The sequence below is a fragment of the Ranitomeya variabilis genome, chromosome 1, assembly GCF_051348905.1.
Source record: "Ranitomeya variabilis isolate aRanVar5 chromosome 1, aRanVar5.hap1, whole genome shotgun sequence".
Classification (NCBI taxonomy): domain Eukaryota; kingdom Metazoa; phylum Chordata; class Amphibia; order Anura; family Dendrobatidae; genus Ranitomeya; species Ranitomeya variabilis.
The window spans coordinates 994,720,682-995,009,039 of record NC_135232.1 but is presented as its reverse complement, the minus strand read 5'-3'; the positions used below and the strand labels follow the sequence as shown (position 1 = coordinate 995,009,039).

Sequence of the window (288,358 nt, the reverse complement as noted above, 5' to 3'; positions counted from 1 at the left end):
AAATTCACAATTGGCAAGTTAGACCCTACACTCGGATCAATATCAGACATGTCTCCACAAATTTGCAAGGACTACTTGATAGTTCTATCTGAGCCAAAAAAAAACCCCCAGACAGCACATAAACATGAAAATCTGACGTGTGAATGAGGCTTTACAGCGGAGACAAAGATGAGGGCAGATTTAGCTAATAAGTGAGCCAGGCAGCCCCCACGTCATGAGCCAGCAGACTGAGGTGGTCTGCTTTGTGTGTACATACCATATACTTTGGTGGATAGTGATAAAATATTATCATACAGAAGAAAGTCCATCTGTAGTAATAACGCTGGTGCAGATGGTTAATGGAGTAACATACCTTGCAATAAACGGTTTATTTGCAACAAATGATACAGATGTTCAATAGGAGACAGATACAGAGAAATTTGACAAATGACTGACCTGCAAAGCACCATCCACAACCTAAAGCTGAGGGAGACAGGGGGAGAGAGAGAGGGAGAGAGATATAAATCACAAAAGCAGACAGCACTCCATATTCTTTAGGATAATTTGCAGGTCTTTATTGAGCCCACATCTCATGCAACGTTTCAGCTCTCAACTGAGCCTTTCTCAAGCCATATAGATATATATATATATATATGTAGATATATATAGATAGATATAGATAGATAGATAGATAGATATATATATATATACATACACAGTTAGGTCCATATATATTTGGACAGACATTTTTCTCATTTTGGTTACAGACATTAACAAAATGAATTTTAAACAAAACAATTCAGATGAAGTTGAAGTTCAGACTTTCAGCTTTCATTTGAGGGTATCCACATTAAAATTGGATGAAAGGTTTAGCAGTTTCAGCTCCTTAACATGTGCCACCCTGTTTTTAAAGGGACCAAAAGTACCGTATTTTCCGGCATATAAGACGACTTTTTAACCCCTAAAAATTGTCCCAAAAGTCGGGGGTCGTCTTATACGCCGGGTACGGCGTGTGCAGGGAGCGATCCTGGATGTTCCCAGGGTCTGAAGGAGAGGAGACTCTCCTTCAGGCCCTGGGATCCATATTCATGTTAAAAATAAAGAATAAAAATAAAAAATATGGATATACTCACCCCTCCGAGAAGCCTGGCTGTCACTGCTGTAAGCGTCTGCCTCCGTTCCTAAGAATTGCAGCATGAAGGACCCTCGATGACGTCACGGTCAGGTGACTGGTCACATGAACGGTCACGGACCAATCACAGGCCAGTCACCTGACCGTGACATCATCGAGGGTCCTTCATGCTGCAATTCTTAGGAACGGAGGCAGACGCTTACACCGGTGAGAGCCAGGCTTCTCGGAGGGGTGAGTATATCCATATTTTTTATTTTTATTTTTAACATGAATATGGATCCCAGGGCCTGAAGGAGAGTCTCCTCTCCTTCAGACCCTGGGAACCACACGCTGTATAAGATGACTGGGCGTATAAGATGACCCCCGTCTTATACGGCGGGCATATCCCAAATTCCATATTTTATATGGAAAAGTTGGGGGTCGTCTTATACGCCCAGTCGTCTTATACACCAGAAAATACGGTAATTGGACAATTGACTCCAAGGCTTTCTTGGACAGGTGTGGGCAATCCCTTCGTTATGTCATTCTCAATTAAGCAGATAAATGGCCTGGAGTTGATTTGAGATGTGGTGATTGCATTTGGAAGGTTTTGCTGTGAAGTAAACATGCGGTCAAAGGAGCTCTCCATGCAGGTGAAACAAACCATCCTTAAGCTGCGAAACCAGAAAAATCCCATCCGAGAAATTGCTACAATATTAGGAGTGGCAAAATCTAGTTTGGTACATCCTGAGAAAGAAAGAAAGCACTGGTGAACTCATCAATGCAAAAAGACCTGGGCGCCCACGGAAGACAACAGTGGTTGATGATCGCAGAATAATCTCCATGGTGACGAGAAACCCCTTCACAACAGCCAACCAAGTGACCAACACTCTCCAGGAGGTCGGCGTATCAATATCCAAATCTACCATAAAGAGAAGACTACATGAAAGTAAATACAGAGGGTTCACTGCACGGTGCAAGCCACTCATAAGCATCAAGAAGAAAAAGGCTAGACTGGACTTTGCTAAAAAACATCTAAAAAAGCCAGCACAGTTCTGGAAGAACATTCTTTGGACAGATGAAATCAAGATCAACCACTACCAGAATGATGGAAAGAGAAAAGTATGGCGAAGGCGTGGTACAGCTCATGATCCAAAGCATACCACATCATCTGTAAAACACGGCGGAGGCAGTGTGATGGCTTGGGCATGCATGGCTGCCAGTGGCACTGGGTCACTAGTGTTTATTGATGATGTGACAGGACAGAAGCAGCCGAATGAATTCTAGGGTATTTAGAGACATACTGTGTGCTCAGATCCAGCCAAATGCAGCCAAACTGATTGGTCGTCAGTTCATACTACAGATGGACAATGACCCAAAACATAAAGCCAAAGCAACCCAGGAGTTTATTAAAGCAAAGAAGTGGAATATTCTTGAATGGCCAAGTCAGTCACCTGATCTCAACCCAATTGAGCATGCATTTCACTTGTTAAAGACTAAACCTCAGACAGAAAGGCCCACAAACAAACAGCAACTGAAAACCACCGCAGTGAAGGCCTGGCAGAGCATCAAAAAGGAGGAAACACAGTGTCTGGTGATGTCCATGAGTTCAAGACTTCAGGCAGTCATTGCCAACAAAGGGTTTTCAACTAAGTACTAGAAATTAACATTTTATTTAAAATTATTTAATCTGTCCAATTACTTTTGGTCCCTTTAAAAACAGGGTGGCACATGTTAAGGAGCTGAAACTCCTAAACCCTTCATCCAATTTTAATGTGGATACCCTCAAATGAAAGCTGAAAGTCTGAACTTCAACTGCATCTGAATTGTTTTGTTTAAAATTCATTGTGGTAATGTCTATAGCCAAAATTAGAAAAATGTTGTCTGTCCAAATATATATGGACTTAACTGTATATAGATCGAGATATATATAGAGATATATAGATATAGATATATATATATATATATATATATATATATATATATATATATATATACATACATACATACACACACACACACTTGGATAATGTATATAGTTTGGATTCACAGTTCAGATTAGTCCATGAAAAGTGGCATGGGCCTTTGGGGTGGGAGAGTTCAGTTTCATTAACAGTGGGTGTGTGAATCAATATTGTTTTGGTGATTAAGAAATATTACTAATGTAACTTTTGCATTGGTATGAAGTTTTTATTATCAGCTGCTTCAATAATAGTCTGCTTGATTAATAAGAGAAAAAAAATAAAAATATAGTGACAGTCTGGTATCGAACATTTCCTCCCTAGCAGACGCTGACAAGAAGACAGCCAATGCAACAATACTTTATTAAATAGGAGCTCCCAGGCTTTTTTTTTTTAGTTTCTCTTCTGTCACTAATTTTATCATGTATTCACCAAGTGCATTGAAATACCCGCCGCTCCCTCCCATCGCTGCTCCGACTCTCTCCTGCATCACGTGGCTGCAGTTGGGACCTGCCGGCTCACAGTTTATGAATGGACCAGAGATCACATTCTCAGTGTTAGGCTACTTTCACACTAGCGTTTTGTCCTCCGTCGCAATGCGTCATTTTGGTCAAAAAACGCATCCTGCAAAAGTGCTTGCAGGATGTTTTTTTGTCCATAGACTAACATTAACGATGCATTGCGACGAATTGACACGTCGCAACCGTCTTGCGACGGTTGCGCCGTGTTGTGGCGGACCGTCGGCTGCAAAAAACGTTACATGTAACGTTTTTTTTGCTGCCGACGGTCTGCTTTTTCCGACCGTGCATGCGCGGCCGGAACACCGCCCCCGCCTCCCCGCACTTCACAACGGGGCAGCGGATGCGCTGGAAAAATGCATCCGCTGCCCCCGTTGTGCGGCGTATACAACACTAGCATCGGTAACCTCGGCCCGACGCACTGCGACGGGCCGAGCCTGACGCTAGTGTGAAAGTAGCCTAAGGCTAAAGCGATGCCTACTGCGTCTTAGACCTACATTGAGAAAGTGATCTCTGGCCCATTCATAAATGCTGTGTGAGCCAGCAGGTCACAACTGCAACCACGTGATGCAGGAGAGAACCGGGGCAGTAAACAGCAGAAGGCAACAGGTAAGTATTTTAATGCACTTACAACATACAAGTTACGGATTGGTGACGACACAAAAAAAAACGACGTGATCCTTTTGACCTCAAACTACCCTCTGTGTTTGATGAGCGATTACATCAGAATTCAGCTCGTCCAGGAAAACAGAGGAAAAAAAAAAAAAAAGCCACCTGAGAATATGCAGCTTTGTAGAACTCTCAAAATAGTGGAAGGGCATGAACGGGCCAGCGCTGTGAGCCCACTCAAGTAAAGTCAACTTTAGTGTTTTAGTGGCCTCGATGCTTGAGGCCAGAGAGCACAGTGACAAGACAAACCATCCAGTGATGTATGGGAATTCCACCATACAGAGAAAAACCTTGTGATTACTAGATCATGTCATAACTCTCCAGACGTGCCGGCAGGAGAGGTTACAGTATCAGAGATGAAGCCTGTTTCTTTAGATGTGTTTATTACAAACTACATTTCTATAACAAGATCTTCAGATTTTACAGCTTTTGGAAACACGTATCTATGGCCTGTGTCCATCCACCCCAACAAGACTGCGATGTACCCTATTAGAAGGCTTGCACTTGATTGACCTTGGTCTTTTTTTAATTTACGTAACTATATTATAACATTAATGCCGACTCCTTTGTACAGATTACGATTCCTCAGCGCCTGCAGAGTTACGATTGCTGCTCTGTTCACAGGGCTCCGCCACATCTTGATCTATATTACAACTTGCATCGTAAAATTCGTCTGAAGAGGAAGAAATTACAGACATGCTCTCTAGAAAAGTGAAAAAAAAAAAAAAAAAAAAAAAAGATGAAAACATTATGACAAGGTAATCACAGAAATAAGATCTTAATTATTCTAATTAATCTTCGCTGACCAAACACTAATTTCTGCCCTAATACTAAAAAACCTAACAATCAAAAAAATAACGAGAATAAAAATCATCTAAGATTTTCCAATAATCGGCAATATCTAAACCCAAGTGAGCCAATTTGAATCTACGATCAGAATAATTCCGCATTAAAACTTTCCTACTGCAGCGAGATACTTCAGGAATTAGGTTTTAGTGAGGGGAATTTAGGTAGCGAGGAGCCGTACCTTCTGCATTACCCACACTGCTGACTGTATTGGCAGAGTTGTCAGCCATAGCAGACGTACTCGCAACTGATCCAACACTCGGAACCTTTGGAACACATGCCACGAACTTCAGCTTTTTACAAGCTTGCTCAATCCTGCCATGCTTCTTTATAGTTCCAATTTCTGATTTCCCCACACAAAACTTTGGAAATGAGGCTTTGCTGCTTAGATCACTGCCAAGATCAGGCGTTTCTTCCATTTTAATGTCAGAGGGCAATTTATTGTTCAGTCCTTCTAAGGAAGACCTGCAAAAACCTGGGAACATAAGTGACATCTCTTTTCTCAGTGCAGGAGCTGCACAGACGCTGTAATTTGTCTCCATTCTCCCATGGTCTGCCTTTGTAGATTTTTCTTTCAGTACATGTTTTTTATTGGAATCTGCATGGTTCCGATCAAATCCATCTTGTCTTATCAGTCTGGTGGTCTTTGCAGGATTTATTACAGGCATGGAAAATTTGTAAATACAGTCATTGGAAACAAATGGATTAGGCCTTTCAGAAGCGGATGCCTCTCTTTCTTGTACAACGACAACGGACGGCTCATAATGCTTCAATCGCAGTTCCTACCAATTAAACACAAAATAATTAGCACGTTTATAACCTTTAACGACAACTAACTGAACCGCGTCCGTTGTGCCATAGTCTATAGAAATGACAGATATTGTTTTAGTTTCATTTTTCAAAGGTCCAATATAAAGTTTTTTACATGCTACAGAGGATATAAAGTCTACACCATGTTTTTGTCATGCAAGAAAAAAAAAAAAAAAAAAATCATACTAAGGAATCATTTTAGAATTTATTTATTTTTTTCACCTTAACGTCATCCATAATCTGTACAATTCAATTGCTAAACAAATCTTTTCAGGAGGAAAAGGGAACTAAAATAACGCAGTTGCATAAATATGCACACCCTTAACCCTTTTCTGACCTCAGATGGTATAGTACGTCCGAGGTCAGAACCCCCGCTTTGATGCAGGCTCAGTGCCCGCAATAGTGGCGGGTGGAATCGCGATTCACCCGCCGCTATTAACTAGTTAAATGCCGCTGTCAAACGCTGACAGCAGCATTTAACTAGTTAATAGCAGCAGGTGAATCGGGGGTCAGCGATGCATCAGCATGACAACCAGAGGTCTCCTTGAGACCTCTATGGTTGTTGATGCCGGATTGCTGTGAGCGCCACCCTGTGGTCGGCGCTCATAGCAATGCTGTAATTCTGCTGCATAGAGGTGATCTGTGCATCACCTCTATGTAGCAGGGGCGATAGAGTTGTGCCAGCTTCCAGCATCCCATGGAGGCTATTGAAGCATGGCAAGAGTAAAAAAATAAAAAAAAAAAAATGAAAAAAAGAATATAAAAAGTTTAAAGTCACCCCCCTTTCGCCCCATAAAACAAAACAAAAAAACAACAATAAAAATAAATTCAAACATACTCATATTTGGTATTGCCGCGTTCAGAAATCGCCCTATCAAGGAAAAAAAGGATTAATCTGATCGCTAAACCGCATAGCAAGGAAAAAATTTAAAACTCCAGAATTAAGTTTTTTTGGTCGCCACGACATTGCATTAAAATGCAGTAATAGGTGATCAAAATAACGTATCTGCACCGAACTGGAATCATTAAAACCATCAGCTCAGCTCGCAAAAAATAAGCCCTCACCCGACCCCAGGTAATGAAAAATGGAGACGCTACAAGTATCGGAAAATGGCGCATTTTTTCTTTTTAACAAAGTTTGGAATTTTTTTTACCACTTAGATAAAAAAGAACCTAGACATGTTTGGTGTCTATGAACTTGTACTGACCTGGAGAATCATAATGGCAGCTCAGTTTTAGCATTTAGTGAACCTAGCAAAAAAGCCAAACCAAAAAAAAAGTCTAGAATTGCACTTTTTTTTGCAATTTCACCACACTTGGAATTTTTTTCTAGTACACAACATGCTAAAACCAATGATGTCATTCAAAAGTACGACTTGTCCCACAAAAAAATAAGCCCTCACATAAGCCCTGCGATGACGTCACTGCCATGTGATTAGGGCAATCACATGGCAGTGACGTCATCGCAGGTCCTACAGCTATTTGCTGTGCAGCAGATCCATCCTGGTGTTCTGTGGATGTCTTGTTCTCTGGTATCAGCCATTACACGGAATATACTGTATAGGTGGAACATTTGGAATCCCCGCCCGCACTGTGCATAATGCATAACACAGTGCGGGGCTGGGATTCCAAAGGTGCCTGGCCGCAATGCCCGCGCAGGCGCAGTGTGCAAGCCTGGCTGGGACATCAGACGGCCAGAGCTTACTGCGTCTGCGCAGGACACCAGTACACAGCGCAGGCGCCAGTTTTGAAACAATAACAGCGCTGAGGGGGCGGCGCCGAAAGCGCAGGAAGATGTGAGTGACGGCAGAGGAGCTGGCCAAGCTGGGGAGTGAGGACCCGCCTACCTGGCTAGAGACAGCAATTGTGGCCAAGTATAAAAACGCTTTATTTGGGGTATGCTTGAACCTAAAACTAAAAGAGCCACCTTGTTAGAATGCAGCATTACTGCTGCACAAGGTGGCTCTTTTAGTTTATAACGGCTGGAGGGGGATGACAGTGGCCCTTTAAGTTTGTGCTGAAACCAGAATTTCCTCTTCATCTTTCTAGCAGAAGCCTGAAGATTTGTTGCAAAGTTGACTGATGTGTAACTGTTGATAATTCCCTCCAAACTGACTAATGCCCCTGTTCCAGCTGCTGAAAACCAGCAAGCCCCAAAAAAGGTGAGGAAAATACTAGAAGGGAAGCTTTATATGGGGTTAGTCAGAATTGTTGTAAATGATGGCAGCTGTGTACTAGTTCTAAAAGCAACCACATCACTAATTATCTGTTTTGTTATTTTTATTTGCCCCCTCAAAATGATTTCAGCTTGTTTCTCAACTGATTTGTACACCTTAAAAGGTGGGAAATGTTCTGAAATTATTCTTTGCGATATGATTTTTTTTTTTCATAACATAAAAATGGCATTTTAACATGGGCGTGTAGACTTTTATATCCACTGTCTATCTCGTGCAACTTTAACCCCTTCCCAACATGTCGCAATACAGCGTAGGTCATGTCCACATGTACGAAGTAAGCTCAGGAGTAGTGATGAGAGAGTGTACTCGTTGCTCGGGTGACCTCAGAGTATTTTACTGCTCGGAGATTTAGTTTTCATAGCGGCAGCTGAAAGATTTAGAGCTACTAGCCAGCATAAGTACATGTGGGGATTCCCTAGCAACCCCCACATGTACTCAGCCTGGCTAGTAGCTGTAAATCATTCAGCTGCCGCGATGAAAATCTCCGAACAGTAAAATATTCTGAGGTCACACGAGCAACGAGTACACTCTCTCATCACTACTCAGGAGCTGAACCCATAGCATACCCAACGGATGCAATATAAAGCTGCCATTGGCCCATCAGAAGTTACCAGAGTTTGCTCCAATTGCTGCGGTCAATCACAGACAGTGATATTTAAATGGCATGATTATTGGTGCACATCTGGGTGGGGTGGCAATGTGATACCAAGGTAGGCAAAGGCCACCATCTTAACCCCCCTGCAATTCATAGATCAGTAGTCAATACAGCAGTGATTCAGTATATAGAGCAAGAGATCAAGATCAAGTCCATAAGGGGACTTTAAAAAAAAATAAATGGTGTGAATGTAGATTTATTTAGACCAAAGTACCTATAACAAGACCTTTCCTGCTCGCATACATTGGAGTACGGATTTAGTAGAAAATCTAGGACTTTCTATTGAATTTGTACTCCGAGTGTATGCTTTGGCCTCCTGAGCTGCGGGCTTGTAAAACGCCTTTTAAATAAATTGGTGGGAGTCTCAGGACCTGGACCACCAATCTGCACAGAATTAAGGGGCCTACAAAAAAATAAATATAATAAGTTTAGTAACTCTTGAAGTTAGAATGATCCTTAGCCTTCTATTACCTCGTAGCACAAGTGCTGATACTCTGGCATCTTTGTTATGCATACATAACGTATGGATAATTTTTGCAACTGGCCTTGAAGATAAATCAGTTCTTGATCCTGAACAGGCTGGAAAACAATAGACAATATATAGACAGTATTTATATAGTCGGCTTGGCAGGTAAGGAGGAGACTGAGCTTTTGGCCACTTACACAATACTTCTCTTTAGCTGCCATTCCTGGATTCCAAGTTCTGGATGTAGATTTAAATGAAAACTTTCCATTTTGTTTCTTCTCGTCTACAACAAAGACATAAGATTACTTTTCTAATTGTTCCTAATTCAATGATCAATACAGAGAGGTTAAGTTTTAGGCCACGTTCACAATTTGCGTGTGACCTCTGCAGGTTCTCCCGCAGCGGATTTGATAAATCTGCAGGGCAAACCCGCTGCGGTTATCCCTGCAGATTTATCGCGGTTTGTTCCGCGGTTTCTGCTGCGGGTTTCCGCCTATACTATTGATGCTGCATATGCAACAATATGCAGCATCAATAGTAATGTTAAAAATAATAAAAATTGGCTATACTCACCCTCTGACGTCCCGATCTCCTCGGCGCTGCACTCGGCGGTCTGGTTCAAAAGATGCTGTGCGAGAAGGACCTTCGTGACGTCATGGTCATTGTGACCGCGGCGTCATCACGGTCATGTGACCGCGACGTCACCGCAGGTCCTGTTCGCACAGCAACTGAGACCGGGCAGCCGCGTGCAGCGCTGAGAGGTGAGTATAACATGATTTTTTATTTTATAATTTTTTTTTTTACACTAATATGGTTCCCAGGGCCTGGAGGAGAGTCTCCTCTCCTCCACCCCGGGTACCACCCGCACATTATCCGCTTACTTCCCGCAACGTGGGCACAGCCCCATGCGGGAAGTAAGCGGTTTAATGCATTTCTATGGGTGCAGAATCGCTGCGATTCTGCACAAAGAAGTGACATGCTGCGGGTTGTAAACCGCTGCGATTCTGCGCGGTTTTTCCCGCAGCATGTGCACTGCGGTTTGCGGTTTCCATAGGGTTTACATGTTAATGTAAACGCAATGGAAACTGCTGCGGACCCGCAGCATCAAAATCGCCGCGGATCCGCGGTAAAAACCGCGAAGTGTGAACATGGCCTTAGGGTATGTGCACACGTTGCGGATTTGCTGCGGATCCGCAGCGTTTGAGGTGCAGAAACGCTGCAGATCCGCAAGTGATTTACAGTACAATGTAAATCAATGAGAAAAAAAAATGCTGTGCACACTTTGCGGAAAATCCGCTGCGGAAACGCTGCGGTTGAAAAGAAGTAGCATGTCACTTTTTTGTGAATCTGCAGCGTTTTTGTACCCACTCCATTATAGAAAACCGCAGGGGTAAAAACCGCAGCAAATCCGCAAGAAAACCGCAGCAAAAACGCACAAAAAAACGCTGCGGAACCGCACAAAAAAACGCAGGTGCGTTTTCTGCCAGGAGAGACAGAATCCGCACCAGAAATTCCTAAGCCTAATCCGCAATGTGTGCACATAGCCTTACAGTTAGAAATTCCGGCAAAAATGTAGTCTGAAAAAAAATCAAGACTTGTCAGGCTAAGGATAAGCTCGCCTCGTGCGTAGATGCCTGTATTTCCCTCTGTGCACTTCCATTTGGGAAAGAAAAAAAAAAAAAAGCATCGCGCATTACAGTTCCAACAGAATGCATTCTTCGATTTATCATGCCCACCATTTTTTTTTATACACATTGTATATACACTGCGTGCAGAATTATAAGGCAAGTTGTATTTTAGAGGATTATTTTTATTATTGATCAACACCTATGTTCTCAATCAACCCAAAAGACTCAAATATCAAAGCTTAATATTTTTGGAAGTTGGAGTGGGGTATTTTTTAGATTTCAGTCTAAAAAGTGGATATGCAATATCCGTATTCGCGCTAGTGAAAAACCCAAAAGAGGAAAGTATGAATAAGTGAATGAATAAATAAATAAAAATATATAAAAACCTGCACTAAGGTGCCGCCTGCAATAAATTTATGTCCATCTAGCACATATATCCATAAATGTGAGTCATGAATAACTTTTAAACGATAAACAAATTGTTCAAAGAAGTTCTTACCCAAAGACGTTCAGAGTAGTATATAAGGTGCTTGATTTTAGGCTGTCTTCTCCCGCAATGGGTGAAAATACTTGATTGCAGGCTGTATTCACCAGCAGAGGCTGGTAACGTTCCACCGAAGATGATAGTAACTTGTTCCGCTCACATGCAGTAGCTGCCTCGGCCGATGGCAGCCAGCCGTACTGTTGAACTCGTGCTTACGGCGGTGTATACTCGTACATACAGGTAGTTGTCCTTCTGAGTGCGCGAAGTGCAGTAAGCGCTGTGCAAGGACCTGCGTACCGGTGAGAGTAACGTGACCGCCCACGTGAGTGAAAGTGCGCTACGGATGGCAGTAGGGACCACAAGAGATCTACGCGTTTCCGAGACGTCTGTCTCCTTCCTCAGGAATGGGCCCTACCCCATGATAGATGTCCTTATAACCGCCATCCGCCCAGTCTAATCACTGGAATCCAAAAAGTTCCACCCCACTGTTTAGTCCCTTGGGAATGACAGTATTTTGGGTGAAAATCCATCTAGTCTCCGCTCTTGACATGGCTTTGATATAATTCCCACCCCTCCAATGTGGGGTTATTTTCTCAATACCTGTCACCTCCGTGTCGTGTATGGATCCATTGTGGTGTTCAGCAAAATGCTTTGAGACGGGATGACCCGTAAATTTCTTCTTTATATTTTGGATATGCTCATTAATCCTTGTTTTTAACGCTCTTTTTGTGCGTCCTATATACACCTTTTTGCAAGGGCATCTTATAGCGTATATAACCCCTTTGGTAGAACAAGTAATGAATTCCTTTATGTTAAATTCGTTCTCCTCCTTGCAAAACTTACTTTGTTTTCTCGTGTGTACCTGTTTGCACATAGTACATTTCTGGCATGGAAAAAAACCTTTTAGAAAATCCCGAGATAAAGTGGTTTGTTTGAAAGCACATTTATTCTGTGTAGTGGGGGCTATAAGATTGCCTAAATTTCTGCATTTTTTATATATGAAACGAGTCTGATTTGATATTGTATCCCCCAAAACCTTATCGTTTTTTAAAACGTGCCAGTGTTTCACTATTTTTCGTAAAATGTTTGAATTAGCATTATACTGAGTGATAATTGGAATAAAGCTTAATTCGTCCTTGTCTTTAATATTTGAGTTAAAAAACTCCTGGCGGGATTTAGAAAAGGCATCTTTCCTGGCTGCCCCCCAAAATTCCTCTTTATATCCTTTTTGTAGGAATTTCTCTGTAAGGATTTCAGCCTCCTTATCGAGGTCCAGGAGTTTTGAGCAATTTCTGTGGATTCTCATATATTGGCTTTTGGGAATGTTTAACAGCCATTGAGGGAGGTGACAGCTGTCCAGAGGGATAAAACTATTAGAGTCTGTTGGCTTATGAAAGGTGCGTGTGTGAATAGCACCTTCCTCTATAAAAATATTAAGATCTAGAAAGTTGATTTCACTGTCACTGATATTACTGCTAAAATTTAGATAAAAATCATTATTTAAATCGATTAAAAACTTATTCAATGTTTCCCTACCCCCAGACCATATAAAAACCACATCGTCAATAAAACGTTGCCAGAGGACCAGGTTCGCGCGCAAAACACCTTCAGGGTGAATAAAGGACTCTTCCCATTTTCCAACATATAAATTAGCATAACTTGGCGCGAACCTGGTCCCCATAGCAGTACCCCATTGCTGGGAGTAGTAGTCCTCCTTGTACATAAAATAATTATGTGTTAAAATGAATTTCATACATTCCTCTAAAAATACAATTTGTTCCGTAGGTGTATTAGAATATTTGTCTAAAAAATACTTGGCAGCATCACACCCTTTAGTATGGTCGATCATCGTGTTCAAGGAGGCAATGTCAAGAGTGCCCAAAATATAGTTTTCTTGCCATTTGATATTCTGCAGAATTTTTAAAATATGGGCACTATCTTTGAGGTAGGCTGGAAGATGTGTTACCAGTTTTTGGAGATGACAATCAACAAATTTAGACAAATTGGATGTAAGACACTGGATCCCTGAGATAATGGGCCTCCCAGGTGGATTTTGGATGTCTTTGTGAATCTTCAGTAAATAGTAAAAGACAGCCAACCTTGGGGGCCCATCATTAATAAATTTAAATTCATGTTCATTAATGAATCCTTTATCCAGCCCCCTTTTTGTTAGGGACTTCATTTCTCTGCTGAATTTGTTTGTGGGGTCTTTATTTAACTTCTTATACGTTTTGGAGTCACTCAGTAGACGCATGGCTTCCGAGTGGTATGCTACCTTGTCAAGGATAACCACCCCTCCCCCTTTATCTGCTGGACGTATAACAAGTTCATTTTGTTTTTGAAGAGAGAAGAGGGCTTGTTTTTCTTTCCATGTGAGGTTGAATTTAAATTTCCTACATCGTTTTTCATTAATTTTACGTATTTCTTGAATTACGTTATTTTGGAAGGTGTCCATTTGTACTGAATATTCGTTGGTCGGATGAAAATAAGATTTCTTTCTTAGGTCTGTATGGACATACATGTTATTAGGAGATTGATCAGAGTTATTACTAATGGGATTTTTGAGGAAATGTCTCCGAATAGCCAATTTTCTCATGAATAGTTTTATGCCTACGTAAGCTTCAAATTTATCAAATTTATTTGCAGGGGCGTACTTCAAGCCTTTTTGTAAGAGGGATATTTGGTCCATATTCAGAGGTCGATTACTTAGATTGAAAATGGTTGTTCCTGTATAGTTTTGAGAACTTATTGACCTTTTCTTTTTTTTGGCGCGTTTCCCACCCCTGCACCCTCTTTTGCGGATCTTTTTGGGTCTAGCTGAAAAAAAGGGTGTCTATTTGATTTATTAGGCATATTCTTATGATTGCTACGTTTCGGTTCACCTAGTGTACTTTTTGATTGTATTTTTAGAGGAATGTATGAAAAGGAGATTTTTGTGTACTCACCGTAAAATCTTTTTCTCCGAGTCATCATTGGGGGACACAGGACGAATGGGTGTTATGCTGCTGCCACCAGGAGGACACTAAGTTAAACACACACAAAAGATTAACTCCTCCCCTGCAGTATACACCCACAGGCTGGACAATCCAGAGCCAGTTCGGTAACAAAGCAGTAGGAGTAAGCCAGTTAACAAACAGAAAACATGTCATAGTCAAAACACAGACAGAAAAGAACAATTGAGCCAACTAGGCTAAAAGGGAGGGTGCTGTGTCCCCCAATGATGACTCGGAGAAAAAGATTTTACGGTGAGTACACAAAAATCTCCTTTTCTCCTACGTATCATTGGGGGACACAGGACGAATGGGACGTCCCAAAGCAGTCCCTGGGTGGGCAACAATAAGTTATAAATGCTGTGCGTGCCTACGAGCTACAGATGAGACACTGCCGCTTGTAGGATTCGCCTACCGACGGACGCGTCTGCCGAGGCCTGAGAGTGCACATGGTAGTGCTTCGTGAATGTATGCAGGCTGGACCATGTAGCAGCCTTGCAGACCTGCGCTGCCGATGCCTGGTGCCGGATGGCCCAGGACGCGCCGACTGACCGGGTAGAATGAGCCTTGATCCCCGGAGGTGCGGCGTGACCCTTGACATGGTAGGACTCTTGGATGGCGGAACGAATCCACTTGGCAATGGAGGCCTTGGAAGCAGGTAGTCCCTTCCGTGGCCCCATCGGAAGAACGAACAAGGCGTCTGACCTACGGAGAGACGCAGTTCTGGAGACGTAACGTCTAAGACCCCTCACTAAGTCCAGAGTGTGGAGCGCCCTTTCCGTGCGGTGGGAAGGAGCAGGGCACAGTGAGGGAAGGACAATCTCCTCATTAAGATGGAAGGAGGAAACGACCTTCGGAAGAAAAGTCGGACATGTCCGCAGAACCACCTTGTCCTGGTGGAACACGAGGAAAGGAGGTCGGCACGACAGAGCTGCCAGCTCAGAGACACGTCTAATAGACGTGACAGCCACGAGGAAGGCAATCTTCCACGACAAGAACAGCAAAGACACTTCATGCAAGGGCTCAAAGGGGGGCTCTTGAAGAGCACAGAGAACTAGGTTCAGGTCCCATGGTTCCAAGGGCATCTTGTAAGGCGGAGCCATATGAGAAACACCCTGGATGAAGGTCCTGACCTGCAATCTGTTTGCAATCTTTCTCTGAAAAAGAACCGAGAGAGCAGAAATTTGGCCCTTAAGAGAGCTGAGAGCAAGACCCAAGTCTACGCCTGATTGGAGGAATTCCAAAATGTGAGGGATAGAAAAACGGAGGGGGAAACGTCCCCGCTTCCTGCACCAGGCGAAGTATACTTTCCAGGCGCGGTGGTAGATGCGCATAGAAGAAGGCTTGCGTGCGCGGAGCATGGTAGATATCACCGTCTGGGGCAACCCCTTCTGCCTCAGTACCCAGGACTCAACGGCCACACCGTTAAACACAGGGCCTCTGAGTTCGGGTGGTAAATGGGCCCTTGAGACAGGAGGTCTGCGCGACTCGGCAGCCTCCAAGGTACGTCTGAGACCAGTTGAACCATCTCGGCATACCATGTCCTGCGCGGCCAGTCCGGAGCGATGAGAAGTACTGGGATCCGTTCTGCCTTGATCTTCCTGATCACCTTTGTCAGAAGAGGAATTGGGGGAAAGATGTATGGGAGTCTGAAACCCTGCCATGAGAGGACGAGAGCGTCGGCTCCGAAGGCTGAGGGGTCGTGAGACCTGGCCATGAAGACGGGAACCTGGCAATTGAGGCGAGATGCCATTAGGTCCACGTCCGGGGTCCCCCATCGAGAGCATATCTGGTGAAAGATTGCGGGATGGAGAGACCACTCTCCGGGATCGAGGCTGTGGCGACTGAGAAAGTCCGCTTCCCAGTTTTCCACGCCTGGGATAAAAACTGCTGAGAGTATGGAATGATGTGTCTCGGCCCAGCGGAGAATTAGCGTCACCTCGATCATGGCCGCCTTGCTGCGAGTGCCCCCTTGGCGGTTGATGTAGGCTACCGCAGTGGCGTTGTCGGACTGGACTCTGACCGCACGGCCGGAGAGGAACGGCTGAAAATGATGGAGAGCCAGTCTGATTGCCCGAATCTCTAGGATATTGATGGGCAGCTGGGACTCCTGCGGAGACCAGCGACCCTGAGTCGAGTGGCGCTGGAACACTGCACCCCAGCCGAAGAGACTGGCGTCCGTTGTGACAACCAGCCAGTGCACCGGAAGGAAAGACTTCCCCCGAGTCAGGGAGGACCTCTTGGTCCACCACCTGAGGGACTGTCTGATTGGGCGAGAGAGAAGGAGACGGCGGTCGAGCGAGGCGGGATTCCTGTCCCATACTGCCAGAATGGCGTGTTGTAAGGGACGGAGGTGAAAAACCGCAAAGGGCACTGCCTCCATTGCCGCCACCATCCTGCCGAGTACCCTCATGGAGAAGCGTAGGGAGTGAGAGCGAGGTTGAGTAAGCTTCCGGACTTCTCTCTGAAGAGTGGATACCTTTTCCGGAGGCAAAAGTACTAGACCCTGAGAGGAGTCTAAGATCATTCCCAGGTAGGATATGGTTTGGGCCGGGACTGGGGAAGATTTTTTGAAATTGATTTTCCAGCCCAGGCGCAAAAAGGTATTTATAGTGACGTCTACCGCTTCTGAACAGGACCGGAAAGAGGGGCCTTTTATGAGGATGTCGTCCAAGTAGGGCAACACCACTATGCCTCGAGCATGTAGAATGGCCACGGCAGCTGCCATGACCTTGGTGAACACCCGAGGAGCAGTGGCCAGCCCGAAAGGTAGGGCGACAAACTGAAAATGGTGCCCCTGGACCGCGAAGCGGAGGAAGCGCTGATGAGACGGTAGGATGGGAATGTGCAAGTAAGCGTCTTGAACATCTAGGGATGCAAGGAACTCGCCCTCTTCCAGAGAGGCAATTACCGAGCGGAGGGACTCCATACGGAATTGACGTACACGGACGTACTTGTTGAGGAGCTTGAGGTCCAATATTGGACGTACTGAGCCGTCCTTTTTTGGTACAATGAAAAGATTGGAATAGAAACCTTGGTACCTCTCGTTCTGAGGTACCGGGATGATGACCCCGTCTTCCCATAGCGATCTTATGGCCTGAAAATACTGACGGACCCTTGCTCTGGGAGAAGGGGACTGGAAGAAACGAGATGGGGGAAGAGAGACAAACTCTATCTTGTAACCGAAGGATACCAGTTCGCGGACCCATCGGTCGGGAACTACCGAGAGCCACGCGTCCCGAAAGAAGAGTAGGCGGCCGCCAACTCTGTCGGTGTCCTTTGGCGTCTGCCAAGAGTCATTGAGGTGGAGACCTGTTAGGTCTGGGCCCCCTGGACCCCTGTTGTCTGGGTCTGCCTCTCCAAGAGGGAGAAGGTTTGTAAGATGGCTGGGAGGTTCTGTCCTTGCGCTGACCTCTCCCGGCGCCGGGTGGCGCGGAGGGAGAATTGGACCAATTGGAGCCGAAACGGAAATAACGGCCTCGGCCCTGTTGGTTGCGAAAGGGGCGAAAGGTCCGTTGCTGGGGAAGGAATTTGCTCTTTCCCCCTGTGGAGTCTGCGATAATTTTATCTAGTTTGTCCCCAAAAAGGCGTTCGCCCTGGTATGGAAGGGACGTGAGAGATTTTTTGGATCCTGAGTCCGCTTTCCAGTCCCTGAGCCAAAGGGATCTGCGGATCGTGACAGCATTGGCCGCTGCCTGTGAGGCACAGTTGGCCGCGTCTAAGGATGCGGAAACTACAAAGTCCCCCGCTCTGGCAATCTGAGTGGCCAGGTGTGAAACCTCGGGGGGTAAGTCGGCGTGTAGAGCTGTAGAGGCTAAAGACTCGGCCCAATGGGTCATGGTTTTTGCAACCCATGTGGCGGCAAAAGAAGGGAAGAGAGAAGCCGAGGAAGCTTCAAAAGCCGAGCGAGCCATCTGGTCAATTTGTCTATCAGTGGGATGCTTGATGGACGCGCCCTCGGAGGAGGATAGAACCGCCTTGGTGGCTAGCCGCGACACTGGCGGGTCCACGGAGGGTGACTGAGACCACTCCTTAGCAAGGTCCTGAGCAAACGGATACTTCAATTGCATAGCCTTCTGACCTGAGAAGCGTTTATCCGGACGGACCCTGTGGAGATCGACAATGTCCTTAAATTGAGGATGCGTAGGAAAAAATCTATGAGCCTTTGTGGTTCGCCCGAATGACACGGGATGAACCGCCTTGGACGGGGTTTCCTCCTCTAACTGTAGCGTCTGACTTACCGAGTCTATGAGAGAATCTAGGGTCTCTTGGTCGTGACGATACTCTGGGGAACAGGACACGCTGGATGCGTCGTCCAGAAAGGATTCCCTGCTATGAGCTGGGGATGAGTGACGAGAGACTTCGCTCTCTGAGCCGGAGGGCTGATCACGGACCGGAGATATTACCCTGGACTTCTTTCTAGATGAGAGAGGGCTTCTGGAAACGGTACGGCCTCTAGGCCGAGAGGGGTTTTTAGGCCGTGTTACATCATCCGTGGAAGCGCCCTGGGTAAGGGACGGGTCACGGAGGGACTGTATCGTCCTTTCCAAGGATGCCACAGATCGAGCAAGGGAGGACGCCCATGCGGGGGTACTAGGCTCACTACATTCCGGGTCAGAGGCCGGAGTATCCTGTGCCGCAGACATTTCGCAGGCGGAGCACAGCGGGGTAGTGTGACCTCGGGGCAGAGATACCTTGCAGGAGGTGCACACAGCAAAAATAACAGAGTGGGTCTTTCCAGTCCGTTTTTGCCTAGACTGTGACATCTTTGCCATAAAGTGAGCGTACTGGCAGGGGAAGAGACAATCCTACTGAGTGCGTCTCACCAAGTTCTGCGGTGCTTGGCAGGGAGATTCTGAAGTCCTGTGCGCTGTGGTGCTGCAGAGCCGCCAGCGCACTTCCTGGTCCAAGATGGCCGCCGAGATGTGAGAAGAGCGCTTCTCGGGAACGAGAAGCGCCCAGAGAGAGAGAGAGAGAGAGAGAGAGGGAGGGGGGCGTGTCGTGGATTCTCCGCTATGCGCGTCGGAACGCTGCCATTGCCACCACCATCCTGCTGTATGATTGTCCGTGTTGGAATCCGGACCAGGGACGGTAAACTGTGTCACTGTCCTAACAGAGCGCCGGATTGCCCGTGCCCCACGGCTGCAGCGCCGCATTAGAAAGAAGATAATGGATCCCTGAACGGGCGGTCCCCTGTCAGCTGGTCGGCCCCCGCACTTACCTTGTGCGATGGGGCCGATGCTCCATCCACCTTCACCTTAGTAGGGAGAGGGTGGAGAGCTTCTGCCGCCGTGCAACATCCGCTATGTTCAGTGGTGATGCAGTGGGCGGCTGCACGGACGCCATGGCATTCTGTCCGGCTGTGCCCTGGCTCCAGGAAACTTAGGTGGATGATTAGTCCCCGTGGTCGCCTGACAGGGAGGGAGGGAGATCGGAACGCTAGGGAACCGTCGCCACACTGGAAAGTGAGCCAGGGCTGGCATCCATCGTCGCGGGAAAGGATACAGGAGGGACGCTCCATGTACTTGCCCGTTGTTGGTGCGGGAGAGATCAGAGCTGAAAATTTGCCTGTCGCTCCCTTCCGTTAAAAACAAAAATTGGTGGGGTCCTGAGGACCCAAGTGCCTCCTGAGACACTAAGTAAGAACTGGCTCTGGATTGTCCAGCCTGTGGGTGTATACTGCAGGGGAGGAGTTAATCTTTTGTGTGTGTTTAACTTAGTGTCCTCCTGGTGGCAGCAGCATAACACCCATTCGTCCTGTGTCCCCCAATGATACGTAGGAGAAATTCATTTTAACACAATTATTTTATGTACAAGGAGGACTACTACTCCCAGCAATGGGGTACTGCTATGGGGACCAGGTTCGCGCCAAGTTATGCTAATTCATATGTTGGAAAATGGGAAGAGTCCTTTATTCACCCTGAAGGTGTTTTGCGCGCGAACCTGGTCCTCTGGCAACGTTTTATTGACGATGTGGTTTTTATATGGTCTGGGGGTAGGGAAACATTGAATAAGTTTTTAATCGATTTAAATAATGATTTTTATCTAAATTTTAGCAGTAATATCAGTGACAGTGAAATCAACTTTCTAGATCTTAATATTTTTATAGAGGAAGGTGCTATTCACACACGCACCTTTCATAAGCCAACAGACTCTAATAGTTTTATCCCTCTGGACAGCTGTCACCTCCCTCAATGGCTGTTAAACATTCCCAAAAGCCAATATATGAGAATCCACAGAAATTGCTCAAAACTCCTGGACCTCGATAAGGAGGCTGAAATCCTTACAGAGAAATTCCTACAAAAAGGATATAAAGAGGAATTTTGGGGGGCAGCCAGGAAAGATGCCTTTTCTAAATCCCGCCAGGAGTTTAACTCAAATATTAAAGACAAGGACGAATTAAGCTTTATTCCAATTATCACTCAGTATAATGCTAATTCAAACATTTTACGAAAAATAGTGAAAAAACACTGGCACGTTTTAAAAAACGATAAGGTTTTGGGGGATACAATATCAAATCAGCCTCGTTTCATATATAAAAAAAATGCAGAAATTTAGGCAATCTTATAGCCCCCACCTACACAGAATAAATGTGCTTTCAAACAAACCACTTTATCTCGGGATTTTCTAAAAGGTTTTTTTTCATGCCAGAAATGTACTATGTGCAAACAGGTACACACGAGAAAAAGTAAGTTTTGCAAGGAGGAGACCGAATTTAACATAAAGGAATTCATTACTTGTTCTACCAAAGGGGTTATATACGCTATAAGATGCCCTTGCAAAAAGGTGTATATAGGATGCACAAAAAGAGCGTGAAAAACAAGGATTAATGAGCATATCCAAAATATAAAGAAGAAATTTACGGGTCATCCCCTCTCAAAGCATTTTGCTGACCACCACAATGGATCCATACACGACACGGAGGTGACAGGTATTGAGAAAATAACCCCACATTGGAGGGGTGGGAATTATATCAAAGCCATGTCAAGAGCGGAGACTAGATGGATTTTCACCCTAAATACTGTCATTCCCAAGGGACTAAACAGTGGGGTGGAACTTTTTGGATTCCAGTGATTAGACTGGGCGGATGGCGGTTATAAGGACATCTATCATGGGGTAGGGCCCATTCCTGAGGAAGGAGACAGACGTCTCCGAAATGCGTAGATCTCTTGTGGTCCCTACTGCCATCCGTAGCGCACTTTCACTCACGTGGGCGGTCACGTTACTCTCACCGGTACGCAGGTCCTTGCACAGCGCTTACTGCACTTCGCGCACTCAGAAGGACAACTACCTGTATGTACGAGTATACACCGCCGTAAGCACGAGTTCAACAGTACGGCTGGCTGCCATCGGCCGAGGCAGCTACTGCATGTGAGCGGAACAAGTTACTATCATCTTCGGTGGAACGTTACCAGCCTCTGCTGGTGAATACAGCCTGCAATCAAGTATTTTCACCCATTGCGGGAGAAGACAGCCTAAAATCAAGCACCTTATATACTACTCTGAACGTCTTTGGGTAAGAACTTCTTTGAACAATTTGTTTATCGTTTAAAAGTTATTCATGACTCACATTTATGGATATATGTGCTAGATGGACATAAATTTATTGCAGGCGGCACCTTACTGCAGGTTTTTATATATTTTTATTTATTTATTCATTCACTTATTCATACTTTCCTCTTTTGGGTTTTTCACTAGCGCGAATACGGATATTGCATATCCACATTTTAGACTGATTGCTTTTTTACACAACCAATGGTGGTGGTTGTTTTATTCGCAGCAGGAATATTAACCCCTTAATACTTGGCGCCACTCAGTTGGTTTATTCTTTATATATTTTTTAGATTTGGCTATCTTAGGAGGATATCTGCTTGTGCAGGTAACTATTACTGTGCAGAATTATTAGGCAACTTAATAAAAACCAAATATAATTCCATCTCACTTGTTTATTTTCACCAGGTAAGCCAATATAACTGCACAAAATTTAGAAATAAACATTTCTAACATGCAAAAACAAACCAAAAAAAAAAAAAATTACTGACCAATATAGCCACCTTTCTGTTTGATGACACTAACAGCCTTTCATCCATAGATTCTGTCAGTTGCTTGATCCGTTTACGATCAACGTTGCATGCAGCAGCCACCACAGCCTCCCAGACACTGTTCCGAGAGGTGTACTGTTTACCCTCCCTGTAGATCTCACATTTTATGAGGGACCACAGGTTCTCTATGGGGTTCAGATCAGGTGAACAAGGGGGCCATGTCATTATTTTTTCTTCTTTGAGACCTTTACTGGCCAGCCACGCTGTGGAGTAGTTGGAGACATGTGATGGAGCATTGTCCGGCATGAAAATCATGTTTCTTGAACAATACTGACTTCTTCCTGTACCACTGATTGAAAAAGTTGTCTTCCAGAAACTGGCAGTAGGTCTGGGAGTTGAGCTTCACTCCATCCTCAACCCGAAAAGGTCCCACAAGTTCATCTTTGATGATACCAGCCCATACCAGTACCCCACCTCCACCTTGCTGGCGTCTGAGTCGGAGCTCTCTGCCCGTTACTGATCCAGCCTCTGGCCCATCCAGTCACTCTCAGTTCATCAGTCCATAAAACCTTTAAAAAAGTCAGTCTTCAGATATTTCTTGGAGTCTCGACGTTTTATGTTTCTTATTCAAAGGTGGTCGTTTTTCAGCCTTCCTTACCTTGGCCATGTCCCTGAGTATCGCACACCTTGTGCTTTTTGATACTCCAGTAACGTTGCAGCTCTGAAATATGGCAAAACTGGCGGCAAATGGCATCTTGGCAGCTTCACACTTGATTTTCCTCAATTCATGGGCAGTTATTTTGTGCCTTTTTTGCCCAACACGCTTCTTGCGACCCCGTTGGCTATTTGCCATGAAACGCTTGATTGTTCGGTGATCACGCTTCAAACGTTTGGCAATTTCAAGACTGCTGCATCCCTCTACAAGACATCTCACAATTTTGGACTTTTCAGAGCCCGTCAAATCTCTGTTCTGACCCATTTTGCCAAAGGAAAGGGAGTTGCCTAATAATAAAGCACACCTTATATAGGGTGTTGATGTCATTACACAACATCCCTCCTCATTACAGAGATGCACATCACATGACTTACTTAATTGGTAGTTGGCTCTCAAGCCTGAACAGCTTGGAGTAGGACAACATGTATAAAAAGTATTATGTGATCCAAAAAACAACTTGCCTAATAATTCTGCAGGCAGTGTATAAATAAAACCCACAGCATGTAATTTTCCATTGCAGTAAATATGCCTTATTTGTGGATTTTAACCAGTAGACATGAATGAATTGCTGTAATCCTAGGAAAAAAATTACTAATCGCTTTTTTTTTTTTTTTTTTTTTTAAATGAGGACACAAAATACACAATATCTGAACATCCCTTTATCAATTGCGTTTGGTAAAATCCAAGTTACTGAGCAAAAGAAACTAGGATAGCTCATCAATGTCTGGCTAGAGTCCGACATCCCCGCTGATCAGTTCTGTGTCGGCGGGTGCAACTACTTCTTTGCGGAGCTGCTCTGTCTTCTTGTTGTGGTCGCGGCAGCGTACTGCACACCTGCCCCCCATTGATTTATATAGAAGGTGGATGTGTAGTACCGGTCAGATGGAGCAGATCCAATTGAGCAGTTCCCACCAGCGGCCACAAACAGTGCACAGCTGACCGGTGGAGGTGTGGAACTCGGACCTGACCAATCAGACACTGATGACCTATCCCAAGGATAGGAGAGATGGCTATCCAAAAAGTCAATAATTCTTTAATCTTGTATCCATTAAAAACACACAAGGATTTTAAATCCCTTGTGTGTCGTTTTAATAGATACAAGATTAAAGAATTATTGACTTTTACTTACCTTTTGGATGTGCCACCTCTTCAGTCTTCCCTTGGTTCGTTACTGCTGTGCTGCACCAGCCAGAGACATGGCACCCTTTGGTTCGATCCTCTTTCCCACATTGGAACAAGCTCCTTCACCTTTCCTTTTTATTCTAAGGATAGGTCATCAATGAAAAAGTAGTGGACCACCTCTTTAAAGCTAGATGTTAGCTGTGTAGTACAGCCAGCGGCTACAGGTATTGATGTAGGCTAGGCTACAGAGACCACGTCACACAAGTCCAAAGGGTAAATTAAGAACAGCCGCAGCCACTCAATATTCTACTTTATTTATATAACAAACTTAAAAAAATAAATGACTATAATATATTTCAACACCTCCAAGAACATTACAGCAATGTAAATCATTATTTAACCTTAAAAAAAATAAAGTTTAGCACCAACAACATAAGGACATTAATAAGGAAGGGAGCAATTAAATAAAGACTGCAATAGATTACACTAAAAAGCTATAAGAGCTGCTAACCCTTGGAGCCGCTTGTAATTTTCAGTGTCGTCACAGCATCTAGTACAGCCTGCACATCTACACACTGTGGCTCGAATCTCGACACATCTTCACTGTGATCAGCACAGAACTCCATAAGCTCAAGGTTAGATTTCATCCTGTAATAGGGATAAATCTGTAAAAATACAACAACTCACAGGGAAAAACCATAGAGCCAACTGGAAATTCTAAAGGGATATTGTGATTCAGCAGCAGAATTAAAGGGAGTCCAGTCACCAGATTTAGTAAGCGCTGCGGAATATGTTGGCGCTATATAAAGATTATTATATAGTGCTCTTTCATATGTCAGTGATCGGTCCGATGTCGGATCACAATGCACAGACTAGCCGCACAGCTCCTGACTTGAGCGCGACTGTTTCAAACATATATGAAGCTGTAATTATTGGTTCAGGAGATGTGAGGCCAATCTATACATTGTGATCCGACATCAGACAGATTATAACGGACAAATAAGAGCCCTTATGCTTCTGAATATAAAGACGACTTCTCTGCTGCAGCTCTGCTAGTCCTCTCTGTGATGCTCTAACGCTGCCTGCACCGCTGAGTGACAGCATTCAGTCTACACTGCACACAGGCAGAAAGCTGCCGATCTATGAATATGATCACGAATATGAGAGATTATATACACAAGATGCTCATCATGGAGAGGAATTGCAGAGCTGCAGAAGATTAGTGCTTTAGTAAAATGACAGCAAGTAGTCCAGTAAGAGACAGCACTGGAATCAGGGTCTCAGACCCTACTTTAGGCTGCCCTCAAGTGGAACAGCAAAAATCTGGTGACAGCTTGCACAAGACCATGTAAGCATGAATCAGTTTGGTTATTTTTAATAGTAGTCAGCTGCCTCTAAACTTTTATCACTGACTGCCTCCTTTGGCCTCACTCAATGGTCCTCTGAGGCCACTCACAAAGATGGCCACACGCTGGACCTCGTCTTCACCCGCCTCTGCTCCCTTACTAATCTCACTAACTCACCCCTCCCCTTGTCTGACCACAACCTACTGACATTCTCTTCCCTCTCCTAGTGTGCAACCCCCACTCCACGAACTCCCTCGCAGAAATCTCAAACATCTCAACTTACAATCACTCTGAGTCCCTTCTCCCTCTTACCGACATAGCCTCCCTTCATGACGCAGATGCTGCTGCTTTTTATAACGCCACAATAACAGCAACACTCAATTCGGCCGCCCCGCTCATGCACAGCAAAACTCGTACAGTCAACAGGCAGCCCTGGCTGACTAGCCTGACTAAAGAACTGAGACGGGCTTCCAGGATCGCTGAGCGGAGATGGAAGCGATCCCGCTCTGCTGACCACTTCACCGCATACAAGCAGTCCCTCGCCAGCTTCAAATCCGCGCTCACTGCCGCAAAATAAACTTACTTCTCATCTCTCATATCCTCCCTGTCTCACAACCCTAAACAGCTTTTCAACACTTTCAATTCTCTACTCCGTCCCCCTGCACCCCCTCCCTCCCCTCTCATTTCTGCTGAAGACTTTGCCTCTTTCTTTAAACAGAAGATCGATACGATCAGAGAAAAATTTGGCCCACAGCGCCCACTGCCCCTCTTAGCTGCTCACCCCTGCTCCTCCAAAACCAGCTTCTCCACCATGACAGAAGATCAGCTCTCCACCCTCCTGTCAAGATCACACCTCACCACCTGCCCGCTCGACCCGCTCCCGTCCCACCTCATCCCTAACCTTTCCACGGTCTTCATCCCAACCCTAACTCACCTCTTCAACCTCTCACTCACAACAGGTGTCTTCCCCTCATCCTTCAAACATGCCAAGATCACACCCATCCTCAAAAAGCCCTCCCTCGACCCATCCTCTGTGTCTAGCTATCACCCGATATCTCTTCTTCCTTATGCCTCCAAATTGCTGGAGCAGCACATCCATCTTGAACTGTCCTCTCACCTCTCCTCCTGCTCCCTCTTTGATCGATTACAATCTGGCTTCCGTTCCCATCACTCAACTGAAACTGCCCTAACTAAAGTCACCAATGACCTACTAACAGCCAGGAACAAGCGACACTACTCTGTCCTCCTTCTCTTGGACCTGTCTTCTGCCTTTGACACTGTGGACCACTCCCTTCTGTTACAAATCCTCTCATCTCTTGGCATCACAGACTTGGCCCTTTCCTGGATCTCATCATATCTGACAGATCGGACATTCAGTGTCTCCCTCCGCCACACCACCTCCTCACCTCGCCCCCTGTCAGTCGGTGTTCCTCAAGGCTCTGTTCTAGGACCCCCACTCTTCTCCATCTACACCTTCGGTCTGGGACAGCTCATAGAATCCCACGGTATGCAGTACCATCTCTATGCTGATGACACAGATCTACCTATCTGGACCTGACCTCACCTCCTTACTTACCAAAATCTCACACTGTCTGCTATTTCAGCCTTCTTTTCTGCTCGCTTTCTACAACTGAACATGGACAAAACAGAATTCATCATCTTTCCCCCATCTCACTCTACCCCTCCAACAGACCTATCCATCAATGTCAATGGCTGCTCACTTTCCCCAGTACCACACGCCCGGTGCCTCGGGGTGATCCTTGACTCTGCTCTCTCTTTCAAGCCACATATCCAAGCCCTTGCCTCCTCCTGCCGCCTCAAACTCAAAAACATTTCCCGGATCCGCGCATTCCTTGACCGCGACACCGCAAAAACACTAGTGCATGCCCTTATCTCCCGCCTCGACTACTGCAACCTCCTACTCTCTGGACTCCCCTCTAGCACTCTGGCACCACTCCAATCCATCCTACACTCTGCTGCTCGACTAATCTACCTGTCTCCCCGCTATTCCCCAGCCTCTCCCCTATGCCAAGCCCTTCACTGGCTTCCTATCGCCCAGCGACTCCAGTTCAAAACCCTCACAATGACCTACAAAGCCATCCACAACCTATCTCCTCCATACATCTGTGACATGATCTCCTGGTACCTACCAACACGCAACCTCCGATCCTCTCAAGACCTCCTTCTCTACTCCCCTCTCATGTCTTCTTCCCACAACCGCATCCAAGACTTCTCCCGTGCTTCCCCCATACTCTGGAACTCTCTACCCCAGCACATCAGACTCTCGACTACCATAGAAACTTTCAAAAAGAACCTGAAGACTCACCTCTTCCGAAAAGCCTACAGCCTGCAGTGATCCTGAACCTACTGAACCGCCGCACAACCAGCTCTACCCTCTCCTAGTGTATCATCACCCATCCCCTGCAGACTGAGCCCTCACGGGCAGGGTCCTCCCTCCTTATGTACCCGTGTGCCTTGTTTTTGCTCATGTTTAATGTATTTGTCTATATTTGCCCCGTATTTCACATGTAAAGCGCCATGGAATAAATGGCGCTATAAAAATTAATAATAATAATAATAATAATAATAATAATAATAATAATAATAATAGTGCAAGTAATAAATCAGGTAAGTAACGAGGTGAGTTAAGACCCACCCTCCTGCCTGCATCTCGCTATTAGGGCTCATTTCCACATGCGAGGCACACGTCCGTATCTCGCATGTGGAAACCAAGCTCTGGCGCCGGCACTTTGGAGCGGAGCTGTGCAGCTCCATGTGTTCCTATGCGGCCGCACGCTCCGCTCCTGAGTGCCGGCTCCACAGCTTGGTTTCCACATGCGAGATACGGACGTGTGCCTCGCATGTGGAAATGAGCCCTTAGAGGAATAAACGTATAAATAATAATAATAAAAATAATAATAAAAAATAATAAGTTGCAAAATAGAATGGGGCTAGGGATGGCTAGAACACATACCTTTTATTTAGGCCACAAGCCACCTGTAAATGGAAAGAAATAAGGTTAATTGAAATACATAAGCACAGCACCTGATAGTGTGACTAAAGCCGCATTCACACCTTCAGTATTTTACCTCAGTATCCAAGTCAAAACCAGGAGTGGGTGATAAATACAGCAGTGGTGACATGTTTCTATTATACTTTTCCTCTGATTGTTCCTCTCCAGGTTTTGGCTTACAAATACGGAGGTAAAATACTGACCAAATACTGAAAGTGTGAACATGGCCTAAAGGTCCCCATACACATTAGATACAAGTCAGCCACGTATGGAGGCGGAAGTGATGAGTAACAAAGCAGTTAGCCATTTATTGTGTATGGTCAGCTTAAAAGTTTTCCGGTTTCAGAAAACACCTGTCCCCCCATTTCTACACACACTTTACACACCTTCCTAGGTCCAGCACAGAGCCTCTGCTGCTCCAATTGTCCGATTGTCTGCAGCATGGACTTGACATTAACAGAGCTGCAGCCAGTGAGCTCAATGGCTCTGCCAGAATTGACAACACAAGCTGCTGAGCAGCAGTCACAGACAACAGGAGCAGCGGCTCAGCACTGGACCTGGGGAGGGCGAGTGAAGACGTTTTCTTTTTCTAAAGAAAATGGTAGCCAGGCGACCTGACACATGGCCACAACACAAATGTTTAGATCATAACACATGTATGTGGATTTGTTATATCCTCTAGGAGCATGTATGCGAGATGTGTCAATAGGTTTCTTTAGGAGGCAACATTATTAAAGTATTCGCAACATTTATGATATGCAGGGCATACATGACAAATCTTGTCGTGCGTCTCCTTATCTACCTGCATCACATAAGACTACGCAAAGTTAGTTTGGGTCAGGAGATCCGCGGTCAGGCTGAAAATTGCAACTATACTGTGGGTAAGTGAATACAGGTACCTTAGGGTTATGCAAGTTAGCTCTAAGGCTCCAGAGACACACATTTCTAAGTAGCAGGACATGTGTAATCCAAAATGTGACAAGAGGCATATGCAAGCTTCTTTTAGCAAACGGTTATAAATGAATACACCCTACACCCCGGCAACTACCAGAAGTAGTGACAGTGCTGCATTACCTTAAGGAAGCTGCTTGGATCATAGTTATCCACAATGCTTTCACAATCCTTTAGAAGGCTTTCAACAGTTGTTTTGTGATGAGCTTTTGTTACTTTCCGTACTTCATCGCGCTTTTTAGATGTGGCTTGCTGCTGTTTAATCAAGTCCAGAAGTTGTTTCTTCTTGAAATCCAGAGCTTTCTGCACTTCGGCAAAAGAGGCCATGACTGCGTCTTCATTTACTTTTAGAGTGGACTAAAATAAAATCAGATACAATTCAGGCATCAGGATACACATATTATACAAAACACTTCAAATAATGTCAGTGGGGCTTATTTATCAAAGCTGATTCTTAGACAGTGTAAACTTGATTTTAATATGCACTGGTCAGAGTTTACACCACTTAGGCTACTTTCACACATCAGGCGGATCAGTCAAAAAAATCTCTCTGGAACAGAAAGTCACTGTATTCGGGTGAAAACCAAAAAACGGATCCGTTGAATCAGTTTTTCACCATTTGCCACGGATCTGTTTTTTTTTTTTTTTTTTAATAAAATTAGCCGGATTGTGCCTGAAACAGAAAGGTTACACCCCCCCATGGTCATGAGAAGCATCTAACACGTAATAAAAATGGTGCAAGTCATCAAAGACCGTTTTATGCTGCAAATTATGCCGTAATTCTGGCACATTCATAAATATATCCCAATATCTCAGAATGTAGAACATAACATATGTCAGTCACCAGTAGTTTATTTCTGCACATATCTAAATGTACATTTTACTGCACAGAGAAATACTTAGATATCACTTACCGCAGAGCGGTCCAATCTAAAGGTTTCGCAGGTTAAAAATAAAAAAAGAACAATTAACTTAGAAATCAGAACATGAGACACAATTCCTGTTTTACACTAAAGGGAATCAGTCAACAGATTTTTGCTAATTAATTTGAGCGCAGGATAAGTGTAGGGACAGAGATCCCGATTCCAGGGATGTGTTTTATCAGATCATAGCTGGACTAGGTGTCACATGCAAGACAGTCCAGCTAATCTGTGCAACCCCTCCCCCAGCACTGATTGGCAGCTTGCAGACAGTGTACACAGAAGGCTGCCAATCAGAGGTGTGGGCGGGGTTATACAGGGCTCATTCTGACCATCTACAGCAGAGAAAGACCATAATTACTCGGGCTGCTACTCATGAGGAGGTTTTTGTGAGTTTTTGATGCCAAGTATTTTCACTGCATCTAAAACGCAGCATCTCACAATTGCACATCAGGAAAGTGGATGGGATTTATAAAGATCTTCTGCTCACTGTTTTTTTTCCCCAGTGTAAACTCTCCTGCGGTGCACCTTTCAAGTCTGCAACATGTTAATTTCCCTTGAGATTTATGTGCAGGTTTTCCCTATAGACTTGCAGTAGATGCAGAAATTCCACACATTAATTTTTAGTGCATTTCCGCAGCGGGAAGGCATCAAAACTGCATGTAATCCCACATGACTATCAAACTTGTGCTAAAACCTAATACAAGGATAAAAAAAACAAACAAAAAAACAAAGCAGCTTTGTATAGAACATGACATACCAATAAGAAAAAAAAGCAGTAAAAAAAACTAAAAATGAATGGAAAAAAAAACAACACATCTAATCTGATTTAGTTAATTTGTGCAGAAAATCTGCAGCATCAAAAACTCACAATGTCACTCATCATGGGAACGTACCCTTATGGTCCCAACTCCCACTGTCTAACATGGATGGATCACACACCAAAGTGTCTTCTTGAGAGGCGCATTTCCGCTTCACTGGCGAAGGTTGAAACCTTTTCTGCTTTTTCACTCATGTTTTATTAGAGTTAGAATCTTCTCGCTAACCGGTAAGGTCTGATGTTCACGATGTGCTAGGCCCCCAAGATCATGAATGGACCTAGGTGCTTTAGGCTCCTCGATATTCATGGTGGACTTAATGGCTTTAATCAATTTGTCCCCAAGTTCTTTACCAGAAAACAAGGCCAAGCTGCTTCACCCTCATCGGAGGAGACCTATTCCCGTTCATCCGAATCTGGGGCTACAAGCTGGAGAGCGCACCGTTAAGTGCACACCAGGTATTCTTCTCCAGTGCACACTGACAGGGTGCTCTCCTGCCATCTTAGAACTTCTGATAGGAGCTGGAGAACGAGCGCACCTTCACTGTGCATATTGCACAGGCAACAATCTTCCGAAATTCCGTCAGACTTGACAACCGAGACATATGCTCAGTAGAGAAGGGACTATCCAATCCCCTGAAATGGGCATCAGTGATGACACTTCATTTCAGAGAGACAAACAAAGGCTGCAGCAGTGACCGCAGCCTTAGCCCCCCCACCCCCGGACACGTCGCTTGAGTATCCTGGCATGCACGGAGATTTTCAAACAAAGTCATCAAAAAAGGAAGTTGTAAAAAAAATATAAAGAATTTGTCTAGTGAGTGAACAGTAGGGACTTTTTAACTAAAGTATATTACGACGTTAAATAGATAGGCTTTTAGGATGACAAATAATGTGTTTTGGACCACCCCTTTATTAACAGATGTAATTTCGAAGGTAAATGTAGGTGATTATTCACATTATTTTCTCTATACATGACTGACCATGTTTTATTCCATTCACCTGGCAATTTGGCTTCCCACAATGCACATTCCTTGTGCTTAGTTTTAGCGACACTTTCTAGATCTGTCTAGATTTGGAGGAAGAATTGGATCTTCAGAGTGATCCACCTTTGAGGCTGTGGGCTTGTCCATCCTGATGACCTAGGAATCACTAGAAGCTACCCTTCTGAAGTGCCCACACTGAGTCAAACTCCGCTGACCAGTACCACAGTGCCGGCAGATGGTGGAAAAGGTGAGGCCTTTAACACCAACATGCCCCATGCCACAACAGTCCAAACACTCTGCGCTATCTGGGGCGGCACGCCGTCTTCACTGAAGCACTTACACCGCCGCCCCATAGTCATGCACTCCTTACCAGCGTCCCACTTGTCTGACCCTAGGAAGAGAAGTGGACAAGGTCTCTTCTCCCCGGACAAACACCAAAGAACAGCAAACCACTGATGTGATTGGAGAGATTATTCCTTTTCATTCTATTGGTTTCCTGTCCTTGAAGGGCAGATCCCCTCTCTCTGAGGTACTGACAAGGTTAAAAGAAGAAAGATGGATGCTATCAAAACTGTACCAAGCAGTCCAGTAAATGACATCTCTGGAATCAGGCTCTCAGTCCTTAAATTCATACGCCTGGCCACATTGCTACTAGAAGTGAGCAGCTTTACTCAATACAAGTGACGAGCGAGGCTGCTTACGTCTAGTCGGAATGGGGTCGGAAGTATGCATCTCTCGTAGTTGTGGTCACGACTACCCAAGCCTCACCGCCGGCACTAGATAATTACGACACTACACAATGTAAGAATTCACAAGTTGCAGTCACATAAAGTGAGCGCAGACTTGCCTGCCAAACCTGGACATCCACTTTAAAGGGAACCTGTCACCCCGTTTTTTTGGTATGAGATAAAAATACTGTTAAATAGGGCCTGAGCTGAGCATTACAATAGTGTAGTTTGTGGACCCCGATTCCCCACCTATGCTGCCGAAATACGTTACCAAAGTAGTCGTTTTCGCCTGTCAATCAGGCTGGTCTGGTCAAAAGGGCATGTTGTCTTCCCCCAGATTTTGCGTAGTTTTCCGTTGGTGGCGTAGTGGTGTGCGCATGCCCAAGGTCCCGAATCCTCTGCCAGGAGAGTGAAAAGAGCGCGCTGTTCGTTATTTCATTGGTGATCGGTGGGCGCGGCCATCTTCCTTTGGCCACGCGTGCGCAGAAGCGGCGCTCTGCTGGCCGCGGCTTCAGGAAAATGGCCGCCGCGATATCCATCTGCGCACGCGCTGCATCCCGCAGCCATTTTCCTGAAGCCGCGGCCAGCAGAGCGCCGCTTCTGCGCACGCGCGGCCAAAGGAAGATGGCCGCGCCCACCGATCACCAATGAAATAACGAACAGCGCGCTCTTTTAAATCCCCTGGCAGAGGATTCGGGACCTTGGGCATGCGCACACCACTACGCCACCAACGGAAAACTACGCAAAATCTGGGGGAAGACAACACGCCCTTTTGACCAGACCAGCCTGATTGACAGGCGAAAACGGAGACTTTGCAAAGGTATTTCGGCAACTTAGGTGGGTAATAAACGCATAACAAACACACTAATGTAACGCCCACCTCTGCCCCTATTTAACGCTATTTTTATCCCATCTTCCAAAAACGTGGTGACAGGTTCCCTTTAAAGGGAATCTGTCACCCCAAAAATTGTATATAAGCTGCGGCCACCGGCATCAGGGGCTTATCTACAGCATTCTGTAATGCTGCAGAAGCCCCCGATGTAACCTGAAAGGTAATAAAAAAACCAGTTTATATTATACTCACCCAGGGGCGGTCCCGATGCAGTTCTGGTCCGATGGGCGTCGCAGTCCGGCGCCTCCCATCTTCATAGGATGACGTCCTCTTCTTGTATTCACGCCGCGGCTCCTGCGCAGGCGTACTTTGTCTGTCCTGTGGAGGGCAGAGTAAAGTACTGCAGTGCGCAGGCGCTGGGCCTCTGACCTTTTCCGGCGCCTGCGCACTGCAGTAGTTTGCGCTGCCCTTAACAGGACAAACAAAGTACGCCGGCGCAGGAGCCACAGCATGAAGACAAGAAGAGGACGACATCGTATGAAGATAGGAGGCGCTGGACCCGGACCAGCAGCGGGACCGCCCCTGGGTGAGTATAATCTAACCTCTTTTTCTCATCTTTCAGGATACATCGGGGGCTTATCTACAGCAATACAGAATGCTGTAGATAAGCCCGATGCTGGTGGGCTTAGCTCAAATATGATTTTTGGGGTGATATTCCCTTTAAGTACTGAAGATCTGAGACAACAAAATATTTCAGTGTATACAGGGTGCCATTTTTCTGTACACCAATTATCAGAGCATACAACGTACTTCAGTGTCATTCTCATCTTCAGATATTTCGGTTCCAAGTCTTTCATGTATTTCACGGAGCGACTTCAAACTGTTGAAAAACAGAAGCTAGAAAATAGAAAAAAAAATAAGAACATGAGCCACACAAGCCAGATATTTTATATATTAGCAAAACGGTCAGCAGATTTCACAACACAAACTGCGTACATACACATCTTACTATATTTGGTCAATCGTTTAATCAACTTGCCCCTAATGTGATGGCTGGAGCGGCTCCTTTTTGGTGCGGGAGAGGTTAGGTGACATTGATGATATTGCTACTTGTAACTGCTTTTCCAGATTTGCATCAGTCTGGAGCACAAATTACTTTTTGCACTGATGAGTTTTCTGAAAACTTCACCGCAGCTAGTTGTACCGAACACAAATGTATATTACACGGCATGTCATCACTGCTCACATAACATTTATAGAACTCAAGAAGTGGGAGGTCTGCAGAATATACATCACACAGGAGACACGGGGCCGCGGCCCAGACACCACGTAGGAGACACTGGGCGGTGGCATAAAGATCACAGGAGATGTCTCCACCGCGGTCCTCTTCTGTGGGACCGGAGCGCATTGTGAGCTAACTGCACACACAAAGAACACTGACTGGCACCATCAGAAGTGGGGAGGTCAGGGACAATGGCATCTCCACACTATTAAAGTTAAAGCATTTCTTATACAGGTTCAAAGATAAGCGGAAATAAGCGGCACATCCGTCTAATGATAATTTTTTCGTATTTCATGCTGTATTAAAGATTAATTAAAAACATGGAGTAAAAAAAAAATATATAAAACCTGGTGCGTTTCTGGCGTCTAACCTCCCATTGTCTCGGGATATGGCAGGATATACAGAGTGAACTAATTAACTAGCTCTGAGCCAATTACAACATGGATGGAAAATCATTGTGAAGCATGAATTTATATATCCTTGTATTACTTGAATTTCATATTTTTCATAATGTGATATAAAGCCAGCATAATTCAGCTTATCAACTGCAGCTTAGTTTCTGATCGCCGCAATCTCGGGAGTCTGTGTTGCAGCAGTTTACATTATGTAGTTACAGAATTGTTTATGATAAATGGTTGTATAAGGTTTTGTTTGTCTATCACACATTCTTCTTGTAAATTAGCCTCATTAGCATGATGGATCCACGTGACCAGAGGATTACACCTGTTCTTTATGCTTTACAATGATTTTCCATCATGGGGTCTAAGGGGTAACATCTCTCCTTGTTGATAGTGGCATGTCAGTGTAAGGAGACTTATAGGCCTGGCAATGCTCCTGTGGGAAATTAAATTTGTAAATGGTGTCTTCAGAAAGCAGGAAGACGACTTAACTCGCCACCTATTGGAAGCAGCAATCCTAGAAGTCAATATCGACCCTTTAATGAGCTTAAGGAAATCTTTCTTTATTGCGGGCGGTTTCCTTGCACTGCCAAAGTGAGAAATGCCCCTAAGGGTACCGTCACACAGTGCAATTTTGATCGCTACGACGGTACGATTCGTGACGTTCTAGCGATATCGTTACGATATCGCAGTGTCTGACACGCAGCAGCGATCAGGGACCCTGCTGAGAATCGTACGTCGTAGCAGATCGTATGGAACTTTCTTTCGTCGCTTGATCACCCGCTGACATCGCTGGATCGTTGTGTGTGACAGCGATCCAGCGATGTGTTCGCTTGTAACCAGGGTAAACATCGGGTAACTAAGCGCAGGGCCGCGCTTAGTAACCCGATGTTTACCGTGGTTACCAGCGTAAAAGTAAAAAAAAAAAAACCGTACACGCTCACCATCTGATGTCCGTCCGGTCCCTTGCCGTCCGCTTCCCGCTCTGACTGTCTGCCGGCCGGAAAGTGAGAGCAGATCACAGCGGTGACGTCACCGCTGCACTCTGCTCTCACTGTACGGCCGGATCTGTTAGAGCAGGAAGCAGACGGCAAGGGACCTGACGGACATCAGATGGTGAGCATGTACGGTTTGTTTTTTTTTACTTTTACGCTGGTAACCACGGTAAACATCGGGTTACTAAGCGCGGCCCTGCGCTTAGTTACCCGATGTTTACCCTGGTTACCCGGGGACTTCGGCATCGCTCCAGCGCCGTGATTGCAACGTGTGACCGCAGTCTACGACGCTGGAGCGATAATCATACGATCGCTGCGACGTCACGGATCGTGCCGTCGTAGCAATCAAAATTGCACTGTGACGGTACCCTTAGGCCGGTTTCACACGTCAGTGGCTCTGGTACGTGTAGTGACCGTTTTCTCACGTACCGGAGACACTGACACACGAAGACAAATTAAAAAGAATGTGTCTCTGCAGAGATCAGTGATTTTTCCCGGACCGTGTGTCCGTTTGCAAAACACGGAGACATGTCAGTGTTCGTGGGAGCGCACGGATCACACGGACCCATTAAAGTCAATGGGTCCGTGTAAACACGTACCGCACAGGGATGCTGTCCGTGTGACATCCGTGTGCGGTCAATGTGCGTTTTTCCTGTCATAAGGTTAAAATTGTAAAAATTGTTGCAATACACGGACAGCACATGGACCTTAAAAATGTACTCACGGACATCACACGGATCCCACACGGATGGCCTATGTGAGCACACGGACACAGATAACTGTTTTCTCCGGTACCGTAAGTATCTGGACGTGCGAGACTGGCCTTACTGGGTTGTCTTGTGTTGTCGAAGTGAACCACTCAGACTCCATCTTGACTGCCAGGGTGCGGTGGGCTCCTGAATGATTGACATTCAGAATAGAGGCATCGTCACACTGCTGGTCTGCAGCAGCGGAGGAGCGCAAGAGCACTGAAGACCACCAACTGTGAAACACCGGCCGAGGACCTTCTCAAATGAGGAGCCACCGGGGACCATCTCTGACTGACAGGCCTCTTCATACGCACACACATCTGAGACAGATCCTGGTCGGAGGTTCAAAACATGATTGACTCTGAAAAGTTGCAGCGCTTCAGAATAATACAAACATGGTTGTAGTAATGCAGCCGGTGCCTGGTCCAAGCGGCATGAATCAGATTTCCTTTAAGATGATCAGACCACCCGTCCCTTTAAAAGGTTCTCCAGTATTATAGAGGAATATAAGAGGGGTCATTACATGCCTGGAGGCAGGGTGTTAGTTTTTACCCCCGCCATTAGACCTCCAATCGGTGCTTTATGACTGTGGACAGATGTTGTTAGAGCCAGGGAAGACCCCCGCCATTAGACCCCCATTTTATTAATGTGGACAGTCATAAAGCAATGATTTGGGGTCTGATGGCAGAGGGAACCAGTAGGAGGCCCCTGATCGCTCATTTTTTACCTACTCTAAATACAGGGTGTAATTCATTATAGGGAAAATGCAGGACTGGCCAGACCGATTATAAAGAGAGTAAACCAGAGGTCCACATTCATAATACACAGGAACAGCTGCAGCCTATGACTGATGTACATGAGGACTGCGCGGTCACCCAGCTTTCCCACACCCCTCACTGGTAGGTCTGGAGCTCTGCAGTGATACAGGATGATGGACGTCACATGATCAGCCAGAGGTACCGGCCAGGAGTCTGGGAGAGGAGTGCAGCCACGCTGGGAGTTGCAGTCCTGATATTAGATATCAGTGCAGTACTGACTATCACCACAAGAGGTCTCACCTTCTCCTCCTGGAAGACCATGTCCATCAGGTTGACGTTGTGGAAGATGCCCTGGTGGCGGAGGGATACGCACTTGCCGCAGCACGCCTCCTCACAGACCTTACAGAACAGCTCCAGCTTGTTCTCCGGATGCTCCGCACAGGGGCTCCTCCCCGAGCTGCCCCAGTCCGCGCTCCCGGCGCCCGCGGGCTCACTCTCCCTGACTTTTCCGTTCTGCGGTAACAGTCTGACAACCTCTGCCAATGTGGTGTTAACGGGCAGCGTTGTCAGCCCGCCCGAGAGGGCGCTCACTTTGCGGCAGAGCGGACAGGTCACGGTAACGTACTGGTCATTCCTGGGCTGAACCACTATGCTCCCCTGCGGGGTGGCGCAGTCCAGCACACAGCTCTTACAAAAGTTATGGGAGCAGCGAGGTAGCGTGACCGGCTCCCGGAAGACCCCCAGACACACGGCGCAGGTCAGGCTGGCCTCCATCGCCCGATAACAGGCAGTCAGTCGTGTAACGGACCGACAAAGGCGCCGCACCCAAGGGAAAGTGAAAGCAATAAGCTCGCTGCTTCCGGCACGTGATCTACGTCCAGAACACGTGGTTTGGCAGCGTAACGTGTTACGTACATAGGGGGCGGAGCCCGGCGTGTACATACAGGGGCGGAGCCTGGCGTGTACATACAGGGGCGGAGCCCGGCGTGTACATACAGGGGCGGAGCCCGGCGTATACAGGCAGGGGCGGAGCCCGGCGTATACAGGCAGAGGTGTATCTAGCCTTTCCTGCACCCAGGGCAAAGGATCAGTTTGGCACCTCCCCCATTTGAACCTTAAAGGGAACCTGTCGCCTGAATTTGGAGGGAACAATTTTCAGTCATATGGGCGGGGTTTTCGGGTGTTTGATTCACCCTTTCCTTACCGGCTGGCTGCAATATTGGATTGAAGTTCATTCTCTGTCCTCCGTAGTACACGCCTGTGTAAGGCAATATTGCCTTGTGCACGCGCAATATGCTTTGCCCAACTGCGGGCTCAGCTGAAAAGCATTAGTGCGTATGTGCCGGCGCACTATGTCCCGGAACACAGCGAACTACCCAAGTATTTTAATATATAAGAAATATTCACAAATGTCACTTTCACTGGTCTGTCAATTCTCTTAGGCCTGTTTCACGCGTCAGTACCAGTGATCTTGGTGTGATGTGTGTATGTTTGTGTAAGGGTATGTGCACACGTTCTGGATTATTCGCAGATTTTTTGTGTTTTTTCGGCAGTATTCCGCGGCAAAAACGCATAAAAACGCATACATTATGCATCCCATAATTTCCAATGCATTCTGCAATTTTTGTGCACATGTTGCAGATTTTTGCGCAAAAAAAACGCATGTGGAAAAATACGCAGTATGTTCATTAATTTTGAGGATTTTTTGCGGATTTCCCACTATGTTATTGAATTGGGAAGCTCTGGAAAAAAATGCGAAAAATCCGCGCAAAAAATGTGACAAAACCGCAAGTAAAACGCGAGAAAAAAGCGTGCGGATTTTATGCGGAAAATCTCCGGTTTTGTTCAGGAAATTTCCACATAAATTCCTGACGTGCACATAGCCTAAGGTTGTGTGCACACGTAGCAGATTTTTTGCGTTTTTTCGCTATAAAAACGCTATAAAACCGCGCAAAAAACGCTAACATTAAGCATCCTATGTAACAGAATGCAATCCGCATTTTTTGTGCACATGCTGCATTTTTTTCCTCAGCAGAATCGCAATCCAGAAAAAGACGCAGCATGTTCATTAAAATTGCGGAATCGCGGCGATTCTGCACACATAGGAGTGCATTGATCTGCTTACTTCCCGCACGGGGCTGTGCACACCATGCGGGAAGTAAGCATATCAAGTGCGGTTGGTACCCAGGGTGGAGGAGAGGAGACTCTCCTCCACGGACTGGGCACCATATAAGTGGTAAAAAAAAAAGAATTAAAATAAAAAATAGCGATATACTCACCTTCGGGCGGCCCGACCTCCTCAACGGCTTCTGTGGTGTGTGTGAAGGACCTGCGATGACGTCACGGTCACATGACCGCGGGTCACGTGACCGCTACGTCAATGGAAGGTCCTGAACACACAGCATTAGGAACGGACGCCGCTGAGGTGAGTATAACCTTTTTTTTAATTTTTTTTATTATTTTTAAACATTCTATCTTTTACTATAGATGCTGCATAGGCTGCATCTATAGAAAAAAGTTGGTCACACTTGTCAAACAGTATGTTTGACAAGTGTGACCAACCTGTCAAACAGTTTACCAAGCGATGCTACAGATCGCTTGGAAAACTCTAGCACTCTGCAAGCTAATTACGCTTGCAAAACGTTCGTTTTCTGCGGGTATATGCATGCAAATTCTGCATGCGATATACCCGCGGCAGGAGGCGCAGAATTGCCGCGGAAATTTCCGCGGCAATTCTGCTACGTGTGCACATAGCCTTAGGCTGCCGTCACACTAGCAGTATTTGGTCAGTATTTTACCTCAGTATTTGGAAGCCAAAACCAGGAGTGGGTGATAAATGCAGAAGTGGTGCATAGGTTTCTATTATACTTTTCATTCTAATTGCTCCTCTCCTGGTTTTGGCTTACAAATACTGAGGTAAAATACTGACCAAATACTGATAGTGTCACGGCAGCCTAATACTTGTGGCATACGCGTGCCGCATCAGTACCACATGTACTGGCGCCAGGGACGCAGCAGTACAGTTAGCGCTGTTCCCTGGCTCCGGGTGCTGAAGATGGCTCTCACTCATCATTCTCTGCTCTGCTGACGATCAGCACAAGCAGGGAAGAATGATGACAGATATATTCAAGTGATAAAATAGTGAGAACAGATGGCGGCTGATGGGAGTATTCAGGCGCCACCCGCGCAATAAATAAAAATTCCGGCGTGGGTTCCCCTGTATTTTTGATAACCAGTGAGCGCCCTCCCAAAAATCTGATTTTACTTCAGGTTTTGGCACCAAAAACGCATAAAAATCTGATACCTGTGTTTTTTTCAGTGTTTTTTTCATCACCCATTGCTTTCAGTAGGTGATATACGCTGAAAGAAGTGACATGCTCCATTCTGCAAGGCTTCCGATGTAGCACAAAATACTGAGGACTAAAAAACCTAGGTATGTGCATGAGATTTCTAAAACCTCACAGGAATAGCTGGTACTGTATAACACAGCTAAGATTTGCATAAAAAAATCATACGTGTCAACATACCCACTGTCTTCTTCGAAAGCATTTGGTTATAAAAGTAATTAAAGGAATGAGTGTTGCTTGCTTAGCAAATATGTGCAAGTAGCAATTCTCACTCCAGTAGGGAGGTAGGGTGCCACCTGGCGGTACGTTTTCTACTTGCAGGCTGGTAAAATATTCTTTAGCAAAAGCCTAGGTTCCAGCGTCGGACTGGAGTACCTGGGGCCCACCCGAGAAAAGTCATTCTTGGGGCCCACCATGCAGTTATATAGAAATAGTATAATATATACTACACAAGGGACACATCCTCTATATATTACACCACACGGGACAGCCTCTATATCATACCTCCCAACTTTTGAAGATGGGAAGGAGGGACAAAGTTTGCGGCGCGCTTCGCGCGCCGCGGTAAGTTTTAGGCCACACCCCTGACCACACCCATTCAAAATTAGTCACACCCATATCCACATCCCAACCACACCCATTTAGCACTGCTAATCACACTGTTTCATATACAATAATTATAAACAAAAAAATATGGCCACACAGTGCCCCATACTGTATAATGAACACACATGATGCTCCATACTGTATAATGACTGCACATGATGCTGCATACTGTATAATGGCCGCACATGATGCTCCATACTGTATAATGAACACACATGATGCTCCATACTGTATAATGGCCACCACACATGATGCTCCATACTGTATAATGAACACACATGACTCTCCATACTGTATAATGGCCGCACATGACGCTCCATACTGTATAATGGCCACACATGATGCTCCATACTGTATAATGAACACACATGATGCTGCATACTGTATAATGGCCGCACATGATGCTCCATTCTGTATAATGACTGCACATGATGCTCCATACTGTATAATGGCCACACAGTTCTCCATACTGTATAATGATCCCACATGATGCTTAATACTGCATAATGACCCCCCTCCTGTATTATGCATGGCTCATATTCCCCCCCCTCCTGTATGTATGGATCATATTCCCCCCCCCGAATGCATGGCTCATATTCCAACCCTCCTGAATGCATGGCTCATATACACCCCCCCGAATGCATGGCTCATATCCCCCCCCCGAATGCATGGCTCATATTCCCCCCCCCCAAATGCATGGCTCATATTCCACCCCTCCTGAACCTGAATGCATGGCTCATATTTCCCCCCCTCCCCCCTGAATGCATGGCTCATATTCCACCCCTCCTGAACCTGAATGCGTGGCTCATATTCCCCCCCCCCTGAATGCATGGCTCATATTTCTCCCCCCCCTGAATGCATGGCTCATATTTCCCCCCTGAATGCATGGCTTATCGGGTCCCCCGCCCGCCCGCTCGCTCGCTCCTGCTCCTGCTCCCTGCGCCGGCTTATGTCCTCCTTCATCCCCCGTCCCCTGCCCCCGTCCCTCATACTCACCTATCGGCTGTCCCACACACCGCGCGGCCGCGCCGACATCCGCTCTGTCCTCACCGGCGCGGCACCTTCTTCCTGCGAGAGCGGTCAGGTGATATCGCTAACTAAAGGTCATGAATATGTGCATATTCATGAGCTTAATGAGCGGTACCACGTGACCGCTCATTCAGGACGAGCTGCAGACTCCGAGACAGGCATCGCTGGAGAAAGGTGAGTATCGTCTTCAAGGAAGGAGGGTGGGTGGGAGCGGTGAGAGGCGGCCGGCCGGGGGGGGCCCTGGAGCAGTGGGGGCCCCAGTCAGTGCCTGGGCCCACCGGAGAATCCTCCGGTTCTCCGGTGGGCCAGTCCGAGCCTGCTAGGTTCTCTTTCATTTCTGCAGAGGAATATACTCAGTATGGTTTTATAATATTTTTAAGTGACTGTTGGCCTCTGTCAGACGGGAATATTTTACTATGCACTATAGGACCAAAAGTAAGGGGAAAACCTGCACATTATGAATAGAAATGAGCGAACTTGTTCAGAAAAACGTTGAAATTTAGCATGAACGTGGCACATTTGGATTCGCGTTCGCTTTCACGAGCACTTTTAGTCAAAGTTGGCAAAATTCACTCACAGTTCGGTAAAGTATCACGTTTCCACTAATGCTTTTGTTATTACTTTGGCTAGGATAGTGATGCTTTACGGGGACGGGTGCTCCCTGTGCTCTCCCACCGGAACAACGCGATGCGATCGCATTGTTCCGGTGTTCTGGAGGGAGTCCCCAGATCCAAAATGGCCACGGGGGTCCTTCCAGGTCGTTCACTGAGGTGGCTTGCTGGTGCCTGCCCAGAGCAGGCGCTGGAAAGCCTCCTGCACTGCCTGTCAGATCGCTGATCTGACACAGTGCTATACAAAGTGTCAGATCAGCGATCTGATGAAATATAGTGATGTCCCACAATGTTATAAAGTAAAAAAAATAAAAAATAGAATGTATATAAAAAAAAAGAATCCTCAAATAAAGAAAAAAATAAATATTTTCCCATAAATCCATTTATTTATGTAAATACAAAAAAAACAATAAAAGTACACATATTTGGTATCACCGCATCTGTAACGACCTGCTCTATAAAACTATCCCACTAGTTAACCCCTTCAGTGAACACCGTAAAATAAATAAATAAAAAACGAGGCAAAAAACAATGCTTAATCATCATACTGCCGAACAAAAAGTGCAATAAAATGTGATCAAAAAGACGGATATAAATAACCATGGTACCGCTGAAAACATCATATTGTCCCGCAAAAAAAAAGCCGCCATACAGCATCATCAGCAGAAAAAAAAGCTATAGCTCTCAGAATAAAGCGATGCAAAAACAATTATTTTTTTATATAAAATAGTTTTTATTGTGTAAAAGCACCAAAACATAAAAAAATATATTAAAAAAGTATCGCTGTAATCATACTAACCCGAAGAATAAAGCTGCTTTATCAATTTTACCACACGTAGAATGGTATAAACGCCCCCCTAAAAGAAATTCAGGAATTGCTGGTTTTTGTTCATTCTGCCTCCCAAAAATCAAAATAAAAAGTGATCCAAAAATGTCATGTGCCCGAAAATGGTACCAATAAAAACGTCAACTTGACCCGCAAAAAACAAGACCTCACATGACTCTGTGGGCCAAAATATGGATAAATTATAGCTCTCAAAATATGGTGATGCAAAAAACTATTTGTTTCAATAAAAAGCGTCTCTTGGCGTGTGACTGCTGCAAAACAAAAACCCGCTATAAATAGTAACTTAAACCCCCCTTTATCACCCCCTTAGTTAGGGAAAAATAATAAAATAAAAAAATGTATTTATTTCTATTTTCCCATTAGGGTTAGGGTTGGGGCTAAAGTTAGGGTTAGGGTTGGGGCTAAAGTTAGGGTTAGGGTGGGCTAAAGTTAGTGTTAGGGCTGGGGCTAAAGTTAGGGTTAGGGTTGGGACTAAAGTTAGGGTTAGGGTTGGGGCTAAAGTTTGGGTTTGGATTATGTTTACGGTTGAGGTTAGGGTTGGGATTAGGGTTAGGGGTGTGTCAGGGTTAGGGGTGTGGATAGGGTTATGGTTAGGGTTGAGATTAGGGCTGGTATTAGGATTAGGGGTGTGTTGGGGTTAGGGGTGTGGTCAGGGTTATGGTTAGGGTTGAGATTAGGGCTGGTATTAGGATTAGGGGTGTGTTGGGGTTAGGGGTGTGGTCAGGGTTATGGTTAGGGCTGGGATTAGGGTTAGGGGTGTGGATAGGGTTAGGGTTGGGATTAGATTTAGGGGTGTGTTGAGGTTAGGGTTGGAGTTAGAATTTTGGGGGGTTTCCACTGTTTAGGCACATCAGGGGCTCTCCAAACGCGACATGGCGTCCGATCTCAATTCCAGCCAATGCTGCGTTGAAAAAGTAAAACAGTGCTCCTTCCCTTCTGAGCTCTCCTGTGCGCCCAAACAGGGGTTTACCCCAACATATGGGGTAATCAGCATACTCAGGACAAATTGGACAACAACTTTTGGGGTCCAATTTCTCCTGTTACCCTTGGGAAATTACAAAACCGGGGGCTAAAAAATAATTTTTGTTGTGGAAAAAAAAGAAAGATTTTTTATTTTCACGGCTCTGTGTTATAAACTGTAGTGAAACACTTGGGGGTTCAAATTTCTCACAACACATCTAGATAAGTTCCTTGGGGGGGTCTAGTTTCCACTATGGGGTCACTTGTGGGGGGTTTCTACTGTTTAGGTACATCAGGTGCTCTGCAAATGCAACGTGACGCCTGCAGACCAATCCATCTAAGTCTGCATTCCAAACTGTGCTCCTTCCCTTCCAAGCTCTGGCGTGCGCCCCAAACAGTGGTTCCCCACCACATATGGGGTATCAACGTACTCAGGACAAATTGGACAGCAACTATTGGGGTCCAATTTCTCCTGTTACCCTTGGGAAAATAAAAATTTGGGGGCTAAAATATTTTTGTGGAAAAAATATATTTTTAAAAACTAAAAGTTTAAAAATTGCAAAATTTTCTAAATTTTCACCAAATTTCCATTTTTTTCACAAATAAACGCAAGTCAAATCAAAGAAATTTTACCACTATCATAAAGTACAATATGTCACGAGAAAACAATCTCAGAATCATCAGGATCCATTGAAGCGTTTCAGAGTTATGACCTCATAAAGTGACAGTGGTCAGAATTGAAAAAAATGGCCTGGTCAGGAAGTTGAAAACCGGCATCGGAGTGAAAGGGCTAAGGGAAAGGAATTGTGAATAGCAGGATTGTGCACAGTAACCTACACACAGTGTCAGGTCGGCACCGTTATACTGATTACAATGTTTTTTTCAAATACACACATTACTATATTCATTATGCAAACTGGGGTACAGGTCAGTAAGGGATCAGTGACCTGTCAGCAGTCTGCATTATGAATACCTAAGCAGAGCACCCCGAGAAGACCCTCCACAGGCCACTCTAGGGCACGGGCATATCATTAACTACAAACTGAAAATAAGGATTACAAAAGAAGCACAAGATGGATTTCATCAACTAAGGTAACATTTTAATCAGTATGACGGCGCCGACCTGACACTGTCTGTACGTTACTGTGCACAATCCTGCTGACAGGTTCCCTTTAAGTTTGTGCGTGCTGATTCCAGCAGCCAATTAGGCTTCAGAAACCATCCACAACGTCATGACGCAGGGTCTTCTGTGTTTGGCTGCCGAAGTCACATGTCCCTGGCGATTTGAAAAGCGGACATCTTGTTGTACTGCTACCATTGTCTCAGTGTCACAGTGCAGAGAGGTCGCTTTGGCGATAGTGCTGCTGCTGAAAGTGAACTTGTCAGTAGAGATGAGCGGTGTTCGAGTCGAACCGTTCGCCAATTTCAAATTTGCGCTGTTTTGGGCGGTGTTTGAGTCGTTCGACGAACCCGAACAATTTGCTTAAAATTCGGCTGTTCGAGTTTCTGTTCGATAACTGTTTGTTCACCAAAAGCCTAGCTTGATTTGCACATTAAAACTGTTTATCGTTGTTAATAGACTGTTTCAGTGTATAGTGGGCGGGGGGGAGCGGGGGATAGCTCTGTGCTGAAATAACGCCGATCTCCATTTTTTTCTTTACCGCATTTACAGAGAGGCGGTGCAGTCTCTCAGCCTATCAGCAGTGCACACACACACAGCAATGTGCATGTGGTGCACACAAGCAAGGGCATGTGTCATTGGCTGTATATGTCACATGCCCTTGCCCTATTAGAACCAGCCATTTTTCCCGTCGCCACCATTTCTTCACTGCTGCAGCTTAGTGTTAGACGGCACCGCTGCTGCTGTGGGCGCTATAGAGTATAAGATTGTGAATTGTGAGTGAATTGTCAGAGAGATAGGTTTAGGGAGTCGGGAGGAGTCGGGACTAGTTGTAATATCAGCCCTTTTCAGGATAGGTTACAGCAGTTCCTAGCACTGTTTGCCAGGCAGGTCTGTGCCAGTGCTGTGCAAGTATTTGTCACAGCATTTGGTGTAATCTAGCTCAGCCAATCCTTTTGGGCTAGTAGCATTGTCTGATAGTCATCTGAGTAGCCCGCCTGTGAAGCTAGCTATACCGCCTGTGTATGTAAATTTTTATTGCATCTAACCCAGTAAACAGTTTTGGGCCAAGGAGCAGTGTCTGCACGCCTGTGTATCTAAATTTTTACTGCATCCAACCCAGTAAATAGTTTTGGGTCTAGGAGCAGTGTCTTCACGCCTGTGTATCTAAATTTTTACTGCATCTAACCCAGTAAATAGTTTTGGGCCTGGGAGCAGTGTCTGCACGCCTGTGTATCTAAATTTTTACTGCATCTAACCCAGTAAATAGTTTTGGGCCTAGGAGCAGTGTCTGCACATCAGCGGAGTAGCCCACCTGTGAAGCTAACTACACCGCCTGTGTATCTAAATTTTTACTGCATCTAACCCAGTAAACAGTTTTGGGCCAAGGAGCAGTGTCTGCACGCCTGTGTATCTAAATTTTTACTGCATCCAACCCAGTAAATAGTTTTGGGTCTAGGAGCAGTGTCTTCACGCCTGTGTGTCTAAATTTTTACTGCATCTAACCCAGTAAATAGTTTTGGGCCTAGGAGCAGTGTCTGCACGTCAGAGGAGTAGCCCGCCTGTGAAGCTAACTACACCGCCTGTGTATCTAAAGTTTTACTGCATTTTGGGCCTAGTACCACAGTTTGGCCACTCAGTTCTGCTCGGTTTTCATCCATCGGTTGTTGTACTAACAACTACAGATACAGAGTTGCCAATTAGTTAAGCACCAAAATGAGTGGCAAAAGGCCTGCTGCTGGTGGAAAGGGGAATAGGCGTGTTGGAAAGGGAAAAAAAGGTTGTGTCCGTGGGGTAGGTGGTAAAGCAACAGTGACATCTGCATTCTTTTCGTGGACAATCTGATATGATCCCCTTCTTACGACCATTGCTACGAGCATCGCCAAAAATTCCAGATGAGGCACAAAAACAGCAGGTGCTTGAACGGATATCAAGTGCTCGTTCAAGTGGGCTCTCCTCCATGTCAACTTCAACATCACAACTGCTCCGGTCCTCAGAGTTGTCACCCCAATCGCACTTGCTTCCTCACAGCTCCCAAGTCTCCAGCCGCCCATCTGAGCATGGGGTAACACAGATGGTTGAGTCTGCAGAGCTGTTTACTCATACTATAGCCTGGGAATCAGAGGTTTGCTCCAGAGCTTCTGTGAATCCAGACGAGGAAATGATCTGCACTGATGCCCAGAATCTTTGTGAGTCAGATCCAGGCCCAGATGAAGAAGGTTCTGAGCATAATGTAGACCCTCGTTCCCAAACTGTATCTCCTGTTGGTGGAGACAATGATGATGATGAGACTGAGATACCTCATTGGAACGAAAACTTGACTTTTTGGTCAGGGGAGAAAGAGGTTGGCTCTGAGGACGACGGGTGTGAGAACACACAGGATGATGATGACGAGATTGGAGACCCCACTTACTGTCAACCCACAGTCCGCCAGTCCATGAGGTCAGCAGAGGAGGTGGAGGAGGATGCTAGTGACGTCTGACAACGAGGTTACGTTGCACCTTCCTGGACAGAGACGGAGTACTGGAAGCATGTCAACAACTGCATCCTCAACCCCAACTGTGCCTCTGAGCAGAAGTCGTGGTGGCTCTTCAGGTCGCACGGGCTCTAAGCCCTGCATAGCCTGGGCATTTTTTGACATTGCAAAGGATGACCCAACTCATGTTGTCTGTAAGATTTGTCAACAAAATCTCAATAGAGGCCAATGACTAGCTTGAGTACTTCATGCATGAACCGTCACATGGATATGAGGCATAAGTTGCAGTGGGAAGCTCACTGTGCTACAATGCAGCCTAGTGGGCCGGGTCAACCACCGTCTGCCCCATCAAGTGCATCCGTGTCCTCTTCATCCTCTGACTGTGGAGACAGCAGTCGCACATGGTTTTGGATGCAGACCTTCCACCTCTTTACCCGCAACAGCCAGTGTGATTGGCAGGTCATCAGGACATTTGCAAGTGGAAACACCTGCTGGTGTTGAGCGCTCTCCGACATCGACACCACATTTTGATCAAGGCAACATAACATCTCCGCCTGCACCTTTCTCACAGACCATCAGTTTGCCGGGACACCCTACTCAACTCCGTCTAAGCACGGCAGCCAGGCCTCAGTCCCTCAGATGTGGACAAGTAAAAGACCATTTCCTCCTAGCCATGACAAAGCTAAGAGGTTGAATTTCACCATCTGCAAGCTGTTGGCTACAGAAATGCTGCCTTTCCACCTGGTGGACACAGAGGATTTTTGAGATCTTATGTCCGTCGCAGTGCCCCAGCACCAGATGCCCAGTCGCCACTACTTCTCAAAGAAAGCTGTGCCTGCGCTACACCAGCATTGTCGCACACAACATCACCGCTTCCTTGAGAAACTCTGTGTGTGACAGGGTGCATTTCACCACAGTCACTTGGACGAGTAGACATGGACAGGGGCGTTACATGTCGGTGAATGGGCACTGGGTAACTATGGCGACATCAGGAGAAGGGGCTGCTGTCCAAGTCTTGCCGTCCCCACGAGTTGCTCGTCGATCGTCTGTATCTAGAAGTTCCTCCACTGCTTCTGCCTCCTCAACCTCCTCTCGGTCCTCCACCTGCACCCAAAGTCTGTCTGGCAATGCCACCTGCGTTCTAACTGCGCAGAAGGAATCCTGCACACCACCTTACTATGCTGTCACCAGGGCTCAACGGCATCAGGCAGTGTTTACACTGAAATGTCTGGGAAATGTCAGTCACACAGCTGAGGAGTTGTGGTCAGCTCTGGAGACAGAGTTCCTTCCATGGTTGTCTCTACTCAACCTGCAGCCAGGGAAGGCCGTGTGCGACAATGCTGCAAACCTGGGTGCGGCCCTTCGCTGGGGCAATGTCACACACGTGCCTTGTATTGCTCACGTTTTGAACCTGGTTCTCCAGTAATTTTAATCCCACTATCCCGGACTAGATGGGCTTGTGCAGAGGGCACGGTCGCTGTGTGCTCACTTCTGCCATTTGTATCCTGCAGCTCAACGACTTACATCTCTACAGAAGTCGTTGGGCCTGCCAGTTCACCGGCTGAAATGCGATGTGCCCACATGGTGGAATTCAACTCTGCACATGTTGCAGCGACTGTGGCAGCACCGACGAGCCCTGGTGCAATACGTTATGACGTATAGCCTGGGCCAACGAGATCCAGAGGTGGGGCAAATCACGCTGCAGGAGTGGTCTCAGATCAGGGACCTATGCACCCTTCTGCACAGTTTTGAAATAGCAACGAAGATGTTTAGTGCTGATAGTGCCATTATCAGCATGACTATTCCGGTGATTTACATGCTGGAGTAAACCTTAAACAGTATTTGGAGTCAGGTGGTGGAACAAGAGGAGGAGGAGGAACAGGAGGAGTCATATGTGGAAGGGATAAAATCTCCAAGGTCCAGACGGTTGGCAGCACCAAGGCGGCTGGCATTGAAGGCTGGGGAAGAGGGATTACCAAGGGTGCATGGTAGCAGCCAAACTGTTGAGGAAGGTGCCGGAGGTGAGGAAGAAGTGGAGGACGAACTGGCGCTGGGCATGGAAGACTCATCAGATGAGGGAGACCTTGATCAAATTTCTGTTGTGCGATATTGGGGAGAGAGGGCAGAGGAATGAAGCATGATTCTCACCTCGTCACCACCAAGAAAATAAAGGACTTGGTCCTTCTGGATGCGCAAGACACATGAGTGCCTTCTTGCTGCACTACCTGCAACATGACCCTCGGATTGTCAGAATCCGAAGTAATGCCGATTACTGGGTTGCCACACTCTTGGATCCCCGGTACAAAATTAAATTTGGCGAAATGGGTTTCTATGGGTTGAATTAGATGGACTTAAAGTCTTCCTTCAACCTTAATAACTATGTTACTATGTTACTATGAAATAATTCCTACCATAGAAAGGGATTCACGCATTCAGGAGTATCAGCAGAGACTGTTACAGAATCTAACATCTGCTTTTCCACAAAACACCAGTGGTGCACGTAGTGAATCTCTGAGTTCTAACTTGCCAACCATGGGACTATCGAGTCATCACTCAAACCGTAACAGTAACATTGTATCTGGTGGTAACAGCAATTTTTTCCAATCGTTTCAAGATTTTTTTAGACCATCCTTTGCAAGGCCACAGGGGACAAGAAGCCTGACGCACAGCCAACGTCTAGAGAGGATGGTACAAGAGTATCACCAAGTTAACATCGATGCCATGACTGTGGAACTGGACCCTGGCTCATTTTGGGCTTCCAATCTTGAGCTCGCCACTCACGCCTTGGAGATCTTGTCGTGCCCCGCAGCCAGCGTTCTATCTGAACGTGTGTTCAGCGCTGCTGGTGGTGTGCTGACAGATAAGCGCATGCAGTTGTCCAGTGACAATGTAGACAGACTAACATTCATCAAGATGAACAAATCCTGGATCCGCAAGGAGTTTTCTACCCCTGTGTCATCCTGGGGAGACTAAAAGCTTGATGAATTTTGAAAATCACCTCACCAACCATTTTAAAAAACTCTGGCGAAATTGATGCCACTTAAGTGGTGTCTGTGGATGAATTTTTGGAAAAAAATGGAGACTCTTTATTGAGTCCCCTTGCTGTGTTTTACATGACGTTGCCATTGTCAATTCCAGGTGGGTGGGGTCGTCTGCAGAGTTGTTTACTCATACTATGGCCTGGGATTCAGAGGTCTGCTCCAAAGCTTCAGTGTCTGCTAGTCAGCAGAGTAGCCCAGCCACGACCGCCTGTTTACCTACTATTTTTAACGGCATCTGGCCCAGGAAATCCTTTTGGGCCTAGTAGAATTTGGTGCTACTCAGCAGCTTACTTCACTCATGAAGCTAGCTACACTGCCTGTTTACCTAAGTACTATTTTGTAACGGCATCTGGCCCAGGAAATCCTTTTGGGCCTAGTAGAATTTAGTTCTACACAGCAGCGTACTTCACCCATGAAGCAAGCTACACCGCCTGTTTAACTAAGTACTATTTTTTAACGGCATCTAGCCCAGGAAATCCTTTTGGGCCTAGTAGCAATTTCTGCTACTCAGCAGAGTAGCCCACCCATGAAGCAAGCTACACCGCCTGTTTACCTAAGTACTATTTTGTAATGGCATCTAGCCCAGGAAATCCTTTTGGGCCTAGTAGAATGTGGTGCTACTCAGCAGCCTACCCCACCCATGAAGCAAGCTACACCGCCTGTTTACGTAAGTACTATTTTTTAACGGCATCTAGCCCAGGAAATCGTTTTGTACATAATAGCATTTTGTGCTACTCAGCAGAGTACCCCACCCATGAAGCAAGATACACCGCCTGTTTACCTAAGTAATAGAACAGAAAAAAACGGAGTTCATGTCCAGAAAAATACAAAAGATTTTATTAAATAACAAAAGATACTGATAAATAACAACCACATGTAAAAATACACTACAATATATATCAAGATAGTTGGAGATGGTAGGTGGCACAGATAAAAACAGTGCAGTGCTCAGGCTGATGCCATGTACATACAAAAATATATATAAATATCACCTGCGTAGTGCAGAGTAAAAGTGCAGGTATTAGCCCGGGGGGTATAAATAGCACTATGTAGAAACATGTATCAAGAGCCCTGTACACTGGCTCATATCACACCAAACAAGGAACATAAATCCCCACCCTGGGTTCTTACCCACACACTGGCATCAGGACCGGACCGCACCGTCGCCCCAACGCGCGTTTCGCGTCGGCTTCTTCGGGGGGCGCCCCCCGAAGAACCTGACGCGAAACGCGCGTTGGGGCGACGGTGCGGTCCGGTCCTGATGCCAGTGTGTGGGTAAGAACCCAGGGTGGGGATTTATGTTCCTTGTTTGGTGTGATATGAGCCAGTGTACAGGGCTCTTGATACATGTTTCTACATAGTGCTATTTATACCCCCCGGGCTAATACCTGCACTTTTACTCTGCACTACGCAGGTGATATTTATATATATTTTTGTATGTACATGGCATCAGCCTGAGCACTGCACTGTTTTTATCTGTGCCACCTACCATCTCCAACTATCTTGATATATATTGTAGTGTATTTTTACATGTGGTTGTTATTTATCAGTATCTTTTGTTATTTAATAAAATCTTTTGTATTTTTCTAGACATGAACTCTGTTTTTTTCTGTTCTATTATTTGGGTCTTGGGAGTGTCCTAAACTTATTAAATTTGTCTTCCTGATATACTCCCCCACTGTGGTTGTGAGTATGTGGAAGAACTCTATAATTAATTCTCTCATTTTGGGCTTGTTTTACTGTTTACCTAAGTACTATTTTTTAACGGCATCTAGCCCAGGAAATCCTTTTGGGCCTAGTAGAATTTAGTGCTACTCAGCAGCGTACCCCACTCATGAAGCAAGCTACACCGCCTGTTTACCTAAGTACTATTTTGTAATGGCATCTGGCCCAGGAAATCCTTTTGGGCCTAGTAGCAATTTCTGCTATTCAGCAGAGTACCCCACCCATAAAGCAAGCTATACCGCCTGTTTACCTAAGTATTATTTTGTAACGGCATCTAGCCCAGGAAATCCTTTTGGGCCTAGTAGAATTTGGTGCTACTCAGCAGCGTACCCCACCCATGAAGCAAGCTACACCACCTGTTTGCCTAAGTACTATTTTGTAATGGTATCTGGCCCAGGAAATCCTTTTGGGCCTAGTAGAATTTGGTGCTACTCAGCGCCGTACCCCACCCATGAAGCAAGCTACACCGCCTGTTTACCTAAGCACTATTTTGTAATGGCATCTGGCCCAGGAAATCCTTTTGGGCCTAGTAGAATTTGGTGCTACTCAGCAGCGTATCCCACCCATGAAGCAAGCTACACCACCTGTTTACCTAAGTACTATTTTTTAACGGCATCTAGCTCAGGAAATCCTTTTGGGCCTAGTAGCAATTTCTGCTACTCAGCAGAGTACCCCACCCATGAAGCAACCAACACCGCCTGTTGATCTAATTTCTAATTTTTAACTGCATCTAGCCCAGGAAATCGTTTTGTACCTAATAGCATTTTGTGCTACTCAGCAGAGTACTCCACCCACGAAGCAAGCTACACCGCCTGTTTACCTAAGTACTATTTTTAATGGCATCTAGCCCAGGAAATCCTTTTGGGCCTAGTAGCAATTTCTGCTACTCAGCAGAGTACCCCACCTATGAAGCAAGCTACACCGCCTTCTTCCTTTCTCAATCTAACCCCTCGGTTCTGGGTTGTCCACTCTCCCTCCTGCTCTCTCCTTCTCACAGGTGGACTACTGCATGTATTCACACTGTGGCGAATCTTTTAGGCCCAGGCATAAGAAGTCGTCGAGATAATGGATAATATGTGCCGCCTTACAAACGTCCATGACGACACATTCGAGGAAGCAACTAATCATCTCAAATAGTGAGGAGGATATGGATCACCCCATGGGCAAACAGCGATCTATGTAGTATGCTCCTTCACAGAAGCAGCCCAATGGAAAGACACTATTCGGAGGCACAGGTAGTAACCGGAACGCCCCCTCAATGTCTGTTTTGGCCATTAGGGTGCCCCTTCCCAACTTCTTGACCCGCCTGATTGCCTCGTCAAATGAGGTACAGTACATAGTATTGTACTTGGTTCTGCGTCGATGTTGTCGTTTACTGACCTGCCCCTTGGATATGACAAATGGTGGATTAGTCTGAATGTATTGGGTTCCTTTTTTGGCACAACTCTCAACGGGGGTACCACTACGTCTTCTAAGGAAAGTGTTCTGAATGGACCCGCCGCCATTCTACCCTAAAGATATTTATTTTTTATTTTTTTTTGTCACGACGTCTGGGTGTTGGTGGGGTGATTTTAGATTTTTACTCCAGCCTTTCTTGATTTTAGAAGGGCATGTGTTATGACCTGGTGGTTACGGAGCAACATGGGACGAGCTCTGAGGAGGTGGTATCTGTACTGACCACAGTTCCTGATTCTAACACCAACACTAGAAGTAGCCGTGGGATGTTCCTGTCACTCCCTAGACACCTCGTCACAGCCTGAGAACTAACTACCCCTAAAGATGGAAACAGAAAGCTATCTTGCCTCAGAGAAAATCCCCAAAAGAAAGATAGCCCCCCACAAATATTGACTGTGAGTGGAGAGGGAAATGACATACATAGAATGAAAACAGTATTTAGCAAAGGAGGCCAATTCTAACTAGATAGACAGAACAGGAAAGGATACTGTGCGGTCAGTATTAAAAGCTAAAAATCCACACAGTTTACAAAAATAATCTCCACATCGACTCACGGTGTGGAGGGCAAATCTGCTTCCCCAGAGCTTCCAGCTAAGCTGAATATATCATGCTGACAAGCTGGACAAGAAAGAACATAACATGAGCTGAGCGATTAAGTCCACAGCAAGTGGACAACCAAAAGAACAAGCAAGGACTTATCTTTTGCTGAAATGGCAGGCTATCAGAGAAATCCAAGGAGAGATCTGAATCCAACCAAGAAACATTGACAGCTGGCACTGGCTGAAGACTAGAGCCAGGCTAAATAGCAGAGCCAGGAGAGACGATCAGTGGAAGCAGCTGCTAATGCTAAACCCAAGGAGCAGCAGTTCCACTTAAAACCACCGGAGGGAGCCCAAGGGCAGAATCACAAAAGTGCCATTTACAACCCCCGGAGGGAGCTCAAGAACGGAATTCACAACAGTACCCCCCCTTGAGGAGGGGTCACCGAACCCTCACCAGAGCCCCCAGGCTGATCAGAATGAGCCAAGTGAAAAGCACGAACCAAATCGGCAGCGTGGACATCGGAGGCAACAACCCAAGAATTATCCTCCTGGCCATAACCCTTCCACTTGACCAGATACTGAAGCTTCCGCCTCGAAAAATGAGAATCCAAAATTTTCTCCACCACATATTCCAACTCCCCCTCAACCAACACTGGAGCAGGAGGATCAACAGAGGGAACCACGGGCACCACATATCTCCGCAACAAAGATCTATGGAAAACATTATGGATGGAAAAAGAAGCTGGAAGGGCCAAACGAAAAGATACCGGATTGATAATCTCAGAAATCTTATAAAGACCAATAAAGCGAGGCTTGAACTTAGGGGAAGAAACCTTCATAGGAACATGACGAGAAGATAACCAGACTAAATCCCCAACACGAAGCCGGGGACCAACACACCGACGACGGTTAGCAAAACGTTGAGCCTTTTCCTGAGACAACGTCAAATTGTCCACCACATGAGTCCAAATCTGCTGTAACCTGTCCACCACAGAATCCACACCAGGACAGTCAGAAGGCTCAACCTGCCCTGAAGAAAAAAATGAAAACCAAAATTACAAAAAAAAGGTGAAACCAAAGTAGCCGAACTAGCCCGATTATTAAGGGCAAACTCGGCCAACGGTAAGAAGGTCACCCAATCATCCTGATCAGCAGACACAAAGCATCTCAAATAGGTTTCCAAGGTCTGATTGGTTCGCTCAGTTTGGCCATTTGTCTGAGGATGAAATGCTGAAGAAAAAGACAAATCAATGCCCATTCTAGCACAAAAGGCCCGCCAAAACCTAGAAACAAACTGGGAACCTCTGTCAGACACAATATTCTCCGGAATGCCATGCAAACGAACCACATGCTGAAAAAACAATGGAACCAAATCAGAGGAGGAAGGCAACTTAGGCAAAGGTACCAAATGGACCATCTTAGAAAACCAGTCACAAACCACCCAGATAACAGACATCTTCTGGGAAACAGGAAGATCCGAAATAAAATCCATGGAAATATGCGTCCAGGGCCTCTCAGGGACCGGCAAAGGCAAAAGCAACCCACTAGCACAGGAACAGCAAGGCTTGGCCCAGGCACAAGTCCCACAGGACTGCACAAAAGAACGCACATCCCGCGACAAGGAAGGCCACCAAAAGGACCTAGCAACCAAATCTCTGGTACTAAAAATCCCAGGATGACCAGCCAACACCGAACAATGAACCTCAGAAATCACCTTACTAGTCCATCTATCAGGAACAAACAGTTTCCCCACTGGACAGTGGTCAGGTTTATCAGCCTGAAATTCCCGAAGCACCCGCCGTAAATCAGGGGAGATGGCAGAAAGAATCACCCCCTCCTTGAGAATACCAACCGGCTCAAGGACTCCCGGAGAGTCCGGCAAAAAACTCCTAGAGAGGGCATCAGCCTTCACATTCTTAGATCCCGGAAGATACGAGACCACGAAATCAAAACGGGAGAAAAACAGGAACCATCGAGCTTGTCTAGGATTCAACCGTTTGGCAGACTCGAGGTAAATCAGATTCTTATGATCGGTCAAGACCACAACGCGATGCTTGGCTCCCTCAAGCCAATGTCGCCACTCCTCGAATGCCCACTTCATAGCCAACAACTCCCGATTGAAGACATCATAATTACGCTCCGCAGGCGAAAACTTTCTGGAGAAGAAGGCACACGGTTTCATCAAAGAACCATCAGAACTTCTCTGAGACAAAACAGCCCCTGCCCCAATCTCAGAAGCGTCAACCTCAACCTGAAAAGGAAGAGAAACATCCGGCTGACGCAACACAGGGGCAGAAGTAAATCGACGTTTAAGTTCCTGAAAGGCCTCAATAGCCGCAGAGGACCAATTAATCACATCAGCACCTTTCTTCGTCAAATTGGTCAGGGGCTTAACCACACTGGAAAAGTTAGCAATGAAACGGCGATAAAAATTAGCAAAGCCCCAAAATTTCTGAAGGCTCTTCACAGATGTGGGTTGAATCCAATCATGAATGGCCTGGACCTTAACAGGATCCATTTCTATAGCCGAGGGAGAAAAAATGAAACCCAAAAAAGAAACCTTCTCAACTCCAAAAAGGCACTTAGACCCCTTCACAAACAAAGCATTAGCACGAAGGATCTGAAATACCATCCTGACCTGTTTCACATGAGACTCCCAATCATCGGAAAAAATCAAAATATCATCCAAATATACAATCATGAATTTATCAAGATAATTCCGGAAGATATCATGCATGAAGGACTGAAACACAGATGGAGCATTAGAGAGCCCGAATGGCATCACAAGGTATTCAAAATGGCCTTCGGGCGTATTAAATGCTGTTTTCCATTCGTCACCCTGTTTAATACGAACAAGATTATACGCCCCTCGAAGGTCAATCTTAGTAAACCAACTAGCCCCCTTAATCCGAGCAAACAAATCAGAAAGCAAAGGCAAAGGGTATTGGAATTTGACCGTGATCTTATTGAGAAGGCGATAATCAATACAGGGTCTCAAGGAGCCATCCTTCTTGGCAACAAAAAAGAATCCCGCTCCCAACGGTGACGAAGACAGGCGAATATGCCCCTTCTCCAAAGACTCCTTAACATAACTCCGCATGGCGGCATGCTCTGGCACAGACAGATTGAAAAGTCGGCCCTTAGGGAACTTACAGCCAGGAATCAAGTTAATAGCACAATCGCAGTCCCTATGAGGAGGAAGGGAACTGGACTTGGGCTCAAATACATCCTGGAAATCCGACAAAAACTCAGGAACTTCAGAAGAAGGGGAAGAAGAAATTGACATTAAAGGAACATCACTATGTATCCCTTGACAACCCCAACTAGTCACAGACATAGATTTCTGTTGTGAACTCTGTTCTCGGACTCCCTCCTGTGGTTGTGAGTGGTACTGTGTGAGTTAGGTCTTTGAGCTCCCTCTGGTGGCTCTTTTGTCATTCTGCGGGTCTGTGGCTCGGATCAGCTGCCTCGTTACCTGCTAGTCAGGTTTCCTATTTAACTCACCTGGACCTTCATTTTTTGCCTGCTGTCGTTGTATTCAGTGCTGTTCTGGTCTCTCCTGACTTCATTCGTTTTCAATTAAACAAAACCCAGCACTCAACTTTGCGGTGAGAAACTAAAGAATTTATTGATCCCAATGCGTGATAAAGACGTTTCGGTCCCTACATGGGGCCTTCATCAATAACGTACAGAGGGATATGTGGTAAGGAAGACGGCTATGGAAGCCAGTAGCATGGATGTAGTTATAGAACGAGGGTTTCCACTTAAGGTAGGGACAAAGCCTGTGTCCTGTGGTGCCGCGGTATCCACCGCAGCGGTGGATACTGAAACGTCTTTATCACGCATTGGGATCAATATATTCTTTTTAGTTTCTTACCGCAAAGTTGAGTGCTGGGTTTTGTTTAATTGATTACTACGGTTTGGGAACCTACCCATGCACCTTTCAGTTTCAGTGCACACGCCTTTCTGTCACTTCATTCGTTTTCAGTCTCTCCAAGAGAAGCTAAGTTTTTGCTCGTTCATTTTTTGCTCATCTGTGTTCTATATGTTTCTCAGTATACGATGAGTTCTGTCCAGTTTGCTAATATGTGATCTTTTGCTTGCTGGTAGCTCTGGGGTGCAGAGTTTCTCCCCTCACATCGTTAGTTGGTGTGGGGGGTTCTTGCATTCTCTGCGTGGATATTTTTTGGATAGGGTTTTTTACTGACTGCACAGATTCTTGCTATCCTCTTTCTATTCAGTGATTAGTGGGCCTCCTTTGCTGAACCTGTTTTCATTTCTGCGTTTGTGCCTTCTCCTTTACTCACCGTTATTATTTGTGGGGGGCTGTTCTAAACTTTGGGGTTATTTCTCTGAGGCAAGTGAGGCTTTTATTTCTCTCTAGGGGTAGCCAGTTTCTCAGGCTGTGAAGAGACGTCTAGGATTTTAGGAACGTTCCACGGCTGCCTATAGTGTGTGCGGTTAGGATCAGGGTTGCGGTCAGTCCAGTTACCACATCCCCAGAGCTCGTCCTATGTTCTCTTACTTAGCTGGTCAGATTTGTGATCCTAAGCCACTAAGGAACATAACAGATTTCCAATCCAGCACCGGATTATGTACCTGTAAACATGGAAAACCCAGCACAACAACATCATGCAAATTATGCAACACCAGAAAACGACAATCTTCCTGATGTGCTGGAGCCATGTACATAGTCAACTGTGTCCAATACTGAGGTTTATTCTTGGCCAATGGTGTAGCATCAATCCCCCTTAAGGGAATAGGGCTTTGCAAAGGCTGCAAGGAAAAACCACAGCGTCTGGCGAACTAAGTCCATTAAGTTCAGGGCAGCGCCTGAATCCACAAATGCCATAACAGAAAAGGACGATAATGAGCAAATCAGGGTAACAGACAAAAGAAATTTAGGCTGTACAGTACTAATGGTGACAGACCTAGCGACCTTCTTAGTACGCTTAGGGCAATCAGAAATAACATGAGCAGAATCACCACAGTAAAAACACAGCCTATTCTGACATCTGAATTCCTGCCGTTCTGCTCTAGTCAAAATCCTATCACATTGCATAGGCTCAGGACTCTGCTCAGAGGACACTGCCATATGGTGCACAACCTTGCTCTCGCGCAGGCGCCGATCAATCTGAATGGCCAGAGACATTGATTCGTTCAAACCAGCAGGCGTGGGGAACCCCACCATAACATCTTCAAGGGCTTCAGAAAGACCCTTTCTGAAAATTGCTGCCAGAGCATACTCCTTCCATTCAGTGAGCACAGACCACTTTCTAAATTTCTGGCAGTATACTTCTGCCGCTTCCTGACCCTGACACAGAGCCAGCAAGGTTTTTTCTGCCTGATCCACAGAATTAGGTTCGTCATACAGCAATCCGAGCGCTTGAAAAAATGCATCTACATTAAGCAATGCCGGATCCCCTGATTCAAGGGAGAATGCCCAGTCCTGAGGGTCTCCACGCAGCAGAGAAATGACAATCTTCACCTGCTGAATGGGGTCACCAGAGGAACGGGGTCTCAAAGCAAAAAACAATCTGCAGTTATTTTTAAAGTTCAAAAATTTGGATCTATCCCCAAAAAACAAATCAGGAGTAGGAATTCTAGGCTCTAAAGCCGGAGTCTGAACAACATAATCTTGGATACTCTGTACCCTTGCAGCGAGTTGATCCACACGAGAAAACAAACCCTGAACATCCATGTCAGTGCCAAAATCCTGAACCACCCAGAGATTAAGGGGAAAAAAAAGACAAAACAGGCTGCAGAAAAAAAAAAAAAAAGGCTCAGAACTTTTTTTTTCCCTCTTTTGAGATGCATTCACCACATTGTTGGCCAGCTGTACTGTTATGACCTGGTGGTTAAGGAGCAACATGGGACGAGCTCTGAGGAGGTGGTATCTTTACTGACCGCAGTTCCTGATTCTAACACCAACACTAGAAGTAGCCGTGGAATGTTCCTGTCACTCCCTAGACACCTCGTCACAGCCTGAGAACTAACTACCCCTAAAGATGGAAACAAAGCTATCTTGCCTCAGAGAAAATCCCCAAAGGAAAGATAGCCCCCCACAAATATTGACTGTGAGTGGAGAGGGAAATGACATACACAGAAATGAAAACAGATTTTAGCAAAGGAGGCCAATTCTAACTAGATAGACAGAACAGGAAAGGATACTGTGCGGTCAGTATTAAAGGCTAAAAATCCACACAGAGTTTACAAAAATAATCTCCACACTGACTCACGGTGTGGAGGGCAAATCTGCTTCCCCAGAGCTTCCAGCTAAGCTGAATATATCATACTGACAAGCTGGACAAGAAAGAACATAACATGAGCTGAGCGATTAAGTCCACAGCAAGTGGACAACCAAAAGAACAAGCAAGGACTTATCTTTTGCTGAAATGGCAGGCTATCAGAGAAATCCAAGGAGAGATCTGAATCCAACCAAGAAACATTGACAGCTGGCACTGGCTGAAGACTAGAGCCAGGCTAAATAGCAGAGCCAGGAGAGACGATCAGTGGAAGCAACTGCTAATGCTAAACCCAAGGAGCAGCAGTTCCACTTAAAACCACCGGAGGGAGCCCAAGGGCAGAATTCACAAAAGTGCCATTTACAACCACCGGAGGGAGCCCAAGAACGGAATTCACAACAGGCATGACATGCCTATATCTGTGTCTCCTCCTCCTTTTACTCCTCCACCTCTTTTCTTTTCGCATGACTATATGTAGTTGTGACTTTTCCATGTGTTTGTTGTGTCTTATGAGCAGTTGTCAGCTTTTGGACACCTTTTAAGATGTTTTCTATGTGTTTGTATGTGTTTGCCTGCCATTGGTTTCAGTGGGGTTCGACGGTTTTCGACGAACGTTCGACGAACATTCATCGAACATGTCCCAGTTCGACAAACCGAACCGAACTCGAACACTAGGGAGGTGGCTCAACACTACTTGTCAGTGAAATAGAAAGGATTCTGTCCCGTTTGAAATCAACCTTCCAGCATTGTACTAGATTGTGCAAAAACTGTGTGACAGTCTCCGGAGGCTCCATTTGCTACTCCATATCGTTTTTGATAAAACTGTTTCAGCGACAAATCAGAAGGCTAGCTTTCCATTTAAAAATCGTTAGGCCTAATATTGGGGTGCAGCCACGAGGTTCAATTAGCTACTCCAAATCTTTTGTGCTAAAACTGTTGTCTTGGCAAATCAGAAAGCCAAATTTCCACTTAAAAATTGTTTGGTATAACAGTGTTGTTCAGGCACACTAAGGCTGGCTTGACACGTCCTTTTTTTTCGGAACCGGAAAAAAACAGTATCGGAGATGTCAATGTCCGTGTGTGTAATAGTATAATACTTGCAGCACACGTGTGGCAACCATGTGCCGCATCAGTACCACACGCATGGGCGTCAGTGAAGCAGCGGTACAGTAAGCACCGAACACTGGCAGATCAGGTGAGAATGATGAGAGCCGTCTTTAGCACATGGCGCTGGGGAGCAGTGCTAACTACCACTGCTTCTCAAGTGCGGTAAGTGTCACATAGATCACATCCCAGTTTGCCATCCGTGTGCAAGGATGCTGGACATTTTGCGGCCCGAGCTGCTGGTAAAAATGGACATGTCTACGTGTGGATCACACGGACACAAGGACTGTGAAAGCACATAGACATGTGCACAACATAGGTTTCAATGTATCCACGTGTGTCAGTTAGTGTTGAGCGATACCGTCCGATACTTGAAAGTATCGGTATCGGATAGTATCGGCCGATACCCGAAAAGTATCGGATATCGTCGATACCGATACAAGTCAATGGGACTCAAGTATTGGAAGGTATCCCTTATGGTTCCCAGGGTCTGAAGGAGAGGAAACTCTCCTTCAGGCCCTGGGATCCATATGAATGTGTAAAGAAAAGAATAATAATAATAATAATAAAGAATTAAAATAAAAAATATTGATATACTCACCTGTCCGGAGGCCCCTGCACCTTACCGCTGTTAACCGGCAGCTTCCGTTATGTGGTTCCGATACCGATTCCCGATACCACAAAAGTATCGGATCTCGGTATTGGAATTCCGATACCGCAAGTATCGGCCGATACCCGATACTTGCGGTATCGGAATGCTCAACACTAGTGTCAGTGTCTCCAGTACGTGTGAAAACTGTCACCACACGTAACAGAGACACGTACATGTGAAAAGGCCTAAGAAAATAATGACTGTTCATTAGTGTTGAGCGATACCATCCGATACTTGAAAGTATAGGTATCGGATAGTATCGGCCGATACCGGCAAAGTATCGGATCTCTCCGATTCCGATACCCGATACCCATGCAAGTCAATGGGACACCAAGTATCGGACGGTATCCTGATGGTTCCCAGGGTCTGAAGCAGAGGAAACTCTCCTTCAGGCCCTGGGATCCATATTACTGTGTAAAATAAAGAATTAAAATAAAAAATATTGATATACTCACCTCTCCGGAGGCCCCTGGACATCTCCGCTGGTAACCGGCAGCCTTCTTTGCTTAAAATGAGCGCGTTTAGGGCCTTCCATGACGTCACGGCTTCTGATTGGTCGCGTGGCGGCCACATGAGCGGCACGCGACCAATCAGAATCTGTGACGTCATGGAAGGCCCTAAACGCGCTCATTTTAAGCAACGGAAGCTGCCGGTTAACACCGGTAAGGTGCAGGGGCCTCCGGACAGGTGAGTATATCAATATTTTTTATTTTAATTCTTTATTTTACACATTAATGTGGTTCCGATACCGATTCAAGATACCACAAAAGTATCGGATCTCGGTATTGGAATTCCGATACCGCAAGTATCGGCCGATACCCGATACTTGCGGTATCGGAATGCTCAACACTAGTGTCAGTGTCTCCAGTACGTGTGAAAACTGTCACCACACGTAACAGAGACACGTACATGTGAAAAGGCCTAAGAAAATAATGACTGTTCATTAGTGTTGAGCGATACCATCCGATACTTGAAAGTATCGGTATCGGATAGTATCGGCCGATGCCGGCAAAGTATCGGATCTCTCTGATTCCGATACCCGATACCCATGCAAGTCAATGGGACACCAAGTATCGGACGGTATCCTGATGGTTCCCAGGGTCTGAAGCAGAGGAAACTCTCCTTCAGGCCCTGGGATCCATATTACTGTGTAAAATAAAGAATTAAAATAAAAAATATTGATATACTCACCTCTCCGGAGGCCCCTGGACATCTCCGCTGGTAACCGGCAGCCTTCTTTGCTTAAAATGAGCGCGTTTAGGGCCTTCCATGATGTCACGGCTTCTGATTGGTCGCGTGCCGCTCATGTGACCGCCACGCGACCAATCACAAGCTGTGACGTCATTCTCAGGTCCTAAGTTCCTAGAATTCGGAATTTAGGACCTGAGAATGACGTCACGGCTTGTGATTGGTCGCGTGGCGGTCACATGAGCGGCACGCGACCAATCAGAAGCCGTGACGTCATGGAAAGCCCTAAATGTGCTCATTTTAAGCAAAGAAGGCTGCCGGTTACCAGCGGTGATGTCCAGGGGCCTCCGGAGAGGTGTGTATATCAATATTTTTTATTTTAATTCTTTATTTTACACAGTAATATGGATCCGATACCGATTCCCGATACCACAAAAGTATTGGATCTCGGTATCGGAATTCCGATACTTGCGGTATCGGAATGCTCAACACTACTGTTCATTTTGTGATAGAAATATATATATCATGTAGATCTCACTTGCATATATACTCCTTTATAATCATATATACTCATATACTCACAGCTAATATATACATTATAATCAATGGTTTAAAATGTCTGACATGAACTGATATAAGCCAGACAGATTGTATGGGGTTTTTCTCAAAAGCGGAACAGTGTCAGATGTATTAACTGCTGATCAGATGTCTCCAATTTGTCCTAGATGCAGAGCTCAAGTTTAGTTGCTTAATCAGCAGTCATATGTGCATTAATCATAATATTCCATATATGTTTAGATTACCATATTGTCTAGCTCCTCTGTCATTGGTTATTAACTAACCACCCCTAACAACCCCTAACCACTCCTTTCTATATGCCATCATAAAAACTATGTATGTACAATTTAGTATCAGTATTGATGGAATGTTGTTCTGACACAATGGTGTTGCAGTCTCATTCCTTTGAGTGCTCAAAATACTCAGTCTAATTGGGAGCGGCCGCAGCACACACAAGGATAAATTTATCCAACCCAAAATTTCCATATCAATTTAGTGATAGGTGACTGACAGCTGTGGGCCTAAAGTTGTGAAACAGCTGGTTACAAGAGGGGAAGGCAACATTGTGGTGGAAGGGGGAATAGGCTTGGTGTTCGAGGTGTACGTGGGTTAGGTGTTAATGTAAGCTCAACTGAACAAACACCGTCTTATCCTATCCAATGACCACTGACATCTGTTATTGGCTGGACTACTCGACTGCCTTTCTTTGGCAGCTGCACAGCGGTACGCCTTGTATATGAGACTCAGAAAAAGCATGTGCTACAGTGGATGGCAAGCGCTGCATCAAGTGGCCTCTCCTCCTTTTCTTCCACCTTAACATCACACACAGTAAAATCCTCAGACGTGCCACCCCAATCACCCTTATTTTCCCTGGCATCAAAAATTTCCAAATGCCCACTGTGGGGAACCACAGATGGGCCATTCTGCAGAGCTGTTCATACATTGTATTCCATAGGCATCAGAGGTCTGCTCCAAAGAATCACAGAATATAAAGGAGGAAAGCATCTGCACTGATGCACAAACTGTTTTCATGTTGGATCCGGGGCCAGACGACGTAGGGTCCAAGCATAATCCAGACCCTTGTCACCAGATGTTAACTACCAAGGGTGTAGGTGATCCTGATTAGACTCAGATACCAGAGCCGCACACAGACTGTACTGTGGTGTCAGGGCAGGAAGAAGAGGGTGAGTCGCAGGGTGAGGAGAGTGAGAACAGAGAGGATGATGATGATGAGGTTGTAGATGCCACTTGGTGTTAAACCGGAGGTATGCAGCTGAGTAACTCAGCAGAGAAGGAGGAAGAAGATGAAGAGGTTACTTTGTGGCTGGCCACACAGACATGAAGTGTTGCAACCATGACAAGCACTGCATTTTCAGCCCCAACTCTGGCTGTGACCAGCACTGGCCTAGCCTGGGCCTTTTTTGAGACCACAAAGGATGACCCAAAACACGTTATCTGTCAATGTTGCCAGAAAAACTCGAATAATTCAAGAAATGTCCATGAATAACAAAGCTGGCACTTCAAATGAATGTACAATAACAACAAAAAATAGTAAGTCTGAGGAAGGGATCCAAACTTAATTAAAACCAGAAAGCATTTATTATCAACAATATTATACAATATAAAAAAATTGTAAAAAAAAAGGCTAAAGACAAATAAACACACGGTGTACCATGTAGAGGGAATTCCAGTGCTATCCAGAGAAAAATAGAGTAACAAAGAATATCAAAGATATGCTACCTAAATCCCAGTCCTGTGTCTAAAAACACTTACTCGCAAATACAAATAATACAGGTGCATCTCACAAAATTAGAATATCAAAATGTTAATTTATTCCAGTTCTTCAATGCAAAAATTAAAACTCATATATTAGATAGAGTCATTGCAAACAGAGTGATGTATATCAAGTGTTCATTTCTGTTAATGTTGATTATTATTTCTTGCAGCCAATGAAAACTGAAACGTCACTATCTCTGTAAATTAGAATACTTTATAACACCAGCCTGAAAAAATGATTTTAAAATCCAAAATGTTGGCCTACTGAACTGTATATTTAGTAAATGCACTGAATACTTGGTCGGGGATCCTTTGGCATCAATTACTGCACCAATGCGGTGTGGCATGGAGGCGATCAGTGTTGCACTTCTGAAGTGTTATGGAAGCCCAGATTGCTTTGATAGCAGCATTCAGCTTGTCCGCATTGTGCGGTCTGGTGTCTCATCTTTCTCTTTACAATACCCCATAGATTCCCTATGGGTTTAAGATCAGGCGAGTTTGCTGGCCAATGTCTCTCTTTGGGTATATACATTATATGGTGGCTGTCCATAGTAGGGCTCACTTGGGGCCTGTCCTTGTTAGGACAGGAGTTCTGCAGGGGCACAACAGGGAAGATAGTGGTAGCAAACCTACCCCCACCCCTTGCCCATACTTCTGGCCCACCACTCTCCAGCTTTGGAGACCGAGAAGCAAACTGCTATATTGATACGTCCATTCATATTGGTGAGACCGATCCAATTTTTATCTTTGAGCACTGGTTCACTTGAGCACTTTGGTTTATATTTGTGTTTTGTTGGTATCCAAGATTTTAAATTTAGTAATATTAAAGAAGTTGTCCACTACTGTAACCTTTTTTTTTTTTTTTCATAAATCTTGCTATTATGTGCCACTGAAAACATCTACTGTGTTTATTTTAGCAATATTACCTTTTATCATGCTGTAGCAGCACATCTTTAGTGCTGGATTCAGCTCTCATGGGGTTAATCGACAACTTCCTTTCTCCTGAGTTATTGTGCTCTAATACTACAAGTTCCATGATGCACTTCACTGTCCTCTAAGCCCAAACTTAGTACACCCACTCCAAAACACACCCAAACCCCTCCCTCCTCTATCTTCAAACAGATTTGTGATGTCATTTCTGTCCAACCTCCTCTTTTACATTTGTCCAAGCCACACTCCATTACACACAGATAGAGGGATAGATAGACAGATAGATACAGATATATCTATGTCTATTTCCATAGATATGTCCATATCCATGTTTCTAAATCCCTTCACCCCTGGAACTTTTTTGTTTTCGTTTATCGCTCCCCTTCTATCCAGAGCCATAATTTTTCCGTCAGTGTGGCCATGTGGGGGCTTATCTTTTGCGGGACAAGTTCTACTTTTGAATGACATCATTGGTTTTACCATGTCGTGTAACTGAAAATGTGAAAAAAATTCAAAGTGCACTGAAATGGCAAAAAAAGTGCAATCCCACACTTGTTTTTTGCTTGGCTTTTTTGCTAGGTTCACTAAATGCTAAGGCTGTGTGCACACATTGCGGATCTGATTGCAGATCCGCAGCGTTTTTTGCCGCACGGAATTGCATCAAATCCGCAATGTAGTGCACAACCAATGTAAGTCTATGGGAGCCGCAGTGTAATACTATTGTAGGAACTCTAGGATTCTGATAGCATGGGGCAATGAACAGACAGAGACGGGTTTCTTTAGTGCAAATAGTGTATTTGTAACACAGCAAAAACACACAAACAATATACTGATAACCCGCAATGAAACAAGACCCTTAACCATATACAGCAAAACAGAAGAGTACTTAGGCCAAAGTCCTTGGCAAGGTGAGTGAGACGGGTGACGTGCAGATCCAAACACAGCTGGTGCAGAAAGAGTCAAATCCGGGTATGAAGTAAACACAGGGGAGTCCAGAAACAAGTCCTCAGGTTAATCCCAGGTGTGGGATGAACACTAGTAAGTCCAGAAACAAGTTCTCAAGTTTATCTCAGTTGTGGCATAAACACGGGTAAGTCCAGAAACAAGTTCACATAAAGAATTATACTGGTGTAATTTCCAGTAGCTCCCACCGGGGGGAGTAAATAAGGATTAAGTAGCAAACACAGTCTAAGTCCAGCAGCAAGCTCCAAACACAGTTCCAAAACAGAGTTCTTACCCGGAGGAGTGAACCAAGGGTTAAGTTCCCAAGCCAACAGACTGAGAGTGTAACCTACATAGGCAGAGAATGTCCAGAGCCACGGGTAAAAGTACAGCAAACAAGCAGCTGAGCTGATGGAGAAACAAAGCAGAATACTCCAGCAGTGAGGCTGACACCTGACCCGGGTTTTAAACAAATGAACAGGAAGTAGGGCAGACAAAAACAGCAAACTCCATCTTAACAAGGGGCAAAATCATTCACAAGGTAACTTGGAAAACCCGGAATACTGACACGCAGACTTGTTGTGCACATGCTGCGGAAAAAGCCGCACCGAAACGCAGCTTTTTTTTCTCACAGCATGTCACTTCTTTTGTGCGGAACTGCAGCGTTTCTGCACCTTTAGACTTTCATTGACTTGGGCACATCCGCAGCAAAACCGCAGATGTAAAAAAGATCTGCAGTTTTGCTGTGGATGTGGGTCCGAGAAACGCTGCAGCTCGGGAGGATGGAAGTGTGTGGGCGGTGACGGTGTGCATCTATGTGTGGGCGGGCGGGGTCTGCGGGCTGTTCGGATGTGTGCGGCGCTGTGCGGGACTGTTCAGGTGTGTGTGGGGTCTGTGGGCTGTTCGGATGTGTGCGGGGCTGTGCGGGAAGTCTTTTGGGGTGTGTGTTCAGGCATCATCCGATGGGACTACAAGTACGCAGCATCCAATCTGCAGCTCATTCGGATGTAATCCGGACAGTGGACACACACCCTACGCTATCCATACATCTATCAATAGATATATCTATCCAGACACATCTACAGATAGATATATGAATAGATAGATGTATGCATCTATAGATCTATCTATATGTAGATCTGTCTATCCATTTCATCTATCATCTATCTGTCTATCTGTGTGTTTAATGGAGTGTGGGTTGGACAAATGTAAAAGAGGAGGTTGGACAATAATGACATCACAAATCTTTTTTTTTTTGTTCAATAATACATCTTTATTTACCTTTCAAAAATACACCAAAACGCCTAAAACCGCGCAAAAACCGCAACAAAAGCGAATTAAAAAACGCATCAAAACCGCACCATAATTGCATCAACACTGCACCAAAAACTGCATCAAAACTGCGCAAAAACCACACCAAAAACTGCATCAAAACCGCACCAAGAACTCCATCAAAACCGCACCAAAACCACACCAAGAACTGCATCAAAACCGCACCAAGAACTGCATCAAAACCGCACCAAAAACTGCATCAAAACCGCACCAAAACTGCAAACTGCACCAAAACTGCAAAACTGCACCAGGTTTTGATGCAGTTTTTGGTGCAGTTTTGATGCAGTTTTGGTGCAGTTTTGATGCTTTTTTTGGTGCGGTTTATGTGCGGTTTTAATGCCGTTTTTGGAAATAAGTAAATAAATGGAAAATGTGCATGATTTGAATGGAAACATGCATGAAAAAACGGATTCCAAGGCCGGATTCATCATTTCACAGCTCAGTTTCATACTTTTTTTGCCAGATCCATCGCTGTGCGTTTTTTCGCCAGACAGAAAAAACGTTCCTCTGTATGTGGTTTCCATCCGGCGGAAACAGCTTTTTTGACGCATCCGGTAAAAAACGGATGAAACGTGTGGCCATCAGGCGCAATCCGGTGCTAATACAACTCTATGAGAAAAAACGTATCCGGCGGAAAAAAAGGATCCGTTTTTTTCAAAACTCGCCGGATTGTGCCTCACGGCAAAAACCTGATGTGTGAAAGCAGCCAAATATATGGATAGATACATCTATGTTTCTATAGATGTATCTATCTATAAATATATCTATAGATAGATATATCCATAGATATATAATAGAAAGGCCGATGTTTCTAAGGCCTCTTTCACACTAGCGCCGTGCACTGCACGTCGCAATGCGTCGTTGTGGAGAAAAATACGTCCTGCAAAGTTGTCTGCAGGATGCGTTTTTTCTCCATAGACTTTTATTAGCTACGCAGCGCGACGGCCCCTTACCGATGCTAGTGTGAAAGCAGCCTAAGGCTACTTTCACACTTGCGTTTTTAGCAATCCGTCTTTTTGGGAAAAAAACGGATCCTGCAAATGTGCTCGCAGGATGCGTTTTTTACCCATAGACTTGTATTAGTGAGGGATCGCGACGGATGGCCACACGTTGCGTCCGTCGTGCAATGGATGCGTCGTGTTTTGGCGGACCGTTGGCACGTCCCTCGCGTCTGCCATTTTCTACCGCGCATGCACGGCCAAAACTCCGCCCCCTCCTCCCTGGACTTCAGAATGGGCAGCGGATGCGTTGAAAAACTGCATCCGCTGCCCACGACGTGCACAAATTTCACAACGTGCGTCAGTATGTAGGCCCGACGCATAGCGATGGACCCGTACCGACGCAAGTGTGAAACAGGCTTTAATGAGCGTTTTATTTAATAAAAAACGGAAAAAAACGGCCTGGGCTCCCGCGCAATTTTCTGCGCCAGAGGGGGAAAGCTGACGGCCGGGGGCCAATATTTGTAGCCTGCTATGAATATCAGCCCGCAGCTGTCTGCGTAGCCTTTATTGGCTATTAAAATAGGGGGACCCCCCAAAAAAATAACGTGGGGTCCCCCTATATTTTATAGCCAGAAAGGCTACGCAGACAGCTGCGGGCTGATATTCATAGCCTAGAGAGGGTCCATGGATATTGGTCCCCCCCAGCTACAAATACCAGTCCGCAGCCGCCCCAGAAATGGCGCATCTGTAAGATGCACCAATTCTGGCACTTAGCCCCTCTCTTCCCACTCCCGTATAGCGGTGGGATATGGGGTAAAAAGGGGTTAATGTCACCTTGCTATTGTAAGGTGACATTAAGCCGGGTTAATAATGGAGAGGCATCAATAAGACGCCTATCCGTTATTAATCCAATACTAATAAAGGGTTAATAAAACATGCAAACATTAGGAAAAAGTATTATAATATTCTTCATTTCACCATACTTACCATACTTCAGCGCCTGCAAAAAACGTAAAATAATAAACCGTATACTACCTGTCCGCAGTAGTCCAATTAATAACGAGTGTCCCACGACGACCTCCCCTATAGAACAGTGACATCGGGTGATGTCACTGCTCTATAGGACCCTCAGTGATACACTGACAGGAGACAATGGCTCCTGCAGTGCATCACTGAGGTTACTATAGTTCACTGGTCTCACTTTATGCCAAAGAGCTGCGTGGGAACTTTCTCATACAGCATGCCATAAAGTGAGACTAGGGACTATTTTCACACAGGGGCGTAGGAATACATTGTGGGGAATACATTGTGGAAGGATACCTTCCTCCCCTCATTGTGTTCCTGGTGCCCTTGGAGACTGGTTGCATCAGCTGATGCTCCTGCTCTCCACGGGAGATCGTCGAGGGACACTCGTTTTAATTGGATTTCTGCGGATCAGGGAGTATATTGTTTGTTTATTATTTTAATATTTTTTACAGATGACAATGGCTTCGGGGATCAAAGTGACAAGTGATGGTGAGTATGTACTTTATGTTATGTGTACTGTATGTCTGTATGTATGTTGTATGTATGTATGTACTGTATGTGGCATGTCGCATGATGTCACATGTTGCATGTTGTCACATGCTGCATGTTGTCGCATGGCGCATGTTGTCGCACGCTGCATGTCGCCGCATGGCGCATGTTGTCGCATGGCGCATGTCGTCGCATGTCATCACATGCTGCATGCCGTCGCATGCTGCATGCCGTCGCATGCCGCATGTCGTCGCATGCCGCATGTCGTTGAATGCTGCATGTCGTCGCATGTCATCGCATGCGGCATGTCGTCGCATGGCGCATGTCGTCGCATGCTGCATGTCGTCGCATGGCACATGTCGTCGCATGCTGCATGTCGTCGCATGGCACATGTCGTCGCATGCTGCATGTCGTCGTATGTCATCGCATGCTGCATGTCGTCAATTGGCGCATGTTGTCGCATGGCGCATGTTGTCGCATGCTGCATGTCGTAGCATGCTGCATGTCATCGCATGGCGCATGTCGTCGCATGCTGCATGTCGTCGCATGGCGCATGTGGTCGCATGCTGCATGTCGTTGCATGCTGCATGTCGTCGCATGCTGCATGTCGGCGCATGGCGCATGTCGTAGCATGCTGCATGTCGTCGCATGTCATCGCATGCTGCATGTTGTCACATGCTGCATGTCGCAGCATGCTGCATGTTGTCGCATGCTGCATGTCGTCGCATGCTGCATGTCGTCGCATGGCGCATGTTGTCGCATGCTGCATGTCGTCGCATGGAGCATGTCGTCGCATGCTGCATATTGTTGCATGCTGCATGTCGTTGCATGGCGCATGTCATCGCATGGTGCATGTTGTCTTATGGCGCATGTTGTCGCATGCTGCATGTCGTCGCATGGGGCATGTTGTAGCATGCTGCATGTCGTTGCATGGCGCATGGCATCGCATGGCACATGTTGTCGCATGGCGCATGTCGTCGCATGGCGCATTTTCTGTATGTGTGTATGTACTGTATATGTGTTTTTTTTTTTTTTTTTACATTCAACACATTAGCCGGATGATGGGACTACTACTGTCCCATCATTGGCTAATGTGTCACTCACTGTCACTGTAGCAGGTAGAGCCCGATCGGACTTGTAGTCCCATCGGACGATGCCTGCACAGAGACACACATACACACACACTCCAAAGACCACCCCCACAGGAGACCCCAGCACATACCGGCGCCGGCACGCAGAGCCCCGGTATGTGCGGGCGGTGCCGGTACGTGCGGGCCGGGGCTCTGCATGCCGGTGCCCATATGTGCGGGCGGTGCCGGTATGTGCAGGCCGTGGCTCTGCGTGCCGGCATGTGATGGCCGGCGCCGCCCGCACATACCGGCACCGACACGCAGAGCCACGCACATCACATCGAGGATTCCCTGCCTAGCCTCGCCCCCAGCACATGCACAGCCCCGCAGGCAGCGGGGCCGGGGCTCTGCATGCCGGCACCGGTATGTGCGGGCGGCACCGGTATGTGCGGGCCGGGGCTCTGCGTGCCGGCGCCGCCCACACATACCGGCGCCGGCCCGCACATACCGGCACCGGCACGCAGAGCCCCGCACATCACATCGTGGATTCCCTGCCTAGCCCCGCCCCCAGCAAGTCCCGCCCGCCCCCAGCACAGCCCCGCCCACCCCCAGCACAGCCCCGCAGGCAGCCACCAGCCCCGCCCACAGCCCAGTCACTCTTGATGAGTGACTGCTGGCTGTGAGGCTGGGTCACGCCTGCTGCTGACGTCACGTCAATTTCCAGAGTCTGCAAATTGACGTGACATCGGCGGAAATAAGCGGCGGCTGCAGCCTAGGGGTCACGTGACCCGGACTCAGCCGCCGGAATAGCGCCGCTCACAGGCGAAAATGGCAACGGAAGGTAATCACACAATTCATCAGGGGCCCCGGGGGGATACATTGGGGGGTTAATTGAAAGTAGTGGACAACCCCTTTAAAGGTTATGTTTTAATATTGGGATATCCTCCATAGCTATATTGTGTTGTCATCCCTGAGGGTACAGGAACGGTGTTGCTTATTGCACGCTATAGCTATCTACAGTGTACCTACATCCAGGCTCGGACTGGCCCACCGGAGAACCGGAGGATTCTCCGGTGGGCCCAGGCACTGACTGGGGCCCCCACTGCTCCAGGGCCCCCCCCGGCCGGCCGCCTCTCACCGCTCCCACCCACCCTCCTTCCTTGAAGACGATACTCACCTTTCTCCAGCGATGCCTGTCTCGGCGTCTGCAGCTCGTCCTGAATGAGCGGTCACGTGGTACCGCTCATTAAGCTCATGAATATGCACATATTCATGACCTTTAATTAGCGATATCACCTGACCGCTCTCGCAGGAAGAAGGTGCCGCGCTGGTGAGGACAGAGCGGATGTTGGTGCGCGCGGTGTGTGGGAGTCGGACAGCCGATAGGTGAGTATGAGGTACGGGGGCAGGGGACAGGGGATAAAGGAGGAGGACATAAGCCGGTGCAGGGAGCAGGAGCAGGAGCGGAGCGAGCGGGCGGGGGACCCGATAAGCCATGCATTCAGGGGGGAAATATAAGCCATGCATTCAGGGGGGAAATATGAGCCATGCATTCAGGGGGGAAATATGAGCCATGCATTTCGGGGGGCGGGAGAAATATGAGCCATGCATTCAGGGGGGAGGGGGGGAAATATGAGCCATGCATTCAGGTTCAGGAGGGGTGGAATATGAGCCACGCATTTGGGGGGGAATATGAGCCATGCATTCGGGGGGGATATGAGCCTTGCATTCAGCAGGGGTGGAATATGAGCCATGCATTCGGGGGGGGGAATATGAGCCATGCATTCAGCAGGGGCGGAATATGAGCCATGCATTCGGGGGGGGTATATGAGCCATGCATTCAGGGGAGGGGGGAGAAATATAAGCCATGCATTCAGGGGGGAGGGGGGGAAATATGAGCCATGCATTCAGGTTCAGGAGGGGTGGAATATGAGCCATGCATTCAGGGGGGGGGGAATATGAGCCATGCATTCGGGGGGGGGGTGGAATATGAGCCATGCATTCAGGAGGGGTGGAATATGAGCCATGCAGTCAGGAGGGGTGGAATATGAGCCATGCATTCGGGGGGGGGGGGGAATATGAGCCATACATACAGGAGGGGGGGGAATATGAGCCATGCATAATACAGGAGGGGGGTCATTATGCAGTATTAAGCATCATGTGGCATAATTATACAGTATGGAGAACTGTGTGGCCATTATACAGTATGGAGCATCATGTGCAGCCATTATACAGTATGGAGCATCATGTGCAGCCATTATACAGTATGGAGCATCATGTGCGGCCATTATACAGTATGTAGCATCATGTGCGGTCATTATACAGTATGGAGCATCATGTGTGGTCATTATACAGTATGGAGCATCATGTGTGGTCATTATACAGTATGGAGCATCATGTGTGGTCATTATACAGTATGGAGCATCATGTGCGGTCATTATACAGTATGGAGCATCATGTGCGGCCATTATACAGTATGGAGCATCATGTGTGTTCATTATACAGTATGGAGCATCATGTGCAGTCATTATACATTATGGAGCATCATGTGCAGTCATTATACAGTATGGAGCATCATGTGCAGTCATTATACAGTATGGAGCATCATGTGCAGTCATTATACAGTATGGAGCATCATGTGCGGCCATTATACAGTATGCAGCATCATGTGCAGTCATTATACAGTATGGAGCATCATGTGTGGCCATTATACAGTATGGAGCATCATGAGCGGCCATTATACAGTATGCAGCATCATGTGTGGCCATTATACAGTATGCAGCATCATGTGTGTTCATTATACAGTATGGAGCATCATGTTTGTTCATTATACAGTATGGAGCGTCATGTGCGGCCATTATACAGTATGCAGCATCATGTGCAGTCATTATACAGTATGGAGCATCATGTGTGTTCATTATACAGTATGGGGCACTGTGTGGCCATATTTTTTTGTTTATAATTATTGTATATGAAACAGTATGATTAGCAGTGCTAAATGGGTGTGGTTGGGACGTGGATATGGGTGTGACTAATTATGAATGGGTGTGGTCAGAGGTGTGGCCTAAAATTTACCGCGGCGCGCGAAGACAATAGTACTTTATGAAACTGATGTTTGTGCCATCTGAGTGTACCTGGAGAAACAAAATAGAGGTGTTGCATGAAGTATCAGGGCTCCCAGCTACAAAGGCTTACATCACTCCCTTAACCTCAAGGTCCTCATTGAAACTTCAATTCCAAGCTGTAAATGCTGGGCCAGACCCCTTTCACCTCAACCATGGCCATGGCTGATTGCTTCTGTGCCATTATAAAAGGTACTACTGTGCCATTATAAAAGGTACTACTGTGGGTCAATTGATCAGTCAACTAGCTGTGTTACTGTCCTTACATTTTCTACCAATAGTACTGTATGAAACTGATGTTTGTGTTTTCAGCTGACCACTATCACCTGAGGAAGCCAGACAGTGTTGTGGTGATACGCGTGGGGTTCGCATCCCTCCATTCCCTCTCAGCAGGGCCGGCGTCAGCACCCGGCGTACCCGGGCAAGTGCCGGGGCCCTGGCGAGACGGGGGGCCCATTTACGGTGCGCAGCTGCAGCCGGAATACTCACCTCCGGGAGTCGGGCTGTCCGTCACCATGGATACGACGCAGCCAGAGTCACTTCCGGGCTGGGCCTGCTGCTGGGACTGAGTTTCACACAGCTGCGCCTGCAATACTCACCAGTCACTGCCGGCGCCGCCATCACCATGAATGCGAGTCACTTCCGGGCCGGCGGTCGCTCTGTCCTGTCACTTCCGGTCGTGAGAGCTCATCAGATTCCTAAGAGCTCAGAGAAGAGATCCGGCTGCTGTCATCCACGCGTCCAGGACAGGTCCAGGCGTCTAGCGGCAGCGCAGACACAGGGACAGCGGCAAGTAGAAAGACGAGCGGAGCAGGAGGCAGGAGCAGCAGTCAGGTGCCATAAGTTAATATGAGGAATGTGGTGCCATAAAAATTCCCGTTTCTGCCCTCTACATCTATGGGTACTGTCACACAGTGCAATTTTGATCGCTACGACGGCACGATCCATGACGTCGCAGCGATCGTATGATTATCGCTCCAGCGTCGTAGACTGCGGTCACACGTTGCAATCACGGCGCTGGAGCGATGCCGAAGTCCCCGGGTAACCAGGGTAAACATCGGGTTACTAAGCGCAGGGCCGCGCTTAGTAACCCGATGTTTACCCTGGTTACCAGCGTAAACGTAAAAAAACCAAACAGTACATACTTACATTCCGGTGTCTGTCCCCCGGCGTTCTGCTTCCCTGCACTGTGTAAGCACCATAGCCGGAAAGCACAGCGGTGACGTCAGACGTCACCGCTGTGCTCGCTTTCCGGCCGGCGCTCACAGTGCAGAGAAGCTGAGACGCCGGAGGACTGACACCGGAATGTGAGTATGTACTGTTTGTTTTTTTTACGTTTACGCTGGTAACCAGGGTAAACATCGGGTTACTAAGCGCGGCCCTGCGCTTAGTTACCCGATGTTTACCCTGGTTACAAGCGAACACATCGCTGGATCGCTGTCACACACAACGATCCAGCGATGTCAGCGGGTGATCAAGCGACGAAAGAAAGTTCCAAATGATCTGCTACGACGTACGATTCTCAGCAGGATCCCTGATCGCTGCTGCGTGTCAGACACTGCGATATCGTAACGATATCGCTAGAACGTCACGAATCGTACCGTCGTAGCGATCAAAATTGCACTGTGTGACAGTACCCTTACAGTATAATGGCTTTCCCGTGACCTCTGACCTATTTACAGGCCACTTACACAAACACAGATCTGAGCTGTGAATCGTAAATAGCAGCCCCGGCCCCAGCACCTGTGTCCTGCAGAGGGGACATTGCAGGCTGTTTGCACAGACCTCTATGGTAATCCCTTTTCCTTGACTTATTAACTATTGCACAGCTGGAGGCAGATTGCATTGGGCAGAGGTGCAATGTGCTGCATGCAGTCCCCCCTGTTTGGATGGATACTATCACCTTCCATGCATGGCCACTGGAACAATCACTATTGTTTGCCTTCACTTTAAATCTCTCCTCCCAGGGGGTGTGCAGGAGCTGAATCATCTCCAGGGGAGATCCAAGTTCCAGCATTGCCGTGACCCTGATGTCAGAGGAGGCGCTATTAACATAGCACTGGCCATGCAACTGCAAAGAGAGAAAAACACACTGTAAAGAGGTGGGCGGCCATGACAGTGCAGCGCCCCAGAGTCCTGGTCGTTGCAGTACTGTGGCTCCGCCACTAAGGGGAACTATGGTACGTCTGATGGCACTGAAGGAGTTCATCTGATCAGGTATCACAGACACCAATACATTTCACAGTCGGGCCTCCGGGGGGAGCTAAGGGTTCTATTCATTAGGCCACTCCCCACCATAGTGGGTAAACTGGGGGTCAGGCAGGAAGTTAGATCAGAAAGCTGACTGGGTTGGAACCAGGCAACACCTTGTGGCAGAGGGTGTTGTGGGGGAAGATACAGTAGGGTCTCTGTCAGGGGTGGGATCCTGACAGAGGCTTGGCAACTTGAACGAACGTAACGGGACCGTGCCTGCTCCGGGTAGCGGCGGTGCCCAAGGAAGGACTAGAAGAGAGATAGATTGTGCTGAGTGAGAAACGAGATCACGCAAAAGGAGAAATACCAGTAGGGGTCGTGCTGTAAGACCGAGGCAACATCCTACTGAGGCGCACTACCGGTGGCCGGAACGCCGAGGGAGTATAATAACATTCAGCTTCAAGCAATACTTCAAACAGCGGCAGGACAGTCAGTCTGAGGCGGGCTGTCTAACTTAAATCACCTATGCAGTCTTGGGGGGCAACTTGTGGAGAGGGGCGACTCTAGGGTCCCGGAAGAGCTCCGAGCCTACCCGTCAAACGGGTGCCGTCCCAACCAGAACACCAGGGAGGGACGGAGAATTAGCAGAACATCATCTAATTGAGTTGTGAGGGAACTTAAGAAACAGACACAACAGTTGTGGGGACTTTCCGTAAGCACAGCAGGGAAGGACCGCAACACATAGCGCTAGAAGGAAGGCACCGATTTCCACCTGTGAAGAGAACTCTGGAGGTGCCATTGGACCGGCCGGACTTGCGCAGCCTGGTGAACCATATTCTGGACTGAGGACCCAGAGATCTTCGGTAAAGAGACTGCAACCTGGTGTCCTCGTTATTTACTGCACTGCACCACTACAGTCTCATCACCATCATCCGTTATACCTATTACACTGTGCGCCCCACGACAGGGTCACGGACCGGGCCTAGCCACCGTGACAACCCCGGAGCAGAGACTCAGAGGCCTGGCACCGGGTACCCCTCGGCCCTGCGGCAGTGGGGGCGCTACAACTAGATGCCTCATCTGTGCGGCCTGACCTGCCTGTTAGTAATGAAGGATCTGGCAGTCTGTGCTACATACTGCGTGGGCTGTGCTATATATTGCATCTGCGTGGGCTGTGTGTGTTATATACTGCGTGGGCTCAGGCTGTGTTATATACTGCGTGGGCTGTGTTATATACTGCGTGGGCTGCCTGTGTTATATACTACGTACGTGCCTGGGCTGCCTGTGTTATATACTATGTTTCTGGGCAATATATTACGTGGCTGGGCAATATATTACGTGGCTGTGCAATATATTATGTGGCTGTGCAATATACTACGTGGCTGTGCAATATATTACGTGGCTGGGCAATATACTATGCGTCTGTGCTATATACTACGTGTCTGTGCAATATACTACACGTCTGTGCTATATACTACGCGTCTGTGCTATATACTACGTGGCTGTGCTATATACTACGTGTCTGTGCTATATACTACGTGTCTGAGCTATATACTACGTGGCTGGGCAATATACTACGTCACTGGGCAATATACTACGTGGCTGGGCAATATACTACATGTCTGTGCTATATACAGTACTACGTGGGCTGTGCTATATACTACGTGGCTGTGCTATATACTACGTGGCTTTGTTATATACTACGTGGACTGTGCTATATACGCTACATGGGCTGTGCTATATTTCTCTGCTGTATCTGTGCATCATGAATCGTGGTATGTGTTAAAGAGGGGGGCCCACTGAAACTCTTTCGCCCGGGGCCCTCAAAAACCTGGAGCCGGCCCTGCCTCTCAGCTCCCATGACTCCTTCAATGCTGCTTTCACCTCTCTAGCATTGGACTTAATCACTGGGCTGCTTCCTCTTCAATACTACAGGAATTGGTTTGATCTTTTATATATATACCAGACTCATTGATTTTGTAGTGGAGCAGCCTTCTTTTTCTTTCTGGCTCATTATGACTGTGTTCATAAATATGGTGCTATGGTTAGGCATATGCAGTTCTATTTATTTGCATTTTTTTGAATGTTGGCATTAGAACACATTGTGCATATTGTAATCAGTGTGCCTTTTTTCCCTTTCTTTGGAGCCTTGTGTAGTTAATTATACAAGCTGTCAGGGGTTTGGTGTGGGTTAGCTCAGAGGTGTAGCTAGGGTTTTGGTCCAGTGGGGGCGAAGTGGGCCACTAACCAGGTAACCTTGATTACAACTCGGTGATGCACCCTAATACTGGAGGAGAACATCAGCAGATGACCACGCTATTACTGAAGATAATCTACTATATAATTGTCTAAGGGTCACTTCTTTCTGTCTATCTGTCACGGATATTCATTGGTCGCGGCCTCTGTCTGTCATGGAAATCCAAGTCTCCGATTGGTCGCGGCAAAACAGCCATGACCAATCAGCGACGGGCACAGTCCGGAAGAAAATGGCCGCTCCTTACTCCCCGCAGTCAGTGCCCGGCGCCTGCATATTCCCCTCCGGTCACCCCTCACACAGGGTTAATGCCGGCGGTAACGGACCGCGTTATGCCGTGGGTAACGCACTCCGTAACTGCTGCTATTAATCCTGTGTGTCCCCATTTTTTTACTATTGACGCTGCCTATGCGGCATCAATAGTAAAAAAAAGTAATGTTAAAAATAATAAAAAACAAAAAACCTGCTATTCTCACCCTCCGTTGTCCGCCGAGCCGCTTGCGCCGGCCACCATCTTCCGTTCCCGGCGATGCATTGCGAAATTACCCAGAAAACTTAGCGGTCTCGCGAGATCGCTAAGTCATCTGGGTAATTTTGCAATGCATCCTCGGAACGGAAGATGGCGGCCGGCGCGAGCGGCTCGGCGGAGCTTCAGTGGATCCCAAGCATTGGTAAACGCTTCCTGGATCCAGGCGCCAACGGAAGGTGAGTATATAACTGTTTTTTATTTTAATTCTTTTTTTTTTAACAGGGATATCATGCCCACATTGCTATATACGTGGGCTGCGCAATATACAATGTGGGCTGCGCAATATACAACGTGGGCTGCGCAATATACTACATGGGCTGCGCAATATACCACGTGGGCTGTGCACTATACTATGTGGGCTGCACAATATACAACGTGGGCTGTTGTGATTCGGTTCGTGGGCTCCCCCGGTGGTCTCTTGTGGTACTGGTGTCCTGCAAGCTTTGTCTTCTCAGTTCACCTGTTCCTATCAGGATGTGGGAGTATCCTATTTAACCTTGCTCCTCAGTCATTCTAAGGCTGGCCATCAATGTATCCAGAGTGATTCTGTTGCATGTTCCTGCTCCCAGTTTTCTGCTCAGCTAAGTTGGACACTTTAGTCCTTAAGTCTATTTTTGTATGTTTTGTCCAGTTTGCATTTATGTGAATCTCTGCAGCTGGAAGCTCTTGTTGGGCTGAAATTACCACTCCAGTGGCATGAGTTGTCACATGAGTTAAGGTAATTTCAGGATGGTGTTTTGAAGGGTTTTGCAGCTGACCGCGAAGTCCTCTGTTGTATCTTTCTGCTATTTAGTTAGCGGGCCTCTCTGTGCTAAATCTGCTTTCATACTACGTGTGTCTTTTCATCTGCTCTCACCGTTATTATATGTGGGGGGCCGCTATCTCCTGTGGGGACATTCTCTGGAGGCAAGCCAGGACTGTGTTTTCTTCTACCAGGGGTAGTTAGTTCTCCGGCTGGCGCGCGGCATCTAGAGACAACGCAGGAATGCCCCCTGGCTACTTCTAGTGTGGTGTGTAGGTTTAGTATCGCGGTCATCTCTAGTTTCCATCACCCGAGAGCTTGTCCGTTTATTCTATGCTTCTGATGTTTCCTTGCCATTGGAAACCATAACAGTATGGCCAGCCAGAAAATGTTTAATCTATAGGCTGAAGCAGGAGAGAAAAGGAACTGTGTGAAACCTTTTTTTTTTTTCCTCTGAAGTTGCACTCCAGCTCTAATTGCAGTCTCCTGTTTTCCTCTCCTCTTAACCCCTGAATGGCTCAGACTTTATCTGTTGAAATATGGATCCCCAGAGTCTGGCTACCAATTTGTATAATCTTGCCTCTAAAGTTCAGAATATACAAGATTTTTTGTTACATGCTCCTCGGTCTGAACCTAAAATTCCTATACCGGAGTTTTTTTCTGGAGATCGATCTTGTTTTCTAAATTTTAAATACAATTGTAAATTGTTTCTTTCGCTGAGATCTCATTCTGCTGGAGATCCTGCCCAGCAAGTAAAAATTGTTATTTCTTTACTGCGGGGTGACCCCCAAAATTGGGCATTTTCATTGGCACCAGGGGATCCTGCGTTGCTCAATGTGGATGCGTTTTTTGTGGCTTTGGGGTTGCTTTATGAGGAACCAAATTTGGAGAGTCAGGCTGAGAAAGCCCTAATAGCCCTCTCTCAGGGGCAAGATGAAGCCAAAATATATTGCCAAAAATTTCGAAAATGGTCTGTGCTTACTCAGTGGAATGAGTGCGCTCTGGCGGCAATTTTCAGAGAAGGTCTCTCTGATGCTGTAAAAGACGTCATGGTGGGGTTTCCTGCGCCTACTGGTCTGAATGAGTCCATGACAATGGCAATTCAGATTGATCGGCGTTTACGGGAACGCAAACCTGTGCACCAGTTGGCGGTGTCTTCTGAAGAGGCACCACAGAGTATGCAATGTGATAGCTTTCTGTCCAGAAGCGAACGACAGATTTATAGGCGCAAAAATCATTTGTGCTTCTATTGTGGAAATTCTACTCATGTTATATCAGCATGCTCTAAACGAACAAAGAAAGTTGATAAATCCTCTGCTATTGGCACCTTGCAGTCCAAGTTTATTTTGTCTGTAACTCTAATTTGTTCGTTATCTTCTATTGTTGCGGATGCGTATGTGGATTCTGGCGCCGCTTTGAGTCTTATGGATTGGTCCTTTGCCAGGCACTGTGGGTTTTATCTAGAGCCTCTGGAAGTTCCTATACCTTTAAAGGGTATTGATTCTACACCATTGGCTAGTAATAAACCACAATACTGGACACAAGTGACTATGCGTATGACTCCAGACCATCAAGAGGTGATTCGCTTCCTTGTACTGTATAATCTACATGATGTGTTGGTGCTGGGATTGCCATGGTTGCAAACTCATAACCCAGTCCTTGACTGGAAAACAATGTCTGTACTAAGCTGGGGATGTCAGGGAAATCATGGGGACACATCTTTGGTCTCCATTGCTTCATCTATTCCCTCTGAAATTCCTGAGTTTTTGTCTGATTATCGTGAGGTTTTTGAGGAATCTACTCTTAATTCTCTTCCTCCTCACAGAGATTGCGATTGCGCCATAGATTTGATCCCTGGCAGTAAATTTCCTAAGGGTCGTCTATTCAATCTGTCTGTACCTGAACATGCTGCCATGCGAGAGTATATTAGGGAGTCCTTGGAAAAGGGACATATTCGTCCTTCTTCGTCTCCTCTTGGAGCGGGGTTCTTTTTCGTAGCTAAAAGCGATGGTTCTTTGAGACCTTGTATTGATTATAGACTCTTGAATAAGATCACAGTCAAGTATCAGTATCCTTTGCCATTGCTGACAGATTTATTTGCTCGCATTGAGGGGGCGAAGTGGTTCTCTAAGATTGATCTTCGCGGTGCGTATAATTTGGTGCGAATTAAGCAGGGGGATGAGTGGAAAACCGCATTTAATACGCCCGAGGGACATTTTGAGTATTTGGTGATGCCTTTTGGTCTGTCAAATGCCCCTTCGGTCTTTCAGTCTTTTATGCACAATATTTTCCGTGAATATCTGGATAAATTTATGATTGTGTATTTGGACGATATCTTGATTTTTTCGGATGACTGGGAATCTCATGTTCAACAAGTTAGGAGGGTTTTTCAGGTTTTGCGGACCAATTCTCTGTTTGTTAAAGGTTCAAAGTGTGTTTTTGGGGTTCAGAAGATTTCTTTTTTGGGGTACATTTTTTCCCCCTCTTCTATTGAGATGGATCCTGTGAAGGTTCGGGCTATTTGTGACTGGACGCAACCGACTTCTCTTAAGGGCCTTCAGAAATTTTTGGACTTTGCTAACTTTTATCGTCGATTCATAACTGGTTTTTCTAGCGTTGTCAGGCCTTTGACTGATTTGACTAAAAAGGGTGCTGATGTTGCAGATTGGTCTCCTGCTGCTGCGGAGGCCTTTCGGGAGCTTAAGCGCCGTTTTTCTTCTGCTCCGGTGTTGTGCCAGCCTGATGTTTCTCTTCCTTTTCAGGTGGAAGTTGATGCTTCCGAGATCGGAGCGGGGGCGGTTTTGTCGCAGAAAAGTTCAGATTGTTCAGTGATGAGACCTTGTGCGTTCTTTTCTCGAAAATTTTCGCCCGCCGAGCGAAATTATGACGTCGGTAATCGGGAGCTTTTGGCGATGAAGTGGGCATTCGAGGAGTGGCATCATTGGCTTGAGGGTGCTAAACATCAGGTGGTGGTCTTGACTGATCACAAAAATTTGATTTATCTTGAGTCGGCCAGACGTCTGTCCTAGACAGGTGCGCTGGTCGTTGTTTTTCTCCCGGTTTAATTTTGTGGTTTCGTATCTGCCAGGTACTAAGAATGTGAAGGCGGATGCCCTTTCTAGGAGTTTTGAACCTGATTCCCCTGGTGATTCTAAACCTACGGGTATACTTAAGGATGGGGTGATATTGTCTGCTGTCTTCCCAGACCTGCGACGTGCTTTACAAGAGTTTCAGGCGGATCGGCCTGATCGTTGTCCGCCTGGTAGATTGTTTGTGCCGGATGAGTGGACCAATAGAGTCATCTCGGAGGTTCATTCTTCTGCGTTGGCAGGTCATCCGGGAATTTTTGGTACCAGAGATTTGGTGGCTAGGTCCTTCTGGTGGCCTTCCCTGTCTCGGGACGTGCGTACTTTTGTGCAGTCATGCGATGTTTGTGCTCGGGCCAAGCCTTGTTGTTCTCGGGCTAGTGGGTTGTTGTTGCCCTTGCCTGTTCCTAAGAGGCCTTGGACACACATCTCTATGGATTTTATTTCTGATCTCCCTGTTTCTCAGAAGATGTCCGTCATTTGGGTGGTGTGTGACCGCTTTTCTAAGATGGTTCATTTGGTGCCCTTGCCCAAGCTGCCTTCCTCATCTGAGTTGGTGCCCCTGTTTTTTCAGAATGTGGTTCGGCTGCATGGTATTCCGGAGAATATCGTTTCCGACAGGGGATCCCAGTTTGTGTCCAGATTTTGGCGGGCGTTTTGTGCCAGGATGGGCATTGATTTGTCTTTTTCGTCTGCATTTCATCCCCAGACAAATGGCCAGACGGAACGTACTAATCAGACCTTGGAGACTTATTTGAGGTGTTTCGTGTCTGCTGATCAGGATGACTGGGTCTCCTTTTTGCCGTTGGCTGAGTTTGCCCTTAATAATCGGGCCAGTTCTGCCACTTTGGTCTCCCCTTTCTTTTGCAATTCAGGGTTCCATCCTCGTTTTTCATCTGGTCAGGTGGAGTCTTCGGATTGTCCTGGAGTGGATACCATGGTGGATAGGTTGCATCGTATTTGGGGGCAGGTGGTGGACAATCTGGAGTTGTCCCAGGAGAGGACTCAACGTTTTGCTAATCGCTATCGTCGTGTTGGTCCTCGTCTTCGTGTTGGGGACTTGGTGTGGTTGTCCTCCCGTTTTGTCCCTATGAGGGTCTCTTCTCCTAAGTTTAAGCCTCGGTTCATCGGTCCTTATAAGATTTTGGAAATTCTTAACCCTGTGTCTTTTCGTTTGGACCTCCCAGCATCCTTTGCTATCCATAATGTCTTCCATCGGTCATTATTGCGGAGGTATGAGGTACCACTTGTGCCTTCTGTTGAGCCTCCTGCTCCTGTGCTGGTTGAGGGTGAATTGGAGTACGTGGTGGAGAAAATCTTGGACTCCCGTGTTTCCAGACGGAGACTTCAATATCTGGTGAAATGGAAGGGCTACGGTCAAGAGGATAATTCTTGGGTTACAGCTTCTGATGTTCATGCTTCAGATTTGGTCCGTGCCTTTCATAGGGCTCATCCAGATCGCCCTGGTGGTTCTTGTGAGGGTTCGGTGCCCCCTCCTTAAGGGGGGGGTACTGTTGTGATTCGGTTCGTGGGCTCCCCCGGTGGTCTCTTGTGGTACTGGTGTCGTGCAAGCTTTGTCTTCTCAGTTCACCTGTTCCTATCAGGATGTGGGAGTATCCTATTTAACCTTGCTCCTCAGTCATTCTAATGCTGGCCATCAATGTATCCAGAGTGATTCTGTTGCATGTTCCTGCTCCCAGTTTTCTGCTCAGCTAAGTTGGACACTTTAGTCCTTAAGTCTATTTTTGTATGTTTTGTCCAGTTTGCACTTATGTGAATCTCTGCAGCTGGAAGCTCTTGTTGGGCTGAAATTACCACTCCAGTGGCATGAGTTGTCACATGAGTTAAGGTAATTTCAGGATGGTGTTTTGAAGGGTTTTGCAGCTGACCGCGAAGTCCTCTGTTGTATCTTTCTGCTATTTAGTTAGCGGGCCTCTCTGTGCTAAATCTGCTTTCATACTACGTGTGTCTTTTCATCTGCTCTCACCGTTATTATATGTGGGGGGCCGCTATCTCCTGTGGGGACATTCTCTGGAGGCAAGCCAGGACTGTGTTTTCTTCTACCAGGGGTAGTTAGTTCTCCGGCTGGCGCGCGGCATCTAGAGACAACGCAGGAATGCCCCCTGGCTACTTCTAGTGTGGTGTGTAGGTTTAGTATCGCGGTCAGCTCTAGTTTCCATCACCCGAGAGCTTGTCCGTTTATTCTATGCTTCTGATGTTTCCTTGCCATTGGAAACCATAACAGTGGGCTGCGAAATGTACAATGTGGGCTGCGCAATATACTCCGTGGGCTGCGCAATATACAACGTGGGCTGTGCAATATACTACGTGGACTGCGCAATATACAACGTGGGCTGCGCAATATACTATGTGGGCTGCGCAATATACTACGTGGGCTGCGTAATGTACAACGTGGGCTGCGCAATGTACTACGTGGGCTGCGCAATGTACTAAGTGGGCTGCGCAATATACAACATGGGCTGCGCAATATACTACGTAGGCTGCGCAATGTACTACGTGGGCTGCGCAATGTACTACATGGGCTGCGCAATGTACTGCGTGGGCTGCATAATGTACTGCGTTGGCTGCGCAATGTACTGCATTGGCTGTGCAATGTACTGCATTGGCTGTGCAATGTACTGCGTTGGCTGTGCAATGTACTGCGTTGGCTGCGCAATGTACTGCGTGGGCTGCACAATGTACTGCGTTGGCTGCGCAATGTACTGCATTGGCTGTGCAATGTACTGCGTGGCTGTGCAATATACTACGTGGGCTGTGCTATACACTACGCATACATATTCTAGAATACCCGATGCGTTAGAATCGGGCCACCATCTAGTCTCTATATAACGACCAACATAGATATTACCGCCATATGGTCAGTGGTAGATACCAGCCCTACAGAACATAGATCACAGCACAGTTACAAATAATGTCTTACCGCTGACGTCCTTTCTGATGGAATCGTTCATTTTTCCCGTCTTTTCCATTTGGCCCAGACCGACATGACAACTTCTTCCAGTACAACTCGTCTGCAGAGATTACAAGAAAGACGCAAATTTCTCATATTCCAGCCATTACCATCTATTTCCAACCTGCAAAAACTCCTAATCCTGCTGATACCCCAATACTGAGCCGCTGCTGCCGTATGTGTCCCTATTACTGCACCTGCTGTGTGGTTCTCTGTGCCCTCTAAATTAGCACCTCACTATAATATAGTAATGTCGGGTGCAAGTGCCCTAGAAAACAGTGCCCATATTTTGTCCCTAGAAAGTAATAATGCCCTGTGTGCCCCTTGGACAGTCACAGTAACCTGAGTTACCCTATAACAATAAGTGGCCACTTTACATTTAATAAAGTCCCGAGTCTCCCCCCTGTACAGCTCCCTATACACAGTATGATGCTCTCTTATACACACTATAATGCACCCACACAGTATACTGACTCCTTAGTAGCCCCCAAACTGTTTGATGGCTCCAACAATGTATAATGACCCCCACACTGTAATCTCCATACTGTATGATGGCCCCCTAGATAGCCTCCATGTACAGTAGCATAATGCACCAAATAGTCCACAATATAGTATAATGCACTGCCCATAGGCAGACTCTATAGCATATGGCAGCCCCCATAGGCCGACACTGTAATAAGGCAGCACCCCCATATAGGCAGACCCAGTAATAAGGTAGTACCCCCATAGGCAGACTGTGTAGTATAAGGCAGCACCCCCATAGGCAGACCCTGTAATAAGGCGGCACCCCTGTAGTCAGACTCTGTAATAAGGCAGCCCCCATAGTCAGACCCTGTAATAAGGCAGCACCCCTATAGGCAGACCCTGTAATAAGGCGGCAGACCCTGTAATAAGGAGGCACCCCCATAGGCAGACCCTGTAATAAGGCAGCCCCATAGTCAAACCCTGTAATAGGGCAGCACCCCCATAGTCAGACCCTGTAATAAGGCAGCCCCCATAGGCAGCCCCTGTAATAAGGCAGCATCCCCATAGTCAGACCCTGTAATGAGTCAGCACCCCTATAGTCAGACCCTGTAATAAGGCAGCCCCCATAGTCAGACCCTGTAATAAGGCAGCCACCACAGTGAGACCCTGTAATAAGGCAGCCCCCCCATAGTCAGACCCTTTAATAAGGCAGCACCCCTATAGGCAGACCCTGTAATAAGGCAGCACCCCTATAGGCAGACCCTGTAATAAGGCAGTCCCCATAGTTAGACCCTGTAATAAGGCAGCACCCCTATAGGCAGACCCTGTAATAAGGCAGCACCCCTATAGTCAGACCCTGTAATAAGGCAGCACCCCCATAGGCAGGCCCTGTAATAAGGCAGCTCCCCCATAGTCAGGCCCTGTAATAAGGCAGCACCCCCGTAGTCAGACCCTGTAATAAGGCAGCACCCCAATAGTCAGACCCTGCAATAAGGCAGCCCCCCATAGACAGACCCTGTAATAAGGCAGCACCCCTATAGTCAGACCCTGTAATAACGCAGCCCCCCATAGGCAGACCCTGTAATAAGGCTGCCCCCATAGTCAGCCCCTGTAATAAGGCAGCCCCCATAGTCAGACCCTATAATAAGGCAGCCCCCCATAGACAGACCCAGTAATAAGGCAGCAGCACCCATTAAAAAAAATGCTCACCTCTCTTCTTCCTGGTTCCTGCGCTGCTCCCGCTGATCTCCTGACAGCGGGCGCCGGGCAGTGACGTCATTGCGCCCGCTGTCAGTGTCGGCGACGTCAGACGCCGACACTGACAGGGGGATGATGGGAGAAGGAGCACAGCGCTCCTTCTCCCATCATTGCGATCAGCTGTATCGGCTAAATGCCGGTACAGTTGATCTTCTGATGACGGCAGGGAGGGCCCACTGCTGGCACTGGCCCCCCCGCCTGCACAGGGGCCCCATAGTGGCCGGGCGGCAGAGCAGGGAGATCGATTCTCCCTGCTCTGCCGCAAAATGTAACTGTATCGTAGCTCCGGGTGGGCCCCCTCAGAGCACCCCGCACCCTCTGCCCACCCGGTAGCTACGCTACTGGGTTAGTTATTGCCACATCATGGGCATAACTAGATGTCTTTTCATCCATTGTTTTTAAATGTTTTTATTGAGGTTTGATGTGTTTTTTTTGCATGTGTTGTCATTGTTAAATAAAATTTAAAACTTTTTGCCTTTTATGAATTGTGGGTGTTTCCAAAGGTTCTATGCATGCTTCTTTACTCTTTTTTTTTTCTTCCACATTCATTATTAGCATGCTTTTGAAGAACCCCTAGCTATAATACTTTGCAGCGGTGTCCTCCATCTCTTCTATATACACAATTTATGTTGGTTGTACATCGGGGAAACTAGAAAAACACATCTCAGAGGACTTAACTGACATTTACAATATCTCTGATACTAACCGAGCGATCTCTCATGCATCTAGGCATTTCTTTCAGCAGCATCATTGCGAGACTTCTTTGTTGCAAGTGATTGGGGTAGACTGAGTGTTAGCAACCTCAAGGGGTGGAGACTCCTGACACATAGGTACATCATAGGTCATGTCACTGTATTTGATGTGGGCTCCGACGTTGAGCCCTCGTCTTTCTGGCACATGACAGCTGATTTGATCAACAGTAGTGATGAGCAAGTATGCTCGATACTAAAGATTTCCGAGCAAGCTTGGGTCATCTCCGAGTATTTTGGGCGTGCTCGGAGATTTAGTTTGTGTCACCGCAGCTGCATGATATGCGGCTGCTAGACAGCCTGAATACATGTGGGGATTGTCTGTTTTTTAGGGAATCCCCACATGTGTTCAGTCTGTCTAGCAGCCACAGATCATGCAGCTGCTGCGACATAAACTAAATCCCCGAGCACGCCAAAATACTTGGAGACCACAGGAGCATGCTCGCTCATCACTAATCAGGAGTCATATACAACACAGGAGATGTTGGGGGCATATTCACATCACAGAAGATGCTGGGGGCCTATACGCATCATAAGAGGAGCTGCGGGCATATATACATCACAAGAGGGGCTGGTGGCATATACACATCAGGGAGACCTTATATGCAAAGTCTTCCCTGAAAAGCCGTAAGATATGAGTAGCACAATATCACACATGTCTACATTCTTAGGTACAGTGGCTTGAGAAAGTATTCAATAAACCCTTGGCTTTTTCACCTATTTTGTTACATTAGAGCCTGTTTAAATATTTTTGTTATCCGATTTGTGTGTGATGCATCAGTGCTAAATAGTCGAAATTGGTGTCGTGAAGTGAGAAAAATATAGGCATACTTTAAATTTATGGGATCAAATAACTAAAAATTGGCATGTGCGTATGTCACGCCTTACTTGTACACAAAAATTGTAAGGCTCATTTTGAGTTTTCCAAAAGACATGGGGAGACTCCCTAAATGTTTGGAGAAAGGTGGTGCGGTCAGTTGAAGCCAAAATTTAACTTTTTGGCGACCAAGGTAAACGCTGTCTGTCACCAAATAAATAGAGCAAAGATCACCTAAAGCACCATTACCACAGCGAAACATGGTGGCGGCTAGGGTTTAGCGACCTTTACTTTTATAGGATCGGGTCGGGTTTCACGAAACCCGACTTTTTCAAAAGTCGGGTCGAGTGAAATCGGCCGATCCTATAAAAAAGTCGGGGTCGGCCGAAACTCGAAACCCAATGCAGTGCATTGGGTTTCCAATGGTTCCCAGGGTCTGAAGGAGCGGAAACTCTCCTTCAGGCCCTGGGATCCATATTTAAGTGTAAAATAAAGAATTAAAATAAAAAATATCGCTATACTTACCCTCTGACGGGCCCTGGTACTAACCGGGAACCTTCCTTCCTTAGAATCAGCCTTCCAGGACCTTGCGGTGACGTCGCGGTGACGTTGCAGCTTGTGATTGGTCGCGCGGCCGCCCATGTGACCGCTCGCGCGACCAATCAGAAGCCGCGACGTCACCGTGACGTCACCGAAGGTCCTGGAAGGGCTGATTCTTAGGAAGGAAGGCTGCCGGAAAGAAGCAGGGCGTGTCCGAGGGTGAGTATATATCTAATAGGAATATACTCACCCTCGGCTTCGTTCCGGCAGCCTTCCTTCCTAAGAATCAGCCCTTCCAGGACCTTCGGTGACGTCACGGTGACGTCGCGGCTTGTGATTGGTCGCGCAAGCGGTCACATGGGCGGCCGCGCGACCAATCACAAGCCGCGACGTCACCGCGACGTCACCGCAAGGTCCTGGAAGGCTGATTCTAAGGAAGGAAGGTTCCCGGTTAGTACCAGGGCCCGTCAGAGGGTAAGTATAGCGATATTTTTTATTTTAATTCTTTATTTTACACTTAAATCTGAATTCCGATACCAATTCCCGATATCTTAAACATATCGGGAATCGGTATCGGAATTCCGATTCCAGATTCAGAAGATCGCCGACTTCATGGCCGACCCCACACAGGGGTCAGGTCGGGTTTCATGAAACCCGACTTTGCCAAAAGTCGGCGACTTCTGAAAATTGCCGACCCGTTTCGCTCAACCCTAGTGGCGGCAGCATCATGCTGTAGGGATGTTTTCCATCTGCAGATGGTACATCGATGTCCTGAGTTGTGTATTCTGGAGAGCCTTACATAGCTCTCTTATTTCTTTGGACATGAATGGCGTTACTTGGTCCATCAGGATCTGTGGTGCCCCTGAGGTCCATTCGCCACAGAGGTACTGCATCTCATTCAGAGGTGTAGGACTCTGCTCTCAAGTAAAGAGGGGGCACTACCCAGGACCCACACACTTGCATCCAGCGTTACATCACTTTAGCCTGGAAAGATGGGCAGACCCTAGAGAAAGGGGTGGGTTCTCACTCAGGCAAGAAGAGTAGTGACAGTTGGAGGGAAAGTGAGTCAGAGTCTGGGAGAGTGTTATGACCCCAATGGCGAGGGTCTCAGAGATATCAGCAAGTCTGCGAAGCACAAAAATCGAGCTCATAGGGCAGTGGTAACTGGGTTGACCATATATCTACTCCTAACGCCAACACTAGAAGTAGCCAGGGAACATGCCTACGTTGGTCGCTAGATGTCTCGCGCCAGCCGGAGAGCTAACTACCCCTAGAAGAGGAAAACAAAGACCTCTCTTGCCTCCAGAGAAAAGACCCCAAAAGTAGGATACAAGCCCCCCACAAATAATAACGGTGAGGTAAGAGGAAATGACAAACACAGAGATGAACTAGATTTTAGCAAAGAGAGGCCCACTTACTAATAGCAGAATGTAGTAAGATAACTTATATGGTCAACAAAAACCCTATCAAAATCCACGCTGGAGATTCAAGAACCCCCGAACCGTCTAACGGCCCGGGGGGAGAACACCAGCCACCCTAGAGCTTCCAGCAAGGTCAGAAAACAGATTATATACAAGCTGGACAAAAAATGCAAACAAACACAAATAGCAAAAAGCAAGAAAGCAGACTTAGCTTAATCAAGCAGGAACCAGGATCAGTAGACAAGAGCACTACAGATTAGCTCTGATATCAACGTTGCCAGGCATTGAACTGAAGGTCCAGGGAGCTTATATAGCAACACCCCTGACCTAATGACCCAGGTGAGCATACAAGGGATGAATGACATACCCAGAGTAAAATCACTAGTAGCCACTAGAGGGAGCCAAAAGGTAAATTCACAACAGTACCCCCCCCTTAGTGAGGGGTCACCGAACCCTCACCAAGACCACCAGGGCGATCAGGATGAGCGGCGTGAAAGGCACGAACTAAATCGGCCGCATGCACATCAGAGGCGACCACCCAGGAATTATCCTCCTGACCATAGCCCTTCCACTTGACCAGGTACTGAAGCCTCCGCCTGGAGAGATGAGAATCTAAGATCTTCTCCACCACGTACTCCAACTCGCCCTCAACCAACACCGGAGCAGGAGGCTCAGCAGAAGGAACCACAGGCACAACGTACCGCCGCAACAAGGACCTATGAAATACGTTGTGAATGGCAAACGACACCGGAAGATCCAGGCGAAAGGATACAGGATTAATGATTTCCAATATCTTGTAAGGACCAATGAAGCGAGGCTTAAATTTGGGAGAGGAGACCTTCATAGGAACAAATCGAGAAGACAGCCATACCAAATCCCCAACGCGAAGTCGGGGACCCACACCGCGGCGGCGGTTGGCAAAACGCTGAGCCTTCTCCTGTGACAACTTCAAGTTGTCCACCACATGACTCCAGATCCGCTGCAACCTATCCACCACGGAATCCACCCCAGGACAGTCAGAAGGCTCCACATGTCCCGAGGAAAAACGAGGATGGAAACCAGAGTTGCAGAAAAATGGCGAAACCAAGGTGGCGGAACTAGCCCGATTATTAAGGGCAAATTCAGCCAACGGCAAGAAGGTCACCCAATCATCCTGATCAGAAGAGACAAAACACCTCAAATAAGCCTCCAGAGTCTGATTAGTTCGCTCCGTTTGTCCGTTAGTCTGGGGATGGAAAGCGGACGAAAACGACAAATCAATGCCCATCCTACCACAAAAGGATCGCCAGAACCTGGAAACAAACTGGGATCCTCTGTCCGACACAATATTCTCAGGAATGCCGTGCAAACGAACCACGTTCTGGAAGAACACAGGAACCAGATCAGAAGAGGAAGGCAGCTTAGGCAAAGGAACCAGATGGACCATCTTGGAGAAACGATCACATATCACCCAGATGACAGACATGCCCTGAGACACCGGAAGATCCGAAATGAAATCCATAGAGATGTGTGTCCAAGGTCTCTTCGGGACAGGCAAGGGCAAGAGCAACCCGCTGGCACGAGAACAGCAAGGCTTAGCTCGAGCACAAGTACCACAGGACTGCACAAATGACCGCATGTCCCTTGACAAGGAAGGCCACCAAAAGGACCTGGCCACCAGATCTCTGGTGCCAAAAATTCCCGGGTGCCCTGCCAACACTGAGGAATGAACCTCGGAAATGACTCTGCTGGTCCATCTAGCAGGCACAAACAATCTGTCAGGTGGACAAGAGTCAGGCCTACCAGCCTGAAATCTCTGTAACACACGTCGCAGATCTGGAGAAATAGCTGACACGATAACTCCTTCCTTAAGAATACCCACAGGTTCAGCGACTCCAGGAGCATCAGGCACAAAGCTCCTAGACAGAGCATCGGCCTTCACATTCTTAGAACCTGGTAAATACGAGACCACAAAGTCAAAACGGGAGAAAAACAATGACCAGCGGGCCTGTCTAGGATTCAGGCGCTTAGCAGACTCGAGATACATCAGATTTTTGTGATCAGTCAAGACCACCACACGATGCTTAGCACCCTCGAGCCAATGACGCCACTCCTCAAATGCCCACTTCATGGCCAACAACTCCCGATTGCCCACATCATAATTTCGCTCTGCCGGCGAAAACTTCCTAGAGAAAAAGGCACAAGGTCTCATAGTAGAGCAACCCGGGCCTCTCTGTGACAAAACGGCCCCTGCCCCAATCTCCGAAGCATCCACCTCAACCTGAAAGGGAAGTGAGACGTCAGGCTGGCACAAAACAGGCGCCGAAGTAAACCGGCGTTTCAACTCCTGGAAAGCCTCCACGGCAGCAGGAGCCCAGTTAGCTACATCAGAGCCTTTCTTGGTCATATCCGTCAGCGGTTTAACAACGCTAGAGAAATTTGCGATAAAACGACGGTAGAAGTTAGCAAAACCCAGGAACTTCTGAAGACTCTTAACTGACGAGGGTTGAGTCCAATCATGAATAGCTCGGACCTTGACTGGATCCATCTCCACAGCAGAAGGGGAAAAAATGAACCCCAAAAAGGGAACCTTCTGTACACCAAAGAGACACTTTGAGCCTTTTACAAACAAAGAATTTTCACGCAAAATCTCAAAAACCATCCTGACCTGCTCCACATGCGAGTCCCAATCATCAGAAAAAAACAGAATATCATCCAGATAAACAATCAAAAATTTATCCAGATACTTCCGGAAAATGTCATGCATGAAGGACTGAAAAACTGAAGGTGCATTAGAGAGCCCAAATGGCATCACCAGGTACTCAAAATGACCTTCGGGCGTATTGAATGCGGTTTTCCATTCATCGCCCTGCCTAATGCGCACAAGGTTGTACGCACCACGAAGGTCTATCTTGGTGAACCACTTGGCACCTTTAATCCGGGCAAACAAATCTGACAGCAGCGGCAAAGGATACTGAAATTTGACAGTGATCTTATTTAAAAGCCGATAGTCAATACAAGGCCTCAAAGATCCGTCCTTTTTGGCCACAAAAAAGAATCCCGCACCAAGAGGGGAAGAAGAAGGACGGATATGCCCCTTCTCAAGAGACTCCTTGATATATGAACGCATCGCGGTATGTTCAGGTACCGACAGATTAAACAGTCTCCCCTTAGGAAACTTACTGCCAGGAATCAAATCTATTGCACAGTCACATTCCCTATGAGGAGGCAGTGCACTGGACTTAGACTCACTGAAGACATCCTGATAATCAGACAAATACGCCGGAACTTCCGAAGGCGTAGAAGAAGCAATAGACAAGGGCAGGGAATCTCCATGAATTCCATGGCAGCCCCAACTTGACACTGACATAGCCTTCCAGTCCAAGACTGGATTATGGGTCTGTAACCATGGCAAACCCAAAACAACCAAATCATGCATTTTATGCAGAACAAGAAAACGTATTACCTCCCGATGTTCGGGAGTCATGCACATGGTAACCTGTGTCCAAAACTGCGGTTTATTTTTTGCCAATGGCGTAGAATCAATACCCCTAAGAGGGATAGGATTTTCCAATGGCTCAAGAACAAATCCGCAGCGCTTGGCAAATGACAGATCCATAAGGCTCAGGGCAGCACCTGAGTCCACAAACGCCATGACAGGATACGATGACAGTGAGCAAATCAAAGTTACAGATAGAATAAATTTAGGTTGCAAATTACCAATGGCGACCGGACTAACAATCTTAGTAAGACGTTTAGAGCATGCTGAGATAACATGTGTAGAATCACCACAGTAGTAACACAAGCCATTCTGGCGTCTATGAATTTTCCGCTCATTTCTAGTCAGGATTCTATCACATTGCATTAAATCAGGTGCCTGTTCAGACAACACCATGAGGGAATTTGCGGTTTTGCGCTCCCGCAACCGCCGGTCGACTTGAATAGCCAGGGCCATAGAATCATTCAGACCTGTGGGAATGGGAAAACCCACCATCACATTCTTAATGGCTTCAGAAAGGCCATTTCTAAAATTAGCAGCCAATGCACACTCGTTCCACTGGGTCAGCACGGACCATTTCCGAAATTTTTGGCAATACACTTCAGCCTCGTCCTGGCCCTGAGACATAGCCAGCAAGGCTTTTTCTGCCTGAATCTCAAGATTGGGTTCCTCATAAAGCAAACCAAGCGCCAGAAAAAACGCATCAATGTCAGCCAATGCCGGATCTCCTGGTGCCAGCGAGAAGGCCCAATCCTGAGGGTCGCCCCGTAAAAAAGAAAAAACAATTTTTACTTGCTGAGCGGAGTCTCCAGATGAACAGGGTCTCAGAGACAAAAACAATTTACAATTATTCCTGAAATTTCTAAATTTAAATCGGTCTCCGGAAAACAGTTCAGGAATCGGAATCTTAGGTTCTGACTTAGGATTTCTGGTAACATAATCTTGTATGCCCTGCACACGAGCAGCAAGCTGGTCCACACTTGTAATCAAGGTCTGGACATTCATGTCTGCAGCAAACACAAGCCACTCAGAGGTAAAGGGGAAAAGAAAAAAAAAAATGAGAGAGAGGAAAAAAAAACTCAGAATTTTCTTTCTTATAATCCCGCTTCTGCAATGCATTTAACATTTAATACAGGCCTGGCAAACTGTTATGACCCCAATGGCGAGGGTCTCAGAGATATCAGCAAGTCTGCGAAGCACAAAAATCGAGCTCATAGGGCAGTGGTAACTGGGTTGACCATATATCTACTCCTAACGCCAACACTAGAAGTAGCCAGGGAACATGCCTACGTTGGTCGCTAGATGTCTCGCGCCAGCCGGAGAGCTAACTACCCCTAGAAGAGGAAAACAAAGACCTCTCTTGCCTCCAGAGAAAAGACCCCAAAAGTAGGATACAAGCCCCCCACAAATAATAACGGTGAGGTAAGAGGAAATGACAAACACAGAGATGAACTAGATTTTAGCAAAGAGAGGCCCACTTACTAATAGCAGAATGTAGTAAGATAACTTATATGGTCAACAAAAACCCTATCAAAATCCACGCTGGAGATTCAAGAACCCCCGAACCGTCTAACGGCCCGGGGGGAGAACACCAGCCACCCTAGAGCTTCCAGCAAGGTCAGAAAACAGATTATATACAAGCTGGACAAAAAATGCAAACAAAAACAAATAGCAAAAAGCAAGAAAGCAGACTTAGCTTAATCAAGCAGGAACCAGGATCAGTAGACAAGAGCACTACAGATTAGCTCTGATATCAACGTTGCCAGGCATTGAACTGAAGGTCCAGGGAGCTTATATAGCAACACCCCTGACCTAACGACCCAGGTGAGCATACAAGGGATGAATGACATACCCAGAGTAAAATCACTAGTAGCCACTAGAGGGAGCCAAAAGGTAAATTCACAACAGGAGAGGAAGTGGAAGGAGTGAGATGTGCAGAAAAGAGCTCCCAGAGAGAGGGAGCTAGAGAAAGGTGAAGCTACAGAAGGAAGAGAAAGAAGGGATCCTAGGGGCACAGGTAGTGAGGAATCCACCTGTGGGTCCCGTGTCCACGCTGACCATCACCAGGTGGAGGGACTAGGTCGCAGTGGGGGCAACCGGCCCCCAAGACTAGTTGGAGAACTACATAGCTCAGCTAGCAAGCCGGAGGCTGTGACAGCTGTAGGTGCCACAGTGTCATCGATACACATTCGCTGAAAAGGCAGCTATACAGGAGCAAGGGGACTCAGAGGAGGTCACCTGACAAGGTCCGTGGCTGCTGGCTTGGGACACTGTGTTTGAAAGCGCAGGGCAGGAGAGATGGGAGCCAGCGCAGTGAGACGGCCTAGAAAGGAATATAAGAGAGGAGTCCTGGAAAAGTATACCCCAAATTATCTGGGGGTTGGCTGGACCACACAGTAATCTGCAGAACTGTGAGTAAAGCACTGAAAACTGTACCCAGCTGTGTCCTCTGAATTATTCCTGCGCCACTTGCCCTGCACTACAACTACCACAACCATGATCATCACAATTAACACCTATATCTGCCCTGGGGACTAGCTTTGCCCATGGAGAGTTGAAATATGTTAGCTGTGTCACCAACTGCCCCAGTGGATTTGAACTGCAGCGTCAGCCATATTGTCCGAGTACCACGGGTGGCGTCACGAACTATACCCCATAAACTTTATTTCCAATTCATTGACTCTTTTGTTGGATGCCCAGGGCCACAGACTGGGTCACTGCTGCCGTGACCACATCCCTTTAAGAACTGGCCTGTTGCCGAGTACCCCACGGCCCTGGCAGGGCGCTCCAACTTGGCATCACGAACAGGATATCGTAGCCCAGTACCACCAGGTCCTGTGCACCATAGACTGTGTTGAACCGTTTAATAGCTGCCACTGTCATACCACGTGACATGTAAGGAGAAGAGAGGGGCATATCGTGGGTGGGATACGACTGTGAGGCACGAAGACTATGCCCGCCCACTGCAAATACTACTATGCAACGAGGACATGTCCATCAGCAAGGGAGATCCGCCTCCTGATTTGGTTTGGCGGGAACAGAAAGGAAAAGTAGGCCCGCCAATGAAGGAAGGAGCGGGAACAACACATGGCTGTTGCAAACAACTTGGGAGACAAGATGGCGAGCAGAGGTGACCCGGAGTGTGGGGTAGCGGCAGAGGACTCCCTCAGCTCATGGGATGAGGACCCAGACCAACTGACAGCCGTGGATCCAGGGCTCCTGGGAGCTCAGGTGGAGGAGCTGAGCCGCCAGCTCATGGGCACACAGCTGGCCACGGTGAGCAGATGGAAATCGGCCCTGCGGGGGAAAATAAAGATGAGGAGCAGCATCCTGTTTGGCGGCTAGCATTTCCAACCCCAGAGAAAAAAGAGAAGAAAGAGACCGGCACCGGTGAGACAATAGCAAGTACTGTGACTGACCCTGCCCCAGTGATGACCTCACCCTGGCGACCAACCCTGCTCCGGTAACTGATCCTGCCCGGTGACCAAATGATCTTTAGTGGGCCCACTTCCAACCCTGACAGCCCCTCAACCCCGCTGGGTTTACTATGAACTCGCCTGGGACCAGACATCAGGCATGGAAGACCACTTGAAGGTTCAAGCGTGGAGAAGGTGGTGTTCCACTGGAAGAGCTGGCAACTGAAATGATCGGGTTCCCTGGGGAGGCCCAACCAGAGGAGTCCCACATAGAAGTCCTCACCTGGGAGGACTACAATCAGCAGCTAGCACTTAAGTGGGAGAAGGAGGAAGAGGAGCGCAATGCCCAGCATAAGGCTATGAAGGAACGGAACCAGCAGGCCAAGGCCCAGGCCCACAAGGCCAGACAAGCCCCAAGACTAGTGGAGAACTACAAGGCTCAGCTAGCAAGCCGGAGGCTGTGACAGCTGTAGGTCGCCCGACAAGGTCCGCGGCTGCTGGCTTGGGACACTGTGTGTGAAGGCGCAGGGCAGGAGAGATGGGAACCAGCACAGTGAGATGGCCAGGAAAGGATCATAAGAGAGGAGTCCTGGAAAAGTGTACCCCAAATCATCTGGGGGTAGGCTGGACCACAGACCTGGAGGACACAGCACAAGGTTGGAGACAGTAATCTGCGGAACTGTGAGTAAAGCGTTGAAAACTGCACCCAGCTGTGTCCTCTGAATTATCCCTGCGCCACTTGCGCTGCCATACAACTACCACAACCACCATCATCACAATTAACACCTATATCTGCCCTGGGGACTAGCTGTGCCCGAAGAGAGCTGAAACATCTTAGCTGTGTCACCAACTGCCCCAGTGGATCTGAACTGCAACGTCAGCCATATTGACCGAGTACCACGGGTGGCGTCATGAACTATCCCCCATAAACTTTATTTCCCCCTTTCAATTCATTGACTCTTTAATTGGACGCCCAGGACCACGGACCGGGTTACTGCTGTCTTGACCACATCCCTTTAAAAACCAGCTCAGTGCTGAGTACCCCGCTGCCCTGGCAGGGCGCTTCAATTCTCCTTTGGCAGGCCATCTGGGAAAAAATATAAACTAGCTCTTGTGGTCTACATTTGGCGGGGGAGTTTCCTATTAGTACCGCCTCCAAGTACCGTGTTGTATAGTCCATGACCCCCAGGATACATTGGTGCCCTCTGGAGGACTTAACTATTGACAGAACAAGGTCTATGGCCAGGTAACCAAAAGACAGTCCGAGACACAGGTTGTCATACCTTTGGTTCCTCTTGCCCTTGTGTTGCCTCTGGGCATACAACTCTCTGCCTGCTTCCCAGACCTACACTGACACACCTCTCCCTATACTACAGGGCTTTTAAGCAGTATGTTTGCCTGGCACACTGGCTAGCATACCGGTGCACCTGTTAATGCAACTTCAGGTGTATAGGGTTTGGGCAAAAAAATGATAGCCAAACTGTGCTGATTTTAAAAACCACAGGTTGTATCTTTGGTAGGAACTCTAGAATCCCTAGAAAGTTTCATAACTGGCCGTTGTTCAGTGCTGTTTTGGCCTCACACTGGGAATTTTCATTCCAGTCTTGATGAAGGGGTGTGTTGGAGGCAAACTCTCCCAGTTTATTAAAAGCTGTGTGCCTCCGTGCACCTTGCCACAAATCTTATTCCAGTCAGAGTTATGGGGTAAGATATACCACAGCTATGGCGTCACATCCCTGTCCCATTCAAATTCTGCCTATTTTGGTGAAGCTCTGCTAAACTGGTGTAAAAACTCCAAAAGTGGCAACATTTATGCACAACCCCAAGTTGACCGAATTTATTGCGATTTTTTAAAGCTTTTCATGCCAGAATTGTGACGTAAAAGCTTTGATGAATCAGTGTTAGGTGTTAGGAAAAACAATCTCAGAAGCATACCAAAGTTATTAGCAGATACAGTCACACATCAGAGTGGAAAAATGGCGCAGTGTCTGGAAGATCAAAACTTGATTCGGTGGTAAGGGGTTAAAGAAAAGCTTTGCAGAGGGAAGGCTGATTTACATTGGGTGATGCAGTGCCGACTAGACATTATAATTACAGGAGATGTTATTCTATTTTTGCTAAGTAGAAAGAAAACATGTTCTTAAATTAATATTTATGGGAATCTCTATGACTCTTTATTTAGCACATTGGTTAAGAATCAGATCATGAGCATGTTATGATTGAATATTTATATTCTGCTGCAAGTCAGTGATAATTTATTATCATTCATGCCATCAATTCACTTTCTCCCGGAGACATCTCTCAGAAGTCCTGTCCATCACCAGCGCAGAGCGCGAGCAAGGCTTTCTCATAGTGTCCTGAAGCAAAGTGCTGCAAAGGAAATTAGAATCAGGTTAGTTTGCTTCTCCCATTATTGTCATTCAGATGATTTCTGTGCAGACTGTAAAAATGACTCTCTCTCCATGTGTTGTCAGACACTAGTAACAGATAAAGGGGTATTCCCATCTCCAAGATCCCATCCCAATATGTAGTAGGGGTAATAATAGTGATAATAATATTAGCAAATACAGCTCTGGCAAAAATTAAGAGACCACCACATGAAAACCCTGTCATGGGCAGTCCAATCTCCAGACCTGAACCCCATTGAAAGCCTCTGGAATGTAATCAAGAGGATGATGGATAGTCACAAGCCATCAAACAAAGAAGAACTGCTTACATTTTTTTGCCAGAAGCAGTGTGAAAGCCTGGTGGAAAGCATGCCAAGACACATGAAAGCTGTGATTAAAAATCATGGTTATTCCACAAAATATTGATTTCTGAACTCTTCCTTAGTTAAAACATTAGTATTGTTGTTTCTAAATGATTATGAACTTGTTTTCTTTGCATTATTTGAGGTCCGAAAGTACTGTTTTTTTTTATTTTGACCATTTTTCTTTGTCAGAAAAAAAAAATTATTGCTTGGAAATTCGGAGACATGGTCAGAAGTTAATAGAATAAAAGAACAATTTAGATTTTACTCAAAAATATATTCATAAAGAGAAAAATCAGACAAACTGAACATTTTTTAGTGGTCTCTTAATTTTTGCCAGAGCACTACTTCCAATTAGAAATGTAGTATAGTTTTTCTGATTCGCTGTGTCTCTTTCCTCATGTGCCGACATTGCAGGACCTTAGGTATCCATGGTTACGACCGATGATATAGTTTGCTAGTTGCTAGTGGTTGTAACCTGACATGGCGAGTCAGAAAAACTATACTACATTTCTAATTGTAGGTAGGTAATTGTAGATTCTTCCCATCTGCATTTTTTGAGTAACAGGTCTCTCCCTATACATGCATACAGGGAGAGACATCTTACTCCAGGGTAGCAGGCGGGGAGAAGCCACCGGGGATCCTTTTGTCTCCCATGTGGCTTGGTCCACAGCAGCTATTAAAATGTGTTTTCCTCTGCAACATCTTAGCATTTAAGAACTAAACATATATGACTGAAACAATACAGCAAATGGCTGATACATGCTGTCTGTGGATCGGACAGCATGTATCAGCTGTCAGGTTCCCTTTAACATGAACCCCTGATTTAAACTTTTCTGATTAAACATTCCCTTTAAGCCTTACTTATAAAGATACTGTATCATGACATAACTATCAGACATCCGGAACAACCCCTTTAATTACAGAACTATCAGTATGATTTTCCCATGGTATGTCTTTCAGAGTATCTTTCACTACAATAAATAGTATATTTTATCCTGAGAGTTGTGACTGCAGAAATGACAAGAACAGCAAGTCTCAATAGTGTCACACAGAGTGCACTGCCATTCAGATTAAACTAGCAGTGGGTATTGTGGATTTTATATCCAGTGTAATATCTCTTTGCAAATAAAAAAGTCATGAGACATTTGGATTTCTTTGTTTGTTGCAATGTCTTGCTAATCAGATGCAAAAAAAAGTGAATTTGCCGTTTTAATAGCATTTGACATTTTGTGTTATGCGATATGCTGCAAATCTGCAAATTGGCCAAATAAGATTATTACTCCTTCTGGCTAAAATATGCTGCTACTGAGATGTTTTGTATTAGACAATGACAAAAAAGAAACCAATAAGTCTTTAATGTAAATTAAATATGTGAGAACACCATATGGCATTTGTATTATTGACAATAAACAGTGCAGGAAGCCATAGAATGAAATGTTTGGAGAAATAGAATGGCTTTGTTAAGTCTTGGCATCTTCTCTACATGAAATCGTAGTGTAATTGCTCTGCATTATTTTCAAAAAGGAGAAAACATAAGGAGTTCAAAAAGTGTTGACTTAAAGGGGTTAGACAGGTTCTTATGTTCCTTCTTCTAACACATTATGCTAACATTTTACCGGTGGCTTAAATAATAAGAAACAAAGTGATACTCACCGATCAGCACTGAACCAGTGCAGGCCGCACCATGATATGTTTCCACCAGAAGGGAAATGTCGCCATTCAAGCAGCAGCTGGACCGCCGCATCCTGCGATTGGCTATTGTGGTCATGTGACTCCAGCAGCTCATTATCAGTGTTGACGCATTACTGAAGTCTCATGACCGCAGCAGCCAATCACTGGTCTTAGGCTTCTTTCACACTAGCGTCGTACTCGGCCCGTCGCAGAGCATCAAGCCGACGTACCGACGCTAGCGTTGTTTGCGCCGCACAACGGGTGCAGCGGATGCTGTTTTTCCACGCATCCGCTGCCCCATTGTGAGGTGCGGGGAGGTGGGGGAGGAGTTCCAGTCCGTCGGCAGCAACGTTACATGTAACGTTTTTTGCAGCCGACGGTCCGCCACAACACGGCGCAACCATCGCATGATGGTTGCGACGTGTGGCAATGCGTCGGTAATGTTAGTCAATGGGGAAAAAACGCATCCTGCAAGCACTTTTGCAGGATGCGTTTTTTCGCCAAAACGACGCATTGCGACGTATTGCAAAAAACGCTAGTGTGAAAGTAGCCTTAGAGGTCCTGCTGCTGCTGGAATGGTGACATCTCCCTGCAGTAAAAATGGAGCGGCCTGCGCTGGATTCAGGCAAGTGCCGGTAGGGCAGTATCGCTTCATTTGTTATTTTTTTAATATCTCAAGCAACCAGTAAAATTATAATTTTGCCATCACAACGATTCGTAACGCCTTTAAACAGAAAGGGGGGACATATTTAAATCACTTGATTATCTAGTCAATTTAATGCACAGTCCTTCAGGACTATAGGATAGACTGCATAATGGACGTCTCATAGTATGTGAACACCATACTGCGGCTGGACTTCAGAGGAGAAAGTTAGTTTATTTATATACTGCAATACAGTAGGATTATCGCAGTGTCAAATCCCCAAAGAGGGCTAAAAAAGTTCTTAAAAAACTATAAAAGCTAAAAATCGCCTCATTAATTATAAAGAGATTAAAAAAAGCATATTTGTCATTGTCACATCGATAAAAGTCCGATCTATCAAAATTTTTTATTAACCCAAATAGTAAACACCATAATAAGAAAAAAATAAAAATGCCATAAATGCGGGTTTTTTGATTGCCATGCCTAAAAAAGTCAATAAATACAAATAAAAAGTTTTATTTGCCTAAAAACGTATCAATAAAAAGTGACAGCTTACCATGCAAAAACAAGCATTTACATAGCTTAGCTCCATGAAAAGTAAAAACCAAAAGGTTTTTTAATTTTTGTTTTGAAACACAAATAAAAAAATCGTTTAGTATTACTATAGTCATACTGACATAGAGAATCGTGTTGCGAGGTCATTTTTACCACACAGCGAACATTGGAAAAGCAAAACCCAGTAAACAATGGCAGAATTATGTTTATCTTGAAATTTTACCGCAACTAAAATTTCTTTGCCATTTTGTTCCACAAAAAAAACAGGCACTCAATAGAAAAGTTACAATTCTTGGAAAAACGGCAGGAGAGAGCAGAAATGAAAAATCACGACGGCACAAATTTGCCACTGGACATTCTGAACGACAAATACTCAACCTTCTTCTGAATAAAACTTTTACAAATATCTGCCATAATTCACAAGAGAGGACAGCAACCAGACTGCAAAGCTTGACGGCGCAGGCTCTAAGGCTGCCGTTCATTATCAGTGGTCAAAGCAAAAAGAAAAGGCAGCGGCTGTGGTGAGAGAGGCTCAGTTGTTTCTACTGTCTACTGACATGCCCAGCAATCATCCAACAAAGAAAAAGCACCACTGCAATTATGCACACCACAAAGAAATATACATCATTTATAAACAAAATATAAAGATGGGGGCTGGAATAAAGCGCAGCTGGGTGGAGGCCCCCCATGACTGCTTTGAACCGGGCGGTCTTTTTAAATAATGCTGCGGCTGGGGATAGGAGGATGGCAAGTGGGGGGAGGAGTTAGGAAGGGGGGAGGTAGTAGGGAAAGTGCGGGAAAACCACCATTCCCTACCTTAATTCAGGAAGAAGAAGACGTGCAGGATGGCGTCAGCTGAATCCATGATGTCACAGCTTCGAGTGATGGCCAGGTCCAGGAGAGGGGGCTGGCTTGAGGCCCAGCTGGCCTCCATCATCGGTGCTGCAGGAGGATCCGGGCAGAGCTCACGGGAAGGAGGACCAGGCCCACAGGAAGGAGGACCAGGCCCCCAGAGAGACTGTCTCCCGAAGTCCCGGCGCATGGCAGGCGCAGGCTCCGGAGTCCCTCCAGGGATCCTGCGGGCGGTGACATTTGTAAACTGGTTGCAGGCATTTGCAATATTGGTGAGCGTAGTGGGGGAGAAGGCGCCTGAGAATTGCTCGGGTTTGTTTTGCTATTTAGACTCGATTGGGGAGGCGCATCGTACATATGGCGGTCAGACGTGGCTGCGGTATGATGAGCAGTTCAGGCAGCGAAAGGCGGTAAGGCCGGAAATTAGGTGGGACCAGAAGGATATAGGCCTTTGGCTGAAGGTTATGGCCCCAGCTAGACATGGGCAGTCCTTTCATGGGTCCGGGGGTGGTGGCAGCCAGCAGGCGGGACACGGAAGCAGTAGTCAGGGTGCACAGGGAGCAAAGGAGAAGTCTGGAACCTGCTGGCAGTTTAACGACGGTCAGTGCAAATACGGTAACACCTGTAAATTTAAGCATGTGTGTTCCCATTGTAATGGAAGTTCACACGGGGCTTCAAAGTGTTTCAGGAAGGGAAAAGGAAAGCCAGCTTTGGGTGCCGGTCAAGGGGGAGAGCCCGGTGAGGCTTCATGAGATGGCCCCCTTTCTAAATAGGTACCCCGATCAGGTGAAGGCGGGTATTATTTTTAATGGTTTTGCGGATGGTTTTAGGATTCCTCCACCGAGTCACGAGGTTCCTTTTTCGATTAAGAATTTGCGGTCGGCAATGTTGCATGCCAAGGTTGTTGATGTTAAACTCAAGAAAGAAGTGGAGTTGGGAAGGATGTCGGGGCCGTTTTTGAACCCGCCGACTGAGGGTATGGTGGTTTCCCCTTTGGGGATGGTGCCTAAGAAAGAGCCGAATAAATTTCGGTTGATTCAACATTTGTCGTATCCAAAGGGTCGGTCGGTAAATGATGGCATCGCCCAAGAGCTGTGCTCTGTTGAGTATACATCATTCGATGCAGCGGTGCAGTGGGTGAGAAGGCATGGCCCGGGGGCGCTGTTGGCAAAGACGGATATTGAATCGGCCTTCCGTTTGCTTCCGGTGCATCCGGACAGTGTTCCGTTGTTAGGTTGTTTTTGGAATGGTGGTTACTATTTGGATAGATGTTTGCCAATGGGCTGCGCCATTTCTTGTTCCTTGTTTGAGACGTTTAGTACTTTTCTAGAGTGGGTGGTTAGGGACGTGGCGGGAGTTCAGTCGGATATCCATTATTTGGATGATTTTTTGTTTATCGGGCCGCCTGATTCCGCAGTATGCCATAATACGTTAACGGCTATGTTTTGGGTCGCTGAGCTTTTTGGAGTTCCATTAGCGGCGGATAAGACGGAAGGTCCCACTACGGTGTTGAGTTTTTTGGGAATTTTAATTGACTCTGAGAGAATGGAGTGTCGGTTGCCGGAGGATAAGCTGGCCCTGCTGCAGCAGGAGGTTGATAGAGCTAGAAGGAGGCGGAAGCTGACTTTGAAAGAGTTGCAGTCTCTTTTGGGTAGATTGAATTTTGCATGTCGGATCATACCCATGGGCAGGATATTTTGTCGCAGGTTGTCGGTCGCGACGGCAGGTGTGAAAGAGCCGCACCATTTTATTCGCCTGAGCAAGGAACACAAAGACGACTTGCTAGTGTGGCAACGTTTCTTGTGCGATTACAACAGGCGGTCATTGATTCAGCAGGAGGTCTTAACAAACTTTGATTGCGAGATATATACGGATGCAGCCGGTTCGGCTGGTTACGGGGCCTATTGCGGTGGTCGTTGGTGTGCCGGACGGTGGCCGGGCCAGTGGAGGGAGTTGAGCCTTACAAAAAACCTGGTTTTGTTGGAATTTTTTCCTATCGTGGTGGCGGTTTCCATTTGGGGGGAAATGTTTGCTAACAGGAGGATTCGTTTTCATTGCGACAACATGAGCGTCGTGTCGGTGATGAACAGTTTATCGGCCTCATCCCCCCCGGTGATTAAGTTGGTGAGGGAGTTGGTTTTCCGATGCTTGGAGCTGAACGCTTGTATTTCGGCGGTGCATGTGCCGGGTGTGCAGAACTCAATAGCTGATGCATTGTCTCGTTTCCAGTGGGACCGTTTTCGGGAATTGGCGCCGGACGCGGAGATCTCGGGAGAGGAATGCCCTTTGCATCTTTGGAGCGTGATTATGGACGAGCGGGCCGGTTGATTCGGGAGTCTGTTACGAGCCAAACCTGGGCATCATACGAAGCCTCCTGGCGGGTATGGCAAAGTTGGTTGTCGGTGTGGGGCCAGTTGGTGTCTGACGAAGATAGGATGTTGGCGGTGTTATTCCTGATTGGTAAGGCAGCCGAGGAAGGTTGTCAATTTCGAAGGTAAATAAATTTGTTGCTGGATTGGCTTTTGCTTTTAAGTTACAGGGGTTGGTTGACGCGACGAAGCATTTTTTGGTCAGACAAGCACTTAGGGGTTTTAGGAGAGGTAATCAGACGGTTGACCGTCGCCGCCCCATTTCGTTTAGCCTTTTAGAACGGTTGGGCGGAGTCTTGGAGATTATTTGTGGTTCGAGTTTTGAGTTGGCGTTGTTTCATCTCGCTTTCTCATTAGCACTTTTTGGGGCAATGCGCGTTGGGGAGCTGGTGTCGAGGTCTAAAGTTAGAGCAGGGGGTTTGTTGGCAGAGGATATGGAAGTATGGACGGGGGTATCGTTTTTTGGCTTCGGCGTTCAAAGACTGACCAAATTGGGAGAGGAAAACGTGTGGTGCTGGGGAGGGTTAACGGGTCTCGGATGTGCCCTAGAGGTTGTCTGGAAGCATACTGGCAGTTATGGTCAGGCAGATCCGGCCCTTTGTTGTGTCACGCAGAAGGGTCCTTTTTGTCACGCTTTCAGTTCATTGCGGTGTTAAGAAGGGGCTTGCGGGAGTTGGGCCTTTCTCCGGATTTGTTTGGGTCGCATTCTTTTCGTATCGGGGCGGCATCAGAAGCTGATAGTTTGGGTTTGGGCGCGGAGGACATTTGTAGAATTGGCAGGTGGACTTCCAATCGTTACCTAAGTTACGTCCGTCATTAATTTAGTGGTGTGATTATGATTTTGTATTTGACCTCAGTGTTTTTTCTTCATGCATCTTGTTGCAGGTGTGTCCCCTTACTTAGCCTGGATCTTCGGACATTCGTTCGTTCATTGGGGGGCGCTGCGGGCCGAGGTCAGGCCGGACGGTAGGCAACTGGGGTTTAGTAGGCGTCAAGTTGTCATTCGGTGGTTGGGTTATAGGGGGATGGTGTGGAGCAGGGCCCTTCCTGAATTTTCCAAGGCGGTTCGTTTAGATAGACAACCTGACATTTTAATTGTGCATTTGGGGGGGAACGACTTGGGCGCGCGGCCTGTCAGGGAGTTGATTAGGGACATACGGTTTGATTTGTTGAGGTTGCAGGTACCATTTCCTGTGGTGTTGATTTTGTGGTCAGATATTGTGCCTAGGAAACAGTGGAGGGGGGCTAGATCTTTGAAGGGTATTAATAGGGCTAGGGTCAAGTTGAATAGGGCAATAGCAGGTTTTGTTTCCAGAAACGGGGGGATTATCGTTAGACATTTTGAATTGGAGTCAGGGCTTGGTAACTACTGGTTGGAGGACGGAGTTCACTTAAACGCGATTGGGATTGATTTGTGGACTTTGGCATTGCAAGAAGGAGTTGAACGGGCGTTGGTGGCGTTGGGGCACTCACGAGCCTGAGGTGGTCAGGGCTGTTCGTGTGTGGTGGGGGGGTGGGGGTTCTTGGAGTTGACGCTAATTGGTTGGGGGAAGGAATTGGAGCATAATTGCAGGCAATTTAAAATGTGGTGGGGTTGGATCTGGCATTTTGGTATGGGCTCTGGACGGGGTTTTACCCTGGGAGCTGTTGGTGGTTTTTCTCTTCCCAGAACGGGATGTACGGTGCCCTCGAGCTGGTTTTCACGGCTGAGGGTAATATGGTGTTCGATCTTCTTTTGTGGGGTTTTGCCAGATCTTTTTAGCTCCAAGAACCCTCCCCTCGAATTTATACTGTTGTATTTATGTTTATGTTAATTTTGTTAATAAAAGTTGGCCGCTGTGGCCAAAATATCCAAAAGAATAATTGGTTATGTTTTTATTTAAGGAAAGGGTAGGGTCGGTGGGCAGTTTCTGGTGGTTAGGTTACATACGTAGGAAAAAGACCGTACTCGGCATACGCGGTCAAGAGGTTTTTATTGGCACACCACACAGTATATTAAAACATACTTAAAAGCAGAAAACAAAAGAGACCCAATCTGCTAGAAACCATATACATATTCACAAGCCCAATGTGCATTATGATGCCTGAAGAATCAACTTAAAACCTACTGGCTCATGGGGCTAGTGTACAGCCCTCCTAACAGGAGCATGACCCAACACATGAACCCCCCAGATAAGGGAAATCCAGGGCAAGGTACACTGTAAAAGCTGTAACCAATATACAGGAAGCCATCCTTATAGCAGAGCAAAATGCCCATAAGATTAGAAAAGCTTAGGGGGTTAGGTTACCCAATGTAGGCGTCTAGAGGGGAACAAGGTCCCCATGCATCGGAGCTAAGTGGACAAGAGAACGTGGCCCAGCAATCATCCGTTAAAACGAATCCAGCAGTAATCTATTGGCAAAAAATTTCTGCAGAGGCAACTTTTTTGTCAACGGATTGCTGCTGGATCCATCCTAAGGGATGACAACTGGAGATGTGAACATAACCTAACTTACTATGGTGGTGCAGAATGTTATTTGGTCCCTAACTGATAGTAAAGGGAGATAGACTGAAGCAGTGTGGATTAGGGTAATAAAATCAATCCGGGAGATTTATAAAGCAAGTATTCTGGGGCAATTTATGCTAAAAAAACGTTTTAGGACTTATATCAAGGGGTGTGATCACAAACCGATAGTAAAAACAGACACACCGATGACACCAGCACCATTGTTTCACGTACATGTTTCACGTACACGTACATGTGAAGGAGGCCTAAGAATTAGACAATATGGCTAATTATACCCCAATGTCTTTTCAGTTTACCTTGATGTCATGGTAGAGGGTTTTTCCATATCTCTCCTTGTATCGCTGTCTGATGGTCAGCAGATCTATTTCACATCTGGCTATGATGGTTCTTATTACTGTTTTATTGTGGAAGCCAAAATCCTAAAGAGAAAAATGGACAAACCCAGGTTACATATGGCAGCATACTAAGAAAACTAACTTTACATTAGTTTCTCCATCTGGACAACCCATTCTGCAAAAAAGCAACGCTCCGATGATCAGGTAATTACTCACTGCAGACCTTCTACTGGTGTAGAATGAATTGTCCTCAATGTTATACAAAGTGGTGCAAAGTCCATAGGAGTAGAGGCTCCTCTGTGCATAATAAATGATATATCATAATTGAGCAGATGTATTCATACTTGAAAAGTTCTGAGTGGTACTCCAGTAATTAATGGGAACCTGTCAGCCAGGAAATGCTGTTCAATGTATGGGCAACCTGTCATGGCTCCAATTTGGGGTTTAGCAATCAAGGGGCAGTGCTAATCAATCATTGCAATTTCTCCATCTTCCCCACTGCCAATGTCGGCGTATATCGCACCGCACTCGGATGATATCCTAGTTCTGTGTGTTGTGTCACTCGCACGCATAGACTTATATGGGTACAAGAGAGCCAAGACTCGGCCAAGTCTCGGTGCCAATCGCAGCATGCTGTGATTACTCTCGCATACCGATTCGGCATGAGAAAATAATCACAGATGTGAGCTGCCCCATAAATTAACACTGGTCCGAGTGCTATGTGATGTTTTCTCACATAACACTTGTCTGTATTCTACGCTAGTGTGACCCCAGCCTTATACTCTATCTTTTCTCGCAAAGCTATATATTGATCTATTCAGCTTCTTCTGTTACACCACACAGCTGGCAGATCTCCATATGACAGGCTCTCTTTATTTGCAATGCAATGATACTGATTTTGCCTAAAACTCTTTGATTCAGTGATGCCGAGTGACACTTAGCCTGTCACCTTTTTCCCAAAACATACAACATACAAAAATATTGGAAATATCTGAAAAAGTGTTTGTGTTTTTAAGTGTGATTAGATAGGAAAATGGTTTTATTTAAGACCTTGGACTTTTATCCACAGTGATTCTTCGACAATGCTGTTTTTCTCAGCTCTTGTTTCTTCTGACGTCTCTTTGTAAAAACACAATGCCATCTGTGATCAAGCGTGATTCATTCTGCCTGCTATAGAAACACTACGTCTGTATAACACGTTCATATGACAGTCACGAAAATGCTCTCTGCATTGTAGGTGGCCTAAATGCTTCCCATATTATGTATTCATCCATAGAAAATGGCTGTAATGTAAGCCGACTGTTATGGCAGAATTTATATTTATATCAGAATATTGAAAATGGGCTCTGTATTGAAAGTGGGGCATTTAAAGGGGTTTTCTGAAATCCATGTCAATATCTGAAAACCTCCAAATTGCCCGTAATATTGATAAATAGTTCAGCCTTGAACATTTATATAGCCAGAAAAATATTTTAAGCAGGTAAACACAGCCATTACTTTGTTTACATCCTGGTGCTGGGTGTTACTTTGTCTTCACAAACTATTCCTCCAATCACATCACCCCACTCCCTTAAATTCTACTTTGCTTATCAAAGCCTGTGCAACATTGGCTTCTCTGCACCTCTGCGTACTGTGTGTGAGAATCTGCAACCTTTCAATTGTAGTTTCAGTAGAGCCATTGTTTCTCTTTCCCAGTAGCCTTTGTTCCCCTTTGGAAGTCAGACCCTTTCTGGAGTAAACTCCTATCTGCAGAGCATCAGATCAGTATCTGACAGGCAGGGAAGGAGGCGTGCCGCTCACAAGCCACCTTCCTGCAGGACCCATCTTGGGGCCGGGGGTCTCCATGGAGACCATCAGAACAATGCCATTGTGTTGTTCTGATGGGAGCACACAGGGAGCCCCCTCCCTGCGTGATCCTCCTCTATCTCACTGTCACCATTGACAGCGGCATCTGAGGGTTTAAACGCCCTGATCGTGGGTGTTGCTGCAAGGTGTCAGCTCTCAGGTACAGCTAACACACTCACTCGATCGCAGCGACGCTCAGCGTGAGGCCAAGCGATCGCAGCGCCGTACATATACTGCTGTTTGCGGGAACGCTGCTTCTGCAGCGCCATATATGTATGGCGTATGTTGAGAAGGGGTTAAATATACTCTGTTATTGCTGATTTAAATAATTTTTAGATTACTTTTTAACTGCCTGAAAGGTTGAGTAGATCTTTACCTACTTTTCTGCATTGCAGGTTGGATTTTATAAGTGTATCATCCTGTTTAACCCCTTACTGACAGAGCTAATTTTGACATTAATGACCAGGCCAAATTTTTGAAATCTGACCAGTGTCACTTTATGTGGTAATAATTCTGGAACGTTTCAACAGATCCCAGTGATTCTGAGACTGTGACATATTGTACTTAATGTTAGTAGTAAATTTTGGTCGATATTTGTATATTTATGAAAATATTGGAAATTTGTCAAAAAATTTGAACATTTCACAATTTGTATGCTCTTAAATCAGGTAGTTATACCTATACCACACAAAATAATTAATAAATGAAATTTTCCAAATGTCTACTTTACATCTGCATAATTTATGAAACATATTTTTTTGTTAGGAAGATAAAAGGTTTCAAAGTTGATCAGCAATTTATCATTTATCCTAAGCATGTGATAAGGCTCATTAAAGGGTCGACAATGACTTGTGGGATTGCTACCTTCCAGTAGGTGGCACTAGAGTTCTAGTTCTCTTCCTCTCTGAAGAGACAAATTGCATAATTAGCATATTTCCCAGAGGAGCATTGCGGCTTTAAGTCTCCTCATCTCAGGATGCTTAGCATGTCAATCTCCGCAAGGAGAAACGATACTTCTTGGATATCATTTTTCCAACAAAATTTACAAAACCATTTTTTTTAAGGCACCACTTCACATTTGAAGTGACTTTGAGGGAATGCTCAAAAGTGACACTATTCTAAAAACTGCATTCCTTAAAGTCCTGAAAACCACATTCAAAAAGTTTACTAACCCTTCAGGTGCTTCACAGTAATTAATAGACTAATGCAAAAATACACAGACTCATATTGTTCAGTATGCCAAGCAATTAATGCCTAACTACTTACATACCACTCCATGATAATTACCATATATTCAAAAAGGAGAAACATTGGAGTTTTTGACAAAATTTCTGTAACAACCTTTATTGAAACAGACCATCAAACATATAAAAGATGTGATTAAAAAGGACACCAACACTGGCCGCACTCAGTACTAAATGTAATCCTAAAGGGCTTCAATCAACATGATATTTCAAGGACCCCAACCACCTGCTCCCAAAGGTTTATGGAGGGAGGACATTAATCAATATAGCCCAGTGGCTGTTGTAGAATCTTCTCTGGGTATTCTTCTCCCGTACTGCCCCCTTAATACATATGGTCACAAAAATCAACCTATGTTAAGTTGAATAAAAGGGTCATCTTACCCAGACTGAGGCACACCGCTGGACGCACCCTGGGGTTGATTTTTTTGACCATATGTATTAAGGGGGCAGTATGAGAGAGGAATCCCCAGAGAAGATTCTACAACAGCCACTGGGCTATATTGATTAAAGTTCTCCCTCCATTAACCTTTGGGAGCAGGTGGATGGACATTGTAGGTAATGGAGTCCTTGAAATATCATGTTGATTGAAGCCCTTTAGTATTACATTTAATACTGAGTGCGGCCAGTGTTGGCGTCCTTTTTAATCACATTTTTTAAATCTTGTTTGTTAATATATGTTTGATGGTCTGTTTCAATAAAGGTTGTTATAGAAATTTTGCCAAAAACTCCAATGTTTCTAGTAATTAATAGACTGTAGAAGAAAAGAATGAACATTTCACTTTTTTCACAAAAATTTTACTTTAGCCCCAAATTTTTTTTATTGTCCCAAGGGTAACAGGAGAAAATTAACCCCCAAATTTGTTGTTCAATTTCTGCTGAGTTTGCTGATATTCCATATGAAGGTAAAACTACTATTTGAGCACATGGCAGGGCTCGGAAGGGAAGCAATACCGTTTGACTTTTTGAATACAAAAATGGCTGGAATCGAAAGCGGACACCATGCCACATTTGGAGACCTCTGATGTGCTTAAACAATGGAAACCCCCCCACAAGTGACTCCATTTTGGAAGCTAAACCCCTCAAGGAATATATCTAGATTTATGGTGAGCATCTTACCCCCAAGGTACTTCACAGAAGTTTATGATGTAGAGCTGTGAAAATAAAAAAAAATTACATTTTTCCACAAAAAATGTTTGCTTAGCCCTAAATTTTGCATTTGCACAAGGGTAACATGAGAAAATGACCTATACAATTTGTTTTGTAATTTCTCCTGAGTAATCCAATACCCCATATGTGGGGGAAAACTACTGTTTATGCGCAGGGCTAGGAAGGAAAGAGCACCATTTGACTTTTTGAATGCAACATTTCCTGGAATCAGCAGATACCATGTAATGTTTGGAGATCCCCTGATGTGCCTAAACAATGGAAACCCCCCCAAATGTGCTCAGAGCAGATGTTGACACACCTCCTCCCTACCTGCGATGCACTGTTCTAATTCCCTGCAAAGCAAAAGCATTGCAAAGTGTTAGATCAGTGATCAGGGCAAGAGAATTTGATATCCCATGCTGGGATAGGGTAAAAAGTAAAAAAAAAAAATATTAAAAATTGTAAATTTTTTTTTTCAAAAATCACAAAATAAAGAAAAAGAATATTAATACAATAAATATAGTTAATTATGTCAAAACAAAAATAAACCAAAAAAAGTACACATATTTGGTATCACCACGTCAGGAACGACCTAACCTATAAAACTGTCCCACAAGTTAAGCTCTTCAGTAAACATCGTGAAAAAAAAGAAACTAGGCAAAAAAAACTATGCTTTCTCATCATACAGCCGAACAAAAAGTGGAATAAAATGTGATTAAAAAGGCGAATGGAATGTCTGAGTTCCAAAATATCACTACTTCCTTTCTGAGCCCTGCTGTACGCCCAAACAGTACTCAGAAGAAATTGCACAACAAATTGTGCTGTACATTTTCTCTTGCTAACCTTGTAAATATAAAAAAATTGTGGCTAAAAGAAAATTTTTGTTTGAAAAATGTGATGTTTTATTTTCATGGTTCAACATTATAAACTTCTGTGAAGCACCTTGATGTTTAATGTGCTTACCACACATCTAGCTAAGCTCCTTGAGGGGTCTAGTTTTCAAACTGGGGTCACTTTTTTTGGTGTTTCTCCTGTTTAGGCACATCAGGGGCTTTCCAAATGCGACATGGCATCAGCTTATGATTCCAGCAAACTTTGCATTCAAAAAGTCAAATAGCGCTCCTTCCCTTCCAAGCCCTGCTGTGCACCCAAACAGTAGTTTGCTTTCACATATGGAGTATTGGTGTGCTCAGGAGAAATTGCGCAACACATTTTGGGGTCCATTTTCTCCTGTTACCATTGTCAAAATAAAACTATTTGGGTCTGAAGTAAAATTGTTGTGAAAAAAAAGTTAAATGTTTTTACTTCTACATTGCTGCAGTTCGCGTGAAGCACCTGGGGGGATAATAAACTTTTTAAATGTAGTTTTGAGTACCTTGAGGGGTGCAGTTTTTAGAATGGTGTCAGTTTGGGGTATTTTCTTTTATATAGATCACTCAAAAGTCACTTCAAATGTGAGGTGGTCCCTAAAAAAAATGGTTTTGCAAATTTTGTTGTAAAAATGAGAAATCGCTGGTCAACTTTTAACCATTGTAACTTCCTAATAATAAAAAAAAGTTTCAAAAATCGTGCTGATGTAAAACAGACATATGGAAAATGTTATGTATTAACTGTTTTTTGTGACATACCTCTCTGATTTAAGGGCATAAAAAGTTTTCAAAATTTTCACCAAATTTCCATTTTTTCACAAATAAGTGAAAGTTGTATTGAAGAATGTTTATGACTATCATTAAATACAATATGTCACGAAAAGCCAATCTCACAATCTGTTGAAGCGTTCCAGAGTTATTACCACATAAACTGACACTGATCAGAATTGTAATATTTGGACTGGTCATGAAGGTGAAAACAGGTTAGGAAGTGAAGGGGTTAATAACCTCATTGATAGCAGCCAAGGCATGTATGTGTGAGGATTTCGGCATGTGGCGCTCGTTTTCAATACTGAATAAATCAAGAAGTTTTGAAAATGTTTCCTTTTTTTCCACATTTACATACCATTAACATGTTGTCTGTCCATCCTGTGATCTTCATAATTCGAAAAATGTTTCTTCTTAGTGTTGCAAGTTCAATGACAATGAGTATACAGGTATATAAGTATGTTGAAATCCAATATTGTGCAAAAGTTTTAGGCAATACTACAGAGTAAGAATGCTTTGAAAATTTAAAGTGTGAATAGTTTATTTTTATCAATTTACCAAAATGCAACAAAAGAGAAATCTAAATCAAATCAGCATTTGCTGTGGCCACCCTTTGTCTTCAAAACAACATCATAGCATCAATTCTCCCTAGACTTGCAAACAGTTTTTGAAGAAATTCATCAGGAAAGTTGTTCCAAACTTCTTGGTAAGCTAACAACAGATCTTTTGTTGATATAGGCTTGTACAAATCCTTCTGTCTCTTCATGAAATCCCATTCAGACTCAATGATGTAGTGATCAGGGCACTGTGGGGCCATGCCATCACTTCCAAGACTCCTTGTTCTTCTTTATGCTGAAGAAAATTCCCAATGACATTGGCTATATGTTTGGGATCATTGTCCTGCTGCAGACTAAATTAGGAGTCAATCAGACGCCTCCTTGATGGTCCAAATATTTGAAAGTACCTGGCAGCACAACTGATATAGGGATGCCCGTCCTAGTTCCACTGGACCCAAATAGAAAAGTACATACCGCAGCAAAGTGAAGGACAGCATCCAATCCAGTTGAAGTATAAAAAGTCCTGCATTTGGCACAATAAAGGACTTTTTATACTTCACCTGGATTGGATGCTGTCCTTCACTTTGCTGCGGCCTCCTTGATGGTATCTGCCTGTATTTTTCAGTATTGAGGACACCAAGAGATGGGTAACATTGAGGACTGTAGATTTGTGTGCAAGTGTATCTAGAAGAATTGATGCTTTGACAGCAAATATTGATTTTATTTACTTTTACTTTTTGTTCATCCACTTTATATTTTGTTAAGTGATACAAATAAACCACTAAAACTTCTATTTTTGAAAGCATTCTTACTTTGAAGCCTTTTTTCCACAACTGACTAAAACTTTTGCACACTACTGTGATATTATTTTTCCCTTTAATTACTGCTGCTCACGCTACTGTTTCAGTCTCATGTCAGTAAGTTGATGAGGCTAGGTGTTCACCTTAGTCAGGCTACTGGGGGAAAGCGGATCAGAGTGGATTTGTATTGGAGTTAAAGAGAGGGACAAGCCAGAATCTCTCTCAGAGAAGAGACTGCACAGCTCATGTGCACCAAACTGCAAGTATAACTGGATGCTATGGATAGTCGCTGTTGTGTTTGACCAGATTGGAACCAATTCAGCCATGTATGAGTAGTCAGGGTCTATGTTGTTTATTTAATACCTGAACAAGGCTAGGGATTTATGCTTATGATTTTGTTTTAGTATTGTGCAACCTATAGAATTAAGTGTCAAATGAATCATGAATCTCTACAATTGGTGGATGTAATGTGAGTGTGAAGTCCAAGAGAGCATAGGCAATTGCAGTGTAAAGATTACATGTTCTGGGTAAAGGCAGCTACAGCATTGGGAACACAGTCTGAAAACATGGAGGAGCTTGTTAAGCAGTCCCTGGGAAGGGAGGAGTGGGGTTAAGGTACAGTACAGACCAAAAGTTTGGACACACCTTCTCATTTAAAGATTTTTCGATATTTTCATGACTATGAAAATTGTACATTCACACTGAAGACTTCAAAACTACGAATTAACACATGTGGAATTATATACTTAACAAAAAAGTGTGAAACAACTGAAAATACGTCTTATATTCTAGGTTCTTCAAAGTAGCCACCTTTTGCTTTGATGACTGCTTTTCACACTCTTGGCATTCTCTTGATGAGCTTCAAGAGGTAGTCACCAGAAATGGTCTTCCAACAAGCTTGAAGGAGTTCCCAGAGATGCTTAGCACTTGTTGGCCCTTTTGCCTTCACTCTGTGGTCCAGCTCACCCAAACCATCTCGATTGGGTTCAGGTCTGGTGACTGTGTAGGCCAGGTCATCTGGCGTAGCACCCCATCACTCTCCTTCTTGGTCATATAGCCCTTACACAGCCTGGAGGTGTGTTTGGGGTCATTGTCCTGTTGAAAAATAAATGATGGTCCAACTAAACGCAAACCGGATGGAATAGCATGCCGCTGCAAGATGCTGTAGTAGCCATGCTGATTAAGTTTGCCTTCAATTTTGAATAAATCCCCAACAGTGTCACCAGCAAAGCACTCCCACACCATCACACCTCCTCCTCCATGCTTCCTCCATTCACCTTTTCTGCATCGCACAAAGACACGGTGGTTGGAACCAAAGATCTCAAATTTGGACTCATCAGACCAAAGCACAGATTTCCACTGGTCTAATGTTTATTCCTTGTGTTCTTTAGTCCAAACAAGTCTCTTCTGCTTGTTGCCTGTCCTTAGCAGTGGTTGGTTTCCTAACAGCTATTTTACCATTAAGGCCTGCTGCACAAAGTCTCCTCTGTTGTGAGCTCTGTTTTTGGGCTCCCTCTGGTGGTCGCAGGCGGTGGTACTGTGTAGTGTTGTCTTTCTGCAGGTTGGCAGCATCAGCTGGTTCGTTATCCTTGGTTGGTTTCCTATTTAGCTCACCTGGATACTCAGTTCCTTGCCTGCTCTCAATGTATTCAGTGCTCTTCAGATTCCTTGTGACTACTTTGCTCCCAGTCTCTCCAAGACAAGCTAAGTTTTTGTTTGATCATTTTTTGATTATCAGCATTTATTATGTTTTTAGTCCAGCTCGCTAAAATGTGATTTCCTCGCTTGCTGGTTGCTCTAGGGGACTGAGTTTCTCCCCCCACACCGTTAGTTGGTGCGGGGGTTCTTGAAATCTCAGTGTGGATATTTTGTAAGGGTTTTTTACTGACCGCACAGACCCCTTTACTATTTTCTGCTATCTAGTATTAGTGGGCCTCATTTGCTAAATCTGTTTTCACCCCTGTGTATGTGCCTTCCTCTTACCTCACCAATATTATATGTTGGGGGCTTCTATATCTTTGGGGATTATTTCTCTGGAGGCAAGAGAGGTCTTTCTTTCTCTCTAGGGGTAGTTAGTTCCTCAGGCTGGCTCGAGACGTCTAGTATTTTTAGGCACGTTCACCGGCTACTTCTAGTGTGTTTGGATAGGTTCAGATTTGCGGTCAGTCCAGTTTGCCACCTCCCTAGAGCTTGTCCTATGTATGTTACTTAGCTGGAGTAATTTGTGATCCTCAACCACTATTGTCATAACAGTAGAGCAGGCCTCAAAAGTGTTTAATGCATCGCAGAAGTGGGATAAAAAGAAGACCTGAGTACATTTTTTTTTTTCCTCCCGCTTTTCCTTTGCTGCAGTCTGTTTAGCTTCTTTCATCCCCTTGAACTCTGGGTGGTTTTGAGCTCAGCTGCAGACATGAATGTTCAGACTCTGACTTCTAGTGTGGATCATCTGACTGCATGGGTGCAAAGTATTCAGGATTTTGTTATTCATAGCCCTATGTCAGAACCAAAGATACCCATTCCGGAGTTGTTTTCTGGTGATAGATCTAGGTTTCTAAACTTTAAGAATAATTGTAAGTTATTTCTATCTCTGAGACCTCGTTCCTCTGGTGATTCCGCTCAGCAAGTTAAAATTGTTATCTCCTTGTTGCGTGGCGACCCTCAAGATTGGGCTTTTTCTTTGGCGCCAGGAGATCCTGCATTGCTTAATGTAGATGCATTTTTTCTGGCTCTTGGATTGCTTTATGAGGAGCCTAATCTTGAGAATCAGGCAGAAAAAGCGTTGCTGGCTATCTCTCAAGGTCAGGATGAAGCAGAGGTGTATTGTCAAAAATTTCGGAAATGGTCGGTGCTTACTCAATGGAATGAGGGTGCCCTGGCTGCAAATTTCAGAGAAGGTCTTTCTGAGGCCGTTAAGAATGTTACCCCTACAAGTCTGAGTGATTCTATGGCTTTAGCCATTCAGGTTGATCGGCGTTTGCGGGAGCGCAAATCTGCTCATCCTTTGGCGGTGTTTTCTGAACAGAGACCTGAGTCTATGCAATGTGACCGAACTCCGACCAGAATTGAGTGACAAAGTCATAGACGTCAAAATGGGTTGTGCTTTTACTGTGGTGATTCTACTCATGTTATCTCAGCATGCTCTAAACGCTTAAAAAAAATCGCTAAACCTGTCACCATTGGTACTATGCAGCCTAAATTTATTTTGTCTGTTACTTTGATTTGTTCTTTGTCATCCTACCCGGTTATGGCTTTTGTGGATTCGGGTGCTTCCCTGAATCTGATGGATTTGTCGTTTGCCAGGCGCTGTGGTTTTGTCCTGGAGCCTTTGGAATTTCCTATTCCTCCGAGGGGAATTGATGCTATGCCATTGGCTGAGAATAGGCCTCAGTATTGGACGCAAATGACCATGTGCATGACTCCCGTACATCAGGAGGTGATTCGCTTTCTTGTTCTGCATAATTTGCATGATGTTGTCTGTCATGAATCCCCAATGGCTAGGGATAGTACAGGACAAGCAAAGTACAAATAAATAACGGACGAGCTCTAGGGTGATGGAACCTGGGCTGACCGCTGCCCTACGCCTGACAAACGCAACTAGAGATAGCCAGGGAGCGTGCCTACGTTGGTTCTAGACGCCACGCACCAGCCTAAGAGCTAACTAGTACTGCAGAGAAAATAAGACCTCACTTGCCTCCAGAGGAACGAACCCCAAAAGATATAGTTGCCCCCCACATGTATTGACGGTGAAATGAGAGGAAGGTACATACATAGAGATGATATATATAGCTTTAGCAAATTGAGGCCCGCTGTAAACTAGAAAGCAGAACGATACAAAAGGGGACTGAGCGGTCAGCAAAAAACCCTAATCAAAAAAACCATCCTGAGATTACAAGAACCCATGTGCCAACTCATGGCACATGGGGAGAACCTCAGTCCACTAGAGCTACCAGCTAGCATAGAGACATAATAAGCAAGCTGGACAAAAAACCAAACAACTGAAAATCAGCACTTAGCTTATCCTGAAAGATCTGGGAGCAGGTAGGCAGGAACCAAACAGAGCACATCTGAATACATTGATAGCCGGCAAGGGAATGACAGAAAGGCCAGGTAAAATAGGAAACACCCAGCCTCTGATGGACAGGTGGAAACCAAAGGCCGCAACCCACCAAAGTCACCCAGTACCAGCAGTAACCACCAGAGGGAGCCCACAAACAGAATCCACAACAGTACCCCCCCCTTGAGGAGGGGTCACCGAACCCTCACGAGAACCCCCAGGGCGATCAGGGTGAGCTCTATGGAAGGCGCGGACCAAATCAGTCGCATGAACATCGGAGGCGACCACCCAGGAATTATCCTCCTGACCATAACCCTTCCACTTAACCAAATACTGGAGTTTGCGTCTGGAAACACGAGAATCCAAGATCTTTTCAACAACATACTCCAATTCTCCCTCCACCAGCACCGGAGCAGGAGGCTCAACCGAAGGAACAACGGGCACCTCATACCTCCGCAACAACGACCGATGGAACACATTATGAATAGCAAACGATGCTGGGAGATCCAAACGAAAAGATACAGGGTTAAGAATCTCCGAGATCCTATAAGGACCGATGAACCGAGGCTTGAACTTAGGAGAAGAGACCTTCATAGGGACAAAACGAGAAGACAACCACACCAAATCCCCAACAAGAAGTCGTGGACCCACGCGGCGATGGCGATTAGCAAACTGCTGAGTCTTCTCCTGAGACAACTTCAAATTGTCCACCACCTGATTCCAAATCTGATGTAGCCTGTCCACCACCACGTCCACTCCAGGACAATCCGAAGACTCCACCTGACCAGAGGAAAAACGAGGATGAAACCCCGAATTACAAAAAAAAGGAGAGACCAACGTGGCAGAACTAGCCCGATTATTAAGAGCAAATTCGGCCAGTGGCAAAAAAGCAACCCAGTCATCCTGATCAGCAGAAACAAAACACCTCAAATAAGTTTCCAAGGTCTGATTAGTTCGCTCCGTCTGGCCATTCGTTTGAGGATGGAATGCAGACGAGAAAGACAAATCAATGCCCATCTTGGCACAAAACGTCCGCCAAAATCTAGACACAAACTGGGATCCCCTGTCAGAAACGATATTCTCCGGAATCCCATGCAAACGAACCACGTTCTGAAAAAATAAAGGAACCAACTCAGAGGAGGAGGGCAACTTAGGCAAGGGCACCAAATGAACCATCTTAGAAAAGCGGTCACACACAACCCAGATAACGGACATTTTCTGTGAAACCGGGAGATCAGAAATAAAATCCATGGAAATGTGCGTCCAAGGCCTCTTCGGGATGGGCAAGGATAACAACAACCCACTGGCCCGTGAACAGCAAGGCTTAGCTCGAGCACACACTTCACAAGACTGCACAAAGGTACGCACATCCCTAGACAAGGAAGGCCACCAAAAAGACCTGGCCACCAAGTCTCTTGTACCAAATATTCCAGGATGACCAGCCAACACAGAAGAATGGACCTCGGAGATGACTCTACTGGTCCAATCATCCGGAACAAACAGTCTTTCTGGTGGACATCGATCCGGTTTATCCACCTGAAACTCCTGCAATGCGCGTCGCAAGTCTGGGGATACGGCGGACAATATTACCCCATCCCTAAGGATACCAGTAGGCCCAGTGTCTCCAGAGGAGCGAGATTTTAAAGAAAGAAACAATTTACAATTGTTCCTGAAATTCAGGAAGGTAGATCTATCTCCAGAAAAAAACTCTGGAATAGGAATTCTAGGTTCAGACATGGGAGTGTGAACAACAAAATCCTGTATGTTTTGAACTTTTGCCGCGAGATTACTCAGGCTGGAAGCCAAACTCTGGACATCCATGTTAAACAGCTAAGATCAGAGCCATTCAAGGGTTAAGAGGAGGTAAGAAGCAGCTAGACAGCAATTAAGGGCTAGGCAGCAAAACTCTGAAGGGAAAAAAAAAAAAAAAATTCCCTAAACACTTCTTTTCCTCCTGCTTCAGCCCAAACAATTAACACTTTGTTGGCCGGCTATACTGTCATGAATCCCCAATGGCTAGGGATAGTACAGGACAAGCAAAGTACAAATAAATAACGGACGAGCTCTAGGGTGATGGAACCTGGGCTGACCGCTGCCCTACGCCTGACAAACGCAACTAGAGATAGCCAGGGAGCGTGCCTACGTTGGTTCTAGACGCCACGCACCAGCCTAAGAGCTAACTAGTACTGCAGAGAAAATAAGACCTCACTTGCCTCCAGAGGAACGAACCCCAAAAGATATAGTTGCCCCCCACATGTATTGACGGTGAAATGAGAGGAAGGCACATACATAGAGATGATATATATAGCTTTAGCAAATTGAGGCCCGCTGTAAACTAGAAAGCAGAATGATACAAAAGGGGACTGAGCGGTCAGCAAAAAACCCTAATCAAAAAAACCATCCTGAGATTACAAGAACCCATGTGCCAACTCATGGCACATGGGGAGAACCTCAGTCCACTAGAGCTACCAGCTAGCATAGAGACATAATAAGCAAGCTGGACAAAAAACCAAACAACTGAAAATCAGCACTTAGCTTATCCTGAAAGATCTGGGAGCAGGTAGGCAGGAACCAAACAGAGCACATCTGAATACATTGATAGCCGGCAAGGGAATGACAGAAAGGCCAGGTAAAATAGGAAACACCCAGCCTCTGATGGACAGGTGGAAACCAAAGGCCGCAACCCACCAAAGTCACCCAGTACCAGCAGTAACCACCAGAGGGAGCCCACAAACAGAATCCACAACAGTTGTCGTTTTGGGTCTGCCATGGCTGCAGGCTCATAATCCAGTTTTAGATTGGAAAGCTATGTCTGTGTCAAGTTGGGGTTGTCAGGGAATTCATGGCGATGCTCCGTTGGTGTCTATTGCTTCTTCCACTCCTTCTGAGGTCCCTGAGTTTTTGTCTGACTACCAGGATGTATTTGATGAACCCAGGTCCAGTGCCCTGCCTCCTCATAGGGATTGTGACTGTGCTATAAATTTAATTCCTGGTAGTAAATTCCCTAAGGGACGACTTTTTAATCTGTCTATACCAGAGCATGCCGCGATGCGGAGTTATATAAAGGAGTCTGGAGAAGGGACATATTCGCCCATCCTCTTCCTCTCTTGGTGCAGGATTTTTTTTTTGTGGCCAAGAAGGACGGTTCTTTGAGACCTTGTATAGATTATCGTCTTCTGAATAAAATCACAGTCAAATTTCAGTATCCTTTACCACTATTGTCTGATTTGTTTGCTCGGATTAAGGGTGCCAGTTGGTTCACCAAGATAGATCTCCGTGGTGCGTATAACCTTGTGCACATTAAGCAGGGAGATGAATGGAAAACAGCATTTAATACGCCTGAAGGCCATTTTGAGTACTTGGTGATGCCTTTTGGACTCTCTAATGCTCCTTCTGTGTTTCAGTCTTTCATGCATGACATCTTCCGAGAATATCTGGATAAATTTATGATTGTTTATCTAGATGACATTTTGGTCTTTTCTGATGATTGGGAGTCCCATGTGAAGCAGGTCAGGATGGTGTTTCAGGTCCTGCGTGCTAATGCTTTATTTGTGAAGGGCTCAAAATGCCTCTTCGGAGTACAGAAGGTCTCCTTTTTGGGTTTTATTTTTTCTCCTTCTACTGTGGAGATGGACCCAGTCAAGGTCCAGGCTATTCATGACTGGACTCAGCCCACGTCTGTTAAGAGTCTTCAGAAGTTCTTGGGTTTTGCTAATTTTTACCGTCGTTTCATCGCTAATTTTTCTAGCGTGGTTAAACCTTTGACGGATTTGACCAAGAAGGGTTCTGATGTGACTAATTGGTCTCCTGCGGCCGTGGAGGCCTTTCGGGAGCTGAAGCACCGGTTTTCTTAAGCTCCAGTCTTATGTCAGCCAGATGTTTCTCTCCCCTTCCAGGTCGAGGTTGATGCTTCTGAGATTGGAGCAGGGGCTGTTTTGTCGCAGAGAAGCTCTGATGGCTCTGTGATGAAACCATGTGCTTTCTTTTCAAGAAAGTTTTCGCCTGCCGAGCGGAATTCTGATGTTGGTAATCGGGAGTTGTTGGTTATGAAGTGGGCATTTGAGGAGTGGCGACATTGGCTCGAAGGAGCTAAATATCGTGTGGTGGTCTTGACTGATCACAAAAATCTGATTTACCTTGAATCTGCCAAGCGCCTGAATCCTAGACAGGCTCGTTGGTCGTTGTTTTTCTCCCGTTTCAACTTCGTGGTCTCATATCTGCCTGGTTCGAAGAACGTGAAAGCTGATGCACTTTCTAGGAGTTTTGTGCCTGACTCTCCGGGAGTTTCTGAGCCGGCTGGTATTCTCAGAGAGGGAGTGATTTTGTCTGCCATTTCCCCAGATTTGCGACGAGTTCTGCAGAAATTTCAGGCGGATAGACCTGACCGTTGTCCACCAGAGAGACTGTTTGTCCCAGATAGATGGACCAGCAGAGTTATTTCCGAGGTTCATTCTTCGGTGTTGGCGGGTCATCCTGGGATTTTTGGTACCAGAGATTTGGTGGCTAGGTCCTTCTGGTGGCCTTCCTTGTCGCGGGATGTGCGTTCCTTTGTGCAGTCTTGTGGGATTTGTGCTCGGGCTAAGCCTTGCTGTTCTCGTGCCAGCGGTTTGCTTTTGCCTTTGCCTATTCCGAAAAGGCCTTGGATGCACATTTCCATGGATTTTATTTCGGATCTTCCGGTATCTCAGAAAATGTCTGTCATCTGGGTGGTGTGTGATCGTTTTTCCAAGATGGTCCATTTGGTGCCCTTGCCTAAGTTGCCTTCTTCCTCCGATTTGGTTACTCTATTTTTTCAGAATGTGGTTCGCTTGCACGGCATTCCTGAAAATATTGTGTCTGATAGAGGATCCCAGTTTGTGTCCAGGTTTTGGCAGACTTTTTGTGCTAAGATGGGCATTGATTTGTCTTTTTCGTCGGCCTTCCATCCTCAGACTAATGGCCAAACCGAGCGAACTAATCAGACGTTGGAAACTTATTTGAGATGTTTTGTTTCTGCTGATCAGGATGATTGGGTGACTTTTTTGCCGTTGGCCGAGTTTGCCCTTAATAATCGGGCTAGTTCTGCTACTTTGGTTTCGCCGTTTTTCTGCAATTCTGGTTTCCATCCTCGTTTTTCCTCGGGTCAGGTTTAGCCTTTTGACTGTCCTGGGGTGGATTCTGTGGTGGATAGGTTGCAGCAGATTTGGAACCATGTGGTGGACAATTTGAGGTTGTCACAAGAGAAGGTTCAGCGCTTTGCCAACCGCCGCCGCGGTGTGGGTTCCCGACTTCGTGTTGGGGATTTGGTGTGGCTGTCTTCTCGGTATGTTCCTATGAAGGTCTCCTCTCCTAAATTCAAGCCTCGCTTCATTGGTCCTTATAAGATCTTGGAAATCCTTAACCCGGTGTCTTTTCGTTTGGATCTCCCAGCATCGTTTGCCATTCATAATGTGTTCCATAGGTCTTTGTTGCGGAGGTATGTGGTACCGGTGGTTCCTTCTGTTGAGCCTCCTGCTCCGGTGCTGGTCGAGGGCGAATTGGAGTACGTGGTGGAGAAGATTTTGGATTCTCGTATCTCTAGACGGAGGCTTCAGTGTTTGGTAAAGTGGAAGGGCTATGGTCAGGAGGATAATTCCTGGGTTGTCGCCTCTGATGTTCATGCGGCCGATTTGGTTTGTGCCTTCCACGCAGCTCGTCTTGATCGCCCTGGGGGTCTTGATGAGGGTTTGGTGACCCCTCCTCAAGGGGGGGTACTGTTGTGAGCTCTGTTTTTGGGCTCCCTCTGGTGGTCGCAGGCGGTACTGTGTAGTGTTGTCTTTCTGCAGGTTGGCAGCATCAGCTGGTTCGTTATCCTTGGTTGGTTTCCTATTTAGCTCACCTGGATACTCAGTTCCTTGCCTGCTCTCAATGTATTCAGTGCTCTTCAGATCCCTTGTGACTACCTTGCTCCCAGTCTCTCCAAGACAAGCTAAGTTTTTGTTTGATCATTTTTTGATAATCAGCATTTATTATGTTTTTAGTCCAGCTCGCTAAAATGTGATTTCCTCGCTTGCTGGTTGCTCTAGGGGACTGAGTTTCTCCCCCCACACCGTTAGTTGGTGCGGGGGTTCTTGAAATCTCAGTGTGGATATTTTGTAAGGGTTTTTTACTGACCGCACAGACCCCTTTACTATTTTCTGCTATCTAGTATTAGTGGGCCTCATTTGCTAAATCTGTTTTCACCCCTGTGTATGTGCCTTCCTCTTACCTCACCGTTATTATATGTTGGGGGCTTCTATATCTTTGGGGATTATTTATCTGGAGGCAAGAGAGGTCTTTCTTTCTCTCTAGGGGTAGTTAGTTCCTCAGGCTGGCTCGAGACATCTAGGATTTTTAGGCACGTTCACCGGCTACTTCTAGTGTGTTTGGATAGGTTCAGATTTGCGGTCAGTCCAGTTTGCCACCTCCCTAGAGCTTGTCCTATGTATGTTACTTAGCTGGAGTAATTTGTGATCCTCAACCACTATTGTCTTAACACTCCTCTTAACAGTTGTTGTAGAGATGTGTCTGCTGCTAGAACTCTGTGTGGCATTGACCTGGTCTCTAATCTGAGCTGCTGTTAACCTGCGATTTCTGAGGCTGGTGACTCAGATAAACTTATCCTCAGAAGCAAAGGCGACTCTTGGTCTTCCTTTCCTAGGGCGGTCCTCATGTGAGCCAGTTTCTTTGTAGCTCTTGATGGTTTTTGCAACTGCACTTGGGGACACTGTCAAAGTTTTCCCAATTTTTCAGACTGACTGACCTTCATTTCTTAAAGTAATGATGGCCACTCGTTTTTCTTTACTTAGCTACTTTTTTCTTGCCATAATACAAATTCTAACAGTCTATTCAGTAGGACTATCAGCTGTGTATCCACCAGACTTCTGCTCAACACAACTGATGGTCCCAACACCATTTATAAGGCAAGAAATCTCACTTATTAAACCTGACAGGGCACAACTGTGAAGTTAAAAACCATTTCCGGTGACTACCTCTTGAAGCTCAGCAAGAGAATGCCAAGAGTGTGCAAAGCAGTCATCAAAGAAAAGGGTGGCTACTTTGAAGAACCTAGAATATAAGACATATTTTCAGTTGTTTCACACTTTTTGGTTAAGTATATAATTCCACATGTGTTAATTCATAGTTTTGATGCCTTCAGTGTGAATTTACAATTTTCATAGTCATGAAAATACAGAAAAATCTTTAAATGAGAAGGTGTGTCCAAACTTTTGGTCTGAACTGTATATCCATGGAGATGTCTTAAAACTTTCCCATGGCCCAGGTGGACATACAGTATGCACAGACTGTGGTTCCATTTCCCACCAAGTGGGAATGATTTAGGACTTGTTGCATGCTATTGTAATCTGACGTGACTTTTCGTTATTCTGGGACTTATGGGCTAAAGCTGTAGCAACCAATAGTCCAGTGTCCTTCTAGGAAATGGCTATGGTAGCAAAGTCTCGTGATATAAATGATGAATGTCCGTTCACTGTATTGGTTAGAAAGGAAGATTAGGAAGCGTCCCCTGAAGCCAATATGTGGCGCCCCTGGGGTCCAGTCGCCACAGAGTACTGCATCTCATTCAGAGGTGTGGTATTCCACTCTCTGGTAAGAAGGGGGCATGGCACAGAACCCTACACCTGCATCCAACATTAGACACTTCAGTCAGGGCACCTGGGCATACCCTAAGTGAGGAAGGCCTCATCCCAGGCTGGATAGGAAAGGGTGTTGGAGGAGTGGGTGGGCTAGGTAGAGTAGGAGAGGAGCTAATTAGGAGGGAAAGTTAGTGAGATTGTGTGAGAAGTGGAGCTGAGAAGACTTGAGGGTCTGCAGCTCCTGACAGCTTGGAGAGAGAAGTGAAAGAGAGAGATTGAAGGAAGCTCCCAGAAGGACAGAAGGGTTCCCAGAGGCATCGGTAATGAGAAGTCCACCCGTGGGGCTCGTATTCATGCTGATCAGAGTCAGGTGGAGGGACTAGGTCGCAGGTAAGGGGACCGGCCCCATTATAGTGGAGAAACTAAGGACTCAGCTAGATAACCGGAGGCTGTGGCTTTTGCAAAATGCACAGCCACATCTCCACACATTCACTGAAAAGGCAGTCATATAGGATCCAGGTGGGCTTAGAGCTCGCCGCCCGACAAGACCCGAGGCTGCTGGCATGAGACACTGTGTGGCAGACACAGGGCAGGAGAGGTGAAGCCAGCGCAGAGAAACGGCCAGGAAAGGACATATGAAAGAGAGTTCTGGAAAGTGCACCCAAATTTCTTGAGAGCTGGCTGGACCACAAACCCGGAGGACACAGCTCGGCTGGGGCAACTAAGAACTGTGAGAAAAGTACTGGAAACTGCATCTTGCTGTGTCCTCACACTTATTTACTACGCCATCCACCCGGCACTACAACTACCACAACTGCCATCACCACTATTTACAACCTAAGTGTCCTGGGACCTGTGGAGAGCTGTACCAACTCTGCTCCATCACCATCAGCCCCCAGCGGTCTCTTTAAGCAGCATTGGCTAACATCTCCTATTTGCCGAGTACCACAGGTGGCATCACGAACATTTGTCCCATAAACTTTATTCCCCTTTTATTGGATGCCCAGGGCCACGGACCGGGTCACTGCTGCCATGACACGTCCCCTTTAAGAACCGGCCCTGTACCACGTATCCCCACGGCCCTGGTGGGCGCTCCAAATATCCCTGACCTGGAGGAGTCCCAGGAAAACTTTGAGACTGCCCAGCTCAGAGACAGTAAAAGGTACTCTGGAAAATGTAAATGGGGTTCCCCAGGAACCGGGAGCTGATAGTTGAGTTCCGCAAGGGGCCAGGCATATTGATTTGTTGTGTTGTAGGAACAACGTGAAGAGACAGGAAAAAGAGCACCTCCTCAAGGCCAAAGTGAAGAAATCCAGGGGGTATAATTGGTTGGCTCAAGTGAAATAATTTAAGCCAGGAGATCGGGTACTTGTGTTAGTGCTCACAGGGGAGATCAAGTTCTTTACCCAGTGGCAGGGACCCTGTAGTGTGGTGGAAATGTGGGAGAAATTAGCTATAAAGTACACCAACCAGGAAAAAGGAAGGCATTTCCTAGTTCCTAGATATTGTGGCAACCTATTAAAACTTTGGGAGGGTAGGAACCTGTTCGAAACCTCTGCGTAAAAACATAACCGACAATTGGTACCAGAAAATAGGGGCAGGTTCTCAGAGTTACTAGGTCACCCTCTTTTCATTAAGCATGAGTCTCATGTTCAGGTCAATTTAAAGCCCTGTAGGCTCTGTATTTTGGTAGATAGTGCCCAGCCCCCTTCTTTTGGCAAAGGGGGGTATGTAGCAGTGTCAGGTAGGCTATGATTAAATCCTCACTCTGTAGGCTCTGATTTGGTGCACCTGGCTAGCTCTGCGTATAAACAGGCTAGTTGGTCATCTAAGGCTATGTGCACACGATGCGGATTTAGTGCGGATCCGCAGCGGATTTTTCCGCTCAGAAACGCAACAGATCCGCACTGTGATTTACAGTACAATGTAAATCAATGGGTAAAAAAAATAGCTGTGCAGATGGTGCGGAAAAATCAGCACGGAAATGCTGCGGATTTAAAAGAAGTGCATGTCACTTTTGTGCGGATCTGCAGCGTTTCTGCACCCTTCCATTATAGAAATCCGCAGTGGGAAAAAACGCAGAAAATCCGCATCAATTCCGCACAAAATCCGCATAAAAACCGAGGCAAATCCACAGCTGCGGATTCTGCCAGGAGATGTGGATTTTGTGCAGAAACTTCTGCACCCCATTGCCTACGTGTGCACATAGCCTTAAGGTACCGTCACATTTAGCGACACTGCAGCGATCTAGACAACGATCCCGATCGCTGCAGCGTCGCTGTGTGGTCGCTGGAGAGCTGTCACACAGACAGCTCTCCAGCGACCAACTATGCGAAGTCCCCGGGTAACCAGGGTAAACATCGGGTTGCTAAGCGCAGGGCCGCGCTTAGTAACCCGATGTTTACCCTGGTTACCAGCGTAAACGTAAAAAACAAACAAACAGTACATACTTACATTCCGGTGTCTGTCCCCCGGCGCTGTGCTTCTCTGCACTGTGTAAGCGCCAGCCGGAAAGCACAGCGGTGACGTCACCGCTGTGCTCTGCTTTCCGGCCTGCCGGCGCTTACACAGTGCAGAGAAGCACAGCGCCGGGGGAGAGACACGGAATGTAAGTATGTAGTGTTTTTTTTTTTTTACGTTTACGCTGGTAACCAGGGTAAACATCGGGTTACTAAGCGCATCCCTGCGCTTAGTAACCCAATGTTTACCCTGGTTACCAGTGAAGACATCGCTGAATCGGCGTCACACACGCCAATTCAGCGATGTCTACGGGAGATCCAGCGACGAAATAAAGTTCTGGCCTTTCTGCTCCGACCAACGATGGCACAGCAGGATCCTGATCGCTGCTGCCTGTCAAACTCAACGATATCGCTAGCCAGGACGCTGCAACGTCACGGATCGCTAGCGATATCGTTCAGTGTGAAGGTACCTTTAGACAGAGAGTTGGTATGAAGCTGCCCCAAGTGGATTTGTGTTAGAGCTGAAGACAGAGACAGGCCAGAACATCTCTCTGGAAAGAGACTGCACAGGTTGTGGGCACCAAACTGCTAGTGTCACTGGTTGCTATGGATGATAGCTGTTGTATTTGACTGGATTGGGACTAGCTCAGCCGTGCATGAGTAGCCAGGGTCTGTACAAGGCTAGGGATTTATGTTTATGATTGTGTTTTGGTGTTGTGTAACCTGTGGAAATAAACGTCACTTTGTTTTGACAAAGGAATCCAGTCCCTGTGTTATCGATACCTAATGCCTACCTGAGAATGTGAATCCATATAGTGCGCCGTGTTACGGCTCCATATTTTTCAGATATGGTACTCACTTCTCACATATTTAATGGGATTTACTCAATATCATCTGCAGGAATACATTTCTCCCCTGCCCTGGCTGCATGCTTTCTGGGGGGCAGTGTGCGCCTGCATGCTCGACAGTTCAGACCAGAGCCATTGTCGCTCCGATAGCCTGAACTGTGTGCTTTCCGCAGAACTGGAGTTGCACAATGGCACTGAAGCTGGTTGGAACTAGAAATAGGCCGTCTTCAGTACAGAGCTATAGATAGAAGACAGAATGCAGTGGTGGCCAGTATCTTAGGCAATGAGCAGGTAACAGTGAAATGAAATATCCTGCCACTTGTGAGATCAGAGAGGATTTTTAATAAGCAAAGTTGATTGTTTTGTTACAAGCAGTTTGCAATTTTAATAATTTAGGGTGATGAGACAACCCCTTTAAGAACAGTAAGGCTAAAAAGAGAAACATTGCTTCCTTGCAAATATGATCGTTGTTGAGAGTATTCTGTACAAATATCTGAAAGGTGTCAGTAGTTAATACTGTTGTTTTGGAGTCCTGGATTGAAATCCCACTGAGGACAAAATCTGCAAGGAGTATGTATGTTCTCCCTGTGTTTGCGTGGGTTTCCTCCTACACTCCAAAAACACACTAATAGGGAATTTAGAAGGTGACCCCAATGGGGACAGCGATGATGATGTCTGTAAAAGTTTGTGAAGTTAATGGCTCTAAATACCGTAAGTGAGTAATTATTATTATTAGTAATAGTAATAATAATATTAGAAGGTAAGATTGGTCGTAAACTACTATCAGTTGTCACATATTTAATAACTGTATCTAGTATAACTGCAGTTGTTGAAGGGATATGTTAAACCTTATAACACCAGGTGGCAGCAAAGTCCATATAAAAAATGATCTCTGCAGTACAGAAATAATAATCATTACAACCAGCCACCACTTATCTACAGTCTTTTATCAGCTCAGAACAAGTCATTTTTATCATAAATATATTATTTTACATCTAATGCAGTGTAGCAATGGAGCGCATGAGCTAAGAGCCTTGCATGAGGTGTAATATTTTAGGCAATATAAAATGTGAAATTATAATATATTTGGCCTAAACTGGTAAAACAAACAAGTGTCTTTTAGGCTGCGTTCCCACAAAGAACTTTTGGTGAGATTTTGATGCTGTGTATTTTAGACAAAATGGAAGTTACGGTACCTATAAAATCTGCAATATCAAAAACTCCCCAAAAGTTCATTGTGGAAATGTAGCCTAAGAATATGTTCATGGTTGTTTTACATGGATTCTTCTGGTCAAAAAAAAAAAATCCACATCTAAAAACAGCTTCTAAGAGTCATACGGATTTTGTACAAATTTTTTAAGAACATGCGTTTTTCAGTGCTATTTTGATGCAGTATTTGACATATCTTTCAGCCTGGTTTTTAAGTGTTTTTAATTAAAATAGTGGCAAAAACCTTGACCAAACTCTTCAAAAATAAACATTTTGACATGGTTTACACATCATAGAGTAGACATGATGCTTTTCAAACAGACGAAAAACCATGATGTACACTATTGACACTTTTTCTTATTCAAATGAATGGGGAATCTTGCAGCATCACACATCAGTATTTTTGCATCTTTGTTTCACCAGTGTTTGTATGTCAAAACCAGGAGTGTGTCCAAAACACAGAACAGGGGTCATTCTTTCTATTATAGTTTTTCTGTGTAAGTTCCACTCCTGATTTTGGCAAAATGCTGACACGTGAATAAGCCCTTAGGGGTTCTTAGATGTGGATTTCTCAGCCTAAAAAAATCCATGTATACAAACTTAGTGTGACTGTAGATTTAAGGGCAGAGACAGACTGCCGTATAACTTGTGCGAGGACCACATCGTAAACCTTGTACTGGCTGCCTGCTCTCCTGACCTGAGCTTGACAGCTGCATAGAAATACATCATTCTGTCATGCTCAGGTCAGGAGAGGAGCCGGGCCAGTCCGTGCAGTGCGATGCGATCACCGCACAGGTTATACGGCAGTCTGTCTCTGCCCTAAGGTATATATTCTTAGAGTGATTACAGAAATGTATACAACTGAAATCTGATCCCTACATATAAGTCTGTTCCTACAGCAAGCATAAGGATTTAGCTGAATGGGACAGATGCTAAGTTTTGGCAACAAATTTGTTGTGTGTGTATTCCCTCTAATGATAATGCTTTTAAGTTATAAATCCAGAATGTCTCATCCAGCTCAGATCCCCTCTGAATTATTGTGCTGTCTACCTATGAACTTTAATGAACAGGACGCATAATTATAACATTCATGATAAAGAATATCCACTTACATGAATTGCAGAGTGCAACCTGTATGCAAAATATGATGGCTTGTCTCGAACACAAGACACTGAGAAATAGACAAAAATGTTAAATAAAGGATTCATTTTATTTTATAATCAAGACTAGAATTCTTTAGGTGAAATATGACAGTTCAACTTCTATCATTGTTTTGAATCACATATTCCACTTATTAAAGTGGCTGCCCGGTACTTTTATATTGATGGCCTATCCTTAGGGCAGGTCATCAATATCTGATTGGTGGAGGTGCTGTTCCTAATTCTGGTGGTTGAATGTGCTCAGTTACCGAGCTGCACAGCACAGCTCCATCAAATGTATAGTGGCCATGGCGGGTACTGCACATCCGCTCAGTATTTAAATCGATAGGGTGTGGCTGTGCAGTACCTAGGCGCAGCCACTATGTAGTTCATGGAGCTCTGCAGCTTCACAGGCACTGGGAACAGCTGATCTGCGGTGGTGCCAAGTGTCGCACCCCCACTGATCAGATGCTGATCACTTATCCTAATGTTAGGCCATCAATATTAAAGTCCTGGACAACCCCTGTAAAGCCTGTTTCACTGCAAGTTTTTGTAAATTTTTAACAGCATCACCTCATTATTTTATAAACAACAAAAAACTTATTATATTGTACAATTGATGCAAATGGGAAGCACGATGGCTCAGTGGTTAGCACTAAATCCTTGCAGCGCTGGGGTCCTGGGTTCAAATCCCACCAAGGACAACATCTGCAAGGAGTTTGTAAGTTTTCTCTGTGTTTGTGTAGGTTTCCTCCCACATTCCAAAGACATACTGATAGGGAATTTAGATTGTGAGCCCCATCGGGGACAGCGATGATCATGTGTGCAAACTATAAAGCGCTGCGGAATATGTTAGCGCTATATAAAAATAAAGATTATTATTATTTTCAAGCAATATTTTTTTTCCTTAACATCAACATTGCATCCATTTTTTTAAACAATTAAAACGGATCCGTGTGGTTTTTAAAAGATATGGAGGGGGGTGAGGAGTGTTAGGAGATCATGACACTTGTTTATGTAACAAAAACAATGATAAAAACAGATACAAATATATGACAATAAGTTTGCATCTGTCTTCCAAGACTGCAGTGTTGTAACAAAATATGTATTTTTCCTCTGTTTTTTAAAAAAAAAAGATAAAAAAGCACCTGCATAAAAAAATTGATTGAAATGAATTTGTGCACATATGGTATGTCAAAAAGATACCAATATAACATACATTTGTCTCATTAGTTTCTATTTAGAGAAGTGTTCCCATGACCGAATACTGAACATGTGAACGTGGCCTTAAAGACACTTCTGGATCACACAGTGTGACCCGGAGAGTCTGAAGAGCGGAAACATCACTCAGACGGCTCGCAATAACAAGAACGCAGCATAGCCTAACAGGGAAAAAAGGTATAAAAACACATGCTGCTAAACAGACTAATTAAAAAAAATTTTGAAAAATGCCAGAAAGCAAATTCATGTGCCTTTGAAATTAACAGGAGGCATTTTTATGTGTAGTTTATTTGCAAAAAATTGTGTGAAGAAAGCCTAAAAGATTTGTCAAGTGGATGAGTAACGTTTATTAAAATGATTAAATTTAGTTGTGGAATTAGATGTAGGCAGAAATCACACTAGAGCCTAAAAAGCAACAGGGGTCTTCATAGAAACATATGTTAACTTGACCGTAGACTGCTACTTTCTATTAAGGGTCATATGAGAAGTATTAGTTTAAAATGTTCCCCATAGACTCAGCTGGGACCTCACCTCAAAGCTTGTGTAAAGCAAATGTCAAGCAGGCAATTAGCTACTCTACATCCTAGCTTCAGGGAATCGGGAGGTCAGTAACACCCTTTACTTTAATTATCGTAGATTAGATTGTATTTTTTTACTATCTTCCTCTCAAGAGCTAATGTAAGTTGTAGGATCTTCCAGGGATGTGTCCTATGTAGAAATGTTATTACCTGCATGGAGCTAATAGTAAAGATGCAGAAGTGTTTTCTTGTTCTATGTACAGGTGTACCTCGGTGTTTCCGAGACACACATACATGGCTGTGATCGTACAGCCAGTGTCCGATACATGCTGCCCACGGTTTGCGAAGCATGGATCATCTGACAGATTTCCTTTAACTAGAAGCTATATGTACAAATTGTGGTGAATGAAGAATATGTTGTACCTTGTTTGTCTCTTTTTGTAGAGAAGCAGATGGAATAGGTCTGAATATTCCCACAAATCTCTTTTCATGATAACAACATAGACAACTGACCCGACAAATATGATTTGTAGAAATAGGAGCAGGAGCTCTTATGTACGATGACATTTCATAGTAATGCATTCTGCCTCAAGCATCTTGCAAAATAAGAAAGAGTATTATCCCAAGAGGAAATTGCATTTATATAAATGAATCTTCTCCATATGGATACAGAACATTACTCGCTTTGTAGAGTGAAAGCTTCAGCACACCGCGTAAATTAAATCTTATTCGCATTTCAAGTCCTGACTATTATGAGGTATAAATTGGCCACTTCTACCTTTTAAATAATGAACATCATTTAAGGACACTAATTATAGATTAGCAGAAACTGGTGGTAAATGTATATCGGACACGTGGAATAAGATGATTTTGTAGTTACTAACCTATTGCCAAGAGCAGCTGCTGAAAGTATCCATCGTAACAATTTTCAATGACCGCTGCTATGTCTTGTCCAGAAATGTTTTGAAATTCCTGAAAAACTTAAAAATATAAAATAACTTGAAAATGTTGTACTTATACAGTTAGGTTTTTCTTCAATGTAACCTTTTGAATAGCATGAAATGTATTTCATTTTATGTACTATCTGCAATGTACATCAGTTTAAAGAGGTTGTGACGCTCCCCTAAAACAATTGCTAACAGCAAGGATGGTTTCAAAATAATAAGATCAGATAACCCCAACCTCTGTGGATTCAATACAGGCCATTCTGCATGAGGACAGAGTAAAGTTGCTTTGTCTGTGGTTGTCCACCATCTCTAACTAGGGCTTCCACGGGCAGGCTAGCTATTCTGGCTATCAGGTAAAGTGATGTGGACTAACATAGAGACCATGATATGAGTCCTTGGAGTAGATACTGGACGGTGGAGCAGGCGGCAAGAATGGTCAGGTTGTTGGGTCAGAACCAGAACAAGGGACAAAGTCATAACTCAGAGGAATAGCCAGTAAATGGGCTGAGGTCTGAAACAAGAGACAAAACAATAGAACTACAAGAGCTGACCATAATGGTATGGACCAGATAGAAGAAGTTATAACTAGCAAGGAGACAGGAATTCAGGGGTCTATATAGTAAGCCATACAACCATGAACTCACAAAACAAAATAATTAAGAATATAGATGGGCGGACACCTGGATGTTCGGGTCCGGCGGGTTCGGCCGAACAGTTAAAAAAAGTTTGGGTTCGTGTACCAAAACAGTACCCAGATTCCACTCACTTGAATAGGGTGCCCAAACATTGCCACATTGTCATATGCATGACAGCGCAGTAAACACCGCTTCTGATAGGCAGTAAAATCATTACCGCCGGTCAGAGAGCTGCGGTTCCCATGCTGTCAAAAGACAGCATGAGCATGCAGCTGTGATTGGAGGTATAAAGGTTATGTTATTACCCACAACCTAAAAATAGCAGCCTAAAGCCATCCAGAAATGTGCATGTATTAGATGTGCCATATCTGGCGCTTTGCCTGGCTCTTCCCTCTTGCCCTTGTAGCGGTGGCAAGTGGGGTTCATAAATGTGGGGTTGATGTCACCTTTGTATTGTCAGGTGACATCAAGTCCATGCGTTAGTAATGGAGAGGTGTCTACAAGACACCTCTCCATTACTAATCATATAGCTATATATAGTTATAGTAACCTCAATGTCACCGCTAGTCACTAAGGCTGCGCTCGCAGCTGCTCATTCACCAGTGGTTCTCAACCTGGACAGTCGCATCTTGGCAGCATCCAGGTTGAAAACTATTTATGCCCCAGACATGGATTACGCGTGAGGCAGAACTATGGACAAGAGAGGGATATTGTTGTTTTATTATTTTTGCTTAATTACAGGAGATGAGGGATTCAGTGGAATTAGGCGTTAGGTGAGTATAACTGTGTTTGTTATTTTTAAATAAAGTAAAAGTGTGTTTCTGTTTTATTTCAAATAAAGGACTTTATTCTGGCTGTGTCTTTATTTACAATATAACTATAGGATTAGTAATGGACAGGTGTCTTATTGACGCCTCGCCATTATTAAGCTGTGGGCTTGATGTCACCTGACAATACAAAGATGACATCAACCCCACAAATATGAACCCCACTTGCTACTGCTACAGGGCAAGTGGGAGGAGGCGGCAAAGCGCCAGAATTATCAGTAAAATGAACTTCTTGATGAAGTTTGTGTTTGGTGTCTATGCCGAACAGTAGGTGTTCAATACGGATGCTAAACTTTACTGTTCAGGTTTGCCCATCTCTAATTAAGAACCAAAGCAAGAAATTAATCTTAACTGAGTTCCATACAATTAAACAGGCCTGCCATGTAGCTTGGCATCACCCACAGTGAAGATGCAATGCCTCCCAGTGACTGAAGTTTAACCCCTTTCTGACCTCAGATGGAATAGTATGTCTGAGGTCAGTACCCTCACTTTGATGCAGGCTCCGGCGATGCAGGCTCCGGCGATGAGCCTGCATCAAAGCCGGGACATGTCAGCTGTTTTGATCAGCTGACATGTGCCTGCAATAGGCGCTGGCAAAATCGCAATTCGCCTGTGCCTACTAACTAGTTAAACTCTGACAGTAGCATTTAACAAGCGCTTACCGCCATTCGGCTGGAAATGCGTGCATCGGTGACATGATCGGGGGTCACCGATGCAATGGCATGACAACCAGAGGTCTCCTGAAGACCTCTATGGTTGTTGATGCCAGATTGCTATGAGCACCATCCTGTGGTCGGTGCTCATAGCAATGCTGTAATTCTACTACATAAGGGCGATCTGAGCATCACCTCTATGTAGTAGAGGCAATCAAGTTGTGGCAGCTTCTAGCCTCCCATGGAGGCTATTGAAGCATGCCAAAATTTTGAAAAAAAAAAAAAAAGTTTAAATCACTCCCTTTCGCCCCAATCAAAATAAAACAATAAAAAAAATCAAACCTGCACATACTTGCTATCGCCACATTCAGAATCGCCCAATCTATCAAGGAACAAAGGATTAACCTGATCGCTAAATGGCGTAGTGAGAAAAAAAGCAAAAACGCCAGAATTACTTTTTTTGGTCGCTGCGACATTGAATTAAAGTACAATAACGGGTGATCAAAATAACACATCTGTATCAACATGGTATCATTAAAAACGTCAGCTCGGCGCGCATAAAATAAGCCTTCACCCAACCCATCTCACGAAAAATGGAGACACTACGGGTAACGGAAAATAAAAAAGAACCTAGACATGTTTCATGTTTATGAACTCGTATTGACCTGGGGAATCATAATGACAGGTCCGTTTTAGCATTTGGTGAACCTAGCAAAAAAGCCCAACAAAAAACAAGTGTGGGATTGCACTTTTTTGCAATTTCACAGCACTTGGAATTTTGTTCCCGTTTTATAGTACACAACATGGTAAAACCAATAGTGTCATTCAAAAGTACAACTCGTCTCACAAAAATTAAGCCCCAACATGACCATATTGATGGAAAAATAAAAAAGTTATGGCTCGGGAAGGAGGGGAGCCAAAAACAAAAATGCAAAACCGAAAAAAGCTCCGGCGTTTAAGGGGTTAAACAGAGAAGGCAGGTATCAACATGGATGTTACAGACAAAAAGTGATCATTTCCAGGTTTTTAATCACTTGGCCACTGAGATCTGGTGACTGACTCCTGACTTGGAGGAAGGAGCTTTACGAAGTTAACGTAGGACCTGACATTAGCTGCATCGCTGAGACAGCTCAGTGATAAAGTAATTATATTATTTTTTTATTTTTAATCACTACATTAATTATGCTTTGCAATGTGGAAAAAAAAATTCTACCCAAATTTGTGTGAATTGCCAAATTTGGATTTTGGCAGATTTGCTTGTTGCTAAATGCATCAACCTGCACCAAACTGAACATTACCTTGCACCACAAGTCTCATTATTAACTTAGCCTGAATTGTTAAGTAACAGAGCTCCTGCTGTAACAGCTAAGATAATAAATAAATGTTTAATAAAATTCCCCTTTTTTAAAAACAAATATTTACTGTAATCCAAGCACACGTTTGTTCTCTTAGGTTTCTAAACACTTTGGGACCTCCTACTTTGCCTATAAGGTGCAAATCTTTGAACTTCGTATATGACCGTTTTGGTATCTATTTCACATGAAAAATAACATTGCTGAAAAACAAAAAAAAACCATGCCAGGACTGTTATTCATACAGCCTCTCAAAAAACCCCTAGAATATACAGCAATTAAGATATATCCCAAATAGTTCCTATAGAAACAACAACTCGTTCCAGTAAAAATAAGCCTTCTTACAGCTTTCTCAACAGAAAAATGAACATTTTATGGGTTTGTAAGGTGGCAATTGAAAAACAAATTTAAGTTTTTTCTAAATGGTTTTTATTGTGTAAAATATGAAAAATGTAGAATAAAAGAATTGAAATATGTAAATTGCTATAAACATTTTGATATGGTGAATACATTTATTATGCTATTGATAGCAAAAGATGAATGCCCCCACTCCCAACAAATTAAAGTTATAGAATGCATTGTATGTACTCCGGAAAGATGCCATTAAAAATCAATTTGTATAGCAAAAAATAAAAATATCCCTAATAAGGCTTTTTAGAAAGGTGAGTAAAAGAATAAATAAATTAAACACTATGGCTATGAGATGTGTCAATGAGAAACAATAACAATTGCCAAAACACATGAAGTACTTAGGGGTTAAATAGCCATCTGAATCTTAACATAATCAATGTACATTCAAAAATAATAAAAAATTGGGTTTAAAGTTTTTGGTTGAACATTTTCTATACCATGAAATGTATAATGGCAAATTTGCACAAAGTGAACAGTGAAAACTTCAGATTTGGGTAAATCCATATGTACCTTTGAAAGGCATAGCAGCAACTTTTAAATAACGGCTGCTGAAAAACAAGTACATGTATGTATGAGGCATCTGTGACAATAACTGTGAAGCCCCATCCCAGAAAAAAATAAATAAATAAATAAAAAAAAAAAAAAATATATATATATATATATATATATATATATATATATATATATATATATATTGGAATATACACTTGTAGTTTTGTTGTTTTATGCTCCACATTTTGTGCATTCGGTCAATGTGCAATTCAGTAGATGAAACCATCTATTTTCTGGCTGTCAGTTTTTCCATACTTATATACTTCTGCTGATTTTATACATTCTTTATGATGGTAAAGTTAATAAAGTTACTATTTTATCCTGATGATGTGTAAAGTACATCTTTCTACATCATTTTAGATAGTTTGAGTACTCCACTGTTTACTATGAGTGACCTTTTCTTTTTTGATTTCTGTTACACTTTATAGATTCACGTCCAACTCCCTAAATACAACGAAATGCTATCCCTTGCACAGATACACATCGCATCTCTCGCTGTGAGGCACAGTGTGATGACACACCAGGCTCCTCCATACTAGAAGGTCTTTGACAATATTCTCTAGCCACATAGTATCAGGGCATTTATTGATATAACTAAGGATTGGGCACTTGGATTTCAACATGCCCGATCATTTTGTTTCCCAGGAGCAAGAGATATCCGCCAGCAGCCTGCTCCCTTCTTCCCTTATAGAACACAACACACTCTGCCTAGATGAACAATGCATGCCTATGGGAATATGTAGGGAATATGGAGGAGACAACTATCAGCCAAAAGAGTGCATGTGATGTGCATGGCGTGCTTAAAAGTAACTTATTTTCGGATCACAGCCTTAAAAGTCAGTTCTGTCAGCTTCATGCATCTAACAAGATAGTGTTTGTTCATAAAAACATTTTCTTATGTACAGATACAATATTAAGGAAGCATTACCCATCCATAACTGCTGGTGGCTTTTATTACATAAGATCATTTGCATGATGTTTTTGTGCTCCCCTGTTCTTCTTTGACATGCTTCCCACAGGACCTAGAACATATCAAGAGACAATTTTATGCTATTTAGGACTTGTTCACACGTTAATTTTTTACGTACAAATGCTACCCTGTTATTTCAGAGATAGAATTTATACCTACGACTCTACGACACTCTATATCAAGGCAGAAGAAAGTCGGCACTCTATTCTTCTTGCTTCAACATTTTATTTGAAATCAATGTGAAACAATGGCAATAAAATCATCAAACCATCTGATGCGTTCTGGAATACAATTCCTTAGTCATAGTCATTCTCCTTGGCACAACACTTAATTAGAAATGCATGTGCAACAACCACAGTAAGATCTTCAAACCATCAGCCAGATAGTGATCTATGACAAACGGCGTGTTTGAAGATTTTACTGTTATTGTAGCACATGGATGTCCAATAAAGTGCTAAACCGAGGAGAATGGAGTGTCGACTTTCATCTGCATTGATATTTTCTATTGCCTGCTCAGGCTGTTGTATATCTAGGATGCGATTGATGCAGATGAGATGAGCTGTCATTGTTTCCATTGTTATGGTGCTCTGAGAATGTTCACATATCTGATTTTTTTCATTGGACTGAATGATCCATTCAAAATCACAGAGACATGTCCGAAATTTATATTAGTGTCAGATCAAAATCGCCAAGGCAAGTCTATGGCGCAGTGAAAAAATCTGACAGCATTCAGATGCCATCCGTGTGCTGTCCATTTTTCACTGACTGATAGGAGAAAGTGGAGAGACTTTCTTTTATTTTCTCATCAGTGACAAAAAACTGACCAAATTCTGATGAAAATCACTGATGAAAGTCGGTCAGTTTTTCTCATACGTGAATAAAACCTGAAGTCTGCATGAGCCGTTAGGTAGAGAACCTTTTTGCACAGCAGCCAATGAATCCATTTTATAAACTAGTAAAAGAAAGAAACTCTAATTTTTAATAAAAGAGGTTTCTATTTTCTCATTATATGCAGTGACCTCCCAAAATTGCAGTTAAAATGGTCTTTAGAATGGAGGGTGGCCCTTTCATAAAAGAGTAGCTTTATATAAAGAGGATATAATGAAAATTATAAAATTGTCACTTTTTAAATGACCACAAAAAATAAATTAAATTCTAAAATACTGAAGAATAATCTGTTAGCCTCCAAACCACAGGGCACATACCATAGCATCCTGCGCTGCCATGCCAGGATCTGCATATCCTTCCTCTCTTACTCCCTGTAATAAAAAGATAATATAAATGTACCACTAATGCCTGTCATTACTGTAATAACATTGTCTTTAAAGGGAGCCTGTCATCAGAATCATGGGGCGCGATTTCAGCTAGTTATGTAATACTCTGAAATGCTCAGGGTCTCAGAGCAAACATAATGTGTCTCGGCTGACTTGTCCGAGGCGGGTCTCTTGCCAACTTTTCACCGCTGCAGTTGAATAATACGACTCCCCCTGTCATTGAAATGGAGAAAACCATAGTTTATGCAGCATGAATCTAATAACAGGTTGACTTTAACCCCTTCATGACCCAGCCTATTTTGACCTTAAGGACCTGGCCGTTTTTTGAAATTCTGACCAGTGTTCCTTTATGAGGTAATAACTCAGGAACGCTTCAACGGATCCTACCGGTTCTGAGATTGTATTTCCATGACATATTGGGCTTCACGTTAGTGGTAAATTTAGGTCGATAATTTTTGCGTTTATTTGTGAAAAAAATGGAAATTTGGCAAAAATTCTGAAAATTTTGCAATTTTAAAATTTTGAATTTTTATTCTGTTAAAGCAGAGAGTTATGTGACACAAAATAGTTAATAAATAACATTTCCCACATGTCTACTTTACATCAGCACAATTCTGGAAACAATTTTTTTTTTGTTACGAACTTATAAGGGTTAAAAGTTGACCAGCGATTTCTCATTTTTACAACAAAATTTACAAAACCATTTTTTTTAGGGACCACCTCACATTTGAAGTCAGTTTGAGGGGTCTGTAAGGTTGAAAATACCCAAAAGTGACACCATTCTAAAAACTGCCCCCCTTAAGGTGCTCAAAACCACATTCAAGAAGTTTATTAACCCTTCAAGTGTTTCACAGCAGCAGAAGCAAGATGGAAGGAAAAAATGAACATTTAACTTTTTAGTCACAAAAATTATCTTTTAGCAACAGTTTTTTTATTTTTCCAAGAGTAAAAGAAGAAAGTGGACCCCGAAAGTTGTTGTCCAATTTGTCCTGAGTACGCCGATACCCCATATGTGGGGGGAACCACTGTCTGGGCGCACGACAGGGCTCGGAAGGGAAGGAGCGCCATTTGACTGTTTGAATGGAAAATTAGCTCCAATCGTTAGCGGATACCATGTCGCGTTTGGAGAGCTCCTGTGTGCCTAAACATTTGAGATCCCCCACAAGTGACCCCATTTTGGAAACTAGACCCCCCAAGGAACTTATCTAGATGCATAGTGAGCACATTAAACCCCCAGGTTCTTCACAAATTTATTCATAAAAATGAAAAAGTACTTTTTTTTCACAAAAATTTTCTTATAGCCTCAATTTTTTCATTTTCACATGGGCAACAGGATAAAATTGATCCTAAAGTTTGTTTGCCAATTTCTCCTGAGTACATCGATACCTTATATGGGGGTAAACCACTGTTTGGGTGCACGGCAGGGCTCAGAAGGGAAGGAGCGCCATTTGACTTTTTGAATGGAAAATTAGCTCCAATCGTTAGCGGACACCATATCGCATTTGCAGAGCCCCTGATGTGCCTAAACATTGGGGCTCCCCCACAATTGACCCCATTTTGGAAACGACATCCCAAGGAACTAATCTGTTGGGGAACCACTGTTTGGGCACACGCGGGGCTTGGAAGGGAAGGAGTGATGTTTTGGAATGCAGACTTTGATGGAATGGTCTGCAGGCGTCATGTTGCATTTGCAGAGCCCCAGATGTGCCTAAACAGTAGAAACCCCCCAATTCTAACTCCAACCCTAACCCCAACACACCCCTAACCCTAATCCCAACTGTAACCCTACCCCTAATCCCAACCCTAATCCTAATCCTAACCCTACTCCTAATCCCAACCCTACCCCTAATCCCAACCCTAACCCTAATCCCAACCTTACCCCTTATCCTACTCCTATCCCTACCCCTAATCCTAAACCTAACCCTACCCTTAATCATAACCCTATCCCTACCCCTAACCCTAATCCTAATTCTATCCCTAACCCTACCCCTAATCTTAACCCTAATCCTAACCCTATCCCTAATCCTAACCCTATCCCTACCCCTAACTCTACCCCTAACCCTACCCCTAATCCTAACCATATCCCTAACCCTACCCCTAATCCTAACCCTATCCCTAACCCTAATCCTAACTATATCCCTACCCCTAACCCTAATGCTAACCCTATCCATACCCATAACCCTATCCCTAACCCTAATCCTAACCCTATCCCTACCCCTAACTCTACCCCTACCCCTAACCCTATCCTTACCTCTAACCCTGATCCTAACCCTATCCCTAACCCTATTCCTAACCCTATGCTTAATGGGAAAGCTGGGGCAAGGTGGCGATCGGGGCAGGGGGTGATCACTGGGGTGGGGGGTGATCACTGGGGGCAGGAGGGCGGGGGTGATAATCGGGGGCAGGTGGGGGCTGTCAGGCATGGGGGAGAGGAGATGAGCCACAGATGGAGGACATGGAGCCGGCAGCAGCAGCAGCAGGGGATGATCACCGGGGGAGGGAGCGGAGATCGGTGGGCATGGATTCAGATGGAGGGGGAGCGGAGGTCGGTGGGCGTGGATTCGGACGGAGGGGGAGCGGAGGTGAGTACCTGGCAGCGGTGGTGATGATGACGGCGGCGGTGATGATGGCGGTGGCGTTGATGATGGCGGCGGCGATCGTGGTGAGAGCAGCAAGCAGGCACTTCACTGTTCAGCTTCCAGGGACACCATGAAGCTGGACAGCGAGGCAGCCATGGTTTTCTCCGCCCCTCCACATCTGAATGGAGAGCTAGCGTCACATGGATGCTAGCTCCAATCACATCTGGGGGGTGGTGACAAAGTGGTCACCAGGGCGATCGTAGCCAAGGGGGGGCAAAGCCACCCCCCTGGGCTAAAGTACAAGTCCCCCTTTTCCTGCAGATCGGGTGAAATTTCAGTTAACCCTTTCACCCGACCTGCAGGAACGCGATCCCGCCACGACGCCACATAGGCGTTACAGGTCGGATTGGCACCGAAGGGGTTAATGTGTATATACAAGTGCTTCTCACAAAATTAGAATATCATCAAAAATGTAATTAATTTCAGTACTTCAATACAAAAAGTGAAACTCATATTACATAGAGTCATTACAGAGTGATCTATTTCAAGTATTTATTTCTGTTAATCTTGATGATTATGGCTTACAGCCAATGAAAACCCAAAAGTTATTTTCTCAATAAATTAGAATAATTATCAAAAAACACCTGCAAAGGCATCCTAAGCATTTTAAAAAGTCCCATTGTCTGTTTCAGTAGGCTCCATAATCATGGGGAAGACTACTGACTTGACAGATGTCCAGAAGGCAGTCATTGACACATTCCACAAGGAGGGTAAGCCACAAAAGGTAATTGCTAAACAAGCTGGCTGTTCATAGAGTGCTGTATCCAAGCATATTAATGGAAAGTTGAGTGGAAGGAAAAAGTGTGGTAGAAAAAGGTGCACAAGCAACCGGGATAACCGCAGCCCTGAAAGGATTGTTAAGAAAAGCCCTTTCAAAAATTTGGGGGAGATTCACAAGGAGTAGACTGCTGCTGGAGTCATTGCTTCAAGAGCCACCACACACAGACGTATCCAGGACATGGGCTACAAGTTTCCTTGTGTCGCATTCCTTGTGTCAAGCCACTCATTACCAATAGACAACGCCAGAAGCGTCTTACCTGGACCAAGGAAAAAAAATCTGGACTATTGCTCAGTAGTCCAAGGTGTTGTTTTCAGATGAAAATAAATTTTGCATTTTATTTGGAAATCAAGGTCCCAGAGTCTGGAGGAAGAGTGGAGAGGCCACAATCCAAGCTGCTTGAGGTCTAGTTTGAAGTTTCCACAATCATTGATGGTTTGGGGAGCCATGTCATCTGCTGGAGTAGGTCCACTGTGTTTTATCAAGACCAAAGTCAACGCAGCCGTCTACCAGGAAATTATAGAGCACTTCATGATTCCCTCTGCCAACAAGCTTTTTGAAGATGGAAATTTCACTCTCCAGCAGGACTTGGTACCTGTCCACACTGCCAAAAGTAACAATATCTGGCTTAGAAACAATAGCATCACTGTGCTTGATTGGCCAGCAAACTAGCCTGACCTTAACCCCATAGAGAATCTATGGGGTTTTGTCAAGAGGAAGATGAGAGACACCAGACCTAGCAATGCAGATGAGCTGAAGGCTGCTATCAAAGCAACCTGGGCTTCCATAGCACCTCAGCAGTGCCACAGGCTGATCGCCTCCATGCTATTCAGCATTGATGCAGTAAGTGATGGGAAAGGAGCCCCGACCAAGTATAGAGTGCATTTACTGAACATACATTTCATTAGGCCAACATTTTGGATTTTTAATTCATTTTTCAATCTGGTGTTATAAAGTATTCTATTTTACTGAGATAATGACTTTTGGGTTTTCATTTGCTGTAAGCCATAATCATCAACATTAACAGAAATAAACACTTGAAGTAGATCACTCTGATTGTAATGATTCTATATAATATATGAGTTTCAGTTTTTGTATTGAAGAACTGAAATAAATTATGTTTTTGATCATATTCTAAATTTGTGAGAAGCACTTGTGAATATATAGAAAGAAGGCAAATCTATGGCACAGTTATCATGAGTGGCATGGGGTGGCGAGAACTGAGCCAGCATGGGCATGTGATTGGTGGTGCTGCCTTCTGTAAAGATTATTGGCTCGCCCCAAGCTAGTGCTAAAGCTTAAGCATGACCACGTCTTTCTCTGTTACTGTCACCGCTGTATAACAGAAAGACATTAAGAAAGGCCTCCAAAATAATGTAGTTCTTGACCTAAAAGAAGCCCATCGTGGGTCAACAAAGACCAAATTATATCAAGACACTGAGCTAGAATACCATCAGAACCGCACTGTCACTGCCTGCTCTATGGTAACGGTTGATGGCTAAAATGTATCATTAATACTTTGATTACATGTGCAGTATTTTTTTTTAATTAAGTATTTTCCCAAAGGATTAGATCACAGGTTTTTTTTATAGAAATAGTGTAAGTTAATCCTAACACGATGTACAATGTCATTGTTCTGCCATGAGATGACAATATATTTAATCTGTACACGTATGTCTGAGTATAAGTGCATTGTGTTTTATGTCATTTGTACTGCCGATCGTAAACAGCAAAAAATGTAGTAAAGCATGACACTGCATGTAAAACTCTAGAGAGTCAAGTGGGATTTTAAAAAGGTTGACATTTTTTACTTATCCAGAAGATTGATAATCAATGTCAGTCATTTATTGACAGAACTTCCATAGATAAATCATTGGAATCCTTGACATAAACAGCTGTGTGTTTGCCAGGTGCATTTTAATCCTTGTGCGCAAAACAATAAAAAAAATTCCTTTACTAAAAACCCTCAATTATGGGATTAATCTGCAGGTTAATAACGCTCTGAGACCCCGCTGCCGGGAGGCCACCACTCTGTATAGTAAGTGGTGGCTGTAACCATGTCGCCAACACTGACTGACAGCAGCTCATCATTAGGGCTGGATGTCAGTCAGTGCAGGGGGTGCGGTTGTTACAGCCGCTGCTCTCTATAGACAGAGCGGTGACTGAACCCGCGTCAACATCGCCCCCATGTTCAGAACTTTATTTACCTGCATATTAACCCCATATTTTCAGGTTAATAGTGTTTTTTTCACTTGAAAGGTTCTTTTTAAAAGGAAATGAGCTGAAATATTAGACACAGCCAATGCATAGATGTGGATCTGTTATTTTCTATTTCTGCAAATCCCTTATCACTAAAAGGCTCTGAATTAATTGGAACCTCTGCACTGAGAATAGTTGTCGTTAATGAGGACGCAGTAATTTGCAATTGACCATGATCATCAACTGCTAAAAAAAATATGGCAAATGGAGGAATTGTTAGGGTATGTCTCCACGTTCAGGATTGCATCAGGATTTGGTCAGGATTTTCCATCAGTATTTGTAAGCCAAAACCAGGAGTGGGTGATAAATGCAGAAGTGGAGCATATGCTTCTATTATACTTTTCCTCTGATTGTTCCACTCCTGGTTTTGGCTTACAAATACTGATGGAAAATCCTGACCAAATCCTGATGCAATCCTGAACGTGGAGACATACCCTTACTGTTTTGCTGTAAAGCTCGTTAACATTATTATTTATTTGGAAAATATATCTGCGGTTTTATCATATTGGATTTTGTTATCTATTTTGTTTTTGTCGTCGTTTATTGTGTTTGTTTTGGTCCTAGTTTATCTTTTTGCAATAGAATACAATACACATACAGTACCTGGGCTAAGTTTATTAAAGCATCTCTAAAATGCCCCGAGGTTTCCGAATAAATGTCTTGATCCAGATTGTTGCCATATTCTACAAAGGAAGCAAATGTTTGCAGATTATTTTAAATGTCATGCATGTGTTCTATGAAAGCATCCATTCTGTGTAATCAGACATCTGAAGTGCGGCGTACGTCACCACAAATGTATCTGTGAAGAACAGTTACAGGCAGATGTTCAAGAAATATCGAAGACTCGTCAAACTGCACTCAGAGCAACACAAACCAGACGCCGCAGTGGAATTAGCCTGCGTCTACAGTGCTCGGCATGATCCAACGCCGAATAATCAGGCTTTGGGGGCTTTAATCTTGTATCTCTTTTTATGTCTTTGAAGCCCACATATATCAACATTCGCAGCAGTTACATTCAGTTGTTTAAGTGCACGGAGGCCAATCGGACATGCAAAATAAAAGGAATCAGCAAAGTAACAAATGTACAAACACCATATGACCATAGAAAGTAAACTGGTTGCTGATTTTTGGCAGGCTCCTCTAAATGACTCAGATCTGTGTTTTTTCTTTAGTGGACCTGCTAGGGTTTTTTTGGCGTACTGTTTAAAACTGTAGGTGTAATGAATAATTTTTAAAGGAAGCCTGTCAGCAGAAAAAAACGCTCAGTGCACCTGATCACCTACTTGTTTTGCATCTATTTCTGCCCCCACCTCCCCTTCTGTGATTGATAGCTGTGGATTCACAGGAGATTGATAGAAAATAAGTAAGTAAGAAGGTGACTTGAACTGCTCGGCCATACCATTTGTGCACCGAGCGCATATGCTTAGTTTGAACAGTCATTTTCTGTTGATAGCCTCCCTTTAAAGGGAATCCGTCAGCAGGTTTTTACTAGTTAATCTGACAGTTAAATAATGTAGGGGCAGAGAGCCTCACCCCGCGGATGTGTCACTTACTAGTCTGTTTGCTGTAGTTTCAATATAATCAGTGTTTTATCAGCAGGAGATTATCACTGCTGGCCTAGGTGACCCATGCAGCTAATCTGTGTGACCCCGCCCCTACCCCTGATTGGCAGATTGCTGACAATGCACAGTATAATGAGGAAGCTGCCAATCAGGGGTGTGGGCGGGGTTATACACAACTCGGCATTCTAACCACTGCTTCATCTACAGCAGAGAAAACAGGGATACTACCAAAAATGCACTTAGCAGCCCAATAAGTAATACATCGCTGGAATCAGGGTCTCTTCCCTAGATAATGCAGCTCTCAGATTTTACAGGTAAAGCTTGCTGACAGATTCCCTTAAAGTATTATCTGAGGTGTACCACCATTATTTTTTATTCATGTGAATCTCATTTTATGTATAGGCATTCTATATAATAGAACGGACAATTGTCTAAAAAAAAGGAGAGAAAGGAGCTGGGTTGTTGAATTCTCGCCTAGAATATCTCCAGTCGCAGTCTTGTGCCACCGTAGGGAATTTCACATGAAGTAAATATTATCATGCAGCAGATTTTGCTGCATATATTGTGCGACTAGCTAACTAGTCATGTACTAGCCACTAAAAACAGCCACATTCTGATGAATAAAACTGGTTTTAGTAGCAGAAATTTCTGCTAAAAATTTTACAGCATGAAAATCCAATGGCCGTAATACAGGCGTAATACAGCTGCGGGCCTAATTGAAAGCCCATCAAGCTAAACTAAGGGCATCATTGATCCCTATGAGACTGTTAATTTATATTATATATCTACCCCAAGTCTGTGATCTAAAGAGATCATGGTGAGTGTGTTTAATTGGCCTGGAGACAGTCCACAGTGTGGAAAGCGTGGTGCTGTTTCTTTAAAGAAAGCAGCCAAGTTTTTGTAATCTCATTTTACTCCTTTAAGGGTTCACTCACACCAGCATATACATCGGACGAGTGGTATCTGATATTTTATCGCAGAGCACTTGGACCAATGTTATTCAATGGCGCAGTGCAGATGACTGATTTTTTTTCACTAACAAAATCTGTCAGTGAAAAAAAATCGCAGCATGCTGCGATTTCACTATGAAATCAGATGCCACTTACCCATTCTTACCCAATCTGTGGATGCGTGGAAAATATCTGACTCGGGTGACATCTGAGTGCAGTCTTATTTACAAGGACTCATACAATGGAAAAGATGGAGACATTTTGTTCTCCATCTTTTCACCTGTGCTACAGTTCTCTCGTCAGAGACAATCAGATCACACTAAGCTGACACTCAGATCAAAGTTTGATCAAAATGTCATTAACATAATCGACCCAACTTTTTTGGAGTGATAGAGTGTACGGTCATGTGACCTTAGCCTAATGATAAATATGGAGTGAGAACTAATGACCACAAAAATGCACTGCATCACATATAAGTGATCTTGTCATGAGATTTTCAGGCAAATTTTGTGGGACAGTTATAGATGTAGCGTTGATTAAACTAGCGCACAAGAAAGATATCACAATGTACAATGTTAACTATTCACATTTAACAAAACAAAAGCCACAGCATTTGTAGCTAGGTGTCAAAATAGATTATTCTACATCGGGTTATCTTTCTGCTACTTGATTTTTTTGGCATTTTAAGAATATCTACATCTGTATATTCATAAAAAAAAGTCTTGGGCCCCAATTCATCATGGTTTTGTGGTGTAAAACATCTTCAAACGTCACAGAATTTATGCACAACATAAAGAACTATTGCGAATTTTGGACTTTTCACAACAGTTTCATGCTTCAGCAAAATAGGAAGAGAAGAGGAGAATCCGAGGCGGGAAAAGGTGTGACATTGTCACCTTACAAATCCATTAAAGTGTCGGTGTACCTTATGCCAAAAATGTTACTCTAGTTACAGAGGAGCCCACCGCTGATAAGATGCGCCCACCGCTGATAAGATGCGCCTGATACATTAAGTGGCATGCGCCTCTCTTATGCCTACATGCCCATCATTATGAAACGCCAGCCCTAATCAATCATACAATGTCAGAGCTGGAAGGGACCTCCAGAACCATTGTGTCCAACCCCCTGCTCAATGCAGGAGTCACTAAACCATCTCAGATGATCTCTCGTCAGCCTCTGTGTGAAGACTTCCATTGAAGGAGAACTCACCACCTCTCATGGCAGCCTGTTCCACTCATTGATCACCGTCACTGCCAAAAAGATTTTTCTAATATATAATCTGTATCTCCTCCCATAATCGGGGCCTTCGACTAGAAAAAAGCTACACAAATCATTTAATCTGGGGTTGCACATACTTTTTGTAATCCAGTATCTTTTATTGGAATTGTTTGCACGACTTCCTTGTAACTTGTGCACAACTTTTTGCCTAAAATGATCATTGTGGGGTTTTTATCATTCAACCTCAATGTTTAAATAAAGAGCTAAATAAGAAAAATGTCAAAAAGACTCAATTTGTCATATATCCTAATTGAGCCAAACACATTAGAAACTGTACACTAGACCCGACCGCAGCTGCAGTGCATTATTTGATAAATTGCACCGAAATAATTGGTTTGTTTCCTCCGCGACTATGTAGACAATGCAACAGTTATTTAATTAGCTTAGAATATTGTGACTGAAGGAATACTCACGCATTAAATAGGCTTCCTTCAGCTGAAATATGTCTGAAGTTGTTCTTGAAGCTAAAATATCAATAAGGCAATTTTCATCTGTGCCGGCTCCCTGTAAACAATTGCGTTGTGTGAAAAAGATGTGACACAAGTGAACAAATTAATGATTTTAAAAGGCAATGTAGAATACTGTCACGTCCTGTGTACATACCGTTTGTCATAAACACAACCGCCACCAATTAACATGACTGATAAGGGGACATTGTTTTTCAGATGGGCATGAAATGTACATTTTAATGAGATAGTTTTCTAGGAAAATGAAGCATATGATTCCATATAACACAATAATATGATCCGATCATTGCTTATAGCTATTCATATGCTGTTCTTGCACCCTGGGAATACTTGGAATTATGTAAGTTTTCAATGCTTTTTTACAGCATTGTGCATCCTATGTCCCATATTATAGACTAGGGCCAGGGTTGTGTTTTTTTATATGGATCATATCAGTGGATGAACAAGTGCATGAGGCGCTGCATCGTCTGTATTCTCCATTCAGATTAGATTCGATTTCCACATAATGGGGAGAATTGATAAAACTAAGGGTTCATTCAGACGTAAGTTTTTCTCATCCTTGTTTTTTATGGAGAGCACTCATACCTACGGGGCTGTTCACATGTCCGATTCTTTTTCTCAGACTGAGTGGTCCATTTCAAAATTGGAGACAGGTCTGATTTTGATCCTTGGGTCAGATCGAAATAAGTGATGCAAGTATATGGGTCCGTGAAAAATCAGACTGCACTTGGATTGTCCGATTTTCACGGACTGTCATATAGAAGAAGGTGGACATTTTTTTTTTTCCTTTTCTCCACATACAAGAAAAATGAATGACATTCGGACCACGCTCTGATCAAAGTCTGATCAGAATAATCGGTCTGTTTTCCACGTACATGGAAAATGCTGATGTCTGAATGAGGCCTTAGGGTATGTGCACACGTAGGTTGGATGTCTTCGGATTTTTAAGCACCTGTTTTTGTAAATCCGCAGGTAAACCGCACTGCGGATTACCTGCGGATTTACTGAGGAATTTCCGTGGATTTACCGCGGTTTTTGCGCGGATTTCACCTGCGGTTTTACACCTGTGGATTCCTATTATGGAGCAGGTGTAAACCACAGTGGAATCCGCACAAAGAATTGACATGCTGCGGAATAAACAATGCAGCGTTTCCGCACGTTTTTTTCCGCAGCATGTGCACTGCGGATTTTGTTTTCCATAGGTTTACATGGTACTGTAAACGCATGGAAAACAGCTGAAGATCCGCAGCGTCAAAACCGCTGCGGATCCGCAGCGTGTGCATATAGCCTTAGAGAACTGAACATTGGAGACATTTTCAATGGCAACCAATAGCTGGAATAACTGGAGCAGAGATGTGAATCTCCCTTATCAGAGTCTAAAGTGTGACATACTGTACGAATCTCAATCATTCCTCTCAAAATGGTGCAGAGAAGAGACTCCTGTCCTTTCCGAGTGAAGGAGAGTACCTTTGCCAAATGCCATTTTCAGAGGACTGAGTAATCAGCTTACCGCAATGCCAGACATCCTGAGCTCTGTGCTCGCTATTCTTAACTACCCTTAGGTGTTGTATAAATTTATAGCAAATATTTCATGAAAATGGCATTTTAAGCACAGTCTGTGCTCAAATTTTGTTGGCCGCATTTCCCTTTCTTATGGTTGAATGTCCGTAAGCAATGTTAGCAAAGAAACACCAGAGGGAACTGACCCTAAAGGCATTCTACCCTTGTCTCCAACAATGGTTTAGAAGAAATGAACAAATTCAGGGCACGAAACTGCTCCAAGAGTTGGGCTCATTATACAGTTTATGACCTGAATACCTAATCATCCAGCACATTGGGTTTACTGGCTCAGACTTTGCTATAGGAAACAGACAATTAAAGTTCTTTATCCATCTTCCTTGTTTTAGATCTTCGGGCCATTTATTTTTAAATGCTTCTCATACATTTGTGAAAGTGCAACTGGCTATTGTATTAAGTAAACATGACATTTTTTTTTTAAATTCGAATTTGCCATCTTTGCCAAATTTTTCCAGAAAATTTGATTTGCAATATATTGATTGCTACAAATCAAAAGTATCTCAAAGCTTCCAACTGTATTTAAAAGACTTTTCTAATAGGGATGAGTGAACGTGCTCGAATAAGGTGTTATCCGAGCATGCTTATGTGCTAATCGAGTGTCTTTAGCGTGGTTGAAAAATAAGTTTGAGTCCCCGCACCTGCATGTCTGGCAACTATTCAACAGCCGCAACACATGCAAGGAATACCTGTTTGTTAGGGAATCCCTGCTTGTGTTCCAGCTGTCGAACAGCCGCGAGACGTGCAGGCATGGGTACTCGAACATATTATTCGAGCACGCCAAAGGGCACAAACATGTTTGGATAACTCTTTATCTGAGCTCATTTGCTCATCACTAATTTCTAACATTCTGAAATCTATCTAGAAAATATTTAACCCCTTTCAAGCATATTCATGAAAACATAGCCTTAATAATATCAAAATGAGTGTCCTCAACTTAAAAGGCTGTGGATAACCAGGCCACAAGGAAACAGTAATTATGGGATCCATTATGGATCAGTGTGGACGAAAGCAGTGGGATATGTAGGAAATACCAGAAGAAACAAAGCAAAGATGTGAAAATTCTCAGCAAGCCCTAAACTTCCTATTCACATTCAGTTCCTATCAGCAGACAGATGGTAACTAGCAGAGCAATCACCCAACAAATAGTTAACTGCAGGGCAGCAATAACGAAAGGGTAAATTGACTAATTGCTTGCAGAGAAGCTTACACTGTCTTCGGCACACCAGCAGTATTAGTCCAGAAGAGTTTTTTGTGCTTGCAGCAGATACATTGTTAACTGCAGGTCTGAGCCAGGAAGTAAATGCAGATAGTTGATAAATAAGGAGTTTGCTGAAGATATAATTAGCTAGCTGAATGAAGTTGATTATGAAACAAACTCCTGAAGTACATGTGGTCACAGAATTCTATGCTTACTGAATACTCTGACAGTACATAGATGACTGAGAAGGCCTTAAAAGGCCTTGAATGATGATGTCAAAGATGGTTGTCGGCTCACTACAGTAGCTCGGTGCATATGTGCTCAATAGGAACTGACCCTAGGGGAAGTAAATACGAACTGGGGTCTGAGCCAAGACAGGTGATTAGCATTATTATTCTCTTCTCCTCACACACACGTTTTCACTGTGCTGTCACACACTCTTTTTTCAGTGCATTCTCTTTCTGTGGCTAGGTTGTGAGTGGCCATGTTCACCATAAAATGGCTGCTGCGTTTTCTACTTCTGTTTTTATACAGGTTATCATAGTCCCTCCTGATTGGCTGTGCTTTACCATGTTAAGTGATAGCTGCAAAACGTTATGGAGTAGTCCACTCAGCGGCGACCATGGTGCTGTCCTTCTGTCTGTGATGCAATCTTCTGCAAAGTGTAATATCGCGGCTCCAATTTCAGTCAGTTTATAAACTGAATCACAAATTATTTGATTTTGCCTGGGTCGGCAAATTTCTTAAAACTCGTCACAAATTGGACTCTCATTGACGCAATTCACTCATCTACAGCAATAAGATTTTATAGTAGATGGGTTACTCATGTAGATTTCTGGATTACTGCATGTCCTAAGCCTTCCCAGTGCTCACTTTTTAAAGAAGCACTTACATTATTTTTTTTATTCCCTTAATCTGTCTTTATGCTAGTGCAGTGTACTTTAATTGTGTTAATATACTCACCGACCGCCACCTTCCTTGCTTTCCACCCCCATTACAGTCTTCTGAGTCATGTGGCAGCTCTTCCAACTTGCTGCCTCACACTGGGTCTTGTGTGAACAATTTGCATGACTCAGAAGAGGATTGTAGCAGGGCTGGAAACTGGGGAAGATGGAGATTGTGATTATATTAATACACTTACACTACATTTACATTTCTAGTTAATAAAAAATAACAGGACTGATTCTTTAAATAAGGAATATATCACGTAATCAGCATTTGTGCTTCTGTAGTGCCTGGCACATAATCATTTCAGTTCCGTATCAATTGCAGGCACAGTTAGCTAGACAAAAACAAGCTGCGCTTTAGTTATCCTTCCCAGGTCCAGTGATGTATCCCCTCTGCTGTATCGGTTGTTTGGTTGTAGCAGTGACATCACATCAACAGCACTGCTGCCATTCACTGAACTCAGGTGCTCATCCTCTGATTGGTAAAAGTGGACAACTCCTTTAAAGGGAACCTGTTAGAAATGTCTATGCTCCAACCCATTTACATAACTGTATAGCCATAAAAAAGCAGTTTGATCTGTTTATGACCCCAAAGCTATGGTCCATCAGTGAAAAATTCCACCTTTAAATTTTGTATATATGTGTCTGTAAATGTGTTGGGGATGACAATGCACTTACAGCTCCTTAGCCTCATACTTTATTCACTGCCGTGAATTGGAGCAACTGATCTGTCAATCAACCAGAGGAGAGAGGTGCTAGGCATGGAACACATCTCAAGGACGCAGCGAGACGCAAGGATCAAATCGCAATCCTCTGACTGGATGGTGGTTTTCTTGACCTAAGCGTGATGGCATGTATTTCTATGCAGCTGTCACGCTCTGACTAGGAGAGCCACCGGCCAGTCCGAGGATTGCGATGTGATCCTAAGTGAGTAATATGGCCATCTGACTGCGCCCCTAGGCTGAGGAGCTGAAAGTGAATCATCACGCCCCAATATACAGTATTATAGGAAACCTGTCACCTCCAGAAACATCTGTGGATATATTGGTAATATGTAGGTTAATAGTGTTTCAATCATGCCTGCCCGGCTTACTGGAGCAGCGGTCACAGGTAGAAAATGAAGCTATATTATCTCTGCATCTGTTTTCTTGGAAAGCAGGCTGTCAATCAATATGCCCGGAAGTGATAACAGTGTGTGTTAGGTGTCGAGTTCCCGCCACTGCACAGGGGGAATCTCGAACCACCTCCGCTGCGGTCCCCCATTCTTCTCCAGCCGCAGTGGAGTCTGCTCAGCAGAGACGTCGGTCCCAGCGTATGGCTCAGGCAGATACTCTGCATTTGGTTTCTGCTGCTCTTCCAGGCTCAGCCATTGTAACCAGTACTGGTCAGCAGCGAGCAGACGTCTCTGGGACTAAGTCCTGCTTTTCCTCTTCTGAGCATGCCCCAGGGAGGACCTCTCATTGGAGGTCGGGGGTCACACGCTCAGGTCCTGTAGCATCTCCCATTGGTCCTCTAGGAAGGTCCTGAAGTTGTTGCAGCTATAAAAGGTTTGCATGGCCGCACGGCCATGCACTAGTATCATTTGTGTTTTGTGCTTGTTGCCAGTAATACTTTGCCACTTAGGCTACATGTGGAGAGTGTCCGTTAGCCGTGGGAAATTACAGGCAGGCAGCTAGCATCAGTGGGGGCAATTAGTCGCTTTGCTTAGCATCTGGTTCCTACATGTGTGCAGTTAGCATAGAAGAGTTCTGGAGCAAGCACAACCCTAGTTAGGGTATTAGTCCCGCTAATTATTTCACAACTCTGTGAAGCAACAGGGTTCGTGCTGATACTGACCGAGTGACAGAACTAGCATCTAATCTGTCATTGTACCGCCATATAGGGCCGCCATTTCTCTAGCAGCAGGCTTCACTAGTGCATGGTGGACCCCGGGCTGCGAACACACCTATAACAACTCATATATTTACTCTTTGTGTTCCCCCAGCCATAACAGAATACTAGCACCAAGGTCTGGCTGGTAAATGGCTGATGATCAGCATCTGCAGCGGTACATCCAGCAGCTGGAGGGTAGGTTGGTGGCTCTTGAATGCACAACCTCACCCATGGATGTCACCGCAGTCGCTGTACAGGCTGCTAGCATAGCTGCAGCCAGTTTGTCCTCTGCCACCCCTGCTCCGACTTTATCCCGACTCCTGCTACAGACAAGTTTGCTGGTGACAGTAAACTATGTCGGGGATTCGTGAGCCAGTGCTTCATACATCTTGAGCTCCTGGCTGCACGTTTTCCTACGGAACGGGCTAAAGTGGGATTTATCATATCCCTTCTGTCGGGCAGGGCGTTGGAGTGGGCAATGCCACAGTGGGAGCGTGATGATCATGTGGTGCAGAGTGCTCCTAGCTTCCTGGACTCTCTGAAACAGGTCTTTTTGGGACATCTTGTCATCCATGATATGGCGCTCCAACTGCTGGCAATAACACAGGGCTCGTCCATGGTCAGCCAATTCGCCGTTCACTTCCGCACTTTGGCATCAGAGCTGGAGTGAGCAGATAAAATCCTTATCCTAGTGTTCTGAAAGGGACTGGCTGACCATGTGAAGGACGCCTTGGCCACCAGGGAGATTCCCGCCACACTGGAGGAGCTCATAACTATATCCACCCGCATCGACCTCCGTTTTAATGAGCGGAGGTTGGAGCGGACCCAGTGTAGGCAGAGGTTCCAGTTGGCTACTACCTTTGCCAGTTCTCTGGAATCTCCTGCTCAGGCATCCGACTCCCATGAGGCCATGGAGGTTTCTCAAGCGGGACCTAAGTCCCGGGCCGCTCGAGTACCCGTGGTCTGTAATATCTGCCAGAAGTTAGGACATTATGCCAATAAATGTCCTCAGCGGTCGGGAAACGATAGTAACCATAGGAGGAGGTTCACTAGACACAGTGGCATTTTCCTCCAAGCTGTCCTTCAAGGGGACAATCAATTTAGGCTCTTCCACTTTTGCAGTCGAGCTTTGTGTGGACTCTGGAGCAGAGGGGAATTTTATGTCCTCTGCCTTTGCCCAACACCACGCAATACCCCAGGTGATGCTCGCCAGGCCAGTGACTGTTCGAGTGGTGAATGGGTCGACACTGCCCTCACAAATAACACACCAGACCATCCCTTTCACATTATCTATGTCTCTTTCCCATCAGGAGATTATCTCCCTTCTTGTCTTCCCCGAGGGAATAGACAAGATCCTACTAGGGATACCCTGGTTATATTTCCACTCCCCTCATATAGAGTGGTCCTCAGGGAGAATTTTGGGTTGGAGTGAATCTTGTAAGCACAGATGTATGAGGGAGTGTGTTCAGGGTGCCACTACAGAGGTACCTGCAGATCTTACTTCTCTTCCCAAGTGCTATTGGTCCTATGCAGATGTGTTTTCCAAGAGTGCTGCGGAGACCCTTCAGCCTCACTGTCCTATTAATCTCTTGCTTGGAGCAGAACCTCCTCGGAGTCGGGTCTATCCCCTCTGTCTCCCAGAGATGGGGGCTGTGACTCAACACATCCAGGAGAATTTGGCAAGAGGGTTCATTAGGAAGTAGTGTCACCGGCAGGGGCGGGTTCTTCTTCATGCAGAAGAAGAACGGAGAACTACGTCCATGCATAGATTACAGGGGTCTTAATGCCATTACCATTAAGAATAAGTACCCTTTGCCCCTGATATCTGAGCTCTTCGATAGGCTATGGGGAGCAAGGGTATTCACCAAATTAGATCTGCGTTGTGCTTACAACTTGATTCGCATCCGTGAGGGGGACGAATGGAAGACGGCTTTTAACACCAAGGATGGGCACTATGAATAATATCTGGTGATGCCCTTCGGGTTTTGTAATGCCCCAGCCATTTTCCAAGACTTTGTAAATGATATCTTCTGGGATATGCTCTCCACCTCGGTCGTAGTCTATCTGGATGATATACTCATCTACTCTCCAGATATTGACTCTCACTGGAGAGATGTTTGCAGAGTCTTTGACCTCTTATGGGTAAACTTCCTCTACACCAAGTTGGAGAAATGTGTGTTTGAGCAGGAGCCCTTGCCTTTCCTTGGTTATATCATCTCCGCCCAGGGATTGGCTATGGATCCTGCCAAACTACAGGCTGTGATGGACTGGCAGGAACCCTATTCTTTCAAAGCGGTGCAGCGCTTTATGGGGTTCATTAACTATTATCGCCAGTTCATTCTGCATTTCTCAACTTTGGTAGCTCCCTTGGTAGCCCTCACCAAGAAGGGAGCAAATCCCAAATTGTGGTTGGAGGAGGTCTCCAAGGCCTTCCTCTCTATTAAGTCACACTTCACTAGTGCTCCCATCCTACATCGTCCCGATGTAGATAAGCCTTTTATAATGGAGGTGGATGCCTCATCTGTTCGTGCTGGAGCAGTCCTCATTCAAAAGGATGCTCAAGGTCGGAAGCATCCTTCAAGACCTTCACACCAGCAGAGAGGAATTATTCCACTGGAGACAAGGAGTTGCTAGCCATGAAGTTGGCTTTCTCAGAGTGGAGACACCTCCTGGAGGGGGCTCGCTTTCTTTTCCAAGTTTTTACAGACCACAAAAATTTGGTGTACTTACAGACAGCCCAGCGCCTAAATTCTCGCCAGGCCAGATGGTCCTTGTTCTTCTCCCTGTTCTATTTCACCCTCCATTTTCTCTCTGGGGAGAAAAACATTTGTGCCAATGCTCTCTCTCCCTCTGTTGTGTCATCTGAGGAGGAAGAGGAGTCTCAGCTTATTGTCCCTTCTGAGAGCCTGAGAACCATGGCTCCGGTTTCGCTAGAGTCTGTGCCCCCGGGCAAGACTTTTGTACCATCACATTTGCGATCGGAGGTTCTCTCTCATCAGCTTATTCATCCAGGGTGGGTGGACATTTTGAGGCCAAGAGGACATCTGAGCTGCTGGCGAGAACATACTGGTGGCCGCATATGGCCCGTGATGTCGGGGACTATATTCGGGCATGTGTCTCCTGTGCCAAGAATAAGTCTCCTCGACAACGGCCAGCAGGGTTGCTTTTTCCCCTGCCAGTGGCAGACAGGCCCTGGGAGATGGTCGGGATGGACTTTGTAGTGGGCTTACCCAAGTCCCATGGCTGCACCATCATTTGGGTAATCACCGACCATTTCTCTAAAATGGTGCATTTGGTGCCTCTTCCATGGCTACCTTCTGCACGGGCCTTGGCAGCATTGTTTATAAAACACATTTTCCGCCAGGGCTGGCTCCAGGTTTTTGAGAGCCCCGGGCGAAAGAGTCTCAGTGGGCCCCCCTTTAACACATACCACAATTCATGATCGCATATAACACAGCCATGTAGTATATAACACAGCCCACATAGTATATAGCACAGCCACATAGCATATAACACAGCCATGTAGTATACAGCACAGCTACGTAGCATATAACACAGCCACGTAGCATATAACACAGCCACGTAGTATATAGCACAGCCATGTAGTATATAGCATAGCCACGTAGTATATAGCATAGCCACGTAGCATATAGCACAGCCATGTAGTATATTGCACAGCCATGTAGCATATAACACAGCCACGTAGTATATAGCACAGCCCACGTAGCATATAACAGCCCATATAGTATATAGCACAGCCACATATTATATAACACAGCCCACGTAGTATATAGAACAGCCATGTAGTATATAGCATAGCCCACGTAGCATATAACAGCCCATATAGTATATAGCACAGCCACATATTATATAACACAGCCCACGTAGTATATAGAACATATAGAACAGCCATGTAGCACAACCCATGTAGCATATAACAGCCCATATAGTATATAGCACAGCCACATATTATATAACACAGCCCACGTAGTATATAGAACAGCCATGTAGCACAGCCCACGTAGCATATAACAAAACAGCACATGTAGTATATAACACGGCCCACATAGTATATAGCACAGCCATGTAGTATATAGAACAGCCATGTAGTATATAGAACAGACATGTAGTATATAGCACAGACATGTAGTATACAGCACAGCCCCCCTCCCCCAAGAATGGCCCCATAGTCCAGTACTCACTGTCACTGGTATAGTTACAAAAAAACACTCCTCACCTCTCAATGTTCCCGCACCGTGCTGCGCTCTCCCTGCTCTGGTCTCGGCGGCTGCCGCTGCACTGCCTGGCACACAGCAAGTGCGCAATGACGTCATCGCGCACCCGCAGCAGCAGTGTCAGAGGCAGAGTGAGGAACGATGGGAGAGGGAGCATCAGGTGACGCCCTCTCCTCCATCCTCCATCATTTGCTTTGAACTTTACCGGCAGATACCGGTAAAGTTCAAAGCGGCGGCGGAGGAGTTGGCGCTTGCGACAGGCGGGCCCCCTCTGCCTCACAGAGGCCCCATAGCAGCTGCGTGATGTGCCATTAGCTGAGGGCCCCTGGGGGAGGGGGGCCCTATGCACTGGCAGGTGCCTGCCTCTAAAGCCAGCCCTGAATGGGCCCCCCTGTCTCACCCCGGCACTTACCCGGGTACGCTGGGCGCTGACGCCGGCCCTGTTTTCCGCCTACACGGTATGCCGGACAAAATTGTCAGTGACCGGGGTCCCCAGCTTGCTTCTCGGTTCTGAAGAGAGCTTTGTCGTCTACACAGCATCAAGGTGAATCTCTCTTCAGCATATCATCCCGAGACGAATGGGTTGGTAGAGAGGGCCAACCAGACCTTGGTCACATATCTGCAACATTTTGTTTCAGCCAGGCAGGATGACTGGGCATCCTTGCTACCATGGGCGGAGTTTGAGCTAAACAATGCCGTAGCCGACTCCACTGGGCAGACCCCATTCCTCCTTAATTACGGTCTGCATCCGCGGGTTCCTGTGCCTATGCCCGTGTCTTCCGCAGACTCCAGGGTGGCAGACTGGGCTGTGGAGGCACGGGACATTTGGGACCACACTCAGGATGCCATCCTGGCCTCCAAGGAGAGAATGAGGTCCTCCGCCGATGCACATCGGCGCCCCGCTCTGACCTTTGCTCCTGACGATTTAGTGTGGCTCTCCGCCCATAATATCAGGCTACGAGTTGAGTCCACTAAGTTTGCACCTCGCTACTTGGGTCCCTTCAAGGTCCTCAAACAGGTTAACCCTGTGGTCTACCGTCTGGCCCTTCCTCCACGCCTAGGTATCACCGACACCTTTCATGTGTCCCTCTTAAAGCCCGCACACATGTCCAGGTTTTCCGAGTCATCTGCCGGGACATCGGATTCATCTACAGATGATTACGAGCTGAACGCTATCTTGGGGTGCAAGGTGATACGTGTCAAAAAATTTTATTTGGTGGACTGGAAGGGTTATGGCCCAGAGGACAGGTCCTGGGAGCCTGCTGAGCACATTCGAGCTCCGCAGCTCATTGCTGCCTTCGAGCGTAGTGAGGTCCATGGAGGGGGGGTGATGTTAGGTGTCGAGTTCCCGCCGCTGCACAGGGGGAATCTCGAACCACCTCCACTGCGGTCCCCTATTCTTCTCCAGCCGCAGTGGAGACGTCGGTTCCAGCGTCTGGCTCAGGCAGATACTCTGCGTTTGGTTACTGCTGCTCTTCCAGGCTCAGCCATTGTAGGCAGTACTGGTCAGTGGCGAGCAGATGTCTCTGGGACTAAGTCCTGCTTTTCCTTTTCTGAGCATGCCCCAGGGAGGACCTCTCATTGGAGGTTGGGGGTCACACGCTCAGGTCCTGTAGCATCTCCCATTGGTCCTTTAGGAAGGTCCTGAAGTTGCTGCAGCTTTAAAAGGTTCGCATGGCCACACTGCCATGCACTAGTATCATTTGTGTTTTGTGCTTGTCGGCACTAATACTCTGCAACTCAGGCTACACATGGAGACTGTCCATTAGCCGTGGGAAATTACATAGGCAGGCAGCTAGCGTCAGTGCAGGCAATTAGTCTCTTGGCTTAGCATCTGGTTCCTACATGTGTGCGGTTAGCACAGAAGAGTTCCAGAGCAAGCCCAACCCTAGTTAGGGTATTAGTCCCACTAACTATTTCATGACTCTGTGAAGCAACAGGGTTCGTGCTGATATTGACCGAGTGACAGAACTTGCGTCTAATCTGTCATTGTACCACCATATAGGGCCGCCATTTCTCTAGCAGCAGGCTTCATTCCTGCACGGTGGACCCCGGGCTGCGAACACACCTATAACAACTCATATAGTTACTCGGTGCGTTCCGCCAGCCGCAGTAGTGTGTTCACAGTACAGTGAGTTGTGACTGCAAAACTCCCTGCACCACTCCACTGACTGGGAATGAGGGCCTCCTGACAGAATATAACAATTTTCTCCCTGTAGCCGCTGCTCTATTCATCCAGCCAGGTATGATTTAAATTATCGAATTGCAGGTCAGTACGATTAAGCAACAACATGTATAGTTTTTTTCTTAATTTAAGTGGTGAAAAAAATCAGAAATTTGTTGAAAATTTCTTTTTCTTGGGTCGCCATTTTCTGAGAGCTGTAACTTTTCAAATTTTCAGGATATGGGGCTCCGTGTGGGCTTATTTTTTCATTCTGAGCTGATGTTTTTTACTGATACCAACTTGGGGTAGATACAATGTTTTGATCGCCTCTTATTGCTTTCTTTGAAACATGTGATGAGAGACATTCTGCTCTCACTGATATCCCTTCTGAGCTATGCAGAATTGCATAGTGCTTGGCGTAGAGCAGAGATGAGTGTGATTACTAACACTTCTTCAACTTTCATTATGGCAGTCAGTGTGGGGCGAGGGGTAGACCAGAGCTGGCAACCCTATGACAGAAGAGTTGATAAACGGGTTTGTAATGAGGTAAAGGTCAGCTCAGCTTTACTGCCCCTCTCCCCAATGCTTTCTGCCTTGATGAAAGCTGGAGAAGTTTTAATAATTAAGCTCATCTCTATTTTACTCCTGGCATTATGTAATCACATACAGTTCAGCAGGGAGATCAGTGACAAAAACAGGCTGCATGTCATTGTGGGGATGTGTTCTTCCCAATGCATGTTGCTACCTACTTATGATTGGTCAACAGTGGGAGGTTCTACATGCCCTAAAAGTCAGACTCCAGGGGAAGATCTTTGTCCCACCCACAGATCTTAACAGTACATTAAGGACATACATATTAAGGAAAATGTTGATTTTTCTGGAATAAGGCATCAGATTGCAAATATCAATGTGGTGTTTCATTCAACTTTCTATATCCTGCATCCCCATATAGATGTCTTAGGAGGGTTGATCCTTCTGTCAGATTGTCTTTCATTTATTATCCTCCTAAGGATTCAGCTTTTGGATCTTGAGAGCCTAGTAATGTTTTCTACATTTGAAATACTGTGTTCCAAGACCCATAGCTGTTTAATTTTTCATTCAACGTAACTATTTGAAGGCTTGTTGTTTGTAAGACAAGTTGAATTTTTAAATGGTATTATTTTGGAGTTTAAACAAACATAAATACATCCAATTCTGTAACTTGTTCAATGTATTTTTTTACTATGGAGTTTACTGTGCATGGTTAATGATTTATCTTTATTCTAGGGGTTAGTATGATTATAGTGGTACCAAGTTTATTTAGTTTTTGTGGGTTTTTTTTCATATTTTTGTACAATTAAATCCACATTTTTAAGCTGTATGAAGTTTTGTATTTAATTGCTTTACGGTCAAATTTTGGGAGGCAGATAAACGAAAAATAGCTATTCCGAATATTTTTATATGGTATTTCTCACACAGGTCAACTAATATGTTATTTTTAGAACTGGGGAGCTTACAAATGTAACAGTACCAATTATTTTGTAATATTTGTTTAATTTGCTTAATAAAGAAATTTTTTTTATATATTTTTATGTTTGTTAAGTTCTTTTACACTTTTATTTTAGTTCCACTTGGGCACTCAACTGTCTTGGTCTCTCATACAATACACTACAATACTTCTGTATTGTATTATCTCTTTGTTATGATAATGCTTAGTCATCCTGTTAGAAGCAGGCTTTGGTCATGACTGAGGAGGACCAAGGTGGCAGCCATGAGGATCTTTGTTAGGCTGCCGTAACAGCTCATTGATACCTCTGCATTTGGGTTGTGGAAGAACAAGATGCTGGTAAAGGGAGCTCTAGCCCTCTGTCAAATCAACTACACACCATGGTGGCTACATGTTATCTAAGGGATTAGACTGGGTTAACCCATTACTTGCCAAATTAGCAATTTTTTTATTTTTTTTTATATTTTAAATGACAGATTTTTAATGATTTGGGTCCCTATGAATCAGAAACATAATTTGCAAAATTTTTACAAGTACGGATTTTTCAGAAAAGGACGTCCCAATATTCAATTAAAAATGACAAGGACATGATTTCCTATTTTGAAAACATTCATTTTACAAACACAACACAAAAAAATTGTACCTAATTATAAAAATTATAAAATCATAGCTGCTAGAAGCTAAAGATTAGGCGTCCCAAAAAAAGGACATTGGTAGATAATAGGTTAAACTGCGGGTTTTGGTGTTCGAATTGATGGCTATTTATATAGCCATCAATATACATAGCAACGTGGCTATTTATATCAGGCAGGCTTCTGCATTATGAAGGCAATTACAATTAGCATGATGGATATATCCCTGATTTATCTTTAGAAGCTAAAGTGCACTTTTTTATATATCTGGTGCATTTCATATTGTCTGAATTGTCCATTTGAATTTGTTTTTATGCTTCAAATGATTATCCCTATATATCGGGACCACGGATTTGGAGCTTTTCTACCTATGCCTTTGATAATATGTCTTAAAAGTACATTTGGAATAATGAGTAATACTTTAGTCTAGGCTTAGTTCAAGAAGTAAAGCATCGAGGTATTTAGTGACCTGCGATATCTTCATTACCTTCATAGCATGCCAGAGTTCATGAGCATCAAAGGTAGGTGGAGAGTATATCAAGCCAACCATAACTTCCTTAAAATGACCATCTAGATTTTCTTTCAAGTCTTCAAGCAAGTTCTTTGGAAAAAAACAGATAATTAAAAGGTTGTGGTTTTTTTTTGCGACAGCAGTTCTATAAGAATTAGAACTAAGACAAACCTGGACTGCTACAATGAGTTACAATTTTGAAAATAAATAAATATATATATATATATATATATATATATATATATATATGTATATGTGTGTGTGTGTGTGTTAAAATGGAACACTAAAGAGCAAAACTCATGAAACAGGATCCAAAGGCATGTTAATAATATATAAATGATTAAATGAAGCAGTGGAAACAAAATTTTCTAAATATTTCAATATATTCAGTATGAAGTAAGGGCACCATGAGCTGAAATAAACGCACTTGCACTTCTTGTCATGCCTTCAGTCAGGCTATTAATGGTTGTCTGAGGAATGATCTACAATGCTGAATACATGGTCATGCAAGTCATCAATATCCACTGCTTGCAGCTTCCTTTGCAATTGCGAACCAATTATGTCCTAGAAGTGCACAGTGGAGACAAGTTTGGAGATGCTGTAGGCCACAGTAGCATGATTAGGCTACACCGGCTGCTCACAGTAACACAAGCATCATATGGCCTGGTGTCGTGTTGAATTATAGCTTTTGGAACACTTTGGAGAAATAGCCGTAATACGAGTTCCATGACCTAATCAATGTATATCGAGCTGTTAATGTACCTGGAATGATGACTAGAAGGATCCAGCTACTGTACATTAGGCCAATGTAGACCATAATCATGGAAGAAGGACTAGTATAAAGTTCTCTCATGAAGCTTCTTCATGACTTCTCACCAGTGATCTCAAAGGATATAATGGTACGGAGAAAGACAGCAATGGAGACTGGCACGGAGATCTTTCCTCTTCAGTTATGAATCCCAGTTTTGTCATGGACACAATGATAGCCAGGGATTGGTCTGTAGACCAGATGGGCAATGCCATGGAGAGGTTTTCACACCAGAAACGAAAATGTCTTATTGCATTGTAGCCAGATCCCACTAGTCTTTATTCAGGTATATTAACAGCTCAAAATTACATTTATTTGGTCAGCAATTGCAAAGGGAGCTGCCAGCAGTAGATCTTGATTATTTGCGAGCACAAATGCATGTAGCATGGTAGAACATTCCTCACACAACCACTAATATTAATAACCTCCTTGTTTGCAGCCAAGGCCTGTAAGTGTAAGAATATTTTCGATTGTGGCACTCTTACTCCAAACTAAATGAATCAAGATATTTTGACATTTTTGTTTCCATTCTTTAATCATTTGCATATCATTAACAGGTCTATCCATCCTGTGATTTCATTATTTCCACAAATTTTACTCTTAGGCCGGGGTCACACTTGTGAGTGCAATGCGAGAAACTCATGTAAGTCTGTCGCATCAATGCCCGGCACTCGGGACCGGAGTTTGCGGCTGCCTGTATTTCTATGCAGCCGAATGCTCCGGTCCAAACCGCCGGCGGCAGTGCTGGGTATTGATGCGGGAGACTCGCTTGAGTTTCTCGCATTGAACTCGCAAGTGTGACCCCGGCCTTACTTCTCTTCTTGGTATTACAATTTGAATGTCGAGAAGTGTATATACTGCATTTGTATTTTTCTTAAGTCAGCCTTTTCACAATAGAGTAGATAAATTATAACCTTTCCAAATTATTCTTTTCACAGTAATGTATCCTCCAGTGTTTCTATAAGGCGGCCTATGTCACACAGAGGATATGCTCTGCAAGTGCAAAGTGCTATAATGAGTGCATTTATGACTATTTTTTCTTGCCGGCATGGTGTACATAATTGCCTGTCTATGCACAGCTTCAGTTACATTGCACTAAAAATGAAATGTGTAAAAACACGACATATCATTATTTTTAACATTAATGTCATCAGTTAAATATTAAGGCAACCTATAGAACTCTACTCTACAAAAAGCATTATATCAATCCAGGTACATAATGCAACGTTATTATCAGCAGTGATATACAAATATTCCTGGATGGAAAATTTCCCATTGTCAGTACATGCTCTGCTAACCATTAAACACCATTATAGACATTTTTTCAATGACTTGCATACACAGGTTTCATAAAACAGCCTACATACCAACACAGACAAGCATATCGGGGGTCCTTGTCATGGTAATGCCTTGTAATGGAGCCATGCATACTGCATCAAGATGTAGCTGTACACAGAGATTTTTTATTCAGAGTCCAAATAAAACAATCTCGGCATCATCCATCAGTTGTTGTATGTCTCTTAAGTTCATTCTTTGGACGTCCTGATTTTCTTAGAAGTGTTGACAAATATTCTAACACGTTCCGACAAAAATGCTGCTTTTTTTCTACAGTTTTTTCTGCAGATGTCTGAACCAAAATAAAGAATAGCAATTGCGCTGATCATTAAGTTCTAGCTGTTTTTACAGTGTTTTCCACTTTTTTTAGTGTGTTTTTGGATTTAGTGCAGATTTAAAGCAGCATTTTTATGTATTTTTATTTAGTGCAGAAAAATTAGGATCCTACATTTGAAAACGCAGCTGATTTTTTCACACACAGTTTTTACAGAATCCCTATAGAGTTTATAGGTAAAAATATGCACACAAAACCCCCCATACAATTCAACAGCCTGTTTAAACGCACCGTGGGCATGAGTTTTCCTGAAATCACAGCCACTTTGCTCAAACTGTTAAATGCAGCAGATTATTTTGCACAACATAAGTGCAGCATTTGCGCTATCTGGGAACAAGACCTAAATAAGATCTGAAGGTTAGCGCTGTGCTCAGTCTTTTATCCTGAAAATGTCCAATGCCGGCAGAGTTCGCTGTGCATTGAACTCTATTGCTATCGCATGCTGATGCAATGCAACCATGCATTAACGTTATCTCAAAAAATAAGACAATTTGGGACACATCGTTAGCGCATCCGTTTAATGGATCTGTTAAACGGAATTCCCTAACACAATGTAAACCTAGCCTTAATGTTGATAATTATGGCTTGCAGCCAATGAAAACCCAAAAGTCATTATCTCAGTAAATTAGAAGACTTTATAACATCAGCTTGAAAATATGGTTTAAAATCAGAAATGTTGGCCTACTGAAATGTATGTTCAGTAAATGCACTGAATACTTGGTCGGGGCTCCTTTTGCATCAATTACTGCATCAATGCATCGTGGCATGGAGGCTATTAGCCTGTGGCACTGCTGAGGTGTTATGGAAGCCCAGGTTGTTTTGATAGCAGCCTTCAGCTCATCTGCATTGTTGGGTCTAGTGTCTCTCATCTTTGCTAAACGCCTCAATTTTTGTCCCATCTGACCACAGCACCTTCTCCCAATCATTCACAGAATCATCCAGTTGTACATTGGTAAACTTCAGATGGGCCTGCACATGTGCCTTCTTGAGCAGGGGACCTTGCAGACACTGCAGGATTTTAAACCTTTAAGGCTTCTTTCACACTAGCATTGGCACGGGGCCGTCGCTATGCCGACGCACGTTGTGAAAGTAATGCCCGACGTGGGCAGCGGAAGCAGTCTTACGACGCTTCCGCTGCCCCATTGTAATGTCCGGGGAGGAGGGGCGGAGTTTCGGCTGCGCATGCGCGGTCCAAAATGGCGGACACGATGCGCAAAAAAACGTTACATGTAACGTTTTTTGTGCTGACGGTCCGCCAAAACACGACGCAATGACGGTTGTGACGTGTGGCCATACATCGCAATGCGTCGCTAATGAAAGTCTATGGGTAAAAACGCATCCTGCAGACAACTTTGCAGGATGCGTTTTTTCTCATAAACGACGCATTGCGACGTATTACAAACGACGCTAGTGTGAAAGTAGCCTAAGGCGTAATGTGTTACCAGTGGTTTTCTTGGTGACTGTGGTCCCAGCTGCCTTGAGATCATTAACAAGTTTCCCCTATGTAGTTTTAGGCTGATCTCTCACCTTTCTCATGATCAAGGATACCCCACGAGGTAAGATTTTGAATGGTGCACCAGATCGATGTCGATAGACAGTCATTTTGTGTTTCTTCCCTTTTCTTACTATTGCACCAACAGTTGTCTCCTTCTCACCCAGTGTCTTACGTATGGTTTTGTAGCCCATTCCGGCTTTGTGCAGATCTATGATTTTGTCCCTGACATCTCTATAATGCTCTTTGGTATTGCCCATGTTGTAGAAGTTAAAGTCTGACTGATTAATTGAGTCTGTGGACAGGAGTCTTTTATAAAGGTGACTATGTAAGGCTAGTTTCACATTTGCGGTTAAATCTGCAGCGTTTATGCTGCAACCTGAAACGCACGATAAACCGTTTTTTAGACGCATAAGGTAACGCATGCATTAAAAAAACGCAACTTTTCCATGCTTTTTCATGCGTTTTGCATGCGTTTGCGTTTTCTGTGCGCATGGTGGAAAATTTAACAGGAGAAAAATCTTGATAAACAGACACAGCCAATGGGACTACAGTGGGCGTGTATTATGGGATATCTTTATATAGACCCTTGTACTGCTGAAATCTTCAGATTTTGCTACTGTATCCTGTGTCATGATACATGTTCTCATGGAGAGCTTTTATTTCAACCTGGATTTAAGTATCAAGCTGTTTCTTGCTTATGCGTTTGCTCGGGAGCAGCAAAGAAATCAAGCAAGACAGAGAAGGACACGGCGTCGGCGTTTTTGGAGACACCCCATTATTGAACTCCGGGAGAGCCGTGGAGCCTACCACACGCTATATGGCAAGCTTAATGCCAACCCGGACAAATTCCCGGAATATACCAGAATGTCTCAAGAGACTTTTCAGGATTTACCTGGTCGTGTCCAAGGAGCCATCCGGAGAAGGGACACAAAGCTCCGTAGAGCGATTCCTGCAGAGGAACATCTCCTGGTCACACTAAGGTACGTAATAATTCTAACCAAATGCCTGTCATAATTATAATTGTTCTGCCATGTATTATTTGTATTTTCCTTTATGCGTTTAGCAAAACACCACCATAAATAGAATTGTTCGTAATTTTTTTTTTTCTTTCAGATTCCTGCCTACCGGAGAGAGCTTATCATCGCTCCACTTTCAGTAGCAGCTTGGAATTTCCACCTTGTCTGGAATAGTTGCGGACACTAGTCGAGCTTTGTGGAACGTTCTCTGGGATGAATTTATCCCCCTACCCACCGCGGACATGTGGATGGAAATTGCCGACAAATTCTGGAGAGTGTGTAATTTCCCCAACTGTTTGGGAGCGGTGGATGGAAATACCTGCCAGATCTGGATCGGAGTACTTTAACTGCAATAAATATTTTTCTATAGTGCCCATGGCAATAACAGATGCGGACTGTCGCTTTATCGCCGTGGACATTGGAGCTTTTGGCTGTGGCAATGACTCTCAGACTTTCAAGAACTCGGATATGGGCTGACGTTTGTATGCAACGACCTCTCCTCAACACTCAAGGCCCACTGATGCCATTTTTTATGGTTGGGGATTAGGCCTTTCAGATGTGTGAAAACCTGCTGAAGCCATATTCCAGTCGGGACTTAAGCAACACTAAAAGGATTTATAACCACAGACTGACCAAGGCCTGAAGAACAGTTGAGTGTACCTTTGGGATTTTTGTCTCAAAATGGCGCATTCTTGGGACAGCCATTAATCTAAAAATGGAGACAGTCAATGAGGTTTTCAAAGCCTGTGTCGTTCTCCACAATTACATAATGGCTAAGGAGCTACCCAACATTGAACTGGATGAACCAGTTGCAAACCTATTGCCAGATTACCAGCATCACCCTCTGCGGTCAACTGTTGAAGTTGCCCACATGCTGAACCAATTTGCTGCCTATTTTGTTTCTGACATCGGACGTGTGGCATGGCAAGATAATATTGTGTAAAATGTGGTGTTGGGTCTGGGTCTGTACCAGTTATGTTTTAAATGTTACTAATATTTTTTGCTAATAAACAACGTGTTTTGATCCCTGTACCAAGTCTCCTATGTCTCTCCTCTAAAAACCACTTATGTTGTTAGTGGAAAGGTACTTGATGTCATTACATCCTGAGTCTCTTCTGCAGTATCTATTGGACACAGACTGAAGAGACGATGGAGGTATAATACAAAGCAGATCTATACTCACCAGTTCATGTGTGAGAAATAATGACTTCATAATGCACAAAACCCAGCCTCATGAATTCCCTATTTCTGACATCTGTCCAGGTGAGTATAGATATGCCTTGTATGACTTTCATTGTCTCTTCAGTTTGTGTGAAATAGATTACGTAGACTGAAGAGAAAATGGAGGTTATACAAGGCAGTTCTCTAGTCATCAGGTCATGTGTCATAAATAATGAGTTCAAGATGCAGAGATTTGTGCATCATGAACTCACTATTTATGACACATGACCTGTTGAGTATAGATCTGTTTTGTATTACCACCATTGTCTTTTCAGTCTGCGTCACATAGATTAAGCAGACTGAAGAGATTATGGAGACAATACAAGTAATATTAGTTTTTGGCAACTCATAGATCCATATTAAACACAAAAAGCTGCAGTGTTCTACTTAATAACTCCTGGAGCTATGAGGTGCAAAAAAACAAAGTGTACGGCGCAGTGTTTTTATTCGGCGCATGGTGTGTGTTGGCGAAATACACAAATAACCGAACAGTATTGGGGCAAAAAGCATTAACATTTCTTAAAAAAAAAATTAACAGCGCTGGCTTGGGGTAGAGTGACGGAACTGGGAGGTGTGTAGAGGTGAGGCCTGGCTGAAGACGACACAGGGGTTGCAGGAGAAGGAGCAATTAAACTAGTGGGGTCAGGGAGTTCAGGGATGGTGCTAGAAGCATGGGAAGGCACAGAGACACTGGGAGGGGGGACAAACCTGACATCACAGACACATTGGGAGGTGAGAAGGGAGGGATAGCGATAGTCCGCATCTTTTTCTTTTTCCCTTTTTGGGATCGGCGCTGCAGTCTGGGGAGCCTTGGTGGGCTCAGTTCTTGTGGCCCGGTCATGGTGGCTGACCTGTCATGGTCCGTGTGCTGGTGCTGCTGCATGGTGGTGGTGGTGGTTGTGAAGGCCATGCCAGGGTCCGGCTGCTGCTGCATGGTGGTGGTGGTGAAGGTCATGCCGGGGTCCGGCTGCTGCTGCATGGTGGGGGTGGTGAAGGCCATGCCAGGGTCCGGGTGCTGCTGCTGCATCCTGGTGGTGGTGAAAGCCATGGCAGGGTCAGGCTGCAGCTGCTGCAGCTGGAACCTGGTGATGGTGGCTGACCTGTCCTGATCTGGGTGCTGCCGCTGCATGGTGGTGGCAGTGGAGGATGTCCAAGCAGGAGCAGCAGTTGGCATGGTGGTGGAGGTGGGCTGTCCAACCGCACTCGGCATGGTGGTGGCGCTGTAGTGGTGTCTGGCAGTGCTTGGAATGGTGGTGGCCGTGCAGTGGTATGCAGCAGAGCTCGGCATTGAGGTCAAGCGTGACAGTGTTGGCACAGGTGGAAATGCCACCACTGGCTGCTGAAAATACCGAGCCTGTTGCATAGCCTGTACGTAAGCAGCATTGCAGGCCTGCATGACACTAAGCTGGAGATCAGGAGTAAGGTGTTCCGACATTCCCTTTTCTATTTGATTAAAAAAATGATGTGCTGGCCTCTGGAGGTCGGCTTTCACTTGGTCAAGGCTTCTGGTGACATCCTGGATAAGTGTATTCATATGGTTTAAGCCACTATCCAGTCTGTATGCCATCGCCTTGAGTCCATCATGAAAGATCGAGCTCAAGTGCAAAAACTCGGGCATGAGTGACCTGCCCGAGGCCCTCTGCTGCTGCCGGGAAGAGCCCAAGAGGCAGAGGACTGGGACAGGGGAACACCTGATGGACCAGCTTTCTGGTCTCCAGTCTGTTTTGCAAGCCCACTTGCTGCTGCGCTGCTGGATGGCTGGGATGGGTCCATGGCTGTTTGATGAAGGACCGCTCCAGAACCAGGGTCAAGAGTGCTGCTCCAGGTGCTGTGAACAAAAAAAAAACATTAGTACAAAACATTTATAATAGTAAAAGCGCCAACTCCTGTGGAATTGAAAAATGCAGATTAGGCAATACAACACAATCCAATACAAGACAAAAATACTTACGCACTCTGAGCAAGGACCGGTCTCAAAAATGCCAGCATGCGGTGATGCTTATATTTTCTGATCATTGCTCCAGAACCACTGGGAACCCGGCTCTCTTGACGAAGGTCCTTGTTGAAGCAATCCTTCATCGAATGCCAACGTGTTCTGACTTTGAGCACTGTTTAAAAAAAACATGGTTAGACAATTCACTTTTGGCCGGGATCACACAACTGTGTGTGATCAGAGAAACTCTCAGGAGTTTCTCTCATCACACACAATTGTGTGATCCCGGCCAAGGTCACTGCTGCATCACATGCAATACTTACAAAATGCCTTGCGGACCCGAGCCGGGGCATTGTCCCAGCCATCCCACATTTCTTGGGCCACCACATTCCATAGTCGCCGGATCGTCACGTTGTCCGAGTGCTGCGGAACCCGGGTGTCCCACAACGGGACTCGCTTATGGACCAGGAAGATGAGGATGTCATTGTCAATCAGGTCCCCATCCCTTTCTGGAACCTAGAAAATAAATAAATACATTCATTTAATGTTTGAGACATTATCATAAGGAAAAGAAAGAAAACAACAGAGACAGAAAAGAGGCAAGAATATTCAAAGTTAAGAAAAAAACAAGGAGTCAAGAAGAAAAAGGTAAAGAAAGAGCAAAGTAAAGAAATGAACAGTCAAGAATAGTAAAGTCAGAATACAATAAACAGAGTACAGTCAGTCAGGTATACTTACACGCTGCCTTGCCACACACGCTGCTCCTGCTCGGCCTCTGCCGCAGTTGAAGAACTGTTCTGAAAAAGAAAAAAAAATGTGTCACGTGTAGATGTGACAGAGAATACTTACCAATCCGAAGAGGTGAGTACTCACTTCACTGTCATTTCCACCTTGTCAGGCCCAAGACGCTCCTCAGAAGAAGACAATGATGACATTCTGATACATGCAGCAAGAATAAAAAGACAGAAATTATTAGGACATATAGAGAGAGAAAAAAGATAATACAGACATTGGCTTTGATACTCACATTGTCCAAAGTGTTGATTCCTCCCAGGTTCTTTCCAGCGTCTGATCTGCTTCCCAGTCTGCAAAGTTGTGGACTGCCAATGCCCACTCCCTCCTTTTATCAGTTTGTATGTGGGGGGTGGCTAATCAGTGTCTAGATAGTTTTTCCTGTGGTAAAACGCATGCGTTCACAAACGTAAACAAAAGCATGTGCTTGCGAATGCATGCATTCTCATAGACTGAAATGCGTTTTTTCGCCGCATTCATTCCGCTAACAACCGCAAATTCACGCTTCTGAAATTACAACATGTAGCGTTTACCGTGCCAAGCCGCAGGCAATGAAATGAGGCATGCATTGTAAAACGCGGCTAAATGCATCCAATCGCAGGCACCTGCGTCCCTAATGTTAAAGATAGGAATACACGACGCAAGTGGAAAAATGCGGCATAAAAGCTGCGGACACAACCGCAAATGTGAAACCAGCCTAAGACACTTGTCTTTAATGCAGGTAACAAGTTGATTAGGAGCGTCTAACTGGTCTGTAGGAGCTAGAACTCTTAATTGTTCGTAGGGAATCAAATACTTATTTCTCACTGCAAATTGCAAATACATTTATATAATTTATATAAATTATCTATCTCTGAGCTGCTACTGTGCAGGCGTGGGTGGCGCCATCTTGGGAGATGGCACCACTAGCGCAGTAGCAGCTATCTGGTCACAGCAGCAGACACCAATAGCAGCTACTGCACAGGCGCAGCGGGCACAATTTTCAAATAACTGAATAAAAACAACCTGAAAAAATTTATTATTGGCACACTCTGGGGAGATCTCAAGCGTGCAGTTCATGCTAGACAGCCCAGGAATTTACTGGAACTGGAGGCTTTTTGCCAAGAAGAGTGGGCAGCTTTACCATGTAAGAAAATAGAGAACCTCATCCACAACTACCATAAAAGACTTCAAGCTGTCATTGATGTTAGAGGGGGCAATACACAGTATTAAGAAATGGGGTATGTGAACTGAACTTTTGATCAGGATCATTTGGATGTTTGGGCTGTCATTATGATTTAAAAAGAGAAAACACAGTAGTTTGACAATAAATGGCGTCACCCAACCACTAACCATGAGTGGAGAAAAAGTTTTGGTGTTATCATTCATATTCTCTGAAAAAAAGCCAAGAAAGCAAAAATTCTGCCAGGATATGTAAACTTTTGAGCACAATTGTATGTATAATGTACAGAATGTGAAATGTGTTGCTACCATGCGCTAAATAATATAAGGGATTATAATGCATAAATAATGTAAAGTATTATTGGATGTTATTGAGTGAGGTGTATCTTGATAATATATTGAGCATGAGTTATATAGAGGTGATACATTCGTGTAACATGTATATTGTGAATAGACGGATATTGTAGTGTACAGCATAGGGTAAGATCCAGATTAGGATTTAGGACAAAAGACTTAAAACATACTGATATTTGACAGTAACTGTAGTTAGGTGGGGACATAGGATAAGGTATAGTTAATGTTTGGGACTAACCTACAATGGAATGTTGATAATGCTAGTATGAAGCAGACTACTTCTTGATAGTTAGTCAGATAGGAAGTTCAGTAACCAAGATCAAGTTCAAGTGCAGTGCGCTGCTGGTGGCAGCTATGAACTATCGTTCATAACAATGGTAGGCCTTACTACACTCCCTTGTGGACATTCCTGCATTCTGGAGCTCAGGGCTCAATACTGGTACTGAGAGGAGTGCCTTATCCTCTGATGTACAGGGGACGATGGACACGGAACCGCAAGAAAGGAAGGTAGCAGATCCTGGGTGCACTGTGGGACTGGACAGGAAATCCCTGTGGCAGACAGGAATAGCTGATGTAGGGATAATCCAGCAGGAATGGCTAAGAATGGTGGAAACAGACTGTTTTAAGGAAACATATTGGGATAAGGAAACAGGGAACAAGAAAGGTTGTGCCCAATGCTGCTTCTTACAATCTGATGAACTTGAACTGTCCAGTAAACTGTTGTTGAGTAATACAAACTGTCTGTTCTCTGAGTTATGTGTGGCAGCTCCAGAAGATGGAGGCCTAGAAACAACAGAGGCCTGTGGGCTACACGTGATTTTGATATACCCTACACGAGCAGCCCATTGGGACTGGGACGAGATTTTCATGTGAAGTGCCAAGACGATGTGAAGCTGCATCTCGGTCATGGTTACTATTTGTGGTCAAATACAAATGGTCCCCTTTAGGTAAACTGGGAATCAGCCCTCCGCCAATCTGATATTGATTTACAGTCCCTGACAGAAGTTATGTCGCTTATCCATGTTATGTAAATAAAAGCTAATAACTTGACGTTAAATTCATCTATTGGTTGTACAACTTATTCTTTTGAAAGCTGAAACCCTCCGAAATGTGGTTTAGGTTAAGAAAATAAATTGGCATCAATGCAGAAATATTGATCATTTAATGGACACAGAATGGTCAGATTTTGGCAAGATAAAAGTTTTGTCGCCTGGTCATATAAGGCACCCAATCCTAGTTTACATCCTCACCTGTGCTCAGTAAATGATCAGTTAATTAGTGTGTGTGTATAAAAAGAAACCCAGCACCCCAGACCTTCACTTGAACTGCAACTTGAGCTCTGACAACATACCAAAAATCCACCCTGTGACCAAAGCCTGGATTATCAAGAGGCCGAAGACCAGATCCACTGCAGAGGTGGCTGGCACCTTTAATGTGTCTCAGTGTCAAGTACAAAGAATTAAAAAAGATTTGAAGAGACTGGAGATGTGTTTGACAAGCCCAGGTCCGGCAGACCCCGCAAGACAACTACTCAGGAGGAACGTTTGTTGGATAGAAAATCCAAAGCAAGCCCCTCATCCACTGCAGCAGAGCTCCAACAGGCCTTGTCACCTCAAGCCCCTGTGTCAACTAGACCAGTTTGTAGGATTATGTCTCAAAATGGCCTCCATGGTTGAATTAGTGCCCAGAAGCCAGCACTAAACAAAAGGCAAATAAAAAACCATGTGGTATTTGCAAAGTCTCATAGCCTGCTAAAGAGATGGATGCTGGAAAAGTGTCAGAAGGTGGATTTCTCTGACGAGTCTTCAATAGAATTACACCACAGCCGCCGCAAATACTGCAGGAGACCTACTGGAGTCCGTATGGATCCAAAATACACCCAGAAAACAGTTACATTTGGTGGTGGAAAGATCATGGTCTGGGGTTACATTCAGTATGGGGGTGTGCGAAACATATGCAAGGTGGAAGGCAATATCAATAGCCTAAAATAAGAAGTATTAGCTACCTATTATATTCCAAATCACTAAAGGGGTCCAATTCTGCAGCAGGATGGTTCTCCATCTCATACACCCATCTCTACAACAAAGTTACTCCAGGCAAAAAAGATTAAGGTGCTCAAGGACTGGCAAGCCAGACATGAACATCATTGAGCATTTTTTTTTGTAGGATGAAAGAGGAAGCTTGGAAGACAAAACCAAAGAATCTAGATGAACTCTAGGAGGCATGTAAGACTGCATTCTTTGCTATTCCTGATGACTTCATTAATAAATTGTATGAATCATTGTTGAACCGCATGGATGCAGTCCTTCAAGCTCATGGAAGTCACACAAAATATTAAATATGACTCTAATAGCACCACACCTTCATTCACCAATGTTATGCAACATATATTTGTATGTTAAGTTAATTATCTGTTTGAATATCACATTACTCTCTGTGGGCGACAAAACTTTTGTCTTGCCAAAATCTGACCATTCTGTGTCCATTAACTGATCAATATTTCTGCATGATGCCAATTTATTTTCTTAACCTAAACCACATTTCGGAGGGTTTCAGCTTTCAAAAGAATAATTTATACAACCAATAGATGAGTTTAACGTCAGGTTATAAGCTTTTATTTACATAACATGGATAAGCGACATAAGTTCTGTCAGGGAGTGTAGAATGGAATAATCCCTTTATTTTTTTTATTATATAAAGAATATTTAGTTGCTGAAACAAGAATACTAAATATAAGTCCTTCAGTTGCCATTTTCTATACAGCACTTTTGGTGACAATTACACAGTAGTACCTGACTTTTAAATGCTCTTCAACTCAAATCTACAAATTATCAAGTCTATGATATAAGGCTGATGTGTCAAGAAAGCAGCAGCAACACGGGCCAGATTTCCTGTTATCAATGTTGGAATAGAGAAATAACAAATATGGTTTTTTTTAGGTGGAAATAGCCCTCAATGCAATGTTAGCTTAAATGAACGGGCAACTACGTATATTCATAGAATTCACTTTTGTCAATTGTTCACTTATGACCCTTGTGCCTGTTGCAGATTTCAGGAGAATTGTCAGCACTCAGATGTTGTGTGAGAATGAACTGTTTTACTTTGGACACACAGCCACCATTATCTACCTTCCAATTGCTGGAGTTCAACCATCATGGCCACTGCCAATACAGAGGACAGGACTAAATGGAGTGGAGGTCGCTCATGCGCAATACTGTTTCATTTATTGTTGACCCCTTCATGACCAGAGGTATTTTTGATTTTGCATTTTCAATTTTTGCTCCCCTTCTTCCCAGAGCTATAACTTTTTTTATTTTTTGTCAATATTGACTTGTGACGGCTTGATTTTTTGCGGGACGAGTTGTACTTTTGAACGACATCATTGGTTTTAACATATCGTGTACTGGAAAACGGGAAAAAAATTCCAAGTGAAATTGCAAAAAAAAGTGCAATCCCACAATTGTTTTTTTGTTTTGCTTTTTTACTATGTTCAATAAATGCTTAAACTGACCTGCCATTATGATTTTCCAGGTCGTTACGAGTTCACAGACACCAAACATGTCTACGTTCTATTTTATCTAAGCGGTGAAAAAAAATTCCAAAGTTTGTTAAAAAAATAAAAATAAAACTGCACAATTTTCCGATACCCGTAGCCCGTCTCCATTTTTCGTAATTGTGGGTTGGGTAAGGGCTTATTTTTTGCGTGCTGAGCTGACATTATTTTGATTGCCCGTTATTGCATTTTAATGCAATGTTGCAGATACCAAAACAGCGTAATTCTGGTGTTTTGAAATTTTTCTCGTTACGCCGTTTAGCGAGCGCATTAATTCTTTTTTTATGTTAATAGATCGGGCAATTCTGAATGCGCTGATACCAAATATGTGTATATTTGATTTTTTTTATTGTTTTATTTTGAATGGGGCAAAAGGAGGGTGATTTGAACTTTTATTTTTTAATTGGTAAAATATTTTCAAAAACATACTTTTGGCATGCCTCAATAGCCTCCATGGGAAACTAGAAGCTGCCATAACTTGATCGGCTCTGCCTCATACAGGCGATGATCAGATCACCTATATGTAGTGAAATCGCTGACTTGCTATGAGTGCCGACCACCAGGCAGCGCTCATAGCAATCTGGCAATGACAACCATAGAGGTCTGCAGGAGACTTCTGGTTGTCATGCCAACCCATTGGCGACCCGTGGTCATGTGACACGGGCGCCGATGGGCAGGATTTCCGGCACGCTTGCCGGAAGTACGTGTTAAATGCCCCTGTCAGACTTTGACAGGGGCATTTAACGGGATAACAGCGGCGGGTGGATCGCTATTCCTCCTGCGGTCGTTAGCGGCACATGTCAGCTGTTCAAAACACCTGACTTCTCCTGGAAATGATGTGCGCTTACCTCTAGAGTCTGTATCAAACGGAGGGTGTCCGACATCGGCATATTATTACGCCCGATGTCAGAAAGGGGTTAAAGGGGTTGTTCACTACTAAGACAACCCCTTCTTTTAAACTAAATGTTCATTCTAATAAAATAATAAGCCTATACTCAACTCCCGTGCCGTCTCTGCTCCTGCGGTGTTAGCACTCGCTCTTCCCGGGGCTGTGATACAGTGTTGCGAGTTGTGCCGCCAGCACCCAATCAGCGATGGGGTCACTGTCTCCACTTTCATACGAATTGAACTTGAAGAGGAAGCCAGGGCTGCAGGGCTTCATTTTCAGTTTGTCCAAAGGTGCAGAAAGTGACGCCATTGCTGATTGGGTATCACATGTCATTCCACCGCATCACAGCCTTGGGACCTCGAGTGCCAACACCATGGGAATGGAGCTGGCACAGGAAGTGTGTATAGGCTTTATTATTTTATCAGGACTGAACATTTAGTTTAGGAATGGGAGCTCTGGGAATTGCCGAGCGAGGCACTTGGTTGATGTTCGCCGTTTGTGCTAGAATGAATGGAAAGGCAGTGAGCATGACTGATATATGCTCCATTCAGCCGGGCCATAAGCCTGCAGCTGTTGTGTACTCCAACAGTTCTTTTATTTTTTTCAGTGTAATACTGTACTGTACTGTATACTGTCTCAACGCATTAATCTAACTATCCCTGTTATGGTTCTCAATGGCAAGAGAACATAGCCCAGCATACATAGGAACTAGCTCTTGGAAGGATGGAAACTTAAACTGACCATGAACTAAACCTGCCGCACAACTAACAGTAGCCGGGTAGCGTAGCCTGCGTTTTATCCCTAGACGCCCAGCGCCGGCCGGAGGACTAACTAATCCTGGCAGAGGAAAATATAGTCCTGGCTCACCTCTAGAGAAATTTCCCCGAAAGGCAGACAGAGGCCCCCACATATATTGGCGGTGATTTAAGATGAAAATGACAAACGTAGTATGAAAATAGGTTTAGCAAAATCGAGGTCCGCTTACTAGATAGCCGGAAGACAGAAAGGGTACTTTCATGGTCAGCTGAAAACCCTATCAATACACCATCCTGAAATTACTTTAAGACTCTAGTATTAACTCATAACATCAGAGTGGCAATTTCAGATCACAAGAGCTTTCCAGACACAGAAACGAAACTGCAGCTGTGAACTGGAACAAAATGCAAAAAACAAACAAGGACAAAAGTCCGACTTAGCTGGAAGTTGTCTGGTAGCAGGAACATGCACAGAAAGGCTTCTGATTACAATGTTGACCGGCATGGAAGTGACAGAGGAGCAAGGTTAAATAGTGACTCCCACATCCTGATGGGAACAGGTGAACAGAGGGGATGATGCACACAAGTTCAATTCCACCAGTGGCCACCGGGGGAGCCCAAAATCCAATTTCACAACAGTACCCCCCCCTCAAGGAGGGGGCACCGAACCCTCACCAGAACCACCAGGGCGATCAGGATGAGCCCTATGAAAGGCACGGACCAGATCGGAGGCATGAACATCAGAGGCAGTCACCCAAGAATTATCCTCCTGACCGTATCCCTTCCATTTGACCAGATACTGGAGTTTCCGTCTGGAAACACGGGAGTCCAAGATTTTTTCCACAACGTACTCCAACTCGCCCTCAACCAACACCGGAGCAGGAGGCTCAACGGAAGGCACAACCGGTACCTCATACCTGCGCAACAATGACCGATGAAAAACATTATGAATAGAAAAAGATGCAGGGAGGTCCAAATGGAAGGACACAGGGTTAAGAATCTCCAATATCTTGTACGGGCCGATGAACCGAGGCTTAAACTTAGGAGAAGAAACCCTCATAGGGACAAAACGAGAAGACAACCACACCAAGTCCCCGACACAAAGCCGAGGACCAACCCGACGCCGGCGGTTGGCAAAAAGCTGAGTCTTCTCCTGGGACAACTTCAAATTGTCCACCACCTGCCCCCAAATCTGATGCAACCTCTCCACCACAGCATCCACTCCAGGACAATCCGAAGATTCCACCTGACCGGAGGAAAATCGAGGATGAAACCCCGAATTACAGAAAAAAGGAGACACCAAGGTGGCAGAGCTGGCCCGATTATTGAGGGCAAACTCCGCTAAAGGCAAAAAAGCAACCCAATCATCCTGATCTGCAGACACAAAACACCTCAAATATGTCTCCAAAGTCTGATTCGTCCGCTCGGTCTGGCCATTAGTCTGAGGATGGAAAGCAGACGAGAAAGACAAATCTATGCCCATCCTAGCACAGAATGCCCGCCAAAATCTAGACACGAATTGGGTTCCTCTGTCAGAAACGATATTCTCCGGAATACCATGCAAACGAACCACATTTTGAAAAAACAGAGGAACCAACTCGGAAGAAGAAGGCAACTTAGGCAGGGGAACCAAATGGACCATCTTAGAGAAACGGTCACACACCACCCAGATGACAGACATCTTCTGAGAAACAGGAAGATCCGAAATAAAATCCATCGAGATGTGCGTCCAAGGCCTCTTCGGGATAGGCAAGGGCAACAACAATCCACTAGCCCGAGAACAACAAGGCTTGGCCCGAGCACAAACGTCACAAGACTGCACAAAGCCTCGTACATCTCGTGACAGGGAAGGCCACCAGAAGGACCTTGCCACCAAATCCCTGGTACCAAAGATTCCAGGATGACCTGCCAACGCAGAAGAATGAACCTCAGAAATGACTTTACTGGTCCAATCATCAGGAACAAACAGTCTACCAGGTGGGCAACGATCAGGTCTATCCGCCTGAAAATCCTGCAAGGCCCGCCGCAGGTCCGGAGAAACGGCAGACAATATCACTCCATCCTTAAGGATACCTGTAGGTTCAGAATTACCAGGGGAGTCAGGCTCAAAACTCCTAGAAAGGGCATCCGCCTTAACATTCTTAGAACCCGGTAGGTATGACACCACAAAATTAAACCGAGAGAAAAACAACGACCAGCGCGCCTGTCTAGGATTCAGGCGTCTGGCGGACTCAAGATAAATTAAATTTTTGTGGTCGGTCAATACCACCACCTGATGTCTAGCCCCCTCAAGCCAAAGACGCCACTCCTCAAAAGCCCACTTCATGGCCAAAAGCTCCCGATTCCCAATATCATAATTCCGCTCGGCGGGCGAAAATTTACGAGAAAAAAAAGCACAAGGTTTCATCACGGAGCAGTCGGAACTTCTTTGCGACAAAACCGCCCCAGCTCCGATTTCAGAAGCGTCGACCTCAACCTGAAAAGGAAGAGCAACATCAGGCTGACGCAACACAGGGGCGGAAGAAAAGCGGCGCTTAAGCTCCCGAAAGGCCTCCACAGCAGCAGGGGACCAATCAGCAACATCAGCACCCTTCTTAGTCAAATCAGTCAATGGTTTAACAACATCAGAAAAACCAGCAATAAATCGACGATAAAAGTTAGCAAAGCCCAAAAATTTCTGAAGACTCTTAAGAGAAGAGGGTTGCGTCCAATCACAAATAGCCCGAACCTTGACAGGATCCATCTCGATGGAAGAGGGGGAAAAAATGTATCCCAAGAAGGAAATCTTTTGAACCCCAAAAACGCACTTAGAACCCTTCACACACAAGGAATTAGACCGCAAAACCTGAAAAACCCTCCTGACCTGCTGGACATGAGAGTCCCAGTCATCCGAAAAAATCAGAATATCATCCAGATACACGATCATAAATTTATCCAAATAATCACGGAAAATGTCATGCATAAAGGACTGAAAGACTGAAGGGGCATTTGAAAGGCCAAAAGGCATCACCAAATACTCAAAGTGGCCCTCGGGCGTATTAAATGCGGTTTTCCACTCATCCCCCTGCTTAATTCGCACCAAATTATACGCCCCACGGAGATCTATCTTAGAGAACCACTTGGCCCCCTTTATGCGAGCAAACAAATCAGTCAGCAGTGGCAACGGATATTGATATTTAACCGTGATTTTATTCAAAAGCCGATAATCAATACACGGCCTCAAAGAGCCATCTTTCTTAGACACAAAGAAAAAACCGGCTCCTAAGGGAGATGACGAAGGACGAATATGTCCCTTTTCCAAGGACTCCTTTATATATTCTCGCATAGCAGCATGTTCAGGCACAGACAGATTAAATAAACGACCCTTAGGGTATTTACTACCCGGAATCAAATCTATGGCACAATCGCACTCCCGGTGCGGAGGTAATGAACCAAGCTTAGGTTCTTCAAAAACGTCACGATAGTCAGACAAGAATTCAGGAATCTCAGAGGGAATAGATGACGAAATGGAAACCAAAGGTACGTCCCCATGCATCCCCTTACATCCCCAGCTTAACACAGACATAGCGTTCCAGTCGAGGACTGGGTTATGAGATTGCAGCCATGGCAATCCAAGCACCAACACATCATGTAGATTATACAGCACAAGAAAGCGAATAATCTCCTGATGATCCGGATTAATTCGCATAGTTACTTGTGTCCAGTATTGTGGTTTATTACTAGCCAATGGGGTGGAGTCAATCCCCTTCAGAGGTATAGGAGTTTCAAGAGGCTCTAAATCATACCCACAGCGTTTGGCAAAGGACCAATCCATAAGACTCAAAGCGGCGCCAGAGTCAACATAGGCATCCGCGGTAATAGATGATAAAGAACAAATCAGGGTCACAGATAGAATAAACTTAGACTGAAAAGTGCCAATTGATTTAACCCTTTGTGGGCCGGTCAAACTGTTATGGTTCTCAATGGCAAGAGAACATAGCCCAGCATACATAGGAACTAGCTCTTGGAAGGATGGAAACTTAAACTGACCATGAACTAAACCTGCCGCACAACTAACAGTAGCCGGGTAGTGTAGCCTGCGTTTTATCCCTAGACGCCCAGCGCCGGCCGGAGGACTAACTAATCCTGGCAGAGGAAAATATAGTCCTGGCTCACCTCTAGAGAAATTTCCCCGAAAGGCAGACAGAGGCCCCCACATATATTGGCGGTGATTTAAGATGAAAATGACAAACGTAGTATGAAAATAGGTTTAGCAAAATCGAGGTCCGCTTACTAGATAGCCGGAAGACAGAAAGGGTACTTTCATGGTCAGCTGAAAACCCTATCAATACACCATCCTGAAATTACTTTAAGACTCTAGTATTAACTCATAACATCAGAGTGGCAATTTCAGATCACAAGAGCTTTCCAGACACAGAAACGAAACTGCAGCCGTGAACTGGAACAAAATGCAAAAAACAAACAAGGACAAAAGTCCGACTTAGCTGGAAGTTGTCTGGTAGCAGGAACATGCACAGAAAGGCTTCTGATTACAATGTTGACCGGCATGGAAGTGACAGAGGAGCAAGGTTAAATAGCGACTCCCACATCCTGATGGGAACAGGTGAACAGAGGGGATGATGCACACAAGTTCAATTCCACCAGTGGCCACCGGGGGAGCCCAAAATCCAATTTCACAACATATCCCTGTGTGGCCCATTCAAAAAACTTAAACCATAATCAGGTTCCTCGCATTATGTTCTCATACACTTTATGCATTTATTAGCCCTCTGTGTCTGTACGGCTACATATCTAGGCTGATAACTGGTTCATGCAGCTTTACATGAATGTCCGAACAATGAAAGCAATTGTTACCATCCACCTCTCGTGTCTCCTCTTTTCCTCATAGATTGTAAGCTTGCGAGCAGGGCCCTCATTCCTCTTGGTATCTATTTTGAACTGTGATTTCTGTTATGCTGTAATGTCTTTTGTCTGTACAAATCCCCTCTATAATTTGTAAAGCGCTGCGGAATATGTTGGCGCTATATAAATAAAAATTATTATTATTTATTATGTAGAGCAATCTATTTAACATTAAAAAATAATTGTCCTTTACATGCAGATAGCTGGTCAGATGTTTATCATGTGCAGTAAATAGTGTTGAGCGATACCGTCCGATACTTGAAAGTATCGGTATCGGATAGTATCGGACGATACCCGAAAAGTATCGGATATCGCCGATACCGATACCCGATACCAATACAAGTCAATGGGACACCAAGTATCAGAAGGTATCCTGATGGATCCCAGGGTCTGAAGGAGAGGAAACTCTCCTTCAGGCCCTGGGATCCATATTAATGTGTAAAATAAAGAATTAAAATAAAAAATATTGATATACTCACCCGTCCGGAGGCCCCTGCACCTTACAGCTGCTAACCGGCAGCCTGCTTTGCTTAAAATGAGCGCGTTCAGGACCTTCCATGACGTCACGGCTTCTGATTGGTCGTGTGCCGCTCATGTGACCGCCACGCGACCAATCACAAGCCGCGACGTCATTCTCAGGTCCTAAATTCCTAGAATGAGGAGTTTAGGGCCTGAGAATGACGTCGTGGCTTGTGATTGGTCGCGTGGCGGTCACATGAGCGGCCCGCAACCAATCAGAAACCGTGACGTCATGGAAGGTCCTAAACGCGCTCATTTTAAGCAAAGCAGGCTGCCGGTTAACAGCGGTAAGGTGCAGGGGCCTCCGGAGAGGTGAGTATATCCATATTTTTTATTTTAATTCTTTATTTTACACATTATTATCGATCCCGATACCGATTCCCGATACCACAAAAGTATCGGAACTCGGTATCGGAATTCTGATACCGCAAATATCCGCCGATACCCGATACTTGCGGTATCGGAATGCTCAACACTAGTAGTAAATCAATAGATATAACACAATAATGAAAGACTATAAAACGACAGATCATTCTCTGCAAATACCAGAAATTTAGATATTTTATACCTTGCCATACAAACTCCCAAAGGCCTCTGCGATCATAATTCTTTGTGCACTGCTGCGTTGGGTAAGAATATCAATCAAGACGTCCTTGTCACAACCTGGAGAGAAATAACATAGTTAACTTTAGTTCTCTACTACAACATGCACACATACATTTCAATATAGTTAGTAGTAACCATTAATGGTTGATATTCACTGCATCAACTAATGTACTATGAAACATGAATATGCACTTTTTGTTTCACTTTTTATTACCCCTTTTCTGTTTTTCCACTATTATCATTAGTTTTTCTTCACTTTACATTTTGTCCTCTCTTGGAACAATTGGATTTTTTGTATTCACTTCTGCATCTCACTTTTTTTTTAGGATATTGTTTTTATTAGTACTAGAATTTTATTTTCCTATGATGCCCCTGAATAGGGTCTTTTTCATTGGACTCATACTTATTGTTATTCTCAATTTTCTGTCTTTTTACTTGCTGATATGGAATATATCTTTGAAAATATGGTGATATGTATAGTGCAGTGATTTTAGATTTTACTTCACAAAAATGTCCGCCGGTTCAAAGTTCCACAGTTTAGCTTTCCATGATGGTTTCAAAACACCTAAAGTGTTCATGTCTCCAATGTCATTTGTAGATTTCTCTGTGACGTGCGCTCTTAGTGAGTGCCGGAATTGAAGGTTTTACTTCTGGGTTTACAACACTACACATGTGCACTAACTGTGGGATCTAATTACATAGGATACATAACACTGGCCCCTGGTCACTTATAGTGACTTTGATTGCTTCTTCCAATAGGTGGGGCTAGAGTTCAAGTTCTCTTTCTCTCTTAAGTGGCAAATATAGATGTTAGGCCTCTTTCACATGTCCTGATATTTTGAGTACCGGAAAAACTGGTACCCTAGATATCCGTGTCCGTGTGTTGTGAGTAATACTTGCGGCACAAGTGTGGCAACCGTGTGCCGCCCGTGTGCCGCATCAGTACTACACAGATGGCCAGCAGGGAAAAAGTGCAACAGTAAGCTCTGTTCCCCGACGGCGGGTGCTGAAGACGGTTCTCATCATTATCCCCTTCTTTGCCTGCAATCGGCGCGAGCAGGGGAGAATGATGTAAGTTATATTAACCCCTTTCTGACCTCGGACGGCATAGTATGTCCGAGGTCAGATTCCCTGCTTTGATGCGGGCTCCGGGGGTGAGCCCGCATCAAAGCCGGGACATGTCAGCTGTTTTGTACAGCTGACATGTGCCCGCAATAGCTGCGGGTGGAATTGCGATCCACCTGCCACTATTAACTAGTGAAATGCCGCTGTCAAACGCTGACAGCGGCATTTAACTAGCCTTTCCAGCCACTGGGCCGGAAATGAGCACATCGCTGACTTCTGTCATGTGATTGGGGGTCAGCGATGCGTCGGCATAACAACCAGAGGTCTCGTTGAGACCTATATTGTTGTTGATGCTGGATTGCTATGAGGGCCACCTTGTGGTCGGCGCTCATAGCAAGCCTGTAATTCTGCTACATAGGAGCGATCTGAGCTTCGCTCCTATGTAGCAGAGCCGATCAACTTGTGTCAGCTTCTAGCCTCTCATGGAGGCTATTGAAGCATGGCAAAAGTAAAAAAAAAAATGCTTTAAAAAATATGAAAAAAAAAAAAAATATATAAAAGTTTAAATCACCGCCCCATTCAAATTAAAACAATATAAATAAAATCAAACATACACATATTTGGTAATTCCGCATTCAGATTTGCCCGATCTATCAATAAAAAAAGGATTGACCTGATCACTAAACGGCGTAGCTAGAAAAACATTCGATATGCCAGAATTAAGTTTATTTGGTCGCCATGACATTGCATTAAAATGCAATAACGGGCGATCAAAAGGAACATATCTGCACCAAACTGGTATCATTAAAAATGTCAGCTCAGCACGCAAAAAATAAGCCCTCAGCTGACCCCAGATGATGAAAAATGGATACGCTACGGGTATTGGAAAATTGTGCAATTTTTTATTTTTTTTCAGCAAAGTTTGGAATTTTTTTTTTACCATTTAGATCAAAAATAACCTAGACATTTTTGGTGTCTATGAACTGGTAATGACCCGGAGAATCAAAATGGCAGTCAGTTTTAGCATTTAGTGAACCTAGTAAAAAAGCCAAACAAAAAAACAAGTGTGGGATTGCACTTTTTTGCCAATTTCACCGCACTTGGAATTTTTTCCCATTTTCTAGTACACGACATGCTAAAACCAATGATTTCTTCAAAAGTACAACTTGTCCTGCAAAAAAATAAGCCCTCTCATGGCCATATTGAAGGAAAAATAAAAAAGTTATGGCTCTGGGAAGGAGGGGAGCGAAAAACGAAAACGCAAAACCGAAAAAAACAGGGGTCATGAAGGGGTTAAAGTCAGAACGAAGACAGCAGGTGGGGTCTTTTGGGACTATTACTCCCATCAACCTACGCCTGCTGCCACTAAGAACAGTGACAGTTGGAGCAGATGATGGAGGTATTCCTCACCCGCCGCCTGCGCTATAGCTAATTAAATTAATAAAAAACCCGGCGTAGGTTCCCTCTGTTGTCTATTACCAGCCTGGCAAAGCTCACAGCTGAGAACTTCTTCAGCAAGCTTGGTTATCAAGAATAGAGGGGTCTCCATGCTGTTTTTCTAATTATTTAAATAAATAATTTTAAAAAACGGCATGGAGTCTCCCCTATTTTTGACAACTAGCCTTGCTAAAGCTCACAGCTGGGGGCTGGTATTGTCAGGCTGGTAAGGGGCCATTGATATAGGCCCCCCAGCCTAAAAACAGCAGCCCGCAGCTGCCCAGAAAAGGCACAACTATTAGATGCACCAATTTTGGTGCTTTCCCGCCTCTTCCTACTTGCCCTGTAGCGGTGGAAAGTGGGGTTCATATTTGTGGGGTTGCTGTCACCTATGTATTGTAAGGTGACATCAATCCCATGGCTTAGTAATGGGGAGGTGTCTATAAGACACCTCTCCATTACTAATTTTATGATTATATGGTAAATAAAGACACAGCCAGAATAAAGTCTTCTATTAGAAATAAAGCAAACCACAGTTTTTCCTTTTTATTTAAAAACTAGCTGAAGAGCCCGGAGTTGCCTGGGCATAGTAAATATCTGTGGTTAGTTATAGCACCTCACTTCTCTCATTTTCCCATCACGCCTCTCATTTTCCCCCTCAAATCTTTCATTTTCCCCCTCACTTCTCTAATTTTCTCCCTCACACCTCTCATCTTCCCCCTCACTCCTCTTATTTTCCCCCTCCTCTCATTCCCCCTCACTCCTCTCATTCCCCCTCACTCCTCTCATTCCCCCTAACACTTGTCATTTCGACCTCACATCTGTCATTTTCCTATCACTCCACTATTTTCCCTCATTCCTCTCATTTTGCACTCACACCTTTTCATTTTCACCTCACAGCTCTCATTTTCACCTCACACCTCTCATTTTCCCCTTGGTATATACATGTTTGTCATCTCCCTTATATATAGTATACACCTGTATGTCATCTCCTATATATAGTATATACCTGTATGTCATCTCCCCTGTATATAGTATATACCTGTATGTCATCTCCCCTGTAAATAGTATATACCTACTGTACGTCATCTCCTCCTGTATATTGTATATACCTATGTGTCAACTCCTCCTGTACATAGTATATACCTGTATGTCATCTCTTCTATATATAGTATATACCTGTATGTCATCTCTTCCTATATATAGTATATACCTGTATGTCATCTCCTGTATATAGTATATACCTGTATGTCATCTCCCCTGTATATAGTATGTACCTGCTGTATGTCATCTCCTCCTGTATATACCTGTGTGTCATCTCCTCTTTTATATAGTATATACCTGTATGTCATCACCTCCTGTATATAGTATATAGCTGTATGTCATCTCCTCCTGTATATAGTATATATCTGTGTGTCATCTCCTCTTATATATAGTATATACCTGTATGTCATCTCCTTCTGTATATAGTATATATATACCTGTAAGTCATCTCCTCCTGTATATAGTTTATACCTGTATGTCATCTCCGCCTGTATATAGTATATACATGTGTCATCTCCTCCTGTACATATTATATACCTGTATGTCATCTCCTCCTGTATATAGTATATACCTGTGTGTCATCTCCCCTGTATATAGTATGTATCTGTATGTCATCTCCTCCTGTATTAGACCTCGTTCACACGTTATTTGGTCAGTATTTTTACCTCAGTATTTGTAAGCTAAATTGGCAGCCTGATAAATCCCCAGCCAACAGGAAGCCCTCCCCCCTGGCAGTATATATTAGCTCACACATACACATAATATACAGGTCATGTGACTGACAGCTGCCGGATTTCCTATATGTTACATTTGTTGCTCTTGTAGTTTGTCTGCTTATTACTCAGATTTTTATTTTTGAAGGATAATACCAGACTTGTGTGTGTTTTAGGGCGAGTTTCATGTGTCAAGTTGTGTGTGTTGAGTTGCGTGTGGCGACATGCATGTAGCAACTTTTGTGAGATGAGTTTTGTGTGGCGACATGCGTGTAGCAACTTTTTGTGTGTCGAGTTGCATGTGACAGGTTAGTTTAGCAAGTTGTGTGCAGCAAGTTTTGCGCATGGCGAATTTTGCGCGTGGCGAGTTTTATGTGTGGTGCATATTGAGTAGGTGCAAGTTTTGTGTGAGGCAACTTTTTCATGTGTTGCAACTTTTGTGCATGTAGCAATTTTTCCATGTGTGCAAGTTTTGTGTGTGGCGAGTTTTCCATGAGGTGAGTTTTGCACGTGTGGCGAGTTTTGCGTGAGCCTAGTTTTGCAAGTGGCGGATTTTGTGCATGGCGAGTTTTGAGTGGCGACTTTTGTGTTTTGACTTTTATGAGGCGAGGTTGGTGTATGTGTGGTGAAATGTGTGCTGAGGGTGGTATATGTGTTCAAGCACGTGGTAGTGTGTGGCACATTTTGTGTGTGTGTTCATATCCCCATGTGTGGTGAGTATCCCATGTCGGGGCCCCACCTTAGCAACTGTACAGCATATAATCTTTGGCACCATTGCTCTCATTCTTTAATTCCCCCGTCTTCACAGCTGGTAGCTGTCAATTTGCCTCCAACACTTTTCCTTTCACTTTTTCCCCATTATGTAGATAGGGGCAAAATTGTTTGGTGAATTGGAATGCGCGGGGTTAAAATTTCGCCTCAACAACACAGCCTATAACACTCTTGGGGTCCAGACATGTGACTTTGCAAAATTTTGTAGCTGTAGCTGTGACGGTGCAGATGCCAATCCCAGACATACACACATACATACACACACACACACACACACACACACATGCACACACATTCAGCTTTATATATTAGATAACAAACACAGTTATACTCGCCTAATGCCTTTTTCCACCGATGCCCTCGATCTCCTTAATAAAAATAAAATAAAAAACAACAATATACCATACCTGTCTTTTGTTCTGTCCCATGCCGTAATCCATGTCTGGGGGCTAAATAGTTTTCAACCTGGATGGTGCCAAGGTGTGACCATCCAGGCTGAGAACCACTGGTGAATGAGCTGCTACAAGCGCAGCATCATTGACCAGCAGTGACATCATCAAGGTTCCCAGCCAGGCTGAACTGTGGTGACCTCAGTACCATGGTACCATGAGGAGAACATAATTTTACCTCTATACAAGTCACTAGTGCGACCACACTTAGAATACTGTGCACAGTTCTGGTCTCCGGTGTATAAGAAAGACATAGCTGAACTGGAGCGGGTGCAGAGAAGAGCAACCAAGGTTATTAGAGGACTGGGGGGTCTGCCATACCAAGATAGGTTATTACACTTGGGGCTATTTAGTTTGGAAAAACGAAGACTAAGGGGTGATCTTATGTTAATGTATAAATATATGAGGGGACAGTACAAAGACCTTTCTGCTGATCTTTTTAATCATAGACCGGTGACAGGGACAAGGGGGCATCCTCTACGTCTGGAGGAAAAAAGTTTTAAGCATAATAACAGACGCGGATTCTTTACTGTAAGAGCAGTGAGACTATGGAACTCTCTGACGTATGATGTTGTAATGAGTGACTCATTGCTTCAATTTAAGAGGGGACTGGATGCCTTTCTGGAAAAGTATAATATTACAGGGTATATATATTAGATTCCTTGATAAGGCGTTGATCCAGGGAACTAGTCTGATTGCCGTATGTGGGGTCGGGAAGGAATTTTTTTCCCCATGATGGAGCTTACTCTTACCACATGGGTTTTTTTTGCCTTCCCCTGGATCAACATGTTAGGGCATGCTAGGCTATGGGTTGAACTAGATGGACTTAAAGTCTTCCTTCAACCTTAATAACTATGTAACTATGTAACTATGTAACTATGGTAAAACGTCAGTGATGAGGTCACCGCAGTTCAAGGTCAGTGTTTTCACAGCAGATCATCGTGAAAAATTCCACGGCTTTCATTCATTTAGTTCTAGCGCAGGTGGCGGGTGAGGAATACCCCATCCTCTGCCCCTGCTGTCACTGTTCTTAGCGGCAGCTAGTATAGGTTGATGGGAGTAATAGTCCCAAAAGCCTCCACTGTTATGACCCCAATGGCGAGGGTCTCAGAGGAACGTGGAAGTCTGCAGAATACAAAAATCCAGCTCATAGGGCAGTGGTAACTGGGTTGACCATATATCTACTCCTAACGCCAACACTAGAAGTAGCCGGGGATCATTCCTACGTTGATTCTAGATGACACGCGCCAGCCGGAGAATCTAGCTACCCCTAGTAGAGGAAAACAAAGACCTTTCTTGCCTCCAGAGAAGGGGACCCCAAAGCTGGATAGAAGCTCCCCACAAATAATGACGGTGAGGTAAGAGGAAATGACAAACACAGAAATGAATCAGGTTTAGCACAGAGAGGCCCGCTTACTGATAGCAGAATAAAGAAAGGTAACTTATATGGTCAACAAAAACCCTATCAAAATCCACACTGGAAATTCAAGAACCCCCAAACCGTCTAACAGTCCGGGGGGAGAACACCAGCCCCCTAGAGCTTCCAGCAAAGGTCAGGATATAGATTTGGAACAAGCTGGACAAAAATACAAAACCAAAACAAATAGCAAAAAGCAAAAGGCAGACTTAGCTGATATAACTGGAACCAGGATCAGTAGACAAGAGCACAGCAGACTAGCTCTGATAACTACGTTGCCAGGCATTGAACTGAAGGTCCAGGGAGCTTATATAGCAACACCCCTAACTAACGACCCAGGTGCGGATAAAAGGAATGACAGAAAAACCAGAGTCAAAAAACTAGTAACCACTAGAGGGAGCAAAAAGCAAATTCACAACAGTACCCCCCCCTTAGTGAGGGGTCACCGAACCCTCACCACGACCACCAGGGCGATCAGGATGAGCGGCATGAAAGGCACGAACTAAATCGGCCGCATGAACATCAGAGGCGACCACCCAGGAATTATCCTCCTGACCATAGCCCTTCCACTTGACCAGGTACTGAAGCCTCCGCCTGGAGAGGCGAGAATCCAAGATCTTCTCCACCACGTACTCCAACTCGCCCTCAACCAACACCGGAGCAGGAGGCTCAGCAGAAGGAACTACAGGCACAATGTACCGCCGCAACAAGGACCTATGAAATACATTGTGAATAGCAAACGACACAGGAAGATCCAGACGAAAAGATACAGGATTAAGGATTTCCAATATCTTGTAAGGCCCAATAAAACGAGGTTTAAATTTGGGAGAGGAGACCTTCATAGGAACAAAGCGGGAAGAAAGCCATACCAAATCCCCAACGCGTAGTCGGGGACCCACACCGCGGCGGCGGTTGGCAAAGCGCTGAGCCTTCTCCTGTGACAACTTCAAGTTGTCAACCACATGATTCCAGATCTGCTGCAACCTATCCACCACAGAATCCACCCCAGGACAGTCAGAAGGCTCCACATGACCCGAAGAAAAGCGAGGATGGAAACCAGAGTTGCAGAAAAAAGGCGAAACCAAGGTGGCGGAACTAGCCCGATTATTAAGGGCAAACTCAGCCAACGGCAAGAATGTCACCCAATCGTCCTGATCAGCAGAGACAAAACACCTCAAATAAGCCTCCAAAGTCTGATTGGTTCGCTCCGTCTGTCCATTAGTCTGAGGATGGAAAGCAGACGAAAACGACAAATCAATGCCCATCCTACTACAAAAGGATCGCCAGAACCTGGAAACGAACTGGGATCCTCTGTCTGACACAATATTCTCAGGGATGCCGTGCAAACGAACCACGTTCTGGAAAAACACAGGAACCAGATCGGAAGAGGAAGGCAGCTTAGGCAAAGGAACCAAATGGACCATCTTGGAGAAGCGATCACATATCACCCAGATAACGGACATGCCCTGAGATAGCGGAAGATCAGAAATGAAATCCATGGAGATATGTGTCCAAGGTCTCTTCGGGACAGGCAAGGGCAAGAGCAAACCGCTGGCACGAGAACAGCAAGGCTTAGCTCGAGCACAAGTCCCACAGGACTGCACAAATGACCGCACATCCCTTGACAAGGAAGGCCACCAAAAGGACCTGGCCACCAGATCTCTGGTGCCAAAAATTCCTGGGTGACCTGCCAACACCGAGGAATGAACCTCGGAAATGACTCTGCTGGTCCACTTATCCGGGACAAACAGTCTGTCAGGTGGACAAGACTCAGGCCTATCAGCCTGAAATCTCTGCAACACACGTCGCAGATCAGGAGAAATAGCTGACAAGATAACTCCATCTTTAAGAATACCAACAGGATCAGCGACTCCAGGAGCATCAGGCACAAAGCTCCTAGAAAGAGCATCGGCCTTCACATTCTTTGAACCTGGTAAATACGAGACAACAAAATCAAAGCGGGAGAAAAACAATGACAAGCGGGCCTGTCTCGGATTAAGGCGTTTAGCAGACTCGAGATACATCAGATTTTTGTGATCAGTCAAGACCACCACACGATGCTTAGCACCCTCGAGCCAATGACGCCACTCCTCAAATGCCCATTTCATGGCCAACAACTCCCGATTGCCCACATCATAATTTCGCTCGGCAGGCGAAAACTTCCTAGAGAAAAAGGCACAAGGTTTCATAACAGAGCAACCAGGGCCTCTCTGCGACAAAACGGCCCCTGCCCCAATCTCCGAAGCATCCACCTCAACCTGAAAGGGAAGTGAGACGTCAGGCTGGCACAAAACAGGCGCCGAAGTAAACCGGCGTTTCAACTCCTGGAAAGCCTCCACGGCAGCAGGAGCCCAGTTAGCTACATCGGAGCCCTTCTTGGTCATATCCGTCAAAGGTTTCACAATGCTAGAAAAATTAGCAATAAAACGACGGTAGAAGTTAGCGAAGCCCAAGAACTTCTGAAGACTCTTAACTGACGAGGGCTGAGTCCAATCAAGAATAGCTCGGACCTTGACTGGGTCCATCTCCACAGCAGAAGGGGAAAAAATGAACCCCAAAAAGGGAACCTTCTGTACACCAAAGAGACACTTTGAGCCCTTGACAAACAAAGAATTTTCACGCAAAATTTTAAAGACCAACCTGACCTGCTCCACATGCGAATCCCAATTATCAGAAAAAACCAAAATATCATCCAGATAAACAATCAAAAATTTATCCAGATACTTCCGGAAAATGTCATGCATAAAGGACTGAAAAACTGAAGGCGCATTGGAGAGCCCAAAAGGCATCACCAAGTACTCAAAATGACCTTCGGGCGTATTGAATGCGGTTTTCCATTCATCACCTTGCTTAATGCGCACAAGGTTGTACGCACCACGAAGGTCTATCTTGGTGAACCACTTGGCACCCTTAATCCGGGCAAACAAGTCAGACAACAGCGGTAAAGGATACTGAAATTTGACAGTGATCTTATTTAAAAGCCGATAATCAATACAAGGTCTCAAAGATCCGTCCTTTTTTGCCACAAAAAAGAATCCCGCACCAAGAGGGGAAGAAGACGGACGAATATGTCCTTTCTCCAGAGACTCCTTGATATATGAACGCATAGCGGTATGTTCAGGTACCGACAGATTAAACAGTCTTCCCTTAGAAAACTTACTGCCTGGGATCAAATCTATAGCACAGTCACAGTCCCTATGAGGAGGCAGTGCACTGGACTCAGACTCACTGAAGACATCCTGATAATCAGACAAATACTCCGGAACTTCCGAAGGCGTAGAAGAAGCAATAGACACAGGCAGGGAATCCCCATGAATACCACGACAGCCCCAACTTGAGACTGACATAGCCTTCCAGTCCAGGACTGGATTATGGGTCTTTAACCATGGCAGCCCTAAAACAACCAAATCATGCATTTTATGTAAAACCAGGAAACGTATCACCTCGCGGTGTTCAGGAGTCATGCACATGGTAACCTGTGTCCAATACTGCGGTTTATTTGCTGCCAATGGTGTAGCATCAATACCCCTAAGAGGAATAGGATTTTCTAATGGTTCAAGAGTAAAACCACAGCGCTTAGCAAATGAGAGATCCATGAGACTCAGGGCAGCACCTGAATCTACAAACGCCATGACAGGATAAGATGACAGTGAGCAAATCAAAGTTACAGACAGAATAAATTTAGGTTGCAAATTACCAACGGTGACAGGACTAACAACCTTAGCTATACGTTTAGAGCATGCTGAGATAACATGTGTAGAATCACCACAGTAGTAGCACAAGCCATTCCGGCGTCTATGAATTTTCCGCTCATTTCTAGTCAGGATTCTATCACATTGCATTAAATCAGGTGTCTGTTCAGACAACACCATGAGGGAATTTGCGGTTTTTCTATCACATTGCACCGAATTAGGTGTCTGTTCAGACAACACCATGAGGGAATTTGCGGTTTTGCGCTCCCGCAACTGCTGGTCAATTTGAATAGCCAGTGCCATAGTATCATTCAGACCTGTGGGAATGGGAAAACCCACCATAACATTCTTAATGGCTTCAGAAAGGCCATTTCTAAAATTAGCGGCCAGTGCACACTCGTTCCAATGTGTCAGCACGGACCATTTCCGAAATTTTTGGCAATACACTTCAGCCTCGTCCTGCCCCTGAGACATAGCCAGCAAGGCCTTTTCTGCCTGAATCTCAAGATTGGGTTCCTCATAAAGTAAACCGAGCGCCAGAAAAAACGCATCAAGATCAGCCAATGCCGGATCTCCTGGCGCCAGCGAAAAAGCCCAATCCTGAGGGTCGCCCCGTAAGAACGAAATAACAATTTTTACTTGCTGAGCAGAATCTCCAGATGAACAGGGTCTCAGGGACAAAAACAATTTACAATTATTCACGAAATTCCTAAACTTAAACCTGTCTCCGGAAAACAGTTCAGGAATCGGTATTTTAGGTTCTGACCTAGGATTTCTGATAACATAGTCTTGTATGCCCTGCACACGAGTAGCCAGCTGGTCCACACTTGTAATCAAGGTCTGGACATCTGGACATTCATGTCTGCAGCAAGCATAGCCACTCTGAGGTAAAGGGGAAGAAGAAAAAAAAAAAAAACTCAGAATCTTCTTTCTTATAATCCCTCTTCTGCAATGCATTAAACATTTAATACTGGCCTGGCAAACTGTTATGACCCCAATGGCGAGGGTCTCAGAGGAACGTGGAAGTCTGCAGAATACAAAAATCCAGCTCATAGGGCAGTGGTAACTGGGTTGACCATATATCTACTCCTAACGCCAACACTAGAAGTAGCCGGGGATCATTCCTACGTTGATTCTAGATGACACGCGCCAGCCGGAGAATCTAGCTACCCCTAGTAGAGGAAAACAAAGACCTTTCTTGCCTCCAGAGAAGGGGACCCCAAAGCTGGATAGAAGCTCCCCACAAATAATGACGGTGAGGTAAGAGGAAATGACAAACACAGAAATGAATCAGGTTTAGCACAGAGAGGCCCGCTTACTGATAGCAGAATAAAGAAAGGTAACTTATATGGTCAACAAAAACCCTATCAAAATCCACACTGGAAATTCAAGAACCCCCGAACCGTCTAACAGTCCGGGGGGAGAACACCAGCCCCCTAGAGCTTCCAGCAAAGGTCAGGATATAGATTTGGAACAAGCTGGACAAAAATACAAAACCAAAACAAATAGCAAAAAGCAAAAGGCAGACTTAGCTGATATAACTGGAACCAGGATCAGTAGACAAGAGCACAGCAGACTAGCTCTGATAACTACGTTGCCAGGCATTGAACTGAAGGTCCAGGGAGCTTATATAGCAACACCCCTAACTAACGACCCAGGTGCGGATAAAAGGAATGACAGAAAAACCAGAGTCAAAAAACTAGTAACCACTAGAGGGAGCAAAAAGCAAATTCACAACACTCCACCTGCTGTCATTGTTCTGACTTTAATATAACTCTCATCATTCTCCTTGGCTCGCGCCGATCGCCGGCAGAGCAGGGGAGAATGATGAGAGCCATCTTCAGCACCTGCCATCGGGAAACAGCGCTTACTGTAACGCTTCTTCCCCATGCTGATGCGTGTCACATGGATGACATCAATGTGTGTTCTCCGCGTGCATGTGTGTGGGATGTTTTGCGGCCCATGCTGACAGTAAAAAACGGATATGTCAGCGTGTTTTGCTTATGGACACACAGTTCGTGGAAACACACTTACATGTGCACAGACCCATTCACTTGTGTCAGTGTCTCTGGTACGTGTGAAAGCTGTCACCACATGTACTGGAGACATGGATGTGTGAAAGAGGCCTTAACTTGTGTCAATGTGCCTTAAAAAATCAAATTTCAAAAAATTGCCGCCTTGTTTATTTGACTTAAAAAATCAAATTGTCCTACCTATGGCTTTGTTTGTTACTATCCTGAACCTTAACCTCTAAATGGCTTTTAATTGTTCATTTTTGTGATTTCCTTTTTTCCTCACCTTTTTCCAAGAGCCATAAAATTTTGATTTTTCCAATGAAATAGACATATGATTACTTGTTTTTTGTGGGATAAATTTTAGTTTTGAATGACAATATTCATTTTTTTCCATTTAATATCCAGAAAAATGGAAAAAATCAAGTGAGATGAAGTGGTGAAAAAAAATGTAATTTTGCCATTTTTTTTTTAGGTTTTGTTTATAGGCTGTTCATTGTGCTGTAAAAATCACCTGGAAGTGTGATTGTCCAGGTCAGTATGATTATGTTGATACCAAATATGCATTGTTTTTTTCTATTTAAATTATGAAATAAAAAAAGAGGAGTATTGTAAAAAAACTTAGCTTTATGTTGCCATTTTTCGACACCCATAACATTTTTATTTTTTTGTTGATGGTGCTGAGTGAGGGCTTGTTTTTGTGCTGTGAGTTGACATTTTTATTGATACTAATTTTGTGTCTTCAGAATACCCTCCTCTGTCATAATAACCCATCGTCCCCCACAATCATCTCATGGGGGGCTGATGGGTGCCGGTGCACAAGAGCACTGATATGCTTTGCATTAAAAAATTGCAGTCAAAGATCGACAGCAGCATTTACATGGTTAACAGCCGTGGCCAGAACTGGACACCAGCTGTAGCTGTTAGGGGCAGATGTTGGCTATGTAATATAGCTGGTATCTGTTGAGTATAGAGGAACATCAGCTCCTGAGCCACCTCCACACCTGAGGACTCCTTCCCAGGACTTTAATGCAACATCCATACAAGAGGTTTAACATCTGTCGATAAAGTTTATAGACAAAATTCACAAATCTAATATTTTCTAATTAAATGAATAATGAGCTTATATAGAAAACCTTACAATTTATTCATACACTGGACAATTGTCATAGCAGCCTCGGCCTTGAGTAAGCTCGGAATGCATGGCCAATGAAATAACAGAAAAAAATAAAAAAAAGAAAGGTTTACTTGTCTCAGTCTGTCAGTTCAAGGAGGAATACATACATTGTTCCTTCTAATAGTCACTGATCACAAAGTGAATTGAATAGATGTATGTACAGATGTATGCACAGCTCTGCATACTCATAGACAATGGACTCCATAGTTACCATTCTCTCACTTCCTGGCCCTTTATGACAATATGTGAGAGTTTGATTTCTCTTCCAGATTTACAAATAAGCATTGGGCAATTATTATTCAACTACTATAATTATTCAACGGAAAAACTTTCTTCCTCTACATCTCTTGTTCTTATGTGGAGGCGGTAGACAAAGGTTTGAACTGATAAATCTAATGCTCAAAAATGCTTCAATATATATTAACATGTTCATTCTATCAAGGTTAGCCTATACATATACATACAGAGAGATTATGCATGATTACACCTCCACGAATTACCATATGAAGGCTAAATGTAAGTAGTATCAGACTAATTGCTGTGAACACACAGAACACAAAAACAGCATAGAACTCCCATGCAGATATTGCCACTGGATGAAGCCAAACCAAGGACCCTGAGTCTTGACCCTGGTATTGTCGAGTAATTGGGGTAAGGAGGGATAACCCACCCACCCCCTTACCGACCCTTTGAAATTTGCCATTAACCCCAAATAAAACATGGACAACAATTTATTTGGAATATTATAGGCCACAGCAGCCTTTATTTAACATAAAACATAATACATTGAAATACACATCATTAACATTTTAAACTAGGAGGAGTCCTTGGATCTCCCAGGAATCTGGTGATTAACACAGCATAACATGAACATTCATCAAACCAAATTACTCCCAGCCGTTACCACACTGGCTTGGGAGCACCAAAAACCCAGAGGGTTCACTGTTCACGCTAAATTCTAGGGGAACCGACCACCCCTGCTGGAACTCCCTCCACAATTCACCAGATCCAAAATGAGTTGAACTCCAAAGACAGAGGAGCCATATGCCAATAGATCCCCCAACCCAATTTCCACCAACTCCAAAGACTCCACCCAGCCACCTCGGCCACAATGACCCACAAGAAAAATTAACAAACCACACAACAAACCCCTCGAAACAAAATGACTGCAAACATTTAGGGCGGGAGGATTGGACAATCGCTGCACCCAGAGAGTGGGGACTGAGGAGGCCACACCCCCACCATGCCCTACATACTATCCCATTCTAAGCCGCCCACCTTCATTACCCTTGCCCCACCCTCCATCCCATTGTCATGTTGTCCTCCGCCTACGCTGTGGGGGGAGGGGCGGCTCAGCTCCGGCCACTTCTTACCAGTGAGCCACCTTGTTCCTCATGAACATGTTCTGTATCTGTGTTCCATAAGTAGAATATTTAGCTGTATTGTTTGGCTTGTTTTATGTGTTTGACATTATTTCAAGGCATTTCCCATAGGTTTCCCTATAAGATTTGATTAACGCCTAAAAAAATATGTTGACAATTTTCAATATAACAAAAAATGCTATGAAAAGAACAATAAATGCAGCATACGTCAACAACAGAAAGAAGATAAAATATATATTTTTTGTTATGTGTTTTATTTCCTTGTTGGTTTTCTGCATCTGGCTGCAGCAACTTATTCCTTTATTTAAAAGAAATATACACTGTGTTCCAAATTATTATGCACATAGAGTTTAGGAGTGATAAGGTTAGAATTTTTTTGTTTGTCATTTAAACTCATTGATGGTGATGTGTGTCAGGGCTCTTTATATCACTGAAAGCAATTGCAGATACCTGTGCAAATTAGTTTGGCAGGTGTGTCCAAATAAAGGCAAGACTACTTAAGAAGGCTGTTCCACATTATTAAGCAGCCTACATTTTTTGCCAAAATGGGAAAGAAAAAGGATGTGTCGGCTGCTGAGAAGCAACAAATTGTGGAGTATTTAGGTCAAGGCATGACTACAATCAACATTGCCAAGACACTTCATCGTGATCCTCGCACAATCAAGAAGTATGTAGCTGATTCCCAGCACACACGTGTGCGTGCTGATAAGGAAAAATTGAGGACTCTTTCCAACAGGCAATTGCGTAAGGTTAAAAGAGCAGCTGCAAAAATGCCTTGTCATAGCAGCAGACAAGTTTTTGAAGCTGCTGGTGCCTCCAACGTCCCCAGAACAACAAGATGCAGGGTCCTTCAGAGGTTTGCAGCTGTGCGTAAGCCATCCTGTCGACCACCTCTATCGACTGCAACAAGCAGAAACGGCTCCAGTGGGCCAAACGATACATGAAGACTGACTTCCAAACTGTTTTGTTCACCGATGAGTGCCGTGCAACGCTCGATGGTCCAGAGGGATGGAGTGGAGGATGGACACCCCATGAAAACACGGCTAAGGCGCAAACAAGGAAGAGGTGGAGTAATGTTTTGGGCTGGAATCATGGGGAGAGAGATTGTTGTACCCTTTATGATCCCTGAAGGGTTAAAGATGAACTCTATAATCTATGTGGAGTTTCTAAAACAACACTTCCTGCCATGGTTCAAGAGGAAGAACCGTGCTTTCCGCAGCAAGATCATTTTTATGCATGATAATGCACCGTCTCATGCTGCAAAAAACACATCTGCATCTCTGGCTGCTATGGGCATAAAAGAGGACAAACTTATGGTGTGGCCACCATCTTCCCCTGACCTCAACCCCATTGAGAACCTCTGGAGCATCATCAAAAGGAGTGTCTATGATGGCGGGAGGCAGTTCACATCTAAGCAACAGCTCTGGGATGGTATTCTGTCCACATGCAAAACAATTGAAGCAGAAACCGTCCAAAAACTGACAAATTCAATGGACGAGAGAGTTCAGAAGCTTCTTTCGAACAAGGGGTCCTATGTGCAAATGTAACATCATCTAGAATAAAGTTTTCACTTGAAAACTGTTTGATTTCATTTTGTAATAAGCTGATAATGCTTATAACTTCACAATTGACCATTTTGTGGTTCAAAATAAAAAAAAAAGGTTGAAAACTCTGCTGTGCATAATAATTTGGAACATGCATTTTGAGTGTTTTTTTTAAAAAGATACTGTTTTCATAGGCAGTTTTTTCCAAAACATTGCAACTATACTAGAATAGTAGATGACTGGAAAATAACAATGACTGCAATTCAGATAGGTAATTTAGAGAAAATATGAGGAAATATTATTTGCATAATAATTTGGAACACAGTGTATATCTGGAAAAAATACAGCAAATGCGCATCAGTTGTTGGGAGGAATTGGAACCAGACAAGTGGTGTATTGCTTTTATGGTCTGACTTCCTTTTTTTTCGTAAAATTATAAGCACACTACAAGATCCATAAAATACTGGATCTTTTTTATTCCCTACAGGACACAACACCAGATGCCTTCCTCTCATGAGAAGCTACACTACCTATTCCCCTGTTGGTTACTTTATTTTTCCGCTCTTGATAACCCTAGGGATCATGGAGGTCTTATTAGTACGACATTCTGTGATCAATCCTAGGGATGAAAGATTAGCAGGAACGTGTACTTTTTTTATGGACCGAAATTTACTTGAATATAATTTCCTAATCTTTTAATAATATATTTGATATCCTTTTTTTCTTCATATGAATTTAGTTGTATAAAAAAGTGTTTGCCTCCTTCCTGACTTCCTATTCTTTTGAATGTTTGTCACCCTTAAAAGTTTCAGACCACCAAACAAATTTAAATATTAGACAAAGATAACACAAATAAACACAAAATGCAGTTGTTAATTGAAGGTCTTTATCATGAATTGAATAGTAAATCCAAACCTACAAGGCCCTGTGTGTGAAAAAGTGATTGCCTTTTCCCTTAAAACATAAATTAACTGTGGTTTATCACATCTTTGGGAAGCTGAGTTCAAATTCCCTAGTCACTTGGGGGCCTGATTATTGCCACACTCGCTCTCAAACAAGAAATCTCAAAAAAGAGGACAAATAGAGTTTAAAATATATATATATATATATATATATATATATATATATATAATTGTCTAAGGGTTTTTCCGTCTGTCTGTCTGTCTTTCTGTCTGTCTGTCCTGGAAATCCCGCGTCTCTGATTGGTCGAGGCCGCCAGGCCTCGACCAATCAGAGACGGGCACAGCATGGCGACGATGATGTCATAATTGAAATCCCGCGTCTCTGATTGGTCGAGGCCGCCAGGCCTCGACCAATCAGCGACGGGCACAGTATCGACGTAGATGTCATAATGGTTGCCATGGCGACGATGATGTCATAAAGGTTGCCTCGACCAATCAGCGACGGGCACAGTCTGCCGCGAATTCTGGAATCATCATTGTCCATATACTACGGGGACATGCATATTCTAGAATACCCGATGCGTTAGAATCGGGCCACAATCTAGTATATATATAATTGTCTAAGGGTTTTTCTGTCTGTCTGTCTGTCTGTCCTGGAAATCCCGCGTCTGATTGGTCGAGGCCGCCAGGCCTCGACCAATCAGAGACGGGCACAGCATGGCGACGATGATGTCATAAAGGTTGCCTCGACCAATCAGCGACGGGCACAGTCTGCCGCAAATTCGCCTCGACCAATCAGCGACAGGCACAGTATCGACGTAGATGTCATAATGGTTGCCATGGCGACGATGATGTCATAAAGGTTGCCTCGACCAATCAGCGACGGGCATAGTCTGCCGCGAATTCTGGAATCATCATTGTCCATATACTACGGGGACATGCATATTCTAGAATACCCGATGCGTTTGAATCGGGCCACAATCTACTATATATATATATATATATATATATATATACATACACATGTGCAAAAATCTTTATTGACACAATAATGAACATACAAAAAGACAGATAAAACTATGTGCTATAAAGAACGCCACAAAAAAATGGAAAATGGTGGCATTTAGTACAAGGTATAGCTCAATTCATGATAACAAACTGTAATCGTAAGATGAGGACTTGCTTGTTGAGCTCAGTCAGTCACATTACAATGCCCCTGCTGTAAGCAAAAAGTACCATCAGTCATTATACTATTCCTACATCTATTCTAATGCTCAGGGTTGCATGTTGCGGTCAAGAGCCCAAGGTGCAAAACCAATTTGACATTACAGTCATCAAAGGTTCCCAAAATTCATTTGTATGATAGACAGTCAGAAAATCATCTTACCCGGTGCTAAAAGCCAGCACCCAAACCCTGAAGTGCGTTTCCCTGTCCATTGACTCTACTTCCTCAAGGGGGTACTGGGCATTAGTATAGACATAGGAATAGTATAATGACTGATGGTACTTTTAGCTTCCAGCAGGGGGCATTGTAATGTGACTTTGAGCTCAACAAGCAAGTCCTCATCTTACGATTACTAAGTTTGTTATTGTGAAACGAGCTATACTTTGTACTAAACGCCACCACTTTTTGTGGCGTCCTTTATAGCACATGGTTTTATCTGTCTTTTTGTATGTTCATTATTGTGTCAATAAAGATTTTTGTACATTTAAAAAAACAAAACAAAAAAAAACTCCATTTGTCCTCCTTTTTGAGATACAATGTTTTTGGAGTAATATGTAATCAATTGCGTCATTTTTGGCGCACTATCTAAATATGAGTCTGGGTTTTGTTGTATGGATCTCAAATAAGAAATCAGTTAAATAGGACCTGCCTGACAAAATGAAGTAGACCAAAAGACCTCAAAAGCTAGACATCATGGCGCGATTCAAAGAAATTCTGAAACAAATGAGAAACAAAATAATTGAGATCTATTAGTCTGGAATAGGTTATAAAGCCATTTCTCAAACTTTGGAACAAACCACAATGACAACCATTATCCACAAATGGCATAAACGTGGAACAGTGGTGAACCTTCCCATGAGTAGCCAGCCTACTAAAGACGAAAACCACAGCTGAGCAATAAGAATATAACAGCTGGTCTCAGTTTTGCCAGAAAATAACTAGATGATCCCAAAGATTTTTGTGAGAATTCTGTGGACTGACGAGACAAAAGTTGAATTTTTTGGAAGATGTATGTCCCATTATAATTGGGCATAGAAGTAACACAGCATTTCAGAAAAGAAACATGATACCAACAGTAAAATATGGTGGTAGTGGTAGTGTGATGGTCTGTGACTGTATTGCTGTTTCAAGAACTGGAAGCCTTGCTGTAGTAAATGGAACCATGAATTCTGCTGAGAATAGCTTGCCATCTGTTCTTGACCACAAGTTGAAATGCACTTGAGTTATGCAGCAGAACAATGATGCAAAACACACCAACAAGTCCACCTCTGAATTGCTAATGAAAAACAAAATTAAGACTTTGGAGTGGCCTAGTCAAAGTCCTAACCTTATTCTGATTGAGATGCTGTGGCATGACCTTAAAAAAGGCCGTTCATGCTCGGAAACCCTTCAATGTGCCTGAATTACAAAACTTCTGCAAAGATGAGTGGGCAAAAATTCCTAAAGAGTATTGTAAAAGACTCATTGCCAGTTATCGCAAATGCTTGATTGCAGCTATTGCTTCTAAGAATGGCCAACCAGTTATTAGGTTTAGGGGGCACTTTTTCACACAGGGCCCTGTAGATTTGGATTTCTTTTTCCCTTAATAATAAAGACCTTCATTTAAAAACTGCATTTTGTGTTTACTTGTATTATGTTTGTCTTATTATTTAATTTGTTTGGTGATCTGAAACATTTAAATTTGGCAAATATGCAAAAAAAAATAGGAAATCAGGAAGGGGGCAAACTTTTTCCACACAGCTGTATGTGTGAAACCATCTTATTTGAGATGAGTCGTGATAGCTGTTTATAAATTCTCTTTACAGATGGCACCTTAATACAAGAAACTAATGTCTTTTATGTGATAGTGTTGTGAGCATACTCTGTGACAAGGACAGAAGTCACTGTGCAGGGAGAGGAGGAAGAAGAAACACGTGTAGAAACAAGGTATAAAGAAACAAATGTGAAACATCAGAAAATGGGTTAAACCTTTGAATCCTCAAAGTACTCCACTTTTATTCCAATGACAGCTTTGCATACCACTGTCATTCTCTGAATAAGCTACATCAGGTGGTCACTTGGAATGACTTTCCAACAATTTTAAAGGAGTTCCCAGAGGTGCTGGCTACTTTTTGGCTGCTTTGCCTTTACCATGTGGTTTAACTCATCCCAAACCATTTCACTTGGATTGAGGCCATATCACCTGACTTAGCACTCCATCTCTCAATCCCTCCCCTTCTTGGTTACACAGCCTTAATTGAGCCTGGAGGATTGTTTTGGATCATTGTCCTGTTGTAAACCAAAATCATGGTCAAATCACATGAGATGGCATGTTGTTGCACAGCGCCATGGTAGCCATGCTGGTTAAGTGCCCCCACGTCATCGCTAATTTTCCCGGTTGGCACCACACATGTAGAAGATATATGATAACCTTTTCTGCTTTTTACAAAGACATGATGGTTGGTATAAAATTTTTTAACATTTGACACACCAGAACACAGATCAGCTTTACACTCTGCTAATTTTCAGTCCTTAGGTTGCTTGGCCAGTCTCTTCTTCTTGTTTTTGGTCCTCAATAGTGGCTTCTTTGTAACAATTCAATCATAAAGGCCCATTCTCATAGTTTCTTCTTCTCCTCTGAACTGTTGATGTTGACATGTGTCTGCTACTTCATGTTTGTGCATCGTTTATGAGGGATGTTCATTATTTGGGAGTGCTGAGTGAGTTGCTGTCAATTTGCGGTTTCAGAGACTAGTAACTTTACAGCAGAGGTAATTCTTGGTCTTCCTTTCTTGGCCAGTTTCATAACAGTGACTGATGGTTTTCACAATGGTACCTGATACCTTCAAGGTTCTAGCAAATTTCTGAATTAACTGTCATATTATAGCTTAGAACAGTTATGGAATAGAGCTCAGCAGTACATGGAACTGTGTACTAACGCTGGCTCTACAAAACACACTAGATGGTCGCAAATACATTCTGAAGGCTGATGATTCCATAATTCTTGATTAGGCAAATGTTCTCATTACAGGTGACTACTTGATGAAGCTGCTTGAAAGAATTCCAAAGGGGTATAAATCTGTCATCAGAGTAATAGAATCATTAGAGTTGGAAGGAACCTCGAGGGTCATTGTGTCCAACCTCCTGCTCAATCCAGTGCAGGATTAATGAAATAATCTCAGACACTTGTCTGTTGGCCTCTGTTTGAAGACTTCCATTGAAGTCAAACTCACCACCTCATGGCAGCCTGTTCCACTCATTGATGACCCTCACTGTCAAAAATTTATTTCTAATATCTAATCTGTATCTTCTCATTTTCAGTTTCATTCCAATGCTTCTTGTGTTTCCATGTGCTATTGAGAATAGAATAGATCCTTTAATCGTTCCTCGCAGGAAATACTTTGCAGTCCGCTCACCATCCTGGTCGTTCTTCTCTGAACTTGCTCCTGTAGGAGGATAATTTGAGGAATCTAATGTTTAACACTTAACCTAGTTTGCTTCATACTTGTTTCTTCACTCCTTATTTGCATATGTATTCCTTTCAGTCTGAATCTTCTATCTGCACATTCCAATAGGGAAAAGCATTACATGAATAGGTGCATTCAAACTTTTGACCAGTGTTATTACCATTTCATTTAAAACAGCCTCAATTCTTCTTGGCACAATTTCTCACAGTTTTTAAAGAAACTCAGCAGAGAGGTTGTTCCAAACATCTTTCAAAACTAACCACAGATCGTCTGTGGATTTAAGCTTCTACAAATCCTTCTGTCTCTTCAGCTCACCTTGCCAAATCAGTTCTCATACTTTGCACTGACAAGGGCCAATAGCCCAAAACACCATGTCTGCAAATTGAGGTTCTGATTTGGCTTTTATCCTAAGTCATATTGCAAGACTCGTTAAAGGGTTGATTGTGAATTGTAGGATTGCTACTTCCAACAGTTGGACGTCATTTACCCAGACTGCACCAGTCATTTACCCACTGGTGCAGTCTGGGTAAATGACATCATATGGGGATTTCCCCTTCCGACATGCATCGACAAAGTCTGAATGATTGGGATCCCTATTTAAGGACAAGACATGACACCTTTTGCTACAGCCCCCCCGAGGAAGCCCACGCAAAACATGCGTTGGGGCTGCTGTAATGGGTCTCCAGGTGGTCACCAGGTGGTAAATATGGGCATGGGCAGTTTTTGGCACATTTAATATGTTTTTGTTCCCTTAAAGTGGTATACTTTTCTTCACCAGGGGGTCACAATTGACTCCCTGGTGGTGACTGTTTTCACCATTTTTGCTCAATATATTACTTGATTATCTTGTGGTGCTTATTTGACATTAAGTGAGCTTTAGACTGGGTGTGCTTTTTGTCTATATATAGACTATAAACTATATTTATAATATGGAAACACCTGTTGCTGGGTTGCATTTCCACTTTATTTTGATTTGCTGCTATTCCTGCCCCCCCCCTCCCACTTGAATATGTCATGGTCTGTATTAAGTTCTGTCTACTGTCTCTGGGATTAATCCTGGTGGTCTCCCTCTGGCTTCGGGAGGGCTTTAAATAGCCTCTCTCGGGCTGTCCCTTTGTCAGTGATACTCCTGCCCTCAGCTGAGTTAGTTGACCCTTCAGTGCTTGTGCCTTGTGCATGCTTTCGTGTGATCCCCCTGTTTCTGACCTGGTCTATTCCCATTTTGCTCTTGTCTGCTGATTCTGTACCATTTTTTGTTCGCCTGGTATTGACTCCTGCCCTGTTTTTTGACTGCCCGTTTTGCCTGTTCCTCTACTACCTCCGTCGCTCTCCCGATATCTGACTCTCGGCTTTGACCTGACCATTCTCTTGTCTCTCATTCTGATTCCCTGCTGACCTCTTGCCTGACATCCCCTCGGCCCCGCCGGTCCCCGCCGCTCTCCGGTATCCCCTCCGGGAGCTCGCTGGTTGGCTCCGCCCTGGACCCTGGCAGAATATGACCGTGCAGGCGCCTGGACAACTGAATAACGCCGAGGAGGCAGCACCCCTCTCGCAGAGTGACAGCTGTGTTGTGCCTGGATGAAGGTGGAAAGACCTGCCCCCCGGACGATTTGAAGGTATGAAGGACCAAATTCAAAAGCAATTTTTATTTCTGCAGTGAAACGAACAATAACTAAAAGAGCCACCTTGTCAGAATGCAGCATTAGTGCTGCACAAGATGGCTCTTTTAGTTACAAATGCCTGGGGGGGTGACAGGTTCCCTTTAAAGACACCATTAATCCTGACAAAATCATGAGCTCTGTTTATCAAAATGAAGGGCCTATCTTGCAAGGAACATCCACTATGCTTCACTGTTACCTTAAGATACTCAATTTATATCATTCTCCAGCCCTTCACCCCCAAAAATGCCTTTCGTTACATCCAAATTTTGATTTGTCAGTCCAAAGCACTTGCTGCCATTTTTCTGCACCCCAGATCCTATGTTGTTTTTATGCATAGTTTAGTAGCTTGGCCTTGTTTCTATGACAAAGGTATGGCTTTTTGGCTGCACTTCTTCCCTGAAGACCACTACTGGCTGGACTTTAGCTGTATTCCACTGGTTGCTGGCAGTTCTCAGCTGGACATTTTCCGTGATGGGAGGTAACCATAATGTTTTTTTCATCTGCTGATCTGCTGCACTAAGTTACCTTGGCCAACCATTGCATCTTTGGTCATCAGCAATGCATTGGCATTTCTTCAAAAGATCTTGAACAGCACATTTAAAAGCACAGTCTGCTTTGAATTTTTTTCCTGGGAGAGACATTACTGATGTACAGCAGCAACCAAACGTTTTATATTTTTTTAAAAGTGTGATTACTTCTGTCTGGTTGTTGTGATGCCATTTTCATGGTGATTTTAGTAAACTGGAAGCAAATGGTTTTCCGCTCTAAGGATGAATATTGTGTTTGACATTGTTTTATCCCTTTATGTGTTAGTTTTCAACACTTGCTCAGCCAAATGTTTTGCATATTTTGTCATAGGTAGTCAAATTTTTCCTAAAATTTGTATTTTTTTTTGTTGGTGTGATTTTAGGTTAAAACGTGGCAAAGACAAAACCAAATTTATCATCCGATGTAAGGAAGCTTATTATTCATCCAGATTTTAACAATTTTAACACATTATTAGTCAGTATCTGATATCTACAAAAGTGCTGTACAGATTTCTCACAAAATGAATGAAGAATATGAGGTGAAAGTGAGTTGCCAAACTGTGATGCGATGACTTAGAGCAGTAGGTTTGACTGTACTTGTTTCAGTTAAGAAGCTTTTGATCTCTGCAAAAGAACCAGAAGGTCCGAATTGAGTTTGCCAAAGAACACAGCCAATGGAAAGAGTCAGATTGGTCGATCGTGTTGTGATGAGATAAATCCAGGTTCAATCAGCTTTTTAGTGATGGTAAGCATTTTATATACTGCCCAAATGGTAAACATAATGATGTAAGGTACCAAATACCTACAGTGAAACATAGTGGTGGCAAGGTCATGGTTTGGGGCTACCATTCTGCATCTGCCATTGGCCCCCTGCATTGAATTGATGGAAATACGAATGTCACAATGTACAAGGATATACTGGAGAATATAATGCTGCCACATGGTAAACCAAGGTAGGCTGGCGCTGGAAATTCCAGTAAGACAATGATACTAAGCACACATCCAATTTAGTAAAAATGTTTAGCAAAGAAAAATGTTTGTGTTGCAATGGCCAAGCCAGTCACCTGATTTACACCCTATAGAGCACCTTTGCGATGGGTTAGGGTGACATGTTGGGGCCTGTACCCATAGCAATAAAGATGAAATGTTTGCAGATTTGCAAATGTAATGGAGCAAGATCCCTCAGGATGTCTTGAATACCCCTAGTGGTTTCAATACCCATCGGTGTGGTGCAGTAATTAAAGCAAGAGGTTATGCTACAAAATACTAAATTATGGCATTGTAACAATGAATTGCTCTCTATGTTGTGATCAATAAATAGTATATGCAAAACTTTTGGCAGTCAGGATTCTTTAACTAAATGAATATACTTATATTCTAAAGCATTTTGGTTAAAATTAAGGTCTTGCATGATGACAACTTCATACACTTTCAATTCATCACCAAGAAAATGGCATCACAACAACCAGACAGAAATAATCACACTTAAACAAAATGCTAAACTTTTGGTCGCTACTATAGTACAACTACCTTGTGTCTGAGTTTGCTACGTCTCACCATAGTGTAAGCCCTGTGACATGAACCTGACTTCCACAACCTCACCCTTGCAGCAGAGTTGAGCTGTTTTTTTACTGAGTTTTCAGCCTCCTACACAGCTGTTGCTGTTTCAGATAACAACTATGTTTCAGCCTAGGTATGAACATGATGATCATAATCAGCTGTATGGTTTAACTGTATACTATGATCCTACAAAATCCCTGATTTTGAGCAAGTGTGTCTAGAAAATGTATGTTCTTTTAATGGCGAATTATATAGTCACACCAAAAATGTATTTGATTTAAATTTTTCTTTTGTTTATTCGCCTTGCATTTTATTAATTGATGAAAATAAACTTTTAACACTTGTATTGTTTAAAGCACTCTTACTTTGCAGCATTTTTTTCCACACCTGGTGAAAACTTTTGCGCAGTACTGTATAAAAAATAATAATAATAAAAAAAAACACCAATACAATTTTTTAAAAATATGTCAAACATAAAGCTTGAGTTAAATAGTAGGTCATTTTTATGAGACATTCTCTTTAAAGCAGGTAGCCCCATGGTGAATTATTCAGTGAAATGCAATTTACATTTCTTTACCTGTAGGAGATTAAGTGCGTAATTGTAACATAACGAAGCATCAATTCTATTGATTTATGGGACAGCCTATAGTGTTTTTCTTTGATCAAATCAATACAGTGAAACTTTGAAAGAAACAAAGTCGTTCTCTAAATTGCCAGAATATAAGGAGGAGGTTAGTAACAAAATGCCTCTTCTTGTACCATTTACAATGATGATTCAGAGTGCTGTACGTGCAGGATAGTTTATGCAGTGCAGACAGATTGTGTTGCAGTAAATTTAGGATACACTGTACGCACACGTTTATCTTTGCATAAAAGAATAGCTGGTTAATTTATAGCTTACAACTTTTGATCTGTGCTGAGAATAAATTGCTAATGAGATGTCTAAATTTATAATTGCCTATAACTCTGCCTAGCATTCGTATATACCCGATTAAAATTCAATGTAGATGCATCATTTAAACTATAAACTGAATGTATCTCAGATGAGCAACGTTTTGTGCCTTTAGCATACAGTGCCTAGTAATTAAACTCTATTAAATTCCTTGTAGATTGAGTGTTGTGGGGAACAGTTGCTAAAGTGCTTAAAATAATCAGTTATCAAAAGTGCTCTAAATACAAGAAACAATTAAAGCACTCATTCCAGAAACATTAATGATAGGCATCTTGTGCTGATGAAGTGAAGTAGGGACTGAACTGGAGGCTTTAAAGTCGCATTTATGTTACTGATTCTTTAATTACAATATCTAACCTTAAAGCATCAAAGGGTCTTTTTTCTGTAATAGATTTGGTATTTTTGATCACAGGAAAGGGGCCAAACACTAAGCTAATGTTCCCGACAAATTTACTAAAACCCATGAAAGTAGGAGAATTGCCTAGATGACTACAGAGGACAGTTTTATTTAGGGTACATTTCATTTTATGTAACAAATGCAAAAAGTGACAGTTCCTTATCCAACAATTGGGCTTCCAGGACTTAGTTATTGATGGCCTATCCACAAAATAGGTAACCAGTATTAGGCCAATGGGGGCGCGTCATAAAACACCCAACTGATCAGCTGTTTGCAGCTCCTTCAGCGGCCGAATGTACCCAGTGTACAGAGCTGGAACAGGACTTCTCTATCCCCTGTGTAGTGCCTGTTCCAGAGTAATGGACGCTGAGCGGCAGTACCAGAGCGAGTCCACTACACATTGTCTGGAGCTGTGCTGTTCCAGGTATCTACATCCGGACACAAACAGTTGAACGTGGGGAGTGAAGGGTGTCAGAGCTGATACCAATAACCAATCCAAAGTACTGAACAACTTGTTCAAGTACGTGCTCTAGTTTGGATCCTAAATTATTTTTTAATTTCTTTTTCATCTCCATATTCTAAGGGTTATACTTTTTTATTTCACTGTTGATCTAGCAGCAATAAGGCTTGTTTTGGAGTATCAGTTGTATTGTTATCGATCATTTTGATATGTATATATATATATATATATATAATGTATTGAATAACTTTTACTAACAGAAAATTATTATTTTAGTTTCAAATGGTGACATTGTTGATACTTGATGATTGAGTTTTTGATGTTTTACCGATTTTGCATCAACATTTTTTTATTTTGTTTGAAGAGCTGTCACTTTTTATTCTTCCAGAGTTGCTGTAGGAGGTTTTGGAGGATGAGTTGTAGTTTTCATTGGTGTTATTTTGGGTTTTTACAACTACTTAACTATCTTTTTAAGAGGATTTAAAAAATAACAGTTCTGACATTATTAGCACCCATGTCACAAATAATTTGTTAGGATACAGAGGGAGCCCCTTCCTGCTGTAAAACTATTTAGGTTCCGCGGATAAATAAGAAATCTCTGACCCCAGCTGTTGGAGCAGGCTGTCAGCTGGACAATACAGCTGGCAACCCTGAGTGATTTTTTGCACTGCTCTTATGTTCACACCATCATGTTATCCAAAGATTATAGCAGTTTGCTGGAACAAATTGCTCATGCCTCCATACTGTTATGCCACAATGTGCGAATGGGTTAAAGCGGGCGACCTGTTTCAACCCTCCTAGTGTATACATTTTGACAATACAGTATTAAAATTCTCTAGTCTTTACTGCTGAAATAACAAAGCATAACATTTTGTTTTAGCCAAGGCTAGATGGCTCACTGTTACTGGCATTTAGAATGTCGCAACCAATCACAAGACAGGGAATTTATTGAGTTAATTTATATGTGACATGCTGGGAATCCGAGGCCTGCATTTTTATTATATTTGTTTTGTGTGCTTATGTGTGTATGTATGCGTATATATGTGTGTGTGTGTGTGTTGTATCAATATTTGCCAGTTGTGGTTTTAAAAGATATATAATTCTTTATACTTTGGACAACATGCACATTTAATAAATGATAAATGATTTCTATAGGTACATATCACATATATTTCATAATTACAATATAATACAGACCAAATCCTTGTAGAGCCCCTCCAATCAGTTGTGCATCTATCATGGGATCACAGCTGGGGTTTGGGAACACTGTCCCCTGGACCTGCTGAATTGTCAAAATATAAATAATTACACTGCTGAATATCGGGATTTAATACAAGAAAAAAAAAAGAAAATATATAGTGAAGCAGACATTGAGACGTGTCGCACTGGAGCTCTGCAGCAAGATATGCTTAACCAATTACACTTGAAAGAGATATAGTTTCTGTCACACAAGCAAAGCAACACGTTACAACAAAAGAAAGATGTTCTTGACCTTATAAGCTGTCAGTATGACCACAATGAGATAAGTTACATAATAGTTACACTATATGGTACAAATTTTGTCCAGAGCTTTGTATTAGCATTAAGACATATTAAATACTGTCTAAACCGGCCTCCTAGTTAGTATTTGATCCTGTATATATATACAGGGCCGTATTTGCCACTAGGCACTTGAGGGCACGTGCCTAGGGGCGGGAGGATGCTGGGGGGCGGCGCCTGAGCAAAGTTTTTTTTTTAATAGTGCGGGGTAGCGCCCACCCAAACCCACCCGCCCTCCCCATCTCCCTCTTCCCCGGCATCTCCATCTTCTGGCTGCTGCGGTGCTATCGGATCCTGTGCTGCGCTATCACATATGCTGCAGTGGAGGCCGGGAGCTGTAAGAGGAACACGTCACACTGCAGGCCACGCCCCCTCCTCGCTGTGGCGCCAAGTTCAGTTCCTGCCTGAGCAGCTGCGGGGGAGGATGGTGTGAGGACTGTTGTGTCCAGGTCAGTTGTGCGGCGCTTGCTGTGTAACTGCTAATTCCAGCATATCCGGCAGCTTCAGCGCTAGCAGGAGAGGCCGGCCCGCTCAGCTACAGACTACACAAGATTATGCTGACAGCAGGGGCCCTGTCCTCACCTGGTAGTGCTGATGCTGCGGTCTGCGGGGAGGGAAGGAGCATCACATGGAGCCTCATGCTGTGATTCCCTCTGCTGCTGCCTGTGCCCTGCTGCTGACATGAGGCTGTGAACAGAGGGGGAGGTGCTGAGAGGAACATCATTGAAGCAGGACATTAACCATGTCCTGATCACTATTACGGGGCCTCTGCAGTATGTGGCCGCCCTGCCCCATGTACACCTTCCAGCAAGGCTTGTTTTTATTATTCTGGAGCTGCTGTACAACCATAAATTCCAGCATTTCCAGTCTTTGTGTAAGGGGGACTTGTACCTTCACACCCTGACTTTTTTATTCTGTAGCTGCAGGATAACTACAGGTTTAGGTTACATGTCCTGTCATTCTAATTATGGAGATGTAGGACTGCAAATCCCAGCATGCCCTGAGGTTGGTACTGTAGAGATTGCAAATCCCAGCATGCCCTGTGGTTGGTACTGTAGGGACTGCAAATCCCAGCATTCCCTTTGGTTGATACTGTAGGGACTGCAAATCCCAGCATGCCCTTTGGTTGATACTGTAGGGACTGCAAATCCCAGCATGCCCTGTGGTTGATACTGTAGGGACTGCAAATCCCAGCATGCCCTATGGTTGATACTGTAGGGACTGCAAATCCCAGCATGCCCTGTGGTTGATTCACTAGGGACAGGTAGTGATGGCTACTTGCCAACATGTGCGGCACTTGCGGTGAGACAAAAAAACACTGCTAGCAGTGTTTTTTTTCCGTTGCTGCAAGTGCCGCACATGTCCGCAACTCCCATAGGGAATGAATGAGGCTGTGTGATTTTACTGTACACCGGACATGAATTGCCAGCTTTTCAAAAAATGCTGGTGCATAAAAATCGGACAGCACTTGCATGGTGCGAGTGCTGTAGGATTTTTTTCTTTGCACCCATTGACTTGCATTGGCAAGTCTCGGCTGATATATAAGTGAAATCACTCGTGCTGATAATACGGCCGAGAAAAAAAAACGATGATGGGAGCTGCCCCATAGATTTATACTGGTCCGAGTGTGATGCGATTTTTTTTTTCTCACATAGCACTCGCCCGTATTCCTCGCTAGTGTAACTCCAGCTTTATGGCTCATTTCCACTTGCGAGAAACGCGTCCGTGTCTCGCATGTGGAAACCAAGCTGTGGCGCCGGCACTCCAGAGTGGAGCGTGCGGCCGCATAGGAACACATGGAGCTGCACGCTCTGCTCCAAAGTGCCGGCGCCACAGCTTGGTTTCCACATGCGAGACACGGACGCATTTCTCGCAAGTGGAAATGAGCTCATACTCACCAATGGGGGAGGCAGCACTAAAAGTGCCTAGGGCAGCAGAAACTCTAAATACAGCCCTGTATATATATTTTGGTCTGTACTGTATATATATATATATATATATATATATATATATATATATATATATATATATATACACACAATACAGACCAAAAGTTTGGACACACCTTGTCATTTAAAGATTTTTCTGTATTTTCATGACTATGAAAATTGTACATTCACAGTGAAGGCATAAAAACTATGAATTAACACATGTGGAATTATATACATAACAAAAAAGTGTGAAACATCTGAAAATATGTCTTATATTCTAGGTTCTTCAAAGTAGCCACCTTTTGCTTTGATGACTGCTTTGCACACTCTTGGCTTTCTCTTGATGAGCTTCAAGAGGTAGTCACCGGAAATGGTTTTCACTTCACAGGTGTGCCCTGTCAGGTTTAATAAGTTGGATTTCTTGCCTTATAAATGGGGTTGGAACCATCAGTTGTGTTGTGCAGAAGTCTGGTGGATACACAGCTGATAGTCCTACTGAATAGACTGTTAGAATTTGTGTTATGGCAAGAAAAAGCAGCTAAGTAAAGAAAAACGAGTGGCGATCATTACTTTAAGAAATGAAGGTCAGTCAGTCCAAAAAATTGAGAAAACTTTGAAAATGTCCTCAAGTGCAGTTGCAAAAACCATCAAGCACTACAAAGAAACTGGCTCACATGAGGACCGCCCCAGGAAAGGAAGACCAAGAGTCACCTCTGCTTCTGATGATAAGTTTATCTGAGTCACCAGGCTCAGAAATCAAGCAGGTTAACAGAAGATAAGATTAGAGATCAGGTCAATGCCACACAGAGTTCTAGCAGCAGACACATCTCTGCAACAACTGTTAAGAGGAGACTTTGTGCAGCAGGCCTTCATGGTAAAATAGCTGCTAGGAAACCACTGCTAAGGACAGGCAGCAAGCAGAAGAGACTTGTTTGGGCTTAAGAACACAAGGAAGGGACATTAGACCAGTGGAAATCTGTGATTTCGTCTGATGAGTCCAAATTTGAGATATTTGGTTCCAACCACCGTGTCTTTGTGCGATGCAGAAAAGGTGAACGGATGGACTCTACATGCCTGATTCCCACCGTGAAGCATGGAGGAGGAGGTGTGATGGTGTGAGGGTGCTTTACTGGTGACACTGTTGGGGATTTATTCAAAATTGAAGGCATACTGAACCAGCATGGCTACCACAGCATCTTGCAGCGGCATGCTATTCCATCCGGTTTGCATTTATTTGGACCATCATTTATTTTTCAGCAGGACAATGACCCCAAACACACCTCCAGGCTGTGTAAGGGCTATTTGATCAAGAAGGAGAGTGATGGGGTGCTACGCCAGATGACCTGGCCTCCACAGTCACCAGACCTGAACCCAATTGAGATGGTTTGGGGTGAGCTGGACAGCAGAGTGCATCTCTGGGAACTCCTTCAAGATTGCTGGAAGACCATTTCCGGTGACTACCTCTTGAAGCTCATCAAGAGAATGTCAAGAGTGTGCAAAGCAGTCATCAAAGCAAAAGGTGGCTACTTTGAAGAACCTAGAATATAAAACATATTTTCAGATGCTTCACACTCTTTTGTTAAGTATATAATTCCACATGTGTTAATTCATAGTTTTGATGCCTTCAGTGTGAATTTACAATTTTCATAGTCATGAAAACGCAGAAAAATCTTTAAATGAGAAGGTGTGTCCAAACTTTTGGTCTGTACTGTATATGTATATATATATATATATATATATATATATATATATATATATATATATATATATATTCAGTACAAACTGAAAGTTTGGACACCACACCTTCTCATTTAAAGATTTCTCTGTAGTTTTATGACTATGAAAATTGTACATTCACACTGAAGGCATCAAAGCTATGAATTAACACATGTGGAATTATATACTTAACAAAAGAGTGTGAAACATCTGAAAATATGTCTTATATTCTAGGTTCTTCAAAGTAGCCACCTTTTGCTTTGATGACTGCTTTGCACACTCTTGGCATTCTCTTGATGAGCTTCAAGAGGTAGTCCTGTACATGCTGGGGGACGGGGGGTCACATGGGCATCACGTGCCGACTGATGTCACGCAGGTCCTACATTTGCTATCAGGATGCAACTTACACAACTTACTGCGGACCACTGGAGTGAAGCACATGGAGCAGCTGTCACTGGCCGGGACAGGGATCCCATCTATCAGTCTTATCTAGACTACAACATCTTTGTGCTTTTTCAGGAATACCATTTACAGAACACAGAGGGGATTTTGCTACAAGACAGAAAGGTACTGCCCCTCCTCCAACTTTTTATTGACCTGCTAATAGTGGTTAGAGATAACCCTGACCTCTTCTTTTGCTGTATACAGCTATCTATTTTTTGAAGTCTGCATCAGTGCACTTTAGAAGTGGATCTCTCATGCTAATTGCACCATCTATGGGACACTAACCCTAATGTACTGTGGTCTGTGGCTGATTACTGCCTGCTACTAGCCATCTCTTTACCTGAGTGCCAATCTAACCTACATTTGAACTTATGTAAGCTACTAACTGGTATCTGCCTTGACCCACTTATGGTCTTATATGTACTTATATGTTTTAACCCTGTTTTAACCCTATTTGCATTAAATCATTTTAATTCCATAGGAGTCAGAGTTTTAAGCACAAACACTCTTCATTGAATAGTTAAAAGCTGCCAGCCAATTGGAGGCTGGCAGATGATTTCATGGTCATTCACCGGCGAGTGCACACTTCAACTGCGTGGATGGAACATCACCGCAGGAGGGCGGCAAGGTAAGGAGAAAGGTTTTTATTATTTTTATTGAAAGAAACGGGGAAGAATGGAGACACAGGGGGCAAGAATGCAGACACAGGGGAAAGGATGGAAACACAGGGGGCAGGATGGAGACACGGTGCAGGATCATGGGGCAGGATGGAGACACGTGGCAGGATCATGGGGCAGGATGAAGACACGGGGCAGGATGGAGACACGGGGCAGGATCTTGGGGCAGGATGGAGACACAGGGGGCAGGATCATGGGGCAGGATGGAAACACGGGGCAGGATGGAGACACGGGGCAGGATGGAGACAGATGGGGCAGGATGGAAACAGATGGGGCAGGATCATGGGGCAGGATGGAGACACAGGGCAGAGTGGAGACACAGGGGGCAGGATGGATACAATGGAGACAGAAGGAGCAGGATCATGGGGCAGATGGGGCAGGATCACGGTACATCACATGGGGCAGAATGAATACTGATAAGGGCAGGATGGGAGAACATATGGGGCCAGGATGGGAGAACATATGGCTGGAGCCATGAATGAGACACAGGGTCCATTATGGGGGATATTATTACCATAGGGGCTAATTAATGGATACTATTACTGCAGTCATGTATTTATTTAATTTTTTTGAGGATAGTGTTTTAAATGGGGTGAGCAGTACTGTTACTGTGCAGAGCAACACTTTGTTGCCTTTTATTTTTTCATCTGGTGTAGTGTAGAAGTTGGGAAAAAATTAAGTAATGTGTTCTGCAAGCGGTGCTCTAGATAACTGTGTTATTTCTACAGAGATGAGCCCTGGCTGGAAGAAGTGATGGCGGTCTGTGCTGGATGAAGATGAAAAGCAAAGGTGAAGGACTTCACCTAGACACAGAACTGGTGAGTCAGTGTGTTACCTGTATGCTGACGCTATACACTGTATACTATATACAGCGGTCCTGTGTACAATGTCACCAGTGATCACTGTATTACCTTTACACTGACACTATATGCAGAGCTCCTGTGTATAATGTCATTGATCACTGTATAACCTGTACAATATATAAAGTGCTCATGTGTATAATATCACTGATAATCACTGTATTACCTGTACACTATATACAGATCTCCTGTGCATAATGTCAATGGTGATCATTGTATTACCTGTACACTATATACAGAGCTCCTGTGTATAATGTCACTGGTGATCACTGTATTACCTGTACACTATACACTATATACAGAGCTCCTGTGTATAATGTCACTGGAAATCACTGTAATACCTGTACCAGGTACTGCATACTAAGTACAGATATCCTGTGTATAAGGGCACTTATGGTTATATTACTATTCTTTTTTTGTTAATGATCAGTATTGTAGTAATCAGTCTCTATGTGGTGGTAACATGTTGTCCGGCCATGGTGTGGTGGTATTTGCTCCTTGTATATGATATTATTCGGTCACTGTGGTGGTAATATGTGGTCTGGACATGGTGTGGCGGTATTTGTTCCTTGTATGTGGTATTATAGGTCACTATGTGGTGGTAATATGGTGTCTGGTCATGGTGCGGTGGTATTTGTCCTTTAAATGTGATATTATTGGTCATTTTAAAATGGAAAAATAAATAAAAATATACCAAAATTGTATTGGATATTTTAACAAATGATTAATTGGATAGAGTAGAATAGTGCACAGACAAAAGAGTCTACCTTGTCGTGGTGGCGGCTTAAAAAAATCATTTGGCCAAAACAAAAGCTGCTGGCTATATGTGTGATCTGTTGATGGGAACGGTTAATGTGTGATTGGTTAGAAGTGGAATTTTTCCGAGAGTGGTGGGGCTGTGGACAGTTCGAGGGGTGGAGCTTGGAAGGAGTCTCAAGGGGGCCCCCAAAATTTTGCCAGTATGGGGCCCCGAAATTCCTAGTGGCAGCCCTGTGTATGACATAGCCAACCCTGAAGAAATATTTCTTGATATTAGTAAATTTTCTACAACTGCCCAGCTTTTCAATAAAAAGAAACACATTTTATTTTTTTTAAGTAAGAAAAATAAATTCACAAACAAAATCAGATCTATATGTCATAAAATAAAATCAAGACATTGGATTAGTATTAGTGATGACGAGTGAATATACTCGTTACTCGGGATTTCTCGAGCATGCTCGGGTGTCCTCCGAGTATTTTTTAGTGCTCGGAGTTTTAGATTTTATTGCCACAGCTGAATGATTTACATCTGATAGCCAGCTTAAGTACATGTGGGGATTCCCTAGCAACCAGGCAACCCCCACATGTACTTATGCTGGCTATCAGAAGTAAATCATTCAGCTGCGTTAAGAAAAACTAAAACTCCGAGCACTAAACAATACTCGGAGGACCCCCAAGCATGCTCGAGAAATGAGAAATCTCGAGTAACGAGTATATTTGCTCATCACTAATTACTATGTAACATATACCGTCATGGCCGAAAGTCTTGAAATTGTTGCAGAAAATGAATTATTTCTCCCAGAGAATTATTGCAATTGCACATGTTTTGATAATATACATGTTTCTCTCCGTTGTGTGCATTGGAACAACACAAAAAATAGAGGGGAAAAAAAGCAAATTTGACATAATTTTGCAGGAAACCCCAAAAATGTTGTGGACAAAATTGTTGCCACCTTTCTAAAATTGTGGGTAGACAACTTTGCTTCAAGCATGTGATGCTCGTCACACTCACCTGTGGCAAGTAACAGGTGTGGGCAATATTAAAATCACACCTGAAACCAGATAAAAAGGTGTAAAGTTGACTTAATCTTTGCATTGTATGTTGGTGTTTGGCTCACTGAGCAGGGATAACAGAAAGGGGAGAAGAGAACTGTCTGGGGACTAGAGCACCAAAATTGTTAAAAAATAACAATCTCAAGGTTACAAGTCAATCTCCAGAGATCTTGATGTGCCTTTGTCCACTGTGCACAACATAATCAAGAAGTTTATAACTCATGGAACTGTAGCTAATCTTCCTGGATGTGGAAGGCAGAGAAAAATTGATCAAAGGTTTCAATGCAGGATAGGCCGAATGGTGGATAAGTAGCCCCAATCAAGTTCCAAAGAAATTCAATTTGTCCTGAAGGCTCAGGGTGCATCTGTGTCTGTGACATTGGAATTAAATGAAACGCTATGGCAGGAGACCCAGGAGGACCCCACTGCTGATATAGAGACATAAAAAAGCTATAATGTATGTGAGTAAGACAAAATCCTTCTGGGAAAGTGTCCTGTGGACAGTTGAGATCAAGATTGAGCTTCTTTAGTAAAGCACATCATTCTACTGTTTACCGAAAACAGAATAAGGCCGGCAAAGAAAAGAATATAGTACCTACAGTCAAATATGGTGGAGGTTCAAAGAGGTTTGGGAGTTGTTTTGCTGCCTTTGGCACTAAGTGCCTTGACTTTGTGCAAGGCATCATGAAATCTGAAGATTACCATGGATTACCATTACCCATGGATTTTGGATCCCAATTTAGTGCCCAGTGTCAGAAAGCTGGTTTTGTATCCCAGGCCATGGGTCCTTCAGCAGGACAGTGACCCCAAACATACTTCAAGATACAAACAGAAATGGATGGAAACAAAGTGCTGGAGAGTTCTAAAATGGCCATCAATGAGTTTGGATTTAAATCCCATTGTAAACTTATGGAAAAATCTTAAAATTGTTGATGGGAGAAGACAGCCTTCAAATATGAAGCAGTTTGCAAAAGAAGAGTGGTCAAAAATTCTAGCTGAGAGGTGTAAGAAGCTTGTTGATGATTATAGGAAGTGACTATTTGCAATTATTTATTTCAAAGGGAGTGCAGCCAAATATGAAGTAGAGGGTACTGTGTTGTGAACTCTGTTTTCGGGCTCCCTCCTGTGGTCGTGAGTGGTACTGTGTGAGTTGTATCTTTGGGCTCCCTCTGGTGGCTCTTTTGTCATTCTGCGGGTCTGTGGCTGGGATCAGCTGCCTCGTGACCTGCTAGTCAGGTTTCCTATTTAACTCACCTGGACCTTCATTTGTTGCCTGCTGTCGTTGTATTCAGTGCTGTTCTGATCTCTCCTGGCTTCATTCGTTATCAGTCTCTCCAAGAGAAGCTAAGTTTTTGCTCGTTCATTTTTGCTCATCTGTGTTCAATATGTTTCTTAGTATATGATGAGTTCGGTCCAGCTTGCTAATATGTGATCTTCTCGCTTGCTGGTAGCTCTGGGGTGCAGAGTTTCTCCCCTCACATCGTTAGTTGGTGTGGGGGTTCTTGCATTCTCTGCGTGGATATTTTTGGATAGGGTTTTGTACTGACCGCACAGATTCTTTGCTATCCTCTTTCTATTTAGTGATTATCGGGCCTCCTTTGCTAAACCTGTTTTCATTACTACGTTTGTGCTTTCTCCTTTACTCACCGTTATTATTTGTGGGGGGCTGTTCTAAACTTTGGGGTTATTTCTCTGAGGCAAGTGAGGCTTTTATTTCTCTCTAGGGGTAGCCAGTTTCTCAGGCTGTGAAGAGACGTCTAGGATTTTTAGGTACGTTCCACAGCTGCCTATAGTGTGTGCGGTTAGGATCAGGTTTGCGGTCAGTCTAGATACCACATCCCCAGAGCTTGTCCTATGTTCTCCTACTTAGCTGGTCAGATTTGTGATCCTAAGCCACTAAGGATCATAACAGTACAGCAGGCCCTAAAGTGTTAAATGCATCGCAGAAGCGGGATAAGAGAAGTCCTGAGTGCATTTTTTTTTCTTTGCTGCAGTTTGTCTTGCTTCTCTCCTCCCCTTAATCTCTGGGTGGCTCTGAATTCAGCTGCAGACATGGATATTCAGAGATTGACTTCTAATATGGATCATCTTATGGCAAGGGTACAAAGCATTCAGGATTATGTTGTTCACAGTCCTATGTCAGAGCCTAAAATACCTATTCCTGAGTTGTTTTCTGGAGATAGATCTAGGTTTTTGAATTTTAAGAATAATTGCAAGTTATTCCTTTCTTTGAGACCTCGTTCCTCTGGTAATCCTGCTCAGCAAGTTAAAATTATTATTTCCTTGTTACGTGGTGACCCTCAGGATTGGGCATTCTCCCTGGCGCCAGGAGACCCTGCATTGCTGAATGTGGATGCGTTTTTTCTGGCGCTTGGATTGCTTTATGAGGAACCTAATCTTGAGGACCAGGCAGAAAAGGCTTTGTTGGCCCTCTCTCAGGGTCAGGATGAAGCAGAGGTTTATTGTCAGAAATTTATGAAATGGTCAGTGCTTACTCAATGGAATGAGTGTGCCCTGGCAGCAATTTTTAGAAAAGGTCTTTCCGAAGCCCTTAAGAATGTTATGGTGGGGTTCCCCACGCCTGCGAGTCTGAATGAGTCAATGGCTTTGGCCATTCAGATTGATCGGCGTTTGCGGGAGCGCAAACCTGCGCACCATCTGGCGGTGTTTTCTGAACAGAAACCTGAGTCTATGCAATGTGACAGGATTCTGACCAGAATTGAACGGCAAAATCATAGACGTCAGAATGGGTTGTGCTTCTACTGTGGTGATTCTGCTCATGTCATCTCAGATTGTTCTAAGCGCACAAAAAAGTTCGCTAAATCTGTCACCATTGGTACTGTACAGCCTAAATTCATTTTGTCTGTTACTTTGATTTGCTCTCTGTCATCCTACTCTGTTATGGCTTTTGTAGATTCAGGTGCTGCCCTGAATCTGATGGATTTATCATTTGCCAGGCGCTGTGGTTTTGTCTTGGAGCCTTTGCAGTTCCCTATTCCATTGAAGGAAATTGATGCTACACCATTGGCCAAGAATAAACCTCAATACTGGACTCAAGTGACCATGTGTATGACTCCTGCACATCAGGAGGTGATTTGCTTTCTTGTGTTATATAATTTGCATGACGTGGTCGTGTTGGGTCTGCCATGGCTGCAGGCTCATAATCCAGTCTTGGATTGGAAAGCAATGTCTGTGTTAAGCTGGGGTTGCCAGGGAATTCATCGCGATGCTCCTTTGGTATCAATTGCTTCCTCTACTCCTTCAGAAGTCCCTGAGTATTTGTCGGACTACCAGGATGTATTTGATGAGCCCAAATCCGGTGCCCTACCTCCTCATAGGGATTGTGATTGTGCTATAGATTTGATTCCTGGTATTAAGTTCCCTAAGGGACGACTGTTTAATTTGTCTGTGCCAGAACATGCCGCTATGCGGAGTTATGTAAAGGAGTCTTTGGAGAAGGGACATATTCGCCCGTCCTCGTCCCCTCTTGGTGCAGGATTCTTTTTTGTGGCCAAGAAGGATGGTTCTTTGAGACCCTGTATAGATTATCGTCTTCTAAATAAAATCATGGTCAAATTTCAGTACCCTTTGCCATTGTTGTCTGATCTTTTTGCTCGGATTAGGGGGTCTAGTTGGTTCACCAAGATAGATCTTCGTGGTGCGTATAATCTTGTGCGTATAAAGCAGGGCGATGAATGGAAAACAGCATTTAATACGCCCGAAGGCCATTTTGAGTTCTTGGTGATGCCTTTTGGACTTTCTAATGCCCCTTCTGTGTTTCAGTCCTTCATGCATGACATCTTCCGAGAATATCTGGATAAATTTATGATTGTGTATCTAGATGATATTTTGGTCTTTTCTGATGATTGGGAGTCTCATGTGAAGCAGGTCAGGATGGTATTTCAGGTCCTGCGTGCCAATGCCTTATTTGTGAAGGGCTCAAAATGTCTCTTCGGAGTCCAGAAGGTTTCCTTTTTGGGCTTTATTTTTTCTCCTTCTACTATTGAGATGGACCCAGTCAAGGTCCAGGCTATTCATTATTGGACTCAACCTACATCGGTTAAGAGTCTTCAGAAGTTCTTGGGTTTTGCTAATTTTTACCATCGCTTCATCGCTAATTTTTCTGGTGTGGTTAAGCCTTTGATGGATTTGACCAAGAAGGGTTCTGATGTGACTAACTGGTCTCCTGCGGCCGTGGAGGCCTTTCAGGAGCTGAAGCGCCGGTTTTCTTCGGCTCCAGTCTTATGTCAGCCAGATGTCTCTCTTCCCTTCCAGGTCGAGGTTGATGCTTCTGAGATTGGAGCAGGGGCTGTTTTGTCGCAGAGAAGCTCTGATGGCTCTGTGATGAAGCCATGTGCTTTCTTTTCAAGAAAATTTTTGCCTGCCGAGCGGAATTATGATGTTGGCAATCGGGAGTTGTTGGCAATGAAGTGGGCATTTGAGGAGTGGCGACATTGGCTAGAGGGAGCTAGGCATCGTGTGGTGGTCTTGACTGATCACAAAAATTTGATTTATCTCGAGTCTGCCAAACGGTTGAATCCTAGATAGGCTCGTTGGTCGTTGTTTTTCTCCCGTTTCGATTTCGTGGTCTCATACCTTCCTGGTTTGAAGAACGTGAAGGCTGATGCTCTTTCTAGGAGTTTTGTGCCTGACTCTCCTGGAGTTTCAGAGCCGGCTGGTATCCTCAGAGAGGGGGTGATTTTGTCTGCCATTTCCCCAGATTTGCGACGGGTGTTACAGGAATTTCAGGCGGATAGACCTGACCGTTGTCCACCAGAGAGACTGTTTGTCCCAGATAGATGGACCAGCAGAGTTATTTCCGAGGTTCATTCTTCGGTGTTGGCGGGTCATCCTGGGATTTTTGGTACCAGAGATTTGGTGGCTAGGTCCTTCTGGTGGCCTTCCTTGTCGCGGGATGTGCGTTCCTTTGTGCAGTCCTGTGGGATTTGTGCTCGGGCTAAGCCTTGCTGTTCTCGTGCCAGTGGATTGCTTTCGCCTTTGCCGGTTCCGAAGAGGCCTTGGACGCATATTTCCATGGATTTTATTTCGGATCTTCCAGTCTCTCAGAGAATGTCTGTCATCTGGGTGGTTTGTGATCGTTTTTCTAAAATGGTCCATTTGGTGCCCTTGCCTAAGTTGCCTTCCTCCTCCGATTTGGTTCCGCTGTTTTTTCAGAATGTGGTTCGTTTGCATGGCATCCCTGAAAACATTGTGTCTGACAGAGGATCCCAGTTTGTGTCCAGATTTTGGTGGTCCTTTTGTGCTAAGATGGGCATTGATTTGTCTTTTTCGTCGGCCTTCCATCCTCAGACGAATGGCCTAACCGAGCGAACTAATCAGACCTTGGAAACTTATTTAAGATGTTTTGTTTCTGCTGATCAGGATGACTGGGTGACTTTTTTGCCTTTGGCCGAGTTTGCCCTTAATAATCGGGCTAGTTCTGCTACTTTGGTTTCGCCTTTTTTTTGTAATTCTGGTTTTCATCCTCGTTTTTCCTTGGGTCAGGTTGAGCCTTCTGACTGTCCTGGGGTGGATTCTGTGGTGGACAGGTTGCAGCAGATTTGGAACCATGTGGTGGACAATTTGACGTTGTCACAAGAGAAGGCTCAGCGCTTTGCTAACCGCCTTCGCTGTGTGGGTCCCCGACTCCGTGTGGGGGATTTGGTATGGTTGTCTTCTCGTTATGTTCCTATGAAGGTTTCTTCTCCTAAGTTTAAGCCTCGTTTCATCGGTCCTTATAAAATTTTGGAAATCCTCAACCCTGTGTCATTTCGTTTGGACCTCCCAGCATCGTTTGCCATCCATAATGTGTTCCATAGGTCTTTGTTGCGGAGGTCTGTGGTGCCTGTGGTTCCTTCGGTTGATCCTCCTGCTCCGGTGCTGGTTGAGGGAGAATTGGAGTACGTGGTGGAGAAGATCTTGGATTCTTGTATTTCGAGATGGAGGCTTCAGTACTTGGTTAAGTGGAAGGGCTATGGTCAGGAGGATAATTCCTGGGTTGTCGCCTCTGATGTTCATGCGGCCGATTTGGTTTGTGCCTTCCATGTGGCTCGTCCTGATCGCCCTGGGGGCTCTGATGAGGGTTCGGTGACCCCTCCTCAAGGGGGAGGTACTGTTGTGAACTCTGTTCTCGGGCTCCCTCCTGTGGTCGTGAGTGGTACTGTGTGAGTTGTATCTTTGGGCTCCCTCTGGTGGCTCTTTTGTCATTCTGCGGGTCTGTGGCTGGGATCAGCTGCCTCGTCACCTGCTAGTCAGGTTTCCTATTTAACTCACCTGGACCTTCATTTGTTGCCTGCTGTCGTTGTATTCAGTGCTGTTCTGATCTCTCCTGACTTCATTCGTTATCAGTCTCTCCAAGAGAAGCTAAGTTTTTGCTCATTCATTTTTGCTCATCTGTGTTCAATATGTTTCTTAGTATATGATGAGTTCGGTCCAGCTTGCTAATATGTGATCTTCTCGCTTGCTGGTAGCTCTGGGGTGCAGAGTTTCTCCCCTCACATCGTTAGTTGGTGTGGGGGTTCTTGCATTCTCTGTGTGGATATTTTTGGATAGGGTTTTGTACTGACCGCACAGATTCTTTGCTATCTCTTTCTATTTAGTGATTAGCGGGCCTCCTTTGCTAAACCTGTTTTCATTACTACGTTTGTGCTTTCTCCTTTACTCACCGTTATTATTTGTGGGGGGCTGTTCAAAACTTTGGGGTTATTTCTCTGAGGCAAGTGAGGCTTTTATTTCTCTCTAGGGGTAGCCAGTTTCTCAGGCTGTGAAGAGACGTCTAGGATTTTTAGGTACATTCCACGGCTGCCTATAGTGTGTGCGGTTAGGATCAGGTTTGCGGTCAGTCTAGATACCACATCCCCAGAGCTCGTCCTATGTTCTCCTACTTAGCTGGTCAGATTTGTGATCCTAAGCCACTAAGGATCATAACAGTACTGTTATGATCCGGTGACCCTGAAGCCGCATGAGACTCTCTGGAGTAGGTGGTACCTGTACTGACCGCAATCCTAATACTGACACCGCACTAGAAGTGTCCGTGGGATGTTCCTAACATGGCCTAGACACCTCGACACAGCCGGAGGACTAAATACCCCTAAAGATGGAAAAGGGAAATACTATCTTGCCTCAGAGCAGACCCCCAAAGGAAAGGCAGCCCCCCACAAATATTGACTGTGAGTTTAAGAGGAAATACGTATACAGGCAGAAAAGACAATTTAGCAAAAGAGGCACTTCTAGCTGAATAGAGAAGGATAGTACAGAGTTCTAAGCGGTCAGTATTAAACTCTAGAAAAATCCACAGCAGAATATACTATAAACTACATCTAACTAAAGACATAGAGTGTATATCTGCAACTCCAGAGAAACCAGCATGACAGAAAAATCCAAACAAAGTCAAGCTGGACAAAAACACAATAGATTGCACTGCAAATAAAAGCACACTGCATGCGTGCTACAGAGAACAAAAACCAGACACTTATCTTAGCTGAAATGACAGCAGGCAAGAGGAGCCAGACAGAGATGCAATCCCTCCAAGATACAATGGACAACTGGCAGGGATAGAAGGCTCCTTCACACCTAAATACCCAATAGATCTGCAATAAGCAGAAGCACCTGCCCAGGCTTACAAGCCTGCTTTGAACACTCTAACTTCCAGGGACCACTGCACTACCACTAACAACCACCGGAGGGAGCCCAAGAGCAGAATTCACAACAGTACCCCCCCTTGAGGAGGGGTCACCAAACCCTCACCAGAACCTCCCGGCCGATCAGGATGAGCCAGATGAAAGGCCCGAACCAAATCAGCAGCATGGACATCAGAGGCAAAAACCCAAGAATTATCCTCCTGGCCATAACCCTTCCATTTGACAAGGTACTGAAGCTTCCGTCTCGAAAAACGAGAATCCAAAATCTTCTCAACCACATACTCCAACTCCCATCAACCAACACAGGAGCCGGAGGAACAACAGAGGGTAGAACGGTCACCACATATTTCCGCAATAAAGATCTGTGGAAAACATTATGGATGGAAAAAGATGCCGGAAGGGCCAAACGAAAGGACACCGGATTGATAATCTCAGAAATCCTATGAGGACCAATAAACCGAGGCTTAAACTTAGGGGAAGAAACCTTCATAGGAACATGACGGGAAGACAACCAGACCAAATCCCCAACCCGAAGTCGGGAACCAACACACCGACGATGATTAGCAAAATGTTGCGCCTCCTCCTGAGACAAGACCAAATTGTCCACCACATGAGCCCAAATCTGCCGCAACCTGTCCACCACAGAATCCACACCAGGACAATCAGAAGGCTCAACCTGCCCTGAAGAAAAACGAGCATGAAAACCAAAATTACAAAAGAAGGGCGAAACCAAGGTAGCAGAACTAGCCCGATTATTAAGGGCAAACTCGGCCAATGGCAAGAAAGCCACCCAATCATCCTGATCAGCAGACACGAAGTATCTCAAATAAGTTTCCAAAGCCTGATTAGTTCGCTCGGTTTGGCCATTTGTCTGAGGATGGAATGTGGAAGAAAAAGACAAATCAATGCCCAACCTAGCACAAAAGGCTCGCCAAAACCTAGAAACAAACTGGGAACCTCTGTCGGACACAATATTCTCTGGAATACCATGCAAACGAATCACATGCTGAAAAAACAATGGAACCAAATCAGAAGAGGAAGGCAACTTAGGCAAAGGCACCAAATGAACCATCTTAGAAAACCGGTCACAAACCACCCAGATAACCGACATCCTCTGGGAAACCGGAAGGTCTGAAATAAAATCCATAGAAATATGCGTCCAAGGCCTCTCAGGGACCAGCAAAGGCAAAAGCAACCCACTAGCGCGGGAACAACAAGGCTTGGCCCGCGCACAAGTCCCACAGGACTGCACAAAAGAACGCACATCCCATGACAAAGAAGGCCACCAAAAAGACCTACCAACCAAATCTCTGGTACCAAAAATACTAGTATGACCAGCCAACACAGAACAATGAACCTCCGAAATCACTCTACTAGTCCATTTATCAGGAACAAACAGTTTCCCCACTGGACAGCGGTCAGGTTTGTCATTCTGAAATTCCTGAAGAACCCGTCGCAAATCAGGGGAGATGGCAGAAAGGACCACCCCTTGCTTTAAAATGCCGACCGGTTCAAGGACCTCCGGAGAATCAGGCAAATAGCTCCTAGAGAGGGCATCCACCTTAATATTCTTAGAACCGGGAAGATACGAGACCACAAAATCAAAACGGGAGAAAAACAAAGACCATCGAGCCTGTCTAGGATTCAGCCGCTTGGCAGACTCGAGGTAAATCAGATTTTTATGATCGGTCAAGACCACAATACGGTGCTTGGCTCCCTCAAGCCAATGTCGCCATTCCTCAAACGCCCACTTCATAGCCAACAATTCCCGATTGCCGACATCATAATTACGTTCCGCAGGCGAAAACTTTCAGGAAAAGAAGGTACATGGTTTCATCAAGGAACCATCAGAATTCCTCTGAGACAAAACGGCCCCTGCCCCAATCTCGGAAGCGTCAACCTCCACCTGAAATGGAAGAGAAACATCTGGCTGACTCAACACCGGGGCAGAAGTAAATCGGCGAGACAGCCGCAGAGGACCAGTTCATCACATCAGCGCCCTTTTTCGTCAAATCGGTCAGGGGTTTAACCACACTAGAGAAGTTAGCAAAGAAACGGCGATAAAAATTAGCACAGCCCAAAAATTTCGGAAGACTCTTCACGGACGTGGGCTGAATCCAATCATGAATGGCCTGAACCTTAACCGGATCCATCTCTATAGATGAGGGAGAAAAAATAAAGCCCAAAAACGAAACCTTCTGGACTCCACAGAGACACTTAGACCCCTTCACAAATAAAGCATTATCACGAAGGATCTGAAATACCATCCTGACCTGTTTCACATGAGACTCCCAATCATCGGAAAAAATCAAAATGTCATCCAAATATACAATCATGAATTTATCAAGATAATTCCGGAAGATATCATGCATGAAGGACTGAAAAACAGATGGAGCATTAGAGAGCCCGAAAGGCATCACAAGGTATTCAAAATAGCCCTCGGGCGTATTAAACGCAGTTTTCCATTCGTCGCCCTGCTTAATACAAACAAGATTATATGCCCCACGAAGGTCAATCTTAGTAAACCAACTAGCCCCCTTAATCCTAGCAAACAAATCGGAAAGCAAAGGCAAAGGGTATTGAAATTTGACCGTGATCTTATTCAAGAGGCGATAATCTATACAGGGTCTCAAGGAGCACAGACAGGCACAGGCACAAACAGGTTGAAAAGTCAGCCCTTAGGAAACTTACAACCTGGAATCAAGTCAATAGCACAATCACAGTCCCTATGCGGTGGAAGGGAACTGGACTTGGGCTCATCGAACACATCCTGAAAATCAGACAAGAATTCTGGAATTTCAGAAGAGGGGGAAGAGGAGATTGACATCAAAGGAACGTCACCATGAACTCCCTGACAACCCCAACTAGTCACAGACATAGATTTCCAATCCAACACCGGATTATGTACCTGCAACCAAGGAAAACCCAGCACGATAGCATCGTGCAAATTATGCAACACCAGAAAGCGACAATCCTCCTGATGGGCTGGCGCCATGCACATGGTCACCTGTGTCCAAAACTGGGATTTATTTTTAGCCAAAGGTGTAGCATCAATGCCCCTTAAAGGAATACGGTTCTCCAAGGACTGCAAGGGGAAACCACAACGTCTAGCGAATTCAAAGTCCATTAAGTTCAAAGCGGCACCAGAATCTACAAACGCCATGACAGAAAATGACGACAATGAGCAAATCAATGTCACAAACAACAGAAATTTAGGCTGTACGGTACCGATGGTAACTGAACTAGCGATTCTCTTAGTACGCTTAGGGCAGACCGAAATGACATGAGAAGCATCTCCACAGTAAAAACACAACCCATTCTGACGTCTGAATCCCTGTCGTTCTGCTCCAGACAGAATCCTATCGCACTGCATAGGCTCGGGTATCTGCTCTGAGGACAAGGCCACAGCGCGCACAGTTCTGTGCTCACGCAGGCGCCGATCAATCTGAATGGCCAGAGACATAGAATCGCTCAGCCCAATAGGTGTGGGAAACCCCACCATAACATCTTTAACAGATTCAGAAAGACCCTTTCTGAAAATTGCCGCCAAAGCATCCTCATTCCATTTAGTCAGCACAGACCATTTTCTAAATTTCTGACAATACAATTCTGCCGCTTCTTGACCCTGAAACAGGGTCAACAAGATCTTCTCAGCATGAACCACAGAATTTGGTTCATCATATAATAACCCTAGAGCCTGAAAAAAGGCTTCTACATTGAGCAAGGCAGGATTCCCAGATTCCAGGGAAAATGCCCAATCCTGAGGATTGCCACGCAGCAGTGAGATGACAATTTTAACCTGCTGAATGGAATCACCAGAAGAACGAGGTCTCAGAGCAAAAAACAGTTTACAGTTATTTTTAAAACTCAAAAATGTAGACCTGTCCCCAAAAAACAAATCAGGAGTAGGAATCCTAGGCTCCAAAACCGGAGTCTGAACAATACACTCAGAAATACCCTGTACCCTAGCAGCAAGTTGTTCCACACGAGAAGCCAATCCCTGAACATCCATGCCAGCACACAGCCCCTCAGTCACCCAGAGAAAAAGAGGGAAGGAAAGACAAAACAGACTGCAGAAAAAAAAATGGCTCAGCACTTTTCTTCCCTTCTTCTGAGATGCATTTAACTTGTTGGCCAGTTGTACTGTTATGATCCGGTGACCCTGAAGCCGCATGAGACTATCTCTGGAGTAGGTGGTACCTGTACTGACTGCAATCCTAATACTGACACCGCAACTAGAAGTAGCCGTGGGATGTTCCTTACATGGCTGTTATGATTTTCCCAATGGCAGGGAAATCAAAATAACAACGGACTAGCTCTCGGGTGATGGGAACTAAAGTGACCGTGACCTGAACCTGACACGACACTGGAAGTAGCCGGGGAGTGTTTCCTACGATGCCCTAGACACCACGCGCCAGCCGGAGATCTAACTACCCCTATCAGAGGAATATACAGGCCTGCCTTACCTCCAGAGATGAACCCCAAAAGGAGATAGCAGCCCCCCACAGATATTGACGGTGAGTCAAGAGGAAAAGACATACGTAGGATGAACAGCAGATTTAGCACAGTGAGGTCCGCTTACTAGATAGCAGAAGTACAGGAAAGAGTCACTTCACGGTCAACTTCAAAACACTACTCAAAAACACCATCCTGAAATTACTTTAAAACTCCAGTGACAACTCATGCCACTGGAGTGGCAATTTCAGTCCACGAGAGCTTCCAGCTACAGAGAGTCACATTGCAAATAGCTGGACAAAAATAGCATAAACTAGAAACAAAATTCAACTTAGCTGAACAGGATCTTGAGGCAGGAGAATGCAACAGAATGCTACTGATACATTGTTGGCCGGCATCAGACCAGCAGCCAAGCAGCCTTAAATAGGAAACTCCCCTAATGGGTGTCAACAGGTGATCAAGGATAGAAGAAGGCAAATAAGTGGCACTACCATAAAACACCACCGGGGGAGCCCACAAACAGAATTCACAACAGTACCCCCCCCTTAAGGAGGGGGCACCGAACCCTCACCAGAACCACCAGGGCGATCTGGATGAGCACTATGAAATGCACGAACCAAATCAGGAGCATGAACATCAGATGCTGTCACCCAAGAATTATCCTCCTGACCATAGCCTTTCCACTTAACCAGATACTGAAGTTTCCGTCTGGAAACACGGGAGTCCAAGATCTTTTCCACCACATACTCCAACTCACCCTCAACCAGCACAGGAGCAGGAGGATCAGCAGACGGAACAACCGGCACCTCATACCTCCGCAACAATGACCGATGAAAAACATTATGAATAGTAAAAGATGCTGGGAGGTCCAAACGAAAGGACACAGGATTGAGAACCTCCAGAATCCTATAAGGGCCGATAAACCGAGGCTTAAACTTAGGAGACGAGACCTTCATAGGAACAAATCGAGAAGACAACCAAACCAGGTCCCCAACACAAAGACGAGGACCGACACGCCGATGACGATTAGTGAACTGTTGAGTCTTCTCCTGGGACAACTTCAGATTGTCCACAACCTGTCCCAAAATCTGATGCATTCTATCAACCACAGCATCTACTCCAGGACAATCCGAAGACTCCAATTGACCGGACGAAAAGCGAGGGTGAAACCCTGAATTACAAAAAAATGGAGAAACCAAAGTGGCAGAACTGGCCCGATTGTTAAGGGCAAACTCTGCCAATGGCAAAAAATCAAGCCAATCGTCCTGATCAGCGGACACAAAACACCTCAAGTAAGTCTCCAAGGTCTGATTAGTACGCTCAGTCTGGCCATTAGTCTGAGGATGGAATGCAGATGAAAAAGACAAGTCGATGCCCATCCTGGCACAGAACGCCCGCCAAAATCTAGACACAAACTGAGTACCCCTGTCAGACACTATATTCTCAGGAATACCATGCAAACGCACAACATTCTGAAAAAATAGAGGGACCAGCTCAGAGGAGGAGGGCAATTTGGGCAAAGGTACCAAGTGAACCATCTTGGAAAAACGGTCACACACCACCCAGATGACGGACATCCTACGAGAAACAGGAAGGTCAGAAATAAAGTCCATAGAGATGTGCGTCCAAGGCCTCTTAGGAATAGGCAAGGGCAACAACAACCCGCTGGCCCGGGAACAGCAGGGCTTAGCCCGAGCACAAACATCACAAGACTGCACAAAAATACGTACATCTCGAGACAAGGAAGGCCACCAGAAGGACCTAGACACCAGATCCCTGGTGCCAAAAATTCCAGGATGACCTGCCAACGCGGAAGAGTGAACCTCCGAAATAACTCTACTGGTCCAGTCATCAGGGACAAACAGTCTACCAGGCGGACAGCGATCAGGCCTATCCACCTGAAACTCCTGCAAAGAGCGCCGCAGGTCTGGGGAGACAGCTGACAATATCACCCCATCCTTCAGGATGCCAGTAGGTTCGGAATCACCAGGCGAGTCAGGCTCAAAACTCCTAGAGAGGGCATCCGCCCTCACATTCTTAGACCCAGGCAGATATGAAACCACAAAGTTAAATCGAGAGAAAAACAACGACCAGCGCGCCTGTCTAGGATTCAGACGCCTGGCTGACTCAAGATAAATTAGATTTTTGTGGTCAGTCAAGACCACCACCTGGTGTCTAGCACCCTCAAGCCAATGACGCCACTCCTCAAATGCCCACTTCATGGCCAAGAGCTCCCGATTTCCAACATCATAATTTCGCTCAGCGGGCGAAAACTTTCGAGAGAAAAACGCACATGGTCTCATCACTGAGCAGTCAGGACCTTTCTGCGACAAAACTGCACCTGCTCCGATCTCGGAAGCATCTACTTCAACCTGGAACGGGAGCGAAACATCAGGCTGGCGCAACACAGGAGCAGAAGAAAAGCGGCGCTTAAGCTCCCGAAAGGCCTCCACAGCCGCAGAGGACCAATTAGCAACATCAGCACCCTTCTTGGTCAAATCAGTCAAAGGTTTAGCAATGGCAGAAAAACCCGCTATGAATCGGCGATAGAAATTAGCAAATCCCAAGAATTTCTGAAGACTCTTTAGAGAAGTAGGTTGTACCCAATCACAAATAGCCTGAACCTTAACAGGGTCCATCTCCATAGATGAAGGGGAAAAAATATATCCCAAAAAGGAAATTCTCTGAACCCCAAAAATACACTTTGAGCCCTTCACAAATAGAGAATTAGCTCGTAAAACCTGAAAAACTCTCCTGACCTGTTGAACATGAGATTCCCAGTCCTCCGAAAAAATCAAAATATCATCCAAATACACAATCATAAATTTATCCAGATATTCACGGAAAATATCGTGCATAAAGGACTGAAAAACGGAAGGGGCATTCGCGAGACCGAAAGGCATTACCAAATACTCAAAATGGCCTTCAGGCGTATTAAATGCGGTCTTCCACTCATCCCCCTGCTTAATCCGCACCAAATTATACGCACCACGTAGATCGATCTTAGTGAACCACTTCGCCCCCTTTATGCGAGCAAAAAGATCAGTCAGTAAAGGTAACGGGTACTGGTATTTAACTGTAATCTTATTCAGAAGTCGATAGTCGATACAAGGTCTCAATGAACCATCCTTTTTACCCACAAAGAAAAACCCTGCCCCCAGTGGAGACAAAGAGGGGCGAATATGACCCTTTTCCAAAGATTCTCTGATATACTCCCGCATAGCAGTATGTTCAGGTACAGACAAATTAAACAAGCGACCCTTAGGAAATTTACTACCGGGAATCAACTCAATAGCGCAGTCACACTCTCTGTGAGGGGGGAGAGAATCAGTTTTAGGCTCCTGAAAGACATCATAAAAATCTGACAGAAATGCTGGGATCTCAGAGGGAGTAGATGAAGAAATGGGAACCAAAGGTGCATCCCCATGAATCCCCTGACATCCCCAGCTCAGCACAGACATTGATCTCCAGTCCAAGACTGGATTATGAATTTGTAACCATGGTAATCCAAGTACTAATACGTCATGTAGATTATATAACACAAGGAAACGAATAATCTCCTGATGGTCTGGGGAAAGATGCATAGTCACTTGTGTCCAATATTGTGGTTTATTGCTAGCCAAAGGTGTAGAATCAATACCCTTTAAGGGAATAGAAACCTCCAGAGGCTCTAAATCAAACCCACAACGCTTGGCAAAGGACCAATCCATGAGACTCAGAGCGGCGCCAGAATCCACATAAGCATGTGATAGAAATATATATATCATGTAGATCTCACTTGCATGTATACTCCTCTATAATCAAATATATACTTATATGCTCACAGCTAATATATATATTATAATCAATGGTTTAAAATGGCTGACAAACTGATATAAGCCAGACAGATTATATGGGGTTTTCCACCCCTAAAAGCAGAAGAGAGTCAGATGTTTGGTGACTGCTGGTCAGGTGTCTCCACTTTGTCCTAGACAGAGAACTCGAGTTTAGTTGCTTGATCAGCAGTCATATGAGCATTAATCACAATATTCCATATATGTTTAGATGACCAATGACAGAGGAGCTAGACAATATGATAATTAACTAACCACCCCTGACAACCCCTAACCACTCCTTTCTATGTGAAAATATAAAACTATGTATGTACAATAAAGTATCAGTATTGATGGAATGTCGTTCTGTCACAGTTGTGTACAGTCCATTCTTGATGAGCGCTCAAAATACTCAGTCTAATTGGGAGCGGCCACAGCACACACAGGGATATATTTATCCAACCCTAATATTTCCATAACAGAATGGCGCCCAACAGCGAGGCACGGATGAAAGCACGGGATCCTTCTAACCGGAGATACGGAAGTGTAGCGGTGGCCTTGGCACAGGGGCAGGAGACTGCGCAGCTCCATAAGTAAGGTAAGAAAATGTTATCATCTTACCTGAAAGTCCCCTGTGCCCAGTCCTTGTCTATGCCTCTTGCCGGTAAGATGTGGTCACAAATTCCCAGGTAGTGTAAAAAATCCGTAGCCACGAATCCACCCTGGGAGGTGTCTGCTGTGGACCGTGTATGTGTTTGTGTAAAATCCGAGAGAGGAAGGAAAAAGTGACTTTTGTTTGTGGTTGCTGGGAAACAGACCGCAGGAGGTCAAATCGCTCGAAAAGTTATTGCAGGATTCCCGTGCATAGGAGAGACAGGAGGTCTCGGGACAGGTAGTCCCATGTTCCAGGCACGGGTAGTGATAACTTAGAGGGGCTACTGCAGATTCCCGTAGCCGGCGGCCAGTCAGGACGACCGGAGCGGAGGGTGGTAGAACCCGGCATATGCGTGCCAGTGCGATTGGCAGTAGTCTGTTCCCAGCGCAACCTGCATGTGTCACAGAATAAAAAAGGGCATCTCTCGGATTGTCTATCTGTGTCTGTTTGTGTCATGTACTATTGCCGCTTTAAGAAGCAGAAATAGTTCTCTTAAACTTCCTCTTTTTTCAGCTGAAGCGGAGATATGCATTGTAAATCACACTGTCATATCTGTTTTTTTCTTTTTCTTTTGCAATGCTGGCTATGTGTAGCTTTTTGTGAAGAATTTAAATTGTATCTATCATTTTTGATGTGACATAAGTGTTTTCAGAAACGTGATTTTAGTGACATTTGATATTATTGCAATGGCATACGGAATAAAGAGGAAAGCCGTTTTAATTTTTAATTTTTTTTACTCTCTTAAAGGGTCTTTCTTTTTGCGGCATTTTAAAGTTTTTTAATTAAGTTTTCCTCAATCTTCAATCTCTTTACCTTTTTATTTTTTATATATATATATTTTTGAAAAAAGTTTTTTTTTTCTTTACTATTGTATCAAAATTTTGAGTTTTTGGTTGTGAACTGAGTTTTTGACGGTTTTTCTTATCGTTTTGGGTTTTTCTTAGAGTTTTATATACTCATTTTTAGAAGTTTTTTCTTTTTCTTAGTACTGTTTTTTTCATTTTTGTGTGTTTTTCATTTTTTGCTTTTGCCATGGGGAATAAAGTGGCCAAGCAACAGGAAAGTCTTTTTACTTCCTGATGAGAAAACAGCCCCTAGATAGTGGCAGAATACGAAGGTGTTAAGTATGTGAAGATTTTTGGAAGGTATAAAGTACGTGAAATTCATTAGAATGGCAGACTTCAAGCTGCGGAGTGGCATGACGTAGAAAGGAAAATAGGGGAAGTTAGCTGATGTTAGATTGCTGAATACTAATACATGGTATGAAGTGGCAGCAGAGCTTACATCGTTTAGATGGTACAGAAAGTTATGTGAGCAAACCAGGAAGTGATTTTTGTGGGTATGAGACGGGAGAATCTGCGCAGTCTGCTTTTAGCAGAATCCATGGCTTAGGTAGTTTTTTTTGCACAGTATGTGGTGCGCCCCGTCTCTCCCTACAGGGAGAAGGCATAATTGCTCCTCTCTATTATTCTTGTTGTTCTCCTCTATCCTCTTTCTTTTTTCTCTGTCAGTCTTTTTCTCTCCGCATTCTCTCTCCTTTCTCTCTTCTCTCTCTCCACATTCTCTCTCTCTCTCTCTCTCTCTCTCTCCCTTCCTACTATTACTTTGTCTCACTCCTCAACCCCTCCCCCTTCTTCTTCCTCTTTTTTCCTCCGTGTTGCCGGCTGGGCCAACGCCCAATTCAAACAATATGGTGCTTACAGCACAAGGTGTCCCTGGCACAGTCCAGCCATTGCCAGTTGTGATATCGGGGAAAGAAGGTGAAAGCCCCCCCTACAGTGGGCAGCCCCAGACATATCAGGCAGCAGTCAGCTCAGCCCTGGGTGCAGAGGGGGGAGGAATGATATCAGAACGAGCTCACTGACAGATCCTCCGTTACCTCATTTCACAGTCAACAATATTGTAACCCTTAAGGTTTTACATGAACATTGATATCACCATGTATTGATAATGTACAGCTTCAGCACCGGTCAGAGCTGCCTACATCCACATTCACACCAACATGAAACTATAAGCCTAATCCATCATAGCTTCAGCAAGGGGGGAGACATCCTCACATAAAAAAGCAACTTCTAAGTCCAAAATCAGTCAGTGTACGACCCCAGTACAAGCTATCACAACTATTCCTCTGATGAAGATGAAGAGGGAACACCATACATGCTGTCTAGTACTAGAAAAGAAACCCACAGGCACCAAGAATGCAGGGGCAGATAGAGGCACCGCCATTACACTATGTGCACTGCACTTCAAGTCAGGTGACAATTTTCCAGACCCAGGGATGCATCCCATGCCATTTTACCGAAGAGAGTAGCAGAAGCAGCAAACATATGCAGCCAGCTGGAATGATCTCTGGGCCATGAATGAAAATAGAAGCAGGTGACGCACTCTGGCCAATCATGAAGGAACAATTCAAACTTCCAGCAGAATCAGATGTACACGCTTGGGAGTCAGGGCCACAGCTAATTGAACAACTCAGAGAAGTGGGCCAAAGGCAGATTGGCAGGAGAAGCCATGACATGAGCCAAGATAAGACAGAGTCTGTAAAGAAGTTTCAGTGCAGAGTAATGCAAGTATTCCAAGACTTGGGCTTCACCATTGATGACCAGATACACAGGCCTTTGTGCATGGACTGAGACAGCCAATCAGGAAACCACTGATAGTGGCTAGGCCTAGGAACAGGTCAATAGCAGTGGACTGACCCAGAAAAAATGTTTTATGTGCGCCTAGGAGACTGTCTATTGCCGATTGTCACCAAAACTGCCACCATTATAGCACCACAAAGAGCGCGAAGAAGGAAACGGGTGCCGTGCTGCTGAGAACGCTCGAAGGGGAGCCAGAGGTGAAGACGCTGCAAAGTGCCGACCAACACACCACCAGAAGAACCGCTGCAGACTCCAGAGAGGAGACACCGACCTCAATAAGGTTAGCAAAGGGGAGAAGCTATGTCGGAGCAGGAGGAAGAAGTGATGGCAGATGCAGCCACAGCCCCTGTAACGCCCCAAGACCTTGGGTTGGATGCAGCCGCCGGTCTCATGGCACCCCCGGGCCTCGCCACGAATGCACCTGCAGGCCCTGTCTTACCACCGCAGCTTCAATCAGCAGGCCGGACCCCGCTGCCGCTACAGTACCCATCATGCCGTTGTCCACAGTAGCCAAAGGGATTGAGTCCCAACCAGGGGTGCAGAAGACAGCCCCTCTCATGGTGACTACTAACCTGGAAGTGCAACCACCCTACAAAGACAGAAGAAGTGTCAAGTGTTACATCTGTGGCAAGTTTGGCCATTTCCAGAACCAGTGCAAAGCACTCACGCCCCCGAAGAGACTGGACTCATGCAACCCAAGAGTTGGTCCAGAGAAACAGGTCAAGGAGGAAGTGCAGAAAGCAGTGAAGTACCCCGTCCATAGGACAAAGGCAAGCAAGCCAGGCCCGCAAGACACTATGCTCCTGACATGTAAAACTTCATCTGCAAGACCAATACCTCAAATTACCCTTAAAGTGGATGGCGTTGTCAGATCCAAAGTGGTGCAGCCAGAAGTGTGATGACACATGTGGAACTCACTGATCCCACCTGCCTATCAGAATCCTCTGTGTCTCGCATGGGCATTGATGGTCAAGTCAGACATTCTCAGCTTACAAAGCCACTGAGCGTGTGCACTCAGCCAGGACACTCTATCCTGTCCCAGTTTGTGGTGTAAAGGACCTGCCACTCAACGTACTGGGAGCGAACCTACTGCAGAAGCTGAAGGCAACCACAGTGTTCCAGGGAGATGGGACAGTGACACTTTCTTCATCCCTGACCCAAGAAGAGTCATGCTGGCGGCCCTACAAGAACATTAAGCAACCAATGAGGCCTACTCAAGGAGGTACTGGACGTAGTACCAGAAAGTCTATGGTCTAAGGGACCCCAGCACGTGAGAAAACCTCAAGTTGCCCCAGTACGGGTGTCACTCAAGACAGATACCCCGTACCCTCGTAAGGCCCAGGCCAGGCCTAGAGTCAAGCTGCCTCTTACCGACTGAAGGTCTACCTGGAAATAGGAATCATTGTTCCTCGCAAATCGCCTTGCAATACCCCGCTTTTCCCCGTCAAGAAAAAGACTGTAAAAGGAGAGCCAGCCAAGTTCAGAATGGTATATAACCTGAGAGCTGTGAATGACACTACAGTGTTTGAAACTGCAATTATGCCGAATCCGCACACTCTGCTCTCGAATGTGCCTGCCACAGCAAAAGTGTTCACAGTGAACAACCTGGCTAATGTTTTCTCCAGTGTTCCCCCTTCACCCGGATGACCAGTTCCTGTTTGCCTTAATGCACCAGGGGGGACACCACACATGGACAGTGATGCCACAGTGGGCCCAGAACAGCCCTTCACAGTTCACCAAAGCAATGTCCACAGTTCTCACCAACTGAGTCACAGAACAAGCAGAAGTAACCCTGCTACAATACATGGACAATCTACTCCTTTGTGCAGTTGACTTTGACACGTGTAAAGCCCATTCCTTGTATCTCCTACTCTACCTGGCGGAGCAGCACTGCAAGATCTCAAAGAACGAAGTCCAGTGGTGTCTGAAGCAAGTTACGTTCCAGAGACACTGTATTGCTCACCAGGCGAAACACCTGACAGATGACCGGAAGACCACAGTGGAGAAGATGGTCCCTCCGACAACTCCAAAGGTGCTACAGGCCTTCCTTGGTCTAGTTTCATATTGCAGAGCCTGGATCCCTGATGCTTCCGTCCTAATGCAGCCTCTGTGTGAATACGTCAGTGTGACCCCGTTCCTCCAGACAGATGTGGCCTTCAGTTCGTTCAAGAAGTTAAAAGGCTCTGTAGTCTCAGCGCCAGCACTAGGCCTATCTGACTACAAGAAGCCATTCCGTCTCTACTTGATGAGAAGAGAAGGCCTTGCTACTGGAGTCCTGACACAGCTTCAGGGGGGAAAGCAGAGACTTTCGGACTACTTTTCAGCTTGCCTGGATCCAGTTGCAAGGGGAGCCTCTTCCTCCCGCATGAGAGCAGCAGTTGCAGCACACGCCCTCCTGGACAGGACTACTGACATCAGTGGTAAAACCATGGGAAATCCTGGCTCTGCATGACATCTCAGCAATCCTCAACCAAACCCAGCCAAAACATCTCTCCACCGCCAGGCATCTTCGCCTCCAGTGCTCTCTACTCCTGCCCGAAAATGTCACCATCTCCAGATGCACAGTCCTCAACCCGTCCACTCTACTCCCACTCCCAAGGGGGGATACAGATACGGATCCTCAGATAAAAAGTCTGATCAAAATCTGCATGATACCTTCTGCAGGGATCTGAATTTGCTCCGGACGGATGAGCATGATTGCTTCAGCATCATGTAACAGGAAACAGCAGGACTACCCAAGGTGGCAGAAGAGCCACTGACCAACCCAGAGTTGATCCTCTATGTGGATGGCTCCAGATTTGCAGATGATGAAGGAAGATTCCACACGGGAGGTGCAGCGACCAGCAATCAAGAGATCCTGTGGTCCAGAAGTCTGCCGCCCAGTCTGTCAGCCCAGGAAGCAGAACTGATAGCGCTGATGAAGGCCTACCAGATGGCAGAAGACAAGACTGAGAAAATGTATACCGATTCAAGGTACTTGCATGGCATAGCACACGACTTCGGACCCATCTGGGCTGCAAGGGACTTCATAACAGCCAGCGGAACAACCGTGAAGCATCAATGGAGCCATTAAGGACCTGCTGAACACACTTCAACTTCCAAAAGTGGTGACAATGCTAAAAGTCAAAGCGCATGGAAAACTGAACACAGTAGGGGCACGAGGCAACAACATGGCGGATATGGCAGCCAAAGAAACAGTCAAGGGAAGACAATATGGACAAGTGGAAGAGGTCGTAGAGCCGGACGGCTACTACAGGACGGCTGAAGACAGGAAACCTGACAAGATGACATCCTGGGATCTGCTCAAAAAAGTTGCAAGAGCAAGCCCCAAAGGACAAGAAGGAATGCTGGATGCAGAAGTGAGCAACACATGAAGAAGGAAGGGTATACTAAATGGACTACAAACCCTGTTTACCCCGAAGCATGTACCATATGGTGGTCCAGTGGGCACATGGGCCCACACACAGATTAAAGACACAGATGAATGATCCGATTGGTGCTTACTGGTTCGCTCCAGAAATCTCCACCCTAACAGCCAAGTTCATAAACAGCTGTCTGACCTGTGGCAAATGCAACCCTGGAAGAATGAAAAAAGTTCCCACACATCGTCTTGCCAGACCACTGTACCCCTTCCAGAGGATCCAGATAGACCACATCCAGATGCCGCCAAGTGGAGGATTCGAATATGTCCTTGTGGTCGTGGACGTGTTCTCAGGATGGCCAGAAGCTTTCCCAGTGAAGAACCAGTCAGCAAAGACTACTGCAAAGAAGCTACTCTCAGAGACGAGATATGCAGCTATGGGGTCCCAGAAGTGATAGAGAGTGACCAGGGACCCGCATTCACAGCAAATCTCACACGAGAGATCTAGTCAGCAGTAGGGTCAGACTTAGGCCTACACACTCCCAATCACACTACTCAGTGTTAGGCACACTCCCAGAGGCCCAGAAAAGCTGTCACCATATGAAATTTTGTTTGTGTCTAGTCCCAGGTTAGGGGTATCCTTTCCCTTAGCAGCTGATTATGCAATATGATACTTTGTCTGCTTATGTAATTGAAATCACCAAGAAACTTGCTAACATCCATTCTCGAGTTTTTTTCTTCATTGCCAGATCCAGATTCAGTGTCCGGTATGCACTCCTAGAAGCCAGGAGACTGGGTGTTGGTGAAAAAGCTTGTAAGGAGAACACCACTCGATCCCAGATTTGATGGTCCTGCTCAAGTGCTGCTGATGACACCAAACTCTGTGAAACTGGATGGAAGACCCACTTGGATCCACTCATCGCATGGCAAGAAAGCTCCCCTACCAGAAGATGACACCCAAGCCAGAATGATGTCGTGGATGCCCTGCCTGACCGAAGAGATGACTTACCTGATAAAGACTGCACATCGCTCACTACACATGCTATTGACTAAGAGACTGATTGCAACGAACCCCCGTTAGGGACAGATCTCCTGACCGCCCATTTGCGAAAAGTCTGTATGGAGTGGGGCACAGGCGTTAGGCTTGTGTCAGTTCGCCAACAGCACAAAAGAGTTGCAGCGCTTTGGGACAGGAGGCTAGGATTAGGGCAAGTGATATCTAAGGGGGGCTTGTGATAGAAATATATATATCATGTAGATCTCACTTGCATGTATACTCCTCTATAATCAAATATATACTTATATGCTCACAGCTAATATATATATTATAATCAATGGTTTAAAATGGCTGACAAACTGATATAAGCCAGACAGATTATATGGGGTTTTCCACCCCTAAAAGCAGAAGAGAGTCAGATGTTTGGTGACTGCTGGTCAGGTGTCTCCACTTTGTCCTAGACAGAGAACTCGAGTTTAGTTGCTTGATCAGCAGTCATATGAGCATTAATCACAATATTCCATATATGTTTAGATGACCAATGACAGAGGAGCTAGACAATATGATAATTAACTAACCACCCCTGACAACCCCTAACCACTCCTTTCTATGTGAAAATATAAAACTATGTATGTACAATAAAGTATCAGTATTGATGGAATGTCGTTCTGTCACAGTTGTGTACAGTCCATTCTTGATGAGCGCTCAAAATACTCAGTCTAATTGGGAGCGGCCACAGCACACACAGGGATATATTTATCCAACCCTAATATTTCCATAACAAGCATCCACAGTAACAGATGATAAAGTACAAATCAATGTCACGGACAAAAGAAATTTAGACTGCAAGGTACCCATAGAAAAAGATTTATCAACCTTTTTATCAACCTTCTTTATGCGTTTAGAGCATGCTGATATAACATGAGCTGGATCTCCACAATAGAAGCACAACCCATTTTTGCGCCTGTAATTCTGTCGTTCGCCTCTAGACAATACACTATCGCATTGCATATGCTCTGGTGCCTTTTCGGAGGTCACCGCCAAATGATGCACAGGTTTTTGCTCAGAAGATACCGCCATATGGTGCACAGGTTTTTGCTCAGAAGATACCGCCATATGGTGCACAGATTTTTGCTCAGAAGATACCGCCATATGGTGCACAGATTTGCGCTCCCGTAAACGCCGATCAATCTGGATAGCCAATTTCATGGCATCATTCAGACCTGTAGGCACAGGGAACCCCACCATGACATCCTTCACGGCATCAGAGAGACCTTCTCTGAAATTAGCTGCTAGAGCGCACTCATTCCATTTAGTAAGCACCGACCATTTACGAAATTTTTGGCAGTATATCTCAGCTTCATCTTGCCCTTGGGAAAGAGCTATCAAGGCTTTCTCAGCCAAAATCTCTAAATTAGGTTCTTCATAAAGCAACCCCAAAGCCAGAAAAAACGCATCTACATTTAATAACGCAGGATCCCCTGGCGACAATGCAAATGCCCAACTTTGTGGGTCACCCCGCAATAGAGAAATAACAATTTTAACTTGTTGCGCAGGATCACCAGCAGAGTGAGATTTCAGAGACAAAAACAATTTACAATTCTCTCTGAAATTCAAAAAACGGGATCTGTCTCCGGTAAAAAATTCAGGCATAGGGATCTTAGGTTCAGACATTGGAGCACGTATAACAAAATCTTGTAAGTTCTGGACCTTTGTAGCCAGGTTATTCAGACCTGCAACCAAACTCTGTGGATCCATGATTCAAACAGGTGTAACCAAAGCCATTCAGAGATTAAGAGGAGAGGAGAAGAGAAAAAAAAAGGCTGAAGACTGCAGTTTAAGCAAGGAGTACAAATAAGCACTAAGGTGCACTTTCCAAACACAGAAGGAAAAAAAAACCTTTTCATATCCTTTCCTGCTTTAGTGCATAGTTTTAACACATGTGGGCCGGCCAAACTGTTATGATTTTCCCAATGGCAGGGAAATCAAAATAACAACGGACTAGCTCTCGGGTGATGGGAACTAAAGTGACCGTGACCTGAACCTGACACGACACTGGAAGTAGCCGGGGAGTGTTTCCTACGATGCCCTAGACACCACGCGCCAGCCGGAGATCTAACTACCCCTATCAGAGGAATATACAGGCCTGCCTTACCTCCAGAGATGAACCCCAAAAGGAGATAGCAGCCCCCCACAGATATTGACGGTGAGTCAAGAGGAAAAGACATACGTAGGATGAACAGCAGATTTAGCACAGTGAGGTCCGCTTACTAGATAGCAGAAGTACAGGAAAGAGTCACTTCACGGTCAACTTCAAAACACTACTCAAAAACACCATCCTGAAATTACTTTAAAACTCCAGTGACAACTCATGCTACTGGAGTGGCAATTCCAGTCCACGAGAGCTTCCAGCTACAGAGAGTAACATTGCAAATAGCTGGACAAAAATAGAATAAACTAGAAACAAAATTCAACTTAGCTGAACAGGATCTTGAGGCAGGAGAATGCAACAGAATGCTACTGATACATTGTTGGCCGGCATCAGACCAGCAGCCATGCAGCCTTAAATAGGAAACTCCCCTAATGGGTGTCAACAGGTGATCAAGGATAGAAGAAGGCAAATAAGTGGCACTACCATAAAACACCACCGGGGGAGCCCACAAACAGAATTCACAACACATGGCCTAGACACCTCGACACAGCCGGAGGACTAAATACCCCTAAAGATGGAAAAGGGAAATACTATCTTGCCTCAGAGCAGACCCCCAAAGGAAAGCCAGCCCCCCACAAATATTGACTGTGAGTTTAAGAGGAAATATGTACACAGGCAGAAAAGACAGAATTTAGCAAAAGAGGCACTTCTAGCTGAATAGAGAAGGATAGTACAGAGTTCTAAGCGGTCAGTATTAAACTCTAGAAAAATCCACAGCAGAATATACTATAAACTACATCTAACTAAAGACATAGAGTGTATATCTGCAACTCCAGAGAAACCAGCATGACAGAAAAATCCAAACAAAGTCAAGCTGGACAAAAACACAATAGATTGCACTGGAAATAAAAGCACACTGCATGCGTGCTACAGAGAACAAAAAACAGACACTTATCTTAGCTGAAATGACAGCAGGCAAAAGGAGCCAGACAGAGATGCAATCCCTCCAAGATACAATGGACAACTGGCAGGGATAGAAGGCTCCTTCACACCTAAATACCTAATAGATCTGCAATAAGCAGAAGCACCTGCCCAGGCTTACAAGCCTGCTTTGAACACTCTAATTTCCAGAGACCACTGCACTACCACTAACAACCACCGGAGGGAGCCCAAGAGCAGAATTCACAACAGGGTACCAACAATTTTTTCTGGACTATAGTTAGAGTCTTTTGTGAAATTATGTCCAATTTACCTTTTTTTCTCTGTTTTTTGTGTTGTTTGAATACATACAAAAAGAATAAACATGCATAAAAAAAGTGTAATTGCAATAATTTTTTGGGAGAAATACTTCTTTTTCTGGAACAATGTCAAGGGTGCTGACACCTTCGGCCATGACTATATGTATGTTACGGGGGGAAGGATTTGTTTGTCCATATCGTTCTACCATGATGCAATAATTATTTATCTATAAATTACATGGGTATAAATGAAAATGTTTCAATTTCTTTAGCATTTTCATATTATTCAGTCAACTGGGGGGAAAGCTGACCAAAGTGGATTTGTGTTGGATCTGCTGAGAGAGTCAGGCAAGAATCTCTCTCTGGGAACAGACTGCACAGGTTGTGGGCTCCAAAATGCAAGGATCACTGATTGCTATGCACGATAGCTGTTGTGTTTGACCAAATTGGGACTAGCTCAGCCAGGGTCTATTCTGTTTAGGTAGCTACTGGACATGGCTATGGATATATGTTTATGATGTTGTTTGGTGTTTTGCAACCTGTACAAGTAAATGTCACATTATTTTAGCAAAAGAATCCAGTGCCTGTGTGAACACTACCTGAGAACGTGCACCCCTACGATATAGGTATATATACCGGAATATAGTGTGTGCATAACAATGTGCAGTGTGTGATGTGTACATGTATATGTGCAGAGTGTATACTGTATAAATACTGTATATATTTAGATATATAGACACATGCATGCTGATAAATTTCTAGGTTTGAATTTATTGTGAATGCATTTAGAATTTCAGAACAAAGCCAAAAACGAAAAAGAATTAGCAGATTAGATAAAGTGGAAAAGTGCCAGAAATGTGTTTTGGGGTATAATTAAACTTTCATGGGGATTTGCGCCAAAGTCTGTGTGAAACCCACCCACAATCTGTCTATCAATTGTTTCCAGTGTGAGAGGTTTCCATGTGGTATCAGGTAGGGATGCTAAGTGGTGTTAATCCATCTGCTGACCCCATGCAGGTCACACTGTTGATCCTCAAGTAAAATCCAATGAACGGCTTTGGATTTCTTCCTGGTTCCACTGCATATACCCATCAGATTTTTCCACTGGAGAATCCACAGTGTGATCATTGCCTAACAATTTATGAATATGCTCAGATATGGCAGATTTGTTACAGATTTTTGGACTGATTTTACAGTACTTGACAATACATTTTTATAAAACCCAATTCACATACACCACAAAAAATAGTTGCTTTCTAAGCATGGTGCAGATTTTCAAATCCACAGGTGTGACCACGTGTTTGCAGACACTACTCCATTCACCTTGTCCCAGACTTGTGGGATGTATTCTAGGGCAGCAGCAGCTGTACAAATAACCCTGCTCATATCCTTCTCCATCATTTTGAGAACAGGAGATCTGTGCAGCCTGTTAGAGAAGGTGAATTAACATGTGCAGCAGAAGAACGTGCAATGCTTAAATATTAATGACCGCCACAAATTCATGTCTCCAACACATTTGTCAAAATTAGGAAAAAGTAGTCAAACTATTTAACATAAGTGGGTTAAAAATGCTAAATGTTTGGCAAAGCCTTCAATGTACTATATATCACGTTGTAACTTTATTTGTAGGACAGATGGACCGATGGATATTCATTATTTTACTGATTACTGACCTTTACACAAAACACACCGGCGTGTAAAAGCCAAAGATAGGTGTACATGCAATTTACTAGAATAATGGAAAACATTTTAAAAGTGCAAATACAAAGGTGCAGTGGAGCATAGCAGCCAAAGCGACATTTGCCTCTATTGCGTAAACCATATTATACCAATCACAGGTAATTCCCATCATACTGAAAACGGTAATTGTATTGTCACATTTAACTCCGTATTAGTGAATAACTCGCAATGTGACATCGAACACTTATTCCATTATAATCCCGCTCTACACAATGAAAAAATTAACGCAATATGAAAATATGTGCTGTGCTTCGGATACGCTATTACATACATTATTCTACGCTGTATGTACTCTGCCTGAATACAGATAAGACTGAGCACAGTACATTATATAGAGGATGCTGAAATGGGCAGTGTAAGGGCTTGTTCAGATGAGCTTGTTATGTTCATGGACACAATGGGCTGCAGACATATCAGACACAAACCAACCAATATAAACCTATGAAAATCAAATGGTTACCTTTGACAATTATGACGCATGTATATTAATTCTACTAGCCATCAGTGGCAATACATAAAGCGTCTACAATCATGGAAAACATATACGTGTTCAACGCTATATACGTGGAATCATATAAAGGAAAATGCGTATACTAAACAATTAACAAAAACAATCTTTATTATAAATAAAACACAAGGGATATAGTCCCCATCACATACACAATACAAGAGAAAGAAACACACACCTGGAAACCATATGTGTGTAGCATTGGTGAGCCAACAAAGATGAGTGGCACCCCTCTGAGCGTATATAAATATCAAAAGTGAAAAAAGAGCTGGAACTTAACTAACACGTGTTAAATCTAGGTAATGGTGGCCAAACCAATAATAATATAATATAGGTAATAGCTAGAGTCAGACCATCCCAACATCTGATATAATATTAGGGCCACTGTGACAAAAGAGTCACTAGATACCAACACGCAAGATGGCAATAGTAAGATGGACATATAAACCAGACAATAGTGGAAATACCTTACCCAAACACTCAGAGGATGGTGCCACGACCCCTACGATGCTCCCGGTGTTACTTTTTTTGTTATGCGCTACTCCGTACTCAATTCATACTATTATGCTCAGAACATCCTCTGTATATGATCCGGCGTTCAGTCGTTCTGCTTGTCACGCAGGCGCGCTGGGGCTCCGGGGGCGTGGCTGTGGATGGCGTTGTCTGCCGGCGGTGGGAGTTTCGCTGGGCGGGGTTTCCTTCCACGAACGGCCGCGTGGTTGGTCTCCCGCTCCCGGCGCGCCGCCTATCGCTAGAGACGTGCACGTCTATCATGCCGGTCTCTGTAGCATCAGCGTCGCAGGCGATTTGACTCAGGTCACTTCCGGTCAGACGGAACTACGATTCCCGGCACTCATTTGTGCAGACACCATGTGACAAATCGTCTGCTTCCTAATCGCCATATGATTGGTTCTCCCCAGCATTTAAGGTGTGATTTTGAAACATGATGCCACTCCCCCTGACGAAGGCACGCCGCCAAAACGCGCGTAGGGGTCGTGGCACCATCCTCTGAGTGTTTGGGTAAGGTATTTCCACTATTGTCTGGTTTATATGTCCATCTTACTATTGCCATCTTGCGTGTTGGTATCTAGTGACTCTTTTGTCACAGTGGCCCTAATATTATATCAGATGTTGGGATGGTCTGACTCTAGCTATTACCTATATTATATTATTATTGGTTTGGCCACCATTACCTAGATTTAACACGTGTTAGTTAAGTTCCAGCTCTTTTTTCACTTTTGATATTTATATACGCTCAGAGGGGTGCCACTCATCTTTGTTGGCTCACCAATGCTACACACATATGGTTTCCAGGTGTGTGTTTCTTTCTCTTGTATTGTGTATGTGATGGGGACTATATCCCTTGTGTTTTATTTATAATAAAGATTGTTTTTGTTAATTGTTCAGTATACGCATTTTCCTTTATATGATTCCAATATAAACCTATGTGCAAGTAGAAATAAATTGCAGTATGCACTATTCTGGTCTGTAGTAAATGGAATCTGTCACCACATTTGACCTATCTACACTATTAATATGGGCGTACAGGTTATAGACTGCTGAAAACAGTCCTACCTGTGTGTCTCACATCAGATGTGTTATTGTTGAGAAATCGTCTTTTATCACTTTATATAAATGACCTCTTCCAGATTTTTTTTAACCCCTTCATGACCCAGCCTATTTTGGCCTTAATGACCTTGCCGTTTTTTGCAATTCTGACCAGTGTCCCTTTATGAGGTAATAACTCAGGAACGCTTCAACGGATCCTAGCGATTCTGAGATTGTTTTTTCGTGACATATTGGGCTTCATGTTAGTGGTAAATTTAGATCGATAATTTCTGAGTTTATTTGTGAAAAAAACGGAAATTTGGCGAAAATTTTTAAAATTTTGCAATTTTCACATTTTGAATTTTTATTCTGTTAAACCAGAGAGTTATATGACACAAAATAGTTAATAAATAACATTTCCCACATGTCTACTTTACATCAGCACAATTTTGGAAACAAATTTTTTTTTTGCTAGGAAGTTATAAGGGTTAAAATTTGACCAGTGATTTCTCATTTTTACAACAAAATTTACAAAACCATTTTTTTTAGGGACCACCTCACATTTGAAGTCATTTTGAGGGTTCTATATGGCTGAAAATACCCAAAAGTGACACCATTCTAAAAACTGCACCCCTCAAGGTGCTCAAAACCACATTCAAGAAGTTTATTAACCCTTCAGGTGTTTCACAGCAGCAGAAGCAACATGGAAGTAAAAAATGAACATTTAACTTTTTAGTCACAAAAATGATCTTTTAGCAACAATTTTTTTATTTTCCCAAGGGTAAAAGGAGAAACTAGACCACGGACATTGTTGTCCAATTTGTTCTGAGTACGCTGATACCTCATATGTGGGGGTAAACCACTGTTTGGGCGCACGGCAGGGCTCGGAAGGGAAGGAGCGCCATTTGACTTTTTCAATGAAAAATTGGCTCCAATCTTTAGCGGACACCATGTCGTGTTTGGAGAGCCCCCCGTGTGCCTAAACATTGGAGCTCCCCCACAAGTGACCCCATTTTGGAAACTAAACCCACCAAGGAACTTATCTAGAAGCATAGTGAGCACTTTAAACCCCCAGGTGCTTTACAAATTGTTCCGTAAAAATGAAAAAGTACTTTTTTTTCACAAAAAAATTATTTTAGCCTCAATTTTTTCATTTTCACATGGGCAACAGGATAAAATGGATCCTAAATTTTGTTGGGCAATTTCTCCTGAGTACACCAATACCTCACATGTGGGAGTAAACCACTGTTTGGGCACATGGTAAGGCTCGGAAGGGAAGGAGCGCCATTTGACTTTTTGAATGAAAAATTATCTCCATCGTTAGCGGACACCATGTCGCGTTTGGAAAGCCCCTGTGTGCCTAAACATTGGAGCTCCTCCACAAGTGACCCCATTTTGGAAACTAGACCCCCCAAGGAACTTATCTAGAGGCATAGTGAGCACTTTAAACCCCCAGGTGCTTCACAAATTGATCCGCAAAAATGAAAAAATACTTTTTTTTCACACAAAATTTCTTTTAGCCTCAATTCTTTCATTTTCACATGGGCAACAGGATAAAATGGATCCTAAAATTTGTTGGGCAATTTCTCCTGAGTACGCCGATACCTCATATGTGGGGGTAAACCACTGTTTGGGTGCACGGCAAGGCTCGGGAGGGGAGGCGTGCCATTTGACTTTTTGAATGGAAAATTAGCTCCAATCGTTAGCGGACACCATGTCGCGTTTGGAGAGCCCCTGTGTGCCTAAACATTGGAGCTCCCCTACAAGTGACCCCATTTTGGAAACTAGACCCCCCAAGGAACTTATCTAGATGCATAGTGAGCACTTATAACCCCCAGGTGCTTCACAGAAGTTTATAACTCAGAGCCGTGAAAATAAAAAATAATTTTTCTTTCCTCAAAAATGATTTTTAGCCCAGAATTTTTTATTTTCCCAAGGGTAATAGGAGAAATTGGACCCCAAATGTTGTTGTCCAGTTTGTCCTGAGTACGATGATACCCCATATGTGGGGGTAAACCACTGTTTGGGCGCACGGCAGGGCTCGGAAGGGAAGGCACGCCATTTGGCTTTTTGAATGGAAAATTAGCTCCAATCATTAGCGGACACCATGTCACGTTTGAAGAGCCCCTGTGTGCCTAAACATTGGAGCTCCCGCACAAGTGACCCCATTTTGGAAACTAGACCTCCCAAGGAACTAATCTAGATGTGTGGTGAGCACTTTGAACCCCCAAGTGCTTCACAGAAGTTTATAACGCAGAGCCATGAAAATAAAAAATAATTTTTATTTTCTCAAAAATGATTTTTTAGCCCACAATTTTTTATTTTTCCAAGGGTAACAGGAGAAATTGGACCCAAAAAGTTGTTGTACAGTTTCTCCTGAGTACGCTGATACCCCATATGTGGGGGTAAACCACTGTTTGGGCATATGCCGGGGCTCGGAAGGGAAGTAGTGACGTTTTGGAATGCAGACTTTGATGGAATGGTCTGCGGGCATTATGTTACGTTTGCAGAGCCCCTGATATGCCTAAACAGTAGAAACCCCCCATAATTGACCCCATTTTGGAAACTAGACCCCCCAAGGAACTTATCTAGATGTGTGGTGAGCACGTTCAATCCCCAAGTGCTTCACAGAAGTTTACAACGCAGAGCCGTGAAAATAAAAAATCATTTTTCTTTCCTCAAAAAAGATGTTTTAGCAAGCAATTTTTTATTTTCACAAGGGTAACAGGAGAAATTGGACCCCAATATTTGTTGCCCAGTTAGTTGTGAGTGTGCTGGTTCCCCATATGTGGGGGTAAACCACTGTTTGGGCGCATGTCAGGGCTCGGAAGGGAAGTAGTGGCATTTGAAATGCAGACTTTGATGGAATGGTCTGCGGGCGTCACATTGCATTTTCAGAGCCCCTGATGTGCCTAAACAGTAGAAACACACCACAAGTGACCCCATTTTGGAAACTAGACCCCCCAAGGAACTTATCTAGATGTGTGATGAGCACGTTCAACCCCCAAGTGCTTCACAGAAGTTTACAAAGCAGAGCCGTGAAAATAAAAAATCATTTTTCTTTCCTCAAAAAAGATGTTTTAGCAAGCAATTTTTTATTTTCCCAAGGGTAACAGGAGAAATTGGACCCCAGCAGTTGTTGCCCAGTTTGTCCTGAGTACGCTGGTACCCCAAATGTGGGGGTAAACCACTGTTTGGGCGCACGTCGGGGCTTGGAAGGGAGGGAGCACCATTTGACTTTTTGAACGCAAGATTGGCTGGAATCAATGGTGGCGCCATGTTGCGTTTGGAGACCCCTGATGTGCCTAAACAGTGGAAACCCCTCAATTCTAACTTCAACACTAACCCCAACACACCCCTAATCCTAATCCCAACTGTAGCCATAACCCTAATCACAACCCTAACCCCAACACACCCCTAACCACAACCCTAACCGCAACACACCCGTAACCCTAATTCCAACCCTAACCCTAATCCTAACCCTAATCCCAAACCTAACCCTAATCCCAACCCTAACCACAACTGTAACCCCAACACACCCCTAACCCTATCCGTAACCCTAACCACAAGCCTAATCTTAACCCTATTTCCAACCCTAGCCCTAATTCCAACCCTTACCCTAAGGCTATGTGCCCACGTTGCGGATTCGTGTGAGATTTTTCCGCACGATTTTTGAAAAATCTGCAGGTAAAAGGCACTGCGTTTTACCTGCGGATTTACAGCAGATTTCCAGTGTTTTTTTGTGCGGATTTCACCTGCGGATTCCTATTGAGGAACAGGTGTAAAACGCTGCGGAATCCGCACAAAGAATTGACATGCTGCGGAAAATACAACGCAGCGTTTCTGCACGGAACTTTCCGCACCATGGGCACAGCGGATTTGGTTTTCCAAAGGTGTAAATGGTACTGTAAACCTGATGGAAAACTGCTACGAATTCGCAGCGGCCAATCCGCTGCGGATCCGCGGCCAATCCGCTGCGGATCCGCGGCCAATCCGCTGCGGATCCGTAGCCAAATCCGCACTGTGTGCACATGCCATAACCCTAAACCTACCCCTAACCCTACCTGTAACCCTAACCCGGGGGGGGCGTCGGAGCACGGGGGGGTGACATAGGAGCACGGGGGGAGCGGACAGGAGGACGGGGGAGCGGAGCACAGGACGGAGGGGACTACGGGACAGATCGGTGGGGTGGGGGGGTCACTTCAGTATTTCCAGCCATGGCCGATGATATTGCAGCATCAGCCATGGCTGGATTGTAATATTTCACCAGTTTTTTAGGTGAAATATTACAAATCGCTCTGATTGGCAGTTTCACTTTCAACAGCCAATCAGAGCGATCGTAGCCACGGGGGGGTGAAGCCACCCCCCCTGGGCTGAAGCACCACTCCCCCTGTCTCTGCAGATCGGGTGAGATTGGAGTTAACCCTTTCACCCGATCTGCAGGGACGCGGGGTTAATCTGTCCTTTCCCACATTTCATGAAAAATTGCAATAGTATGTACAATAGAATTTTTAACCCCTTCACAACATATATATATATATATATATATATATATATATATATACACATCATATGTCATGTCTCCCCCTTTGATGCTTGCTCCAGCACTGAGCCCGCATCTTTTCTGGCACGACAGCTGATTTGATCAGCTGACATGTGCCTCTAACAACATCTGGTGGAATCGGGATCCACCCGCAGCTATTAAATGATAAATGCCACTGTCAATCTCTTACAGGGGCATTTTACTTGAGCAAACCGGATGCGTGTCACTAGCTCCGCCCATCGGTTTCCCTGTCCGGGGCGCACTTATAATGAGGCCAGTTGAGCACTTTGCCTCAGGCGGCAGTAAAGTCTATGAAGACAGGGGGCGGCAGCGCAGTGCCACCCCTGCAGGCAGATAACTTGGTGCCCTGCTCCTTCGTGGATTCCTGTGTGTTGTCAGTGAGTCAGAAGAGCAAGCTGTGGTCAGGACTTGGGATGGAGTAGGCTGCCTGATTGCACTTTCACTTTCAATACAGCAGCAATTGACTCTGCCTCCTCTGCATCTGCCCTCTCCAGCCAGGGAGTGTGAATGATTGGTCCATCTGTGAGTCATTCTACCTCTCTGCATCAAGTAACTGTGTCTGTGTTCATCCACTCCAGGTGCTGTATATGGGGGTGCTATGCTGTATATAGGGGGTGCTGTGGTGTATATGGGGGATGCTGTGCTATATGTGGTTGTGCTCTATGTGGGGGGTGCTGTGCTGTGTGTGGGGGTGCTGTATATGAGGGGTGCTGTGCTGTACATGGGGGTGCTTTGCTCTATGTAGGGGGTGCTGTGCTGTATATGAGGGGTGCTGTATACAGGGGTCCTGTGCTGTATATGAGGGGTCCTGTGCTGTATATGGGGGTCTTGTGCTGTATATGGGGGTCCTGTGCTGAATTGTATATAGAGGAGCTGTATATGGGAGGGGCTGTGCTGTAAATGGGGGTGCTGTGCTGTATATGGGGGTGTTGTGCCATAAATGGGATTGCTGTATTTGGGGTTGCTGTGCTGTATATGGGGGTGCTGTGCTGTATATGAGGGTGCTGTATTGTATATAGGGGTGCTGTGCTTTATATCGGGGGTGCTGTATATGGCGGTACTGTGCTGTATTGTATATGGGGGTGCTGTGCTGTATATGGGGGTGCTGTATATGGGGGTGCTGTGCTGTATGTGGAGGTGCTGTGCTGTATATGTGAATGCTGTGCTGTATATGTGGGGTGCTATATTGTATACAGGGGTGCTGTATTGTATATAGGGGTACTGTATATGGGGATGCTGTGCTGTATATGGGGGTGCAGTGCTGCATATAGGGGGTGCTGTGCTGTATTGTATATAGGGATGCTGTGCTGCATATAGGGGTGCTGTGCTGTATATGGGGGTAGTGCTGTATTGGCTGTATTGTATATGGGGGTGCTCTATAGTATATGGAGGGCTATGGGAGATGCATTATAGTATATTTAGGGCTATGGGGGATGCATTATAGTATGACAGCCCATGTGACGCGAGGTCCTAATCATTGCTATGGTGACCCGATGTCGTCATGATAACGTCCGGGTCACAAGAGTCAGGAAACTTGCTGATCATGTGCAGTGTCAGCAAGTTTCTCTGTGAGTGCAGAGCTGACAGTTTCTACAGCATGGGGATGCTGCTGCATCCCCATGTTGTAGAAGTGATCAGCCTGCAGAAAATAATAGTCCCATAGAAGGATAAAGTAAAAAAGTTTAAAAAAGTGTTTGTTTTTTTAAAATTTGTAAACATAATTGTAAAAATATATAAAAAAATATATATATCCACAGATATTGTATCTATTAATAAATATTTGAATGAAAAAATATATAAGCAATAAAAGTACACATATTTGGCATCTGCAATGACCCGACCTATAAAGATGTCCCACTAGTTAACCCATTTAGAGAATATCATGAAAAAAAAATAAAACACAAAGCAAAAACAATGCTTTATCATCATACCATGAACAAAAAGTGGAATAAAATGGAATAAAAAAGACGGATATAAATAAACATGGTACCGCTGAAGATGTCTTCTTGTTCCGAAAAAAACAAGTCACCATACAGCTCAATCATCGGAAAAATAAAGAAGTTATAGCTCTCAGAATAAAGTGATGCAAAAATAATTATTTTTTCTATAAAACAGTTTTTATTGTGTAAAAGCGCCAAAGCATAAAAATCGATATAAATGAGGTATCGCTGTAATCGTACTGACCCGAAGAATAAAACTGCCTTATCAATTTTACCACACACAGAATTGCATAACCCCCCCAAAATCCTGAATTGCTGTTTTTGTTCATTTTGCCTCCCAAAAATCAGAATAGAAAGCGATCAAAAAATGTCATGTGCCCGAAAATGGTACCAATAAAAACGTCAACTCGTCCTGCAAAAAACAAGCCGTCACATAACTGTGGGCCCAAACATGGAAAAATTATAGCTCTCAAAATGTGGTGGTGATGCAAAAACTACTTTTTGCAATAAAAAGCGTCTTTTAGTGTTTCACAGCAGCTGAACATAAAAGCCATATATAAATCTAGCATCATTGTAATCGCACTGACCTGAAAAATAAAGTTGTCTAATCACTTATACCACATGAGGAATGGAGGAAAAAATACATAAAACCAATTCTGCCTCCTAAAGATCACAGTAAGGCATGGCGCACATTTATCCTGTGCTCTGCGCTGAGTGCTTGCATCGGGGTTTCCGTGTAAATCTTTGAAATACGTGATTCAGATGGAAGCTCGGGCTGAAGACTTCCTATAATGAGGCAGATGGAGACACTGTAGATGCCATATGACCTGTGATCTGACGGTGTCCATCTTTTTAGGATTGCATAAAAGTGCCGTTGGCCACAGTTTTCTGCACTTCTGAAAAGAAAGACACCTCTGAACAGAGGGCATATGGAGTCCTGAGTAACTCTGCTGCCTCATTATAGTGAATGGATCCCTCAGGGTTTCATCTGTCATGTCACTCAGAGATTTAGATGGAAACCCTAAAGTAAGTGCTCAATGTAAAGCACCGGGTAAATGTGATCCTAAATGTTATGTAAAATGTTCCAAATAAATGCTTAAACTCAATCCACAAAAAAAGCAAGCCCTCGCTCAGATCTGTCATCTATTAACGGAAATATAAGGGGCTTCCACATTACTAGTAGCACACAGGCTCTGGAAAAGCGAAATGGCTCCTCACCCACCAAATGAAATTCAGCAAATTCTCCGCTCCCAAATCCAAATTCCACCATTCTGTGCCCCACAGTGTACCTAAACCACATATTGCATCCACGTTTGGCATTTGTGAAGTGATGAGAGCCCGCCTAACTTACGGGTGTGGAGCGCCACCGTGGGCAGAGGGGTACTCGGTACTGGGTCCTTCGGTTCTCAGAGGGATGTCACGGTGGCTGACCCGGTCCATGGCCCTTGGGATGTCTGTATTAAAGGGAAAGGTCTTTAAAGGGATAATGCTTGTGATGCCACCTGTGGTATTTGGTTGGGGTGACCTACGCTGCTTTAAGGGGTCCACTGGGGTGATGTTATGGCAACTAGATGGTATACCTTCCCACAGGTGAAGTATGTCCCTAGGGCTTCCCAGTGTGTAGATGGTGAACGGTGAGAGGCGCAGTGAAGAACAAGGACACAAGGTTGGTTACAGTCTCTTTACCTTTTACTGAAGGTTTCAGCATCCACAGTCCAGAGCACAGACCACAGGGCAGGCAGAGTCCAGCCGGTTTGGAGGCAAGTCCAGAGTCCCCTTGTCCAGGTAGAAATCAGTAGCCTTCCTCTAGTGCCGTGTTTTGTAGTACTTTACTGCTAAGCTTCTCATAAGGTCCAAACAACTGTTGAAGATTTTACAGATGTGATGTCTCTCTGTCCCCCAGATGGATAGAACTCTATCATGCCCCAGCCTCTAAGGGGTGCCACCTTGCCACCTGGTTGTAGGGGCGGACAGGTAACGTGAAATTAGCTGTCCTGCCCTCTCTGGAACAAGGCATAAAGGATCGTTGCTCCCTCGGTGTTCCGGCTACCGGGATCCTGCGCCTCAGAAGGAGGCAGCCTGTGTAGGGCACAACTCCTCTGATATCCACTCCTTTGCTATGACCTCTTCACCCTCTCTACAATACAGTTCTCCTTCAATGTCTCTTTCTAGAAGCTGCCGCACTCAGGGCAGGAACAGCTCCGTGTCCTTCTGTCTCGTCCTCTGACAGGATCCCACCCCTGTCAGGGACCAACTACCTGAGCGAAGCTCAGCCAGCAACTAACTAGCTTCCTCCCCAGGCAACCAGTTTTACCTAAGTGTGAAGAGTGCCCTTATAGGAGCAGAGCTCCCCCTGGCGGCCTAGAGTGAGAAATGTGTTGCATGCTTGTGATACCTTGATTCAGTTGTCCTTCTTTGCCTCCAAACGTAACATCACTCCTCCCTAGAGGAGAACAATATTACTGCAATGACCAGGACCCTTGGGCACTGAAGGTGCATGCCTCCAGAAGCACGGGTTGGGCATAACTTACTGGTGACTGCAACGCAATGGTGATTGCAACATACTGGTGACTGCAACATAATTGTCACTACAGCATACTGGTCATTACAATGGCAGTTTGCAATTTTCACTCGGCAACATTCATTGCTGCTTGTTTCTGGAAAATACCCATGGAGTCAAAATCGTCACTACATCTGTAGATAAATTCCCCAAGGGGTATAGTTTCCAAAATGGGGTAACTTGTTGGGAGATTCTGCTCTTCTAGAAATTAGGGGCTCTGTATATGGAGTCCGCAAAGTGTTCTAGGAAAGTCTGCGCTCCAGGAGGCAAATAGCGCTTCCTTCCTCCTCATTCTCTCCGTATGACTAGGTAGTGCTGTACAGCCACATATGGGGTATTGCCACGTTCAGTAGACATTGTGGGACATATGTTGGTGCCTTTCTTATTCACTTCTTTTGTGAAAATGTAAAATCTGGAGCTAAATCTAAAATTTGATGGTAAAAATATTATTTTTTCATAACTGCCCAATGGTATAACATTCTTTGACACATCCATGGTGTCAATATGATTACTACACCACTAGATGAATTAATTGAGAGGTGTAGTTTGTAAAATGGGGTTGCTTATGGGGGGTTCTGTTTTTCTGGGACCTCATGTACTTTTCTGGTGGGTCATGGCACCTGCAAACCATAATAGTAAAATCTGGCGTTCCTTGCCTTCTGAGCTTTGCACTGTGCCTGAAAATTATTTCCCAATTACATGTAGGGTATTGGCGCACTCAGGAAAAAATGCACTACAGTTTGTTGTAAAAAAAATATCCCATTAGCCTTTAGAAAAATTCAAAACTTGGGGCTAAACAATATTTTAGTGGTAAAAATGTAATTTCTTCTTTCATCACCACTCAGTGGTTTAAAATTCTGTGAGGCACTTGTGGTGTCAATATCATCAGTGTACCCCTAGAGCAGGGGTGTCAAACTGCATTCCTCGAGGGCCGCAAACCATGTGTGTTTTCAAGATTTCCTTAGCATTGCACAAAGTGCTGGAATCATTCTCTGCAGGTGATTAAATTATCATCTGTGCAATACAAGGAAATCCTGAAAACATGACCTGTTTGCAGCCCTCAAGGAATGCAGTTTGACACCCCTGCCCTAGAGGAATTAATTGGGGAGTGTAGCTTGTAAAATGAGTTCACATATAGGGTGTTTCTGTTGTTCTGGCACCTCAGGGGCTCTGCCAATGTGACATGGCACCCTCAATCCATTCCAGCAAAGTTTGAACTCCAATATGGTACCTCTTCCCTTCTGAGCTTTGCACTGTGCCTCAAAAGTAGTATTCCCCCACATATGAGGTATCAGTGTACTCAGGAGAAATAGCACAACAAATTTTATGATTGTATGGCACAATTTCTCCTGTTACCCTTATGAAAATGCAAAATCTAGGGCCAAAATTACATTTTTGTGTGGAAAATGTGATTTTTTTTTATATTCACGGCTCAATGTTATAAACTTTTGTGAAGCACCTGGGGGTTCAAGGTGCTCACCACACGTTCAAAAAGTCAAATGAAGCTTCTTCCCTTCCGAGCCCTGAAGTGTGTACTCAGCGTACTCAGGAGAAATTGCACAACAAATTTTATGGTGCAATTTCTCCTATTACCCTTAGTAAAATGCAATATTTTGTGCTAAAAACATATTTGTGGGGAAAATTTTATTTTCTTTGTTTTTACAGCTCAACGTTATAAAATTCTTTAAAGGACCTGAGGGTTTAATGTCCTCACCCCACATCTAGATCAGGTCCCCGAGGGGTCCATTTTCCAAAATAGTGTCACTTTTGGGGGATTTTCACTGTTTAGACACATCAGAGGCTCTCCAAACGTGACATGATGTCCACCAATTGTTCCATCATATTTTGTATTCAATTAGTCAAATGCGGCATCTTCCCTTCCAAGCTGCCATGTGCCCAAAAAATGGTTTTCTCCCTCATATGGAGTATCATCATGCTCAGGAGAAATTATCAGTCACTCTGCCCCCTGAGGATGCTGTTGTGAAACGCGCATTGGGGCGCGTGGGTATCCCTATGGACAAAGATATGGGTAAGATCTGCGGGTGGTCTCATGTCTCTGTGTACAAAGGAAATAGCGGGCACCACAGAAATAATTTTAGTCAGGGATCAGCCACATGCATATAAAAAGCAATTGAATTTGAACAAGAAAATAGATATGCATATCAATGGGATCACCATGAAAAAATCTTTACTTTATTAATACACACAGCAAGGTAAGACATACATTTAAAAACATTTAAAAACCAAAAGGCATACACAGAGCTAGTAGGCTATGTGCAACCCCCCCCAGACAAATGGAACCAAATACCCACAAGCACCTTACAGCAAGTTTATCTTATGTATATAAAGTGTGTTAACCATAGAAAAAGTACAAAAATACATATATGCACAGAATAATACACATATATCTGCTACCAATTATACTGTATGGGTCTAAACACCAATAACCCCAAAAGGGATAACGGTTTCGACACCTGCTAAACACCCCTTAATACCAAATATATCAACAGGAGGAAAGATATACCCTCGACAACATATATAGTAATAAATGCCCGTTCACCATCGGCAATATTTCCACAAGTATCGTGCAGATTATATCAAATAGCGCAAATCAAATATCAGACCCTCACCCCTGACATGTCTGCCAGGCATTACCATACAGGGATGGAGGTTGCAAGATGGTGAAACGTATCATCAAAGACCAGGGAACCTAGCAAGCACCGCAGTCCAAAATCCCAAGATCAGGGAAGGACCAAGCATAAGTGCAGCAGTAGAAGATAAGGTGCTTGTGCTGGGGGGAGAAGAAGCCCCACGCGTATCGACGCTACACAAGCGTCTTCATCAGAGGAAGTGTGGAATAGAAAGTCCAACCCTGCTCTTTTATAGTCAAATAATCAGAGGTAATAGTTACCATTTGTGAGAACATGCTGGCCTGTGGTTCCTTCACAGAGTGCATAAGCCGGAGTCCACTTCCGGATTAGCAGTCATACCCCTTGCATCTGCGTAGTCAGAGCCAGACTGGTCTGGCTGCATGATAATGAATGCAGTCTGAGCAGTTACCATAGTCACATGGATGCTGAACTGGCAAAGCGATCCTACCCCTTGCAGCTGCACAGTCAAAACAAAAGCTGGTCTGACTGGTCTGGCTGCATGATAATGAATGGAATCTCAGCGGTTGCCATAGTAACATAGATGTCAAACTGGTTTTGCGCCGTGATTGCAGATACACTAAATAAGTCATGTCTGCATAGATAAGCACTAAGAAAAAAAGGCTTAATGGTTCGCACATATCCATGAGGATTGTCCCAATTGCAACGGCGCCGAATTGATAAACGATTACTTCTGTGAAGGTAAAGTTGTAAAGAACTAAGTAGTTTGCGCCTGCGCCATATCTACAAATATGCCCAGAACATTACGCTTGTGCAGATGAAGTAAGAAAGGTTCATAGAACTCAAGAAGCCTGATAATTCACGCTTTATTTAGTTAGAGAGCTAAATCCATAAAGCTTGCCACATTTGCAACAAAGCTGGATTGATGGACGGTTATGTTCCATAAATATGGAAACACAAAGGCTCCTTCCAGCCAGAGGAGATGATAATTTACCCCCACATATCCTGCCAATTTAAACAAAAGGCTAGATACATGTCCCCCATCCTCTGGAATTCCATGCCTCAACACGTCCGACTATCCACCACCCTCGGCTCCTTCAGACGGAACCTGAAAACTCATCTCTTCAAGAAAGCCTACAGCCTGCAATAACCATTGTGCCGCCTCAACATCGCCAGAGATGCCACCTCGCCCCTACCTTCTGTCTCTTCCCCACTACTCCATAGAATGTAAGTCCGCAAGGACAGGGTCCTCTCCCCTCTGTACCAGTCTGTCATTGTAAACTTGTTTACTGTAAACGATATTTATAATTCTGTATGTAACCCCTTTCTCATGTACAGCACCATGGAATTAATGGTGCTATATAAATTAATAATAATAATAATAATAATAATAATAATACATGTGATTAACATACATGTTTGAGGGCAACCCAAAGTGCCCAAAACCTGATGGGCGTACGATCATTTTAGTGGCCCCAATACAGTTGCGCGGTTGTCAACTCAAGTCTGGTAACCCATGCCGCACGGTACAAAGTATCAACACCTATACATGGGCTCATGTCTCTTTCACTGGTTAGATTATGCTAATTCATGTGAGGGACATGAAGGGTTAATAAACTTCTTGAATGTGGTTTTGAGCACCTTGGGGAGTGCAGTTTTTAGAATGGTGTCACTTTGGAGTATTTTCTATCATATAGACCCTTCAAAGTGACTTCAAATGTGACGTGATCCCTAAAAAAATGGTTTTGTAAATTTTGTTTAAAAATGAGAAATCGTTGGTCAACTTTTAACCCTTATAACTTCCTAACAAAAAAATTGTCAGTTCAAAAATTGTGCTGAATCTTGTAAAGTAGACATGCGGGAAATGTTACTTATTAAGTATGTTTGTAACATATCTCTTAATTTTCATACCCTTAAATCACAAGGTTAGAAAATTTGGAAATTTTGGCCAAATTTCAGTTTTTTTTTCACAAATAAATATGTCATATCAAAGAAATGTTACCACTATCATGAAGTACAATATGTCCCGAAAAAAAATCAGGGGTAAAGGGGTTGATTGACAATAGCATTTACATAGTAACCTTCATTTAAATTTTTCATTTTATGAATCAGATAAAAATTAGAAACTTTGTAATATATCTTATCAGAGAAATTAGCTTCTTTCTCTGCCAGGACTGCTATTTCATTATCAAAATTCTCAATTCCCAGGTAAAAATTTGTATTCAGTATAAATAGGTTTTTACGTTACTAAGATAGGAGATGGCAGTTGTTACTGGGACACATGAGAATTTTGTTTGTATGGGATCCTTATAGTCATGTTTATTATTTCATGATATATTTATCATATCTGTTTATTGCACTAAGCATTTTATATCCTTTATCTATGTGGGATCAATTTATGCTATTTGCATTTGCTTGTGACCCTCATGTGACTGATTATCCCTGTTTGACATTGCATTACACTTTTCTTTTGCACTGGCACAGTCATGGAACCTTCTTTGCATTTGATGTTTATAATTTACTTTACATGATTATGGTAAATCTATCTATATCATGGCTTTATTTGTAATCATCCCATTTTCAATTTAAACATGTATGTATTTAAGAAATATATACGGTATATATATATATATATATATACTAGATGGTGGCCCGATTCTAACGCATCGGGTTTTCTAGAATATGCTATTGCCCAGCCACGTAGTATATTGCCCAGCCACGTAGTATATTGCCCAGCCTTGTAGTATATTGCCCAGCCACGTAGTATATTGCCCAGCCACATAGTATATTGCCCAGCCACGTAGTATATTGCCCAGCCACGTAGTATATTGCCCAGCCACGTAGTATATTGCCCAGCCACGTAGTATATTCCCCAGCCACATAGTATATTGCCCAGCCACGTAGTATATTGCCCAGCCACGTAGTATATTGCCCAGCCACGTAGTATATTGCCCAGCCACATAGTATATTGCCCAGCCACATAGTATATTGCCCAGCCACGTAGTATATTGCCCAGCCACGTAGTATATTGCCCAGCCACATAGTATATTGCCCAGCCACATAGTATATTGCCCAGCCACGTAGTATATTGCCCAGCCACATAGTATATTGCCCAGCCACGTAATATATTGCCCAGCCACGTAGTATATTGCCCAGTCACGTAGTATATTGCCCAGCCACGTAGTATATTGCCCAGTCAAATAGTATACAGCACAGAGCCAGGTAGTATACAGCACAGGCACATAGTATATTGGCTAGTCACGTAGTATGCACCATATCCCTGTTAAAAAAAAGAATTAAAATAAAAAATAGTTACATACTCACCGTCCGTTGGCCCCGGATCGAAGCGGCTGGTTACTGATGCTCCTCGCGCTCCGGTCTGAAGAGTGCATTGCGGTCTCGCGAGATGATGACGTAGCGATCTCGCGAGACCGCTACGTCATCATCTCGCGAGATCACAGCATGGACCGGTTACCGGAGCGTTGCGAATATGCATGTCCACGTAGTATATTGCCCAGCCACGTAGTACATTGCCCAGTCACATAGTATATTGCCCAGTCACGTAGTATATTGCCCAGTCATGTAGTATATTGCCCAGCCACGTACGTAATATATTGCCCAGCCACGTAGTATATTGCCCAGTCACGTAGTATATTGCCCAGTGACGTAGTATATTGCCCAGCCACGTACGTAGTATATTGCCCACCCACGTAGTATATTGCCCAGTCACATAGGATATTGCCCAGATATGTAATATATTGCCCAGCCACATAGTATATTGCACAGCGACGGAGTATACAGCACAGAGCCACGTATTAACAGAGTTAAACTAAAAAATAAACATATACTCACCCTCCGAAGGCCCGTTGAAGTCCTGGCCCTGTGTGCGGTGCACGCGTCAGCTTACCAACGCTGCTCATGCGCTCCGGTCTCAAGAGTGCATTGAGGTCTCGCGAGACGATGACGTAGCGGTCTGGCGAGACCGCTATGTAATCATCTCTCAAGATCGCAGCATAGATTGGTTACCTGTTGTGAATTTGGATTCTGGGCTCCCCCGGTGGCTACTGGTGGAATTGAACTTGTGACATCATCTTCCCTGTTCACCTGTTCTGATTAGATCTGGGTGTCGCTATATAACCTGGCTTCTCTGTTAGATGCTTGCCGGTCAACAATGTTATCAGAAGCCTCTCTGTGCTTGTTCCTGCTCCCAGACATCTACTAGATAAGTTGGACATTCGTCCATGTTTTGTTTTTGTATTTTGGTTCCAGTTCACAGCTGCAGTTTCGTTACTGTGTCTGGAAAGCTCTTGTTGATCAGGAATTGCCACTCTGGTATTATGAGTTAATGCCAGAGTCCTAAAGTAATTTCTGGATGTGTTTTGTTAGGGTTTTCTACTGACCATGAAAGTATGCTTTCTGTCTTCTGCTATCTAGAAAGCGGACCTCAAATTTGCTAAAACTATTTTCCTGCTGCGTTTGTTATTTCTTCTAAAATCACCGCCAATATATGTGGGGGGCCTCTGTCTCCTTTTTTTGGGCATTTCTCTAGAGGTGAGTCAGGTCTTATATTTCCCTCTGCTAGCATTATTTAGTTCTCCGGCCGGCGCTGGGCATATAGGGATAAAAAGTAGGACATGCTACCTGGCTACTTCTAGATGATGCGGTAGGTTTAGTTCATGGTCAGTATAGTTACATCTTCCAAGAGCTTGTTCCTATAGAGGCTTATGCTAGTTCTCTGGCCATGGAGATCATGACAGTTTGACCGGCCCACTAAAGGGTTAAAATCCTTGGCTGAGAAAGGAGAGAAATAAGAAGTCTGCTGAGAGTTTTTTTTTTTTTTTTTTTTTTTTCTCTGTGCTCTTAATTGGATCACTTGCCAGTCTGTCTATGCTGCAGTCTTTCTTTTTTTTCTCTCTCCTTATAATCTTTGAATGGCTTTGTGTTCACCTGTTAATAATGGATCTTCAGAGTGTAACTGCAGGTTTGAATAATCTCACCACGAAAGTACAAAATTTGCAAGATTTTATTATTCATGCTCCGGTATCTGAGCCGAGAATTCCTTTGCCGGAATTCTTCTCAGGGAATAGATCTAGCTTTCAGAATTTTAGAAATAATTGTAAGCTATTTTTGTCCCTGAAATCTCGTTCTGCTGGAGACCCTGCACAGCAGGTTGGGATTGTGATTTCCTTGCTCCGCGGCGACCCTCAAGACTGGGCTTTTGCATTGGCACCAGGGGATCCTGCGTTGCGCAATGTGGATGCGTTTTTTTTGGCCTTGGGCTTGCTGTATGAGGAACCTCATTTGGAACTTCAGGCAGAAAAAACTTTGATGTCCCTATCGCAGGGGCAAGATGAAGCTGAAATTTACTGCCAAAGATTCCGTAAATGGTCTGTGCTTACTCAGTGGAATGAGTGTGCCTTGGCGGCTACTTTCAGAGAGGGTCTCTCTGATGCCATTAAGGATGTTATGGTGGGGTTCCCTGTGCCTGCGGGTCTGAATGAGTCCATGACAATGGCCATTCAGATCGATAGGCGTCTGCGGGAGCGCAAACCAGTGCACCATCTGGCGGTGTCCACTGAGAAGACGCCAGAAAGCATGCAGTGTGATAGAATTCTGTCCAGAAGCGAGCGGCAGAATTTTAGACGGAAAAATGGGTTGTGTTTCTATTGTGGGGATTCTACTCATGTTATATCAGCATGCTCTAAGCGTACTAAAAAGCTTGATAAATCCGTTTCCATTGGCACTTTACAGTCTAAATTTATTTTGTCTGTGACCCTGATTTGCTCTTTGTCATCTATTACTACTGACGCCTATATCGACTCTGGCGCCGCTTTGAGTCTTATGGATTGGTCCTTTGCCAATCGTTGTGGGTATGATTTAGAGCCTTTGGAAACTCTTATTCCTCTGAAGGGGATTGACTCCACCCCATTGGCTAATAATAAACCACAATACTGGACACAAGTGACTATGTGTATTAATCCGGATCACCAGGAGACTATTCGTTTTCTGGTGCTGTATAATCTACATGATGATTTGGTGCTGGGATTGCCATGGCTGCAGTCTCACAACCCAGTCCTTGACTGGAGAGCTATGTCTGTGTTGAGCTGGGGATGTAAGGGGACTGATGGGGACGTACCTTTGGTGTCCATTTCATCATCTATTCCCTCTGAAATCCCTGAGTTCCTGTCTGATTATCGTGACGTCTTTGAAGAACCCAAGCTGGGTTCACTACCTCCGCACCGTGAGTGCGATTGTGCTATAGATTTAATTCCGGGTAGTAAATACCCAAAGGGTCGTTTATTTAATCTGTCTGTGCCTGAACATACTGCTATGCGAGAATATATAAAGGAGTCCTTGGAAAAGGGACATATTCGTCCATCGTCATCTCCCTTAGGAGCCGGTTTTTTCTTTGTGTCAAAAAAAGACGGCTCTTTGAGACCATGTATTGATTATCGGCTTTTGAATAAAATCACGGTTAAATATCAATACCCATTGCCGTTGCTGACTGATTTGTTTGCTCGCATAAAGGGGGCCAAGTGGTTCTCTAAGATTGATCTCCGTGGGGCGTATAATTTGGTGCGGATCAGGCAGGGGGATGAGTGGAAAACCGCATTTAATACGCCCGAGGGCCACTTTGAGTATTTGGTGATGCCTTTTGGTCTTTCTAATGCCCCTTCAGTCTTCCAGTCCTTTATGCATGATATTTTCCGCGATTTTTTGGATAAATTTATGATAGTGTATCTGGATGATATTCTGATTTTTTCGGATGACTGGGACTCTCATGTCCGGCAAGTTAAGAGGGTTTTTCAGGTTTTGCGGTCTAATTCTCTGTGTGTCAAGGGTTCTAAGTGCGTTTTTGGGGTTCAGAGAATTTCCTTTTTGGGATATATTTTTTCTCCCTCTTCCATTGAGATGGATCCTGTCAAGGTTCAAGCTATTTGTGATTGGACGCAGCCCTCTTCTCTTAAAAGTCTTCAGAAATTTTTGGGCTTTGCCAACTTTTATCGTCGATTTATTTCTGGTTTTTCGGATGTCGTTAAGCCATTGACCGATTTGACTAGACAGGGTGCTGATGTTGCTAATTGGTCCCCTGATGCTGTGGAGGCCTTTCAGGAGCTTAAGCGCTGTTTTTCTTCTGCCCCTGTGTTGCGTCAGCCTGATGTGACTCTTCCTTTTCAGGTTGAGGTCGACGCTTCTGAGATCGGAGCTGGGGCAGTGTTGTCGCAGAAAAGTTCTGACTGCGCCGTGATGAGGCCTTGTGCCTTCTTTTCCCGTAAATTTTCGCCCGCTGAGCGGAATTATGATGTTGGGAATCGGGAGCTTTTGGCCATGAAGTGGGCGTTTGAGGAGTGGCGCCATTGGCTCGAGGGGGCCAGACATCAGGTGGTGGTATTGACTGACCACAAAAATTTGATTTATCTTGAGACCGCCAGGCGCCTGAATCCTAGACAGGCGCGCTGGTCATTATTTTTTTCTCGGTTTAATTTTGTGGTATCGTACCTACCAGGTTCTAAGAATGTTAAGGCGGATGCCCTTTCTAGGAGTTTTGAGCCTGATTCACCTGGCAACTCTGAGCCCACAGGTATCCTTAAGGATGGAGTTATTTTGTCAGCCGTTTCTCCAGACCTGCGGCGGGCCTTGCAGGAGTTTCAGGCGGATAGACCGGATCGTTGTCCGCCTGATAGGCTGTTTGTTCCTGATGATTGGACCAGTAAAGTCATCTCTGAGGTGCATTCTTCTGCGTTGGCAGGTCATCCTGGAATTTTTGGTACCAGGGATTTGGTGGCAAGATCCTTCTGGTGGCCTTCCCTGTCACGAGATGTGCGAGGCTTTGTGCAGTCTTGTGACGTTTGTGCTCGGGCCAAGCCTTGTTGTTCTCGGGCTAGTGGATTATTGTTGCCCTTGCCTATTCCTAAGAGGCCTTGGACACACATCTCGATGGATTTTATTTCAGATCTGCCTGTTTCTCAGAAGATGTCTGTCATCTGGGTGGTGTGTGACCGTTTTTCTAAGATGGTTCATTTGGTTCCCCTGCCCAAATTGCCTTCTTCTTCCGAGTTGGTGCCCCTGTTTTTTCAAAATGTTGTCCCAGGAGAAGACTCAGCTTTTTGCCAACCGTCACCGTCGTGTTGGTCCTCGGCTTTGTGTTGGAGATTTGGTGTGGTTGTCTTCTCGTTTTGTCCCTATGAGGGTCTCATCTCCTAAGTTTAAGCCTCGGTTCATCGGTCCGTATAAAATATTGGAGATTCTTAACCCTGTTTCCTTCCGTTTGGACCTCCCTGCATCCTTTTCTATTCATAACGTTTTTCATCGGTCGTTATTGCGCAGGTATGAGGCACCGGTTGTGCCTTCCGTTGAGCCTCCTGCTCCGGTGTTGGTTGAGGGTGAGTTGGAGTACGTTGTGGAAAAAATCCTAGACTCCCGTGTTTCCAGACGGAGACTCCAGTATCTGGTCAAGTGGAAGGGATATGGCCAGGAGGATAATTCTTGGGTCACTGCATCTGATGTTCATGCCTCTGATCTGGTTCGTGCCTTTCATAGGGCCCATCCTGATCGCCCTGGTGGTTCTGGTGAGGGTTCGGTGCCCCCTCCTTGAGGGGGGGGTACTGTTGTGAATTTGGATTCTGGGCTCCCCCGGTGGCTACTGGTGGAATTGAACTTGTGACATCATCTTCCCTGTTCACCTGTTCTGATTAGATCTGGGTGTCGCTATATAACCTGGCTTCTCTGTTAGATGCTTGCCGGTCAACAATGTTATCAGAAGCCTCTCTGTGCTTGTTCCTGCTCCCAGACATCTACTAGATAAGTTGGACATTCGTCCATGTTTTGTTTTTGTATTTTGGTTCCAGTTCACAGCTGCAGTTTCGTTACTGTGTCTGGAAAGCTCTTGTTGATCAGGAATTGCCACTCTGGTATTATGAGTTAATGCCAGAGTCCTAAAGTAATTTCTGGATGTGTTTTGTTAGGGTTTTCTACTGACCATGAAAGTATGCTTTCTGTCTTCTGCTATCTAGAAAGCGGACCTCAAATTTGCTAAAACTATTTTCCTGCTGCGTTTGTTATTTCTTCTAAAATCACCGCCAATATATGTGGGGGGCCTCTGTCTCCTTTTTTTGGGCATTTCTCTAGAGGTGAGTCAGGTCTTATATTTCCCTCTGCTAGCATTATTTAGTTCTCCGGCCGGCGCTGGGCATATAGGGATAAAAAGTAGGACATGCTACCTGGCTACTTCTAGATGATGCGGTAGGTTTAGTTCATGGTCAGTATAGTTACATCTTCCAAGAGCTTGTTCCTATAGAGGCTTATGCTAGTTCTCTGGCCATGGAGATCATGACAGTTACCGGAGCGTCGTGAGCGGGAAAGGCCTGTTGTCGATCCGGGGGCCGACGGACGGTGAGTATATAATGATTTTTTTTATTATTATTTTTAACATTAGATCGTTTTACTATTCATGCAGCATGAATAGTAAAAAGTATGTCACACAGGGTTAATAGCAGCATTAACCGAGTGCGTTACACCGCGGTCAATGCTGCCATTAACCCTGTGTGAGTGCTGACTGGAGGGGAGCATGGAGCGGGCACTGACTGCGTGGAGGAAGGAGTGGCCATTTTTCCGCTGGACTGTGCCCATCGCTGATTGGTCGTGGCTGTTTTGCCAGTATATTGCACAGCGACGGAGTATACAGCACAGAGCCACGTAGTATACAGAGCTAAAATAAAAAATAAACATATACTCACCCTCTGAAGGCCCGTTGAAGTCCTGGTCCTGTGCGCGCTGCAGGCGTCAGCTTCCAGTCCCAGGGTGTGATGACGTCGCGGTCACATGACCGTGACGTCATGGCAGGTCCTTCTCGCGCAGGCCCTGTGATGACGTCGCGGTCACATGACCGTGACGACCGCAGGCGTCAGCTTCCGGTCCAAGGATGGTATGCCCGAAGGACCTTCCATGACGTCACGGTCATGTGACCGCGATGTGATCACAGGTCCTGCGAGAAGGACCTTCCATGACATCGCGGTCACATGACCGTGACGTCATGGAAGGTCCTTTTGCCATACCATCCTAGGACCGGAACCTGCCGCTTGCATGGAACGGTCACCGTAGCGTCGCTAGAAGCGTGAAAGGCGACGGATGGTGAGTATAGCAGTTTTTTTAAAATTATTTTTAACATGACATATTTTTACTATTGATTCTGCATAGGCAGCGTCAAGAGTAAATAGTTGGGGACACACAGGGTTAATAGCAGCGGTAATGGAATGCGTTACACCGCGGCCCATTACCGCCGCCATTAACCCTGTGTGAGCGGTGACTGGAGGGGAAGGGGATTATGGAGCAGGCGCCGGGCAGTGACTGCAGGGGAGTAGGGAAGGACTAATCGGACTGTGGCCGTCGCTGATTGGTCGCGGCAGCCATGACAGGCAGCTAGCGCGACCAATCAGCGACTTGGAATCCATGACAGACAGAGGCCGCGACCAATGAATATCCGGGACAGACAGACGGAAGTACCCCTTAGACAATTATATATATATATATATATATAATATACTGTGTATACAGGTCCTTCTCAAAAAATTAGCATATAGTGTTAAATTTCATTATTTACCATAATGTAATGATTACAATTAAACTTTCATATATTATAGATTCATTAGCCACCAACTGAAATTTGTCAGGTCTTTTATTGTTTTAATACTGATGATTTTGGCCTACAACTCCTGATAACCCAAAAAACCTGTCTCAATAAATTAGCATATTTCACCCGTCCAATCAAATAAAAGTGTTTTTTAATAACAAACAAAAAAAACATCAAATAATAATGTTCAGTTATGCACTCAATACTTGGTCGGGAATCCTTTGGCAGAAATGACTGCTTCAATGCGGCGTGGCATGGAGGCAATCAGCCTGTGACACTGCTGAGATGTTATGGAGGCCCAGGATGCTTCAATAGCGGCCTTAAGCTCATCCAGAGTGTTGGGTCTTGCGTCTCTCAACTTTCTCTTCACAATATCCCACAGATTCTCTATGGGGTTCAGGTCAGGAGAGTTGGCAGGCCAATTGAGCACAGTAATACCATGGTCAGTAAACCATTTACCAGTGGTTTTGGCACTGTGAGCAGGTGCCAGGTCGTGCTGAAAAATGAAATCTTCATCTCCATAAAGCATTTCAGCCGATGGAAGCATGAAGTGCTCCAAAATCTCCTGATAGCTAGCTGCATTGACCCTGCCCTTGATGAAACACAGTGGACCAACACCAGCAGCTGACATGGCACCCCACACCATCACTGACTGTGGGTACTTGACACTGGACTTCAGGCATTTTGGCATTTCCTTCTCCCCAGTCTTCCTCCAGACTCTGGCACCTTGATTTCCGAATGACATGCAAAATTTGCTTTCATCAGAAAAAAGTACTTGGGACCACTTAGCAACAGTCCAGTGCTGCTTCTCTGTAGCCCAGGTCAGGCGCTTCTGCCGCTGTTTATGGTTTAAAAGTGGCTTTACCTGGGAAATGCAGCACCTGTAGCCCATTTCCTGCACACGCCTGTGCACGGTGGCTCTGGATGTTTCCACACCAGACTCAGTCCACTGCTTCCTCAGGTTCCCCAAGGTCTGGAATCGGTCCTTCTCCACAATCTTCCTCAGGGTCCGGTCACCTCTTTTCGTTGTACAGCGTTTTCTGCCACATTTTTGCCTTCCAACAGACTTACCATTGAGGTGCCTTGATACAGCACTCTGGGAACAGCCTATTTGTTGAGAAATTTCTTTCTGGGTCTTACCCTCTTGCTTGAGGGTGTCAATGATGGCCTTCTTGACATCTGTCAGGTCGCTAGTCTTACCCATGATGGGGGTTTTGAGTAATGAACCAGGCAGGGAGTTTTTAAAAGCCTCAGGTATCTTTTGCATGTGTTTAGAGTTAATTAGTTGATTCAGAAGATTAGGGTAATAGGTCGTTTAGAGAACCTTTTCTTGATATGCTAATTTATTGAGACAGGTTTTTTGGGTTATCAGGAGTTGTAGGCCAAAATCATCAGTATTAAAACAATAAAAGACCTGACAAATTTCAGTTGGTGGATAATGAATCTATAATATATGAAAGTTTAATTGTAATCATTACATTATGGTAAATAATGAAATTTAACACTATATGCTAATTTTTTGAGAAGGACCTGTATATATATACTGTATATACTCAAATCCAAAATAAGTCTGAAATTGCCATAACCAATGCAATAAAGACTAAAAAACACAATTTCAATGATTCTAATATTATAATGTTTATTAATAATTAAACCATATATTAATTCATAATTTTAACAGTAATAGCCTCCAATGTGAAGAGGAGCGGATACATACACATAACATCACTTTTTTTGACCCCTATGTAAGCAAAATTCCAATATATATATATAAAACCCACTGCCTTTAACAGAGAAACATAAGTCTCCTCATGGATGGCAGCCTATCATTAGTATGCCCATGAATACTATTAGCTTTTATACACAAAAAGTGCCTTTGTAACCATAAACCAGAGCTTGTGCTTGTATTACTGCCATCTAGCATGTATCTCCAACAATGCTCTTTATTTCATTAATATGTTACAAATGCAAACTGCAATTAAAGAAAGCGGGCAAATTGCTTTCTTTAATTGCAGTTTGCATTTGTAACATATTAATGAAATAAAGAGCATTGTTGGAGATACATGCTAGATGGCAGTAATACAAGCACAAGCTCTGGTTTATGGTTACAAAGGCACTTTTTGTGTATAAAAGCTAATAGTATTCATGGGCATACTAATGATAGGCTGCCATCCATGAGGAGACTTATGTTTCTCTGTTAAAGGCAGTGGGTTTTATATATATATATTGGAATTTTGCTTACATAGGGGTCAAAAAAAGTGATGTTATGTGTATGTATCCGCTCCTCTTCACATTGGAGGCTATTACTGTTAAAATTATGAATTAATATATGGTTTAATTATAAACATTATAATATTAGAATCATTGAAATTGTGTTTTTTAGTCTTTATTGCATTGGTTATGGCAATTTCAGACTTATTTTGGATTTGAGTGTAGTTTTAACACAATAAAACAATAGGGCCTTTTTCTTTAGGTGATTATACTGTATATACTGTATATTAATTTCCTTACTCTTGTGCTATTGCGCATAAGTTCAAAATTCATAGGATTTTTATGTAATACTTTACCCCTATTAAAGGCCACAATTAACCCCTGTTTTGTGCCTCTGCATCCAAAGGCATCAAAACGCTTTGATATTGAGCATGTAATGGTTATGAAAAATCTGTAGTAGGGCCACAAAAACACAGAGTATATTGAATGAAAAATCATAATATCCCATGTAAATGTGGTTACTATTTATGCAAATAATTTGGCTGCTTTCAAAAAGATTTTTCTTTAAGAACTTTATTGTAAACCATATTTATTTCAGCTGTACAAGTAGAGCTCTGAGGACTATTAATATGGAGAGGATTGTGCAGCATGAAACAAGCGTTCAGCCAGAAGTTAGCAAATGTCATTACGTAATATAAAACTACATCCATTTTCCACTAAGCAATGGAAGATTTCATATTATCTATGTCCGAGGACATTTTTCTTATATATTATATTTGTGAAAGAAACACGATAATAATAGAGATTTATACATGCCAATGACATAGCCCTGATAGAAGGACTGGAAATGTCTATAGTTAACATTGCTGCCTGCATTTGCAGAATGGAACACAATGCAATGATTGAAATACTATATGACAAACCTATTATTTATCCTTCTACACAGCATTATTTGTTAAAAGGGTATAATGGTGAAATCTAGATCACACAGACTTGACTATTGTGTGCATCATAATAAGGACACTAAAATACCTTCATTTCAAAGGGCTTGTGCTGAGTTTATAAGCTATCACTTACTATACAAGCTACAGTAGGGGATAACTTCTTTGCTTGATAAAGGTTAAACTACTAAGACCCTATCCAAGGTGTGCCATTGTGTTTAATTCATACACAGCACAGAGCACAGGCTAATATGGGCCTTAAAAGAGTAGTACCGTTCCACCTGATATGAAATCTGCCATTGAGACATGACTAAACATTGAACAATCAGATTGGTAAGACAAATTCCCGATACCAAGTGAGTATCCAATAGTGTTTCCAGAAAATAGAATAGTACCCATGTATGATATTCATGCATCTCTCAACGTAATATGGGATGGGAGAAAACGCTTGTATACTGTCCTCATGCACGTTAGTAGGGTGTGCAATGAGACATGTAGCCAGACAGGGGGTCTTCTTTAACCCCTTCATGACCTTGGGATTTTTCGTTTTTCCGTTTTCGTTTTTCGCTCCCCTCCTTCACAGAGCCATAACTTTTTTATTTTTCCGTCAATTTGGCCATGTGAGGGCTTATTTTTTGCGGGACGAGTTGTACTTTTGAATGACATCATTGGTTTTACCATGTCGTGTACTAGAAAACGGGAAAAAAATTCCAAGTGCAGTGAAATTGCAAAAAAAGTGCAATCCCACACTTGTTTTTTGCTTGCCTATTTTGCTAGGTTCACTAAATGCTAAAACTGACCTGCCATTATGATTCTCCAGGTCAGTACGAGTTCATATGAAGGAACAGATGAATGACCTCGGGGAGACCAAACATCCAACACTGCGGAGACACCATCACGTGTTTCTCAACGCAGTGATCCAGAACACTGCCCCCATCCCTTATGGGAAATATGCAAACGCATGTAAAGTAAGCTGCGGAGACACCATCACGTGTTTCTCAACGCAAGCAATGAATAGCCAGGCCTTTCTCCGGGAAGGAACAACCACGGGAAGGGCAGCATCCAATAAAGGAGAATATCCAATAAAGGAAGACCACCTATGCCAAGCATGGTATCCATCCACAAACAGCTGTTTCGGGGTTTTTGCCCCTCATCAGTGTGGAGTAGGAAACTGGCTATTAGGAGCAGTGCCTGGTGAAAGGCTATGAAGGAACAGATGAATGACCTCGGGGAGACCAAACATCCAACACTGCGGAGACACCATCACGTGTTTCTCAACGCAGTGATCCAGAACACTGCCCCCATCCCTTATGGGAAATATGCAAACGCATGTAAAGTAAGCTGCGGAGACACCATCACGTGTTTCTCAACGCAAGCAATGAATAGCCAGGCCTTTCTCCGGGAAGGAACAACCACGGGAAGGGCAGCATCCAATAAAGGAGAATATCCAATAAAGGAAGACCACCTATGCCAAGCATGGTATCCATCCACAAACAGCTGTTTCGGGGTTTTTGCCCCTCATCAGTGTGGAGTAGGAAACTGGCTATTAGGAGCAGTGCCTGGTGAAAGGCTATGAAGGAACAGATGAATGACCTCGGGGAGACCAAACATCCAACACTGCGGAGACACCATCACGTGTTTCTCAACGCAGTGATCCAGAACACTGCCCCCATCCCTTATGGGAAATATGCAAACGCATGTAAAGTAAGCTGCGGAGACACCATCACGTGTTTCTCAACGCAAGCAATGAATAGCCAGGCCTTTCTCCGGGAAGGAACAACCACGGGAAGGGCAGCATCCAATAAAGGAGAATATCCAATAAAGGAAGACCACCTATGCCAAGCATGGTATCCATCCACAAACAGCTGTTTCGGGGTTTTTGCTCCTCATCAGTGTGGAGTAGGAAACTGGCTATTAGGAGCAGTGCCTGGTGAAAGGCTATGAAGGAACAGATGAATGACCTCGGGGAGACCAAACATCCAACACTGCGGAGACACCATCACGTGTTTCTCAACGCAGTGATCCAGAACACTGCCCCCATCCCTTATGGGAAATATGCAAACGCATGTAAAGTAAGCTGCGGAGACACCATCACGTGTTTCTCAACGCAAGCACTGCGTTGAGAAACACGTGATGGTGTCTCCGCAGTGTTGGATGTTTGGTCTCCCCGAGGTCATTCATCTGTTCCTTCATAGCCTTTCACCAGGCACTGCTCCTAATAGCCAGTTTCCTACTCCACACTGATGAGGGGCAAAAACCCCGAAACAGCTGTTTGTGGATGGATACCATGCTTGGCATAGGTGGTCTTCCTTTATTGGATGCTGCCCTTCCCGTGGTTGTTCCTTCCCGGAGAAAGGCCTGGCTATTCATTGCTTGCGTTGAGAAACACATGATGGTGTCTCCGCAGCTTACTTTACATGCGTTTGCATATTTCCCATAAGGGATGGGGGCAGTGTTCTGGATCACTGCGTTGAGAAACA

General features: G+C 44.4%; 2 protein-coding genes across 3 annotated transcripts; both read right to left on the bottom strand.

Moving 5' to 3' along the window:
- Positions 1-4,604: 4,604 nt before the first annotated feature.
- On the bottom strand, positions 4,605-38,887 carry LOC143792957 (uncharacterized). Its single transcript, XM_077279473.1, has 9 exons — positions 38,309-38,887; positions 34,637-34,723; positions 29,667-29,900; positions 28,554-28,576; positions 24,745-24,881; positions 9,450-9,535; positions 9,258-9,365; positions 5,266-5,866; positions 4,605-4,941 (listed from the first exon to the last, which is right to left on the bottom strand). Exons 1-9 carry the CDS (start codon positions 38,780-38,782, stop codon positions 4,814-4,816), a joined length of 1,878 nt encoding a protein of 625 aa, XP_077135588.1. The 5' UTR covers positions 38,783-38,887; the 3' UTR covers positions 4,605-4,813.
- Positions 38,888-103,205: 64,318 nt separating this feature from the next.
- On the bottom strand, positions 103,206-272,548 carry ANXA10 (annexin A10). Of its 2 annotated transcripts, none has more exons than XM_077279471.1 (12): positions 272,399-272,548; positions 221,894-221,978; positions 192,826-192,920; positions 171,167-171,280; positions 156,514-156,604; positions 152,914-152,993; positions 146,566-146,619; positions 145,319-145,412; positions 139,898-139,993; positions 137,248-137,306; positions 112,706-112,828; positions 103,206-103,430 (listed from the first exon to the last, which is right to left on the bottom strand). In XM_077279471.1, the coding sequence occupies exons 1-12, from the start codon at positions 272,441-272,443 to the stop codon at positions 103,362-103,364; spliced, it is 1,005 nt and encodes a 334-aa protein (XP_077135586.1). In that variant the 5' UTR covers positions 272,444-272,548; the 3' UTR covers positions 103,206-103,361. The 2 variants fall into 2 exon arrangements, with proteins under 2 accessions (XP_077135586.1, XP_077135587.1); XM_077279472.1 differs by lacking the exon at positions 272,399-272,548 and adding an exon at positions 272,118-272,141.
- Positions 272,549-288,358: the final 15,810 nt, after the last annotated feature.

Bases quoted from the DNA above. Each gene is read 5' to 3' on its own strand.
- LOC143792957 (XM_077279473.1), bottom strand. From the start codon at position 38,782: ATGGAGGCCAGCCTGACCTGCGCCGTGTGTCTGGGGGTCTTCCGGGAG. The intron at 34,724-38,308 runs GTGAGACCTCTT...TCTATTTTCTAG, and splicing joins TGGTCTTCCAGGAGGAGAAG to CTTCTGTTTTTCAACAGTTT. The intron at 28,577-29,666 runs GTAATGCAGCAC...TTCCATTTACAG, and splicing joins ATCCAAGCAGCTTCCTTAAG to GTGGCTTGTGGCCTAAATAA.
- ANXA10 (XM_077279471.1), bottom strand. From the start codon at position 272,443: ATGCACTCTGTGAAGGAACCACAGGCCAGCATGTTCTCACAAATG. The intron at 192,921-221,893 runs GTCTGTATTATA...ATTTCTCTCCAG, and splicing joins AGGGGCTCTACAAGGATTTG to GTTGTGACAAGGACGTCTTG. The intron at 137,307-139,897 runs GTTAGTAACTAC...TCTATTTCTCAG, and splicing joins GCAGCTGCTCTTGGCAATAG to TGTCTTGTGTTCGAGACAAG.